The following is a 217046-nucleotide window of genomic DNA, read 5'->3' as shown; positions in this document are numbered from 1 at the left end:
ACTGAAAAGTCAGGCTTTGTGTCTCCTGGTTGAAAATCAACCCACATACCAGTCCAGGACATGTTTCCCATCTGCATCACAAGGTCATGTCATGTCAGGGGCTTCTGCTTTAAAAGAAGAGGTTTTAAAAAAAAAAAGTATTGGAGAGAGTAGTTCAAAGAAAATTACAAAGCAGGATGACATGTTTTCATTAGCGGCGGTGGAGTTTAGTCTTAGTTCTTTCATGACATTTGAGTCTTTTATCTTGACATTTTAAAAAAAAAAGAAGAAAGTAAAAAGCCAGTTCACAGAACTACAGAAAGCTTCTTGGGATCCCAACTGATTCCTGCAACTACTCACCGCCTCACTCTTAACCTTCCATCAACCTTTCTCAACTACTCTGGCACCACAGGAATTGTATTAATAATATTACTTGCAGGGGGGACAAACCAGAGTCTACAGGCTGCCTTGGTGCCACAATTTAGTGCTTTAATGGCAGCCAGTGAATTAATGCGTGTCGAGGGGAATCCCACAGGTTGGTCTGCAGGGGTAAGGTCAGCAGGCAAAACTGCAATAATCTCCCACCACTCACTTTATTGGCCTCCTCCGATTGGGTTTTTATTAAATCTCAAGCACGTGCAATTGTTCTTGAGAGCTGGAAATGAAAGTTAAAGTCCCCAGTCTATCTAAAATATGACAAAGGGTGTGCTCGGCAACAGCACATCTGTAAGTGCTCAAAACATAATATGAAGGCTTAGACGACAGTAAACCTGGAGCTTTTTAATCGGTTTCATTAGAAGCAGTGTTATTTGGGAATTCAAGCGTATTGAGAAAATGATAAAATGCATGGAAGGCAGTGTCCTCCTGTGAACAGCAAACAGATTAAGCTTCATATTACACCAAGTGCAGTGAAAGCCTTCAAAAATGCATTGCCTTTGTATTTGGTGCCAAAATTTTCCTCTGAGACTTTTTAATCTGCATATTACAATAACTTTAAGAGATGCCTGAATAATAACCACAGCTAACTGACAAGCGTGACAAAAAACAAACAAACAGAAACTCTAAATTTGCAATAAACTTGCAATAAATTCCAAAAGAGGAAATTATTTTTAGAAAACTTTACATGAAAGACAAAATGAGAATGATGCAGCTTTTTGATGATTAGGATGATAATGCGATTGCAGAAATAAAGAACCAAAATGTATTTACCCTGCAGCTTTATTTTCAACAGTTTGTACATGACAAACAGGTCAATTGTTTTTGCAGCAACATCAGTACATTTTGTCATCAAGCCCTTCAGATTTTAATGTTTGACCCAAAGAAGCGGAGTGTTTCTAAATTGGTCAGAGAAAAAACTAACTTTGGCATCGTGATAGATAAAGCACCGAGAAAATACCCCACAAAACAATCAAAAACGTGTCGCACAATTTAAAGCTAAATCTTGGACATCATGAATATCCTCGTTGGGTAGAACTGTGCTGCTTTTGGAGACTAGCCGGTTGGTGCAGCTCTATGTGTCTTTTTAGCCTTCTTGATCCACTCCTGAAAATACTTCACCTCTAACGCCCGGGCAGCACGGACTGAAGGTGGATCAAGGTCATTGCTGTAGCGGAGGTCTAAGTGGTGGGCTCCATCGGGAATCATAATGGAAACCAGAGAATGTGAGATGTTGGAAGTCACTCCACCAGATGACCATGGATCGAGTCCTCCATTACTGAAATGTGAAAGCAGAAACAATGTTGATAGCTAGAAATAGTTAAGCCAGGAATTTTCTGCCATGGACACATTAAAGTGTCTTTGTACTCTAATATCTGATAATTCTGTGAATGCACAAGAATACTTTGAAGTGACTGAACCAGTGGCAGTCTTATCTGTCAGTGCTGGGATTAAAGACTGACATATATTTTTTTTTTCAGAGCCATTTAGGTTTAACATGTATCTTCCCTGCGTGGCTACCCACATGTGGACTTACCTGCAATACAAGGCAGTCAGAATCTGCACTTAACTTACTTTTGCATCCCTAGACAAATCCCGAAATCTCAAGAAATCCCTAAATCTGGTATTTTAAAAGCAATGTTTACCTGAAGATAGAGCTGGGCGATAGAACGATAACGATATCTATCCCGATATAACTTTTACTCGATAGAGAAATTAAGCTATCGCGATAGACCTCGCCGCTCTTGTCCTCTTAAAAAAAAAAAAAAAAAAAAAAAAAAAAAAAAAGGTCGGCCGATCCAAATTAAGTAGCGCAGAGCCGAACCAATCACAGCCGCAGCTTCACGTCGCGTGACTTGTTACGTACAGCACAAGTGCCAAGCCGCACGTGTGTTTGTTTGGGAAGCAGCCAGCGGGTAATGGAGGAAATGAGTGTACCGACTAGAAAAATCAACCGAGCGTGACCGAAGAGAAAACAGATGATGGTTCCAATGCCGGAGAGATTGTCGAACGGAAGAGCCATAGAAGTTCCGTAGTGTGAAGGTATTTCGGCTATTTCAAGTCTGACAAAAAACAGAGTAGCGTGCACTGTAAATTGTGCCGAAAGCAAGTCTGGAAATACAATAAACTGGTGCATGCGTCACACTGAGCGCCACGTTATTGTTTCGGTGAAATGAATTTCTACAATACTGTTACTGTTAATTCTACTCTCTGCAGTGTTTAAATGCTTACATATACACACAGTTACTGTCCGTCCACACATACGACTCGGTTCTGCTTCTATGCCCCAGCTTTGTTTACTTTTCCCCACCGAGGCTTCTAGACTTCTGATTGGCCAATATTTCTGCACGGTTAGGAATCTAGCGCCACCTGCTGCTTTGGCATGTTCATAGCAGCGTTTTCCTTCATTTCTGCCTTTATGTGTGGACGGGATTATTTTTTAAAACGAAAACGGAAAATCTCCGTTTTCAAAAATACCCGTGTACGTGTGGACGTAGCCTCAGTCTCTGACTGGAAGCGCTAATTCGTCATTCGGCTTTTGTCAGACTAAAGTAACTGTTAAAACTGTTTGAAAAGCTCAGCTATACAACAAGGAGAGATTGAGAATTTCCTTTTAGTTCTCAGTTTATTTGATATTGACAAAAGTTAGTCAGTTTTGTCTGTTCTTCTGTAAAACAAACTAAGATTTATTTTTAGAATTAATATTTTGTTTCTAAGTGGAATTGACAATTTAGTCTGTTTCGTTTGTTCTATTTTGAAACTTAAACGCTTTAGCGGCTGTCTTTTGTGTAGTTTGCAATATTTGCCTTTATTTATCTGAAAAAGTCTCATGTTCCTTAAGTACATCTACCCTGTTGAACTTATTATGGGAAATAAATATTTAAATAAAAACAAGCTGCTGATTATTTCACATTTTACTTGTGAGCAACAGCACATTTAAATCTTACAAATATAGTTATTTGGCTTATATCGTGATAGATATCGTTATCGCCTGAAATGAAAAAAACATATCGTGATATGAAAAAAATCTCATATCGCCCAGCTCTACCTGAAGATGATGTTGCTGTGAGAGGAGATCTCTTTCCCCCCGTAGACAGTGCCTGCCCAGTCAGCCCGTGGCCTGATACCAAACATGGCTTTGCACTCATCAGAGAAGGCCTGGAAGTTCCACTCCTCTGGTTCAAACATGTCCTGCACGCCATCTGTGCACATGGGCATCACCATCTCCGTGCAGGCCTGGGGACAAGGGATTGAATACATATTCATTGTGACAGGAAAAGCTGTCCACTCACACCTGTGTGCACAGATTTATTCAGCATAACATGACTGAAACCCACGCTGTTTTATGCACCTGGTAAAACCAGCCAAGGTAGCCAAGGCTGCTGGTTGCTGTCTGTGATGTGTTTAGACAGGGAGAGCTTCCGGTGTAGTTATAGTAAACCTTTGCTGCTTGGGCAACACCTTGCAGCAGCTGGTAGTCAGACACAGTAGAATCGAAGCTGAGGTACTTGCACACCACCTTAAAACATGTTAAAAAAGCCAAACAAGAACACAATTAATTACATTACACCATAAAAGCTTCTTAAAAAACACCCCAAAAAAACCCATCAGCACATCCAAGTTGTTTACAGGACTAAAGATTGCTTTCTTGTAGCCCATAAAGTGTTTTTCCACATAAAAAGTGGTGGTGCCTGATTTGCATATGAAATTCCCCAGAATGAACTTGAATTTATTGTTCTAATCTTGGCACTAGTGGGGAAAAAATCCATTTACTTAAAGCCAATGATCTCAAGAACTTAAAATGTAAAGGTTTTGCTGTCCTAAACTATTTTTGGTGTGACCATAGGTTGGCTTTCAGAATTAATAGCGTGAATGATCAATATTTTAGCTTTAGCTCTTGTCTGATCGCACTTTGTGTTGTTATGGTTGCAGCAGTAGAGTTGGCTGTTGTTCTGGACTCTTTGTGCAGCAGAGAAAGTGGGCTTTCTTGGTTGGAGGTTGGAGGGGAGCTGCACTAGTGTGGAGTCTGTTACTAAGGCCTTTGTCTGCAGGCTGGGGAGGAGTTGGTGGTCGATGGATGAGGAGGGCCACAGACATGTCCAACCAAAGATTTATATTGTGAAAAAAAAAAAACACCGCAATAGCTCTAAAGCATCTTCTCCTTACTTTTCAGATAGGATTAGGCTTATACATTCATCTCTGCCAACAGATTTCCCTCCTCTAAGCCCTCAATACCCCGTTCTCACACTCACTCAGATAATCACATTAGCTTTGTCATTAAAAAAGCTCCTCTTTGCACCCACTGCCTAAACCGCTTAAACCACCCATAGGGGTCGCATACATTAAAGGCAAAGAGCCAAAACAACTCCAAATGGCCATTTAGTGTTTATTTCACCTACAATGATGCTTCACAATCTATTCATTGGCCAAATGGTAAATAACGAAAAATGCCCCACAAGAGAAGTATGCGCGGACCACTCCCAAGGGTATGAACCGCCGCAAACACAGAGTCGGGGGTCAGCAGTGGAGCTTGGTTTATACACGTGACGTGCCAAGGTGACTGGTAGAATACACTTCACTCAAGTCAATCAGCCTCGGGAAAACAGCCGCTGTAATGTCACAAGCTCTTTTACATTAAAACAAATGGCATTTTTTTGTCATGTCAACAACACCGCGAGATTAAATAAATAAATAAATACGATGCATTTTTCTTACTGTTAAAGCAATTATTCTTCCCCATCAAGAGTCTTGTTAAGTATTTTTTACAACCCCATTTAAAGGGGACCAGTGAACTTTTGTTCAATGGCCTCACGAGCTGCACTGGGCAAATGACCTCTTTCTGTAGTGCCATGTGAGCGTCCTAACAGGAACACCTCAGAGATCTGACGGAGTGTGCAAATGAAAGCACTATTGGTGCGACAGAAGAAAAGAATAGCGGCTTACTTGTAGCTGCTCATCTAAAGAATACTTTAAATCTAAAAGAAACAAGATCCTTATGAATATTAATGAAGTTACTTGACAGCTGTTGTAAACAAAAGCCTGGAAGACCACAACAAACACTTGTATCACAATCGGCTGAATCGCACATTCATTTCAATTAAGGGCAGGCTGTTGGGCTAAATTAGGCGCTTAACCAAAGACAAACACAATTCAAAGGTGCAATAAAGTAAAAACCATTTGTCATATAAAGGGATAGATAATATAGAGCTTAACCAAAGCCTTTATTTAATTTTGTGACAAATTTAAATAGTGATAACTAGAATACTAATTTGGATCTCAGAGTGTTTTACAGGAGGGTGCTTTTACCTGGATGGGCCAGCGAGGCAGCGGCTGGAGGAAATTAGCTTCATATGGGTAGTCCACCATTGCCAGATTCACCCAGGTCTCTTGAAGCCAACTCTTGAAGGTGAGGACATCATTTTTGTTTTTAAGAGGGGCACACAAACTGAATTCTTCTGACAGCCACTGAAGACCGGACGCTTGAGTAAACAGAGAAAAAAAATCTCAATAACTCTGACTGAGAACCTTCACAGACAATTACGGCATTAGCTCAATAACTCTTCTAATGTGAATGATACTGTTCATTTCACTACTGCATTAACGACACTGGCGTATACTAAAATGAGACAAAATATCTAAGAAAATATCCATCAGTTTACAGTCAAATCTTGGTTTACTTGACAGATTGGAGACTCATGTAGTCAAATATTATTTAAAATAGGCACAAAAAGCCTCATTATCATACCGTACTGTGAAGAAGTATTTGCCCCCTGTGGTGGGGCGTGGTCTGTGGTGCTGCCACGTCCCCTTCCTGATTTCTTAGGTCTTCGTGTATTTGTTACAATAAATGTTTCAGATCGTCAAACAAATACTAGACAAAGATAACCTTAGTAAATAATACATTTAATTTTTAAGTGATGATTTAAATTCTTAAGGGAATAAAAAGCTATGAACAGCTATGAAGCTATAAACCTACCAGGCCTTATGTAAAATCACAAAATAACTGTCATTAATTACATTTTCTGGCACGCTGTTCAATTTCACTAGCCTCACCAAGTCCTGCCAGATGAACTATGAATTTCGCTTTCTACCAGAAAATCCTAAAGGAGAATGTGCAGCCATTGGTTCACGTCCTGAAGCTCAAGCACACTCAGGTTATGGAGCAGGACAATAGTCCAAATTACACCAGTGAGTCCACCTCTGAAGGGCCAGTCAAAATCCAATTGAGATGCTTTGGCGTGACTTTAAAAATCCTCCAGTGTTGCTGAATTAAAACAATTCTTCACAGAAGAGTGGACCAAAATTCCTCCTGTAAGTTATCACAAAAGTGTGATTGTAGTCCTTGCTGCCAATGGTGACACAACCAGTTATTAGATTTAGGGGGCAAATATTAAACCTAACTTAGAGAGAGCGAAATCAGGAAGGGGGTACATACTTTTTCCACAGCACTGCATTCATAGCTGTGAGGTAAACGTAACCACTTAAAAAATCATTTTCGGTGGAACTCAAAGTGTTTTCAGTCAGTGAGACATTTGCTTAGGGACTGATATAAGAAAAAAAAGAAGAAAAAAAACGGCAGCCGAAATTCACACAATAGACCAACCATCATCCATCTGTCTGCTGTTTCTGAATCACTGAACAAAAAAACATTTATTCAGAATATTTCCTCCAAAATCCATTTCAGATGAAAATGACAAATAACAGGCTATCTGAACACTTTCATGCTTCCACTATCATAATTGATTTAGCCTTGAGCTAGAAATACTAACAACAAAATCTAACAACAGTGAACCATACCAAGCATGCAGGAAGTTAGAAGCCCCTTCCACAAAAGAATAGTAGATGAGAACCAGTGCCTGTTTATTAACCTTCATGTAAAATATCATGACTCTGAATCTTCTCTCCTTTGAAAAGTCTCTTCAATAAACTATCTGACCACTAAAATCCATTCATCAAAAAATGTAACATACCAATTTAATATATTAAATCATATATGGCTGGATAAGCGCAGGAACAGGGTTTCAGTGTTGACATTGTGGGGTTGCGGTTAACACTGTCGCGTCACAGCAAGAAGGTTTTGGTTCAAATCCAGGCTAGGTCTTCTTGTGTGGTGCCTGGGTTGTTTCTAGATATTCCAGCTTTCTCCCCCAGTCCAGAAACATGCATGGGGTTAACTGGTGATTCTAAATTGATTGTAGGTGTGAGTAGGTGTGCAAATAGCCATCTCTCTCTGTGACAGCCCTGCGACAGAGTAGTGACATGTCCAGGGTGTAGCCAAACCTCTGACCCTATGACAGCTGGAAAAGGCTCTAGCACACCCACGACCCTTAACTGGGTTGAAGAAAATGGATGTTTGGATATTTCTGACAGCAACTTACCTGAGGAAGAAACATTATTTACAGCCTTCCACGACTTTCTGATGTTTGCATCGCAGTTAATGCCACTTTTGGCAAAGTCTTGTGTTACTGTTTTGTAAAAGTCTCCACATGGCACCATACCAGGGAACTGCCATATTGGTGCAGAGGATGCCAGCGCTCTGAAATAGAAGAGGAAGCAAAATCTTTTTTTTTTCTTCTTCCAAATGACTCAAACTGCATATTCACACTCATCCTTAATGTTCAGTCTTCACTGTATTTGTGAATATGTTTGCTGGGGGAAAATGGCAATTACAAAAAGGTAAAGAAGTCAAAAGAATGATAAGTCAGGCTCTGCTGCCTAATGTCTTACACACAGCAGACTGCACAGATTAATCATGCTAGCTCAAATAAACATCTGGTGTTAGACATTTGGGAGATGAAGGCAAAACCCATTGAACATGCACTCTGTCTAAAGAATTCTCCCTTTACCTTCCTCTGATAGGTTGAAACAACGCCACAGTTAACATTCATATGATGTATTGGGTACTGAATCAAATTTTTATTTAATGTTTCCTAATAACAGAAATAACATCTTACCCAACAACTACATGGGGGTATTTCATCCTGAACCAGGCAGAGAGCATTCCTCCATAGGATCCTCCAACAGCGATGACGGGGCTGTGCTGAGCACCAGGTAGAGTACCCTTAAGGTTCTGAATTAGTACTGCAAAATCTGCTAGGGCTTGCTCTGAGGTCAGGTAGTTGAGATGTTTGCTGTCCTGCACATGCAAACAAATAACAACTGAAGTAATGTTCAAACTGAAGTGCCAGCACTGGATATGAGAATTTGTTTCAGCTCATACCCCAGTTTTTAGAAAAAAATGTGTTTGCGACTGCAGAATTATCTACTTCAATTCTTGTTAATGCTGTATTGAAATTATTGGCTTAGAGCCCTGAAAGGAGAAAAATTATGCAACCTTACATATTTAATCAGATTTTAATTAGACTTAGTGCGCGCGTGACTCTGCAGATTCGCTTACACTGTAAGAGTCTTGTCCAAATGGCAGGGACTCTCCATAGTAACGATGTTCTGCAAAAACCAGCATGGCACCTAACTCCTCCGCAATTTCCCACATGAAGCCCTAAAGAGAAAACAACAGGTGCTGAATTAGACTGAGGATTATGCGCAACGCAAATACACTAGAGAACACCTGGGTATTTACAGTGTTGTTGCAGAACCAGGTTATGTCGCCTTCATTTCCAGTATAGAACAAAATAGGTCCTCCAGGCTGCTGCCAGTATTTGTCAGACAGAAGGTATCTCTGTTTGAAGGTGCCATCCTCAAGGAATCCAAAATGGTCAATCTGTGACAATTTTAAAAAGAAAGCAAATAAAATAATCACAATCACAAATAAGATAATCACAAGCATCTGTACTTGGCAACTGTGCGAGAAGCATCTTGAAAAGAGCACCATGAGGTATAGACGGAAACTAGGAAAATATGAAAATAGTGATTAGCATTCAAAGTGGTTTTAAATTGGTAATTTGATCCACAAACTGGCAAAAGAAAACCTTTGGGGGATTGGTCACACTTGTCATCAGACTAAAATGATGGGGATGCAGTCCAGTGAGCAGAGCCTGCTTTGGGGTAGGTGTAATCACTGGATACCTGGCTGTGTGCCAGCTATGATGTTTGGAAATGACAGCTCTGAGGTTGGATTCTGGGGTAATTAGCCCCAATTTGTATTTAAAAATGCTGGAGCCACTTTAAGCGATGCTGCATTAGTTCCACTTAAGATGAGCTCTGAAATATCCTTTCATAAAACCTCAGGGATTCTGGGATATCTTCTCCTTTCAACCATATTTCCTGTATTCTTTATTAAACAAAGGCAGAAAGAAACCAACAACTTCACAGAGAAGACGGCCCCATGAGGCTACTGAGTCGTCCAACCCTTTAAACAGCCCCCCATTCTTACATACAAAATGTTTCGGTTTTGTTTTTCCCCTCGTTCTCGCTCTGTTCCCTCCTCGTTGGATACAAAGGAGGCAGCAATTTTATGAGCCAATGACAGCAAAAAGATTCTGGGGCCACAATGTGTTCATTCAACCCACGACTCCTTCACACTTGGCAGTGCTTTAAGTGTGAGGGGATCATGAGACAGTTAGTTTAAAGGAAAGGTTCAGCAGCTTGGCAGGAAGGTAGTAGTCAGTAGTATTGTGCAACTGAAGTGTAATGTTAGACTTTTTTGGTAAAAGCATTTGAGTTACCTTGTGAGTTTTCATTTATACCTGCTTTTCTTTTATAAAAGTTACATGTCAATCTCATGTAATGCAGAAAAACCCCCATAAAGAACTGCTCTCTAAATGGCAAAACTAAAGTGGCTGTATATATTAAGACCAAAAGAACCCCTGGTGAGTACTGTATCAATTGCACCCACTCAGTATGCACATCACAAAGCCTATGAGACTGGTTTCATAAGAGAACCCCACCCTGGTAAGTAGTGCCACCATGTGGTGCGACCAAGCAGCAACTTGTTTTTTTGAATTAAAATTCAAACCATGTGCCGCACATCTATGAGATCGCTATGTTAACAACTTGACAAGACAGGAGGCTGCATCTGTTGTCCGGCAAATGGAGACATGAGGGAAACAACTTAAGAACAAGCTCCGCTAAGGTTCATCAAAAGGATGCTAAATGACATTTCCATTCATTGTCTAACGGCAGACTGCAGTCCAGAGGATTTCCTGATGATGAATGCTGGTGCTCTCTTCACATCAAGTTTCAAAGAAAAGGGAATAAAAATCAGCATGGCTTGTTTCTTGTTTCTTGATGTTTCTTTTGTGCTAAAAGAGACTAGCTGCTAGTACTAAAAAGTGGTTTACAGTAAACGGATTTCATTTCTCCTATTTGTCCAGAAGAAGCATACAATCTCTTGTTGCTTGGCTAAATAACCCACATCAGACGGGACAGTGGGTGTCAGAAAGGAGGAAATGGCCCTTATCTTCTTGTCAGCTCGGCTGATTACACAGGATGCTGTGGGTGGGACCAGGTGTGGAGCATTGTCCTCTAACCCAAACACTCTTTAGCACAGACACATTATTTACAGTGTGTACCTACTACTTATTAATACATCTACAAATTTTCTTCTTAGTCTACATGTAGATCATGTTCTTGGCTAACTGGTTGGTTCATTGTTTTATTAAATATTAAAAATACCCACACTAATGTTCACTGTAACAATTCCCTAAAGAATAAAGTGACATCACTACTTTCCTATGTTTTTAGCAATTCATAAAAAGAGGATTTAATTTACTATATTATAAAGCAAACAGTCACATCTGAGAGCCTAGCCATGGCCATTTTTTCTTACGTATTTAAAAATTTCCACAACACTCAAAACTTTTATCAGTATTGTAACTTTCTTATATGGGTTTTGGAATGGGTTTAACTAACTGTCATGCTATTGTAACTATAACCTCATTAAATAGGGGTAAGCACATATGAAACAATTATAATTTGTATTACGTTTGTGTAGCATCTAATAATCAGTGTATCAAAGTATTTGTTTTATGGTCAATAGCGAACAAGTCATAATGATTCTGACTAATCAGAGCACCAAATTGTCCAATACTATTCAGAGGTTTAGCTTCCATAGCCTGACTACAAAGGCAGGAGAATGAGACAAGCAACCTGATGATTGTGTAGCACTGCATACCTGCTAAATGTAACCTTAATCTCTATAAAGTAAATAGTGGGAACATGTAAAAGCTGAGTGAAGATCTTTCAACCCCCCCTGAGGTAAAATGTTTCACATTCACTGAGCCCTAGAGACCTCTTTAGGCAGGGAGCCAGGAAGGATAGTTACAGATCTGCTGGCAGGAACAGAGCCAATTGTGATTTGGTTTTCCCTTCACTACAGGAAGCCAGATGAAAACACCTATTGTCTGCAAACACAACACATGGACCTTATAGAATTAAGTGCAGTGGGAATTTTAGAAAGAGCAAGTGGTACGATTATTTGCACACTAAACAATCAAGTAACATACTGTAGTGGCATAAAAAGGTGGTCAATGAGAGTAAGCATCATTTGATGAGGTTGTTTGTTTGTTTGTTTTTAGAAAACTTTGCTTTATCTACAAAGCAGTGGGATCATTTCTCTTTTGCACCATTAAATCCACTCCCAATAAGGCACAATTTGTGTATTTCATGGGGAAGTGAAAGATAAAGAAGTGAAAGAGGAACACAACAGTGTAAAATTGGACAAATAGGTATAAAATAAGACAAAAGGTACATTTTGATCAATTTAAACTCACCTTCTGATCAAAGTAAAATGTTTTATAGCTGACTGGAGGCTCAGTGGAGTAAGGCAGCCCACCCAGCCTGGTAAAAAGTTGCGTTTTGAGAGCGGTCACGTGTAAACAGACAAAACACAACGTTAGGATGCAGGTAGCTGCGGCTCTGTCCAAAACCTTCTCTCCAGTCCTCATTGCTGTAACTGTCACACTCAGCGCACAACAAACTGGTCTTCAGCGCATGATTAACGGGGTTCCATGAGCTGTGTGTCTGTGCCTGCAGTGGGATAATTGAGGAAGACTTGTCCCGATAAAGAAAGGAAGTGAGACTACCCTGTCAGCAGATCCAGAGAGGTGTTGCTGTGCAGCTCGTGTCCTAAATTTAGCATCAGACTTGAGGCTGTCCGGAGATGGGCGGGAAACATCAGGTTCAAAGTCTAAAAAATGTTTTTAATAAGTTTGATTTAGCTGCAGTCAGCTCGATGTCTTGTGTTTATGGAGCAGACAGCAGATGGTTCCTACTGTAGACAGTTCGCAATGGCTGGTGGGAGTTTGAGTTCTAGTTGGTCACTCAGCGGCTGATGGTTTTAGTATACGTATAGTATAGTTTAGTATAGTTTTCAGTATACGGAATTTACACTAGAAACATTCTAGTAATAATACTACGTATATTTTCTCTCTTAAGAGAGCGTTTCAGATACCTGCCAAACATAATGCGGCTAATTAAGTCAAACATGATGATGATTCCGCACTAGGCACGCTTAAGTACCGTGTGAAATTGCCGGAAATACGTCACAAAATTATGCGCTTGACTACCTATAGTTATTCCAATTTCTGAAGAAATATTAATTACTGTAATAGTGGCAAAGTACTCGTTACGTCCTCAAAGTTACGCTACATTGATGGCTACTTCCGGCCGTGCTTCGTCATAATGTCCCGACCTTAAGTTGAACTTCCGGTCGAAAGTTAAAACTAAGAATTTCAGCACTAGTAATGAAAGATACATTTAAATTCTTTAACGTCTTGATGCACGCTCAATCATCCAGGTAAGAAAATCCCTAAAAGTTGATTCTGTGCATCTGGACGTAGAAACATTTCATTATTCAATTAAGTGACTTCTTTAGTCTCAGCTAAATGCAGGCTTCTCCAACCTTATAAACAGTACATTTGCATAATCACTAAAGATAAGATGAGATAAGACTTTATTGATCCCACAATGGGAAATTTTTGCGTCACCTCAGCTCAGGTACAGATATATGAAGAAAATACAAAAATACAAATAAGTACAATCAATGAAAAAAAAAAGTAAGATAATACACTATATATAATGGTAGCATACACAGTATGTGATTATGGATATAGTTGGAAATATGGAAGACATAAACTATATAGCTTGGAAGGTCCATTATGCATGAAGTGGTGACCGTGGATGTTCACAGTGTCCAGTGACTTATGACATCGTGATTGAGGAGTTATAGAGTCTAACTGCTGTTGGGATGAATGATCTGCGAAAGCGCTCCTTCCTGCAGCGAGGGTGTTTAAAACTAGCACCACTGAAAACCAATGGGCTCAGGTCAGTTTAATATGCGAATTGTTATGACCATTGATCAAAGACAATAAGGTTGGAGAAAACTATATTAACCTGAGATAGAGAAGTTACTTGAATGAGTAACAAAACATTCTCCTACTGAAAACGATATGTCCAGATGAACAGAATCAACTTTGTCAATTCTTTTTGTTGGGGTGTATTACTCTTAAGTAGTGAAATGATCGGAAACACGTCACAAAGCATGGGCTTGACTAATCAAAATGTCTCACGCTCTAACGAAAATTTAAATACATATATTCACAGTGAAGACTGTACCACACGTACTGGAAAGTAATTGCCTACTAGACAGAAACGTTGCAGTAACTACTACAACCTGTTGTTTTAGCTAGCTGTCGGTTTCTCCCTGCACTGTAGTGATGGGTCGTTCGCGAACGAAATGGCTCTTAGAGCCGACTCTTTGACGTGAACGACGCGAGCCGGCTCCTTATCGCGAGCCGTCACGTGGGGTTTTTTTTTTTTTTCTTTCTCTCAGCCTCTCTCTCGCACTTTTTTTCCGTTTCACTCTGCACGCGAGCCTTGTGCTTTACGCTGGGCAGAGGGGGGAGGGGCGGTAGTTACACTCAGTAGCACAGGAACAGAGCCAGAGAGAGAGAAAGAGAGGCAGGGACAACAACATTAGAAAGGTATAGTAATCATCCACAACTATTTTCGGTTGCAGATGATAAAGGATTGAGAAAGTTTATTCATGCAGGTCCATATGACAGAGAATATGCATGTTCTTTTAGTTTTCATATTATAATTTATATTTAATTGTGTTGTGGTTTGCAGTGTTTTGTGTTCTTTTCACTTTAAATTTGTGAAAGGAAAAAGCTGAAAATTTAAATAGTTAAAAGTTGAAATGTGAATAGTTGATTTTTGTATTATATGATTTATTTATTACATTTTATGTGGAGTGAATAAATAAAAGTATATTTACGGTGGCCCCTAGAGACAAAGCACATACAAACTTCAAATCACGTACGAACTCTGAAGCATGTACAAACTCCAAAACACGTAAAAACACGTACAAACTCCAAAACACGTAAAAACTCCAAAACACGTAAAAACACGTACAAACTCCGAAGCACGTAAAAACTCAGAAGCATATAAAAACTCAGAAGCACATAAAAACTCAAAACACGTACAAAAGACAACAGAAGTGCTCCAGGATGCTGGGCGCAGTGTTGAGCCTTTGTTATCTTGTGGCTACACAAGCCAGCAAGTACCAACGACCGGATTTGGTGTGTGGTAATAACAGGTAAATGAACTTTTTTTTAAATTATTTGAATATATATATGAGTGCCTGTGTATAAATAAACAAACAATACACACATGCTTTCAATTGTGTAATTTAAGTGATCTAGTAGCTCTGCTTTGGAAGTTCAGTTAATGCTAGAAATGTGTTTTGGAGTTTGTACGTGTTTTGTCTCTAGGGGCCACCGCATATATTTATATATAAACATATATAAATAAAACCACTTGTTTTTACGTTAGTAATTCCTTTTGTGCATAATTTTATATTATTGTTAATAATAAATTAATTAAAGCAACAAAACAACCTGAAGAGCCGGTTCGGAGCCGAAAGAGCCGGCTCTTTTTAGTGAGCCGAACCGAAAGAGCCGGATCTCTAAAAAGAGCCGGAAATCCCATCACTACTGCACTGGTCCACCAACCTTCCGGTGAAATTTTCAAAATAAAATGTTCATGAAAAACAACATAAAAACACATCTTAAGAGTATTTAGAGGTTTAATGTTATACAGAATATTCCAGGGATCATTTTGTACACATAAAGGAAAAGAAGCACAACATCCCAATGGTGTTTCCTTTGTATTTCCCATAGAGACTTCACAGGAAGATGCAAGGGATTAGTTATAAGCAACTGCTGTTAAAGGCAAAACAAAATGCTCGCTAGTTTTACAAAGGGATTATGGAAAAATACAAAATTATAAAAGCAAAGTGCTAAATTGTACTACTGTACAATAAAAGACAACATGTTATAATAAAAATAAGTGTGCAGTATATGGCATTGTGCAATACAGTACTTTACAGTTATGGCAAATATAGGAAAGATAAATTTAAACACTACAAAAAAAAATGGTTAACCATGCTGAACAATTGAGAAAATTTTACAATAAAAGCATATGAAATACAACACGTAATACAAAACTACATTAACATAACCCTTCAAATAATTTCATGGCTAGGCAGCAACAACAGAGGCAGAAATATTTACGCCTATGGGTAAGAAAAACATGACCAAAAAAAAAAAAAAAAAAAAATCTAATTTAAATAAACGGCTGACAAAGTCTGCTGATGATGGCCTTTCCAATTGCGTCATACTAAATAAACGGACTAATCACAAGCACTGCAAGTATACTAAAATAATAATAATAATAATAATAATAATGGCGTCACAGAATACTGTAGCATTTATACGTGTTTTTCAGTTTATTTTATTTGACAAACACATTTTAGCAGCAGGTAAAATCATATATTGGGAACTAATATTTCACAGTATGTAACAACAGGTGCAAACAATGATTCAGAAGTAAAATTATAAAAGTTACACAAATTGTACACAAATCTCAGAGCAGAAGAAACTGCAGTGGACAATAAACGATTGTGCAACAGATTTTAGGGTCATTTTTGCAACGTTTTTGTTTACAATTTAATCAAACCTGTTAATCGATGAGATGTACTGTATGTAAACACATTGTTACCATTAACCTATCACCTCCAATGATTCATTATTCTTTTGTAAACTATGTGGGATCTGTAACAAAATACCTGGCAAAGCTTTTCACTCATTTTAATACTGCTGGTGAAAACTGATTTGATGAAAATGGATTCTAAAATCCCAAAAGGAAAAAAAAAACCAAAACAACAATCCTGCCATTTCACCGTGAGGATCATAAAACTGAACTTTACTCAGATTCTCGGCTGTATCAGGGAAACACTTTACATCCTGTTGCACTGAGGAAAAACGTTCTCCATAATGGCAGCATCTTAAAATGCTCGGTCCTGGAAGGCCAAACTAAGGTAATAAATTCCATTGTACAGCTTAAAAAAGGCATGGGACTAGAAATGACCAGACTAAGATGTGGCTTTATGCCATCTTAGTGGGACGGAGGCATTGGGGATCAGTCATCTAACCTCTACAGTCAATGGCTACTCTGTTAAAACGGCCCCATGGCTGAGCTTTCTCTAATTGATGTTGCAGCAGCTCAAGTAACTGATGGTTTTACCCTCTCCAGGCATCGGGGCAGTGTCACTGTTATCCAGCTTGTTCTGCTTCGCCTCTCGAATGAGCTCGCAGGCCAGGTCGAGAAAAAGTTTCTCAACGTTGTCAGACTCTTTGGCTGACGTCTCCAGGTACAGCATGCTCTGAGCCTCGGCAAAGTCTTCAGCCCTCTGCCTGAGGACCTCTCTCTTCTCTGCCAGATCTATTTTATTACCTAAAATAAACATACAATGTCCATTTGTCAACAACAGGGGAAACAAAACTAAACAAAAACAAACCACAAGTCTGGCTTGTTGCAGTCTGACTAAACAGTAGTGGGTGTTTAATGAGACAGATGAGAATGGGGAGGGATATGTGCATGCGAGCATGTGTGGGATGCATTTGAGAAGACTGCGTTCTCAAAATGACAAGAATAAAAATAAATAAATCTTACCAAACAATGCTGATGACAAAGATAAGCATGAGTTATTCAAGTACAAAACAAAGTTCTTACCGACTAATATAGTCACCACTTGGTTGTTGGCATACTGCTCGATCTCCCTCAGCCACTCTGGAAGGCACCTGAAGGAGTCCTCACAGGTAATGTCATACGTAAGAATGAGGGCGTTGGCACTACGGTAATAACTCTGAGTAATGGAGCGAAATCTCTCCTGTCCAGCTGTGTCCCATATTTGTAGCTGGAAAACATAATATTGTCAAGAATATAGGCAACTGTCCAAACTGCTACAAAACATAAATGCAAACAAAAATGTAACATTGGCGCACCTTGACCTTCTCCCCTTTGATTTCCACAGTCTTAATCATGAAATCTACTCCAATAGTAGCCCCTTGTCCAGGTGGGAAAAGGCCCTACAATTACAAGCAAAACTTATAATTTAACACTTCTGTACTGTGTAATTCAATAGCTACAGACTCAGACACACAGACAGCATACGAACCTGAGTAAAGCGCCGGACGAGACATGTCTTCCCAACTCCAGCATTTCCTATCAGAACTATTTTGAACAGGTAGTCATAATCTTCCATGCTCATACTAAACTAGAAAATAAAGACAAGGAGAAAAGACAGAGGTGAAGCGCTAACGCTATAACTGTAAAATTGCTAACATTTTTCCCCATGTGCTCCAAGCCACAGACATAAAGTCATGAGACACACACACCAAAGATGCTGATGACACTAAAAACTGTTGTGTAACCATCAGGGCTCAGACAACAAGTAAAATTTGAGCTGAATAAGCTTGGGTGAGTAAGCTGTGCCCTTCAGTGTGTGATCTGAATTCATATTGTGCTCATTAGCGGAATTATACCCGACACTAATTGCACTGAAAAAAATGTATCACAGAGAGACATTTCCTTTTCACTAACTATAATCCTATTTCCACAGAAAACAACTGGGCCTACCTATCAAATGACACAACTAAGAAGCTTTATAGCTTTTCTGTAAATACACAAATTTTAAACAGGGCAGTGGCAGGATCATCTCTCTCTTTAACAAGATTCTGCAAGCAGCTGAGAACTTAGGAGCATACCTGCTGCAGCTTTTTAAAGCAAAATATTTTCCTATTGAGCTATATTTTCGATTTCAGCTGCTCAAGAGTTAGATGCTTTTCATTTCATTAATGTTGTACATATTTTTAGATGTCGTGCACAGGCCACATGCAGGCCAGTTAAGCACCCAGACTCTTTTATAAAGCTATGGTGTTATACGTGTAGAATGTGGCTTGTTATTTTCTTGCTGAAGTAAGAAACATATTCCCTGACCAAAGAAAAAAAAAAGTGTTATGGCAGATACTGGACCAAAGCCTCTAAGTATTATTGAGAATCCCGAGATTCTGGCTGATCCACGTCCAGTTTAGGCCAAAAGTCACGGGACTTATGACTTCAAAAGATAATTTAAAATTTGATTTGCCTGACCAAAGAACAGCTTTCCACTTTGCCTCAGTAAATGAAAGTTTTCCTGAGCCCATGCATGGAACCATATCACCATCATTCAATGCTAACCTTGCCCCTCCAGATGATCTGAATCTTACTTTTCCACTATGCTGCAGATGATAGCATTTTAAAGTTATCTGCAACTTTAATTGTTTTTAAGAATTTGCCACTTGAAAGCTTCTGTTAGATGTTTCCTTATACCAGCTGGCCATGGTACTTATTCACTAAAATAGCTGTGAAATGTTACACTGGAAAGCGTAAAATGTGTCTTTCTCAATTAAATATAAGCTTAGTTTGTCCAGTCTCATTTCAATGGAATAGTTTAGATCACTGTAGGAAAACTGGCATTTTTGGTAAGCATATGACACATGTGTTTCAGACAGTGCACTTAAGAAAATAGCAAACATTTATGTTTCACTCCTCCACAAGATCTCATTTTAGATATTTGATATCTTTTATTTTCTTTTTAGCTCCCGTTTTTTGGGGCCGTGCATCACTTGCATGGAGACATGGAGATTCAAACAATACAACCTGCACAAAGCACAAAACGCAAGATGCAAGAGTTACTTTGGTCGATGCCCACAAAACAGGGCGTGATCTGAAATGTATGTAAACAATGATAATATAGCACAAGTTTAAATTCTGCAATGCGTTTCTATGTGTGCCCCTACGCTAGAATGGAGAACCGGGCCTTTACGTGCGGAGGAACCGAACATATCGCTGTAAAAACAACATTTTAAGGAAACAAACTGTTGCTTGCAGGAAGATGTGAATCTCTGGTTGACAATGCTGGTACAGAGAAGAAGATTTTGAAGGAATAATTTAACCCTTTCTTGTAGTGATTTGAAACACTTCTTTCCGTGTCGCAATCACATCTTCACCAACATCTTATGCCCTGAAAGGTAAGGAAAAAAAACTGCAGCATCTCGCACATTTCGTAATCTGAAGTAGCTTTATACTTCTGGCTAATTATCCTTCATTTTTAATCTGAGTTGAAAGCCATTCGGTCGAAGCTAGCAACGGTAGCAACTAGCGGCTACAGCGTGTGATTCTGGCCATTTTATCTGCAGATGCAGCAAGGAAAAAAAATCAAAGTCTGCCCTCCGCACCGAGTCAAGAGATAATTCATACTTACCAAAAACACGGGGATATCCCCGGACTTAGAACTACTTGGCATGCATAGGTCACCTCTTCAAATGGGCAAAGCCGCTGCTGGGCAGGGCTGTGTATCCTCAGGAGCTCAGCAGCAGCAGCCCGTCTGATAGAGAGACGATGAGGGAGGGGGGGGGGCTGCCCTCAATGATGTCATCAGTTCACATGCAAAGTAACGCGTTACATGTACTCACTGCATTCAGAAAAGTACTTGATGGAGTGTGTCTTTTCCCAGTGAAGCTTCAAACATTCAAACGGATGCAGACATCCGTGGGCTGGAAAGGAAAGCATTTTTCTATTTTTCCACTGGTTGTTCTGGGTGGATGCAGCAGAATTCATGGGAAAGAAACTCGGAGGGAATTTTAGATATTAATATTTTTGATCTCTCTCTCTCATGCTGCAATTTTGTTCCATTCTACAGAGCTTCTAGTATTTATACTACGTGGACACTGCAGTTTTATAGATTATAATTCTAACAGGGAAACTCACACAGAGCAATGATAAACAAAAGAGTGAAAGTACAAAGCTACAGAGTTTTGCAGTTTCTACAACATTAGTATATTAAAAGCACGTGTCCTCCTCGGTTATTACCTTAAGCTGAATACGGACTATGTTGTTTTTTTTTATTATTGTTTAATTTTTTCTCTTTTGTTTTTCTGATTCCATTAATCTATTTTCCCATTAAGATGTATTTTATGATATTTCTATATATGATGCTAACGTACACATTAATGTAGTAAATATTTTGAAGCGGACTGAACTGTAATATTAACTATGTGGCACATTTTATTTACAAAGACTTTGGCCTACTGTGACTCATGGGCTTTTGTTGCTAGGAAACAAATAATGCGGAACTCAAGCGCTAGTCGTTGGTTGCGCCCGGACCAGTAGTTTGGTTGCACGCCGTGCCCTTGACTTCCTACGAGAGGTGATAGCCGATGAATAGTAGTAGTAGGTATCTCGGAAATTATTAAATAAGGTCTGAACTAAGGGGCACATTTCTCGCCATGGGCTTTATTCCAGAAGAGGGGAAGTCTCTGCCTCCTCCGGGGCTCGTGAACAGGAATTCACTGTGGCTGGCGGGTGTAGGCTGGGTCTCCGCCGTGCTGCACAACGCAATCAACCACAGGCCGCCAGTGAAATCAGGTTAGCATTTTACCTGTCTTTCAGACTGGTGCACGAACGGACGCTTTCCTTTCAAGCATATGAAACACTTAATTTTAAAAAAGAAATCCGAGTATTTAGTAAATAAATGTTCTCTCAGATTAGTAACTGGTTGTGAGCTGTCCACAGTGGTCGCAGCGTATTTACGTTTCCTTTAGCATTAAAATAGCGATAAATATCAAAAACAGTTAAGAAATTTGGACACCATAAAAACAAGATCTTTCATTATCCAGCACATGACACAGAGGATGATTAAAATAAAGTTTTAAATTGAACAAAAATACATGCATAATTTCCTTGGGGATTAATAAAGTATTCTGATTCTGAAATCTAACTAAACAAAATAAACAAAACTGAAAACTAAATGTTCGTTTGTTAATTTTTTTTTTAAAGAAGTCTAGCGTTAAATTTTGTCGTTATTGTTTCTCCCTATCTGAAAAAGAAAGTAGTATTAACATTGGTTGTGCCACATTGGGTTTTGTTTTGTGTTTCCTGTCGTCTTTGTTTTGGTAATATCTAGCTATGAAGTGTTGATATAAAATGCGCTGTCAAAAAGCTAGGTGCAGTAAGCTAAAGTGTAAGCCTCCACCTATTAATTCAATTTGCTTTTGTTTGCATTTTTTGCAATCCTATTTTTTTAAGAGAAAACCTTATAATGTGCAAGCTTTTGGTTTCTCATAACCACAGTAAGATTTTATTATTGTGCTTTGAAGTATCTTGCAAATATATCTACTTTAGTTTGCTGTATGCTAGTTATATCTGATCAATAAATGTTGCATCGTTTTCCATGTTTTCTCTTTAAGGTGTTCATCGACAGTTTCTGCTGGCAACCATTGGCTGGTTCATTGGCTACCATGTTACCAAATATGAAAATTATACTTATGCTAGACTCGATCGAGACATGAATGAGTATATCAAACTCCACCCGGAAAAATTTGTACCAAAGGGTAAGTTCATTTTTATGTCTTTGCTCTAACCGAAGACACAAGAGTCCAACACTACCTATTCTTTATTATATGAAACCCTTTTTTTTTTCATTGAAAAAAGAGCTTTTAAACTAACATTCACACACACTTAAGTGGATGCATCAGAAGGCAAGTTTCTCGCCCAAGGATACTTTGACATTCAGAGCCGAAGAATCAGGGATCAAACCATCAACCTCCCGATTAGTAGTACAGCCACAGCCAATGCAGAATTTGTGCTTTGTGAGTGGGCCACCATTCACCGTTCTTCAGCTGATGTAGCTTTCATGATTTTCTTTCAAATTAAATTATACATAATAATCTATTTTCATACATGTCCTTGTTTTCAAAAAACACCAACACAGAACAGGCTCAGCACCACACAGGTGGGAATTATGTTTATGCACACACCACATCGGATTATTTTTTGTTTGTTTGTTGTCTTTGGATGATGTTAAATCCTGTGCAGTGTAGTTGTGAAATAGTTTCTTTAGCGTTTAAGTATGTAATATGTACCCTGTTACAAATTCAAATCCCAGATTGCCTGAAAGCAAGAAAAATAATGCTGTACCTTTAGAATGTGTATCTACATAATTGAAATGTGTTCAAAATGTTCAAAGCTTGAGAAATCCATAATCTTATTTCTAATATTTCAGTCACCTGTCAGTGGAAAATCAACTTTATATTTGATGGCCACCAAGCTTATCCATACAGTAATGTTACGGGGTGATGCAAATTTATTGCAAATTAAATAAATGTAACAAAAAGTAAAGATTACCTCGCCTGTGAAAATGGCTTCTTTCTGAGTCACATCAGATTTTCAGTAGCATTGATGCTGATAGTTACAGCTCCCATGATCCCACACTACTTTCCGGTGCCATCAAACTAGGCTTGATGTTATTGTTTTGATTGAGAAATGCCACGGGGGAAGAAATTAGACTGTGCAGTGCTGTAGGACATTTACTCCGATTAAATCTTATGAAACGTTGGGTCATGTATGTTTGTAATCAAATTGTTGCTTTTGGTTTCTTTTATCTTACCAGAGCAAAAGACCTTTGCTGAGATTGTTGAGCCTTTCCATCCTGTGCGCTAAGCATCAGTGGCTGCGGAGAGAGGAAACATTCACAGTTGCCGCCTGTGTTGAGCAGCCTTTTTGTGAGAGCATTCTGTCATATATTGTTTGAAATATAGATATGTAAATAAAAAGAATAAACTCAACCCACAAACTCAATTTTGTGACTGACTTTATAAGTGAAAACAAAAAGTTGAATTCTTTACAAACGTAGGAAACTCTGATATTCTTTAACAGGTCATCTTTCTTGTGGTGTTTGTTTATATAAAAGGGATTAGAGCAGGGCGATATGACCAAAAATATTTATCACGAAATTTAAAAAGAGATCATTACAAAAGCAAATTAAGAGACACAATTGATTAATTTTGACAATGTATATTTATTCCTTATTCATTAGGTTTGTCTGGGGTCACTGAATGTAAACATTTCAGACATTTGCAATGGTTGGGTGTCTTAGATGACTCTCTTAAAAACAGATGTCCACATATCTTAGGTTTTGTGACTAATTTGCTATCCCAATAATGTCCATGTATTTCTCAGTGAGAGTCTGCGTCTTCTTGGTGAGGTCACTCATCACAGAAAACAGTCCTCTCACGTGGAAGTGGAAGAGGGCTTCAGGATCTGTGTCCAAGAGAGGCTCCAGGGTCTTGTTTAGTGCTATGTTGTTTTTGGCCTTGTGATCGTCCAGGCGAATTAGGCCACTCTCCACTGTGGTCCGTATGGCTTTGAGCATCAAGTAGTTGCTGAACAGGTCTTTGCAGGTCTCTTCTGCAGCTTCACAGTCCCACACCTCGTCTGAGGGCATGTCTCTCAGCAGGCTTGGCAGAAGAATGGTCTGCTCCATTTCACTGACGGCTGAGCTGTATCGTCTCAGAGCCAGGAACAGGCTGTTTCTCTTGAATTTGGCGTCGGCAGACTGCATGGTTCCCGCTGGATGTGGTCAGTTGTTTGCTTGCTGTCGTGGCAAACAAGTGGAAGCAGTGTGCACTGCAGCGCTGTGAGATGCGAGTTTATATGATGAACCAAGGTGGGTTGAACAGTGCAGTTGTGTAACTGCATCATCCGATACATTTAGAAAGAGGCCGAGAGTTATGTGGAGTCAAACCCTTATCTTTATTTGATTTACACCACCCAGTTCAAAATAGTGGGGGCAGTGTGTACTGAAATGAACCTGCTAATGCTCTGTGTGGTTAATGATTAATGTTGAAAGTATAAAGGAATGTCATGCTTTGATTTCCAAGTACAAAATGAGTTTATGAAGGTACAATAGGCCCAAAATAAAGAACCCTGGATTATTCTGGTATGGTTCTGAAGGCTGTTTTAGAAGCTTTAAACCATTACTTTTCTGTTTCTTTCCCAATAGTTTCTGTGAAACACAAAGACTAATACATCTTAAAAACAAAATCTAACTTTCTGTTGATTTAAAATGAAGGAATGCAAGAATAAATGGTTCTGTTAGGGCCTGGTTCCCCTTAGAAACTGCATGATTGCTAAATATATTCCACAGATTCTGGGTTTTTCCTGCTCAAGTGGAACTGAAAGCTTTGCAGCCAGTTGGCAGAATTGAGTGTGGTGCCTGAACATGTGTTTTGGTTCTCTCACAAAGATAAATCAATGTTGAAAGCATACTATAACTTTAGGTTATCAGGTGGGATTAAAAAAAAAAAAGAATACTCTTTTTAATAAATAATAATCAGGATATTCAAATAATCAGCATTTGGCTTTCTTTTCATTTTATTTTGAAATGTGAGTGATACAACAGCTGGCATTGCTGAATTACACCATCAGTCTCACCACACTAACATGCACTAGTTCTTCATCTTTTTCTCACAAGGTGGCATCCTTGAGCTGGTTCAGTTGTCAAGCAGTAAAAATGAAACAATACCTCTAAATGCTGCATCTTATTAAATAACTGTGCTTGTTTGTTTCCTCAGTTTTTAGCTTTTCTAATCTATATATCTTATTTTTATCTATTTTCCTAATTCTCTATTTGAAGCTGGTTGACGCAACAACAATGTGGTAAACTTTGCATGTTACTCTTAAAGTTACTTCATTGATTAAAGGAAATTATTGCAGGTTTTGCAAAATGGAATCTGTCATGTCTATGCCTGGATCTTTGGTAAAAACCAAAGAATCCTTTGCTAGTGTAGGGGGTTATTAAAAAAATAAACAAATGTACTGATTTTAAGGCAACCTTAATTGGACGATATTTTAAAACTTCGTATTTTTTGTACATAATCACAAATATTTTAGTGTCCATTAGTGTTTTTAACCAATAATGGACTTTTCTTTCAGATTTTACAAACTCGTCAACACAAAACTACCAACAGTCCCTGCGAGTGTTGTAGACTAGACTGTAAATACCCCAATACTCTGTTTATGCTGTAACTATTCAGAAACTGACCATTTGTTTTAGGAGTCTTTAGAATCATTAGTCAGAAATTAGCTCCTTATAAATTAAATAAAAGTGATTCTTTTAACCTTACTTTGCACACTCTGCTGGGCCCATGATGAGACCCTAAAAGCAGTTTTACTTCTTCTTTTTTTCACCAAGCCTCGCCACAATTGGTAAAGTGTTTTTAAAAAAATTAAAAAGTAAACTGTACAATGACTCTGAGGGCACATACAGGTTAACAGAGTTGAGGAAGTTATCTGCTTCATTCTGTTGCTTCATTCTGCATGTTATCTGGTGATATGCAGAGAGATATTTGTGTGCTCCTGCTCTGTCAGTTTGGGTTTTTGCAGTCTGAGGTGGGACTCTGTGCATCGTCAAGTCCATACAGTCTTTAAAGTCTGGGTGATGTCAGTTCTTCGGCTTGTTGTTTACTGACTCAGTTCAGAGCTTTCCTCCGTTGACCCTTGACAATAATTTCCAAGACATGAGTTAGATCCATCATCTTAGTGAGCATATCCATGATGTCAGGGTGCTCCCTTGCTCCACTGATGAACTCTTCCAGCGTCAGCTCACCTGAGAGAGAGAGAAGTGGCACTCTGTGCATTTAAAGCTGTGATTTTATGGAAATAAATCACAAAGCAGAACATTTCACAACTATCAGAATGTTTACTCATGCTTTGTATTCATTTCACTCTGGTCACGGTGACAAAAGCCTTTTATCACTGGTTTCATTCTTGATACCCTTTATACACAATCATGCGTTTGTTACCTTCTCCGTTGACATCAATCTTCTCATATATAAGATGCACAATCTCTTCTGGAGGGATGTTGTAGCTTCTGGTGATGTCTTGAATGGCCTAAAAGAGAGTCATGTAAACAAGGTGATCATTGTATGGCTTTAGTCAGGAGTTAAGAATCAGCCAAATTGAAAACAGAGGTGAATTAGGAAGCCGTTGGATTTAGGTGCTGTGGCTACTTATGTGCGCTTCCAGAGTTAATCTTCAAGGCACCATTCAGAGAATTCTGAGAAGCTCACTACTTTGGATGCAGAAATCTGATTAGGAAGATTTCAGAGAAGGCATACTCTACCTTAAATATAGTTTCCAGTTCATCCTTGTCAATTTTTCCATTTCCATCCTGATCAAAGAGCTTGAAGTACCACTTTAGCTTCTGATTTATTTCTCCTTTCAATAATAAACTAATGCCTGCAATATATTCAACAAAGTCTATGTAGCCATCCTGTAAAATAAAAAAGGGAAAGGAGTGTAAATCTCAGATCATTTACTGAAAAAGCAAAACTTGTTTACTTCAAAGAATAATTACCAAATTCTGAATTAAATAATTAAGTTTTTTATCTTTGCAAACAAGGGCTACAAGTGCAGCTAATTTCAAACTAAGCTATATCAGATATTTAGAGACACTAAATTTAATACTTATAACTTTTTATCCTTTAAGTTGGAACAAACTAAATGATTCAGAGCATAAAATGTATTTTCTTTTGAACTCTTGTAGAAAAGAAAATCTGAGATCTTCATAATAATTGATGCATTCTACAGTATTACATACTGATAAAGACACCATTGAACTATTTGCAAAACTGGTCCCCCCCTGATCTGCATTACTCTATACTTCAAGTTTCCTGGTATTCTTCATGTGTTTCTTCCACCCAGTTCATATCCTCCAATATTAAATGTTTTCATACCCCATCCATGTCAAAGGTGACGAAGACCTGGTCCACATAACTGCTGGCCTCCTCTGTCATACCGTTCATTTCGAGCATTGTCTTCAGCTCAAAGAGCGTGATGAGCCCCGAAGGAGATTCCCTCATGAACTTTGTGTACCAGTGGTGCATGTCCTCCTCCAGGATATCATCCAGGTTGGAGCTGTGGGCACCCATTTTCACTCCAGATGATTGGGACTTTTGTCCAAAAACCCGTAGAGAGCTGCTGATAAAAGTGAATCCACAGAGGAAAGTGTAGCACCTACTCTGAGCTCTGAGTGACAACAACCTCCTTAAGCTTTATGTGTCTTGAGGCAACTAAAAGGAGACATAACCCTTTAATAGGATAAGCAGAGAATCTCGCTAAAACGTCAGGGCAAAGTGTGTGCTCTTTGATTGAACTAGTTTCCATTGGCACAAAGGAACTTCCTGCAGGGGTCACTTTCAGAGAAAGCATAGAGCATAACTTTCAGAGAATGGGTTTGTTTTTGGTTCGTTAAGCCATTTGACGGCCATCTATGAATAATTCAAGTATTAAATAAAGCACCAAATACTAGGGATGAACCCATGTTGTGTCTACATATATCAGAAAATTTAGCAAAAAATGATTTGAAATTGTATCTTTAGGTACTGTGTTACTAAAAGCCTATAATAAAAATATATGTTATCTATCTTGTCATCTAAAGATCTGGAAACCTTATCGACGCCTTTATTTCCTCACGTCTTGATTACTGTAACTCTCTCTATTTAGGTGTCTGTCAGTCAAGCCTGTCCCGTCCCAAAGTTTGGTATTATTTATGCCAAATATGTATGCATATGAATGTACGTTTTCCTGACTCCTAATAACTTTGATTTTGGGATTTTCTCCTACAAGTCGTGAATAATCAAATCTTGTCATTTCTATGGCTTTCTGCCACCCCAGTGTTTGACGCTTATAGGCTAATTGTGCTTGCATTTCTAACAATGGCGAGCAAAAAGGAGCTGCCTTTGCCAAGACTGATATTTTTAATCATCAGTCAGCTAGACTTCTTCAAGCATAAGTTTAATAATGATGCATTTTCCATGTGAATTTAATCTCAGCATGATCTGAGTTTTTAAGAATACAGAAAAATGTTGCACACACATTATACGCGTTCTTCGAGCACTGTTGACCTGTCACTGAACTCTGTGACTGGTCTCTGATCTACCATGAAGTAAAAAACAAAACAAGGCTATCAAAGCTCAGCGTGCCTGTTAGAGTAAATCTGGCTTTGGATGATTACTGATTCTTAAAATAGCATTCAGAAGAAAAAGCTCCTTTACTACAAGCAAGACATGCAGTTGCTACCTGTTAGACATAGACAGCCAGAATGGTGCCCATGAGCTATCACTGCTGCCAGCATATTTAGTAAAATGTTTACTTAGAGAAAAAAAATCCCCTCCGCGACTCTAAATACAGCACAGAGCAAAGTTGTCCAGTCTGGATCAATAAATTCCGTCTCAACAAAAATGTGCCAATATCTGCAATATTTGGGAATTTCAAAGAGCAAACAGGGCGGTGTGGTTTTATGTCCAGCTGTTGAAAGGTTTTGGATCCCACAGATGCGCTGCTGTTTAAACTTAACCTTTTGACCACCATGTGACTGTCATGCAGGATGGCTGTTTGTGAACATGTAAAACTGTATTTCCCCGCTAGGAAAAAGAAGAACAAGAAATAAAACTCAGCATTTCTTTCCATATAGTGTTATTAGTAATTCGTGTAATACATAATACTTCCTTTTCTCGGGAAGTCTCTTTTGTCGTTTGAGAAAATTGCTGACGTAAAATTTGTTTAAGTGAAATGTGCAGCTGTGTAAATGATGCAATGTAAGTTCCATGGAAGCAACACCACAGTTGTTAAATCACATATAAGTATTTGCATTATTGCATCAGTTGTAAAAAGGGGTTAGCCTTTTAAAGGAATGACTGTAATATCTTTATTTGGGAAACACATTCTTGGAAATTCAACAAGTTAAAGTGAAGAGAACTGAATGTCTGGTGTGGAGCAACTATCCTTGGAAATACAAACATTTATTACAGCTGTCATCTTAGACATACAGACATAATCACTGACACAGTAGCCAAAAAATAAATTAAAAACATACAACATAAACTGTTGCCAAAACCGTTGCAATAACCTGCTCCCTGCTCTGTAGTATTTACAATGTGAATTCCCGTTCTCTGCAAACTGAGCCAGAGAAAGGAATCAAGAGAGAGACAAAATCCCTCAACTGTCCGGTGGAAAATGCTCCCCCTAGTGTTCAACTACCAAAACAAACAGTGAAGGGGAAAACAGGGTCCCAACTATTTGCTTGCCCAATAAAACTGTTCTCGTGCTATAGTACACAAAACAATTTGTGTATAGAGTGCACAGTTTATAAGGGATGCGCAGCCTTTATGTAATAATAAGCAAATGACTCATTTTCCTGTTCATTTCCTATTAAACTGTTGATTGAATTGTGTTTTAGGGCTTTGCAAATGAAGTCGCAAAGCCCAAAAATAACAGCACAGATAAATTCAATACTTCCATTACAAATATACACCAGTTTTCTTATGTACAAATATCACAGTGAGAGTCGAGGAACTTAAAGAACTGACATGTAAATGCAGTAAACTATGAACAGTAAAACACAGTGAAATCTTAAGTACAATATCTCAATGTATTTCTTTCAATAAAAATATGTTTTTTGTGTTTGTTTTCCATTTTTTGTGAGTTTGACTATAGGTTATATTTTAACCTTAAAAAAATATCCCACACACAAACACACACATGACTACCATTACTTGCGGGGTGGCGCAACAATGGTCATGTAGCCTCCTGTGGTAAAGACGTCTCATATGCAGACTCATGAGAAAACAATGACATCGACGTGACATCACGGATGTTTAGTGGCTCATAAAAACTAAAAAGAAACCAAGAACTGGTTTTCTGGTCTCGCTGTAAACTTCTTGTCCTCAGTTTCCTAAAACCATTTTTAGGGAAGCTGGATCAATGAACATTGGGTCCGATTCAGATTCCTGGTCATAAAGAAACTGTCTGAACACGTTGTACACCATCGCCCTGCTCAGAGTAAAATTCCTCAGCTGATCCTTCTCCTCTTCAGGCATGTGAAATGTCAGCTTGTAGTCAGCAATGACTGAACCGTTCCTGCGGGGGAGGGTTAAACATTTCTGAAGTTTAACGCACAAAATTCAGTGGTTTCACCGAAATACACAGTTCATAAATTCTGAGTGTGACGCGTATTTACCTGAAAGCGCGTATCTCTGCGTTGATGAAGTATCGCCCCAGTGCATATGAGGTTTTGAAGAGGTCAGAGAGCTGGGTGGGGCAGAACAAAGCATGCAAGAGAAAGCATTAGCAGGAAATTGTTTTGCCTGGCACTCCCCTACCTACCTTTCTCTCAGCTCAATTTTAATGCTAATTGCTTTTACATTAAAATTTCAGAAGAAGATGAAAGCATAAAGCGCACACACAGGTTTTTGGGGTTTTGTGTAAACCAGGGGTGGGCAACTCCAACTCGAGGGCCGGTGTCCCTGCATGTTTTAGATGTGTCCTTGAACCAACACAGCTGATTTAAATGGCTAAATTACCTCCTGAACATGTCCTGAAGTTCTCCAGAGGCCTGGTAACGAACTAATCATGTGATTCAGGTGTGTTGACCCAAGGTGAGATCTAAAACCTGCAGGACAATACTGCTCTTTCTTTTTTTGTGTGTGTGTGTGTGTGCGTGCACCCGTGGGGGGGGGGGGGATCGTTACTCCACTATTCATAGTGAATGAAACAATAACAATCACTGTGTTTATCTTAAAAACATGCTGTAACCTGAACTGGAATGTTGTCATTCATCTGTTTCGTTTCTTTGGTGCATTGCAGGTGGATTGCACAGAAAACTACTGAGCTGAATACCATGAAACTTTGGCTCATTTTGCTACTATCAGTGTGCAGACATCGGCACATCTTCTATGACATTACCCTCTTTTACAACGTAGCTATTAACTATCCTTGAATTGCCTTATATAACAAGGGCACGTGGACTGCGCCGTGTATACACCAGCTAAGCACCATGGTTGCAAAAGCCAATGCTACACTGTTTGCCAGTAAATCTAATATAGCCACTGTAAAAGATATTTTGTACATTCACTATAAGGACAAACGAATTGGGCCAGATCTCCTAATCTTTGAATTTAGGTGTTTTCAGTCTCATTGCCACAAGTGCAGAAAAATCCAGCACTTGAGAGTCTGCCTTTACAGATATTTGTAAAACAATGAGTTGTTCTAAAAAGCGTAGTGCTGTAATAGGATGCAGTTGCAACAAGCCAGTTTGTGAAATTTATTCCCCTCCCTTAACTCTTAAAGTTTAATTTCCACATTTAACTCTAAGTGGTATTAACGTAGTTAATACCACTTAGAGTGACCATCCATAATTTACTTCTTAAAACAGTTTTTAGGAACCGCAACTCAGCCACAGAGGGGTAGACCACAGATACCGGTGGTAACGTTGCAGAGTAGGGTCACCGACTGCTGAGGCGCCGATGTTCTTCTGACTAAATGCAAAGTTCCAAAACCTTCCTTGACCTTAACATTAAATCAAAAACTGCACTCCAGGATCATCACAGTATGGGTTTCCATAGCCGAGCAGGTGTCATCTGTAGATGGCCCAGTGATTTTGTCCATACAGAGTATGTAGCAAGTTCTAAATACAACCAGCTAACACGAACAGATCAAGTACATCGTTTATAAAATATAAGTTATAAGTGGTCCAACCTTTGTTCCTAGTTCTGTAGCCAGTGTTTGGCTTTTATTGGAGGAATTGGTGGCGAGTTCGTCTGTGAAGACCTGGTTTGGCATCTGGAAGCTCCCACGGAAATTCTGAATGACTGCAAACGATGAAGGGTCAAATATGTCATCCTCATCCTGATGGATCGCTGCCCAAAGAGAAATCAGTGAGTGAAAAATTCGAATAGTTAAAAATGCTGCATTGTAGCTCCCTGCAATATTCATGCTTTCACATAACATAAATTATATTTTTTTAAATTTCATTCATTTCCATCTTAATGAATGCGCCACAACGTAGCACTAACAAGTAAAAAAAACATAACCTTACCTGCACATATAGCCAGTGAAGTAAAAATCACTGCAATGATGACAATGAGGATGAATATTATGACCATCCATAATCTAATTTCCCAGAAGACTTTCTCATTCAGCTCTTTCTTTATCCCACGCTTAGTGCAGTCCTAGAAGATAATATAAATAATGAAATGGAATACACTTTACAAGGCAGCAGGTTTGTCATTAACTTAGATTTCTAGTCAGTTAATATACAGGCACTCAAACCTTTTCCCAACACACACCAATTCAGAATACACATATTCATTTTTTCAGTCATTCACATAAAAAAACAAAAGATCAAAATTCATTTTAATTAAATTAAGATGAAAACATAAAAAACTGGGACAAATACCAAAAAATAATGCCTCTTTATTCCAAACCACAAGAGGTAATACCCAAGAAAAAAAAAAGCCCCTTTCATACCTTTCCAGATTTTTGAGACTCTACATCACATGAAGATGTCTGCACTCCATTAGTACCATTTCTCTAGCAGGACACAAAAAAAGATGGCATCATCACTTTGCTCACTTCCTTCACTAAATATAGAAGTCAAGAAGGGAAAGTGAGAGGTTTCTTTTCCTTCTACGGTTGCTTTTGTCTTCTGCTCAAAAAATAGAAAGGTCATACTCAAAAATATGTAGTTCTCATTCTGTAATAGAGAATAAAATAATAGTTTAAAATAAATAGAGCACAACTTTAGTGAAAACTGCTTACGGGTTGCAGGAGACTCTCTGCTTCGGTTGGACTGGAATTCGTGTTGGCATCACCATATGTAACACATGTCCCCTAGAGGGTGAAAAATTTGGGGATATTTATAAAAGATACCACAATTCTTGAGCCAGCTCCCTCTTTTTTTAATTTTACAAGGAAAATGGGACAAAGGTGCAGTGATTTATTGAAACATGAGTAAGAATAGAAAGAACATGGAGTACATAAGGGAAGAACAGAGTTTTTACAAATTTGTAAAAGCTTGAAAATCAATATTTGGTATGGCCACCTTAAATCTTTGTCACAACTCTCTTAGGATGCTTTCTTCCCATTTCTTTAAAGGAATAGATCTCCAGGCTTCTTGAAGGATGTTCAGGACTATTCTTTGGATGTTGGCTGCCTTTGTTTAATCCTACCCTGCTTTAATAATGGTGAGGTCCATACTCCAGGGAGGCCAGTCCATGACTGACAGTATTCCATTGTGTGTGTGTTTTCTATCCAGGTACCAGAGTGTTTGGGATAACGGTCACGCTGAAAAATGAAGCCACTGCAAGACAGTTTCCAGATAGTATTGCATGGTGGATCAAAATTGGACTTTTCTGTATTCATTTCTTAAGGACGTGACTTTAAGATAATAATAATCTGCTGTAGGTAGTTTTTATGCCTGCTGTTTCTTGATTGTCCTCCACTTTCCCAGTTTCCTCAATTTAATAAGGACACCCTGCACATCATGCTGAGATATTCCATGTTTTCAGTTAACAGCTCTTTCAGAATCACCTTGTACTATTTCATGCCTGTTAAACTGTGTTATTGTTGGCATTTTTCATAGAGTGTGTTTTAGTGACAGGCTGCTAGAAGCACAAGATGCAGTTTAAAATTGTTGTTGTCTTTAAATATGTTATCTGTAGAGAAAACACTGGTTCATCCCTTGAGTTAGTTGCCTTTTCTATGCTTGAATGATTCATAGGTCAGTGTTAACCCCCCAAAAATCTCTTAAATTAGTTAGGCAGAAGGACTGGATTGAAAATGAGTGGAAAAGCAGCCAATGTCCAAAGAATACTTTGAAAGACCTTCAGAAAATGTGGAGAAGTACTGCTCGAGACAGTTAAGAAATACAAGAAGATCCAGTTCCTTGGAAGCACAATATAAAGAAGTGAAGTGATGACTCAATACTGTGTTGAGCTGTGAGTTTGGGTCATATTTTCCTCACATTTAAAAGCACTTGAATAGAATTACTTTTGTTTTGAAGCTACTTTTCATTGGATTTCAAAAACTGGTTTTTGATCCTTTAAACTAAACTTTCACATCAATGAGTGAAAACAAAGTTGCTCAAGAATTGAGTCTGTATTATGACTGGAATCCTAAGCCATGTTACACCCTCAAGCACACAGGAGGAGCATGTGGGCTCCTTCATTTCATGCTGTTAATGCATTCCTGCTCTTCATACACACAGTATGAAAATACATAATTAACTCGTCCGTCTACATAAGACGTTAGTATAATTTTAGTAGTATTACAGAGTAGAGTATACAGGAAAGAAGGAGCATTTTGTTTTACTTTCTATTCGCACAGAGAGGGCTGGAGGACTTATTACAAGGTGATTAAACATACAGACAGTATTTCATAAAATATCATGACCAATAACGCTATTATTCAAAATAAGAATGCCATTAAACAGAATTTCACATATTTATACCATTTACTCACCCCATGAGCACGTGAAACCGGTGCTCCATCGAATTCATCTTGGGATTTCAACATTTCCATCTGAATATCAACCATGGTGATCCTGGGCAAGATTCTTTCCAACCCGGAAGTGCCTATGCGCCTCAACTTTTAATGGTAATAAATACAAGCTGACCGCGGTGACATTAACGTCCCAGCTGAGATTCTCAAAGTATATTAACAGTTCCTGAATAACACCAGTCAGTGACTTCACATCGTTACTCAAGACAGCTTCTGGGAAAGCTTTTCTTCAGACGAGCCACGAAATCTTCCTTCCCTGCGTGTCCTTCTCAAGTCTGACAGGTGAGTCTTGAAGTTTCGGTGGAGCGGAGAGGCGGTGCGACTTCGAAACTTGGGAGGAAACATTGGAAGGACTCATGACGTTATAACAGCTGGCCAGCGGCACACCAATGCGTGATTGATAAGCAGCTTCTCTGTTGAATTACGTTACAGAGTTAGATATAATGCAGATGTACCCGTAAGCACTGCTGTTTATGCTTTTCTTTGCAGCCCACGTGATTTTTTTCAGTATTCTTCAATCTGTTGGCAGCTATGCGCTCGAGTGCTTTTTATGATACGTAAGTATTTGCTTAACCAAAGCATGGCTCCACATAACGTTTATTGTTTGGTTTATCTCTTGATGACCCATATATTTACTCTGTCCTTGCAGGAGTGGTTCAGTTTATCAGTGGTTCGGATCATGTGAACTTATGACCTTTCAGAAAGCTGTTTTTTTGTTGTTGTTGTTTCTATTATTGTGATTTGAATTGAACAACGACTTCAAAAACGGTCGATACAAATAAACGAGATATTTACACATTGAAGATAAGTTTTATTCCACTGCTGAAACAGGTTTAGGAATTACTGTAACCTCTTCCGGATTACCACCAGAGGCCGACATACGCATTCTTATGTACACTTGTTAGCAACTCAGTATTGTTAGACATGGACAAGGCACATGCTGAAGATTAAGCTGAGCATGAGAATAGGGAAGAAATATGATTTAAAGTGACTTTGAACGCGGCATGGTTGTTTGTGCCAGATAAGCTGTCTTTTGGTCCAAAGATAAAAATATCCAGTGAGGTGCAGGCCATATCAAGGCCACTCCACCCCTCACAACCAAAGTATTCAGAGTTACACCATGACACAAAGCTAAAATAATAAGATAAGAAGATAATAAGATGCACCTAATCTAAGTGAAAGTGTCCGGTGAGTATAAGTCACGCCTTTTGTGTCAATAAAGGAGCTTTTTTTTTTTTTTTTTTTTTTTTTAGACATGTCAGATGACATTCTTGGTATTTGTTAATGCTTAAAGGAGTATCCTCTGGCTTTTGTTTTCCATTTATTCTGAGCTTTGTTCAAGCTGAAAATAGAGAAAGCCAATGCAGAAAATTACATTAACTTCACGGACTAATGCTAATCGCCAAGAAGCAGTTTGTCTCATGTTAATTGGTGCAATGACACTATTAGTCAACAGTTTACACACATTAACATTACTGACATGAATTCTAAATAGAAATTGTAAGAGCGCTATATAGGGGCAATTCTGCATTTGGTCAAAGTACAGTTTCCCTTTATTAATGACAGTGTCTTAATATAAACTCTGACTTTTTGGCTAAAAACTCCTCAAGACCCTCCTGTATTCCTTGGAAAACAGTTTTCTTTGGATGTGGTATATTCACTGATACATGACGATCCAACAAAAGGAAAAGAAAAAACAAAACATAAAGGTATTCGTTATGTAAGAAAAAAGCAGTTTATTTTCTTAACATTTCTGTGCATGATTTCACAGTAGCACTGTGATTTCTATATTTTGAAGTATACAAAATAAAAAGACAAGCATAGATCAACATACATTAATAACAAAACAACTAAGTTAAAATTACATACTTTGCTTAAAGTACTTTGGTATGACGTCAAAGCATTTATATATCTGCTTACATATATATGAACTATCTAATACATTTTTGCCTCTTACCAACCCACAACGTGGTAGCTTTAAACACTTCTGTGGATGTGTCAGGTACTCCTGATATGGAAGTGCACTCTTGACATTTCGACAAAGAAACATTTGCATTAAAAAAGAAAATTATAAAACAGGAGTCTTACAGACTTGGTACGACATGATGGATGTTTCCTGTGCTCAGGGAATACAGCATTAACTGCCATACTCATTTCCATGTGCACAAGCAGCTGCTTCTCATGACTCTCCAGTGTTTTGTTTTGTTTTTTAACTTATCAGCCAGTAGTAGGCGACAGAGGGACTTAAGAGCTGATATAAAGAGATAAAACCTGAATAAAATAACTCTTAAGGAGGAGTATTTCTCTAACAGTTTCTCAGAAAAGCACTGAATAACTTATTCATATATTTGGTATTTTTCATGTAAACATTCACACCCTCTCACTTCCCTCCTTCATCTGCCTCCTGAGGTGTCTCTCCCTGCCTTTCTTCTGCCCTAATGTCACCTTCTTTCTGCTCGGCAGGCTCTGAAGCCTGCTGTTCCTCCTTCGAAGCATCAGAGCTTCGGTCTTGTTCTGCTTCATGCTCCATGTCTTCCCTGTTGTCGTGGTCGCTTTTTGTCATTTCAGCGTTTGCAGTTTCACAGTCCCCTTCCTTGTTTTCAGCTTCTTTAAGACTACATTCAGCTTCCTCTGATGGGCTGTCCAAAACCTGGTTCTTGACCCCATTTTCTTTTGGGCTGCACAGTTCACATGGGGACAGTCCACTCCCGAAGCCTTCCGCCTCCTCTCCAGCTGATCTCCTGTGCTGTCTTGTGGGCAGTCGCCTTTTAAATGACAGTCGTGCGCGGGTCTGTGTGGAAAAAATAAGCAAAAGGATTAATTTTACATCTGTAAGAGTGTGCAGGTTTTCAGCTTTAAATGATGCAAGTAACTGTTTAGGTTTAATCAGCATATGCGTGACAGCACCAAACAAATGACACCCAGGGACTCTAACTAGGCTAAGGGGATTACATCCTCAATCCACCCAGCAGGAGCACACATGAACTACAGGAGCATCTTGCTTGAGCTTATCCAAGGCCGGCCTGTTTAAACAGACGTTGCAGAACCCCCACTGAGAAGCACGTCAGTAGGGATGGGGGGGAAATGTACCTGGCTGTGGTATCACAGCTTATTCGGCAATTAGCGTGAGAAACACGGGGCTTCAATGTGACAGCAACTCATGTTGGTCATTTTGTGACAAAAGTCACACAAAATTCACCACGAAACATAAAAGAAAGTTAAAGGTGTCATGTAAGGTGCATTTTGGCCTTCTGAAAGTTCAAAGTAATAAGATAAAAGTAGCCTAACTATACTATAAGGAGGAAGCACACAGCACCTTGTTGATGCTTGGCAATGGGGTCCCTTCAGGAGGGCTGTCGAAGCTGATGGGTTCCTCCTCTTCACTGGATTGATGCGAGGGTTGCAGGGTGGGAGTCAGAGGGCTCAGGCGGCTGCAGGGCATGGTGGGGGACAGCGGTGCCTGTGGCAGTTTCACCTCTGGAGTCTTTGGTGAAGGCAGCAGAGCAGTGGGTGACAGAGCGAGGTTGGCCTGAAGGGCAGGAGGGAAGATCCTGAAGCCAAGATACTAAAATTCGTCCATGAATTTTAAACTTCAATAACTTATAAACATACCAGAATAACAGTTTACTGAAACACAGAACTTGCTTTATAAGGAGATTAGGTGAAGCAGAAACTAAACTCTAGCATTTCTTTGAACATGTGTAAATAATATTTCCAGTCACAACGTGAGCATCGTTCTTTGAAAACTGAATTTAACTCATTACTTTACAGGCCTACCTACTTGATATTGCTCTGCGTACAACTACAACATTCCGGTTTTAAAATGTCACTGCTATAAGTCTGTCCTTGAAAAATCAAAGTGCTACAAATAGCCGACAAATTAACCCCGCCAACTGATGTCCTACCTGCACCGGAGAGAAAAGAAAGAGGGAGAATCGGCAGCCCTTTTGTCCCATGGCTGCCCACCGTGTGAAATTGCAAACCAAAGGAACTCAAGTAGCAAGTTAAAGCCTCGCCAGAACCTCTGTAGTCTGTGATCCAATTAGCTCATTAATCTGTGCAGATTGCTGCATAAGGCACAAGCCTCTCCCCTTTTACCTCCCTGCATGTGAGCGGCTCAGGCACCAGTGAAAACAGAACAGCGGGTGGCAGTAATGCTTTAAAAAACAGACTCCTGAATACTCACTGCAATAACCCATCATTAGTGAGCTTTGCAGCTTTTTTCCCCCCTCCTTCACCAATGAACCATGTGTTGCACCAACCTGCAGTTTCTCAATGACGGCAGAGTTCTTCAGCTTGACTTTAATGGGATTTGGTGGAACAGCAGATTTCTGCCAGAGAACACAGTTAATGAAAGACAAACATACAGTGGATTCACAACTAATATTTGCTAAAAGCTAATATTTATCAAAAGTTAATATTTACTAAGAGCATTGGTTGATTGTGCTTTAAGGCACTTTTTCTTATAAAGTAGCCCATTAAGGCATATGTCCTACCAGATGCTAAGAATTGTTATATACATTTAAACATATTTCAGTTTTGTTACTAACAAAATATACATTTTTATTGTTTTTTATGCTTATGTAACATTTCTGTTGTGCTTTTTATTGGCCCATAACTCAATGATAGATTTGCGTAGTTTGTTTGGCATGTTGTCATTTTACTGGGAGGAAAAACAACAAGCCTTTCCCAATGATTGAGGCAGAAGAAGAAAACCAAAAACACAAATAATAAAATACCACATTTATCAACATTACACTACCCACTATGTTGAAACTGTGAGGCTGCAATGAACATGCACAGTAAACAAATCCAAGTCTGTCTTCTGGGGACTTTCAAGAAGCCAAACGTAACACGCGGGTCAATGAACGAACGCGGTGACTCACATCTGACTCGTCGTTATCATCCGTTTGATTTCGCAACTTCAGGGAACACGGAGGTCGTCTTCGAGGCTACAAATTTAAGGGAAGAGAACGAGCAATGATTCACTAACTGCTTCCTTTAAGAAAGCACATATATTTGAATAATGTTCTGCACGGACATACATGTTTGTAGACTTTTGTTTTGTTATACAGGACAAATAAAATGCATTACCTCGCCATTTGAGTTGGGTATTGGAAGAATATGACCTTTGAACTTTCCGGCCAGCTCAGCCACCGACGGCTTGGATGGAGAATTCTTCTGAAAGAAAGAAAAAAGGAGAAAAAGTGAAAAATACTGTATGAAAACTTAAATATACTGAAAAAAAAAATAATTAGTTTTAGTATTTCACACACAGACTTCAAAGGTTAATGACAATTCCACAATCGTGACACAAGAACAGTGAATAATATGATAATATTAAGCAATATTTCTATATAGTGTGTATATACTATAACATGAAAAAATCAAAACCTTAAACATAATAGTGCATCAAGACTTTGTCATGGAAACCAAACTGTGGAACTGAAAGGCACTTTTAATTACACCCCCCCCCCTACTTGTCTAAGCTGAATGTTGTAACAAAGGGGTGTAACTTGCTGAACAAACAGAGCTAAAACATCATCCATTTTAATAAACATGGCATGTGCAGAAGGCAGCAGAACACAAATCATGTTCTAAGATTAAATAAAAAAAAAAAAAAAAGAAAAAAAAAAGAAGTTTTTCGCTTCCTTCTTCTTAACAAGACTCCATCAGCGTGCCGGTTTAGTCAGGTCCTTAGAGGATCTCATCTAGAAAGCACAGGAAGTGAGCCCCCCCCCCCCTTTCGCTCGGTCTCTGCAGCTGTTCCACATCACGCTGCAGCCTGTGACAGGAGGGACCTGTCCTCTGCTTCAAACTGTTATCACTTCTTGGCTGCTTTACTTTCAGTCTCTCCCACTATTCCCAAGCTGATTGCTAAACATCCCTCCTCCGCACTTTGCTTTGATGGCCAGTAACTCCACTCTACCGTTGCTTAAGTAATAAGTTTGCTGACTGTGTCAGACCTAAATCTAAATTGAGAAAAACAACATCAGTACTAGTTTTTTTCCCAGGGTCTAGGTGCATGTTATACCAAGTATTGGAACCGTGCATTAGCTGAGCTATTTGTTTGCATAAGTTGGCAGTCGAAGTTATGCCAGGACTGTGCAAATTCCAGTGCATGATGCAGCCTTTTAATGGTTTGCATTATATTCACTGCTTGTGGGACCCCTCCTTGTCTCTTTGTGGCTTTCATATTACATCTCATTACCATCATACTTTTATTGACCACTAAAAAGCTCGTGCCTCTCCTCACATCTGCGATTCCAGTCACGTTTCCTGGGTGTGCACTCGCAGTTCACCCGCCTTGCACATTTTGAACTGTGGCCCATGAAAACATGGATCTCCCAGGCTTCATAGATAGACACATTCCACATTTTAATCACACGCCTTATTTTCCTTCCCCCCCCTTGTTCTCAGCATGACCTCACCACCTTGCTCCCTCCACCCAAATACGTAATGGCACCAGCGAGCCTCGCAGTGCCTCTCGTAACATTTCTCTGCATTCTAATCCAGAGCCAGCCCTTTTCCTGAAATCTCTTTTGTCATTCACGATAAATAATAATTACAAGTGACCACCCACTCGTCATGCCATTATTTTGTAACCTCTAATTGTTTAACTATTTCCTGTCCTTCAAAAACAAATGCCTCCTTGAGAACAAAGTCAAAACACGTGCAGGGGACAGGAAGTGGAACTCTTTGTTTTGTATATCTATGCGCTGATGTTTTAGGTGAAGAAAGTCATGATTGCAGTTGGAAAATTGAAACTGCTTATGTGCAGGAAAAAATACTACAAATTATTAAAATATGGAGAAGCAAGTAAAAGTAAAATTGATATATGTAAATGTCAAGAGGGTCTAGGAGTGTTAGTTATTTAACATCTGCACAGCTTCATAAGAACTAATTGGAGGTGCATTATTATTCTTTCATCCTTCTTTTATGTAAGCCCTTATCTTTAATGAGCTTCTTCATGTGGAACGAAAATAAGAAGAAGAAAGTGTGTACATTATTGTACTTTATTGAGCCCCGTGGGGAAATTGCTCTCTGCATTTAACCCATTCACTCAGTGAAGCAGTGGGCAGCCATTGGGCGCCCGGGGAGCAGTGTGTAGGGACGGTACCTTGCTCAGGGGTACCTCAGGGTAGCTGTTAAGGGGAATCGAACCCCCGACCTTCCGATCATGGGGCAACCACTCTACCTACTGAGCTATCCCTGCCCTAAATGTCACGCTCCATAAAAACTCCCGAATTTAATGACACTTAATACGCATTTATATAAGATGATAAATGTAATTCTGTTCATGCATAATGTAAAAATATCCAAGACGTGTATTATCAACACATCAGCAGTTACTTTAAAACTACAGTCTTGCATATATTGAGGTAACACCCAAGACCATGCGACATACTGTCTGTGGACGTAAAAACAGTGGTTTTATTAGGTTTCTCATCAGCTTTGAGTTTCACAACATTTTACAGATACAAAGTCAGCACTCTTATGAAAAATGAAGTGCATCTTAACAACGCCAGTGACAAAAATCTTTTTCCTCTCAGCTCATGAACACATATAGCTTCATCAACTGTGTCACCAAGATGACAAAAAGGCTTCTGGTGGGTTATCACTACTACACATGCTTAACTTTGGTGGGACCCCAAGCTCAGTGGAAGAGTGGGAAACTATGTTTCACTATGAGCAGGGCAAACTATTTCTGGGGCTCTAGGCCTGGGAAAAAGCACCAGAGCTGTGTAGGCTTCCTGGATCACAGCTCTACTCTGTAACCCCCCGGCTCCTAAGAGAGTGTGTCCCTGGACATGCTAGACCACATCTGAAACATACCATAATCTAGCATACAGGGCAATTGAACATATCTAAAAAAGGAAATGTCTTCTAAAATGGTAAATGGCCTGTATTTGTATAGCGCTTTACTAGTCCCTAAGGACCCCAAAGCGCTTTACACATCCAGTCATCCACTCATTCACACACTGGTGACGGCAAGCTACATTGTAGCCACAGCCACCCTGGGGCGCACTGACAGAGGCGAGCCTGCCAGACACTGACGCCACTGGGCCCTCTGACCACCACCAGGCCCTCTGACCACCACCAGTAGGCAACAGGTGAAGTTTCTTGCCCAAGGACACAATGACCGAGACTGTCGGAGCCGGGGCTCGAACCGGCAACCTCCAATTACAAGACAAACTGCCAACTCTTGAGCCACGATTGCCCCATGTGTGACACACACAAAACCAGGCCCAGCTTAAATCCAAGAAAGCTTCCTGGAAATAGCTCATTTAGGTTCGCTTTTGCACAAATTAAAAGTGTTCTTACCATTCAATAGCTGCATTTTGATGCTTTCAGTAAGACTGGCGTTTAATGGATCAGAGGTAAAGTGTATCGTCTTTAAGTAAATGATTGACCGCAATAATATAAGCAGACATATGCACTATAGCCCCCACCCCAGCAAATATCTCCACACTGAACAACCACCAGCTTTGCAGTCTTTTTGACATCTAGTCGAGTTTGTAAAACAATATGAAATTGAAAGGTGTGAAGGAAAGCCACTGATGAAATATACTTCTCAAACATTGTCTAGATGTCTTTGTTTGGCTTTCTATCCAAAGAAGGTTTCGTTCCCCCCCCTGTATCAAGTAGGGGGGGGGGGGGGGGGGGGGTCATCGATCGAGTGGACAGTGAGAACATCAGGAACTATAGCCACTGAGTAGACAATGTACTGCTCACACCACAGCTTTGTAAGGAGAGGATATCTATGACAGTGTAACATATTTACCATGTAACAATTTAAATAGATTTTAGATAAACATCATGGCTGCTGTAATACTTCCGGAGAACACCATGTAAGAGGATTCACTAAGATTTGGTTTGTTTAATAAAAAAATAAAAAATAAAAAAAATAAAAAAAGGTTCAATTTGTCTGGTTTTGTCAGAGTGAACCTGTATAATACTTGGAAACAAAATCCATTCATTGAATTCTATTATTGTAGGATATTTACCTTATAATATAATGTGCGCTATATCAATAAAACTGAGTCTTTGTGGTCATATGGTGACCAGTTTTGACCTGAGATGTAACGTCACCATTTTAGTCATGCTGGGACAGTACTTAATGGATGAGCCGTGTTAATTTCGTTGATTAATTCTTTTAGTCATAGTTTTTATCAACAAGCTTTTTTCCCCCTGACGATAACTAAATAAAAACTAATGCACAAGGACAAAAACTATGATAAAATGTATTCACACTTGCGTAGACATATAAAAACAAGATGAAAATGTTCTGGTCAGACAAAATCCAATCAGAGTTCATCAATTTGTGTAGAAAGGCGGGACGAGTTTGGAAGTGACCCAGAAGTACTCTCCTTGTGCCGTAAGGTTAGACATGAATTTGATCTGCCGCCGACAAATGGAGCGGGAGGAGGCAAGCTCCCATGCTCCCTGTTTCTCATGAATACGTGATAAAATGTCAACACATGGGATGATAATAAGAGTAGACGCATTACACTTTTGATTTAAGGAAAATAAGACGCTTTGTAACTTTTGTAACACTTCGTTTTAGCCAGTCTACAATAATGTTACGATATTTAGTCAACTAAAACTAGAGTAAATGGGGGGGGGAAAAAAAAAAAAAAAAAAAAAGGAATTTAGATACTAAATTATGATTATAACTAAATCAAAATTTGCTGCCAAGTTAACACTGCCCGTGAGAACGGAAATATTTGATGCAGTCACATCAAATACTTTAAATCCTCATTTATCTGAGTGTGTGATGTTGGGGCACCCTGATATACAAAGAGCACGGCAAACAGTCAAATATCACTTCTGCTGGGTGGTCACAGGGTTGGGGTCAAACACGAATGCATCTGAAGAGATTTAGGAAAAATGTGGATATTATCTACTAGAGTAATCAATAGATAAAGTGAGAAAATTAGAAAAAGTAAAATTGTACTAACAGTGGGACCAAAACTGGAGACTCCCGTTTGCCATCAGGAAGACGTTTCTATGGTTACCTATGAGGTTTAACAGTGTCTTTAAATAACTAACTGAGAAATTAAGGTGCTACAATTTCTTTAAAATCAATATACTGCGCTAAAAAGATATTTTGAAATTGCTAAGAAAATTATCTACGAATTCCACATTTTCTCTGTGGGCTGTGCTTAGAGACACAAAGGTTATTGCTAACCAGTGCCTTAATTTTTAGGCTGTGGATGGAGACACGAGGTTTACTGTATGACTAGCAGAAGGAGAACAGAGAGACCACAGATCACACAAAACCAGTTATTGTCCGTTCCTGTGATTCCCATTTCCAGAGGCAGGAGAGAAGAAGCACATGATGTTAGTCTGCGTAAATCTTAAACATATCTGCTTGTGCAATTGTCTGAGAGCAAGAAGCCATGTACATAAAGGAGCTGATAAAGGTGCTGTCTGGCGCAGGATCTTTTAACTCTCAATCCTAATAATGTCTAACTGGCGAGCCTCAGGGTGTGGATCGGTGAAAGTGAAGATAAATACAGCACACAGCTGTTCAGCAAGACTTTGTTCCATAGGTTCACCAAGCCTAATGGCTTCAGTTTGAGTCTGCAGACTTTTCACAAGTCAGCGTGTTCTGCCAGGGGGAAAACCACCACAGTTAGCAGCTCCCTTCTGCCTACACATGTTAAGTGGCGAGAGAACAGACAGGCACTTTCTTGCTAGCTGCATTTCCAGGAAAACATGATGTGTTTTTGGACCAGACCTCATCTGAATATGTCAGTTTTCCACTGCCCATTACTGGCACCACCGTTGTGTGTTTTCACTTACGTGTGCTAGTGTTATAAAAGGTCCTGAATCAGAGGGATGAGGTAAATGGACAAACTCATTCACTTGTTGCTGCAGCCTCCGGGGAAATGGGAGGTACTGCAGACACAGCCTAACACTGTCGACTGAGGAGACAAATATTAAATAAGCATCCAGAGAAAAGGAAAACAAATCCAAATGACCCGAGAACAGAAAGCTGCAGATAAAGTTATTTTTCCCAAGAATACCCAGAAGGCCAGAACACATTTTTCTCAAATGTGATAAATGCACCAACAATATCAATATCCCAAGTGACTTTAACTGCGATTTGATTAAGAAATTGTTAATGTGGGAATGCACTGTTTAACAAGAATCTGAGAAACAAAAGCTACCAGAATATGTGAACAGCTCATGGTAGAGATTACAGCTCCCAAACATTTGAACTTATTCAGGAAAACTTTAGTGAGTCTCACAGGGCTCTGGTATTCTCATTCACTCTGATCCAAACAGCACAATGACAAGCCATCAGCATAGTGAATCAGATGGTTGACATTGTGGACTAAAGAACACAGACAGTCACGGGATGACATCATTCAGTGAAGTCACTTTAATTACATGGTACCTGCAGTGTGCCAGAGGATCTGGGATCTGTTCAGGCATAGCGATCATATTTTGGCAATAGCCTGAATAGTGTAGTGATGGAGTAAAGGGATTTGAAGTGGCACATAAGTATGAAACTGGATGTAGACAGTGACATTATATATGCTGCTTGTGAATAAAACATTATTTTTTCCCCATGATTTCTTTCTGTTGGGAATTCAATCTATCCTCCCACTTTTCCACTACTCTACCACTTCCTCTTCCCAACATTTTCTTAACTCCATTCCTGGCACCACAATATTCTGCTAATGAGAGTTGAACTGCATGCGTTTCTAGATCATTTCAAGCAAACTTAAGGCTTTCAGACCGGAGATTGTGCAACAAACAACCACCCTGTACAGCAGGATGTCATTTGTGTTTCAACTGAAAACCTTACAGTTTGACTTTACCCTACTACCACAACCACAGAGACCCGAGTAGTATCTACATGTCACCTGTGTTCTACACAAATTTATAAAAATTTGATTAGGTTTCCAAACAGTATATGTGGACAGGTTAGCCCAACATCAGCCTGCTACAACGTTTAAACTGAATCATAATTTTACTGGCAGTAGAAAGTCTCTAAAAAGAACATGGTGGCACAGTTTAGGTTTGCTAAGTTTAACTGAACAAACCACAAGACTTTTGATGATTTGGTCTTGTTTTGCAGCCAGATAACATCTTGCTGTCATTGACTCGTACAGCAGCTCCTATGTACACCGCAGTATTCTTGAGTCACATGTGAGGCTATATGTCACACAGCTAAAGGTTGACCGAATCTGGGTCATTCAACAGGACGATCATTTCAAACTTCCCAGAAAATCTGTAATGAAATGGCCAAACATCAGCCTGACAGAAACATGCTGGTGTGATGTTAAGAGCTGTGCATAAACGAATGCCCACAAAACTCAAAGAACATTGTAAAGAAAAGTGGGCCGAAATTCCTCCACAGCGATGCGAGAGACTGATAAAGTCATACAGAAAACAATTTCTTTGAATTTTTGCCACAGCAGAAAAAAGATATTGAATTGTTGGGCCTACATAGATTTTTACAAGACTGCATGAAGTGCTATGAAAACTCTTTTTCACATGACTGTACATGCCCAAACCCACAGGATGCACGTGTCTTCCAAGCTACAACAACCTAAAAATCTCAATACCTTTCACACAGTACATTCAATAATAAAGCAACAATGATGAAATCATAAATATTCAACATCTTAAAGAGGTTGCAAGATTTTCCTTTTTAAGAAAAATGCAAAAGTTGATGTGGGAAAAAGGGCAATTGCAAACTATGTGCATCTTGCAGCATTTATTGCATTTGCACTACTTTCTGCCAAAAAAGGAAATCAAGAGCATGGCTAAATGCCACATTTAGAAGAGGGTGGTTGAAGAGGTGCAGGTAGCAGGGGTTAACTGTTCTGCAGGGAGATTTGTAAGAAATGTATAAACTCATGATGATAGTGTTTTTGTAGTTTCCACTTCCTCTGTTTGGCTCACTGTTCTCAAAATCCTTCTGCACGTACCTCACATTTTTTAGACTTTGCGCTGAAAAGTCAGCATGTTTGAGAAGCTGCAGATGTCTAAGACAGCACAAACAGCCCCCCCGGCCTTTACAAACTTAAATGGCTTTGACTGCAATAACTTGTACCCTGTCAGCTCTGTCAAGATGAAGATCTCAAGAACTTGCCTGCAATAACAAAGCTGGGCCAGAAGTTGTGTTGCCAGCATTCAAATTACAATGATTTCTTCATGGTGTACATGCATGCGTTCATGGTGTAATTTTTAAGGGCAAACAACATGCGTGTTTTGCTTCTACATATCAGTGTCCTCTGCGTTATCTCTTCTGTAGTTCCCACCCCACACACAGTATCTCTCTGCTTCACGCATTGCTTTGAACTGTTAGCTCTGACGAAGTCTCGTCCTGATAGCAGAACCTTTTGGTCTGTGTGGGCTGCAAATAACAACATTGTTTAGGAAAAGAACAAAAGTGTTGCAGTAAAACGCAGCAAAAGCATTTAGAGGATTATGGGGCTTAATGAATCATTTGATCGGTCGTAAAGGTGCAAATAGCCTCCTATGACTCGAGGTGCTATAATGAGGGTCGACGTGGAGAAGTAACTTCAAGCAGCAAAGCAGAGAGTAGACATATGCAACACAAGGAGACATAAAATGCCTTACTTTGAATTAAACTTGGGCAATTTCACATCTGATGGGAACAATTAAACTGCTTCAGCCAGCTGCAGAATCAAGCCCATTTGTCAACCAAACACATTGTGTGCATCCCTCAGGCGTGAAAAATATTATAAATTTACCCAGTTCTGATTTTTTCCCCTCCAACTCCATTTTTTAGATCATCTCATCTTTTATTGTTGCAGCTCACTTCTTGCTGAATGAACCGCCACCGACTCCTAGTATGATTATTGTCATACTAAGGAGGATGATTATTGTCTGCAGACAATAATCTTCGTCTCCCTCTCCAGACAATAATCATTGCACTCATTCATACAGTGCATCTGCATCTTCATCTGGGAACATGCACTGCAAACATTATCAGAGAATCTAAGCATTTTTAAGGAGTGCAAGTTACTTTTTTGTAATGAGCATAGTCCAACTCTCATGTCAACAACAGTTAAGTTAGGCCCCCCAAAAAAGTGTTTATTTTCACCCTGTTACTGTTATCCCCAGGGAAACTGCATGCATTGTGAAATAATCAAGAAAAACTGCAAAGAGCAATAAGATTCTGCATGAAATTATTTTGCGATTACATCCTTTTGGAAGTCAAAGCTTTTGTATAACAAAAATAAAGTTAAAATAAGTAATAAGTAATTAGCCTATAGAAAGCATAAGTTAACTACAAGATGCTGGCTGTTTGTCCAAATGTCACCCAACTCATCCCAACAATGCTCAAAACTGTTTTGGAAACATAAGTGAATTTTATTAACTGTAAAAGTCACAAAACATTGAACAGACACCCCACTGTGTGTGCTTTAAACGGAGATATAGCCATAACGACTCCGTGACTCAGAGGATAGGCCACAGTGTCTTCCACTTTCCTTGATCTTAGTGTTTTGCATTCCACTGAGTTTCACGGTCAGTTAGGTGTCTGTTTTATGTTTGCTACAGAGTGGACCATTCATTCGGTGTACTGAAACATGGCACATTAGCACTGGTTAGGAAAACAAGGCAAGGCCCATCAACAGGAATTAAAAAATAAAAAAAAAAACACTGTCCAAATCACACATATATGGGTTTATTTTACCACACATTGTCTAACATTTATGCAAATGAGTGTAGCGTATGTTTAGTGAGATAGTACCTCATTTGCATTTTTAAATGAGAAAGTAATTAACTCGAAAAGTTTCACGGTGATATCTTTGAGATAAACCGTTTTCAGATAAAAACCGAGGGTATATTACCACAGGCATGAGTACATTTATTTTTTGCCAACCATTTTTGAGCTGAAATGTCAGCAGTACATGTCCCAGTTTTATTCCTACCTATCCACTGAAGTATTTTTCCAACACATTCTTGGAGTAACAACCTTTGTTACCTTTGTTTGCAAATTAGCATGAGCTTAGATAAATAATGCCAGAAGTTTCTTCCTGTTAAAAAGGAGTTTTTCCTTCTCCCAGTCACCAAGTGCTTGCTCTTAGGCAGTCGTCTAATTGTTGGGGTTTGTTCTGCATCGTTGTACCATTTTTACCTTGCAGCATTAACCACCTTGAGGCGACTGTTGTTGTGATTTCGAGTTAAATAAAACTGAATTTAAATAAAGCCACAGGTGCATGTGAAAGTAAAAAAGTCACCAAGTTTAATGGTGATCGGGAATATACATGTTTATTTTCTTTCTTTTTTTACTCTTTTCGTCTGTAGTTGTAGTATACAACCTTTGACAATGGACTACATGTACCAGTGACTGCAGCGCTGCGAGCACCATTTAAAAAGACATGTTGTTGTAATGCAAAAGTGGAAAAACTAACTCATTAGCAAATGTCTGGCTGGTACAGACTGAGTTTCTGTGTTATTGGTCTCTTTACTTAGGATTACATAATAAATGTGCATGCCATATGGTTGGCAATGCGATCTCAAATACTCAGTACTCCAGCTGTGGGGATGTTTTTCCATGAGAGGAAAACCACCACACATGCATATACAGTACTAATTTTCAGGTGTTTGTGCACATACACACAAACACACAGTTAGAGTTCCTAGAAGGGAAACACAAAGTTTAAGAACTTCCATGTGTTAATCTTCTCCTTAGGCTGGCTTGAAGGCGGTGACGTAAATCAACATTTGTGACCGTGACCCATTCTTTGACTATGCTAGAACCACACATTGGCCACCATTAGCATGTGACATCCAAAACTAAGCTAAAGACACTTGGATGACAAATTTCACTTCACTAATTGTGGTAATTGCGGAAAGACCAAATGAGCGCAGTCATCAATAGATCCATGAAACTGCTGACAGGTAATAGCAGAATATCCGGGTCTATATGCTGTTCACAGGCTCCCAAATCAAGTCACACTGGGTTTTTTTAGAGGGTACAGAAAATGCATCAAATGCACATCAAAGCTTTGCTTCAGGATGAAAGTTCAGTTTTTGATTATTTTTTATTTTAACAGTTTCATTTCACTGGAAGTATTTCAAATCATAAATACTTGTTTGTTAAACGCTCTTATCTTTCAAGATTTGAAGGTGGTCCCTATTTGCTACACAAAAAGTCGAATAAACTCGCAAGGTGAACAAGTCGAAAGCAATTCTAAAGAATGTGAGATCGGTTTTGTTCTCCGTCTTCTTCTGTGGTTGGAGAAAAGGGGTATTTCTGCTATTTTCCACATGAGATTAAAAAAACTTAATAATGATGTCTGAGGGAACAGCTTGTTTTGCAGGGAGGAGGCCGGGAACCTGTGAGCACACAGTGCAGGGGAAGACTGAACAGACTTCCTATACCATAAAGAAGAGCTCGTGTTCTTTCTTTTAGCTTCAGCACAAGTGAGTAAAGGAAAGTTTGGGTTCTGAGAAGTGGCAGGAACCCCCAAAAGTCCTTACAGAAGACTTAAAATTAATAAAATAGCAGTTTGAACTGTAAATTTGCCATCGCGGCAAAACAGCATCTGGTGAAAGATGTTCTAAGAGTTCCGTTTCCTTCCTCTACACTGCTGTTGTGTTGTTAAATTGTGACCACAAACCTGTTATTGAAGCATATCAGCCGGAGGCTCAAACACACAGAGCCAAATAGGTTAAAATTGGTGTGTCTTTAGTCTCTATGCTTCAAAAACAGACACACACACACACACACACACACACACACACACACACACACACAAAAAGAAAAATCCAAAAAGTGAGTCTGAGTTTAAAAGCACATCACGCTGCTATCACGTGCTGATTGCTATCACAAACCACACTATATGATCATCTTAGTAAAGACATAGGACACGCTCATAATGAACCATTGGTCAAACATTTGTTAAAACATTGCGCAAACAAGTCCCAGTTCCCCCACAAATATCCCAGTAATAATACTGAGCACAAATAAACTCTCCTATGATGCAATGCCTTAATTTCAACCACACAGTCTCTACACACAACCAGATTAAATGTTAAAAACATCTGGCTTCAGAGCACGGGCTGCATAACGACTGCGCTCGGAGTCATATATATAGTTTCTACCTCCATCCTGTTGAATGTGGAAAAGACCGTCCCCTCCTGCGTAATTCTCTCCTTTTCGGCCTCTTGGAGCGAACTGCTGGGTTGTGAGGAAGGTGAGAGCGGGGAGAAGCGTAGCTCGTAGATAGAAACTCTGTGTTTATATCTGGAGCCAAATCAGCCTCATGGAGGTGGGAGGAGCGGGCAACTTTCACGCGCATTTGGCTCCTTCAACGCCGTCAAGTCAGTCGGATTGAAAATGCCACTTTTCCCAAAGCCTTTCAAAATAAAACGCACTTTGCCGTCACTCAAAATTACTTTTGTCTTGCAGGTTTGGCAGCTGCAGGGCCGGTCCGTGGCATAGGCCGTATAGGCAAATGCTAAGGGCGCCGTCCATCAGGGGGCGCCACGCCAGTGCCACAAATGTTGAAAAAAAAAGAAAAGTTGGTACTATTATTTCTAAATACAAAAAATAATCCCACGTTAATTAAAATGCAAAGTAAAGCTTATTTAATAGAAATATTATTTGTTACAACATTACGCCCCCCCCCCCCCCGCACGGTGCGCCCCCTCCCTTCCCGTATCATGGTTCCTTTTGGACGTCACCACATCAAAAAATCAACACAAGATGTCAAAACGGCCAAAACTGTCAGGTGCCCAGGGAAGAAAAAAGAGAAAAGAAGAGGAGGAGAAACGAGAAAAAGACAGAGGTAGGTAACGTTAGCCTACATGAAATTATTTGTCTGAATGTGATAGTAACCTAAATTTTTAGCATTAAGCTAATGTTACATGATTCGCTAATTGCTAATCAATAAATAGCTAGTTAACTGTTTTAACGTCAGTTAATATTGTGGAGGGGGCTAAATTGTTATGGAAAATAATAATGTAACGTTAGGTAATTACAGTACTCCCACCTTTCCCACCATTCCTCATTTGTATTCATCTTTTAAGCAGGTGTTTTTTGTTTACATTGTTATTGCCTTCTGGTTAGCTAACGTTTGCCCTGCAGGTCACTTTTCCACCCCTGTATATATTATAGTTGTAAGCCTAGTTGTTAAAGTGCACATCATTAATGTTAATTAAGCAATATCACATGAGAGGGAATGCTGTTTTTTAATATGAGCACTGCTGTGATTCGGTCAAAGATAATCATAACATAACATTCTCATATGATATTATACTGTTACTTTGCATTCTGCTATTCAGCATTTCACTGTAATGATGACAATAAATTGAATCTAATCTAATTTGCATAAGAGTTAACATCATACATATATCTCTTTGGTTTTTCATTTATATTATATCATTTCATTTTATTCCTGGAATCATATGTTTTTATTATTAGACTTTAATACTCAGTGGTGTCACATACTCCTCTCTTCAGATGCACTGTTGAAGTTTCTAAATCCCACCCCTGGGCCATCTACCACATCTACCGCTGCTGCCTCCACTTCAGCAGCACAACCCACCAGTGATGCAGCATCAGCAGCACAACCCAGCTGCCGCAGCTGCTATTACAAATGAAGCAGATATCCCAAAATAAATTTTGCTATGGACATACTAATAGATGTTTTATTCAAAGAAATGAACTTACCATTTAGTTCCAGAAGGCGACAGCTTTAATCTTGGGGGACAATCGTTTGCTTTTGCCACATGGCAGCTAAGAGTTGCTGTGACAAGGCAGCCAAACTGTACGTTTCAATCCTTTACGTCACAACAGCAGCAGATTATCTGCCAAATGAGTAAACTTATTTATTTACTCTTTTAGATCATAAATATAGTTTTTTCTTGAAAATGGAGTACATGCACTATTTTATTGGCGAGAATTACCCATTTAAAGCCTTTATTTTGAAGACAACGTTGTCACGGATGTGGTGTTGTTTTTCTTTATTTTGATGTGGTTAAGCTGCGCTGGTAATCAGGTGGGTGGTATGTATTTTTGCTGTGCATAAGAAACATGTTTGGGTAGAGTTCAGTTCCTTGCTGTAGGTGGTTCTCCCACAGTATCCTGACAAATGTCTCATTAAACCACATGCACTTTTTCACATTGCTATTTAATGGTTGCTTCATTTGGTGTAAATATCCTGCAGGGTCTCTAAAAGTTAACTTGACAACTAATTAGAACAATGTGACAAACTTGAAAACAAATTTTAATATCTTTAATTAAAAGGGTGGTGTTTGGGGGTCATTTCTAGCTTTAAATGTGGACATTTGTAATTCGTTCAACGTGTTTGCATATCTTGTGTTTTCTTGACAATGCGAAGAATTACCATTTCTTTTTTCTATAATGTAAGTCACAGATACTCACATCTAGTAACTTCATTTTTAGTCTGTTGGCTCATTTGGAGTCTTATAAAATATATAGAAGTAACTCTACTATCCTGTCTGTGGCCTGAATGAAGACAGGTCAGTCACTCAAAGGGTTCACACTGTTGAACTGTAAATGCTTTATGGGAATTTCGCGCTTTTTTTTGGCCATGCAAAATTTGATACATGATATGAAACTCATGGCCATTGTCACTCATTCTGTTTTTGTGAAGTGTAATGGATAGATGGTTTTAGAGTTTAGATATATCTTTATGTTCAGCTGTCAAATAGTCAAAATCCAGTTTGACGAGTTGTAGAATTGTTAGAATTATGCATCTGTCATTGATTCAGGTGTGCAGAGCTTTCTAAATTAACTGTAAAGACATAAAGAAGAATGGAACAATTGAAAAATAAATGAAAGTTTATTTAAAGTTATTATTTTATTTGTACTTTTAAAACCATGTATTGTTAAACAATAAACATGAAAATGTTTCTTATATTTATGCGTTGCGTATAAGCTGTGTAATGTGACACTATAGCCTGTACAAAACTCGTCCCACAAGCCTGTAACATCATTTATCTTGTCCCTGCATCACTATCATGCACAAGGGATATATAGAAGTTTTCCATAATTAGTTATGGTATTGTTTATATTTACAAAAAGAGTAATAAGCACTCCGACCACACTAACCTCCACCGAGGCAGCTCACTCTTTAGGCAGTATCTACTTTTTAAGGGAACAGTATTACATTCATTGGGTTTTCGTTCACACGTTTGGCTTTTGTTATTTGCATTGTTGAAACTCTATTTCAATATGCATGACATCACTTTGAGTACAATAATTTTATTAGTTCTTATTTATGTAGAGATGGTACATTTGCAGCATTCATTTCATTGTTATTAGAACTGGTTACTGTAATGTACATAACAAAGTCACAATAAAATAATGTGATATTTAGAATCCACATATATAATTTCCTATATGCCTGCGTATTGTCAAAACAAACAATGGCATAAAATAGCTCTATATAGCATTACTATCACTTTGACCTTCAGATCAATATTTTGGCCTTGAAAATCAAAGGTCAAGCATGACATGATATTTTAAATCTTTATATAGCACTTCACTTTATTTTAAAAATAACCCCTTTGTAAACTCATTTTGTCTATGCGCTATTTACCAATCTAAACAAGGATGTTAAGAGATCATAAAGAGCACATACAAATATCAGCAATCACTTTTTGACCACTCAAATCCTCAGCATATCCCTTTTCCTTCCCCTCCTCTTGATGCATTCATAGTCCAGATATAGTGCAAGTTGCAATCACAGTATTGAAACATCTAACTAACTCCAGAAGAGGAGCATCTGTAGTTGTTTAGACATTACACCTTTTTTAACTAATTTCTAATGCAACTTTTCATACAGCTCAAAAATCAGCAAGAGAGGAAGTTGAGAAATTATTTTCAAAGATAAATAATGCTTAGTAAAGGAGTCTTGCGTGTAATGTTCTGAGTCAGCTTCGAATTTTTAAATAAGATACTGAATCTGATGCGTTGCAGACTGTTTTTGCAATATGTCTTGTAAAACAAGAAATTCAGAGGTTGCATGAAAATGCTGTGCAGTTTAGTACAGGCTGGTTAGTTTGCTATATTGTGATTGAGTTTAAAGTACTGCATTATGTTTGACTACTTACATCTAGTGTGCTATTATTAGGTTACATCAAGGGTGGCAGGAGACATCTCTTTATATTTAAGGAGATGATGCTGATTAGATTCACCCTCTTAATTCTACTTTTTATATGAGTTTTATAGTAGTGTAGGGGGTGGAAATAGTTGATATATTGGCCTATTTTTTTATTTTGTTTAATTAGTTAAAGCCACAAATGTCAGAGTAGCAGCACAGGTCAGCTGATCACAGCATGTACACAAAAATCTACTGGAGCTCACAAAGCAAACTGGTATGTGACTTATTCCTAAATAATTATTTTCCTTACATTGCACGGCTCCGTCTGATCTTAAGGTTATCACACCTGCTAAATCCCACATTAACCCCTGAGCCCCAGGAACATCAGTGCAGTTTGTTAAAGTAAATGATACTATTTTGCAGCACCATAAAGTGGGCTGAATTAGATTTTCTGGCATATTTCACACCCGTGCTCTAAAGTCTCTCAGTTGACCAAATGTTGAATACTTTTTAGACACTTAAATAGACATCAAGTCCATAAGTCTATAAAATTGCAGCCTCTAAACTGCAGGAAACTACCCTAATTTGTAGAAAGAAGGAGAGTATTGACTCTTCTGTATGGAACATGGCTCATTACACAGTGGTGGCTGTTTACAAAAGGCTTTAGAAGATGAGGTGATTAGTAAATTAAGGTTCGTTATCACTGTCATTAAAGCGTCGTGGGAGTGCTTGGTGGTTTGTAAAAGGGAAAGTCGTATTTGTGTTTGTTGTGTTACTGTCACCCAGCTGTGACAACAAGAGCACGAGGGTAGCACTGCCACCCGTCTGACTCGTCATGGCAGCAAAACATGATTGTGAATGGTTGAATTACCCGAGCCATTTCAGGCTTTTATGTTCACACAAGATAAAATGACTAACACCCCCAAATACTGTTGGTCACCAAATTCCCTCGGCTCTCCATTATAGCAGCTTTCAGAGAGAACATTTTTTGGGTACAGATGATTGACCTCACAGCCAGCTTGGGGTGGCAAAAGCTTTCTCTTTGGGGAGGTGCATGGAGAAAAAGAGATGGCATTAGAGAGCAGTCTACCTAGGAAGAACGCCAGAAGGAAAGATAATGAGCCCCTGCAGGCTTTGTGGAAAGACTAGTCCTGCAGACCCTGCTCCTAAATAATCTCCATTTTTGCACAGCTTTCCTGCAAAGGTCAGTAGGCATAGGGAGCCAAACAGGAAGTGAATGCATTGCTGATAATTTGTGGAAATGAGGTAAAAAGGGAAGCTGATAAAGATTTCTTACAGGGCGAAGGTGGAAACCAGGAGCCCTTAACTCAAACAACATTGTTTATGTAGTTTAGAACCATCTAAATCTCAGGAAATTGCTGGAAATTGCATATAGCTTTCACACACTGTCTGTCTGAAGAGCAGTATATTCTGGCTCCCCCTTCTGGTGAAAACTACCTTAAATGATGTCTGTCACTGGTATCATGAAATTGCAAATTACAAATGAGGCAGATTCCCCTTACAGCATGCAACATCGAGTTTTACCTTTCATCAGGGGTTGCTCTGGTTTCCTCTGACAGTCCAAAGATATAGATGATAGCTTAATTTGTCATTCTAAATTGAAAATAGATGTTTAAAATATACTTGAGTGTTCTGTTAAATTACTGGTCCTTACCTTTTACCATTTGAGACAGAAAAATGCATTTAGGCTGCTGTAATTCGTTATTACCAGGATGCCCTAAAAACCCCCTGAAAAGCCATCAGCTGATCCAAAATGCTACAGCAAGAGTACTGACAGGGAGTAGAAAGAGAGAGCATATTTCTCCTATATTGGCTCCGTGTTAAGTCCAGAATCAATTTTAAAATCCTGATCCTCCTCACATACAAGGTCTTGAATAATCAGGCCCCATCTTATCTTAATGACCTCATAGTACCATATCACCCCATTAGAGCATATGATCTAATTTCTACTTAAAGATGAAATGTCAGGTATTATTCTGTATTAACCATTCAGACAAATCCCTACTTACATATTTGCACAATGTTCGAGGTTTGCTGATGAAGTAGACATCGCAGCCTTAAAAGTGGAATCAGAACAAAGAAATTGTATATGTCTGTGAGTGATTTGAGGCGGTGTAAAGAACACCACAGGGAGGTGTTGACAGCTCCAAACAAACCACTCACATCTACTCTCTTCATTATCAGTAAAGAAAATAACCGACAGAGGAGCTGCGCCTCTTGTTGATCTTTCCCCAGGTGATGGCACGATGGTCTGTGCGATATAAGGTCGTTCAGCTTCAGCTCCTCTGGTTAAAAGATGAATGGTTCTCTGAAAAAAAAAGTGTCATGGGGATGAGTCAGCCCACAGCGACTATGTCTCTTTGTATTTGTACAAACCGAGGGCCGATGATTCATAGGCAAAATCATGACAGTTCCTTTTAGAGAACAAGATGTATGATAGACAGAGCTAAGAATAAAAATGGGTTTATTTTATGCTTAAGACATTGTTCAGGTTGAAATATATAACTTTGACATTACCTTTCTTTCCACAGAGTATGAGGTACAAAAGTGTGCCATTTCTAATCCAAAACCCCAAGAAGAATTGTACAATGTGCCAAGATTATGCAAGTGGAAGCAATAAAAGCAATAAGCTCCGCTACTGCTGACAACCTAATATCTTTTTTCCTCTTTGAAATGCACTTAGAGCAGCCATTACTTTGAATATGGTGATGTGGGGACATTGCCTGCCAGTGTAAATCTAACTCAGGGTCCATTTAATATAATAGCCACGTCATCTTACATGTGATGACCGGCACGTACACAGACCCAAAGCCTCCAGACTCAGGTGGTATCACACACACAGACAGCAAGTGCCCCATTTTCATACTAATCTGCTTTTATCGAATGTATGCTCCATTAACACACACACACACACACTCCATACACAATGTCAGATCTGCTCATCTAATAGCCCTCAGCTAATAGGTTTCATTTTTTGTGTTTTTGTTGTTTTTTGTTGTTGTTTTTTTATTAAGATAACAGTTACTCACCATTGATTAAACAAATCTTACAGCAGACTATAGTTAGCTACAATTAAAAATTTCACATGAACATTCAGATGTGGCAACCTTCATTGGTCATTAACAAAGAGAGATTACTCGGTACTTGTGAGCTGAAATGATGTGTGTAATAAAGAGCTAGAAAAACGTGTAGCAGCGCACAATGCAGAGGTAAATACTTCTGCATGAGGGGCGTATGACTAAGGCAGGAAGACTGCAAATGGACTGTAAATTGACAAAAATGATAATGCGACATGGCAGAACATCATCATCGTGTGTCCGTGAACAGAATGTCATTGAGAAGTAAGAAATGTGATTTTTGCATTGAAGCGCAGCGGAGCGCTCAGCCCTGTCACCCCCTGCCTCCACCATGGAAAAAAAACAGAGCATTTCTCCTCTACAAGCCTTCTCGACTCCTAACCCCCTGAACTTTAAAGAGACCTGCAGATTCCCCCCTGGCAGTGAAGTCAAACAAGCTTGTGAGTGCTCATTATGTGTTGACTCCTCTCAGACCCCTGTAAGGCTTTCATTCAGGGTGGAGATGTGATCTATTACGCAGAGCTGTCTCTGGCCACCGCGGGTTTGCCTGGGCCGCTGGTGCAGCAGGAAGAGCCGCTTGGCCGCGGCCCTGTACTTCCGAGACATCAGGTTATAGACGACGGGGTCGATGGAGGCGCTAAGGTAGCAGAGAACCATGGAGGCCATGTTGAAGTTCTGGCTCAGCATGGCTGTTTCGTAGTCGTCCACCTGGGCGAAAAGGTTTCTGCCGATGTGGTACGGCAGCCAGCAGATGATGAAGGCCAGCACCACCACCACTGAGAGGGAAAGTTTGGAGGGATAAATTAGTTTCATAAAAGTTATATAAGCAGACAGGTATCGCTGGCACTAAGGGACTGTCTCCTATTACAGTTATTTTTAGCTGACTGTGGACTCCTTTAAAAACCAGTTAAAAACATTTTGTTGATGTTATACTGATTTATTTTACACTAATTTATATACAGCTGTCTAACTTCCTGTTTTGTCCTGATGATGAGGTTAATACGCAGGCAAGCGTTAATGACTGCCTGCAGATAAGATTTGCCATAACATTACTGAAGCATTATGGGTCTCCATAAGTCTCAGCACATAACCGAGCGTTCCAGACGAGTGTTGTAAAACATTGCTTTAGATATGCATCCAGTGTTTCTTTAGTAAAAAATAAGGCAATAAAAAAGCACACTGGCACATTATCTGTTTTGGTATCCGGGTGGGTAGAGAGTTTCAGTGTTTATTAGTTAATTATTTTTACAGATATGCCTCCGTTTGTTTTCTGATTCCTGCCCAATACACAAGAGACATGAAGATATTAGCAGGTATGAATAAACTCCTTGAATATTTGTGAATGAATGAGCAAAACTTAAATATGTGATTGGAAAAGGGGGAAAAAAAACCCATCTTTAGTTCTAAAAATAGTAAAATTCTCATAACACTCAGCTACTCTGCTTCATTGTGTGGGAGTAGTTGGATCAGATTTTATGAATGGCAGCAATCATTTCAGATTGGTGCACTGATATATCTGACGTGTTACAGCAAAGCCTTTTTTTCAGAAGACCAAAATAGAAATAGTACATACAAATATAGAAAACTCGTGTGGCAAAAAAAGCATCCAACTTACTTGGAGTAATTAAATTGTGTTCATGTTGAGCTCATTTATAACGAGAAGCTGATTAAGAAAATTGGTTTTCGGGATCTTTAAGTATTCTCAGATCTGTGGTCTACGCTTACCCTTGACATTTGTTAATGACCAGCGGCAATTACAGCTAAATCAAAAGAGCTTCTCTCCTTCTTCCCTGAAGTGACTGGAGACTGTAATTGGCTCCAACAATGAAGTCACATTTTTACGTAAGCAGGCCAATTAGAGCGCATATGCAGCAGAAAGCTTTGCCGAGAAGAAAACACGCCACACATCCAGCAAAGAGCAAAGTCAGAAACAGTGGGTGAGGTAATCACTGAGTCACCAGTATTGATCACGAAGCCCCTGCAGAATAAATTACTATAAACTTGTAATGGTGGAGCAATTTCTGTGAAGACCGTGATTGTTTGTTCAATAATAAAAATAGAAGCGGATGTAGCTCACATCGGCCTAAATATTCCTAAATTAACAATGACAGTTATCCATAAATGTAAGACATTAATTGTAGATTTAGTGTGAGACTCCTGAGATGTTAAAAAATGAAAAAAAAACCTTGCATGGAATTTTCCAATAAGGCTGATTCATGCAGGTCCCTCATGGTGACAGTCCAATTTGGGATTCAGTGGATACAAATGGCATTGTGTTTGATGACGTGAGCTCTGCACAGTGTATGCTCAGCTAATGAACTGCATTTATATCCTAATACATACACCATGATTAAACATTTAGTTAATGTGGACAGGCCTGGCCCGGGTCTTTAACTGTAAAACAGTTTCCTGCACAGTCTACCAGAACTGCAAATTAAAGCAAATATATTTGCAGTGGCAGGACGTGATTAGCTCCAGACAAAATAGAGTAATTAACCAGCTGGTATCAACAGCAGCACACATGGAACCAGCTTTTTATTGATCAAGACAGAAGTAAAACAAGAGCAAATGATATATTTTTAAGGTGAAACTACTGGCTTTTAAATCAGTTCACCGACATGTGCGGCAAATGCTGTGGCAAAGGCAGTGCAGGAAAGGAGAAAACCTGAATTCAGACTTGTCCAATGTGTCTGCTGTTTGGCCTCAGCAGCAATAAAAAGGGAGACTGATGATATAAACTGATGCCTTCCTGAAAAAAGTGTTGGGTTTTTTTTTGTTTTCTTGTCTGTTCTGAAAGGTTACACTGAATTTGGAAAAAAGAGCAGCTCCCTCCTCCTGTAATCAGCTGTAAAATCAACAAAAAGTTAAGGAGCTGGTCTCATTTAAATGAATTTAGGTGTTTTTAAATGATTTGGAGACAGTTACTTCAGGCTGTTTTGCCCTGTTGTTGGCTCTAGACAATGATTTTTACATGTTTCGTAATTGAAATTCAAACACCTTTATATACTATTGCAGATAAAGCAGAATATGAAGATCATGGAATACATTAAATGCCACCGTTTTGTGCGAAATCAGTGATAATTATTATTTAAACGTTTATCTGCAGATGGCAAATGTGAGACTGAGTCACAGTGCTGGAACAGGTGGCTGTCTAATTCTTAAAAATCTCTCTGATGTACAAAATGTGACACTTTTAGAACCTGTAAAAATGTGCGTGCTCTGCTGGGATTCAGCATACCAGAGATATATACTTTCTGCATTGATGCAAATGTTCTTACTCACCCAGGATCTTGACTGTTTGTCTGTGTGGCCTCTCTCGGGCCAGTGCACAGGGGCCTTGCAGGTCATTTTTGCTCTTCCATAACTTGCACCCGATGGAGCCGTAGAGAAAGATGAGGCAGAGCATTGGGCAGAAAAAGTATGTGGTGGACACCCAGAGCATGATGTGCAGCTTTCCCGAGATGATGGCGTAGTTGGTGTGCTTGCACTGCCCCGTGTTGTAATCTGGGTGTGTTTCGTTGTCATACTCGACCCCTACCAAGAAGAGCGTGGGAGCTGCAGAGACCAAGGCGAAACCCCACAGGGCAAAGATGATGTACTGGACCCTGCGTCTGGTCACCACCGCCTTGCTTCGGAGGGGGAAGCTGATGGCCAGATAGCGTTCGACGCTCAGTGCCGTGATGTGAAGGATCGTGGCCGAAGTGCAGCCCTCAAAGATGTAGTGATATAAGCGGCACACGACTTCCCCAAAAAGCCAGGGCACATACTTCCACAGGCGGTACAGATCAAATGGCAGGCACAGGAAGATGATGAGGTCAGAAACTGCCATGCTGGATAGATAGAGGTTGGTGGTAGTCTTCATGTCCTTGAAGCGCTGGATGATGAGGATGGTCATGGTATTGCCTGTCACCCCGACAATGAAAATAAGGATGCAGATGACAGTGACAGGGATGAGGGTGGAGGTGGGGAACAGGGAACCCTCGTAGTGGTGGTCATCTATGTTGTCCATGTCCTCTGCTCCACCAGCATGAGGTCTTGACCAGGGCATGCCAATTTCATTAGGTGCTGGCACAGTAAAGATCAAAAATCTGGTTTCAGGGACCCACTGACAAGACAAAAATGACATATTAAAGAACCAAACCAAATGCCGTAGACTTTTCATTACTGCAGACATAATATGAATACTGAATTTGGATAAATCATAAATAAACTCACTGCACATAATAAAAATGCCACAACGACACTTGATGGTAATGAAAATGCAGACTGATTTCAAGCATTGCACCACATGTCAATGAAAAATATAAAACTAAACTCTAACAAAAATAAATACAAGATTTACGCAAAACAACATAATAAATAAAGCACTGCAGGTTATAGTAAGTCATGCAAACCAACTAGTACGATGCATTAAACCTTAAAAGGAAACTTAATGGTGTAAAATAGATTTTTGCTGGTGCTGGTACCTCGCAAATGGAGAGATCTTTCAAAGTTGAAACTTTTTGCAGTCCCTGTTGTGGTTCTGTGTGAGCCGAAGGAGAGCAGCGGTGGCAGGAGGTTTGCATTGAAGTGGCAGAGCCTGTCCTGGTGCTCAATAACTGGTTGAGCTGTGAGAGATGAAGAAAGGAGCTCCTCCTCCACAGCACCCTCAGGAGTCCAGGAGTAACAGCATGGGTGTCTGTTGTTTGTGTGTCTGTGCCTGGGTAATCTTTATAATCAAATGACAACAGGACAGATGATGGTAAAAGGCAAAAGACGGAGGATGATATTATTCTGGATTGAACATAAACCCACAAGACATAAACATATAAAAATTGCTCTTAATTCAGTGATTCATGCGACAGTCAGTGTGCGTTTGCTGAGCTGTTTGGAAGTAGTGACTGAAAAATATGTTCTTTATCTGCTCCGCTGTCCACCAGCCCCATCTTTCTCTGAGTTAGGTATCATCTCAGGCTTGTTCTAACAAACCTTAAACTTCAACAACGAAGGTGAAGAAGGGACAGCGAAGGGTTTTTCTTCTTTGACTTTTCTGCTTAGTTAGGATTTTTAATAGAAGAATCAAAAGTTTAACTTGGGGTGACCTCCAGAGGGTATTGACCTCAGTTCTTGACTCCACGTCCCACTAATCCATAAGGTTTAGAGACCGTTTCAAGGCTTTGGAGAGTGCTGATAAGTATGAATATTAGAAAACTGCTACCTCTATGTGAATTGAACTGTCCTGATTCTTGTGGAAAATTACATTCCAGAAGTTAATTGCAGACATGAGAGCAGAGGGGTACTTTCACTTCCTGAAACACCGGTTTTCTGATATTTCTTCCAAGCTAACATTTATCCCAACGCTGCTTCGCTCTGTTGGTTCACAGCCACCACATCCATTACAACTCGACGAACCTTTCAGAAAAGAGACACACTGACACAAGGGTGTATTTGTGTGTTTACACTGAGCTGGCCCATGACCAGATGAACCAGTCGGACCTAAGAAAGGGTCAGTGTGAAGCTCTCTCCTCTATCATTGTTTGCGCTGTCACAGGGAGGCCTCGTTTGCTTGTTTTGAAAGGGTTTCCAATCCATCTTTCAACAGCAGCCAATGTTGTCCACAATGCGGCAACCGAGATGAGTAAGCACGCTTTCGCCTTCATTAATTACGCCATTTTTAGTTGTATTGTTTAGGTAGGTTTGTGCAGAGAACAAAAAGTCCCCCATGTCCACAACTTCACACACTACACTGAGCTTCAGTGTCCCTATTATTATATTTTATGATGTTTTATACGATAGAATTATAAACATAAAAAAATCAGGACGTTGAAGAATGTTAATAAACTTGTAATCTTTTAATCTTTTTAATATTTTCTGTTTTTATATTTAGCTGTAAATACCGTCGCCAACCATTTCATTAGAGATGTTAACATCTAATCAGCCAATCACATGCCACAATCTCAATGCATTTTGGCACTGAGGTGCTAAAGTTCAAACTGAGTATCTGAATAGGGGAGAAATGTGATTTTAGTGGTTGAAATGTGGCATTATTGTTGCCGCCAGATGAGCTGGTCTGTATTTTAAAAACTGCTGGTCTACTGGAATTTTCTCACACAATTACGTCTGGGGTTTACAGAGGATGATAAAAGAAAGAGAAGAGGGTATAAGCAGTGAGTTGCAGCTCTCTGGGCAAAATGCCTTGTCAGAGGTCAGAGGAGAATGGCCAGACTGCTTCTAGCTGACAGGAAGGCCACAGTAAGTCAAATAATCACTTACTACAGCTAAAGTATGCAGAAAAACATCCCTGAATGCACAGCGTGTCACATCTTGAAGGAGATGGGCTACAGCAGCTAAGAATAGAAAAGCTACAATTTACAAAGACTCACAAAGCTGGACGATAAAAGGCTAGAAAAACATCGAATGGTGACGTTTTAGTTTCTGCTGCAACATTCAGGTCAGAATTTGTGCTATGGTGTGGGGAATGTTTTCGTGGCATATTTTGAGTTCCTTAGTGCCAAGTGAGAATCTTTTAAATGCCACAGCCCACCAGAGGTTCACTGATGAGCACACCCTTTTCTTTATAACCACAGTGTAGCTGTAATCTTCTAATGGCTGTTTCCACAGAGACAATGTGCCATGTCACAAACCTCAAACAACCCGAATCTGGTTTTGTGAATGTGAAAAGGAGTTTGTGTACTCAAATTGCCTCACAGTCACCAGACCCCAATTTAATAAAGCTCCTTTGGGATGCATTGAAATAGGAGATCCAACAAATCTGCACCAACTGTGTGATGATGTTAGAATGGGCCAAAATCTCACGAGGATTGTTTCCAGCATTTTGTTGGATCGATGCCACTAAGAATTCAGGCAGTTCAAGGCAAAAGGAGGAGTCTGAACTGTTATTTCGACTGATCGCTCACTCACAAGGTGTTGCTACAGTGGATGGATCCAGGTTTGTTTGGGCTTTTTTCTTTTTGTCCTTTCTGATGCAACCCTCCTAGGGATTGGTGTGTCATCCAGGCCTCTAACCAGTGAATATATTAACCACTACACTATTCAGCCACTAAGGAGGGTATAGCAATCTAAATATAGTCCCTTATAGCTTTTCCCATAATTCTGCTTCTTTTTTGAATGTGGCTAGAACAGCATTGAAATTTAGATTTTCACCCTTACCACCAGAGAAGCAGCAGTTCTTTACTGATCAAATTTTTATAACCATCAGGAGATATAAAGAAGGGTGTTGAGGTGCTCTTTCCCTCCCTCAAACACAAGCCAGTCGTTCAGAAACAAGTGCTGCCAAAGTCATGTTGTGCACAAATAGGTAATCAAACACTCACATGTACAAACTTGAAGCAGGACAAAGAATTATAAATCTTTTATTGTGCATGGATCCTTTGTAGATATCATGACTATACAGATACACTTTAGATACATATCTATGATTATACATTTTTCCCATAACGAACATTGTAAAGTGATATGTCTGGTAGTATGTATAGTATAACAAATTTTCATTTTGGAATGTACGGTGTATGAGGTAACTGCAAACATTAAAATTACATAAAAATGGTCTGTTTTGTGCATATTTTACTCATTTTTGTAGCATTTTGTTAATCTCCCCAGCCAAAGGTAGTAAGCCCCCGGGTGAAGAGGTGTTAAAATGGCACGCTTTGCAATTGCTATCAAAAATAGGAATTTTGAATCTTTTTTCTTCTTCTTTTTTAAATGACAAAGAGGAGACATTTGCAGAATGTCTTAAGGACCAAATCATGTAATTATCCAGGATGTTTTGCAAGGTACCTGCATTTCATTTTGAAAGTTGCAACAGCAGTTATCTGCCCAAAACCAATCACTAGACTCTACAGCCAGATTACCACTGAAAACTCAGCTTAGCAACCTGTTAGAAATACTTAACACACAGAGAAAAGGCAAATTTAGATTCACAGGAAGTACATAACACATTTTGTTTCAGCTTTCAATGATTCATGACAGGATTTTTTTCTTCTTTTAATGTTCTGGAGAGTATTAACTTATATTACTTCAATATCATAAAAAAATATACTTCACACATGTATGACTTGAAAAAACAGAAACCAAAATAAATTTAATACATACAACTACTTTCCATTTCTCTCATGATTATACATGTTTACTAAACACCAAATGAATTTTGCAAAAGTAAAATGAAACACATTGTAGTGTTTTCTAACACTAAAAGAAAACCATAGGAACTGAAGAGAAATTAAGAAAAAAAAAAAAAATCTCCCAAAGTTTTTTTCCTCTCCAATTAAGGCCTCTGAAACAACTTGTGATATTTTTCCCTCTGGTTTTCTTTTTTTAAATCCTTTTTTTATTTATTTATTTATTTTTTTTTCATTTTTGCTGATTAGCTGTTTCAGTGACATGTCATGTGATTCAACAACTTTTAAAAACACCCAAAACACATGAAGGGCTTTCACAATCTCAAAGTGTGTTCTATAAAATGCATCACAAGACCAAGACGCAGTCAGTCTAGGTTTTCTTTCACTAAGGTGCAAAATCAATTACCGGGGAGAACGAAATAAAACAGAACATACGAGAAAGCATACATTTTTTGTGCTGAACAACAATATCTCAGAGTAAAGCAGCTGCATGATTGTAAAAACAAGCTACAGTATAACTATATGATAGTAAAAATAATTAGAATTCACTGTTAGTTTGGTTTTTGTTTTCTAACTTTATACTGAGCATTTTTTTCCCCCTCAAACTTACAGATCTTCACTGTACAAAAATATACTAACATTTCTCCAGTCATTTTTGCATCCTTAAACATTCTTAAACATCAAAAAGGTTGGAAAGTGCTAAATGAACGTCCTACTAATGTGAACAAGGTTAACTCTTCAGATTCTTCTTTCCCTAGACTTCTCGAACAAACTCCAGCATGGGGAATCACGTCCCTTCGTGTGGCCCTGAGGCATTCCCAGCCGTGTACTGCAGTGGCACTAACTACATACAGTAAACACATCTGGACACACCTCACTGTGCAAACACTGGCCCACCAGGTCCCAGGATCAAATAGCACATAGGTTTACACCTACAGACTATTTTTGGAACACATCTATCAAAAAACTGTTTCTTACTGGACACTTAAATGGAAATATAAATGACTATTTCTATACATTTTTATATATATTCGCCACTTCTCCCCAGCCCTTCCCCAAAGCAAACCCTATCCCTATGCTTTCTGAGTTCCTTTTGCACAGGAAGCTAATCGTGATGGATTAGGCATTTGGACTCAACAGATACCACAACCTTGGAGCGGGGAGACAGAGGAAGGAGAGTCAGGAAGGTATCACAGGTGCCAAATGAGACGTTACATCCTCAATTTATAACTTCCATTTAGCGCCCACTCACCCGCCCATCCTCCTGCTGCGCCCCAGTTCGGCTAATGCAATTACTCCGTTGAAACTGGAGAATAGTAAGTACAAAATAAAGAATACAAAACAACAGAGAGACAGAGGGGCAGGGAAGAGTAAAGCTATAACCCTGAAGCTGGGGGGTGCAGACTGCTCATTTAATGACAAAATATTGGATGACAAAAGCGATGAGGATGGCGATGACGGCAAAAACCATGAGGATGAGGAAAGCGCACTGCTCGTCGCTCAGGCTCTGTCTGGCTCGGGTGGACTCTGTGCCGATCCTGGATCCTGAGCTGACCGCGCTGCTGGCCAGCGCCGCATCATTCCGCTGGGAGGAGAGGGTCACCGTGGGGCTGTAGGGACCGCTCAGCTCCGGGGCGTCCTGGCACTGCCTGATAGCACATACTCGGAAACGATAGTCACTGTTGGGCTGCAGGTTCTGAACATGGAAGGTTGTGGCAGAGCCTTTGTAAGCCTGAGAACAGGAGAGAGGAAGAGATTAAAAATAGTATATAAAATTATAGAAAACATGAAGCAAGAAGCTGTACTGAACAATGAAGATGAAAATTCATCTTTCTTACTGCTTCTGAGTAACTTCAGTGACAGAAATAATGAAAATACACTTGTATCTCTTTTAACTTTTATTATTTTTCCAGTTGACAGAGTATTTTTGATTCTTTTCATTAGACTTGTCCTGTTTTTTCGCCTTGGAAGACGTGGAAAGCCATCTGCCTCAGCCGTCTGTCCAGCTGACACACCCACAAGTTTTTAGAGGACCTCGTGAACCTGATCTGCTTGGTTGCCGTAGTGACACTTTCTTTGATTCTCTTTAATGAGTGAACAAACGTTTCATTTGAAGCCTAAACTTTAATTAAGCCCACCACATAAAATCAAAATTAAAAACAATTGCACACAAAATTACAGGAGGAGGATATGAGCAGTGTTATTTAAATACTGGATGTCAAACTAGCAGTGATACAAAAATTACTTTCTTAAATATGGGCTTTGAATCCAAGCCACCAAGACTGACAAAGAGGGAAACAAAGGGGGATGGTAGCCATATATTTCAGCGTCCCGATTCAATTGCCATATACGATTTGGTGAGATTAGCATAAGCCTGCAGAGACCATTATTTCATGTTAACATGGCCACAGGCCATTGAGAGGGATGAATGTGGTGGCAGGGGTTAGACACCTGGTATACCTCATGGATCAATGACCTTTGCATAATGGGCAATTTAAAGCCAGCGGTGAGTAATACAGAGTGCTGCAAAGCCACAGCAAAAGCATCAAGGCCCTGGGATCCATCTGTATCCCACTCTGCATAGAAAAAGGCCACTGTGATGAATGGTGGGTCACATGAAGGTAACACAGAAGGACATAAAACACAAAGGAGGGGTACAAAACCTTAACACGACAACATCTGTACCTGTTTAAAATCTGAATTTCCTATCATACACTGCAAGCTGTAGATTACTGGGTCCCCCTTCATAGGCGGCAGGGCCTCCCACGTGACTTCGCAGGAGTTATCATCCAGACGCTCCACTTTAGGGGCTGGAGGGTGAAGTTGGAAATGAAAGAGGGAAAAAAATGAGCTGTGATGAAGACAAGCAATACAGGCGACTACTTATTTAACTGCTTTAAAATAGACTAATAGAAATGTAAAAAAAAAAACCCACAAAAAACCCAACTACAAAAAAACAACAAAACATCACTGACAGCATTAGAAAGGTACACACATGCAACACCCTCTGCATCAAAAAAAATTAGGCCAGTGCTAAAATATCAAACACTGCAGTCAATCCACATGGACTCCCATGTTAAATGGCCAGATTTAGAGCATTTAAATACATGTTTAGAGCCTGACACAGTTTCCCCTTGATGGCAACTTTAATGTGAGTGAAATATCTAACCAATAATCAATAAATGCAGTGTTGCTGTGTGCCTGTCCAAGAAGTCTGCAACAAATTGCACTTGAGTTTTGAAGATTAAAATCTGGTATTTTATTAGTGTGTTACTTAACACTAGTTAGCAGCCATGTGTGTTTGCAATTAGCACAGTTTATAACAGTAGCCTGCTTTGCAAACTGATCCAAGTCCTCCCTCAGGTCCAAACACGGTCAATTCTGGCTACTCAACATCTAAAACGCTACCGGTGGTTATATCCAGGCTAAAATGGCTTCATTTAAACACAGGTAAACTGAACTGCTATTTATCTTAGATTCCCTTTGAAGGGTGGTACATTACTGCAATGGAGATGTGTAAAAAGGCTTCTCTGGATTAAAGTAACCAAAACACCATTTGAAGTGAACCCCGCATAATGCATATTCTGCAAAATAACGGGATGTAGCTTTGTTGACAAAATAGTAAGAGACATCAAAGTTCCCAAACACTTTTCAAACATGAAGTAAACTCCCACTTTGAATGCGAGCTTTGGGGGATTTCTGAAAATGGAACTTCTTCAGACACTCCTAGCTTTAATACAAGAGTACTTGCTTTTATATGAACAGTGACTCAAGCCGATGGATAAAAAAAAAAAGTGCATTTTAGAGAACTTAATGTGATTGTTCCCCCATTAGCAGAGTACCTAACTGTGAGTCACGCTGTTCCTTAGGTAGGTGGCAATTTGAGCAAAAACAATAAAAAAATACGTGGTTGTACTGGACTGGTTGAAAGTGGCCTGGTAATGCGTGAAGAGATGGAGCGGCAAGTAGCATTTTAGTCTTTTGTGCCTTTGTGATATCAGACGTTAAACTCAATGCTGAAATGGCTTGTCTAAATTCAAACTGTCTATATTTGAGAGTCCACTTCACTGTGTGGGGAGACCAGCAGTGTTGAGTAACACTGACAATCTGGCACATGACTGCTTGATTCAAAAGAGGTGCCGCACTGAGAATAAAGCCTACATCCTCATTACTGACTTCAACGCGTAGGATCAAAAGAGGCTCTGCAGAGGCTGGCAGAGACCAGACCACAGAGCTGATCTACACGACTTTTGATGAGAGCAGGCGAGTGGATCTCTGGCAGTTTGGTCTAACTCAAATGCAAGTCAAGTTTGGGTCACCTCAGGTTAAAGGATGAGCACACAGTGTCAAGCAGTGTCTGTAAAGATAGTAGGAACTGTTTAATGCTTAGGACAGAAAGAAAAAAATGTGGCACTGTACCTTTCAGAGGAGCTGGAGGAGAACGTGGGGTAGTGAATGTGTAAACATTGGAGAAGGGCCCTTCGCCCGCCTCATTAAAGGCCTGGATGCGGAACGTGTAAGAGGTAGACTCATTAAGCCTCTGGACTTTGTGTGTGTGGCATGGTCCTTTATACAAGGATATAAATCTGCAATGACAGGAACATGGAAAAAGAGAAAGGATTTAATGAGCAAAGGATAAATATTAGAAAAAGCAAATGGCATGAGTGACTTCTCTATCTGAAACTACAGAGTGGCAAAAGGCATATCATCAGTTCCTGTCTCCTTCAGCTTCCAACGCAATTTGTCTGCTGCTTTATTTTCAATCACCCCGCCCTCCTGAATACAGTTATCTGCAGCTTTTGCTCAAACTCCAGTCTCCCTTCTTATTGGTTTATCTCTTGTCAGATCGCTTTCTCCCACCTGAATAATGACCGACTAACCTGCCATTCTTGTCCCCCATGTGCAGCTGATACTGAAGGGCATCTGAGGTGGCTTTGGCTGGGCCGTCACCCCACTTGAGCCTGAGGGTCTGGTGGCTGAAGGCGGTGCACTCCAAGCGGGGGGGCTGTGGGGGCAGGGGCTTTGTCTTCAGCTTAAAGGTGTGACTAAAGGGGCCTGCTCCCAGGCTATTAAGGGCTTGGATTCGAATCCTGAAGAAGAAGAAGAAGAAGAAGAAGAAGACGACATGACACCAGAGAGCTGGAAAGGTATAGTAAAACACTGCAGTGACAACCAGAGGACCTTTATGTCCTTGATTTTACATTTTCTGTACAAATTCACTAAAAGTTGACAACAAATTCATTCATCTCAGTCCCTCTTAAAATGTTAATCCATGAACTCTGTCAGTATTTCTGTCTCGTTTAGAATAATAAAACACATTCAAATATCCAGCCAACAAAAAAATGTTTGATGTCTCGTCTGGAACCCAACTGCTTTCTAAACAGTTGCCAGCCCTCTTCACAATAGACAAGGTTTACAGATGTAACCAATTACATCTGCCCAAGTTGTCCCCTTTGACATCTTTTGGAACAAAGCATCACAGACCAAGTGAATCTAAAAGCATGGCGTGTCCAATTTGTATCACATGTTATTCCGCATGAGCACAGAGACATAATTTAAAAACTGCTCTTTCTGCCTTACATCTGGAAAGTTCTTAGTGGTGTAGCATAACTACGATGCTACCTTTAAAACTTGCACCAACCTGTAGCTGGTGTCAGGCTGTAGATTTTGGATGACGTGTTTGGTGACCGGACCAACAACAATAGGTTGTCGCTCTCCAATGTCAATCAGGTAGGAATTGATCTCAGAGCCGTGATCGCATGGAGGGTCCCAGCAAATACCCAGGCAGGTGGACGGAGAGTAGACCGGCTGTGGCCGGGACTCACTCTCCTCCTCTTCCTCATCTTCATCCGCATCCACTGGAGTATCGTAACTTCGCAGCTCAGACTCTTTGAGCACGTATATGTTGCTGACAGCAGCAGGCACAGTGCAGGGCGTCAGGCAAAACACTGCCTCGCTGAAGGGACCCACACCAGCCACGTTCACAGCCTATTAACAAGAAACAAGAGTGCGCCCAAGAAGTTGATATCAAGTACCACTTGTGGTGTGGAAGAACACCTGTGCAGCATTAACGTTTGACCACAAGATGGAGTTCCAATGTAAACGTAAACAATTTTACTCTTCAGTCAAGAATATGCTAAAAATTAAATGCACCAAACAACTATCCAAATGATAACATCCACAAAATTGGAGAAAACCTCAAATGATGACATTTAGTAACGCTGCAGAAATTATTACAAGTACTGACATTAAAAAAAAACCCACAAAAAAACAAACAAAAAAAAAAAAAAACTGAAAAGAACTATTCCACTCCGGCAGAAAGTGGTGTCTCAAAGGATAAGGGAACTGATGCAGAACTGTTTCAGATATTTCCTACTGTGCTGGCCTAGTCAGCTTTATGTTCTCAAATTAAATTAAAGTTAAAATTATTCATTTTACTGGGAGTCCTTCGGATTATTATGAGATTCTCAGAGAATATATCACACTTAAATAAGGTCATAAGATAGCATAATAGTCTTTATATAGTGAAAGATGATGTATAATTCTGCTTTAGACTTTTATTTTAACCATGGTGAAGACTGAAGGAAAAAAAAAAAAAAGGGGGGGGGGGCTAGAAATCGAGAAATAAAATCGGAAATAATGAAGCACTCACTTGCACCCGGCAGAAGTAGTTGGTTGCAGGCAGTAGGCCTTTCATTTCATGACTGAGGCCTGGTCCACTATAACAAATCTGCATGCTACCCTCAGCTGCTCCCCACTCCAGACGAAACTCTGTCACCGGAGCTCCATTACAAGGAGGGGCCTAGATCCCAAACAAGAAATGAATGAGTATGATGCATACAACACTCAATTTTGAACACATTACTTGGGGCAGCCAGTCTTACCTCCCAGCTCACAACAACACAGCTGGAGGACTTGCATGTGGTGGAGGGAGCTTTGCACTGCTCAGGGGCCCCGGGGCCAGTCGTAACCTCAAAGCGCTCCGAAAGAGGGCCAAACTTTTCACATGAAAAGAACAGAACTAGTTTATACAACCAGAAATTTCCAAATTACACTTTTAAAATGTATTTATTGAGACTGTTCAAAGCACACTGGGAAAAAATAATTAAATCCCTTACAGTGTTATTCAGTATTATTAGTCTCTCACCCCAGCCTTGTTTGCTGCCTTGAGCCGGAAACTATAGGTTTTGCCAGGCATTAACCCTCCTACAGAACAGTCCAGCTCTGGACCCTGGTAAACCTCTTTGCTTTCCTCAGACTGTGGCCCGCTCATTTCTATACTGTAGCAAGAAACCGGGCTTCCTCCGTCTACCTGAGGGACACCTAGGAAATTTGTACAAACAAGTATTTATAAAGATCAATACACTTTGGGAGAAAAAAAGAAGCACTGTCCAAGAAAAATAACAGTGTATAAACAAAGCTAAAATGCACAAACAGCAAAATAATAGTAACTGTACAATCAAAAATTAGTGCTTTGAGGTTTGTTCACAAGACAAATAAATGCATCAACAGAAGCCAGAGATGCATCCCACACAGATCTAAGTTGGAGAGGAATGACTCACCCCAGCGCAGTTGCACCTCCCTGGCTTTGGGCTTGCCCACCAACCGAGGGGGCTGGCATTGCCCCGGGGGCACTGCGGGAGTCTGGACCTGCAGGGTCTCTGACAGCTTGCAAGTAAAGACAACACACCAATTAAGACCCACAGAAAATAACAATTTCACACTCTTTACTCTCTCCTCTTACAAAACACACAGGACACAGATTGTCATTTTCACCGGCTTATCAGACCGACTCAGGCTACAGCAGTCCGGAGAGGAGACGAATGTGAATGCATCGATCAAAGGACACGAGCATACAGAAAAATACGCTGTCTTTATGGGTAAAGTTAGACATACTGCCTCACAAGTGAATTATACACTCAACTTCTGTGACAAAGGGAAAAAAAAAAGCCCATGTGAGTGTTATGTCACATTGCGCTGCACCAAAAAGCAGGAATTCGCCACCATGACTCATGTTTCTTTACCAGCTCCATCTTGAATAAATGCATGCACAAACAGCTGATGAAGAAATTAATGAAGAGCGTCTGTGAACTGAACTAATTAAGAAAAACATTCTCTGACACATGCAGGGAGGGTTAATCGATTAGCAGGCTTTGTCTTGTACTTACACACCAGGAAGCATAGTCTAATATCCAACATAAGCAACTGACTGAATGACAATTTCCTATTAAAACTTGCCATAAATAGATTGCATATCTAGAATCATTTGTGTCAAATTAATGAAATCATCACTGTCTGCTTACTCACAACACTTTGAATAACAGCTCAGAAATGCATCACTCATAACCAAAATAATAATAATAATGACAACAACAACAGGAAAAGGGGCTAACACCTAGTGTGATTCTGAAAGTTTTTATAAGATAAATAAGTGTCTGTTACATTTTCTAATGTTTCTAACAGTAATCTCAGTCCACGTGTATGCAAATCATTTAAAAAACAAAAAAAGCATAACAAAACAAAAAAACGCCCAAAAAACCACAGCCATATCTTACCCTCCCTTTTCTCCCTGCAATCAAATAAATATGTAACTGATGCATCAAACTCTGAATTCCTGTGGTGAAACACAAGGCTATGTGCGCAACCATGTGCACACGTGTACTGACGTTGAATGACTCACCGGGCTCTGCCCCCCCTCGCTCATGCAGTAAACTCGCGTCTGGTAGGAGCAGCCGGGCTTCAAGCCCTCACACACATGTTCCAGAGCTGGCCCCGAGTACACCTGCCCCCACGGTGAGCCTAAGCGGAAAAAACATAACAAAAAACACACACGCACGCACAGACCATTTTAATTACATTAAAATTATTTCAATAAATGAAATCATATATTATTAAATTTGTAAATTATTACTGTCACCATGAGGAACTTACCACTTGTGCCTTCAGAAAGCTCCACAACATACTTAGTGATTTCTGAGCCACCATCATCTTTAGGGGGTTCTAAATTTTAACACAAGCACATATTTAAAATAATTATTTTTCTATATAAATCATTATGTCCCCAAAAGGGTTGACTACTTATCCACCTGAAATATATTAATTCATTTTAAAAGTGTGCTATGAATCTACAAAATTTGATTTCTGATTTCGGCATTAGAATAATCTCAGTTAAAGCATGATTGGCCAAGGATGTTGCCTTGTTTTTTCTTCTGAAACTCATTTTAGTGCACAGAAACATTTGAAAATATCTTCATAACTGCAGACATGTTTTTTAAATGGCATTTTGAAATCTGGAAGCACAGACACGTACAGCGGTGATGGATGTGTTTGTCCAGTGAGGTGTGCGTATGAAGGATTCATGCTTATGTCTGAAGAGAAGAGAATTGTCAATCATCTATAGTACAGACAGCCTGGGATGTCATCCGTCACATAGGTCCAGGCAGAGCTCAGTCAGAAAAATGAACTTGCAAACTGGACTTGCCAGGCTGTCAACTACATGAAGAGTGAAAGGTTTTAATAAGTCAAAAGGGCAACTAGAAGAAAACTTACCCCAGGCCATTTTGAAGCTGTTGGGCAGGACTCTTCCTCTGATGACAGGCTTGAAGGGACAGCCAGGTATATCTGGTTTTGTGATGAACTCGACCACCTGGCTAGGGTTGCTCTTGCCCTCTGAGTTGTATGCCGCCACCTGGAGGAGGTGCAGAAATGCAGAAATAAATAAATAATAAACCCCTATCAGGAAATTAATCCTTTTTTCCCCTCTAGGTAGTAAATGAGGCCAAGTGTATAAAGATCATTATTTTCCCTGATAATAACCACCAACCAGATCCATGAGACAAAGTAAACAGTATGCCTGCAACTAAAATGGCCTCAGGCAAATAGCACATTATGAGAGAGATGACTCTGCAGAGCTTGTGGTGTCTAAACAGGTTTTATTCTTCTCAATTCAAAAGGCAATCATGAAACGAGACAATAAGCTTTATTGGGATTTGCATTTCTCTGCCGCTTCTGCTATAATATTGAAATCTCTGTGAGCACGCTGAGCAGCGTTCATCCACGAATTGTACCAAACAAACCTGCACAGTGCATAGCCTGCCTTCGCAATGTGCAGCTGGAAAATTGGAAATGAGGAATTGAGGATTTCTTGAGATGGCTAATGAATATTTCTATCATTTAGCCATATGACGGCTTGTTTATGTGATACTTTTCTGACAGTTTCATGCTTTGCAATGCTGTGGTGTGGATTTGTATGGCCATGTGAGTAAAGCTTATAAATTCTATTACCAGTCTATTAATTAATTTGGATTTCTTGCTCTTGAAACACAGGGCAGAAAAATAGCACCTGTTACTGTCAATTGCTGCAGGAAAATAACAGTTATTATGAGAGGGGAGACACACTGAACACCTGTGATCTAGTGCAAATGCAGTTTAGGAGTACAGCTACTTAGCTAAACTGAATATGACACACTTGTTAAATACAGTCTTATGGAGGAACTTATGTAATCAACTTTTTCTTTTTTCCCTTTTTTTTTTTTTTTTTAAAGGAAATACCACAAAAGCAGTTCACCTGAATTAAAAGAATGTCTTCTATATGTTTTGGCAATCAGCACTGCTGCCTCTAGCACCAAAACCAGAAACCCACCACTTCCTTCTGAGGACAACCAGTGTAGTAGAAACAACCACAAAGATGCTTTGGGGAAATTGGGAAGGTGTTTATATGTCTGAACGTCTGGATGTCTGCGGTGAAAATGCTGGGCAAAAATGATATTTTTAAAGATGGATTCGAGCTAAGAACTCACTAACGTCACAGCTGAGGTGATGCCATCTCTGAGAAATGTTTAGTTTAACAGGGCACAGTAAACCTCTTAAAAGTGGGCTCTATATCTTTCAGGCCTGCTCAAACAAGGCTAAACAGCATTTACAAATTGCTGTAATCAATACTAAAACAACGTTTACAGGATATGGAACTGTGTTTTAGACAAAACTCATTTAAGACGTCTAACACGCTACAAATATTTAGAAAAACGAATATTACAGATTTATTGAACACACACTATTTTATATAAAGATATGGATCATACATCTCAAGCAGGCGTCACATCTTCAGTTTAAATTCAACCAATTATTAATCTTTGCCCATTTTCTGAGCTCAAAACTCTTTAGTAAACATTCAAAAATTAAATAGGAGACTAATAATGTTGGGGAGAATGGGAAAGACTGGGAATCTGGGAATGTGTGAAAGAGAAAAATATATAGGGAAGAAGACACAGGCAACTATTTGTCCAAAGGTTCTAACATTACTGCCGGCCCAAAAAACTTGTGTAGCTCAAACACTTTGCACAACTAGGTTCTCATTGGCTCTTCCTGTTGATGTTGTCAGCTGCCCACCGCTTTGCTAGCAGAATCTTGCAAAACAGATGACTCACAGGGTCAACATTGAACTCAGCAACTTCCCCGCCTAAAAGCTGTTCCTCTCCATACACACTCCACAACCTTGTTTTCAAAAATCATTGGGACACTTGATATTAATAATAATAATAATAATAATAATAATAATAATAATAATAAGCAGCAAATAATTCCCAAGCCAACATATCAAATATTGAAGCTTTAAAAATAAATAAACAAATAAATACATGCTCATTCAGAATTTGTTAACCTCAACATTTTTCCAAAAAGTTGGACAGGAATGCTTCACTGCATCCCTGAGCATAAATTTCAGAAGTTCTACATTTATGATCTGCATTCTTTTAATATTTTCATTTAAAAGATATGATTTCATTTATTTCAAATTAAAGTACAACCAAAAGGACCAACGTCAGTCTTTGGGCTCCCTTACCCTAAACTTGTACTTGGTGCTCCTGTGGAGATTCCTAATGGTGAAAGAGAGTTCGTCACCGTTGTAGCTTGTCTGGAAGCCATATCCCTGAGACAAAGACAAATGACAAAGGGAGGAGGAAAACAACCAGGTGAGCAATGGCTTTCAAGACAACCACTGTAGCACAGAAAGCAAAGTGGTCTGCAGGAGCAATAGCTGCAGGGATTACGGAAGCTTTCGTCTGGTTCACGCCACCTACTACGTTTTGAGGGGCAAAAGCAACAAAGCTACAAATATGTCAACTTTTTAACCTAGAAAAAAAAAAGAAAAAAAAAATCAATTGGCTTCTGTGTTACCTGTCTTACCAAGCCCTCTTGCTCCAATTTTTCTTTAAACCTTTAACCGGTAGCTGTGACTCTTGTGATTAAGGATTAAGGATGGATTTACCATTATTTTTAAAAGGCACGAGAAACCACCTTCAATGGAGACCATCTACTCTCGAGTACTTAACACTGTTTAAATGTTCTTGTATCCTTTCCTTCATCCATGGATTGAGTCAACCCTTTCTTGCAAGTCTATGGGCATGTTTTTTTGACCTCACTGCTTAGTTTTCCAACTCTGACATCATCAACTGTGAGACCTAATACAAACTGTTACATCTGTTTAATATTAATTTATTTCAATTAGGCACAGAACGAATCTTAGGAACACCAACGGAAGTAGGACACAATGGACAAAGAATTAAGGTAAGTCTAAGCACAACAAAATGTGGAAAATGTACATATTTTATACTCTTTCACAAACTCAAGATGGCAACACAACTGGAAACACAACAGTCTAAGATAAGCCTGTATGCATTAACGGGAGGCACTTCACGTGGATGGGAAAAACATATTTTACAGAAAACAGTGTCTGCATATACTGCTGTTTCATACATGAGCTACAATCTCACATGATCAGATGATTTTAGGTTTACGCAGGAGACATACCGAGCCTTCCTCCTCCATTTCCAAAATATAAAAGATGTCATCCTCCTTTGGAGAGCTAGCAGGCCTCTGCCACTTCAGACACAGCCAGGTCACCCCCGCCATCTCCAGCTCTGGAGGGAAGGGTGGCAATGGCACACTGCATGAGGTGAACAGGTCCACCACTTCACTGAACTCGCTGGGGAGGGCAGAGAGAGATGGTGGATGGGAAAGAATGGGAGAGAGAGACAGAAGAAACACAGTGAGAGACACACATGGATGAAGACAGTGGATGGAAGAAACAGCAATATAATAACGGACAACAGGGAGGGTGCCATTCAGGAGATAATAGGACGTTAATGCACCTACCTTGTACCCATGTCATTTTTGGCTGCAAGGCGGAAAGAGTATCGTGAAGCTGGAGAAAGCTTGGTCACTTTGTACTGCTTCTGAGGTCCATAGTAGCACTGTTCATAAACACCAGTGCCCTTCCCCTTTAATGAACAAAGTGTTTCACTTAAGAAACTGGAATACTAGTTGAACACAAATATCAATTCTTTAGAGATAAAAAAAAAAAAAAAATTACCTCATCCCACTGGAGTATGTAGTTTTGAATTTTGGAACCATTGTCACATGGAGCCTATAGATAAAAAAAAAAAAAAAAAAAAGCAAACAAAAAAAGGTTTTTAATATTTCAACTAACTAGTAGTCTGTGCAACCACTAGCATTAATCCTCACCATAGAACAGTTTGAATGAAAACACAGAAGTGGTACAACACTGATGGGGGCATGGTAACAAATGTGAAGGGAAGGTAATTATAATTATCAGGTAATCATAGAAAGTGCAGGGATCTTAACTCTTCGTCATTATTCCGCCTCAAGGGGCAAATATGTGTGCATCGTTTATTACTATCACCTACTATCATTCCTGAACACAAAAGAAATCGTAGTTTCAATATTTAGTAATCTTTTTTATATCATACATTCTTGCTGCTTCTTAATGTCCAGCTTTAAAACTGTGGCTTCATCAGGCAGTCTTTTCTTTTACCTTCCACTGAAGTAAAAGAGAATTCTTGGTCCCACTGATCTTCTTGGGAGGATTGGGAGGATCTGGCTCACAGCTTAAAGTGGTGAAGCTCACAGCTTCTGATGGGTTTCCCTGTAAACCGCTACACATCGCCTGGACCCTGGGAGGGGGCATGACACAAACAAACAAAAAAAAACATGTTTATACATTATTACTAGGAGTACTAAATCTGGATTTGAAATAAGAGGTGGTGGAGTGTTGCACCAACCTGACATGATAGTCTGTTGCTGGCCGAAGGAGTTCTAAAGTTGCACTTAGTTCTTCCCCACTGCATTAAAGGAAAATGAAAAAAAAAAAAAACACATTTTGAGTTTGATAAGGACATAGTCTATGCTTAATTTGTCATGACAACTGATGTTAAAACTTGTGGATGTTTCTTATACTCACCAGTGCATGCTCTGATACTTCCCATCTTTACCACTAATTGAGATGGAGACATCATAGCAGAGAGGCTCTGAGAAGCTGGGGTCATCCTCCTTGCTGTCATTCTCACTTTCTGGCTTGGTGGGCGCACTCCAGCTCACTGTTGCTCCTCTGGCCTCGATGTCTGACACCTATCACAAGAAAGTACATTGGATGAGTATCAAGTTATTCCTTCTTCAGAGTATCTGCAGACTCTTAAAATACTGTCAAATTAATAATTTCCTACAACCCTTAAAACTCAGAACCAAAACTGGTTATGGCTGGTAAACAGCCATGCTTAGAAGTCTTAAAAACATAAGCATTTCTTATTCTTGCATTTTCCAAAACCAACATATTGCTTGGTAGTGGAAAAGAGTGTGGGATCAAAATATGCAAACTGACAGTGCATTGGGAAAAAGGTTTTCAGCTTCTGGCAGGGATGTGCTGTGCAACCCTAAGATATTTTTTTTCCATTCTGTTTGGAGAAGATTTAAAAATAGGTTGAGCTACTCTGCAGGGGGGGGGATTCATATGTGGAAGAACTCAATCAGGTCAAGTCTGTACCTCCTCCCCTCTGCCCTGCAGGCCCACCTTAGTCCTTTTCCTTCCCGCAGTTTGACTCTCTGTTGAGTAACGGACCAGTATGGCAGCAAAGAGCTGAACTTCCCCAGTATTCTGTTAACTTTATCTATTATATTTCCAACCGAGTTGTTTTTGCTACTTTTACAAGGAGCTCAGACGGTACCAACGGTGACAAATCTTATCTTATAAGGTCAAGCAAATTCTATTTGCAGTTCTACTAATTCTGACCCAGCTGCTATTGAACAGCCATTCTCGTCTTCATTTATCTACAAAGCTGCTGGGCAGCTGAGAACCCAACACCATTTTAAAATAGCAATTTCAAAGGATTAAAAAAAAAAAAGTATCTAGTATGAATATTTCAGTCAGATAATTTTGCAACTATAACATTTAATCATGTATTTTGGTGCAAAACAAATGGCTTTCTCATGTATATAATCTAACTATGTGAGAGCCAGGGGAAAAATGTATTTAACCCAGAGCAAATCCAAACCTTTCAGTACTTGTATAAATGCTGCGGCACAATTGGGAATAAAAGTCCCCACATGGATGGTAGTCAGCAGGTCTGACTCCATTAGTAAGATGCTAAGTAATAATTCATTGAGGTTGTTAATAGAATGTTTAATGATGCAACATAGTAGCATCATTACAGTTTCATTTTTTGTTAACGGAATCACATAAAATCATGCAAACTGCATTAATTAGATTTAAAAAAAAAAAAGAAGAAGAAGAAAGAAGCAAACACCAACCTCTGGTTTATTGATGGTGCTCAAGAGCGCTTGTAGGGCCTGCGCCTCCTTGTCAAGTACTGAGGAAAGAAGAGAAAAAAGTAAATCAATTTATTAAAATACTTTAATAATAGCTACTGTTTTTACGTGCTGAACAAACAGGATGTGTCAGTACTACCAAAATCACTCTGTAAATGTCAAACTTCTTTTAAATTAATGATTACAGATCAACCTTCTGTTAGTTACTACCCTTAAGCTTTAAAGACTTAAAGAAAACTATCAAGTGAGGAATTCAGATATTTCTAAGCTGTGAAAATGATTCTCTAACTGGATCTTGAAAAATATTGTAACGGTTTTTTAAATGCTTCATTATTAGTAGTGGATTGTTTCTACATTGTAGCAATCTCCATCAGGTCACAATGTGAAACTATTCTTCCTGCACATTAAAACGTGACTGATTAAATAGTATCACCTTTGCCCAGCTATTAGTTTTCCCAAATACCATGCTAAAACCCAAAACCTATGATAAACCTCCACCCTTTAATACTCTTACCTGCTGACTCTCCAATTTTTCGCTTGCCTGTCTGCTTGTCAGGAGAGGACACTGTGTGCCTAAGTTGCCCCTGCTCTGCCTCCAGCCCTTTCCCTCCAATACCGTTATGAATGTCCACCGTTGGGGGACTGTTGCAGGACTTCTGTGGTGACGAGGGAGGGCTGTCCTTCACCTGCCCTCCTCCTTGACGCTCCTTCAGTTTCTTCTGCAGACGTTCATGTGTTTTGCTAGTTCTGTCATCTCTGTGAACCAACGACGGACGTCCATGTTGGGAGTGAGAATCTGTAGAGACTGTGGCACAAAAACATTATTCTTATAAGATGGACATGCAAATGCACATGATGAAAGTGAAGTAATTCTCTTAGATTAAGCAACTAAAAGAGTAAGACTTGACTCATGCCATTAGTGTGTAACCAGCCTATCCAAATAAAGTGCTGAGAACAAATACAAAAACAAACAACACAACAAGTATAACAGTATATCCAGGGACTCCTGACTCCAACTCACCCTGCTCTGGGTAAATATGAGCTGGATGGTACTGAGAGATGTACTGGGAGCTCATGTCGCCCACGCCCCCTGCCATGCCTGTATACAGGTGATGTGGAGGGGGCATCATGGCAGGGTGTGGGATGAAGGCAGGCAGGTGGGCATGGGGTGGTGGAGGAGGATGGTGGAGAGGGGAGTGCCCCCCTGGGTGGAACTCTGGTTGCTGAGGTAAAACCAGAACCCGCCGCACTCCGTTCTCTTCTATGATCTAAGGGGGGGAAAACAATAGCATTGAAAGCAGATATCAAAGCTACTCTCAGAATGATAAGATGCCAATCAGAAACACTGGGATGGAAATAGCGCATGAATGGCTACCTGTGAAATGTATCCAGGAGGCACATAGATTGGAGGCACTGAACCATTTGGAGACATCATGGGAACCTGAGCAGGACCTACGAAGAAGTTAGAAAGGCGCAAGATCACACACCTTCCCTCAGGATAAACACTGTCATACATGGGGCTTAAGTTTAATACAAGCCCAACAGCTATGGCAAACCAGAACCACAATCCACAAATGTAGCACATTTCCGACATGCCACGCAGCAATGAATGAGTGATCAAAACTAAGCCAGAGCCCCCAATTTACATTTTTTAACTGAAGGGTCAGGGCTTTATTTACAGAAGACTACACTCAATTAGTAAAGTCAACAATGCGGCCATTTACCTTAAAACTTCTATAGAAATAATAAACACACTTTACTTAAATCTAAGTCAGAAAAACTTCTCACATTCAGCTACTTAAAATTCCCATGCACAGGCAGTTTTAACTAAAGCTGCACCTCTGTAAGAGGAATATCCCTGTATATGATTTGTTTTTCTAAACCAGATGCATTTTCAATAAGTATTTTCTTAATACCTATGAGAAAAAAGGCCCAAAACGCATTTTTAAAAATCCTGGCAAATGCAAGAAAACCACTTTCCAAAAGTGCTGAGGAACAAAGTTTCCTGCTCTGTTGTGGGGGGCAGTTCAACGGCTTAGCTCAGCTCAGAGAAGAGACAGCTCAGCAAAAAGCCTTGGAGAAAGAAAGAGACCTCTCAGCCAAGTTTGCACATTCACACATTTCTCTTCTTACAGACCAAAGACAAACGCCCCCCAATGCCATATGTCATGGAGGAGAGCAAAAGAGATTGCTTGATTAAGCATTTTCACTCATTTTGTCAAAAGAGTAATAAGAGGCAAAAGCTATTCTAATTCTAACGTGTCTAGGACTATAGCCTGCCACACTCCCACTAACACTTAGCACTGCCCTCCTTCAGCACTAAGTCCAGCCTCCAGGTCTCAAGGAAGATTAACAGCAAGTACGAGCACAAATAGGAACAGCTGCCAGTTTGCCAGCTACCTGTTTTGGATATTTCCACCACTATTACTTCCAAATAACAGAAGCATTGCCGTTAATACATTCGGGACCAAATTACAGTAACTGTGAGGCTGTTGCTTTAGACTGTAGTAGCATTTAGTTAAGTGTAAACAGATAAAATCTCAACACAGAATAACAGGTCCAGAGTTCACAGTTGTAATCAGCAGCTCAACACAGAGGCGGGTAATGTTTGAGAGGCAGTCGAGCAACTTTGTTTTGTGAGAAAAGTAATGCTGCACCATCGAAGCTGACACAGCAGTCTTTATCTGTGTAGGTCAATCCGTGTGTGAATGTTGCACAGCTTTGGTGATATTGCTGTTGCTATCAGGAAAGGAAGTAAATGTGATCATTTCTATGCTTGTATATTATTCTACAGGCTGTGGGAGAAATGTGAGAGGGGAGAAAAGTCATGAATACATGATAAGAGAAGGTAAATGTCCATATGGGTAGACAGAAATGTTAACTTTAATCTATAGCTGATCATGACGCGTTTGCATCACTTTACAAAGAAAAGTAGTACGACAGCTTAGAATTGAATCATACTCACATCCCCTTTCTGGTATTATTTGCTATACAAAGGGTTACAAAGAATTTTACCCCACTGACCCAGTGTACCGAGCCAAGACTAAATGCATCAACAGTAGCCTCCAGGAGACCCAACTACGTAAGCCCATGATTTTGCAGGGCACCTGCTCCCTGCTAATAAACTTTCTTGAATAAGACAAACAGAAGATAGGCCTTTTATACTGAAGTCAAAAGGGCAAACAGGCAGTGAGTCATTTCCCTGCCTAAGAACACAGGCTGTGCAAGGACAAAAATTCAGGTAACATGAGGAGACTTTGTCTGAATGAAGCCAGTCACACTGGCTCAGCCATCATAGATTTTTAGATTAACAATATAATTTGAGTAGGAGTTCAAGGGCTGCATTGTGAACTCTACTCACTTTTAAGAAAAATCTGTTATGCCACTCAGTACTAAGCAGCACATCAGCCTAACAACTGCCTAAAGCAATTCTAGTTAGTGCCTCTGATGCTGAGGAACAGGAAATCTGATTAATCTCATTAGCATGCTATACGTTGTTCACACAGAATGAAAAGCTTTGTGTCTACCAACTTGGAGTGCATGGGCTAGAAAGTACAAGGTAAGAGAGGCAGGATAGAAGTCCACGATGTGAGAAGCAGGGTGGAAAATAGGGGGAGACACCCACTCTTTTTACATCAAACTGACGCACGCGTGCTGACAAAGATCAGATTATTTGAAGGAGAAAAAAAAAAAAAAAAGGCCACATCCCCACCCCCCTCCTCCCCCTGAGTCAACCGAAGCACTGGTTGTGCTGACGTGGCCATGGAGTGCCAGCCTTCCAGAGGAAGTTGCCACAGAAAAAAGAAAAACTCATTAAGAAAAAAGAAAGTATCAGTATTCCTCTAGGAGTTAAAGACTTTTCAAAAGGCCGCATACATGTTCACATACACAAAAATGAGCTGAGGCCCTTTGAGCACCCACCTGTTTCCGCTTGTCTTAAAATGGGGCTCAATAACAAAAACAGTCAAGCGGAACTTCACGTGCATGCTGCAAAAATACAAAACTTGGCAGACGTGGTGTTGAAATAATAGATTATAAAATTTGCTTGCTATAATACAAGCAAACTGTCAGGTTTAATCCGATGTACGATGAACCCTCAATTACATTTGAAGACTACAAAGAAGCAGATAAGCTACATAGAGTCTGTTTGGGTTAAGAGACAAGTGTAAAAATCCAGGAAAGCATTCAGAGGGAACAACAGTCAGTATTTTCATATGGGCGCTCTCAATGAGCTCTCACTGGCAACACGATGAACTGTGGTCCTATAAAGATGAAGTGGGCTTGATTAATTAGAGCTAATAAATTGTCTCTATCAGCAAATAAAGAGGAGAGTTAGGGTAGGCAGGGGATGCAAGAACACTTACTGACAGTGGATAATAATTACACCCAAGCAAGGGAAAAGGAAGTACTGAACTGTCAATAATCCCAAAAAGTAATAATTAGAACTTAAAACCATAACCTGAATTTTTAGTGATGACACTGTGGCAAATTGTTCCCTTTTTTGCATGATATAGCATTTTTCTTTTAGGCGGGAAATATCTTTCATCAAATTAAGAAGGCAGTAATTTATAGCAAGCGCAACATTTTATTATCAGATTACAAAGGCTGCATGTGTACACCCATCCTCAGACACAGTGCTGATCCAAAATATGCCTGCTAGCATCCAACCATCACCAATCTATCCAGATAGAGGAGGAGAAAAAAAGGAGAGGGAACTGTGCAAACCAGAACTTGAGGAAGCTGTAAACAATTGAACATTTTAAGAAAAAAATAGACATTTTCTTGGGTATTTGTAAAGTTAATCTGAATATCCTAAAAATGTTAAGGCATCTGTGTGAGTCTTGCAGCCCCCACCGGTATGAATGACGTTTACAGGAAGGGAGGGAGTCAGTAACCTTCATGCTTGTGCTTATTACAGAACATCAGAGGCTTATACTGCTGTAAGCCAGACTAAACCAGAACAAGAGAGGGGCCATGACTACAGGGGGCACTTTTTGTAAATAATGAATTATCTGACTATGTTCAGGAAATAAAGATTCCACTTTAAAAACAGTTTCCTGACATAAAGTTATGATGTCTGAAATGATAATTTCCCAAACACAAAAACAGCTTAAGAGACATGCAACCATCTTATTGCTATGGACATCCCCCAACTGCCTAAACGGGGGTGGAGGGTGGGGTTAAGTTGACACCCCCCCCATCATATCCTCTTTACCCCTTTCCCTTGGTATCAACGCAGCAGCGGGAGAATGACTCACAAGCTCAGTCATTCTTAGAGCTACTCACTGCAGAAGCTGTGAATGAACTGTCTGCATCCACATGTTTGTGTACATGTCCTTGGAGTTAGGTGGGGGAGGTGATGAGCATAAAAATAGTGCTAATGTGTTTGATGTTTGCAGCCCAATCCTGTAAACCATATGTGATGGCTGTGGTTTGGGAAAGGGTGTTGTGTATGAAAAGAAGTCCAACTACAGCTGTTCACATGGGTTTTAATTTTAAATGATGCAATTCATCCAAATTTCTGTTTATTTCCAGTTAAAATAATAGGCTGACTACTGGTTGCTGGTAGCCTGTGCCACCAGCAACCGTTTCATGATGGCCTTAGCTACTCAGTCGAAGACTGAGTAACGTTGGACCAATGTTGCACCAATTACGATGGGTTCATTCATTACCATTGTTTCATTCTAAACATTTCCAGCGGCCACTTCTTCTGCCACCATTTTTTCAGGTAGACAGGAGGAGAATGCTTTAATTTGAAGAGACAAACTGCCTAAGTGCAGGCACACCAGTTTAAATTTCAGCAACAGCAGTAGACACTAGTGTAGATTACATCATAGACTCCATATAGATTTAACACTGAAGTATAAATTACACCTAAAGAGGTGGTGGAAAATTAAGCAGCGACAGAAAAAGTATAATCCATATTTGAAATTCTCATTTAATGTTTTTTTTTTCCTGTTGTTGGGGGGAAAAAACGTGATGGTTACATACATACAGTTTTCTAGGGTAGCCTATCTGAAACAGTTTTTCTGAAGGTTAGTATGCACTAACAAGCTCAAAAAATTCAAGTTGATGATACTGCAAGTGAAGTGGATCAAATTAACTCAACCCCAAAAACTCAAATCATAGGAATTATTTTCGTAGAACTTCTTGAACATAGATTGTCATCAAAACAGTCTCAAAACGGACTACACCATAGTATACAGTGTAGACAGTTTAAGGCACAGGATATGATAGATGTAACTTTCTTCAATAGGGAAAAAGAAAGACTAAAGACACCTGCAGATCATCAGAAATGAAGTGAAGTGAAGTGTTTCATAGCTGTGAGACAGCCTCAGCGGAGATAAGGGACACGTAAGCAGAAGGACTGAATAATCAAACTGAGTAAGGTGTGTGTCTGCTCAGTAACATGAAGGTCTGTGCACACTATTTTTAGCTTCCCGTCACAATACCAAAATGACAGATTTTTTGTGAAAAAAAATGGCAAATCACTATCAGGTTCAATAAGCCCTGTAGAACTAGACAGAGCTTTATGCCATAAACCACCGACTGAATCATCCAAAGTGATGGTGAATCACCGCAAGGCTATATCACATAAAGAAGTGGATCTAATCAACCTAGTGGTCCTGAAGCTGACTTGCCTCATCTGTCACCAAGCTTATCAGGTGGCTACAGATTCCAGTGATGCAGCTTTCTTCATCTACGTCTAGATTTGGCATCTAGAAGTAGGTAAAGAGAAAGCCAAATTAGGGAGTGCTGGCCTGAAACTGTGAGGGCATGTCCACTCTCCTTGTGGCAAGAAAGTTACCCAACACAAGCACAGTAAATGGCCACTCCAATTAGATTCTATCATCTCAGGTCCCGCCTCCAACTTAGCAAAAAGGCAAACGCCTTCTATAAACGACATTTAACAAGACTGTGCGTTCCTATTAACCTGGCTGCCATGCCCTAACACACAGAAATTGTGCACATTAAGCTGCTAAAAATATGTGAATATATGAGCACACAAAATGATGTCGTATAAAGCAAAAAGTGCGTAAGCCAGATCCTTTTGGCTTTGTGATACCATCATACACACCAGGGTTAAAGATGGAAGCATACACGTGCACATTAAACACTTAAGTGAACAGAGATATTGTTGTGTTGTATGGGTTGTTCTGAACAAACAAGGGAGGGGGAAAACAAAACAAAAAACAACCCAATCAACCAGCACATACATGCATGCATGCATGCCTGCAAGCACAAACAGACACACACACACACACACACACACACTTCTTCCTCCCTCCTTGCACTGCAAGCGGTGAGTCATCCCTCTATTCACGTCACAGAGAGATGAGTGCACCCTGTGACAGGCCAGTTAGTAGCAGTCACACTGATCTATGTGGCACCTCTCAGCTCCTTGTTTCTCCTCTGATGGAAACTATGCATGCTTGCTCCCTATTAGGAAGGTTTACTAAGCTCATAATGGGGGACTGGTGTGAGAACTCAGAAGAGAGGAGTAGGGAGAAGAGCCCCTGCTGTGAGCACACTGTATTATGGCTTCCTGGCTGGGCAGTATCACTTTCTATAACTCCTTTGTCATTTAACTATAGATCCCTGGGGCATGTCATCTCATAGTTATTTCTATATGCCACATGGTATAGACAAAAGGCCCAGACACAATGAGACAGTAAGCAGCAGTCTATATGGAAATCATTAAATGTGTCCTACAATGCTGAATGCCTTTAATGGGGTCACAAAGGGTATCAGAAATTAATCACACTATGTTAACATCTTTTTCCTTATCATATCAAATTCACAATTGGAGAGAGAGAACGCAAGAGTGGCTATGAGCTCGAGGAAATGTCAATACAGGGCAGGATGTCCCGTGTACCAAGCCATAAACAAAGCAAATCATTTTCAGATCAATGTTTTCTCCGGGCAACTACAATTTATCATTTATAATTATGGTACCACGACGCTCCCTCCTACAACTACGCTGGCACTTTTTTCCCCTCCTTCACACTGTCAGCAACACGTTAGGGCTAGACTTCATTGTTGCTGTCACAAAGCCAGCGTAATCACCAACAATTGTGGAAAAGGAAATGCCATCAGGACAAATAAGCATGAGTAACACATCTTACTCAAACATCTTTTGCCCCAAGCCCTCTACTAAACACTGTAATTATGCCATATTTTTCTTTAACATTATGATATATAGATTACAGATGCACCATTCATCAGGACAATGGATTTTTAATGAGATGAGGGAGAAGAATATAAAGAGAACAAAATTACATATTAACTGAGCGTAATCAAGCATTTCTCATGCTAGATTCGTATAAATAATGCACATTTTGTTAACATCTTTTTTGTTAGTTTGTTGTGTTAAACAATAGGCTCACTCATTTTTAAGTCTTCTAAAAACAGTACATGTGATCGTATGAGTACACAAAACCGGTTTTGCTTGCTTTAATCACTGCTCCCGTTTACAATGGTCACAGGTCTCTTCCTTATGTGTAATTCAAGTGATGAGGGACAAAGTCTGAAGGCTTTGATTAAATATAAAAAATTTTTTAAAAAAAAGCTCTCTTCTAAAGTTCAGCAAATGTAATAGGAGCGTTCAGCAGTCTGAGTTTGACAAGTCAAATGAATACCTTCCAAACTAACTGTGCTTTTCAGTAGGCATCTAATTGTTCATGTTATCCTCTTGCTGCCATATTGACAAGGAAAACAGTGTCCAGATGAAGAAAATAAAGAACTTCATACTTAAACCACGGTACCTTTGGAAGATACCCATTTGATTCAACAGTCTCAGAATGCTGAAGCCTCTTATTAACTTTAAAGACAGATGGAATGATTATAGTAAACAAAACACACTTAAATAATGCTTGCATGACCACATGTACATCACATACTACAGAACAAGAATCTGTCCTTTAAGCACGTTTAAAGATATTTGTCTTAAAAACATCTTGTCATATGCCATTCTTTGAACTAGTCACTGTTGTAACTGAAACTATACGTGCAATTATGGCACTGAGCAAGCTGAGAGCTATGACACATGACTACCATTCTGATATTTTTTCAGTAAAAATACGTCACTGCATCCTCACCAACTTCCTCTCTTTCAAGGCGAAAAAACCAAGCTGAATGACTCCACATAAAGGAAATAACTGACAAGAACAGAATCTGTGTTAATCAGATTACCATATCCTGAGAAAAAAAAAACCGCACTCATCAAGCACTTTATTAACACTACTGCAACCCTGTAATTCAATACAACCCCTCCTATAGTAATTTTTCCACCCCATTTACATACGTAACGGTGGAAAATATTATGCATGCTTTAAGATATGAAGCAGTTAAATGTACCACTACCAACCACCATGACTTAAATGACGAACATACAAGTAGAATGATCAGATTTACCAGCCCAACTTTGACTTTAGGCTCAACTTAATCTCCCTTTGTCCTACTCCCCTCTAGGTCTCTAGTTTTCCCAAGGCTAAGTTTATCCAAACATTTCAACTTTCATTTTCTCTTTGTAAACGTGATGCAGAGTGAAGATTAATATGATTATCTGACAGCCACGCCTTCTCTACCAAATGCCAGAAAAGGCTCTTCAGTTGAGTGACAGTCATGCAGGTGCCTTATTTTTCATTAGCTGTTGATGATTTCTGCTGCAAATGAATGAGTTTGAAGCTTTAACATTTTATATGTATTCATATGTACAAGGTTATGATGAAAATTAAACCTTGATCTAATACTGTTGCCGTGTTATCTATGCAGAAAACACATAGTCAAACACAACGCCTAATTATCTCTTTAAAATGCTGGGGAAACTATTGTATTCCAAAAATAGATTAACAGATGACATTGTATGAACTAATTTTTAAAGGCAAAAAACAGAACTGAGAAAATACGTTTTGTTTTTTTTTTGTCTCTATGCATTAATGAATAAAGACGGGTGAAAAACATCCAGTGAGGTAAAAAAAAAAAAAAAAAAAAAAAGTTAAGACTGACTTAACTGAACGTTATGTCATATTAGACAACACAGATAAAAATTTAGACTAAAAAGATCAACGCTTCTTCTTACCTGTGATACACTGAAACTGACCATCCTCTCGTCGAATAGTAAAGGCCTCACCTGGGTTTACTTGCACCAGGATTACCTGTGAGAAAGCAAACAAGATGACAAACAGAAAAATATGAGTTTCAAACTCTCATTTCAGTGAAGGCATACTGAATGACCTACAAAAGTGCCATGCTTAATGAATAACTTTAAAATAATTAAACCGTCTCATACCCTAAAGAAGGTATAATTCAGGAAAGTCAAAAAGGTAAAAACCACAATCGTAAAAAAGAAAAAAAAAGTATTAAAAAAAAAAAAATACAAAAACCAATATGATAATATAAAATATAATTTGCTGGAAAACAGTTTCTCGCCACAGCTAAATCAAATGTACAGGAAAGACAAATTTGTTGATTAAGAAAAGACACAGCTACGTAGCCGACAATGAGTCACACTGCTTATGTCATTTACAAAAGACCAGGGAAAAAAAAAAAAAGCAAAAAAAAAACAACAACCAAGAAAGCACAAACTAAAAAGCACACTTTGGTCTGTAAAGACATTTCCAATCACCTTCAAGGTCTCTGACAATATAACCTTTCTTTTAAGAGCTGCATCCAAAGTGTTATTGTAAGTTTATAACAATCATTATTTTTCTCCTTTCAATTAAATAACAGGTTAGCTTAGGTTAGAAAATGAAAATATCAAGATCACAAACTGATTATTCCGTTAACTTGTCTTTTTAAAGTCTGAAACATGCGCAACTAGGCTTTTGTTGCCTGGCACTGTGTGTGGGAGCTAGTTACCTCACTCTTGTGGAAGTCGCTGTCATAGAATCTACACTCCTCTAGCAAAGGGCTTTGACTATGGTTCGCTTCAAGCACTGAAATCATCAGCACCTCCATCTCTGACACTGCTCCCATTCATGTGCTCAGCAGGGAGAGGAAAGAGCCCTTTGCCTGCCACACAGAGCCTCATATGTCCATACAAACCCACACAAGCAGCGTCAGCAGCAAGCGTAGATGATGGAGGTGGTGGGAGGGGCAAGGGAGGTTTAAGTGAATCAAAGTCTCGCTACTTCAGAGACGGCTGCATGTGTATGTTTGTTTTACACTCTCTTTGATTTGAAGCAAATATGCTTTGTAGGATATTTCCTCCCCCATTTAATTTTACACTGGAAATTACTGTTGTAATCAATACTGTGACATTCACTGCCAGCCAATAAAAATCAAACAAAGGAAATTTTGCTTGCGAAAGATTTGACTGCTACTTACTGTTGCCCGCATTGCTTTTTCTCATTCAAGCGTCTCTGTTCACGCAGTCACAGAAAGGAAAAGATGCTCCAGGGTCTATCAGACCCTCCACCATTTCACCCAACCCTCATGAGAAATCACATGACCTGCGATGCTAACACATCTGGCTTGGATGTTTTCTTTTAACATCCTCCACTTCCATGAACTCCTGCATAAAGTCCAGGAAGAAACTGACAAGATGCGAGGAGTGCAGTAATATAGAGATCGGTCTCTTGCACTGGACGTAGCATTTACACAAAGTAGTTCATAAATCTCATGCTTGCTTAGCGTGGTTCAGCCGCATCTGCTCAAACAGCGTCTCTCTCTGCAGCAGGCGGCTTGTTCACTTTCGCCTCTGGCTCTAGTGCAGCCTCCCTACCGTCAGTATCCACAGCAACCCCTTCAACAAATAAGCCACAGCGATGTCCACGCCAAACCTTCACAGAAGGGATTGAAACGTTATCAGCAGTAGCCACTCTCCGGAAAAGGAGGCAGATGAGCCCAAGAAATCAGGAGCAAAAATAAGGAGGACTTTAGATGATGCCTCAGTTCCCTCTCCAGTTCCCTTCTTGACTCTGTGACTGACTGCGTGCCAGCTCAGTTAACGCCTGCTGTGCTCCTTAATATGGTTAATTTCAAGAGCATTCCATCAGGGTGTGATCATGGCACAGCTGAGCCGGCAAAGGTATAAGGGGTCCACAGCATGGGGAGTCCTTTGTTCTCTCTTTTTCACAACAACAACAATGGCGTGAGGGAGCTGAGCGACCCACGCAGCTTCTGAGGCTGACATATACGACTACGCTACAGTCCCTTTCCCTCGCCCTCCCTTCTCTCCCTCCCCCTCATACTCTCCCTGTCTCTCTCTCCCATTCACAGAGCAACATGCCGTACATCCTCTTAATACTCCGATCAATTTGAGCGGAGATGAGGTGGTAGGAGTTCAACTGCAGAGCTCCTGCATTTGTGACAATTCCAGCCTCGTGTCATTTGTGCTGTCTTTAAAGATCAGAAAGCAGCAAAAATGAAACAAAACCGAGAGATTATTTGTATAGTGACACAACGCACACAGCTTGCAAGTACTCAGTGCTTTACTAACATCTGTCCTCATTTACTCCAAATGGATCGTTCCTTAAAGCGACAGTGCTGATCACTTGATCAGCGTATGTCAAGTTACCCAATATTCTGCGTCACTGACACTGCTGAACAAAGAGTACAACAAACTCTTCCACAAAACAAAAATCACACAATCTGACTGTAAAACATCAAAATCAAATAAAAAAAATTCAAAAGGTAAACTTTAGTTTATGCAGTTCACACACACTAAAAAGAAATGGATATAATCATTAGGCTGACACTCTTTGAATTATGGATTTTTTTTTTCTTTATTCTTTTTCCTTTTCCTGCAGGCAGTTATGGACTAAAGCACAAAGTGAAATATGAATAGTGAACCTTCAGCTTGATTTCACTTGCCTTTAATTTTTTTAATCTAAAATATTGCAGTCATTCAACCATGCAATTTGTAGACATTATTGTGTGTCCACACAAAATAATTATGGACAACTGCTTACTAAGTGGAGAGTCACTACAGCGCAAAAAGGCAAAATCTACTTATTCATCTGTAATCATTTATCCTTCATCATCCTCTGAATTTAAAACAAAATAAAACAAAACTGAAAACATCATCTTGCCATTAGTGAAACAAGCAAATGGATTTGGTGCGTTTTTTTGAGACCTTAGAACCTGCCACATATACAAGAAGCAGGAAAAAAAACAAAAAACTACTAGTTTGAGAATAACTACATCTAACATTTTTAATGCATAAACTGACTTTGCAGAATGGGGCGGGGGAACGACACCATAAAAGATAAATCACTTTCAGATAAGACAAGTTCCTCTTTTGATAGTGCCACGTGTCATGCACAAACATAGCTCTTACATCCCCAGGAAGCTCAGATGTAAAGCTTAACTTAAAATCCTACTGTCAAATATAGCTGCAAACAGCAATGACAGGTTCAAGCAGTTCAGCAGTTAACCAGAGGTCCAGTGACGCTTTTTCAAAATGGGATGTTGAATGAAAATAAAATATGGCGCAAGAATGCTGTGAAGATGCCCAAATCCGAGCAATAACAATACAATACCTTATGTTCTGATCATTTACGGGTGTCCAAGTCTGTAAGATCCCGATTTAGCCCCAATCAGCGTGCCAAATTTGAAAGCTTTTGCAGGACTATATCTGCCTGACCATATAATGTACTACTCAGTAAATAAGCAGGGAATTCAAAAACTTTGTCTTGCCATTCAAAAATACAACTGTAAATATTACCCACCCATTGGGTGCCAGATTTAAACAGGAGAGCCATATTCAAGACTTTAAATGCTCAGTCTAAACTGTACATACATTTGTGATACATACTTAAGTAGATTACTTATGAAATATTTGCAATTTGCAACTTGAAATGGTAATTTTCTTTCATAATTAGTGTATTATTATTATTATTATTATTATTATATAATAACGCAGTTACACCTGCAGTTTCCATCATACTTTACTTTTTTAGTTGCAAGTTTGAGGTGCGCATGGTCTACAATCTCAGCAGCAGTACATACATGTAGTGTCTGAAATGTATAAACAATTGTCTCCAGTTATGTCCTAGTGAGCCTACAATACAGCCAACACTATATAGTGATTGAATGAGTGTGCAAGTGAATTAATTAATAATTTGAGCACAGCCTAGGTGCTACCACAGACAATGGCAGAACAACAAAGATTAAGGAGAAAGTTATTTTTAAAAAACAAAGCAGAAAGATCCACAACGTCACTGCTTGGCTCCAAAAACCTCTGTGCCCATCTCCAACCCAAGCTGGCTGTCTGTATTAAATGTCCAGATGCAGTAAAGACCAACAGCGTGATGACTTTATTTGTAAGTAGACAGACTCTGAAGAAGTGCTAGGATGCTGCAAAGGTTACTTTTCACACAGATGACTAAGCACTGCAATGTGCAATGGTTTCCCAGTTACATTCACAACAGGGAACAACACAATTCAGTTAAGCTGCCACAAATTTATATAACCAGTGTGTCCAAAGGTTAAGCAGTATATCTTGTTCTCACTGCTATAAAGATCTGCATCCAAGTATGAGCCCTATGCAAAGAGATTGAGGATCAGTACGCACACGCTGTCACACAGGTGGCCACTGCTGTGTTTTATTACCCAGGAGAATGGGGCTGTTCTGTGCGTTTGTGGCTGTTAGCTCTGACGTTTTTCTGCCGTTGGTGACTCAGAGTTCAGGTTTCTCACTATTTGTTCCTCTTAATTGTTTACTGTGTGTTGATGCAAGATAGCAGCTGGGTGGACAGGAAGCAGGAGCCAAATGACACAGGGAAAAATCCTGCCAGTGTCGGAACTAGCCAGGAACTAACGCAGTCTCCCTGCAGCTGATGGCATACACTTGCGTGTGCAATGATGATTCAAACCAATTTAATGATTCTCCACCCTCCAGGATACCCTGGAAACGTTACATAAGGGGATAGGGGGGGGAAAAAAACCCTGAAAAATAAAATAATTTAAAGAGGTTTTCATACTGTTGTAAATAACCGTCTTCTTCTCTGTGCCATTAATTTAGAGAGGATAATCTGTTATATGTATTAGAGCAACTACAAAGCATTACCAAAGCACACAGTCAGTCATACAGATTCATACATCTCATTTACACAACAGCTTCCACTGGCATCTTGTTTACAAAGTTAATTAGTTTTCATTTCTCTACTTTATGCCTCATCATATTTCTAAACGGTTGATCTGATATCCTCGTGTTGGTGTTGTTCCCAGATCATCATACTAAATGTTGTTCCAGGATCAACATTGCAAGTGACCAATCAGAATGTTGTGACGTCATACTTTTGCGACTTCGGGAAAAACCGGCGTAAAACAAAAAACTGTAGTTAAGCTGCGTGAAACCGCCTCTGTCCGCCGATCAACAGACCCTGACCCTAACCCTAACCGTAACCCTTTAATAAACAGTAAGCAGAATTGATATTGTCCTTGCAACATTGGAATTTCATAAATGCACGAATGGCTTGGCGCGCAAAGGAATAACGTCACAACAATGTGATTGGTCACTTGCAATGTTGAACCTGGAACAACATTTTCATGATGGTCTGGGAACAACACCAACACGAGGATATCAGATCATCCCTTTCTAAACACACATCAATACTGACCAAACACTACTGACTGACAGGGTGTTTGAGCTTTGCATTAAGTCATTATATAAAATGATATACAGTAATAGCTTTTAAATGGTTTTGACCTATATTAATCTGTACTTCAATTAAAAAAAAAAAAATACAAGTATATATTTATATTCCGATGCACAAAAAACAGACAACCTTTTTTTTTTTATTGTCGTTTTCAAACTACATATGAATATTTCACAATTCAGTGGAGGGGATAATTGGTGTTTGAAATTTGTGAATTCAAGACTTTTACCTTTCAAAATCTACATATTTAAAAAGTTAATTGGCCAATAATAAGAATTGAGCAATTAGCTAACTGAACTGAAATGCTGGTATGCAGACAATAAGAAAAACAAAAAAATTCAAGTAATTCACCAGTGACTTCTATATGCAGACAAAGGCAATTTATACCTGATCAACTTAACTATTATACCAGCAGTACTATCAGAGCAAAATAATGATGCATTCTATTTAAATGGGTGCACTGTTGGGATCACCGTTTTGCAAAAATCCCAAATAAATTACAGTACAGTTTGTTTCTTAAGCTGATTTGGATTTTCTCTCTTCCTCTTTTTTATTTTGACAGCCTGACTTGAAGATTTGACTATTCTCACTATGTAACTGTAACATTAGGCTACTCTCCAGCTATGGTAAACACAATATAATGATAACATTTTAAATTACTGACTGCCATAGTCTCAACGATTTGAAATGACTTTTTAAATAAAGGAGTGTAATTCTATGCAAAGATCATTTTCTTTGGTACTAAAACCATGTAATTCTATTCATACGATGTACTAAATTTCTGGTATCATGACATCCCTACAAATAATAATCAACTGAAAATAAATGACAGTATATCCCACATGTTTTACATCTTTCCATCACTCTTTTATTCCACCTCCAAATACTACTGGGTCAACTGTTACTGTCCAGAGATTCTATGTGCATTTCAATCCAGCTGGAGCTAATAAATTTAAAATAGTCTTTTTAACTGAAGCTACTGCAAAGCAATAATAGCTCAACACAATTACAATATAGCACATTTTGTTGTTGAAATCAAGTTGCCATGTTTATAGGGCCTGGAAATCCTTTACTACGTCATTCTGAGATGTAGTTACATTTCTGGAAAGGTTCTGGGCTGCGTATAGTTTGGAGTCAATTTTCAACCAATTCCAACAATGGCTGGGAAATGAGTGCATAGTTACAAATAAAAAAAGGATGTCAACAGCATAATGATAGTCAAGAGAGATTTTCAATAGCTGGCTCTCATCTTTTCTTATCACATATTTAAGAAAATCACTGCCATGCTTCTACCACCATGCTTGACAGTGAAACTAGTGCTAGGCAAGTAATGCACAGCCCTGTTACTTTTGGCTTGTTTTTTTTCTCCCCTACTCAGGAGCACTTTCCATCTGGCTACTTTACCACATAGCCCACACTTGTGAAGTGCTGTGCTGAGTGTACTGCTTCCAAAGCAATCTCTCATTAAAGCGAAGGCACTTTGTTCCACTATCAAAACAGTCCTTGGACTCAAAGTCTGTTTCCTAGCTGAGATTTTCTAGCTTGGTCACTATTTGGTCAGTTGAAAGCCCAGGTAGTTTCACAGTTTTGGCCACATTAAAATCCATGTGTTATTCTTTTCCACTGCCCATGTTTTCTTCTAGATTTCTACCAAAAACAAAAAACAACCAAAGTTAAAAGTTTAAATTTACCTTAGAAACCCTGCTACATATTTATGCATTTTGTTGTTGGGTTGTTTTTTGTTTTGTTTTTAAAAAAAAATACTGTCTCAAGATACCTAAAGAGCACAATGTATCATATTACATCACCCAAGGGATTTGTCTTCATATTTCCGAATGGGGCCATTGACTAAGATTGGCTTCACCTATTTCCCTGACATAACGGCCAAATTCAGTGTCGTCAAAAAGGGGGCAGAATCTCTGCTACAAAAACTACTTATGGCATTTTAGTGCATAATAACAAAAAAGCTTTTTTTTTCTACAAATCTAGTTATTACTTCCTTCCACACCTTTATCAACTGTAGTTGTCAACATGCAATTTGCTTTTGCATTTGAAAGCATGTTTTGATAAAATGCTGTAATTATTTCAGTAACCACTGCAATGTGTGTCAAGTGTCATTGTATGTCTGCATGAGGGTGCGCCAAAGCTCTTCACACACAGCAGATACTTCAAAGCAAAGGCCAGAGTGGAAAGAATGAAGCTCACCAACAATGCCCATTCGCCATAAGTACAAGAAAATCTAGAACTAGAGGAAAGCAATTAATCAAAAACCTGTTAAGCAAGCAGAACAAAAACTTGCAGATGTCTGCAAACTCTCTGCCAGCAGTCATCTTGTGCCCTCTTAAACCACAGCAGGTAATGAGCTCCATATAACTTATCACCAAATTGTTAACACCACATCTAAATAAATGCTAGTTACAGAAAGGCAAAGCCTGATTTCCTGTGCATCTTAAAAAGGACGCAAAGGCGAATGCTTGTAGACAGTGAAGTGAAAACCAAGAGTCAGCTTCCAACCAGCAGTAACTGTCAAGCAGTGGGTCTCTTCACATCAGTAGCAGGGGGAAGATGAATGATGCCACAGGTCTGTCAGCCAGTTTATTGCAAAAGCTTTGTAGTCTCTTAAAACATGGCCAAACCTTTACTTAATCCAGGGTTATGAAGTCACAGTAATATTTTCTTTTTTTTATAGCCTACACATTTGACAATGGGGTGCAGTTTTTAAAAAATTTACAGGGAAGGCATTTGGTAAGCAGTGACTAAATAAGATTACAACACAACAAAACAGGGGCTTAGTGGTTGTGATGTTGAAACAATAGTGTCGTGTTTTTTTCTTTTTAACTTATTACTATTTAACCTTTGGCTAACGGCTTGTCAATTACAGGATGTTAGTTGGTGAGTGTACGTTTTTACAAACTGATCCAGCCCTTGTTCTGGTATCTGGTTTCAAAATACACAGATGGCAAATAGGAAAATCATCTGCACTGATAACTGGATATTTTTTCTCAGCTCAGAAATACTGTGCCTATGCTTAACTAGTACTTGTGTCTCTTCTGAATACTGGTGCAGCAGTGATGGTGGTTCATCTTACTAGCTTAGAGGAAAGTGTCCTAAACACTGCTGAGTCACGCACTGTTCACCCCCTCACAATAGTTGACAAATAGTGGGCTCACCTTCATCTTCACAGATGATTCAGTGGCTGACCAGGAGACAAGCAGAGTGGGTTGCATTTTTGTCACAACATCTCAAGCCCTCTGGCAACTTATGAGAGGCACATATTCAAGGCCCTGTCTCCTGTGTCTGGCCGACACTAGAGACAGCTGAATTGGGAGTGAGGTCTCACTATCCCACAGTAACAGTAGCCCACGCATGAGACACAGCCACAAGCAGACCACAGACTCATGGCTATGTCCCCGCTTCAGTTTTTGTATCTACCATTTAATACTGAGTATTACACTTGACCAAAGTCGACTTCTCATGTTTAAAGCTCATCTCATGTTGAAAATGGAAAACTGACAAGACTGCATCTGCACAGACTACAAGTGAAAGCAATTTCTTCATTCAGTGTTCTTTCAAAGCCTTCTCTCAAATGTGCTACTTTGTCTTGAATTAAGCAGCTATTATATACATTTCCCAAAAGGTTGGATGGTTCCTTGGCAGGCTTTCTAACAGAAACTGCACAGCAAGACGTCTGTACCAAGGACTGATACTAATTCCCTACAATCTGTTAGGTTACGAACAGACCTAAAATCCATCAAAACACAAGAACATAAGCACAAACAGCACAGAAACATTAAATGGCAGGTCTAATGAAAAGGAGTAATGAACAGAAAAAGAACATATATCCATCAGCACAGCCAACAGCTAAGTACATAAGCCATTAGCTAGGCTTAAACATTGACAGAAAGACTGATTCATCTGTTACCAATTTAGCTACAAACCAAACGGAAAAAGCAGAAAAAAAAAAGGGGGGGGGGGGGCTTAAATGGAAAGAAGCAGTGAATCACACTGTAGCCAAAGTTATCTCTTAAATAGAATCATCTCAGGTAATGACCTCCAGACAACAGCTTCCTCTGTGAGTCAGAATAATTGGTCCAATAGAGCGTTAATACCAAGCCAAGACCGGCGAAAGAGGGGGAAAAAAAACTAAACAACAACAACAAGAACAAGAACAAGAACAAAGAAAGAAAGAAGTGTTCTTGTAGCTTCTCTAACTTAAAGGTCAGAAATAAAGGGGTCAGCCATCGCTGTGAATCCTCTTCACTGTCACCTCAGTCCTGCCTCATTCTGTCAGGGCCCAGACCCCTCCAGTGGTTCCTGCTCCTCACTCTGCAGCTGTCATGATATTTATGCACCTCCTCAGACACAACACTACACACATTAGATTTACAGCATCACTCAAACAATGATGGGTTGTAACCCCTATATGAAATATTGCAAAATGCCAGTATTATTTTCAGGTGGCCACAAACTGTGCCACATGTCATCTGCACAATGTACTAAAACAAACAAAACACAACAACAAATAACCCCAGAAGGGTTTTTCTTACCTACAAACATGTTTGGTCCCTCACAAAAGAGATTTTAGACTATAGTAAAATAAAATCACCAGCACAAAAATGATAAGAATCAAGACTACAAATAGCACTTTAAATGTTTCTGACATTTGTGTTTATCAAATGGTCAAAAATAAGATAAAAATAACATGAAAATGCAAAGATTAGGGTCAGATAATGTCATAAAAAAAAACCAACACTGAAGGTGGGTGTGCAGACAAATTAATTTGTATGAGGGCACTGATATAAAAGTTGAAACTATTGATGGACTGACTGAAAATAATCAATAGATATTAATCATAGTTAAAATAAATTACATGTAGTTGCTGTGCTCTGGGCGCCACAGTGCTTTGTGTGTGTGAACCACCACTATCTGCTCTTCAAAGGGAAAAAAAGAACAGTAGAACATCACCAGCAGGAAACCCACTGCAAGCATGACACACCCATGCAAGCATGACATGTACCCATACAGCATTGCTAAAAATGATAGATATAGATGGAATAGGTTGACCTTGAAAATGTGCCGCATAATATCCAGTTTTGTCACCCTTTCATTGAAAAACACATACATAATGGATGCTATCCAAAAGGTTACCTTGTGGAACATTTCCTATTTTCAGCACTGTGTTCTCAATATTTAGTTTGTCATTTTTTAAGCTATTGGTTAAAAATGTTCATCCACAACCCAAATCTATTTTTTTATTGTGTTTGTTTTTTTAAATATACTATTAATAAAGCAGTTACTCAGCAATAACTACCACACAAGGTCCAATTTTGACAACAGAAAGAAAATGGTAGGGAAAGCAAAGAAAAAAGAAAAAGAAAAAAAAAGTGCCATGTTGATTTCTGCTGCCATCTTTCAACAGCTTCATCCACATTCCAAACCACCTACCCAAATAAGGTTTACCAAAGGGTACACAACCACAAACTGCTTGCATACAATTTAGAATCACCAATCAACTCAACATGCATGGCTTAGGACTGTGTATGACCTGGAGTACATAAGCGAAAACTGTGCCGGTACAGGGAGAACATGCTAATTCAACACAGAAAGGCTCTGGCTGAACAGGAAGTAGAAATCCAGAACTTCCTTGCTGTGGTAAGCACTGCACTATTGTGCTGCCCAAACATAAAATTGTCACATTAAATGGAAAACAACAGTTTTTGTATAAAGTAGTGAATGGTATTTGGTTAACCCCTGGCCATGCAACATGCCCCCAAGTTAGTCCCCATGGCATGCCACACCTTGCATGGAAGCTCTGTCGCCACTAGTGTGTGAACAGAGAGTAAAGATTACATTATTGTATTTTATTCATGTTTTATTTTCATTTACTCTAACTTCTGACAGGGCTCTGTAAGATTTTTTTTAAACAACTAAACAAAACAAAATTACATATTTTTGGTATTTGTTTTTCATATGCAAGTAACATGTAAGTGATTTTCAAGGAGCAGGGGGTGTAATTATGTAGACCAGGCAGAAAAAGTGGCTTTTTATTTCCTCACATTTTTAAACAGTTTAAACATTGACACAGAACATGTTCAGGTAATCAGGTAAGGTCTTTGTGGATGATGGTAATGTAACCGAATTCCCTGAGGACAACAGACCCATAGCTGAGCACCGCAAGCAAAATTTGATCTCTGTTTGAACAAAGCCTGATTCAGGTGAGGGTTTTTCCACTGTGGAAAATGACGGCAATGGCTAGAAAGGCATGTTTGTAAGGCAGTGCTAATATTAGCAAGTCTTATCAGGACAAACTGCATAAGACTGGGGAAGTGACAAAAAGATATCACTGTGGATTCCCTGCCATCCCCCAGGAAGTTGGGGAAACTTAAACAAATTGGACTGGTGACCATCAAAATGACAGGGATATCACAGAGGCTTGTCAGGACCGCTCAATCTCACCCTGATGCTGACAAGAGATGATTGAGGCAGGTGTGGGGTCCAATCCATTTCCTGTACATATATAGCAAAACTATCAAAACCGAGAGAGGAGTGGCACCTCTTGCCTGTGAAATTTGTTCAATGAGCAAATGAAGTGAGCACAGCAAAACCCATTTTGGCTGTTTCAATACTGAACTGAGTAAGAACTATAGCGGTATAGTTTGTTTAGCATCTGAAACAAGCCTTCAAACAAATTGCAATTGACAAGAGGTGGATCTAAGTTCATCTGATAACAGTTTCTTACTAAAAAAAGAAAAAAAAAGAAAAAAAAGAAATATAATTTCATATAAAATATAACAGTCAGCCATAGTAAATAACTCTACAAATGTAGGGTTTCAAACACTTTTTGGATTTATTATTGCATGACACAGGAGTCACTGCCGGACTGTAGATATTCTGTAAAAATCCCACAGAAGTGCGTCTCTGCTATGCTGGTCAAAAATATTACCATCACTGCCTCCAGTGTTACTACTTGCGTAGAAGTGCTTTAAGTGCACCAGTGAAAAATTCTCAATTTCACTGATGGAGTTCATTTATGTAGTGCGATCAATGGCATCAATATCTCTGACTCAAGTATTACACAATAGCTAATCCTCCCAACACACACAAAGAAACACCTTTAGCCCTGAAATGAAATCAAACTCACAGCAGCTCTACACCTGAACACCTAAATGCCAACAGATAAAAGTAGAAGCACCATTTAGAACAAATTTCCTCAAATGTAATCCCAAGGCAGTTTTGTCAGAAATGAACTTGGGCCCAACAGACTTAAGTCAGTAAGTGTGACTAATACTGGACAAAAATTAGTGTACCTGCTGGGGGCCCTCCCCGTTGACCATGGCTGGGGGTGGTGGTGAGGCCAGGATTGGGAGTTCAGGGCTGAGAAGCTGGCCAGACTCCAGAGGTGGCGTGTGGTCTGCCATGTCTCCCTCATTCACACCACTGAAGAGGTACTGCTGCAACGAAGACAGAGTGATCAATGGAAATGTACAAAGTGTACCAAAAAGGTTTATGACGTCAACATCTAAAGTCTTGGGAGTCATTCAGCCTGTGCTGAGAAATACATTTACCTATAATGTCTGCAGGCTGCAGCTTTTTTCTCCTCTCTGTCTGTACACACTATTAGTCCTTTTCCACTAGTACCTACTCGTCCTGGCTCAACTCAGCTTGACTGGGTTTTTGCGATCTTGCATTAAGTGGTAGTAACTGGTAACAAGTACTTTTTTAGTACCTACTTGGCTGGGTTTTCTGGGCAAGCTGAATTGACCGGAAGATGTGATGTCAACAGACTGCATGCCACTGTCAACGGCATTACTTGACAAGTCACGAAAGCAACTCCATCACAGAAATCAAAACCGGCATTTTGGATGCCTATAAAGAAATCATGGTACCTTTATAAGCTACCAAGATGCTTGACAATTTTGAGCTTGCAGAAAACGCATAGCAACTTTCTCAGAAGAAACAGTAGTAAGCATGAAGGACCAGGGTTGATCCTTCTGGGTCCCCACATTCATAAATTAGATCAAATCAAATCATCAGTCACCTTTTAAAGACTTATTAGTAGAGCTGGGCGATATGGCCTAAAATCCATATCACAGTATAATTTGAAGCATGTGCGGTAACGATATATATCGCGATATATATTCTTTTCTTCTGTATAACGTATTTTACACACTATAAGGCACACTTAATATCCTTTAATTTTCTCAAAAATCGACAGTGTGCCTTATGTATGAATTCTGGTTGTGCTTACTGACCTCAAACCAATTTTATGTTGTACACAGCGCGCAGAAATCTGTCAAAAATGTTTTAGTACGACTTTGGTAAGCTATGAAGCCGCACCGCTTGATGGATTGCCAGAGCGTTACGGCTACCGTAGTCAGGAGTCTGTAGTGACTTCTGTAGGGTTACTGAAGTTGGACTAGCTGGTATATAATGATGTCCTACGTGATCACTAGCAAAACACCTATGTTAGCATAACATTAGCACAGTGAAGCTGAAAGATGGACGCTAAACCTTTTCCACTCGATCAAAGTTAACATGAGGTTAGGGACAAATGCAATCACATGGCAGGATGCTGTAAGCAGACCAAACTTCAGTTAGGAGAAAAACTGAGATAATCCCTCCACAATACGAGGTTAGTCATTAATATACTGCAACAACATGGGAATAGAGCAGCTGCGAGAGAATTCAGCATTAATGAATCAATGGTAGGGAAGTGGAGGAAGCGCAGTTTTTGTCTTTCCCCATATTCCAGAAGTCCTTCGTCTCTTTGCTATGACTGTTGCCTGGCATAATTTGCAGATGATGTTGCAGCCACTGAAATGCTTTCGACCAAAACAGGCGCAGCTTGATGACACCATCAACATGCGCTATCGCCGTAGAGCGGTATAGTCAAAATCTCTACTGTTGGCCAAATTTATATCGTTTCTACCGGATATCATTTATACCGCCCACCCCTAGTTATTAGATCAAACTAACTGAATTCTGAATTATGTCAAGATTATCACTGATCATTTTGGGAGTTTCTAGTGACATGGTTTTTTTTGTTTGTTTGTTTTTTGTTTTGTTTTTTTATGTACACAGGGGCTAAACTATGGCTACGTCCACACGTACACGGGTATTTTTGAAAACGGACCGAAAATGCCGTTTACGTGTGAACGAAAGGTGCAAACGCATAGAAAAATCTGCGTTTTCAAAAATACCCAGGTACGTGTGGACGTAGCCTATGTTGGCCACATTGTAAAAAACATTAAACAACCAAGTTTAGCATCTACAGTTGACTTGGGATGACAATTATTTAAAAAACAAACAAACAAAAACAACAACACTACCTTGCAATGACAGAATTGGCTGTCTGGTCCAAAATGAAGAATATTCATTACTCTAATATTCTAATGTCTCCATGTAAACCATTCATTGATAGTCACGACTGACAGCTTGCTTACCTACTCTCATGAGCACCAGTGATTCTGACTTTTGGGGCGTTTGACAAAAACTGTGACTACTCTAAAGACACACAGTTCCCTTCTGTTTGCTAAGGAGAAACAATATTTTGCAGTATTTTATCAAGTTTATTGTGGTAGCTTGATTACTTGACCTGCTATGTGCATAAATTTGCCAATGGTGGCTCAGTGTGTTTTCAGTAAGCTCATTTTTGCTTTGCTGAGAGGTTTAGGGACATCAAATCAAGCTCTAACTCAAAACAGTGGGTCAAATCACAACACTTGACACACATTTTGTAAATTAAGACACAGACATGTCCTAAGGAGTGGCCTTAAGATGAACTAGTGGCAATTTGGTGCAAAGCTTAATTTATTTCTGGATACATCCATCGTTTCTCACTTCCAGCAACATAAACTCTATTGAAAGATATTTCTCTGATGCGTGAGTTGAGGATGGCATCTTGTCTAAACCCAAGACTAAATGCAGAGTAAAAAATGTCGTGCAATTAAAAAGTTTTTACAGTCTTTATTGTTTCTTTCTCTTGATTAGAGAGTGTTCAATGATTCACACTGAAACTGTATATACACACACAAGGTTGGTGGTCGATAACCACCTCCTCAAGTCTGCGTTCAACATGCTGAACACCAAAGTGCTTAAAGTGCAAAGACCAAAATAGCTTTATAAATTATGTATGTGATGTTTAAACGTTGTCCTTAACAGTCTGTACCAGAAATTGTATTGGGTTAAGGAAATTATTGTTTTATTAAATGTACAATGCCAGTTACATCTTTACTGATTCTAAGACGTTAGGTCTGTGACTGCTGATGTTGGCACTGTTAATGGTAGCCATTCAGCAAACAAATAATCCGCCATGATGTTTGTACAATTTGGTGCATGTTACAAAATGCCACACATTTCAGTGACATTTAAAAGTCAATTTTATTACTGGAAAATGTGACTAACAGTTTCAAATGGCTTTTAAATATACACACAATCTTTGTATAGCCAATATTTGACCCTCATCCGTTTCAAAAGGCTCAATTTTGGCTGTTTACTGAGTACTTAATTACATCACACTAGCCAACTAGTCAGATTTTTTCCTCGTTTAATAACTTTTTAATCAGATATCAGGAATATCTTGTGTGTGTGTGTGTGTGTGTGTGTTGACCTCTTACTATGCATTTTCGTGCACCGTGAATACATACAATAACAATGTAATGAAGCAAATTTAAATAAATCTGTGCTGGGTGACACGAACGGAGAGGAATCCTAATTCATGCAAGTTAAAATATTTCAAAATTAGATGAAAAATATGCATCATCCTGTGTGACTAAAGACCATCAGCTGGACTTCTCTCAAGGACTGTGGATAAGCTTATCATTGGAATTTGAGGGCAAATGGAGTTCTATGGTTCAACTTCAGTTTTATAAAGAAGGAGGGCTTAAGAAACTTTGTAGTAAGCTGTTAAAATATCTTACTGTAACTTGCTTCCAGCTATTGGTCATTAGGGCTGCCACAATTAGTCGACTAGTCACGATTACGTCGACTATCAAAATCGTTGACGACTAATTTAATAGTCGACGCGCCGTTTGAAGCTTTGTAGGATCCCAAAAGACGCAGGAATAAGTAGTAGGATTTAAGAGTGTAATAACGGACTGAAACATAAGATGGCAGCACTGCATGTACAAGGATGCCAGCTGCCGTTAAACCTCGAAGAAGAAGAAGAAGCTGTGTCCGGTATTGTAGCTGTGTCCAAATTCAGGAGCCGCATCCTCCGGTGCCCGCATTTGGAGGACGATTACGTTACAGCGACACGACAAAAACTGTCCAAATTCGAAGACTCTGACAAATGCGCCCTTCATTTCCCCAGATTTGAAGGATGGGTCGGGTGTATACTTCGTGGCCCAACCTATCCCAGAATTCATAGCGCGGCCCTGCTCAGTTTCCAACAATGGCAGCAGCTAGTTAGTTTTAATATTACTCTTATTATTCTTTCTGGGTCACAAAATAAATGTTTAACATATTTTCAGGCGAGAATGTAAATATGACTCTTTAAGCTTCAAATAACTGCTCAGTTTATCAAGACACCACATATTTTCAGAAGCGCTCCAACATTTTCGGAGAAGTCTGTTACCCACCAGCTCGAAAGCTAGCCGGGGTTCAAGGCTCACTATAGCCGGTGGGAACACCGGACTCCCGGCAAATCGTTTTCAAACCCACCGCCGTCTTTCGCTACTCAGGTTAAACATGATATACAAGTCACTTAGATAACTTAAAAATGTTATTGTTTGGCTTTTTTCAGTATTTTATTTGTTCCTGAGTAAATCGGTTTGGCTGAGATTAAAGTTATAGTTTTTACACAGCTGAATAAACGTCAAGCAGACAGCTGATTATCAGAAGTGTGAGATGCTCGAGAATATACTCCGGTGTCCTGTTATATTTTAGATAGCAAGGAGCAGACGGCTGAGTTTATTAAACTTCACCGAAACAATCTGCAAATTTCATTTAAATTTAATAAACTATCATCTTGTCTTTATTTTTAGTTAGCACATAGCTTAAACACTTAAAGCTGTAAGCTAATGATAGTTATATAAGAGCAGATGCATGCTGGTGCAATAAGCTGTAAGTTTTACGTCCAATGGATGCATGATCTGATTAGTCAACTAATCGCAAAAATAATCGGTGACTAGTTGACTATCAAAATAATCGTTTGTAGCAGCCCTAATAGTCATCCTTGAACCATTGGCTATAACAGGCAAATATTTGTAGGCTTCCAATGGGACCAGATTCACATGAGTAATACAAACGCATGCAGTTGATCTATGATTGCACCATAAAAGCACTTTGAGTACTCAGTAATAGCAGAAGTCTGGTATATAGGAGTCCGTTTATCAGTCACCTTTATCAAATATCAAACCAAAAGCCAAGATATACGCAAAAGCGGTACATCTGTACTATAACACATAGTTTGTCAACACAAAGCAAAAAAAATGTGCAGGGTACAGGGTGCAGAAATGAATAAGAGTGATACTAAAAAGTGGTTAAATGTGCCACATGCCATTTTTTCTCAGACGTTAAATACCTTAACTAGTTAAGAAAAGAAGGAAAGAGGCAAATTCAGAACAAACCTAATGAGCCTATTATTGAATTTAAAATCATTTGCATCACAATGTGATAAGAAAGTACAATGGTATAATGTTTTGGACATGACTTATCATGTGACACATATCAGCATTGAGATAAGACCAGGGCTGTGAAGGGTTTACACAGTGACTACGAGAGAGGAGAAAGAAAGTGGATGATGGCAAAGAGAAAAACCATTAATCTGTTCTTTCAAAGATTCCCTTCTCATCTGTCTCCTCCAGTATACTGCATTGGCAAACACAAACCCCTTGCATAACAAATATACCCAAAAGCTGACCATTCAGTGATTAATTACTAAACTCTAACACTCAAAAAATGCATAATAAAGTTAGACCATGTGAGAATTTCTAGGGAAAACAACAAAACAATACAGAACAAACAAACAAAACAAAAATATTTTTTATTCAACACTCCACTGACACGGGAGTAAAATACCAAAGTTATACACTGAGGATTTCCCAACTGTAAATAAAATGTATACAATCGTTACATGGTTAATAAAATTCCCGTGTAAAGCAACAGAACAGCATGAAAGAAATGTAACGTGTCCTTGAACTTAATTACTCTCTGGCGCATGCGTGCCTAAACCTTACTGTGATCTGGCTTATCTGTTCGCTTTAGTCCCTCCCCTCCTTAAGCCCAAACAACAAAGTCAGTTTACAGTGTGATGGTCAATGAACTAGGCCTGCAGAACCATTTATACAGCCATGAGAGATTGCCATGTGGTTAATTTTTGTAACACTAGCAGGCTTTAGATGAATGCCAGACTTGTGTGGCTCTGAGGCCTCCAAGCCAATCACTGCAACCAGCTGGTAGGTTGTCTGGTAATTTTATTCTAGTTGTAAATTACTTGCCAGCACCACAGTGACAACAGCTACCTGGAGGTCAGTAAAATGAGAAGCAACTAAGGGAAATCCCTAATGACAGGCAATTCTTTATATTTCCTCTGACCACCCACCATTTACGCAGTTAAAGTCAAAATTTCTTTTTTTTTTCCCCTCGTATGGGAAAAGATGATCTGAAAGTTCATTACACATTTTCCAAATTTGATTGTGGTAAGTGGAACATTATGATTTTGATTATCAAACAGATGCAGTGACAGCAGTAACATATGAACAGATGTATACTTCAGTCTTTTTTGCTCCTCTTTCTTTAACAAAGTTATCTGAAACTTTCAGAACTATAGCCAATCAGTAGTCACCACCTACGACTAGAAAACAGCTGTAACTTCTGTTATAGTTGCGCTGGAAGAAATCTGTATCGAAATAACAACAGATAACAGATGTTACATCTGTTGTTGCCCTGATTGTGCCTCACATTTGTTTGTGGCTACAGAGCAGTTGACAAGGACACACCAGCTGTTTTTCAGTTGCAGTTTTAGAGAAAATGGGAAAACACCTTGAAGATTTGAACTAGCTTTTCATTTTAATTATCAGCCACACAAAATTGTGGTAATGATATTTCTTGTCGTTGTTTAATAGCGCTGGTTTTTTCTCAACTGTAATGCGTAAATTTAACTGTAGCACTATTTTCGTACCAGACATCTGCACACGGGGTAACAGCTGGTTATCCTTTGACTGAAAGTATTTGACGTAGCAATGTCGTTGACTCTCGTTTAACATTACCTGGCCGGTCAACTACACGCACAAGCTCCTATTTTATGTCACAGTATCGGTTGGTATTTTTTTAGCTCCTTTAACAAGGTTAACTATCTCGCACCCGAGACTGTTTACTTTGGCTACAGGTGTGTGTGCTTAGCGTTATATCATAGCTAATAGTTATCTAACTGCAGCCTTATTGTAGCCAACGTACTGACAAACAATAACCTTACAGGTTAGTTCGACTTCCTTAAAATGATATCGTCAATGTTGTTCGCTGTAGCAAAACAAGACTTATTACCAAAAGCGCAGCTAACGTTACTCACCCAGTCAGTTGGCAGAGCAGCAGTCTTGCTGAACAAGCCGATGCACAGTGATGAGTCTTATGCAGCTCTTCCCCGAAATGTTTAACGTCAGCAACCTTGGATGACCAGCAACTTTCTGCAGAACCTGAAGCTGATGAGAACTTGCTAGCTACCCAGACAAACACAAGACAAGGCAAAGTGTGACATACTAGCGTAAGCTACCTAGCTAACAGTTAGCAAGATAGTATGCGGTCTTCTCATGAACGACGCAGGCTCGCGTTAACAGCACCTTAAAACGGTCGAAGTAGCTAGCGAGCGACTGTGACGATGCAAAGTATCGATAACGTTTGTCTAACCCTCAGTTTTATCGAGATAACTTTCCATCCAACCCTGTTCCTCGCATAAAAAGCAGGAATGTCGCCATCGCTTACACGACTTAGTGCGCATGCGTATTCGGGCAATTCATCACGAATCCTAATTTACAAGATAGCAAAGATAAACGCTAAATAATGTTACTATATTTCATTTTGTTTGTTGTGAACCCGGTCACTATCCGGTGCAGTTATGATGAACTTCATTTGCCTACCTATTTTTTTTTCCATCACTTTAAGAAAGACCTTACGGTTGACGTGTCTATGACCGGTTCGTCCAACCAAGTCAGTCGGGGGTGGGGGGGATCTAAGAATGCTACGTGGTCAGTCCAGGGACCACCTTGCTGTTCTCCATATAAGACTACACTGCTACTTCTACCTGGTTTGTAACCAGAAGCACACAGTTGTACTAAAAATTAACAAGCATGATTGAACTGCAGTATTTTACACGCCAGAGAGCCAATACGGAATGTATGGAGAAAGAAAAAAAACAACCCTTTCAAAATTACACACTGAACGGCACAAGTGATGTCAAACCTACACAAGACACACACAGACAATTTGAAATACAATATCGCTTTTAGCAGAAAGAAAGTGTGGATCACTGGTTCTTGTAAACCGTGCAGTCTTGGGTTTGTTACATGTTTTGAGTGAACACAAAGATATTTTTGTAGTATTTGTGTACTCCAAAAAAGCTTATTTTAAATATACATTGGTATATATCAAAGAGATGATCGTTTTTCTGATTGTTTTGTGTTCCTTCTGTTTTATTGATTTTTTTCCCCCTGGTTTGTTTTCTACTTGAAATTTACACTATTAGAAATTCATGTTGCCTGGAAACTGTAATATTCCCTTCATTCATGTGCCTTCCAAATTTGATTTAATTAAAAAGTATCTATCTATCTGAAATCTTCTTTCATGTGCTAGTCCCTTCTGCATATTAAGTCTCAGACAGACAATTGCACAAACATCACAGACAATGTATCATACACAACCTAATGTAGCTACCTACATACGAAACTTCACTATGCTATATATCATATGCATATAGATGTTGTTGAAACAATGTACACACTCACCGTTCTTGCATAGGCGGTCTTTAAATCTTTGGCAAAAACATGTGCTATCCCATCCACTGATATACACCAAGATGGTTATCAATGACTCCACCTGCTGGACTTAATAAAGGAATGCCCCATTGTGTCTGCTATAGTTCTCAATGAAATATGCAGTGGAGAGTCATCTCTTTCCAAAAATTTATTTGACTCTTTAAGACAGACTGATTATGCAGTAATCAGTGAAATATACAGATTATAGTTGTGTCATTGCAGGGACTGAACCAGTGAACAGCGAACACATCACATATTTTATTTTACACCGTGCATTTATTTTATGTATTTATTTTTTTTAATGTAATAACATAAGACATGTAACTTGGGATGCAGTGTTACGATTTCAGAAATGCACATAGACTTGTTGTTCAAATCTGTACTCAACAAGCTCACACTCAGCAAAGTTATATGCAAACACCTGCACACACTCGAAGATGAAGGGGCATATATTTTAAGACTTGAGAAGAAGTGCATGATGAAAAAGCAACATCAAGGACTGCAGCAGAACACAAAATATAATACAAAGTAATGAGAAACATAATGAGGAAGTAAATGTAAGCGGACAATGAAGAGGGAGCAAATTTACAAGGGCATCATTATGCAGTTGGACATCGTTTCTGGAGGCAGTAATTCTAAAGCAGTGGTTTTCAGCTCCCCGAGGACTTCTTGTTTTAGGTGCTCTCTTGTCTGATTCAAATGATCTGTTGTTTTTTTTTTGTTTGTTTGTTTGTTTGTTTTTCAGGCAGCTGCAGCATTTAATACTCATTTTATCAATTGAATCACATTTTTGGAGTGGAGATTGGAGGTCCTTATGAGAACCTTTGTGTTTTGAGAGTACAGAGTGATGGGATAATAAAATAATTCAAACCACGCAATAACATGAGCTTGTACTAACTTAAACAAAATGCACCTTTCATGGGTCAAAAGACCGTGATTGGTCAGTTAGGGTCAAATATGTGATGTGTGTGGGCAAGCAAGTGTGTGTATTTGTGTGTGTGTCAGGAGTCAGGTGTCATTCTGTTTACATTCTACTGTTTTAACTTAAAGGAGATTAGCTCTCCATTGATACTGAAACTGTGCCTGTAGTTGTAATGGTACAGGACGACTCAGCCAGAAATGTATCACCCACATCTGTTTCACACCAGCAATTGTTTCCTAAAGTTCCACACAAAATTGATATTGGTATATCAACAACTCCTGAAAAGTAGGGTGAAATATTTTTTTTTCTTAAATAAATAAATAAATACAATGTATGTCACAGATGTTTAAACAACATGCAAAAATATTCTCCATTAAACTTATAACCCATGTGAGTCTTGGGTCGTTATGGTCTATTGACCAGTAATGTAACTTCACAAATAAAAGACTATTGGATTTATTTAATCTTGCATAATAGATGTCACTAATTACTGTATAATACCAATTTAACCTTGAAGCTCCCAGGTCCGATTTTCAGTAAACGCACCAAGTGACTACAGGAAGTGTGGTGTTGTGTGTGTATGTTTTTCAGGCGGTGGTGTAGCGATTAAAGCTAGCTACAACAAAGTGCAACCATAGGAGCTAACGTGAAGCTAGACCTACACCAGTTTGTCGGCATGACGTCCCCGGCAAAGTTATTTGAAAAATATGTTGGGTGACATGTTTTAGTATCTTTTTTTTTTAAATCAGAAAACGACCTCGCGGACTAAGCACTAGCTAGAAGGTAACGTCAACACTTGGAAGTACCAGCAACAACACCGCTCTTTACGCTAATTAGCTTGATAGATTTTGTGGGATAATTTCAGGTAGTAGTTTCATTGCTGACAGTTTATATATCAAAACCAACACACTTAGTTTTGCGGTGCTTGTTTGTGTTGTCTTCGGTATCTGCTAATTTGACGTATGGGACATCTTACCAGCAGAAACAGCAGCTGGTGGTCATGGTGGTGTATGTGTGTGTTTAAGGAGGTGTTGTCTGGGTTCATGCAAAGTGCAACTTCATATTTCTGCAAGGCAATGCAACAGCACTGTAAATTTGTCAGACGCGGCAATAAAAACAGGTTTTTGTGTTTGTTTGTTTTTGTGAATAAAAACTGAGCTGAAATATATTGTTAGCAATACAAGATAATTATCTTTTATAGGCGTTACAAATAATGATACACAGAAGATCAGACGAGTAGGTTTTACTGTTGATTGCAGTTTTCCATTTAACACACAGCCATAGACAGCTGTGTGGTTTGATAATAGAGAGTAATGGTGCAATCATTGAAACCGTTATATTTGAAATATTATGTTAGACTTTAGAGATGACATAATTTTGACTTTACTTTCTGTGGTAGTAAAGGTCACAGAACAGATGTACACGTTTTAATCTGTCTGCCCATCTAAATCTGAATGCTGCTGGTCACTCAAGAGGGATGATAAAGGTGGAAATTTAATAATCTTTTCTTTAACATATATGTATGCATTCCATGATACAGGGCAGAAAGTTCCTATTATCCAGTTTAATAACCATTTGAATACAATTAAACAACCAGACCATCAAAATATTTAACATGAAAACATACTCCTGCTTTTATCTGTGTTTTTCAGTTTATCTAATCAACCTTTCCTTTATTCCATAGTGAGTTAGATTCATATGCTTCTCCATGTTTTTTCTTTTTTTCACAGCTGAGTAGTATGCTGGACGTGGGAAAGTGGCCAGTGTTTGCACTTCTTCCTCCTGAGGAACTCCGGCTTATCCGGCAGGCTTGTGTATTTGGCAGTGCTGCAAATGAAGCCCTCTATGTCACAGTTAATGATGAGGTAACATTTGGAGTTTAAGCAAGGTTGCCTTCTTGTTCTTCTTTACGTGAAGCTGTCCTGAAGCACGCATAGAAGTCATTCATTTCTCTGTATTGATTTTTGAGTAGTTCTTGTTTTGAAGTGGATATAAAAATGCTCCAGGCCTTCTTGCTCTCTGCTTGATATGAGGTGCAGTTACAGGCACAGGGATAAGCAGATGGAATGAGGCTATCTTTAGCCATATGAGCTTAATGCCTGAGCCTTTGGAAAGGTGCAGTGCATGCCTAATCTTTCCACCCTTGCTTATTTGTTTGATGTTATGGAACAGCCAACTGTACCGTTAAATTGTATTTTGGTGGATTTCACTTTAAATTATGCCGTACATCACATTCAGCAGTCCCAGCATGAGCATGCTTGCTGCCGTTTTTTTTTTTTTCAGTCATAATTTTAGAAAGACAGTGTCTCAAATTATTATAGCCTGGTTTCAAGTGTAGTTAGTTAGTTTGTTTTAGTGTACCGGTGATCATAATTTGCAATTTGCCATCTTAGACAGATTAGATTAAGACAACTTCACCATTTTGTGATATAAAAAAAAAAATGCACAATAAATATGATCGAGTAATTCTTATTTGTAAATGTATATATTTAAAAAAAGACATTTTTAATGTTTTTTCTTTGCAGGTCTTTGCTTTAGGGACTAACTGTAGCGGCTGTTTAGGGCTTGGAGATCTTCAAAGCACTATTGAGCCACGCAGGATTGATGTCTTGTGTGGAAAGAAGATTGTGTCTCTAAGCTATGGAACGGGGCCACATGTGGTTATCGCCACTGCAGGTAATGTAGCTCCAAAACCTTTTTTTCTGTGTGTGTCACCAAGGAGAAATGTCTTCAGGAGGCAGAGGAATAAGATCACAAGCAAATGAGTCCAAACATGCAAAATGCATATTTTATTTGATATTTTATTTTTATTTTGTGCCACCATTGGCTTCATATTGTATCTAGTTTTTTAAGTGTGATTCTTTTTGGTCAAAGTGGACTTCTTGGCCAAGAGATGTGGTTGCATGCATACTTAAATTACGATTAAAAAATGCATTCAAACTGTTAAATTTCAAATACACATTCAATTTTCACTCATTCCTGTTTGGAATATTAAATTAAAATGTCTGAGAGTTGCTTTCAATGTGATTATTGCATGCTTATTTATTTGGATAATTGATTGCACCTTTAACTTTGATTAAAGCAACATAAAGGTATCTGTTTTCCTGTAATATGTGGTAATGATTAACTAACTCCACATCATCTGAGGGAGGCCAGTCAGTTTGAGGTTTTTTTTTGTTTTTTTATTTACATGTGGAAAAATCTTTGCTCAATCTGCATTTACAGTAAAAGAAGTTGCAAAAAAGTTAATTATGGATATGTTCTCGTGTACTTCATTTATACTGAGTCAATGCAACACTAAACTAAGTGAATCAAGGCATTTAATCGATATCTGTGATGTCTGATAAAAGTATGGCTGCTTAACTTGCAGTATATCATGTGAAATAGACTGCTTCTTATCTTTTAATGAAATATTAACTTCTGTGACAACATCAATAAACTTGCACTTGTTGCTGTGTAGATGGAGAAGTGTATGCCTGGGGCCACAATGGCTACAGCCAACTCGGAAATGGCACCACCAACCACGGGCTGACCCCTGCCCTGGTGTCCACTAATCTCCTCAGCAAGAGAGTGACAGAAGTGGCCTGTGGCTCCCACCACACTATTGCCCTCACAACTGATGGAGAGGTAAATTTTCCTCTACTTGCTTTGTTTCTGTTTAATCTGAGAATTTTTCTGGGTGGTGAGCATTCATCTTTGTGTTCAGGTGTACGCGTGGGGTTACAACAACTCTGGACAAGTTGGTTCAGGTTCTACTGCCAACCAGCCGACACCGCGTCGGGTCAGCAGCTGCCTGCAAAACAAGATTGTGGTAAACATAGCCTGTGGACAGCTCTGCTCTATGGCTGTACTGGACAACGGAGAGGTAACTGGTCACACCCATCTATACATGTTAACCATGATGAAGCAGAGAAAAACAAATTGGATTTCTAACAGTGTCTGAAATGAATTTGTGTTTACGCTCGATCTGAATGATGACAGCTTGAAGAACGGTCCTGGAGACAGTGGAGACAGTGGAGACAGTATAGTTTAAAAAAATTAACGTTCAGTCTCTGTCAGAAGACCTAAAATAGTATTGCATTTGTTTTTACACACAAAATCAGAATCTGAATTTCAGATTTAATTTAACAAAAAACCCAAGAATAAAAGTACTGTGATGTTCCGCACACTTATTGATAACGAGGTATGTGCATATCCCAAAATCGTCCATTGTTTCCAGATCTATGGTTGGGGCTATAATTGCAATGGACAGCTAGGTTTGGGCAATAATGGAAACCAGCAGACACCATGCCGAATCGCTGCCCTCCAGGGTGTAAACATTGTACAGGTAAGAGCTTAAAGAGGGATAAATCTAACAAAATATTGTTTTTGATTACTTATTTCTGTTTGCATGCATCTTAAATACCCTCTTTTTTTCTTTTTTTCCAAACACAGGTCGCTTGTGGATATGCACACACGTTGGCACTGACAGATGAGGGATTTGTTTATGCTTGGGGTGCCAACTCATACGGGCAGTTGGGAACAGGCAATAAGAGTAACCAAGCGCTCCCCACTCCTATAAACACAGACAAGGAGAGGTTAGTACTTTGTTACTTTGTTCCCATTGTAAATTACCAGCAGTACTTTGCTACCATAATAGGTCACAGATCCCTAGAATAACCAAACGTCTCAAACTCGTACAAATTCTTACACTTGTGGTTTTATGCTACGGAGTAGTAAGGGACTGATTGTTGACTGTAAAAGAACTTTATTAGAGAAATGTTCACTTTTCATATGGGCCTTTTTCTGTCTTAAGTTCAAATGTATATCTAGATTTGTGATTTTTCTCGGTAGGATAGTCGAAGTGGCTGCATGTCACACCAGTCACACGTCAGCAGCCAAGACACAGAGTGGACAAGTTCTGATGTGGGGTCAGTGTCGAGGTCAGGCTGTAGCCAGTCCCCATCTCGCACATTTCAGCAGCACTGATGATGTGTTCGCTTGCTTTGCCACACCGGCAGTCACGTGGCACCTCCTCTCAGTAGGTAAGAGTTTTATAGGACCATACATTTTTAAGTTATTTGACGAACACGCAGAAATTCACAGTGAAATACTTATATGCCTATCCAGCTGTATATAATTTTTTTTATCATTAGAATGTCACCCAACATGATTGCCTAACAGTAAAAGTTACTCCCCGTTATTTTTGTGGGAAGGGTGGTCTTAATGGCATCCATCTCTGTCGCCCATTTCAGCTGTTTCCTTGTGGGGTCAACTATTAGCTCCTTGGTCTTACAAACTTGCAGCTGAAGGTTTTTCTCCCTACACCAGTCACTTAGGTGGTTGATCTCTAACCGTCAAGCAGAGTCACTGTTTCGAGATCAAGTCCGCTACTGCTCTTTCGTCAGCGAAATTGGTGATTTGATTTTGATTTTGATTTATTGATTAGCATTCAAATTCAAATCTCAGTGAAAACAGTGAAAAAAACAAACAAACAAACAAACAGTGAAAACAGAACAAAAATCTACCATAAAGAAAGAAAGCATGAGACAAGGCTAATCAAAAGGTATTGGCTGAAGCATTTGCTTATTACGCCAACCCTTTTCACAAAATATCTTTTTGTATGCAGCTCCTGTACACAGGGCTTGAAGAAAATAATAAAACAAAGCAAAAACCAACCAAACAAACAAACAAAAAAAAAAAAAAAAAAAAAAAAAAAAAAAAAAATTATGGGAACTTGACGAAGTGGCCACACAGTCGTAGGTGTAGAGGAAGTACAGGAAAGGAGGAAGCAGATGAGACTTTGTGGTTTACATGTACCACCTGTGGTTTGCCAGTCAGGAAATTAAGGATCCACTTGCACTGAGAGAAGTGCAGGCCAAGGTCACATAGTTTAATAGCCAGCCTGGAGAGTATTTGTAAAATTGAAAAAGAATCCCAAAAGTCAAACTTTTACAATAATTGAAGGATTTTTTTTATTACATTTTTGACACTGACATTTACTTGTGTGTCTGGTTAGAGATAATTATGCAGTAGGCATTTATCAGTGTACCATAGGTACACATTCCTGCAAGTGGTCTGAGAAATAAACAGGAAACTCTGTTTGCACTTCATTTGCGACAAATGTTTATACAAACTCAACACAAACTGAAGAGCATTAACCTGTAACTGTGATAGCTTCATTTTTTTCTTTACACTCCAGTTAGGAAAGCTAATGTGATGAGCTAAATTTAAATATTGACTTAGCATTTAGGTGGACATTTTTTTAATGTTGGTAATATTTTATTGTCACCTGTGGCCTTAAAGAAATATATTTTCATTCCCTATATATAAATACCTCATAGAACTGTCTTTTGAACTGAAATGTAAAGAGAAGTTGTTTAAATTAGGGCTGAACGATATATCGCATTTGCGATAATATCGCGACATGATCAAGTGCAATTTTCTAACCGCAAAGGCTGCGATTATACTCTGGACATGTCCAAATTCATGGGCTGCATCCTCCTTTTGTAGACCGATTACGTCACAGCGACGCGCCGAAGGCTGTCCAAATTACTACCATATCCCAGAATTCATAGCGCGGCCCAGCCAAACTCCAGTTTCCAGCAATGGCGGCTGCTACTAAGTTTTAAAATTACTCATACTAATCTTTCTGGGTCACAAAATAAACTTTTAACATATTTTCAGGCGAGAAAGTAGTTGTGTAAACATCAAATATCTGCTCGGTTTATCAAGATATCCCATATTTGCAAAAGTGCTTCGACGTTTTCAGAGGCGTCTGCTACCCACCAGCTCGACAGCTAGCCGGGAGCTCGAGGGTTACTGATGCGGCCGAGAACGGCACAACTCCCGGCACATCATTTTCAGATCACCGCGGAGTTTCGCTGCTCGGGTTAAACGTAATATATAAGTCACTTAGACAACCTAAAAATGTTATTGTTGGGCTTTTTTCAGTGTTTTGTTTGTTCGTGAGTAAATCGGTTTGGCTGAGATTAAAGTTATTAGATTAGATAAAATAAAACTATTAATCCCCCGGGTGGGTTCCTCCTTGGTTTTCACACAGCTGACTAAACGTCAAACAGAAAACTTATTAAACAGAAGTATGAGACAGTCGAGAATTTACACCAGTGTCTGGTTATATTTTAGATAGCAAGAAGCAGACGGCCGAGTTTATTAAACTCCACCGAGACAGCGGTGACGCTAATCAGAACTAGACCGTCCAATTTCACGCCTTTAAATTTTAAAGGCGTGTTTGTGTGTGTGTTTATACAATTGCTATTATGTTTGAACTTTATGTGTAATGTTACTGACTGCAGAGATCAGTAAGATGTGTGTATTTTTTATTTATTAGTTTTATTTATTTAATATTATTTTTTAATTGAATGACTGTCTAGTAGTTCACAGATGTCGAAAAACTGAGTGTGGTAAAGCCACTGATTTTGTTTATGTATATTTCTGCAATCTGCACATTGTACTGACTTTCATTTTAATGTTTACACCAGGGTTCCTTGTCAGCACTTTATGCTCAGATGTTTGTAAGCTAAAAATAAACTATTGTGTATGTTCAAATATACTGTTGTGATTGAAGAAGTTAAATAAAAATGTCAGTCATCAATTCATGCATCACCTCATGTCATCATAACAGAGGTCTGTCTTCCAGGAAAGAACAGTTTAAAATTAATGTAATATAGTATTGGCCATACTATATGATGTATTGCTTGTCTTTGTTTAATAATACAGAAGACAAAGACCTTAAAAAATAATCGCATATCGCATCGCAATCGCAATATTGGGGCAAAAAATCGCAATTAGATTATTTTCCATAATCGTTCAGCCCTAGTTTAAATGTATGCTTAGCAAATTTATGTTTATTTTTAAGAGCAAAAAAACCCCAAGACCAAATGCTTGTATTTAACAAAAAATAAAATAAATAGTAATAATAATTTTATGTTGGTTTTTTTTTTGCCAGATGGTGATGATTACCTCACAGTTGCCCAGTCTTTGAAGAAGGAGTTTGACAGTCCAGATATTTCTGATCTGAAGTTCTTGGTTGATGGGAAGTGCATCCATGTTCACAAAGCTCTGCTAAAAATCAGGTACAGAAAACAAGAACATTCAGAGTCCTTTAGGTGATTCTTTTTTCTTTTTTTTTTAAAAAAGGACAATGTAGACTCATTAACCATGGAAGTCTGGAAAAGCTAATCCAGTCTTGTGGCATTTTGAGCAGCTGGTGTGTGACTGGAAGGGTGTAACATGCAGTGTATCGTTATCTTTGAGTGCACATAATGATCTGTGGAATGGAGACAATGTCTGCAGCTCTTCCTTTCTATTGTTGGGCCACCACACTCTGACTGTTTAAAAAAATTATATATATGAATGCACACTTTGCTTCTCTAACCTCTACTTTCAGCTTGGTCACATGGGTGTATTTTTTAAAATCCAGACAACCAATTTAGTCACTGCAGCAAAAACAATGAGCCATCTTTGTGTGTAAATATATATAACAAACACTTAATTTGTGCTGGTTTCCCTATATTTAAACTTCATATGCTAAACAGTTTCCTTATCTTCCTGTTAAACTCACGGGGTAGCAAAGACAAGCCTATTGTTTCCCGTGTTTCTTTTTATAACCACACTTGAACACAGAGTATCTGCATTCCAGTCCCTTGCTCTTTTGCACCGTCAGTAGGAAGGAGCCAGACTGTCTGCAGCTTTAACCTTAGTCCACTGGCTCACACGAATATGCAACAGTGGAAACTGTCTGCTTGCGCAAGATCACATGCAAATTATATGTTTAAGATGCATCAGAGAGTGAAGATTCAGTTGTTTTTTCAACCGTGTCCTGAGAAGCAATGGTAGAGGCACTGTTTTGAGCCATCAGAGATTTGCAGTGTGGAGAAAATTGAAGCAAAAAAACAAATAAAAAGATAAATGGTAATTAGTGGTAATTAATGCAGGCGCTTATAAGGAATAAAAGGTATTGCACTTGGCCTGTATTAGTAGGCATAGTCAAAAAGAATCTGTTAAAAAAAAAAAACCAACAACACAAAAAAACACAACAATTTTTCTTCTATTCTTCTATCCATCTACCCTTGTGGTTGTTTTTAACTGGTGGGTATTTAGATTAGATGCTGTTGAACACTAACAGGCATGGTATAGTCTCTGAATTCTAGGCTCCATGCTGGTAACCACATGCCTACCAATTCTGTGATCATGTGGACTCACCCGCTAAGACATTAACTTGCAATGCACTAAACATACATGTACCCTTCTAGCAGAATTCAAGGAACTATCAATAAGTAATTTCAACAGCAGAGTATAACTGCCACTACAACAGAAAACATGTTTTCATTGTAATGTATGATGGTATAAATTATTGGAAGTTGAAGCTGCTTTTTCTAGTTCAGTATGAAAATTGTGGATTTTTTTTTAAACCTCCTTTTTTTTAAAGTTTCTTGCTAATTTCCTTTTTTTCATTTGGTAATGCAGTTTCCTGTTGGCATAAGACTATATTTTGTCACCTGCACATGATAAAGTGTGATTGCCCATTAATTAAGTTAGTTTGAGTTAAACGTGCTTTTGTCACAAGTCTTCTGCTGTCTTTCTCGATAGGTGTGAGCATTTCCGAACACTGCTGAATGAATCTGACCAGGATGCTATAGAAATTCATCAGTTCTCATACTTGGTGTACAGAGCCTTCTTGGAGTATCTCTACACTGACACTATAAACCTGCCACCAGAGGACGCTATTGGTAAGGATAGACATGGATCACAGTTCTTTACAGCCCAGGAAATACTGCAACAAGTCAGTGCAGAATCTCGAACACAATCACGTGTGTTTTTGTTTTTGTGTGTGCAGGGTTGCTTGACTTGGCCACGTTCTACCGAGAAACAAGACTGAAGAGGCTGTGCCAGGAAACGATCAAGAGAGGCATTTCTGAAGAAAACGCCATCACTCTGCTCTCTGCTGCTGTCAAGTATGAGGCGCGGGTAAGCTTATAGCCCCTGATACATAGTCAAAGCACCATGGTGGTGGAGGCGTGCACAGTAGCTAGTCAGTTATACTCCTCAGCACTGACCAGACAGCCCTCTTCATTTTTAGGACCTGGAGGAATTCTGCTTCAAGTTTTGTGTCAACCACCTAACGGCTGTCACGCAGACCCAGGCCTTTGCCGACATGGATCACGACCTGCTCAAGAACTTCATTAGTAAAGCCAGTCGCTACGGGGCCTTCAAAAACTGACTACTGGGCCCCTGTTGTGATGTATTCAGCACATTAAAGTTTAATCTCAGTGACGAGAGTCCATTCTAGACCAAAGTAAACACCCAGCAGATCAGCGCCTCAAACACGTGGCACTAAGGATGTAAATACCTGAGAGGTAAATGGTTTAAGGCCCCACTCACCAAGTGATTCTTCTTTGTTACCTTTCTGAAGCTAGCCCAAACACGGTGCTTGGTTGGAACATAGATACAGGTTTATGCCACTAGTCCTGTAACAAGCACACAATGCTGAGGCTGAATAAAAGGATGTGCCACACTGGTCAAGGTTTACCAAGACAGCCAGTACGTGGACATGTCACAGTAATCAGCTTGGACTGGATACCTGAAAATGCTGAACATACTAAACGTAATCTGTTGTGATAGAATTGTTTGATTTGGTATTTGAATCGTTTTTATCATGCTGCCCTTTTAACAGTTCCTAATGCAATCAGTATGTCGTAAGTTATCTGCGGTCAGCATAGACAGGATCTAAAAATTTACCAAGTCAGCTATAAATGAACTCTTCACATTGTGCTGCTTTTCTTTGAAGCCTTCATTCTAAAATGTTCTGGATTTGGAGGCATTTTATGAGGGAAACACATGTAAAACTGCAACCTGTTTCCCCCCCATTTGTTTTTGTTTTTATCTGCTTTATGATTATATTTGTTAAGCTCGCATAACATATTTTGCCACTTTTTTAAAGTTTCAGTTATTCTTCAGTTCTTCATATACCATCCAAACTTGTGGTCTGACATTTGTGTTCACTAACTTTTGCACTTTTTTGCTGTAGAAAGTTGTTTTTCCCACCATATGCTGACTGATAGGAAAAGGAGCAGTGAGTGAAAAGAGAGCATGCTATTGCATGTGTACTTGTACAGTTGTTCAGACTAACCCTCTCTATGCAGCTGGAAACAAAGTTTGACTTTCACAAACGTGTTGAGTCTTGTGTACACTGTACAGTAGATGCAGCTGATTTTTTACAGCTGCATTTCATTGTATGTTTACAGATTTTTTTGTTAATTGTGTTTTTGTTTTTTTTAATTATTGCTATTCTTAACATATTGGCAGCAAGCTTCTGTTCCCTTTTTACAAGATTTTTGCTTTTTTAATATGCATCTCTGGATAGTAAATAGTTGTGCCAACTCACTTCGTTGGAGCTCAAGTCTAATAAAGGGCCTCATGGTCTTTAAATGCAGTTACCAGATAATTACATCAGGAATTCCCAAATCTGCTTAAATGGATATAACTAAATGTGATCACTTAAACAAGCTGATTGGAATGTTTGTTTGTTTTTGTTTTCTTTTTTGGAACTTTTTGGTAATGTTTTTAATTTGTATGGAAAGCAAGCTGCAACCTGCTAACTTTGGCACTAATGGGAATATAGGAAAATGGCAATTATAAATACATATTAAAACAAATAACAACATATGTTGTTGAGGGTGTTCTTAAAAAGCTCTTGTCATGTCATTACCATGCAAATGCTTTAGAAACATTTGACATGAAGTAGTGTTTTTGTTTTGTTTGTTTGTTTCTTTGGTTTTTAGGGGGTGAGAGTGAAATGTATGGAAATGAAAGTCACGAATTTAAAAAATAAAACATGCGTTACTTCATGTAAAGTTGTAACATTGCAGGTGCCATTAACCAGTAAGTGGTTGCTATGATATCAACATTTTAAGACACGCACATGCAGTGCACTTTGGCTCTTCATCTCCACCAAGAAGCGGAACAGGCTCATTTTCACTTCTTCCTGCAAGAGAGAGTCTAACGTCACATGTGCCTGCGTGTTTCCTGAAGGTATGTCTTTAGTACCATATCATCAAGTGAGATTTCATATACCTTCCACAGAATAACAGGATGTGGTCAAAATTAAGATGCCAGACAAGTTGGCAGAATCAAGTTTAATAGAATTTGTTGATTTTTTTATCTTGACACAACTCTACCCGACAGAAAATGTGTTTGAGGACATGTTATGATGAAAGGCAGAGATTCCAGTTCAGTTACTTTATCCCACCTGGTGGCCACAGAACAAATGATGTTCAATTTATTTCCGCACGGCTTTGAAGATCACTGTGATTGTCAGTATGACGATTATTTTGCGTCACGATCCTGCTGCCAAACCACTCATGGAAATTCCAATATCTAATAGGTTCCATCCATGACATTTAAGTTGTGGAATTACTAAAAGGTACTTTTCTTTTTTCATGTGTGTGTATTTGTGTTGAATTAACTTTACACCTTCCAAAGGACTTGTACATCATGTACAATTACTCAACGTGGTTTTGCACAGAATGAGGAAGGACGTGCAACAGCTAACAGTAACTGGCCCTGTGCCATGTACAAATCCTCCTTTACTGAGGCTAAATGCCATTTTAATTTCTGAATTATTTTGGCATGATATGACCCTCTGATTAGATGAATACCACATGGAATGAAGCGAAGAAAGAAAAGATTTATATAAAAGCAAAAAGTGAAGGACCTCAAAATTGTGCCTTAGTAGATGCCTGCACTTAATATCATTTCCACTACTTACTTTCAGTAGTTCAAAGTAAAGGGTAATCTACAGTTTGTTTACTTTTCCTCTTATAGTCTACTTGGGGCTAAAAAATAAAGCAGTCTCTCCAGTGATGTATTTTGTAAGTGGAATAAGCTGTTGGTTTGATAGAGCTCTTTAACTTGTCACAGGGCTTTTTTTCAATATCAGTTTGTGTGGTTGGTTCATCTACCCACTTTGTTTACATCACAGTTGTAAAATTACACACTTTGTGTACATCAAATCCTTGCTGCAGCAGAATGCTAGCACTTTCTGATAAGTCTCGTGACTTAGCATCTGGGAAACCTGTTTTTAAAAAGAAAGAAAGAAATGCAGGCAGGCCTTTGCCCTAGAAACAACCCAAACACCACTCTGCATACCTATTCAGCCATGCAAAATAGCTTGTTCTATTCAAGCTTGCAATAGAGTTGGGGGTTTTTTAACCATGAGCCAAATTAAACGCTGTGGTTTTATCAGCTTCCTCCCAGTAATGGGAGATGGCTATGAGGTTTGCAAATGAATAAAAACACAGAAAATTGAAAATGGCAAATAAAATCTCTGTGCACTGCTGAGAGTGTTACTTAGTTCATACAATGTCAGGACCCCAGTAATACTGGTTTTTGAATCTCTTTAATACTCGTACTTGCAGTTTTCTTGCATGCAACACTGTTTAGTTAAATTTAGGACATACAGTGATTGCATGTGACACTGTGCTGGATTCAGCATGTAGCGGTTAATGAAGAGCTGTAGGTTGGTTGATAAACAATCAAGCCTCAAACGCTTTTATATGCAAGTTGTTCACTGTCACTTCATATTCTGCTGCATATTGCATATGTATAAAGCTTGACGGTTTGAGATTATAAATTTAGCACTAGAAAGACTGCTAACTTTAAAAAAAAGACATGGGTTACAATGACTTTATTTTTTCAGTACAGTACAGGCCACTAAGTTTCAGTGAGGGCAGAGGTTGGTGGGTGGGAAGTACTTGTTTAACAAAGTAGACGAAAGCTTTAGCTGATAAGGCTGCGTGGGGGAGCATGCTGCCCTTCATTCTGCCACAGACCTACTGCAAACTGTGTATTCTAATATCAAAGCTGGCATGGTTCAGCATACGTAGGAAGAAAAAAATTTCCCAAAAAGATGACGATTATGATAATGAAGTTGTAATTACCATATATTTCACTTACATCATGCAGGCACTGGGGAAACTTCTTTCTGGGCGTGCTTTGATCATCCACTTAGCCTGATAAGACATTTGTCTTGAAAAAAAGGTTTTAAAACAGTTTCAAAAAATATGTTTTTAATGTGACAGAATGATTGTGTACTTGTTCAGGTTTGTTGTGCTGGGATGCGTCAGTGGTTTGTGTATATCCACTGCAGTTCTGCTGTGGTTTAACGTACTTGTAGATGGCATCACAGCGTTTGTAAAGTCCCTGTTTCCAGAGAGAGAGTGGAACACAATTAGATGAAAGCCGTTTCACTCTCAGACTAGCCACTCATCAGAATGCGCTCTTGCTGAGACATTAGACATTATTTTCTTTTGGATTGCTCTCTTTTCATCTTGAGGAACTCAGAAACAAAGTTTTGTGGCTTACAAAATGTGTTATTTTAGATATTTTTTAAAGACTTTGAATTAAAACGTGGCCAGGCTTTCTGATTTGGATCATTGTTTTCAATGTATTCTAAAATGATACAGCAATTTAATGATATTTAAACGTCACTGAAGTGAGCCCTAGTCTCTATCTTTTGATTCACACAGACTTTAGGCTTGTGACGTGATGTGATAGACAGTTAAAAAATAAATTCAAGTGGTATTTAATTTTTTTTTTTTTTTTTTTTTTACAACATGTGGTTGTCATTGCTACTCCTGACCACATTATACAACAACAACACGTGTCATAAAACTGCTTTTATTTGAAGACTTGGCCTTGGGGGTGCCAGACAATTTCCTGGCATTGTGAGAAATTTAACAGTCCAGGGATTTCAGGCGCATGTTTTTGTTTAGTGACCACATACTTGCATGTGAAGAGCTTGTTTTTATGTGCTCCATGGAACAACTTTGAGAGGGAAAGACAATAGTACAGGTTTTTCTATTTTCTCGCACATTGCATTCTAGCCTTGATCATGTTTGCTTTGTGGTAGGCTGACAAAGAGACGCACGCTGAGCCATAAAACAACCTCTTGTTGGACTATTTTTGGTAGCTCTCAAGTCTAAATTAACCATCTTTGGGTTCTGGGTCATGTTTTTGTCAGTAATATCAGGAAAATGTTATGGTAACAGTAACGAGCGAAGTAGGTTATCTTATCTTTGCCTGAGTGTTTTGAATTACAAAGAGTACATCTGGCAGAAAAACAGTTGCTTGATCTCACAGACAAGCATTTGTTTACTGGCAGGAAAACTAACCAGGTACTCAGTTTCCTATTTGACACAGTAGAAGCCAACACAAATAGACTCAAAGGGTTTATAGCATTTGCTCACCACAGGCCTGATCAAGGGGCTGAGAACTCTTTTAACCCTTGTGTGGTGTTCGTATTTTTGTTACTCAGCCAGTGTTCATGGGTCTGGTGGACCCGCTAGAGTTTTGGCTTTCCAAATTAACACTATCAAACAATTTTATGTTAAATTACTCAACAGATGTTTACTTCATCCCAATTACAAGACATATGAACAGCAAACATGGTTAATTTTTTCCCTTTACCTTTGTTAGATCACATTTATGAATTAATGTGCTTCTCGTTTTTCTTTTATATAAAATGTTATAAATAAATCAGTTATAATCAAGTGGAGTGAGTGGAAAGACACAACACATTTACACGTGAAAAAATAATTAATTGTTTAATTTTTCTTTTGAAAAAACTGAACACGGGTCTCACAGACCCGAACACCATACAAGGGTTAAGTTGCCTGAGAACAGTTCTAAACTGCACATTCCCCCGTACTAAGCTACTTCATTCACAACACATACCCCAATGTTTTTTACTGACTGCCAAGGAGAGAGTTACTGCAAAAGGATAGCCAGAATGCCCCAAGAAGAGAAGGTTGTGTCCATGGAGTGACAGGGGCAGGAGAAAAAAAACCTGCTGAACAGAAGGAGAGCTTTCTGTTCGTCCTCATTACTAATGTCCTTTTGAAAATAAAAATCGGTTCTTCAGCAGAAGCTTTAGCTGCCCACACAGGTCGTCACAAACAAGAAGAAGACAGCTGAATTTTCCCATACTTTCTGTCAGATGAGTGGAGACCCTGTGGGGTTTCAGAGAACTTCTCAGGCACTTTTGGCCTCCTGCTGTTATTAACAGCTTAACTAATGAGGGGAAAAATAATAAAATCAAGCCTTTTTAAAATGAAAAAGTATATTAGCAGTAAAGTGTTACAATAACAAAAGTAATAGCTCTTATTAAGCTAAAAAAAAAGTGTTTCCAACATCCCAACTCAATTTCAAAGTAGGTAGTGATGAGAGGAGGTGAAGTGCAGTATTTTTAGCTGTAGACATGTTGTAGCCTATGTTGTACAGCGTGACATATTTTATTATCCAAACATGTAACCCATTTGTAGAAAGCAAATATTTTACCTATTTTTCTTGTCTCAATAGATGAAAATTTTTATGTGCTTTTACAAAAACAAATATTCAGCAATTACAAGCTTAACATTTTACTGAAAAACGGGTCAAGAGAAAAACTTGAACCTTTTCTTTTAAATGTATTTCAGTGATCTGTGTTTCAAATTCTGTGACAGTATTTTAGAGTAACTATGAGCTCATTTTTTAAATTAAGTTTCCTCTCAATGCACTTCTGTTTATGTGGTTGACTGTAAAAGCAGACAAAGGAGTAGGAGGACCAGAGGCAGTGGGAGGAGTTACTACAGCTTCTCTCTCTTCTACCCAAACTGCAAAAAACTGCCGGGTACAAAGGAGTAGTCGAGCCTGAGTGGTGTGATGAGTGGTGAGCAAAAGACCCCGAGGCTGTATGAAGAGGAGTGAGAGAGATACTGGTTGAGCAACTAGGTTAGTAAAACAAAGAAGGGAAAGGAAAGAGAAACTGAGGGCAGACAGAAGACAAAAACACATTGAATTGTCACGCTGAGAGCTCTGCTTGGAAAGAACCATGGTCATTTGTGGTCATGACCATGTGGGAGATGGAAAGCTTATGACGACTTCACTGATTCGGAGCTGAGAAGAACAAAACCACAAGGCTGGGTTTTGACAAAGAACAAGAATCCTGCCATGAGGTCACTTCTCTAATGGACCTGAATGTGGATTTCCCATTTCTCTCTTTGTGGATTGAGCAGCTCGTGATTATTTGGGACCTTGAGAGCAAAAAGGTGGCACATTCATGTGACTGATTTATCTGAGTAAGTAAAGCTAACCCTCTAACTTGTGGGGTGCTGTCTGGCCGAGAGACAGGGCAGGGGGAGGGGAAGACACTCCAGCCTGGATCTCTGTCCTCTGGGAGGGGTCTTTTCAACTGAGGTAACCCCCGAAATAACATCCAGAAAAGGGAGGGAAACATGCAGCAATATGCACCGCCGTGTTGAACAAAAAAAAAAAAAGTTGCTCTAATGGATTGAGCATCTCTCAGTACTGAACTGTTCTCTTCTTCATAATTCATTCATGGTCAGTTGATCGTGCTGGAAATACCTTTCCCTGAAGAGCTATTGCATAACAAACACTTCCCATCCCTGCAATCTTAAAACTGATAATGATAATGTACAACAACTCTTCAATATCCAACTCATGCATCAAGAATGATGGGTTCAAATATCCACTATACAGTACGGTCTTCAGCATTGTATTTGTTGTTGGACTTATCACCAACGTTGTGGCCATCTATATATTCTCCTGCTCTCTGAAAATGAGGAATGAGACCACAACCTACATGATAAACTTGGTATTGTCTGACCTTCTGTTTGTCTTCACCCTGCCGCTACGGGTCTTCTATTTCATCAACCAGAACTGGCCTTTTGGAGGGATTCTCTGTAAATTGTCTGTGTCACTTTTCTACACCAACATGTATGGCAGTATTCTCTTCCTCACCTGCATTAGCGTGGACAGGTTTTTGGCCATTGTGCACCCCTTTCGCTCAAGGACGCTCAGGACCAAGCGCAATGCTAAAATAGTATGTGTTGGTGTATGGGTGCTGGTGCTTTCAGGCAGTATCCCCACAGGATTCTTGTTGGATACCACCTCAAATGAAAAAGGAAATGCCACTTACTGCTTTGAGAATTTCTCATCCAAGCAGTGGAAATCATCCCTCTCTAAAGTGGTGATTTTCATAGAGACAGTAGGCTTCCTCATCCCCTTGCTACTCAACGTATTTTGCTCCATCATGGTGTTACAGACTCTGCGCCGTCCCCAAACTATCAGCCGTGGTGGGAACATGAACAAGAAAAAGATCCTGCGTATGATAATCGTGCACCTTACTATTTTCTGTTTTTGTTTCATCCCCTACAATGTAAACCTGGTTTTCTATGCTCTAGTCCGTACTAAAATTTTAGGAGGCTGTTATGAGGAGTCGGTGGTTCGAACCATCTATCCAGTAGCCCTCTGCATTGCTGTATCCAACTGCTGCTTTGATCCCATTGTTTATTACTTCACCTCAGAGACCATTCAGAATAGCTTCAAGAGGAAGTCTCAGACCACTTGTAAATATGACAGCAAGTTCTCTGAGGCTCTGCACTCAGAATCCACCACCAATCTGCAGTGTAGTCTAAGTCATCTAAAAGCTAAAGTCTTTCACGGTGAGTCTTCAGTGTGAAAATGGGGTCGCTACGTCCAGGGTAAAAGATAAAACTCATCCATCCATTAAAAAAAAAGACAGATCTGATTTTTTGTTGTTTTTTTGTTTCGTTGAACGCTTTATCTGTTTTAGTCTCAGGGCAAATGTCCGGATCTGGTCTTCACAGCCTCTGTTTTGCAGTATTAACATATGAACTTTTTCACAACTGTGGTTTTAATGTTACTACTTTCTAATTTTCATTTCCTGTGGAGTGAAATGTAATTATGTAAAGCACAATTAAAGTCGTCTATGACGTTTAAGGGAAAGTGATCACTGAACAGCAGGACAGTTATGAAACTGACTGCTTCATATGCTTGTGCGTTTGTACATTTCCGTGGTAAGTTGTGGTGCTAACTTTAGACTGTTATCTATTTAATTAACATAAAGGTATATCAAGCTATAAATGTGCAGGGCTTTTTTTTTCTTTAAATGTACAGATAGATCACATAAGCGCCCTGTTGTGTTTGGCTGGTATTTCATGTTTGGACTCGATGTCTTTAATGACCTTAAATGCACTGACTGAGTTCCTCATGCTGCACTCATGCCACAGCAATGAATAAAAGTTATGTAATACCTAAAACAAATGATTGCATCTGAAACTTTTTGTCATTTGAATCAACAACATGCTCTTAATGCTAAAATTTCTGTGGTTTGTATTGTTAAACGTGGCAGCTCCGGAATATACAAATATGTTACTGGCACATTACACGCTTATTTGCATTTAACTGTCGTGACATCGGACTTCCAGTTCCAGTTCCAGTGGTGACTAAAAAGTTAAAAACTGTTGTAGCATCCTGCACCAAGCAAAACAGAGCAAAACCTCTTGTTGCTAAAAATGTTTCGAGGATTAGTCTTGCACGCAAAGAGGTTGTACAATTGTGGAAGCAGAAAGTCTTTTGGAGATCGGTAAAAAGAAGAAGTGTTTTTGTTGCTAACTGACAAAAACATACTCTTAAAATTTGTCACCAAACAACTTGTAAAAGAAATACAAGGAAATGTTGTATTCAGAAGCATTAAGAACATCAAAGCTTGTGTGTGCCAAAATGATCAATGTTTAAACACTGTAAGAGGATCAACAGGGGTTCAACGAATGCCATTTAGGCTTTTTTAAAGTTAAATAGAGATTACATTTTATCATCTTGGAACATTTTATTTTCCTCATCTACAAGGGCACAAAGTGACTATAATACAACCCAGAGGTCTGCCACAGAATCGTACAATTTGTACAGTGAATCAGGATGTCTTTGTTCAACATGAGATTACATTTCTACCAGCCAGGCAGCATAACAAATAATCGTTCACACATTTGTGTAAATACAAAGCCTGTGAAATATTTTTCACACATGCTCACTCTTGCTGTGAGCAACCGCACCGATGATAAGACATGAGCGAGGAGCACGCACAGCATGTGAGAACAGCCAGCACACAGCCCCCTAACTTTATTGACATAGCCTGAATTCGAAGGTCAGTCGACTGCACTTTATTTATACGCCCCATACCCCATCTCCGCTTTTGAGGCCATGTGACTGAGTCAAGGCCAGGATTAAAAACCTGGGATGTTATGAAGACAAACAAGTATCTACGCAGAAGGCCATCATCATGAACACATGACCACATGCTTACTGAGCAACATTGTAACAGTCAAAAAACCACAACGGCACGTTATGGATCTGTCACTGTGCATGACTGTATAAGGTTGTGTAATTAGCTAATGCACTCTAACCATCAGGTTTTCACAGCACTTGATAGACGAAGCAAAGGTCAGCACAGATAAAACAGTGATGTAGGAAGCCATACAGGAAGTCACATATTTAAACCTGATTTAAACGTCTCATATTTTTATAAGCATACATTTTGCACATTGCTTCACACCTTTGTCTTTCTGTATCAGTGACTGGTGCAACTTTCCATTTTATTGAAAATTTCTAAGCATGCTGCTTAATCTCATGGGTTGTGTATAAGAAAAAAAGTCAAACGCCGGTGCAAAGTCACTGTGTCAGGGATTAAACCCCTCACATGATCCCAGCAGGATCCTCTCCACAGCAGTTATCTAATCAGCTTGACCTCTCCTTCCCAGCAGGCTGCAGGATGAGAAAACACAGACACGGCACTGCTTGTCAACACAAACTGTTCAGGATTGCTCTGGTAATTTTGCATGGGAGCATTCATCAAAGCATACTGCAGTGTGACCTGTGAGTTTCTTATGCCATTGATGCAAAGATAATGCATCAATAGCAGTACCACTGAGTCTTAGACTGTAACGTGCAAAGAAAGTTTGACAAGTTTTCACATTTACCATAAAGTAGAGATACCATAATGTAAACAAGTAATTTAGGACTAGTGGTATCGTCCAAGGTCATACAAAACAGCAACAATGTTTGGGCTGTTGTACTGCCTGCATCAGGGTCATTACAGTTAATGTCAAACTGCAAGTCTTAGTAGAGACAAAAACGAGTCTGGATCTACACTTTAGCTTTAGGTTCATGTTCCCATGTGAGAAATCCAACTGTTTTTAAAATAATCCTCTGAAGGGGCTGTGTTGATGTTCTCTCAGTCTGTTTTGAGAGTCATTTCTGCTCAGACACCTACAGAGGCTTCACTGTGTGTATGTGTGTGTGTGTGCTTTTTGGGTGGGGTTGTAGTGAGATTTGGGTGAAGTTGTCACATGACAGTGACTAAATGGATGTGAGGAAAGAGGGTCTCTGTTGAGGATCATCAGCCGTTTTCCCCCCTGCATGTCTTACAGGAAACATTTAAAAAGGAAGTCGCTGTCGTGATATGGACACTGCCTGTTGTATCTACTCCAGTTTCCCACAATTCTCTCTGAATCAGCCTCATATACCATATATATCATATTTTATATTTTCAAACTCATCTTGGTTTGCTTTTTTTCTTGGAAAATTGGCATTATCATCATTATAAGAGAAGGTGGGGTGGGCACCAGGCTACTTGTCTTCAAGGCATTTTTCCTGCCTGGGAAGGAGATGGTAATAAAAGCAAAGTTTTAGCTAATGAGTTGCCAGGATGTGGTTTGAAAAAAAGAATGTTACTCATAACTACACAAGAACTTCACTCACTTATCTAAAATCAGAAGCAGCACTTAACTAATAACCAAATGTGGAATGAGTACAGTGTGTGCAGGGAGGCAGGCAAGCAGGCTAAATAACCAGACAGAAATTATCTTCCTTCACTCTCTTGTCACCTTGGACTATAAACAGGCGTTATCAACCCTTGGAGGAGTTCTGTGTCCAAATCAGCTTTTGGTTGAATAATGTCTTGGCAGTAACGTCTTGGGAATGAAACAAAGCATGACCAGCATGTTGATAAAACACTCCCTTCATCAGGGTACCATGGTGTCTAGCAAAACATGCAGCACAAATAGCATTTGGCTCATTAGGGGAGGAAAGTTCATTCTGGTCTCCTGTATATTTCAGGAATGAAGGCAGGAAATTAAATAGAGACAATTCGACTGGATTTAACTGAAAGCGTGTGCACAAGTCACATCACTGTTCTTGTCTTTAATGACTGCATGAGTCTACCTCTAGGAATGAATACAGCCTGTTGCAGCTTGTTTTGCATTAGTACAGGTGGCAGGAACCCTGATGCAAGATGATTCATGGACAACAAAACTCTATTGCTCAAACTGGGAAAACCATGCCAGGAGTTTTGGGAGAATACGAAAGGGTTAGCAAATTCTGTTACTACATTTCTTTACTTTTTTGTTTCTATGTGTGGGAAGATGCTGGTGGAAGTGTGATGGTCCCTTAAAAAATGTTGAAATACATTAGAAATGAAGCCACAGTTCAATTTCCTGTAAGACCAGAAGCAAGTCCCAGCAGGACAAGAGACATTTTTGGGAAGGGTTAACATTCTGACAAAATCACCTGGAAATTCCTGTAAACATTAAATCACTTGCTTAGACTGGTTGGTGACAATCAAGTATTTCATAGTTTGGGCTGACAGATTAATATCTTGGACACACCCTACTGCCTCTAAAGCTCAGTAAAGTTTGTCCCTTTCCCATGCAATAAGTGCACATACATGTAAGCTGTAACAAAACATTCAATTTTCAGCCTTTGTGTCTTAAGCCTGATCTAACATGGTGTTACAGTGTCTTTGAGAACGATAAACAAGACATTAACACTGGGTGTGTTCTGCTTGATGGGATAAGTTTGGGTTTCCTTTGCTGGAAGACCTTCCCCTGGTGACTTCTGGGGGCACGGGCAATGTCTGATCAGTCAGTGTAAAGGCATTAATCCCCACCTACAGCTTCTAACCAAAGGAAACTGCTTACTGTTGCAACTGACTATCTTGTGGGAGAAAGTAAAGGTCACTGGGCCATGCCACACACAAGACTGTATGTACTTTTAAAGTGCCCATATAGCAAATAATAATGTGCACTTAAAGACATTCAAAATGATTTCATGTCGTTATTGAATCCTTTTTTTTAACTGTTGCAAACTATAATTTTCTGTTAGAAAAAGCAAAGTTTTCCTAAAGCATTACAATTTTAAAAAATAATAGTAGCTCTGTCCTTTTAAATTCTGTCAGTGAAGTGAAGCAACCTCTGCGGTTCACGAATAAAGCAAGCAATCACATACAAGAAACTTTAGTTCCTCAGCCTACTATTTGAGGAAGGCTCCAAAATGAGTGACTGCACATATGCCCAAATTTAGAGCAGACATAAAACAAATTTTCATTATTCAGGTGGCCTGCTAAGCGACAGGTGCACGCTAACTAGGTATTTAGCTGTCTGCTAGGCTTCACCTCAGCTAATTCATTAGAGTTACTGGCACTAATTAGCAGGTATCTGGAGCACATCTGTGCCATGCATCCATGTATTCTATGGATGCAACTTACTAATCAGCTTGCAAACTTGGCACACTGTACTCTCATTGCAAAACTGGAAGTCTAAGTTAAAAAAAAAAAAAAACAGCCCACAAACCTGTGGGTGATGTCATTTGTTCATCATGTGCATCTTTCATTTCCTTTAATCTTCTGTATGTATACTTATCAGCACATTATTGAATTTCATAGTACATTCTATAGATTGAACATATATTAGTTTATTTAGCTTTTTGTAGTAACAGGTTTATTTAGTTTGGAACATTTTTTTAAGAAGCATATGGTTACTTTTTTTTTCACAAGTTTGTGAAATTGAGAGCCCTGCTATACACTAACACCTGTGGTAAGAAGATTGCATGTGCTCATCACTGGTGTGAATGTCCTAATATCTGTGAGCTTTTTAAAAAATAAATTGTTTGTGGTTTGGTGTATGTTGCCCAGGCTCATAGAAAACAGGTCTGGCCTGAATCCGGCATCAAGCTGGCACTGCTGACTGACTGGTGTCATGGCAGGGTGTATGTCAACCAGACGTGGGCCAGGTCTGACAATGATGGCACTATTTATGTTCCTATTTTATTATTTTAGTTAGAAGACTCAAATGCTATGTTGCAATACTATAATGATATGGTAGCCAACGTTTCAAATGCTGCTCCAGTCTGCATGTCAAGAGTGTGAATGTGTATGAATGTAGTTAGGAAGCACTCAGTTTAGAGAAAGTGTGTGATTGGGTGAATATGGCATGTTATATAGAGCACTTTGAGTAATCCGGGAGAGTAAAAAAGCGCTATATAAGAATTCAGCCATTCACTGTCTGAACAGAGTTTCGTCATGTTTATTTTGCACTATTATGTTCCGGCACATGTTGTTATTACATGACTTGATTAAGGTACAAACTAGGCTGACATCTGGGTCCAGAGCTGAAACTGTTCTGGGCCAGCACAGGGCCACCAGTGTGTCTGCAACTGGCCCGTGGCTGCACACAACTTACACATGGCCCACATACCGCAAAGAATGACGGCCCTTTGGTGGCCCAGATCTGGTTTGCCAGAGGTAGTCCACACATGGGCCAGTACAGGACCACCAGTGTGTCTGCAACTGCCCTTGTGCTGGCCCATGTGTGGGTCACCTCTGGCAAACCAGATCTGGGCCACTAAAGGGCCCACATTCTTTGCAGTATGTGGGCCTTTAGTAAGCACATTGTGTGGGCCAGATCTGGGCCATACCAATTTTGTTATGTGGTTCAGTCCATGAGAGGACTCAAAATTCTAAACAGAGCTGCAAAAAGGAGATGATCTGCAAAAGTTATACTGACCTGAAATCCACCATGAACTTTTACACCTTAGTTCCATTACGCACATGACACTGCTATTATCAATAGCCCTGCAAATACCTCAGTAGGCATTCTCGAAACACATCCCTGTAGCTCATTCCCCAGTACATCCACACATAAAAGCTGACACTGACAGGTCAGCTTTGAGGTCACCGTGTTCCACATAAGGAATTTCCCCAGAGCCTCTCAGAGCACACAATACCTTCCCTCTCTTCCTCAGCAGAATTTAGTGTGCTGGAGCCACAGAAAATCACTATTCAATTCCACATTTAGCTGAACTGAATTGCTAAATTTAATTACTAAGAATTGCTACAGTTCTTAGTAAGATCCTGTTAGGTTTATTGTTTATTGTTGTTTAGTGTTGGAGTTATTTTTTTATTTTATTATTATTATTATTTTTAGCAATGATTCATTTGTCATACAAAAACATTTAAAGTTCCTCATCGAATTTAGCATGGAAAGCTTAAAATACAGCTTCCACACCCTTTTTAGCTGCGATCTTGCGGAGACAACAGATATTCTGACTTCAGATTGTGAAAATTAGGCTCATTGATCTTGCTGAGGTTATCGTCATTGCTTCAGAAACATGAGACACAATTAACCTAAGCTAAAAGACAGATGAGACGAAAATAATTCCAGCGGTCACAATAGTGACCTGAAGCATCATAATGCGCACGATCATTTCTGCTTGTTGTACATTTCCACTGCACGAGTAGCCTAGTCTGAGTTTTTCTTTAGCTTCTTCATTGCTGGCTTATATCATTTGAATAAAGTAAATTGTCTATGGAAATGGGTGGAGACTGAAGAAATACACAAGAAAACCTGAAACATTGAAGCATTCTTGTTATGCATCTCAACCACTATTTTTAAGCAAATCCTCACACAGAACAGTACATTCTTATTGTAAAACATTTGCTCTGATGCAAACACTACTCAAGCAATGTGTCACCAAAGTTACATGACTGATAAAAGAGCTTAGCCATTAACTGTCTTTCTTTACCAATTTGTGCAGGAGATTGCACTATTCTAAACTTACATAACACACATTGACACAATCAAAGCAACGAATGTTTCACTTCACACGAAGTGCTTTCATACTTGAATGGATCTGTTTGACACATTAAACCAACTTTAGTTTTTCTTAGCTAACAAAACTTTTATGTGAAAGCCAACCCAAAGCTTATTTAAAGGTAAATGAAAATTGTTACCTATAGTCAGATGAATGCACATTCTTAAGCTAAGCTTAAGATGTTTTAGCTAAAACTGTGTATGTCACCACCAGCTAGCATTATATGGAAATCATTCTGACTTCAGATTCAACTTCAAGCTTTATTAATGTTTCATGAAAAGACTTGTGAACTGTTGGGACAAGATATTTGAATCAGTATGATTTGTGTCTTTGCAGTTCATGAAATGAACAAAAACACTAAATACCAGAGGCTGCAATCTTGCTGATGATGCTGCAATTACTGCTCAGTTTTTTCCCCTTTTAAGCTATCCCTGTGAACTGCAGACTTAACTATGAAGAAAACACAAATATGATTCAAATCCATTGTTGATCACAGTGATTCTATCACTATGATTAATGAGAGTATCTTAGTTGTGTCAGTAATTTGTATAATATTCATTTTTTAAAGTCCAGTAGTGTATGAGAATCTATGGGAATCAGTTGTTTTTCATGCCTGAAGAAATGTTTGTATTTTTCTCATTCATCGAATTCAGTGTCAAACATATAGGTCTGAGGCCCTCTTCACTGTGGGTGTTCACAATGAATCATCTTCACAATTCGGTTAGTCACATGATATAGGCTAAGCAGTGGGTGATACATGCTGCTTCATTCAAGAGATGTAGAGTATGCAAAAACATAAGTGTCACGTTAAGGTCAGTGAGGTGGAAAAAAAGAGCGTTGTTGAAGGTGTTGTTTCGACAGTGTTTTTTCAACAGTGCTGTTTCCGCAATATCAGAAGTGTTGTTCTTTTTTGTCAAGGGAGACCAGTGCACAAAACAACAGCCACATAATAAACATTATGTATGATTGCAACATGCAACATGCAAATATGTGAGTATTAGGGACACCTTGCTCATAATGGGTCGGCCCCTCTTTTGCCTTCAACAAACCAGTTGGTCTGAGCTTTGTGACACGGACTGTGCTGGAAGCAGTCATCGGAAGATGGGCACACTGTGGTGATCCATAAATGGATGGACATGGTCAGCTTTCGCTCAGGAAGTAGAGCATGTCATCTACAAACTGGGAGGTTGGTGGTTTGATCCTCGGCTGCTTCAGTTTGCATGCCAAATATCCCTAGGCAAGATACTAACACCAAGTTGCTCTCTGATGCATCTGTTGGAGTATGAATGTTAGATAAAAAGCACTTAGAATAAAAAAGTGTTATATATTTTTAGGTAGCATATATATTTGTGTTTATTTTGGACCATTCTCTCCAAACTCTAATTGGAAAACCACATCATTTTCTAAAATATTCAGAGCAGCCTGTCCGGCCCCAGCAACCATGCCACATTTAAATAACTGAAAATTCAAAATAATTTAAATAACCTTCCTTGCTCATTCAGATGCTAGCTTCAACTTCAGATGGTCATTTAAACCACGTTTACACACCTAAACCTACAGTTCTTCTGCCATATGATTGGCTGGTATAGATGTTCGAATTTAAGAGCGGTTGAACAAACGTGCCTAGCAGTGGCTGATGAGAGGATGAGAGAGGAGACAGCAGAGCCTATGACCTTACTTAAAGGTGGTCCAACTCATCAGGAGTTAACAGGCGTTTAAGTTACGAACAATAGCAGCATTTATAACAACGAATGACTCTCCAACCTGCCTGGAGCCAGCAGTGTCCCACTTCACATAACCCGGGATCCAGATTTAACTGTTCTTGACCTTTTTACTTTGAGCAGCTGATGAATTGTGCAGCTCCATGACAAAGCCCTGCTTGGCTACGCCAGTCTCATATTGTCTGATACATCACTACAAAACACAGGCAAAAGACAATGGAGGGTCACTGCAAAGGGCTTGAAATAATCATAACAATGACAGCTTCCATATTTATAGTTGCAAAGAGACTCCCAACTGCAGCGCCTAAGTGCTTTGTTATTAACAGGAAGAGCGGCTCCCCATGAAGAATAAACAATACTCCTCTTTACTGGGTGAGTCATGACAGAAGGTTTCATGGTCTGCTGCTATGCACTGAGGCTACAAATGTCCACTAGCTATAGCGCAGAAACGTTGCTACATTTATATAAAACAAACAAAGAGTAAAACAGCAAATTATTATTACTGTTTTTGCTCTGATAGTTTGCTCTGAATAAGAAAACTGAGAGAGGAATCTATCAGAAAATGCCTTTCTAAGCATCAGTAGCCAGACTGAGATCACTGGGTCATCTTGCATCTGCACAGCTCTTCCTGAGTGAAACTGGGGGTGTTCAAAAAGGAGGCCACAAAAACAGGGAGACAAAAGGGGAATAAGGGACAGCGGCAGATAGGAAGTCAATTTTTCATCAAGGGTGATGACAGCAGCTGAGGGTCGAAGTGTGGACAATCTCCCAACCAGGCATAATGAAAGGTCTTTTGTGCATCATTTGATAAGAATGGGTGGTACTGGACGATAATGTGTATAATGACACCACACCACACCACACCTTGGGTCATGTGATGAGGCACATTATCAATAACAGGTCAACGATTTGGTCTTGGAACTGAAGAAGCTTCTCAAATGAGAGTTAAGAAATATCTTGAAGAAACTTAAAGAAGTCCAGTCGCTTTTCTTGACCATGACCTGGATGACTGACAACCTACACAGACATACGTGCTTCTGGATTGTTTGCTATCAGGTCACCCGGATGAGCAGGAAGAAAATCGGTGAGGGAACTCAGATTAGGGCCTGAACAATAGCTAGAAGTGCAGCTTCACTACAGATCCGAGCATATAATGAAAAACCGGAAACAGCACGTTTCAAAGTGAGTACATTAGAATGAGAGCAAGGAAATGCTACATCACTATGCACGCCTCGGTATTTTCTGATGTTTTCATATGTGGTGCTCAGCTTGCGTGCAAGGAACAAACTAGGGCCTTGTGGTTTTGATCATACTTCAACAAAAAAGGTGTCACCAAATGTTCACAAACACACTGCACCAAGGTGGCAGGTTACAAAAGTGATAGGAAATCACTGTAGATAGTTGCCCTTCTCGGTGTATGTTTTAGTCAAACCACTGAGTCACAGCAGCAGACACACTATTTTCACAATGACCTCACAAACCCAATCTTAAGTGCAGGAGTTTTGAACAATTTATTTAAACAGCTTTTTTATTTCTTTTTTTTTTCTGGCACATTTATACAGCAGACATGTCTGTTGGAGACAGCACATACGTCCTTCCTGCAAGAGGAAACCTCTGTTCATGTTCATTTCCTTTTGCACCAGTAGTTAAATGAGGTGGACAAATCAGGTATACCTGGCACTTGCAAACAAACAATGCTTTATTGTTTAGATTTCTTTGAAAGTCTGGTTTTAAATGCAATTTTTGTTTTAATATTATAAAAAATTATACTGGCAAGAAACTTTTAAAAAATGAAATAATTTATAAGGAAATTTGAATACAGCAGGTAGAGGACACACTTACATGGCATGAGAAAAGAGACTGCAGTAACTTACAAGTGATTCAATGCAGTGTAGAGAATCATATCTCGTTGCTGCAAAAGTAGGTGCTCTTTTCATTGTTCAAACGTGAACATTTTTCAGGATTGTTTATATCCTTTTGCAGTGTGTGGTGGGGCGTGGTCTGCGGTGCCGTGCGGACGCACCTGCACGGCATCCGCACAGTGTTTCACATATTTCTTGAAGGCTGTTCCTCCTTTTCCCCAGACATTATTTCTTGCTTCAGGGCCTGTGTTAGTCTACCTTCCTCTTTTAAATACTGAATAATAATAATCTGATATGTATGGAAGTTAGGCAAGATACTTGCCCAATTTCACTTTTTTCTTCTTCCTTAAAACCTTTTGTGTGGTATTGGCAGCTTGCACTTGATCATAATCAGGCTCGGATATTTTTGTGGATATCTTTGTGGATATTTTTTTAAAAGACATGATTTAAGATGCAATCTCTGATCTATCCAACACCTTGAATGAATGCCTGTATTATTGCTCCCCTCACGTCCATACTTGACTAACTGGGCTATTATTTCCCTGTGTGAGGCCTGGCCAGGTTCCTGCCAAACATGTTTTTTATTTCCACTGAAGAAAGTTTTGTTTGCTTATAGCAAAGCTCAATTTTCCAGATATGTTTTTCCAAGCAATATTGTACATGTAATTCACTGGTTGTAAATTTTACTTTATGTGCATTACCACTGCTGCACTACTGAGCGGTACATTTACTTCACCTCCTTAGTATTCCTGCAACTTTGCTTCCCCTCTTGACTGATTTCTAGTTAGTCACTGATCTTCGTGCATCCTCTGTCTTTGTGATATCACTCATGTGAGATTAACTGGAAGTCATAGGTTTGCTCACCTTAGTTTCAGTAAACTGAAGTAAACTGAAACTAAGCAAGTGATCATTTGCTGCAAACCTCTGAGTTTCAGTCTGAGTTCAGTCTTTGTACTCATATTGGATGTTCATAAGGAAATACTTATATTATATTTATAGCTATTACTGTTAATCCTAAATTCTCAGAGGTGGCAGAAGTTCAAACAGCCAGTATAAACTCTTTTAGACAAATTCATACACCTCCAACCCCTCAGTTTATAAGACCAATACATAAAGACACTTCCCGGTTCATCATGGCCAGTGGTGGGAGACCCTTCTATCTGCAGGACACAGACCATGATAAAGTTTCAGCTCTGCTATGATACATCACATTACATGTATCTTTTCCAAACATGCACATCTATGCTATGGAGGTGCTTTTTTTTCTATTTCTAAAAAGCAGGGGGGGGGGGGATGAACTGTGAGCACTGGAGAGGGGATTCATTGTGCCCTCGTGATAAGGGTTGAGCTTCCTCAGTGAAACACATCGTGGGCAGATATCTGGTAAAAGATACCATGGAGCGCTCATGTCAGCCACTAGGAGTTCTAAGTTACTGAAAGAACTTTAGCAGCTGGATAATCCAGCTCTGGTGTGACTGTTGGTGAATCATTGTGGTTTTGTTGACTCAACGGGCTGTAGTATCCCTATCCTGCTCAGCCCAAACTGTAATGGGCAAGGCTTGGGTTAAGTCTGTCTGTAGCCAAACATGTGGCTGTTCTATTGTCTGGTCCTATTCCGTCAGGCTTCTCATTTGGCAAACCAAATACAGTAACATGTTCCACTTGCTCCTTTGTATTTATAACGTCTTTATGCAGCATGGGGACTCACTGATTTATTTCACTGCCACTGCTAATTAGAAGCTTAATCGCATCTGAAACAATGGTTATCATTTTGTATTTTCTAATTCGTTTTTATTTTTATTTCATTTTTGACTTTTTGTTTTCACTTCAGTTTAGATTTAGTATCCAGAGTGGGTTTGCTCGTTTCAGTTCGGGTTTTGTTTTGTTTGAAAATTGCTTCTTTTTTTTTGGTCAGTGTTAAGATAAGTAGTATTATTGTATGGAGTGCATATGTCAGAGGTAAACTGAGGAAAATCAGCACGGGGATTAAAAAAAAAACCCCTTTATGAAAGCAGTTGACAGACATCTTATAAGAATACAAAATCTCAATAGACAAGTCCATCAAAGCCTCATCAGGGGAACTGATAACAAATTTTACCAAACAAAGAAAGTCTGAAACTAAAGCTATTTTCTACATATTTTCCCATATTTTATTTTATTCTGGTTAGTCTTCTAAGTTCACAAAACCATTTCAGTTATTTTTTTCTTTTCCCATAAGTCTGGTTTTTAATCTTATTTTGTTACCTAAACACATTTTTTCACATCTAATTTTAGTTTTTAGTTTATTTTACCAAACTTTAATTACCCTGATCTGAACCACACGATAGCATTTCCCATTCCACACAATGGGATCCCAAAGGGATTCCAACTCCACCTAGTGGTACATAAACCAAATAGAGTGCAGGAAGGATGGGCCCTGTAAGCACTCACTAGAAAATGAAAAAACAACAAAGCAGCTGAAAATACCAGATATGTGGTTTGTTTAGTCACAAGAATAAAAGCCATATAACAGCAACAAGATGTTTAGTCTGCTTTTGATATCGCAAAAGAAACAGACTTCAAAAGGTGCAGGCGGGCTCAAATTGGTGCGACTGCATGGAGACATAACCTTTCTGACTCTAATATTTCCTGTTTTCCGAACAAGCCAAACAGAAGCTTCCCAGTGGCCTCAAATTGCAAGGAATGTTTATCACTGCTAACCTGAGGCGAACACAACTTATTAAACAGAGCACACAAAACTTCTAAACATCTTTATGTGCACAAGGTTTTCTGACAGCAAGCTGAAAAATAAACACAGTTAAAATTTTAGTGTGTTGTTGCAGCATTTAAAAGTTAACCTTTCCTTTTTTACAGGCTCAGAAGGAAAAAAGGTCTTAGTGTTCCAAAAATATTTTCTCAGCTTCATCCATCCAGTCACATGGAGATTCCTCTTCAAAGTCCCTGCAGTGAGAGGACCAACAAAGTCAACACAATTTAAGAACTATACTTTCATTCAGTATCCTTCCCATTTCAGTCTTTTTCTCACCCTGTTCACATTAAAATCAATTAAAACACTGCTGTAACTATTTCCCTTTATGTCCAGATGCTGTACAACATCATCTAATATGCTCTGCATTAATGCTGGGATATTAAACAACAATATGTCAGGGTTACTTACGTGTCTTCATCATCAGAGCGTGGCTGCAGTCGGTCCTCGTCTATAACCAGCTCTTGTTCGGGCCCATCCGTGTCATCACCCTGAGGATGGGAGAGTGGTCCCAACAGAGGGTCTTCACCTGAACAACACCACAATGATGAACACATTAAAGATTTCAGTTGGGCTATCTACAGCTTATATTGAGATAAGAGTCTGCTCACAGATCAGCAGACCTCTGTTTATTATGAAGGTGCTGGAGGCTTTGCTCAGCTGAGCCTTCTCCAGCAGACTCAGAAGCCTCTCAGGAGGATTCCTTTCCCATCGTCTTCTCTGCCTGCTGTCCTCTGGCTCCCCTGCAACAGAATGCTTTGGTTTGGCATTTCAGTCTCCGCCGCTTATTTTTGCACCTTTCAGGAAATGAAATTCTGCTGCTACCATACCTTCATGAGTAGAACTTGTGAAGGTCCAGCCAGTTGATGTCACGCTGTCAGATGAAACCAGACTGGCATTAGCTAACACCTGCAGCACGGTGTCTGATGGCTCAGTAGACCACTGCTTTCGAGGGGCGGGGTCTCTGCTTTCGAAGCAGCTTTTTGATAAGTCCATACCTGATTTAAAGGGTTATTTAGGACATATTTTGATGACAAACCATACAGTCTTAAGAACAAATTCAGTAATGTAACCCTGCCAGCAGTGCAACAGTAGATCATTTTCTTCAACATAACATTGTTAGCTTTGACTCCACCTTCAGATGTTGATGTTTTTATTAAACTCTTCTCTCCCAGAAGACGAGCCACATTCTTTCCCTCCTCTCTGTTCCATCGACCTGTATGCCCCGCCTGCTCCTCCCTCTCTGAGGCCTGTAAAAGATTCAAAACACCGCCCTGAATCAAATGCACAGCACGAGCTCTGCGGCCATCTGAACAAACAAAGGGTCCACATTGGATTACCACAGCTGGCAAAGTTGCGTAAGAGTTTAAATTCTCATGCTACCATTAGGTCAAAACAGCAAGTGACTGTGATGAATGTGCAGCCCTAAAATCAGGTTCAACATACTGATTTTCCCTGGGAGGGCAGGTGTGTACGCAAGAGTTTAGAAACCCTGTGAGAGGTCAGGATGGTGTGCAGGGACGGTCTGTCTTTCGGGTTTGTCTTGAACATCTGCTTGACCAAGTACTGCAACTCATAAGGAAGATGACCGGGGAGGGGAGGGTATGCACCCCGGCACACCTTAAGAATCAGACTCTTCCAGCTGGATGCCTGGAACTGGACACAGGAGAAAAGCGTGAAGACACAACAAACCACACTGTGCATGAAGTGTGGAGGAGGGAGTACCGGGTGTCGCAGGGTGCAGAGCTCGTACAGGACGCAGCCTAGAGACCACACATCACTGCAGAACACACAAAGGGAGAAATGGTTATTCATTCACACCAGACATTTCATCATGTACTGGCAGAGTCAGAGAGAACTGGTTAACCCATGCATGAGTTACACAATCACTGCTGAGCCCCTTTAGTCAGAGAACTCAAACTAAATCAGAGACTGAAAATAACATGTAAATGTATGCTGTCAGGGAAAAAAAGCCTGCAGAGAGACTCTAAGCCGGGGGTTCTCAAAGTTTTAATGACTTAGTCCCACTTTAAGAAGCCAGAATATGACTTAACTTTTAGTTAGTCTTTGCACTGTCTCTCTACAGAGGATGACAGTGTTTTATGTTGCTATTTCTTCATTTTATTCAGTCACTTTTTGTTCTGGTACATAGTTGTTATTCATGTATTACTCAAGTGAGTGTTACAGTGCTTGATGCTAGCTGTATACGTCAGTGTTAGGAATGTTCAGTCGGCTATGATGGCAAGAACAGAAGAGTTGGGTTTGAAAAGAGATGATCCCTTGGTATCATTCTGCCCTGCTCTATCGTAACACGACATGAAGTGTGGCTGAATGAAATGTGCAGCGGCAGACTCGAGGGCCACTCGAGGGCTAGCACTTGGTGATCCAAGTCCTTTAAGATCTCTGGATATTTTTGTAGTGCAGATTTCACACATACTTTCAATAACTACTGTAGGCATTCCAATGAACTATAATTATCACATACAGTAATTCCGCATATACGCACAAATATGTACACACACTCTGCAGGTGCTCTACTGTCACCATAGTTTGACCAGATTTGGTTCTGGCATGTCCCTTTTTAAAAATAAAAACCACACAGTTGGTTAAACAGATGTATTATTTGTATGTACAGTCATGGCACAAAGTTGATTTTTCAGATTTTCTTTAGATTATTTTTACATGTTTTTTTTTTGATATTGTGAATAACACAAGGGTTCTGTGAGATTCAAAACATTTTTATTGGCAAACAAATAAAAATTTAGTATGGGCAGTGACAGCACTGCCAACAATTTTTGCACACAACTGTAGACTATTCTAGCATAGGTTCCTGTTTCTTTTCTCATCGATCTAGTTACTATTAATCCGTATTCACAAATTTTATTCATGTAGAAAACATGCCCAGAAACTCTTGTTAGCACATTTTAGTCAATTCATACACTCACCGGCTATTTTAGTGGGTACATGACGGCCTGCTGAAAACGGGAATCAAAATGGGGAAGAAAGGAGATTTAAATGTAAATGTGGCACGTTAGCGCCAGACAGACTATACTGTATATTTTAAAAACTGCTGATCTGCTGGGATTTTTCTGACACAACTACCTCTGGGTTTACAGAGAATAGTCAGAAAAAAGAGAAAATATCTAGCAAGCATAATTTCCTTGGGTCAGAATGACTTATTGATGCCAGAGGTCAGAGGAGAATGGCCAGACTGCTTTGAGCTGATAGGAAGGCAACAGTAAATCAAATAATCACTTACTACAACCAAAGTATGCTGAACAGGATCTCTGAACGTGCAAAATGTTGAACATGAAAATGCTGCGCCACAGCAGGAGAATAAATACACCGAGTGCCACTCTTGTCAGCAAAAAACAGGAAACCGAGGCCACAATTCACACCAAAATTGAACAACATAGATTAGGAAAATATTGTGCGGTCTTACAAGTCTCAATTTCTGCTGCCACATTTGGATGGCATGATCTGAATCTGGCATGAGCAGCATGAAAACATGCTAATCTCCTGTTCAGCAGCATGCTGAGCAGGAGATTTGCAGCACAGGTGTTCAGTTGGCAAATCTGCAGCAACTGTGTTGCTATAATGTTAATATGGACAAAAACTTTGAGAAACCCTCCACCCTCCTATTGAATTAAAGCAGTTCTGAGGGTAAAAGGGGTTTTAACCCAGTCATAGCAAGCTGTACCTAATGAAGTGGTTGGTGAGTGTATATTTACATTTCTGCTTTTAACATTTCTTGTTACAATGGCACACATTTTCTAAGCACAGACACTGATCTATGGAGAAGAAACATAATTTCATCTTTATATTGTTTAATATAAACCGGAGGATCCAGCCGAACGCTCACAGTAGCATACCTCTTATTGTTGTACGGCTTATTGTCCCAGATTTCTGGTGCCACATAATACGGAGTTCCAACATATGCATGAGCGTAAGCCTTCGAGCTGGAACAAATTTACAATCAAATTTAAAATCGACAAACTCAACATTAACTTTAAAAAGCTGAACAGCATCAGGTTCTTTACCTGTTCAAAATACAGGCTGAGCCAAAGTCTCCAAGCTTGACTGTCCCATTATCGGTCAGGAAAATGTTCTGGGTGAGGATGAAAGATAAGTGATGATTTAACATGACACAAGCTATAAGTACAGCCAATTATGGCAAAATGAGATTATATCACATAGATGGGTTGTAATGTTTCTGATCTGGATCAGCAGTTTCATTTTTGTTCATTTCATTCAACACACAACCAAGCAAAATGATTCCGATTTGGATTCAATTGTGCTTGCCTGACATGAAATTCACTGATCCACACCACCGGGATATACAGCAATGACATTGGAATGTCATTCGGGCTGGAGAAGTGTACTCAGATGGTAACAAAGACTGGGAAGGTAGTCAGAATTGAGGGAATCACACTACCAGATGGCAACACTGCAGACATAGAGGACAGCTACAAGTATCTGGGGATCCCACAGGCAAATGTTTATCCATGAAGAGGCTGCTAGGAAAGCTGCAACCATGAAGTACCCGCAGAGAGTCAGGCAAGTCCTGAGAAATCAGCTGAACAATAAGAACAAGATCCGGGCTATCAACACCTACGCTCCGCCCGTGAGCAGGTACCTTGCTGGGATAATAACCTGGCCAAAGGAGAAGATAGAAGCCACTGACATCAAAACCAGGAAGCTCCCCACCATGCATGGAGGATTCACCCCAAGTCCAGCACCCTGAGGCTATACGCTAAGCGGAAGGAAGGAGGCCGGGGAATGGTGAGTGTCAGTACCACAATCCAGGATGAGACAATGAACATCCACAAATACATCAGGAAGATGGCCCCAACTCACCGCGTGCTCAGTGAATACCAGGCAGCAGAAACCCAAGAAAAGGAGGAAGAAGAGGAACCACCATGGAAGGATAGGCCCCTGCACGGTATGTACCAGAGGCAGATAGAGGAAGTGGCTGACATCGAGAAGTCCTACAAGTGGCTGAACAAAGCTGGACTGAAAGCAGCACAGAGGCACTAATCATGGCAGCACAGGAACAAGCTCTGAGCACAAGATCCATAGAGGCTGGGGTCTATCACACCAGGCAAGACCCCAGGTGCAGGCTGTGTAAAGATGCCTCTGAGACAATCCAGCACATAACAGCAGGGTGCAAGATGCTAGTAGCCTGCTGCAATAGATGTAGGCTGCCGGGGGATTCCCATGATGCATTGAGTTTTTCCTTTCCAGTCACCTTTCTCACTCACTATGTATTAATAGCAGTGTTGGGACTAACGCGTTACAGTAACTACGTTATTATTGTGGTAACGAGCACGGTAACTAGTTATTATGCCAAAATCAGGAACGCGTTACTCGTTACTGGGATTTAGATAGGGTCGTTACTCGTTACTTCGTGTGGTGGCATCGCGGAGTTTCCACAGATTCAGTAACATTAGCAAGTGGTGGAGGCAGCAGGTGGATGAAGGAAAAGGGACGCAGAAGGAAAAGAGACCCGAGGCGGCCGCCGGTCCAAGTGTGAACTGAACTTCAGGTAAGAAGTTATGACCTGCAGTCTCTCTGGGTCAGATATAAACCAAGCTTAGGTGGAGTTTATTTTCGTTATTCTGACTTTTTCCGTACTGCGTGCTAGCTAGCATGACGGAGTTTCTACACAGCTGGGTGGTGCTATGAAGTTAATGATGTTGAACCTTATTTTGTTCATAAGTTATTAGAGTTGCCAACCGTCCCGTCTGGTATTCAGAGAAAATATTACGCGTTTCTTATTGAGGTGAAAAGGAACAGTTTGTCCCGTAATTCAGCTACAATGAAAAAGGCACAAAGCTGGAGTTATTCTGTGTCTTTACGCTGCACAGCTGCCTCTTCTTCTCTCATTCTCCCCCCTCCCTCTCCCGTTTCTACTTCAGTCATGAAAACTGATCAATGATCAGCTGATCGGCTCTCTTGTTTGTTTATCGCCCACTTTGCGCCGAAAGAGGAAACCAGCGGATGTCGCGCTAAACAACAGCAGCACGTTTAAGCTTGATCAGCTGCTGTTAGAATTTATTTAATATTAATTTCTAGTATCAGCTGATGTTTGCTGGAGCCACAGCTGTAAAAAAAAGCTGCTGGTCATGATATGGTTTGGTTATCTGGTGAGAGGGAAACATGAAGATGAAACCAGGAGATGTCCTTACTGAAGCATCAGAGCTGAGCAGGTGATGGAGAAACAGGTTTACCTTTTAGGTGACATGAATGAGTTGAAGGGAAGTTATGAACTGTTTCTGAGAGACAAATAACCCCAGGATCCTTTTTTAGGTAGCTGACAGCTGGTAACTGTGCAGGTGCGGATCTAGCAAAGTGTGGCCAAGGGGGCATGTAGGGCATTAACAGGGAATGGGGGGCACAAAGAAATACTTTTCTTTCTTATTCTCATTTAAAATGTCTAGCTTTTAAAAAATAATTATCTGAATCTTACAACAAACGATTGATAGATTGATGCATATATACCATCAAAACAGTGTACATCACTGTCACAACAGTGTTTGTTTTCATTCAAAGGCTTTATGATTTTTCCTATAATGGTGGGCCAGTCTCTAGTTAAAATGCTCGGGCCAATTTTCTTTCCCAGTCCAGCCCTGTATGCAGCTCATCTGCAGTCTGGTGTTACCTACATCTTCCTATTCAGAAGGCAGAATTTCTGAGTTCTGAGTACAATCGAAAGCACCACGACTGCAGTTTTTGTGTTGGATGTAAAAGGCGCACATGACTCTGTGACGTAGGCTAGAATCATGGCAGCAGTCAATGACGGTCCAGGCGTGGGATTTCTCTCGTGGAAATATGCACGTTATCATATCCTTTCTATTGGTAGGTGGCACAGTGCACTTGTGGCAAGTAAGCAAGCTAGAAGACTGGCAAAGTTATGGAAGAAACACATTAACAAGAGAATTCTGAGTAAAACCAAAGTTACTTTCCCTAGTAACTAGTTACTTTGAAAGTAACGAGTAACTTGAAGTAACTGAGTTACTTTTGAGAGAAGTAACTAGTAATGTAACTAAGTTACTATTTTAAAGTAACTTACCCAACACTGATTAATAGACCTCTCTGCATTGAATCATATCTGTTATTAACCTCTGTCTCTCTTCCACAGCATGTCTTTATCCTGTCTTCCTTCTCTCACCCCAACCGGTCGCAGCAGATGGCCGCCCCTCCCTGAGACTGGTTCTGCCGGAGGTTTCTTCCTGTTAAAAGGGAGTTTTTCCTTCCCACTGTCGCCAAAGTGCTTGCTCATAGGGGGTCATATGATTGTTGGGTTTTTCTCTGTATCTATGAAGCGCCTTGAGGCGACTTTTGTTGTGATTTGGCGCTATATAAATAAAATTGAATTGAAATTGAATAGTATACAGAAACATCTGTGCCGAATATGGCCTGGAAGTTCCGAGGTCAAAATCAGACACGCCCCCTAGGGCGAGCTAAGATCCTGTGGGACTTCCAGATACAGACGGACAAAATGGCAGTAACATCAGGAAGAAGGAACACAAGAAGCTAGAGAAGTAGCACGGGGTCAGAGAAGAGCTCAAGAAGATGAGAAGGGTGAAGGTAACAGTGGTCCAAGTGGTAATCGGAGGACTAGGTGCAGTGACTCCTAAGCACAGTCACTGTCTATAGGTCTGTTGCATATTTTTTACACACTGGGCTAAAATATGCTGATCATGGATACCTTTTTTTAAGATGTAATTTAGCTGAAATCTGGAATTACAGAGCTGAATTTGTTCAGTAAATGCTACCGAGTGACATGAGTGTTCAAACTGAGAGAACTGAGAGAACAAACATAGGAAATCTGATTCTTCTCTCTATGTTGAAGGCAGGTTTGACCTGAATGAACCAGAAGACACATTCATTAATGTACCCTGAACAAAGTCAAATGCATAAGCTAGAAAACCTAGACGTGACTGTACCTTGGATTTCAGATCTCTGTGCAGAACTCGCTGATCATGGATATGCTTTGCACCTGCGCACATTTCAGCGAACCACTTCAAGATCTGAAAAAAGAATTTAAAAACCCAATGAAACACAAGTAGGGAAGGGTAATTGTGATCATGAGTGCAGGAAGTCAGGACGTACATTATCAACACTGAACTGGTTTGACTTCTGTTGCTTAATCCTCTGGAGCAGATCTCCTCCGCTGCAGTACTCCATAACAATCCACAGGAGTTCATCAGCTAAACAAACACAATCACACATGCTATTTTGAAATCCAAACAATCGTAACTGTATGCTCATAAAAGGTTTGCAATGACTTTTAAAGCGAGTGATATTCGTGTGTACGATTACCCTCGAATGCCTCCCTGAAAGCCACAATATTAGGATGTTTCATTCTGGACAGCAGGATGGCTTCCCTCCTCGAATTCTCCAGTTTGGACTGATTCTATAAAAATGCAAATGCAAACATGATTGTATTCCATACAGCGCGAAACAAAACAAACAAACAAAGGCAGGCTGACAACAGACAGCTTCCATGTCTCAGTGTAAGCAGCAATCTGGCAGGTTATCAGCAAGGCGCAAAAAACGAAACTAAACTCAAATAAAATAAAAAATTTCCATATCCGACCCCAGGCTGCAACATCACGCCTGGAATTCCAACAAGTCTTATTTTACTTGAATGTTTTATAATCATCACAGTTTCGGGGGAAGATTTGAATCAGACTGATCCGTTTGCTCCAAACAGGTGAGGACATTCCCTCCTTTCCTTGCACATACCTTTGGCAGCTGAATCTCCTTCACCACATATTTTTCCTGACTGCTTTTACACCGCACTAACACGGCCCGGCCAAACGAGCCTTCACCGATCACTTTAACAAGTGAGTATTTCTCCATCGATCTTCTCCACACAAAAGACAAAGAGGGAAAGAGAAAGAGCACACTGGGGGAAATAACTACAGCGGGATGAGCCGATGGAGCCGACCCTTCACATCACTGCTTTTTTTAAGCCGCGTGTGATCGTACAGGGATTTTTTTTACAATACATACAGGAGAATACCGTCCCAAAATAACCTCCACCTAGACTAGTGCGGTTTATCTGGCCACTACTTCCTTATTATTATATGACGTAGGGCGAGGCGCCACTGTGCTACCCAGCGTGACCGCTAGATGGCAGAACACAACCTCGAAAACAGACTAATAGTTTCATATGTCGTGCAGTGATATTGTAAAAGCATTGTAACAAATTTAGCAGTAGTTTTTTTTAAATGTAACACTATGCATTTGCTTAAAGTTGTATTATATGGTATTATGATTCTATATTATATTTGTATTTGAGAAAAAATATTTTTAACTAATAAAAAGTGATGTTAATAGCTGAACAGCCATGTAATAATAACTCTTTGAATACCAACACTTGTTTCCTCGACATCATATACACTTCCATGGAAATATTAATTAATTAATTAATCAAATAAAGTGCTGGGACCCAGTTAGGTACTGATAGTGAGGCAGACAGCTTTACTTGTGAATCACAAGCATATTAAGCTGAAGTAAAACACATGTGTGTGCGTGCAGGGTAATGACATGGAAGAAGAGGTCCGCAATGAATTAATGGAAATGAAACGGACTGTCACTATTCATCATAATGAAACGACTGGTTTGATATAATAGTTCTGATCAGGTAACTGAAGTTTTTGAGTTTAACCCCTCAAGCAAGGAAGTCCACCATAAATGATCCTGTTTTTCATTTCTTAGCAAATGCAATACAAAAAAACTGGCAACCAACCAACAAAAATGACTACAAAAACACATTAAATGTTAATAATCATGACTTTGCCCCCCCCCCACCCCCCACCCCCCTCTTTTTTTTTTTTTTTTTTTTAACGAAAACGCTTATTTGAAGGTAGGTAGGTATTTGGGGAGGACAGGGGCCTGTTTACTACTATGTTACATCATCCCTCCTTTTGACAACATGCAGTAAGGCTCTGAGCTGCAGTGGCCAGTTGTGTTCTAGTTTTGAAAGTGAAATCTTTTCCTATTCTTCCTATTTCAGTTTCTCAACAGTTCAAGGGCATGCTTGTGTCATATCTTTTTGTTTCATTATGCATCAAATGATCACAGTGGGTGACGGGTCTGGACTGCAGGCAGGCCAGCTGAGACTTGAAGTCTTTCACCACAGAGACATGCTGCTGTTATATGTGGAGAATGTAATTTGGCATTGCCTTGCTGAAATAAGCAAACCTGTTGCTGAAAATGGTGGAATCGTTTGGCAATAGTGATTTATCATTATGTCACTGCATCCCAGTACCAGGTGGTAGCAAGCTGAATGGGACCTCTCCACTTTGCGTGTGTTTGAGCTGTAGAAGGAAGCCAGAATCACAGACGAGAGGAAAACATGCAAAGTCCAGACAGAAAGACCCCAGCAAGATGGATTCAAACCCAGGACCTTCTTTGCTTTGAGGCAGTAATTCCAAATACAATTAATATTGACAGTAGATATTGGATAGTTTCCACTGCGCAGCTGTCAGTCTTCAGTGTAGTGCTGCCTCAGGATATGAAGCTGTGAAGATTTTTATTATTATTTATTTATTTATTTGAGCGTTTTTGGCATTCGCCTGCAGAGATTTTTTTTTTCAGATTCTCTTAATCCTTTAATGATATTATGTGCCACAGATAAGGAATTATTTGCCATTTTCCCATTTCTACTTGATAATATTACAGTCACATTGTTGCATTGTTCCTTACGCTGAATTCACAGGCTGGTGAAGCACCCCCCTCCTAGCTTTACTTCTAAAAGACTTGACGTCTGTATGATTTTTACACCCAGCCATGTTTCTAATTAACCTTGTTAGTTGTGAGATATTCCACCGGATGTCAGATTCTTTATAAAAAACAATGCAATCCATCATTTTTACTTGTTTACACTCATGTACATAAGCTATAAAAGTCTAAATATAAGATCCTGCCAGTACAGCGTTTTGAAATCAGTCTACAGAGCATCACACCAGCTTAAGCATCCATGTGAGAGTCTGCTAATTGACTTCCAGATGGCAATGAATGAACTGGTGTGTAAATGTGTAAATTGTGCAAGGAAAGAAAGTGTCATTTGTAGCTCAGGAGTTGGAAGTTGAGCACACACCTCTGCTGTGCTTTAATGATCAGCAGAATCCCCCAAACAGCATCTTCTGCGTTTACCATAGAACCACAAATTATTTGTTTCATTACCTTCTGATATGCTTCCCCCTCTTTGGTATCGCTCTGGTTGCACCTATTAGCAAATAGCTGATCCTCCTCAGGAGGAAAATAAAGACAGTTACGAATTATGGTCCAACAGTTTGTTTACAGCTTCTGGATTATGCTGCACAAGCTGTTTGGGGAAATGTGATGGACATTTTCCCTTATTTTGGCACATATAATGATGTCTCATTTAGTCTGGAAAGAAGCCCTGACAAACTCTCAGTAGAGCCTATACTGATAAATGGTTGGGGGACTATATGCAGCATGGAAGAGCTATCTCTTTATGACAAGCTGTTAACTTTGCATTACAGAATTTAAAGGTAAATCAGAAAACCGATGAAGTTCAGCCTCTTGGTGGTGATTTCATCTACTTCCACAGAATAGTGTTTCTCCAATAAAACTAAAAACATGCTTTAAATACAAAGTTTGTTGGCCACCAGAGGACCAAACTGTAAAAGTTTGTTTTTCTCTGACAGAGCTATTTTACATCACATTAAACGTTTGATTTGCGAGGTATTTGCTGATTCTATATGAAGGGCCTTGCTGTAGGCGTTTGTGGTATCAGACCGTATCAGATGCTGTGACTCATCTAATTTGTGCTACTTCATAATTGATGGACGGCTGGCATGAAGCAGCTGTGGGGCAATAAAAATTAAAAATTAGCTTACAGGTTTCTCAATTCAGGATTTAGGCGCTGTATGATATATGGACAGGATCATGGAGGACATCAAAGTGAAATACAGTCTACAGTGCAATACATTTACATTTCATGTTCTTGAAAGAGAATACAAAAACACAGGCCAAGGAACAAAAATGACAAAGAAAACCTGTATTGATGACCTTCTTTCACTGTAATATATTTTAAGAGAAATTATGTCATGAAATTTAAGCTTCATTTAATTTTTTATGTTTGACATTATAAGTGGAATACACCTTTTGTAACAAAAAAAAAAAACCTTGATGTCTTGCCAATTTAATTTCTAGGAGAAGCTTATAGTATATTGAAAGCCATCAAATGTTCGGTCGTGGGAACAATTTGAAATCCATTGTCAGTGAAGGTGAATGTTTAAGTCCATCAGGGAACCATAAACCTGCATAAGATGTAATATGCAGTGTTTAAATTTAAAAAGAAAAAAAGCAGGGCATGAAATACCGCTGCAATATATTGTAACAACAGTGCATTGCCCAGGTGGCATTAGTATGAGAAAGTTAGGACAGTAGTAAATCTTCAAATTGAATGCTCTGAGCAGCTTTGTTTAATAAAAACAGCAAATTATAAGGAGCAAGCATTTTTAAAAAAAAAAATTCATTGATATAAGCTACTTCATGGAGGAAATATTAAAGATGATGAGTACAATATCTTCAAACCATTGTTTCATTACCCACAGCTGTAAGCTACTCAGCTGTTCAAACAGAATTGGATTGAATGAATTCAATCCAATGATCAGCCATCAAAGAAGCAAGACTATGATTCAATGCACCGTGTGGGTGATGAAGGGCAGATCTAAAGTTCACCTGAATTATAAAGTCCATTTGAGAGACATAAAGCAACACTTTATCACCGTCCTTTCCCTCAGACCACAGTGCTGTCCTTCAGATAATTATCTGGGATATTTTTCACCTTGCCCCTCTTTCTTGTTACACTGTCCTCAAAGATAATTATCCTTCACATATTTTTGGATTTGAATCCTACTGAGTAAAAAAGGACAGGCTAAACAGTCTAAAGAGAATATATTCATTCACTTACTAAAGCCCCATATTCAAAATCCCACAAAATTAAAGAATAGATCCATTATAAGAAACTATTAATTAAAATACCGATTTCCTAGGTGGTTAATACCAATGCAACATTTTCAGTAGTAACTGCTTAGATGTTGCTGCCATCCAAAGAATCAAAAGAGAAATCTGTGGATGTTTTGTGAAACACTGTGTATCATATTTAAAGGTGAATGGCTAGGAGATTTAAAGAAGCAGTATCTCTTTGGGCACTGAAGGAAAAAAGATACGCCTATGAAGCAGGAAAGGGAAAAATATCTACAAAATAGTATAAAATGACCAAACTAAAGCTATGTAATCTAAAAATTGTACTTCATTACAGAGGTGAGTATATGTGGTGTGGTACTTTCCTTAATGCGCACTCTAATGTTCACATCATCCTGGGTGACATTAGTGGTTGAGAGCTTCTGTGGCAGTTCAAAGAAACTTAACAGCACATTTAAGACATACAGGAAGTGGGGAAAGACATAACAATATCATTATCAGACAACTAAATCACCTAAACAGCTTCAGTGGAATGCCTAGACCTATGTGAGCTCAAGAATGAAAGATAAATGCATTTTTCCCCCCAGAGATAATGAACCAAATATAGCACGGGCCACTTCTGCAAAATGAAAGAAAGTTCATAAAATGTATATAGTAGCGGGATAATGTTCGTAATCAGAGCAGACGTTCAACAAAACAGCATCCAAAAAAGGGAACACGTTTCTGAGTGTGTAAAGAGATAGACGCCAAGATATCGAAGACATCGAGATGAAAAGAAACCATGACTGATTTTCCAGGTTAGCTGGAGAACGAAACAAGGGCTGATTTTTGTCATCCCAAAGCAGTAAGAATTGACACACCTACAAATAAAAACCTCCGAAATATCATGAGAAATATATCATAGACGTCATGGGATTTTGTGCTGCTGGTACACCATGTGCAGTCATGTGATGTTTTGCAGAGGTACTATTCTAGTGCTTATAGACTTTTGCAGTATTTTGGAACATTTACCACACAACCACCAGAATGCCAGAGGAAGTTACCTCATAAACTCAGAGTACCAGCATCAGGGAGCAGTTCCCGGAGGAAAATTTTGCTGCTAACAATAGCTGTTTTCTTTTCCATTCCTCTGGTCTGGTATTTTTCACTGGGAAAGTGTATTATTTTTCACTTGATCTGGAGACATATCCAATATCCAGCTCTAAAGCTTGTTGATTTTTGACTCTCGCTGTCTCTACTAAGTGGAATCAGGTGTGTGAGAAGTGCTAACCAGCTGCAAATCATCTGTAATCTTTCCAGCCTTACGTACGGGTCTCTGACTTCCCTACTTTACCAGACTGTAGACAATCCATCTTCACCAGCCTGAGTCCAGCTACTGATGCCCTCTCATTGTACTTTCCTTGTACGTATTTCCCTCTTCTGACTGCCCCTCTCTTGTCTTTCTCTGGCTGGGCTTGACACCGCTGGGCTCCATTTCCCCTCCCTTGTCCTGCATTGGTAAATCCATAAGCTGCCAACTTCAACCTTTCTTCCTGGCCCCTGGACTCAGTATTAACTTAACATGTGAATAGCTTGCTCTTTATTGCTACACCCTACTTCTTCTTCCTGTATTCTTCATTTTGGTTCTCTGTTCAGCCTTAACAATATCCAAGACCACCTGAAGTAAATCAGTTGCAACAACTTTTCAGGATGAAGTGCTTCATTTATGTATCATATAAAATAGGTTTGCTGCGATTCAAAATAGAATTAAAATGGTAGTACATTTGGAATCCTGTACTCGTGAGCTTTTGGAGACAGACAGAAGAATCAGCATGTTTCTCCTGGGAGGCCTTCTGTGCTGCAGAGGGTTGATAGCAGAGTTGATTACGCCAAACAATACCTCGGTGTTGTGACAATTTAGATAGGAGCTCAGAGAACGCTCCTCATACATCTTCTCTGCATATATCTCGTATTGCAGTATAGGTTCTCTATATGGCCCTGAAAATATTTGCACTTTTTTGGATGCTGTGTTTGTAAGGAGTTGTGTTTTTTGAGTAACAAGAAGACATTAATGATGGATTTTTCCTTTTTGATTTTCTAGTGCAACAGAACTCTGTTCAGCCTTTAATGAAAACTGTGCCATTTCTGCAAGCTTTGGGAAGCTCTCTGTGTTTTATTTTTTCTTTTTCCTTTGAGACAGTGCCTAGAGATATGGTTTCAGATCTCTGGAAAATTTGTGAGGCAGTAACTTTTGGTATTTAGGAATTATCTATAAAGTTATTGTACCCAGGTTTCACCCAAGTTTGGAAATAGGCTGCTGCTAGTTTCCTAGTTTGAGTTTTGACTGAAGTGTCTTAAAAGGCAATGGCAAGTGCACACAAGGAAGACATCTGTCTGAGGATACCAATGCTTTTTCACTAATGCTCTTTTACTCCCATCCCTCAGAGCCGGTCTCCTCTTACTAGGAAATAATTTGGATGAACTTGTGAAATGAAGTTATGAAGAGGAGAAGTGAGGCAATGTGGAAGCCATCTGAGATTTGGGTGTTTTTCTCATCATGAGAAATTGGAATGTTATTGATGAAGAGCTGCAGACATACAGCCCACAGGTTTATTTTATTACTAATGTCTGGGGAAAAAAATAGACAGATTTGGTATGTCTATTTATAAGAAAATAGAAACCAGTGACTGAAAATTCCAAGTAGGTGCGAGGTGCAACATGGTAAAATCTACAGAGAGCAACAGCAAAGCTGTCTTCTGCCCTGTGTGATATTAGTGCTCATACTAAAGCTTCACTCATAATCTCACCTGTGGCAAATATACAATCACCAATTAGCCTAGCCCTCCTAACTGCATGTCTTTGGACTGTGGAAGGGAGCTGGAGTACCCAGACAGAACATGCAGACTTCACACACACAGAAAGGCCCCGGCCAGATGGTGGATTTGAACCCAGGACCTTCTTGCTGTGATGCGACAGTGCTAACTACCACCCCACTGTGCTGCCCTAAATAGTAAAGCTGATATATAAAAACTGTATCACCACTATTCTGCATATAGATCATCCTTATCTGTCTGATACTTTATAATCACATTTTAATTAACTCTATGCACACCCATGTTAAGCCCATTTAGGTGATTTAAGTAGTTCCGGCTCATTAGAGGTCTTAAAAAGACAAGATATCTCTCTCAGAGAGTAAAACTTTGCACGTGGAATCAATTCGGAATGTTACAATAGGAAAGGCAACAGAAAAATATTGTTTGCACTAGCTCACAATCATCTATCACCCCCAAGTCTAAATCTCATACTTCTGCAACTACATCTTCTTTTTGTTCTCAGTACCGCTGGCCTTACAAAGTGTGTAATATGTATTCTCTAAGACATACCAATTTGTCATAACATGACCTTGCAGCTGTAGCACAGAGGACTGTGGGTCAGACTGACCAAAGAGTGTACTCACTCACTTACATACTGCAAAATGCTACCAAATGCAGTACAAGTTTAAGGTTAAGCTTTATTTGTCGCACACAGTATAGTCACGTATGTACCTAACTGACTGTGCATGAGGAAAAAAAGAAAGAAACAACCAACATAAACAATAAACCAAAATAAACAACAGTGCAATCATAAGAGACGTCAATGACTGAATATTGGTGTAGTGGGGGAGGAGCTTAAGTCTCTGTCTCATTTAACAGTCTAATGGTCTGAGCTAGATGCTCCTCCTGTTCCTCTGTCTTGGTCACCAGTAGACCATAGCGTCTCCCTGATAACAACAGAGAATACAATCTGTTGTTGGGAGTTGGGGTTCCCAGCAATCCTCTTGGCTCTTGTTCTACATTGTTGATGCCTTTCAGACTTGAGGGGAGTGGCCTTGATTGTTTTATCAGCTGAGTAACCCGCCTTCCTGAGGGCCAAGCGGTCCTGTTGGGTAAAGCTTCCCATCCAGGTGATGATACTTCAGCTACCACAAGTTCCTGAGTCGGAGGAGTACAGGCCAAGGTAACTCAGTTTAGTGAGTGACCCCAAAGGGACTATTGTGTTAAATGCTGAGCCATAATCAATAACTAGCAAGCTTAATATAAGCCTCTCACCTGGTGGCCAAGTGGGTGGGGTGGAGTGGAGTAGAGGGGAGTGAGTTGGGTAAGGCTTCATTTGTACAGCTACTGGGGTTCTGTGCAAATTGTAGAGGGTCAAGAAGGATGTGATGACGATTTTTGTTTTGTTTTTTTGCTATAGTTCATTGACATACTGTGAATGTTCGCCTAGATATTATATTAGATATTATATTAGATATATTCTAATTATGCCAGATGCCTCATTTTCTTCACCTGTGTCACATGCTTATGTGTTTGCTATTCTTAGCAGGGATTTGACAGAATGATGTAAGGAAGAGATGTAGGGATGAAGGACCCAAAGCTGCCAAACGGGAAAGCTTTGGTTACACAGCGTCAATCTTAAGTGATGTCGTCAAGCTATGATGTGCTGCGCAGCTGGATCACCTGTCAAACCGAATGGTACATCCACAGAAAAAAACCCAGAACTCCTTCTCCAAAAGGCCAATAAAGTCCAAGAGGTATTTATTCATTTAAAAGGTAAACCATGTTGGAAAACACACATGGGTGTGTGCGTGTGGTCTCTGGAAGGTAAACAGAGGTGCTAATAATATAGAGCAGACATTTTTCCTTGATCAAATATACTCTCTCTGTATGGGCTTTACCTTTTTACTAAGTTCAAACAAACTGCTAATTTTGAAACCCCGCTAACCAGAGCCTCCATATATCCCTGAGGGTGAACCAGCGAACCCTGGGCTGTAATCCCTCTATCCCTGTCTGTGAGCTTTGAGTAACAGCCTCTGATCCTCTTTGCTGATGTGGTTTGTCTGGTCTATGTTTTCATGAATTCCCTTTACTTCCCTGCCCATATTAACATGGTAATTGTCAGATCTCTAAAAGAAGACATACACAGCTAATTGGCACTTCCTTTAAGTAGAGCAGGGACTTGTGAATCACAGTAGGAAACAAAGAACGGAAAAATGTGGGTGGGATTTTATTTGAAATTAATAAGATGGAGTAACTTCAAAGTTAGTTTACATTCTAGTTAATGTGATCCACCTGTGTAGCTGTGTTTGATGTTGTGTGGGATGCACATTAGTATTGAAGTTGGTTGTGTAGTTTTTATTTATGCCGCTGCCAGTACATTTAAATATTCCACTACAAAATAACTGCTCTGGGGGGGAAAGTGAGGGTGACACTCTGCTATCTTTCTATACAGGCTCTCCAGATATCCTGCAGCATTATCCATTATGCAATATCTTTATGGAGATTGGTGTTATAGAAGCACAAAACCTTTTTTAAACATGGTTGCTCTTAAGGGCAGCAATTATCTTGCCCAAAAGTGCTGATGGAAAAAAATTAATAATTAGAAAGAACTAATTGATGTTGATGTATCTATCTGGCAGATTAAGTTCAACTCTCTCAAGGTTATTTAGGACTCTCTTTCTTAAATAATTACCATGGCACTGGGAGCTCAAAACATTAGGAAAACATCTTTGCTGTTACGACAATACAGAAATGTACTCTTCTTAAGTTTCAGTGTGTTAAGCTCTCAGGGGCGTTGTAATCCTCCTAAAATGCTGCAGTTTTAACTGCCTCTAATTTAAGCAACATTCACTACGTTGCCTTTGTTGATTTCTCCTGATGTTGTTTTTCATCTCTTAAAGGTAAAAGGAAAAGCAATTTGGAAATAGACAGTTTGCCTTAGGGTTCTTTTGGATCCAGTCCACGTAGTCTTTCTTTGTTTTTGTTTATATTAAGTTTACTTAGGCTGACCTTTAAAATATTAAAAATAAATACCCCTTTTTTTGCCTTCAAGACTGCCTTGGTACAGATTTGAAAAGGTGCTGGAAACATTCCTCAGGGATTCTGGTCCATATTGACATGATGGCATCACATAATTATAGACAGTGGAATTTAAGGATGCTCAGTTCATCTTGAGGAGCCGACACAAAATCTCCTAAATCGTTACATCACCACGGCCAGTCTGAACCAGTGAAGCAAGTTAGGATGAATCCGTGCTTCTATGGTTTAGCTAATCCAAACTTCCATATGTCCAAGGAGAAACGATGACTCATCAGACTAAGTAATGATTTTTCTATATTCTGTTGTCCAATTTTGTTGAGCCAGTGCAAACTGGAGCCATAGTTATCTCTTCTTAGCTGATAGGAGTGGCAGCTGGTGTGGTCTTCTGTTGCTGTAGCGCATCAGATTCAATGATGCCACATTCAAAATCACCTTAAATTGCTTTTTTTCTGATGCTCAGTTGAACTTTGAGATGTTGTCTCATTCATACCTAAAAGCACTGAGTTGTTGCCATGTGATTAGCCGATTAGAGTTTTGCAATAGCAAACAATTGACGAGGTTTACCTAATAAAGTGGGCTGGTAAGTGTATACTACTACAGTTGTGGTGATGTGATCCTGCTAGTAATGATTGTATTGTTTTTTGAGTACACGACTTCATAGTTCATCATTTGTATTTGGTCTTTAAAGCTTTGGCTAACTTGAATTTGTTTGTTGACTCCATTGGGGTTTTAAATCATCACCCTCGCTTATAAAAAACAAACTTCTGCTATCTAATCTTATTTTTAGCTCTCTTCCAGCATAAATTAGGTGTCTATAAATCTGTTTGTGATTCTTAGAGCACAAAAAATATGTACAGCTCAAGGTGAACATCAGCACCAGTCAGTCTAAATTCACATCAGTTACGTCAGTTGTAATATGTCTTCATTCAGGAGCTGATGCGAGCAACTGAATTTCTCAGCCACCACTCATTTATCATGTTTTAAGACAATCAGCCTCTTACTTGTTACAAGATCTCAGATTGAATGGTACACCCTGTCAGTCTGAGATTCGGGTGCAGATATAAAAGAGGGAATGCTCCAACGTGACCCCAATGTGTCTGCGTCTGCTGATGAGGCATCTGGTTGACTCTCTGTAACAATCACTGCTGATATCAATCAGCACAGGAGATCAGAGAGAGGGAGAGAGCAGAATGCAGAGGAGCCATACTAATATATTAAACAGAGCAATTACTGAGAGGGATATTTCTCCAGTGGGGATGGGGGGGAGGGGGCGTTGCCATTATCTGGGTGATGTTGAGAATTGTGAGAAAATGGGCATGCTAATAAGGGCTAAAACACATCGAGAACAGCTGCATTGTAAATGAGCTGACTTTGTGCACTTGAGCTCGGATGTGGTGTTTGTTAATCAAAGAAAGAAAAACAGAGAACAAATGGCTAAAAATAGTAACTGGAAAAGCTGTGTTCAGCTCGCACCTCTAATGACACGCATGCAGCGGCGGTAATTGCTAAGAAAAGGTTGCCATTATTGTTATTCACACTGTGAAGGCAGGGTGAGGAGCTACGAGATAACCCCTGACATTAAACTGATGGCCCGACGGACGCAGAGCGCCTCAATTTCCCAGGGTATGATTGCATCTCAGGCTTTGTCTGGAAGACTCTGAAGCTTTTAAGCTGAGAAGCCTGATCAAAAGGCAAATACTCTGACTAGAGGTTACTAAATTTACTTCATCAATAAGGTGGAAAAATTAAATTCACAGCACTGCCCATCCTTATCCTCTTTGTCGATCAGAAAAAAAATGACTCCCACATGTAGCGAACACTATCAAGATCAAGAAGTCATGGGAAAAAAGCTTTTTAGGAATGCACGACTGTTCGTTTTTGCTCCGGGGCGTCGACTCAAAGAAGACTTGAAAAACCAGACTTCCAATAAACATTTATTTACAAAACAAACATAATGGCAAAGAATAATTTGAGGGTGAATACAAAACGTGATAAAATGATAAAATACGTTACCATACACAATGTATATCTTATGAATGTGTTAAATAAACTATGCTTTGATTTTTTTTGGGGTCTGAATCGAGGAAGCAGGCAGCCAGTGTCGGATTGCTTTACATTATAGGGATTATTGCATTTCTGTTTGTGTTTAAGGCAAGAATGAGTGATGAAGAGGAGACCGCAAACACTTCACGTAACAATGAGGCAATATTACTTCTGTTCATCACAGGGCGCACTATCACATAAACATTAAAGACCAAAGAAGAGGAAGACAAAAGAAAAAAGAGAGGGAGAATACACTTTTCATTAAAGAAATAGTTATGTAACAATCTTACAAACAGGATTGGTCCATACATTTTTCATTTAAGAACAGCTTTTAAGAGAAGTACCACTTTTCAAAGCCATGTGTGTGTGCTGCATTATGAAACAGTCCCTGCAGTTGTCAGATGAGTAGTGTCCCATGATGTGCAGAGCACCATAATGACTTGATGTCTTTGGTGCCTGATGTGCTGTACTGGTGTGAGTGCACAGAGTCCTCTCCCTTTTGTCGTACCGCCCGAGGTCTCCGCCTGTCCCTGTCTCTCTGATGCTCTCTTCAGTAAGGGTACTGCTTTTGCTTCTTCCCTGCGAAACAGGACAGCCAGGTGCACAGCAGCATAGCACCCGCCGCTCCTGCCCCTGTGCAGTAATACGCCCAGCCGATCTGACAGGAACCTGCAGAGGATGAAAAAAGAAAAGGTCTTTTCACCCTCTAGAAAAACATTGTAACAGATTCAAATTAATCTGGGCAAATAGGTCTTTAGCCAGTAAGACAGTCGCTTGATTTTAATGGAGAACGACACAGCTTACTCTGTATGTATAGCCCTTTTTAGGAAAACTGCCTAAAAATCTCACATCACTTCTGCTATGAAGGGGAACTCGAATGTTTACTCCACTCAGATCAACTACACTGTAAAATTGGACCTAACAGCTCACCCATGCTTTGAATGATAATTGAGCATTACGCTATGCAAAACACACCGAACCATTCAGACGTTAGTTTGAAACGCCCAATCATTTTGTTTGAGATATATCACGAGAACTCCGCACCGCGCCTTTGATCTTGCCCTAGATCTAACATTAACGTGTTAATGTTAATCACAGAGAATGGTGGCAACTACTTAACATCTCTGCTCAGGCTACTATGTTCCCATCTTCTTGTGAAATACAGCTAGCACTGTTGAGAAAATATGCACAAAACAGAGCCCCAATTCATGTGCAAACAGTCTGCTATGTGGGAGATGAACAATTAGAGACTTGGAGAAACGCAGAAATGGAGTCTCTGGAAATTACAGTGATGCAACAAAATGCTGAAATGCAAATAAAACCTAAACCATTAAGTGCCTCCTTTAGACACACCTTGCATAATCATCAGAGGTAATTATATGCATTATGAAATAGGATACAGTGGTTGAGTTTCTTTTGAAAGTGTTGAAAATACTTATTTCCCTTTTTCTGTGGCATTAACAAAAAGTACATCCCCTCTTCTTAAATGTGACTGTAGCTTATCTATTCATTCAAATTAACGACAAGGGTATTTTCCACTTGCAAAACATATCCCATCAAAGGAATCACTCGGATCCTTCATGCTTTGCTTCTTTGGACTCAGGTATGGAAATGAACACGTACGCAGTTATTGCCTCCTGCAGAGGCATTCAGAGTTTTCAAGCACTGACTACAGCCTTCGTGGCTAATTAATGAGAGATGAATTAATGAAGGACTGCTTCAGATGTGGTGAAAGCATCATTCGTCGTCACCATCTTATCATAGTGTTGACATAAATGAGACGAACCTTGAGTCGCCAGTTGCTCTGAACAAAACTTTCAACCAAAAGCACTTGTTAACACAAACGTATATGTGCCTGTTCCTCCACAGAGGAAATAAAATGAAAACTGCGAATTCAACATAATTACCTCTGATAGCGTGTGGTGATGTGTTCTTGAAATTTAAAAGGGAAAAATCTGTTTGAATTATGTGGTTTAAGAGTAGATGCTGCTAGAATGGCAGAATCGGTGTGAATCCATAATTCATGTGACAGAAAACTGGATTAAAAATCACAGTTAATGTTTGCTGATGGTGTTCCTAATACATCTGGCTGCTTAGCATTTATTAACTTGCAACTCTTAACTTCATATTAGCAACATTTGCATTTTTTTTTCTTGTGGCAACAGTTGGAGAGGACAGTGAAGCTGTTTGGTTTTCCATTAATCTGTTCAGAGTATCATCTCAGCAGCGACAGAGCACATCTTCATGAAATGGGATACAAGTACTACAACCTGCGGCTATTTTGCCCATTTCCAGTCGGAAAATTGATTAGGATGAATAAGCAAATAAACAGTGGTTATTTTTTTTTTAACATTTTATTATTTATTTATAATCTGTGTGAGTGCTTCTTCATATTCTGCAGTTGCAAAAAGAAAAAAAAACCCACATGTAGCCTGTGTGCTGAATTACATTTTAATGTTTGCATCCACTGAAATGTGCATCATACGTCTGTTGCCCGGCACCTTCTTTGACCTGTATGCTGAACGGTAGCATGCAGCATAGATAATCCAGTCCCCTTAGTTATTTTAAATCCCACCTAAAAAAGCAAAGAAAAAGTAGTGCATGGGCAGATTTGTTTGCTTTCATGACTAAGAAATTAGCATTAGCAGAAATTTCCCCCAAAAAGTCTATCTTGAAGATTGATTACTGTATGTCGCTGAAGGAAGAAAGACATCTGAAAGCAAACCAAACTGCACGTTAATCAAAATGAAATTTAAACGGATCTGTTTTCCACTGACTTTTTTCATTTATAGTCAAACTTGTTCACTTTTAATTTGTGTGAACCCAGGTAGAAGCTTTAGAGCTAGCAGGCCTATAAATGCTAATAAGTATTTCTTCCCTCCACTATTTGTTTTGTTTTATTGGTAATAAGATTTAGTAAAGATACACATTTTTCTTCTTTCCTTTAAACTTGTAATGAAATGTAAAAAGTAGAATGATTGTAGTGAAGAGGATAGAAAAAATCTCATAAACTGAAGAATATTCACATGGGAGTAGGCTTTAATTACCAATATCTATAGTGATAATGATAATCTGTGTCCCCTTTATTATGCAGGTCAAATGTTTTGTGCAGCTCCATACAGATTCTTTTAATTCAAAAATCTGTTTTTATAGGTTTCCCATCCCTAGACTAGTGGTTCTCTGGTGCTCTTTTCCCTACGGCACGCTTTGATTCTGGACAAAAATATAAGAGCTGAATTTTCTCGAGGTTGATTTTGAGTATTCATGGTCCACACTCAGTGTTTTTAGTGAACCCCACTAAGCATTCAGATCAAGTCAAGATCCAAGCATGTGGGTGACGAATATCAAAATGGGCTGGGATGCTTCCAGGGATCCTCAGAGAGGATGAGCCTTTTAATTTTAATCCAGTGACATTAAAAAAAATCTCCATGTATTCTTGTGTTGAGTGTTAATAATATTAATCCAAGTTCCCAATAAAATATTTTACATCCAGTGAAAAACCAAACACTCTTTGATTAGTATCAAATAAAGGAGCAGCCGCAGTATGAAAAGCTTTTCCACCTCCCTAGTGTCTGATAAAGTAGCATATTACTGTCTGTGAGATAGTCCTGATAATACCAGCTGCATGCAGAGCACAAATCAAAGTATTGCTTATTCTCGGCACACATTTAAAGCTATAAAACATTTTGGAAATGGACAGCTACTGGATCTTCTGCTGTTAATTTTTTCCAAATGCATTAATCAAAACAACAAGAAATCACATCTTTTTTGACTACCAGAGAGAGACAAAAGGCAGCATGTCAACACATAAAGACAAACATCGGTCGTCTGTTTCACGTTTTCTGCGATTCGTCTGTTTTTGGGAATAAAAGATCCAGCGAGCACGGCACAAATTTATGAACCATCTGTGTGTAATTAAAGCCTCTGTGTGTGATGGATCTCCCTTGCAGACATCTTACCTAGTTGAAACTGGCTTGAGCTGTTGTTGCAGGTTTGCTGTACTTCCTCGCTGTCCCATCCCAGTGGATAGAGTGCGCAGCCCGATCCTATGAGCAGACCTGAGAACGAGATGAAGAGCAGGACAGTCGGGTCATGTGACGAGGGAATAGCACTAAAGACCGATCACCGGGGGTTCAAAAATATCACAAAACGTAGCAGCAGGCTGCAAAGACACCGTTTACAAGATAAAACCTGCAGCAAGGACAAACTCATCATCAAGGTGCTCGCTCAGCTCCTTGACGAAGGCCAGCATTGTTTTTAGGAAACCTCGCCTCTCCGGGGTTTTTTTTTATAATTTAAGAATCTTTTAAGCGCTGTGAATAAAAATGCAAAGCGCCATGTGTTTTCTTATTTGTTCCATCCAGATATCAAGCAAGGTTTAATTAATTTTAACCTCAGGTTTTGTGCGGATTCTTCCTCATTATTTGGTCAATGATTTAATTAAAATGATCAAAAAGAGACAATGAGCTGTTGCTCTACAGGCATACGTGTGACCTCACCTCTGTGGTTCTTCCTTCTCCTTATCCGCAGCTTCTCATTCTTGTTCTTCCTATTATGTTTTAGCACATATCACCAGAGAGGCAGCACTCACCGCGTCCATCAGTTCTACCTCTGAACTAAGCCTCGCAATACTTTGGTACATGACACGGGCTGTGATTTTACTACTCTATCACATTTATACAGCAACAAAACAAAGCACCACAGCCATGTAGCTCATAAAACTGAAACAAATGAATGAGAACATATGCAAATAACTTGGCAATTTCTCACTGAGGCAACAGTGAAAAAAACAAGCATTTTTGGTACACAATAATTACTGTAAAACTCTGGAAAATCCTTGAGGGACTTCTTTATGTCAGTGATTAAAGAGACTTATGATTATGCCTAAAGCTGCGCACAGAGACAAGAGCAAAATCTAGTCAAGGCAATTACATTAAGGATTAATATCCTCAATATTTGCCTGCAGCCAGGTCTTGACAAGTTATTCCCTGGATGTCAAGGCCTGTCTCTTAAAATTACCCTGTGGGGGCCCCTGGTAGGTGGCTCTGCCATCACATTAGCTTAATCCCCTCAGATGTGTCTGCTCTGCTATCAGTTATGGGATGTGATGATGGCAGCAGAGGGAGAGACGGGAAGAAAGCGCTGCCTTCCAACCTGATTACCCCTGCCATCCAGGTCTGCCTTATTACATCTAGGCCAGATAACAAGCAGGAATTAGTCCACATGTTAATGAGGATGGGCTAGACAAACTGGCTAACATCTGAGGAGGAGTAGGTAGAGAGAAAGAGACATCTGTGTTGTCCCTGGTCACAGCCAAAAGGACAAACGAAAACGGGCTGTCTCAAATCAATTGGGTGAAACTCTGGCATGTTGATGAGAATGAGGGGATAGCAAAAGGCTCTGACCATGTCTGTGTCATTACAGCTCAGGATCAGAGGGGATCCAGGGATTTTAATACATAACAACTGAGCTGTTTCTCCCTCAAACCCTTAAGAAAACTTCAGACGAACTCCTCCTTCAGACCTAAAAATACTACCTTTAGCCCGTGCACTGCAGCAAAAGCGAAACAGGAGCATTTGATGTAAATCCCTATTCAAGCAACCACTATGGATACCTGATGAGTCTAAAAACCCACTATTTTAAAAGGTGCAAAAATGTATTTAGGAGGAAGGGTGCATTCACGCAGCCATTAAATTTTCTCGGTTACATAATGTTACTCGGTATGTTTTGATTCAAATTTGTAATAGCAAAGACTGTAAAGCATGCCAGCATGATAATGTATTCATGATTAATATTTAACATAATTTAAAATTCTCTTTCAAGTGTTGTGTAATGCAGAGATAGAGCAGCATGTAATCAAACTGAATTTCCTTGCAGCAAAATGAGAGGAGGTAAAAAAAAGAAAAAAAGAGCAAAAAAAAAAAAAACGACTTTATTTCCCAGAGATGTTATTATTCTATCCAGTGAGGTATAATATTTCCATTTGAAAAATCAAACTTGATGGCAATTCTCAATCATACTTTGGTTAACACGTTTGCTAAAACGATCAAAACCATAAAGTTGCTCAGTTCTGCAGCAGGCACCAAACAGAGTAGAATGGGAAAAGAAAGACTTCATTGCATAGTTTCCACATCAGGTCAGATTATGATGATGACAGTGAATGCTGGAAATTGCTCCAAGACTACGGGCGGGAGGGGAATTATTGCCACAACAAAGACTGGAGCTGAGGTTCATTGTGTAAGCGCCTAAAATCAAAGGTTTCCATGTGAAATGTCACTGTTGGCTGTTGTTTTTTGGAAGTAAACTCCCAGAGTCTGCAACGCTGCAGTGGGTGAAATCAATGTGAGTGCTCACATGTTACCGTAACACTATTAAGACAGTTACCGTGGGAGCAGATGAACAAAAAATATGGGCACACTGCTAAGGTGTAAATATGAGGTCCCACGTTTCTCTTTTGGCTTTTATTTATTTGATTTCTTTATTTTTTTTCCTCACGATGGCTAATTCCATCAAATCCCATCCTCCACACTCCACACTGGTTATTGAAAACCAGAGGTAGGGGGGCTGTTGACTGGGATGTAGGAAAAAGATTACTGAGAAAGAAAAAAACCCAAAAACATTCTTTCACATAATGTTCATGAGCCAAGCTGTTAGAAAGAAGTGTGCTGTTGTGAGAGGCAGCTACCTCAGGCTCTCCTTCTGCATGCACGCTGTTATAGTCAGATACTTCTCATCCTTCTTATTATCCCGTCCTAAGCTAACACTGCTACACCCCGATCTGCACAAACACACAGTTGGGGATTTGTGTCAGTTAGCGTGTGGTTGTCAGCTATAGATATGCTTCTCGACCTTTTGTGCCTTTCCAAGTGAGATTGAAGATTTCCTTTATTGCGACTGTTCTTGAATGTTTCAAGATGTTCTCACATTTTGTGACCTAAATCGAATGTCCTGAGTCCTGGTGTGAAACCTACTCAAGTTACAGACACACGACGGTCACAAGCACTAAAGCTAATTAACCATAAACAGCATTTTACTGCATGGAACTTCACATTCTCTTTGCTGCAAAACAGATTCTCTGAAAGAATTTAAAAGTCTTGAATTACGAGTCGTTTCGTTTCATTGAGGTCTTTGAGGTATTTCAGAGCTTTTCCCAAAGCACAGAAAGGAAATCGTCTCTTTCAGACAACATGAACAGCAGATGGTCTCATGATGAAATCGTTGCAGGACTCCGCTATAAGCTGTCATGAGAATAGTTAGTGGAATAAACCACAAGTCTGTCACAGAGCCTTTGCTGCAGCTAGATGACACTCTGAGACTGACAGAAAGGATGACAAATATGAGAAATATACAACAACAGCTTGCATCGACACACAGAGGCAGGCAGAGGAGTTATCACACCTAATACCCCCCCAAAATAAACTGACCCGCTGAAATGTCTGTGCGATCAAATCTGCCTCTAAAGCAAAGAATTAGTGAACATAAAAGTTCCATTACAGATACGAACTATTCTGTAGCCTGTCACTTTAATAACCTCTCTGATTTCCTCCTGTAGCTTTCAGCATGTGGAGCAGATTTCTCTTCACAGATGGGGTGATGGTCACAGGAGGTTATGTCAGAGAGAGCTTTTGTGCAAATCAAATCAAATCACTTTTTATTGTCACATCACATGTGCAGGCACACTGGCACAGCACATGCGAGTGAAATTCTTGTGTGCGAGCCCCACAAGCAACAGAGATGTGCAAACACAACAACACAAACGAGCAAAATACAAGAATGGCCAACCTGAAACTAATAAATATATGTACAATATATAATAGTGTATGCATTTCTGGATGTGTATACTAAATATTTTCCTACGTGTGTGTGTGTGTGTGTGTGTGTGTGTGTATACACATTTTTACAAATTAAATAGTAAAAAAATAAAATAATAATAATAATAATAAAATATATAAAATATACAGAGTTGAATATGTGCAAAACAAGTGGCATTTATATACAGTGTGGAGTGCATAATGTTGAAGTTCCAGTAGTGAAGCTGAGGTGTCTATGACGTGTTCAGCAGTCTGATGGCCTGATGGAAAAAGCTGTCTCTCAGTCTGCTGGTACGGGACCGGATGCTGCAGAACCTCCTTCCTGATGGAAGCAGTCTGAACAGTTTATGGCTGGGGTGACTGGAGTCCTTGATGATCCTCCCCGCTTTCCTCAGGCACCGCTTCCTGTAGATGTCTTGGAGGGAGGGAAGCTCACCTCCAATTATCCGTTCAGAGCACCGCACTACTCGCTGGAGAGCTTTGCAGTTGTAGGCGGTGCTGTTGCCATACCAGGTGGTGATGCATCCAGTGAGGATGCTCTCAATGGCACAATGGCATGCACTCCTTATGAACATTGTAACCACTGCGAGGGTTTTTAGTGTAATGTTATGATTAAACTATAATGGTCCATATATGCTATGCCTGATGGTTGTACAGCATTTATCTCTATTGATGAATATTCTACCACATTATGTAGAATATATGTTGATGGTCTTTGTGTTTCTTTACTGTCTCTATAGATACTTTCTCAAACTAGTCCACTTGATTTTTATACTGTGTTCAGCTGGTATTACTGTAATAGGGGTCCAAGCAGCAGAGCTGTTGGATAAGCCCTAGTATTCCTGCATTGGTGTCTTCTTTCTTCTTTTAACATTTAACGCTCTCTTGAGTGCCACCCATAGGTCAAAGTCGGAGGTGTGATTATAAGCATAACTATGGAAGCCCGTTTCCGCCACTAAAAAGAAAAAAGTACCCATAACTTGAAATTTCGACTTATTAACTCAAAATTTTGAGAAAAGTCACTTGAAATTTCGAGTTAGCGCTGCCAATCAGTAATCTATGTGAATGACAATGACATGAAATGCCTTTCCCTAACAGCCACACTTTGAACATAATGATATCAAATTGTCATGGCAACTGTGCCCGGCTGAACTACTAAGTCCACTAGTCGTTGCTTGAGCCCATTGAAAAGTTTTGCACTGATCTGCATGCATGCTTTTTTAAGATTCAGTTTTATCTACTGCTCCAGTGCAACTGAAGTCAAATGAACTGTACTGAAAAGCCAAATTTGTTACTTAGTGAGCTTGTTTTTTTTGTTTTGTTTTTTACTATTTCAGCACTCCTCTAAGCTGTCATGATAGGGTAGTTAGTGGAATTCACCAGAATGCTGTTGCAGAGGCAAGGCAGGAACTCATAATCTTTAGAAATCTGCCAGCACCATCATCCACAGACCCCGTGTGTGCTTTCCACAGAGGTGATTAAGGATCCAAAGAGCTAGCTTTCTTTAGTAGCATCAATCATGACCTCAGGTCAAATTTAAAGATTCCCCTTAGCTTTCCGGGAGATCAGGAGAGGTTCAAGTGTGTCTCTATCTGGGAGGTATGTTTGTTTGCCTTACTGCATTTCGCCAGCAACCACTGTTTGTAGAGCGTGCCCCCCCCCCATTTTTGAAGTTTTGTTTCAGTTGCTTTGGCAGCCAGCTGATGCTTTATAAGCTTCAGGGGTGGATGAGGCGAAGAAGAGGAGGAAAGGGCTGGATAGTGAGTGCAGTGCAGAATATATGAGGCTATATGAGGCCAGGCAACTTATTCATGATCGAGTTTCAATTGATCTCCGTGTGGTCATTATCGGAATGACTATGTCAGGGCTAATAGCTTGTCTGAAAGGCTCTTCTATGAACTTGAAAGAGTTGGGTTAAATAGATTTAACCAAATACAATCAGCCTCACATATCAGTGTACAATCCAGAAAATCTGCTCTAATATAGTGATCTTTCTTCTGCCTCTGCTTGCCTCAGATTTCATCATCACAGTTGAGCACTTTTTTCAAATCAAATTATTGCCTGCCTAAAAAGCATACAGAGAAGTGTTTTATTCCATCACGGCTAAGCCATTGTTCCCCATCTTTTTTTCTCTGTCAATGCTTTTTTACCTGAATGAAAAACTGCCCCCTTTTCATATCCCCCCACATTCTCTGATTCAGGCAGTGCTGATGCCTTTTGTCAAGCTTTCTTGCTCTCTGTCAAGACCCAAGGAATTTCTTTACCCTCTTTCATGCCCCGAGACAATACCATTCAAGGTTATCATTCAAGAGGCCAAAAAGGGCAGGGGGAAAAAATGCAGAGGCTAAAGCTGGAGAGAATTTTTGTGGCCAGGGAATTGGAGTGTGGATGTGCCTGAGTGAGCTGGCTTAATGTAAGACAGTCCCTTTTGGGCTTGGAAGATCATCCAAAAGAAGTAGGAAAATGTAAGAGCAACCACACCTGGGAAGACAGTCTTGTTCTTCTATTAATATACCCTTTGCTCAGCATATGTGTTAAGACTTTTACTTACCAGAAACATGCCAAAGATGGATAAAAACTACACGATCAATAAACTGCTTCATTACTCCAGGAAATGCATGAAACGTGACTCTAGCCACATTGTCATTCTCTCCGTGTTTATCTTCCAGAGCTATAATGAAAAGCACCAGGGGTTCACAGTGTCATATCAGCCTAAAGAGGCCAGTGTGACTAATCTGTTCACAGACCCGTCCCTGCATGTCGAGGCATGAATTCTCTTTCATTTAAAAAACAAGACAAACAATAACATGTAACGTTTCCCTGCCTGCTTTTTAAAAAAAATCTTATTTTGATTGGCTCTGTCATTCAAGTTGGACTGGCTTAGTCGTTCTAGCAGGGCTTACTCCTGTGTGAGCATTTTTGCTGGAAAAGTTGGGGAATTTTTTGTGAGTGAGAAAGGGATCTGGAGTTTCACTTGAAAGGAGCAGTGAGATGGTTAGATGGAGGAAAAGGGGGGTGCAGAGACAGGAGGGATTTAAATAGGGTATGTGAAGTATGTGATATTTGATGTGCACAGTGAAGCATATAAATATTTGCTGCTGCTTCAAGTGACTGGCATTTGGCTGCAGCTGACTGTTAGTCTTCTGATTGGTTTTCCGTGGCTCAAGAGTTGGGAGTTCGCCTTGTAATCGGAAGGTTGCCGGTTCGAGCCCCGGCTTGGACAGTCTCGGTCGTTGTGTCCTTGGGCAAGACACTTCACCCGTTGCCTACTGGTGGTGGTCAGAGGGCCCGGTGGCGCCAGTGTCCGGCAGCCTCGCCTCTGTCAGTGCGCCCCAGGGTGGCTGTGGCTACAATGTAGCTGCCATCACCTGTGTGTGAATGGGTGGATGACTGGATATGTAAAGCGCTTTGGGGTCCTTAGGGACTAGTAAAGCGCTATATAAAATACAGGCCATTTACCATTAAAAAGTATCAAGTATTTTTAGTTTATTCATGTTATTTTGTTAAGTAGCTACCTCTGCGATCCTGCCACATACAGGGCAGCTGGAAAAGACATAGTGGGAAAGATGCTTTTCCTGTTCTTTTTAAGGTGTTTTCATACTTGTACTGTTGAGTCTGTGGAAACTGAAATCTGGTTTTCTTTCCCCTTGGTACAGTCCATTTGTGCAGATGTTAACACAGCAATCGCACTCAAGTACAGTGTGATCCGATCTTGATCTGACCCAGCTACCAAACTGTGCATGGTACGGTTTGAGCAACATGTCTTCCACATAGCCACATATGCTTTGCATTCTGGGATGTGGCTGATTACCATAGACATGCAGGAGTAAATTCTCCCTGTTATCCACTAGTTACGAACATGGCACCTTCTTCCTATATTTACTTTTGTTCTCCCTGCTCCAGACACATGTGGCCAATAAGTGGATTGAGGGCTCTCGCATGGTTTGTAGCGACACATTTTTGATTCCCTTGGTGTTTCCTGTTTGCTAGAAAAAGCCACAACTTTACAAACTCATAATTCAGACCAGAGTAAACGAACTACAGGTGAAAAAACATCCTTACTTGGTACCCAGGGGCTGGACCATGGCCAACTTCCAAGCAGAACTTCATATTCATTTAAACTACACACAATTACCTCTGTTATTTGCACAGTTATTGTTAAAATTACAAGTTTAAAAACCACACCCTTTCTGACATCCCTACATCCATCATATTACATCATATCCTGACAGTCTGTTAGACACACCAAGGACTCTATAACTGCACCCTCTCAGCCTGGCAGGCCTTTTGTGTCCCTGCCATTATACTGAAAACAAAGAAAACAGAACCATCAAGATGGTTGATGCATTAGTGTAGTTGAATTTAAGTTAACCTAATTCATTGAATCCTTTCAGCAGAATATTAGTACTACAGTTTTAGTTTGATCTGTAATTGCATTTATTTGTCTTTATGTATAAGGAAAAACCCACTGAACCAACCACCCACTCAACAAGCTACAAATTCTAAGAAATAAGCCTTTGGAACGACTTTTTGCATCCCAAGTGTCGATGTGCACGCTGCATCACATGTGCTGTGAGCCAACGCAACCGCCTTCACTGCAGTTTTTTTTCTATTATTTCATTATTATGCTGACAAAATCTGCCCAGAACAACATGCAAAGTATTGCCAAAGTACGGCAGATGGCGTCTTCTGCCATGATGAAACTGACAGACAGACTCACGAGGTGAAAACAGTACCTGCCACACTGTCACAGCTAATAATAAACTGAATAAATTTGTTGCCTACTGCGTGATGGTTGACTACACACAGAAACTCTGCTAGTCCGCAGCTTCTGTTTAGTTTCATGTTTCTCCATGATTTGCTTCACAATTTGAATATCAAACACAGGAAACTCTATTACTGACCCGGTCGGTGAGATCAGAGCACTGTGACAAACACAGTCTGACTATTCATTCAGAGTGTGACCATCATCTCCATGACGCACCCAACTCATCTTCTCTTTGGTATTTGCTTCCGGCCCACAAAAAAGGTCAAACTGATAGAAACACTCACACACCCACATTATTATTTCATGCTCATATGATGTCTGTGTGGTTTTACTTTTATGTCATCCTGCAAACCTACATGTTTTTTCATGTATTCTCTCATTGTTTGGCTTATTTGCCTTTTGTCTGTCGAACATCAGTTGCCCTCCAGGAATGACTTTAAAGTAAGCTGAACAAAAGCGAATTAGAGTGTTTTAAATATCCATCAACAACCCTTATGCCGTTTAGTGGCTAATCAAATTAACATTTTGTCAACTGTATCTTGATTTAGCAAGTCAATTTAGTAAGTTACTTACATTGTCAGAGATATATAGTATATGAGACGATCTTACAGAGTTTAGTTTCCTACTACAACCAGTAATTAATAAAAACACCAATTACACAACAAAATGAACTTCTGCTTCATCGGGCGTGATCAAAACCTCTCTCGGTCTGGTAGCCCAGGAGAACAACACGGTGCAGAAAATGTGCACAAGCTGAAAATGGGCTGTGCTAAATACGTAGTAAGTAACTTTCAAAAGAGAACATCCTGTGGATGCGTGCGGAGAATGAGCTTTTCACACAAGGGCGTAGATATTTTCTGTATGTCTCACCCTTTCCACTGACAAACCCATGGCTCTCTGCAAGCGTAACAATGTCTCCTCTGATCTCATACTGCAAATTGGATATCATTCCCCCTCCTTTTGGCTAAGATGAGAGTGCAAGTAGGAGGTATGGAAAAAGAAAGAAAGAAAAGAATTTCAGCAGCATCCAAGAGAAATTTCTCCTTTTTATTTTCCAAATGCTACTCATTTAGTTTTCCTTAAATGCAATGCATACTTTAACCTTTCTCTTAAATGTAGTCACCTCTGTGCTAAAGCTAGTGTGTAAAATCCTGAAAATTATATTCATATTGTATATCTTAGAAACCCTACCATTCCTGGATCACTTGACTTCTACTGTTATCAATTTGCTGCCTTATTCCCCCCCCCCAAACAAAGTCCAAAGAAAGATTAGCTTTTGAGCTATCTAGCAATATTTTAATGACTTATTATCACTATGAAGCTTGGTGGCAGGGTGGTGACAGTAAGCTACTTTGCTTGCACATGACACAGATGGAATCAAAGACAACTCTCAGGCTATTCTGGGCAACAGTTTTTCAGCCCTCTTTCAAATCAATTTTCAGTAATTAAAAGAAAGACGAAGAATGTGCTAAATAACATGCATCTATGGTAAAGTGTTGAAGAAATGATCTGCATGGCAGCCTGGAATCTCTGTAAGTCATAGCTTTTCCATCAAGAGTCAAATGAAGAAGAAAATGTATGTTGAGCACAACAGAGCCAAAGGCGATGAAAATCCTCCTCAGGGTAGGATCTACTTTATAGGGTCCTGTGTAGCTGTTTTAACTGGGTCATATCTGATGTGTCGAGTAGCTCCCTCCTCCCACTGACAGAGCCTTACAGAAAAGCATAATGGTGTGCCATGTGTCCGAAAGCCGGCATATACCTACAGCACTGCGTTCCATTCTTAATTACCCTTTATAATGAGCAAAAAGCATGCTAGCACAAGGCCTTCTAGGGAGAGGCAAATGAAAGACATTGCAATCTACGCTGTAATATTCATGTTAATAGCATCCAAATATGCAATGAATGTTTTAGTATCCTCCATGCAGACACTGCCAGATATCAAAATGCCTTTGACAGTACTGGGTCTCATCATGTGAGCTGCTCCATACCGCAAACACAAAGAGCCTCCTTTCAAAAGACAATGCAACGCTTCAGGGATCAAGGAAAAACTGACTCCCAATGCCAAGTGTAGCTACAAAGTACTCCACAGCCTGTGTTTAAAATCCCGGCCCACTACATTCACGCTGCCTTCTGGGACACACACCAGGCTAGCTCACCACCAGGGATTTAGTTGGATTGAGTTTAAGCAGCCTTACTCTGCTCTCTAAAATCAAATATTCCCTAAACTAACAGGTCACTCTCGCTTCCAGGGTTTCATTGTGTGGGTGTGATGTGAAAACCATTCAGCAAGAGCGGGCTCTCTTAGGACCTGGGGCCAATTCTAAAGCCTTGAACATGTGTATGGATATCACCAGAACATAGATAACATATACATATATATATATAAAAATGTAGTAAACAATTTCTGAAGGTAAATAAGGCTTTATACTGAGAAAAGAAAAAATGTTTCATAACTACATACTGTCTCTTAATGTCTATTTTCAGTCCGCATGCTAAGCTAAGCTAACTATGAGATGATGGAAGTTTTGCATTTCCCATCCCCACATACTAACAACTTCAAAAGTCAAACATTTTTTTAGTGTCTTACTTATTTACAACCACCCATCCATTCTCTTCTGCTTATCCAATTCAGATCACATGTGGAAATTACTTTTAAAAGAAATAACTTCTTATGCATTAATGGTGAATGGTTATATGATAAAGCTCGAGTGGCTCCTCTTTCATGTTCTGCCGTACTGTTGACATTTAAGAGCCCTTGAGGAAGAGAATAGCAGAAATGAGAGCACATTATGCAACATGTCAAGTAGTCTGTGAGCAATACAAAAGGGCAAATGGAGAGCCAGAGATCAGATTATATGTGCTCATATAATCATGTGTGCTCATGACATTTTGTATGATACTGAATTGGTATTGTGATCCTATAATCTTATAATATCTGGTTTATCCTGTCCACTCAAGGATGAAAAGCTTTCTGCCACAGTGACTTTACAGATTGAAACCAAACAGATGTCAAGAAAAGGCTACTGGTTCTATTTCAGGTGAAGTTTTACCATTACAATACTTTATATTGCTATGCCATCCATGACAGTGCAGTAAGTACTGAGGTAAAATGAAGCTAATGCTCTTACATTGTAGGAGACTGTGCTGATGAAATTATAGCTTCCTTGTGAACTCTTGTATTTTGGGCAGTGCTGTTAGACTCACAAATGATATAATATCATCTGAAAAAAGTCCAGTTTCTCGACACTGAGCGGTTGGAAAAGCGACATCACAGAGAAACTTGTTTGAGTCACTTTGGTCTTAAAATCTCAGATGCGGTAAAGCATGATGAAATATACAGAGCCCCTGAAGTCGTTTCCAAAACTAGTGATTATTTTTTTCCTTCTTCATTAGACTACTAGCTAAATGTGATGACTTAATTCCTGTTTTGACATGCACTTAAATTCCATGTTCATCTTGATAAACAGTTTCTAATTTGTCAGTTAAGCCCTTAGGCAGAATAAATCAAAAACATTTAAGGTAAAGAAATAAAAGCGTCTGGATGAGAATGAACTCCGACAAATTAAAACCCAAAGGGTTGGGCGATAGCGGGTGGACTGAAAATGAAGCACTTTATATGGGTAATTATAGAAAATACAGACAACAACCACAAATATGTGAAATGGCATTGCTTTGCTTAGTGCCGCATACATTTAGGAAAAAGCGAAAAGCCACACTCTAACGCAGGATGATAAATGGATAGGTTATTTATCATATTTTTAAAGGAAAATGAAAAGGTGGTATACTGGTCAAGTTTGTTTTTACTATGCCCCAGACAATAAAGACCTAACACCTCTATTACACTTGTGCCTCCCACAACCATATGGCTTCAATCTGCAGCAGGCATTCATGCCATAAGAGCAGTGGATCATATGAATCCACACATTATAGCAAGGCCACAAGGACGAATGAAAATCAATAGTTCCCTGGGACTTTCCAATACTGCCTTTCACTGAGGAAATATATATATATATATATATATATATATATATATATGCGCAGTAAGATGTGGGAACAATGGTCTTCAAGCATGGTTGGTTTGCTCCACTACTCATGGTGTTTTTAATTTTCCACTATCCCACTGCCTTCTGCTTAATTAACTCTGGACTAACAGCAGTGTATGCCTGGGTATCGTATAACTTGGCAGACAGACCTCTCAGTTTCTCTTAAAGAAACAACATTAGGAAGACAATGCAAAGCAAAGCTAGACTTCAATTTCTCAAAATTTGTTATTTCTAACTCACTTAAATGGTTTCACAACACCTTGAAATTTAATAGTAAAGTCTAAGATTGTAGTTAAAACAAACAAAAAAGCCTGTGGATGCATAAAAAAAAAAATCAATTTTGACCAAAGTGAACAAACTTGGACTCAACTGAAGGAATGAAATGCAAAAATTCAGTCAGCTGCCACTTCACATATACATTAAATTGAACTAAATTACTAAATACATTTAGTAAGATTAAAGTTTCAGTTCCACAAATGTTCCACAATAGAAGTGAAGCACAATGACATGGCATCCAGAAGTAATAGAAGTACAGGACAGATTGCTACTCACAGTGTTAAATTACAGTTGGAAAGCGTTAAATTACACCAATATCTCAAATTGTGAATACAATTATCAGCAATCTTTCTGAATTATATATATATTATATTAAGTTACTTTCCAACCCATGGTGTATTAGTTCTGTACAAACAGAGTTATAAAATTCCATTTTTTAAGATCCATCTGTATTCATGAACATGAACCAGTGTCTTCAGAAGCTTAAATTGGAAGATAAAACTCTGGTCCGCTACACTGATGATGTATTAGAGAGCTGCTTTGTGGAAATAAAACTATGAAATTTCACAGCAAAATTAACTTTGCGTCATTATAAAGCTCTCAGCGATGAGGCTCTCGCCTCCATAATGTCATGCATCCACAAAGGCTCACTGTCAATAGAACTCGGGTCACAAAACATCCCCTGATTGATTCAGTCTGAGTGTCTTTGGATCAAAGAGGGGCTTGTTCCTACTCACAAATTATGACTGATTTGTCCTAGATCATAGGTTACTGCATGTGCACAGTCATCATTTTCTTTTTTTTGTCTTGAATGTTTATTACTGTAACCCTGTTATGGCAGCTTGACTGTGACTGAATAGGCTGCTAAGGGCTGTTGAGAATGTACCACAGGACATTTCAGAGCTAGTTACTCTGATTGATTGAGCCATAAAGAGTTTGTCCATGGGGTTAACAGGACCCGGACAAAAGATTAAGAGTCTGTTGAGTGTTGATTAATGGTCGAGGATATAACCTCTGGCCAGTGGTGCTGAAAGATTTATATAAACAGGGTCTCAGCAGCAAAATATTTTACACACACTGAATTGGAGTAATCTAAAGTCGGCGAGAACAAAACAATTACAGGATATCCGCAGGACATGAGCTAAATCAAAACAGAATTGTCACAACTCTGTAATCGGACAAACAAGTGTATTATTAACTGACAGAAGAGGTAGAACAAAAGCAAGCTAGGAAATAGGATGAACCATAAAATAGAACTGAAATGGAACAGCCTCACTTTCATTTTTCGTTTTCTAAGTGAGAAGGAATGTGATGACGGGGGGAGAAAAATTTCCTCTGCATATTTATACAGGACGTTGTCTGTGTCAAGCCCTGCCCCACCCCCTGGACTTGGACTGCCTGATTAGCATTCAGAGAATTCATTAAGACACAATCGCTGGTCTATGGGAACATGGGAATTCTTGATGGAGGAGAGGTTGAGTTCAGCCCGCTGGGTAACTTACTACAGAGAAAAACACCCCATCCCCCCAAACCTGAAGGTCACCACGTCCTTACTCTGCTACTGATCTGATGGATCAGAGACACACAGCCAATGCGGAGGAGGGGGATTGTCAGCATCCGAAAAATGTGCACTAACTCTGCCTGAGAAAAAGGCATGACTAAACGCTAGTCTGACTTTTGCCTTGACTACCCCCAAAGGCAATCTCCCACAGTCCATCAGTTCCATGTTATAAAAGTGTTTCCCTTGTAAGCTATAAAAAAAAATATAAATAAAATCTGACTTTTATGCTCGCACACCATCCATCCTTCAAAGTTTTACCCCCACCCCAATTTCCCCAACTATTAAAATCAATGTAAAGATGAATGAACCGCAGAAACCAAGGGGACATTGGGTAGACAAATTCTTCCGGCTGCGCCAATGGGTCATACATTAGGAAGGCGAGCTTTGGTTGCAACCCAGTGATGAATCATTCCTCAGGGAAGTACTACACACTTCAACCCGTTTAATAAAAAACACCAAAAAAGTGTCCCGCATGAAAGCTTCACAATAATAAATCACAAGCGATGCATGCAGCGACGCTGCACAAATCCAGCAGTTTGGCTTTGGTCTCCGCTCACTGCTGGACTGTCATTCTGCTATTTCTTTCATCCCGCTGTGGTTGCTTTGATTTGCAGCACAAATATGAATCTTTTTGTCGTTACCTCCTTCCTCAGAAAATGATTTCAAATTATAAAGGAATTATCCAGCAGAGGGACAAATACTTCCCTGGGGTTTAATATCACAATTTATGCTTAAGTGTTTCTCTTGAAGTGGTCTCTTGATGGCTGATTAAATTTTAAGCATGCATTAGTTTTAAGGGTTTCACAGTAAAATTAATTACCAGTATACCAGTATGGGGGGTAAAACGAAGAACTGTTGTAAAAGTCCACAACAAATACCCCTACATTTGTGCCACATCCTCAAGCCTCCTTCTTTCCTTTTTTTTAACCACTACATGGAAGAAAGACTTTGATCATCCACTGCATCTCACTCAGAAAAAGAAGATGAAAACAGAGTCGGGGCATAAGAGTTGGGGTTTTTCACACGAGGGAATGCAGAGCGGTAGGAAAATGAGGTGAACAGCAGCCACAAAAAGAGAGCAGAAAACCTCCAGCAGCTGCAGCACCCTCGACAGGAAACTAAGCTGCTGAAGCTAGTGTCAAACAAAACAAATTGCTTAAACCCCTGTGACACGTTGCGAGGTCTCATGACAAGAGTGGAAATTAAGTTGCCACAGACAGAGAATGCCAAGGCTAGATCACCAATATGAAGAATAATGCTGACTCTGATGGCAGTGGTGAGGTGTGTGCATTAGTGTGCTTACGAGGTATCGCTTCACACATGAGAATTAATTCATAAATCACTAGACATGTGGCTCCTTTGTCCAACAAGGGATTGGAATTCTTTTATGCACCATGTTCTGTTTTTTGTAATGGAGCCAAAGCTAAAATAGACTTCCTCTCAGCAGGGACTAGAGTATTCTGTCTCAAAAGATCCCTTCTTCTCTCAGAACCCAGGCATGGCTGACACGAATGTGACAGCACGAGTGAGTCAACATACCCAGGCAGTGCACTTTCATTTAGGAAGGAGGGAGCGCTTCAAAGTTCAGCTTATGGAGTAAAGAAAGAATAAAGAACAATGAAGAGCAGTATGTGCTGGCTAAAAAGGCACTTTGAGATGGAGAGAAACTGAAATGGCAGCAACAAAAGAAACAATTTATACATTCGAGTTCATGTCAAGAAGAAGAGAAAAAGTATTTAATGCCCCTCAGGTGACTCATTTATTAATACAGCCGTAATTCACTTTTTGTAGATGAGGTTTGGTTTTCAGTGTTCTTCACTATGTTCATCGTCCGTGGCGAATCCCTTCATGGAAAAACTTTGCTGAACTACAGAGTCTATAGAAAGGCAAAGGGTAAGAATGAGCCATTACTCACACTAGAGCTAAAAAGGCACAAATGCAAGAAGACGTAAAAAAATACCAAGGTTGATGTATGGGATATATTTCAGTGAAAACTGCAACAAAGAAATGAGTGTGTTCCCATGAGTGTGTGTGACTAAGATCAGGAGCATGTTGCAAAGGTTTAAGGTACCCATTACTGCTGAGTATAGCAGCAATGGGATTAGTGGTACCCGGAGGGCACAGATGGCACCGAAATCCTCCGAGCCGTTCTGAAAAGGTCACACAAAATACAGGAGAGACCCCCCCCACCTACTCACCCAACCATTCACTGCTGCTAACAGATTCCTCGGGCAGGATTGTGCTCGGGCTTTTAGTCTCTCATCAATCCTCTGAATGCTCCACAATCATTCTTTTCAAGTGCGGAACAGAGGCAGGAACAGAAATGCCTTTAAAATGTCAAACGACAACAGACCTGAGTTGCAGTGTCATTGATGATATCGTGGCGAGGGCTGAATTCAATGAGAAACATGTGGCACTATAGAGGAAAACAGGTTTATCAAAGCTCTTTTGTTGAAATGTTTAATAAGACATGAAATGCAAGAAAGAAAGGACAGACGCAGAGAGATGTATAAAAAGAAATCAGTTCCAATAAATACGAATTGAGCTTTTAATCCCATTTGAAGGGCATTTTTGACCCCTTCATTTCTCATTTTCTCATTCATTTGTCTCTGTCATGGTGAATGTAGTCATGTTAGGTCTGCAGAAAGGAGGTTTGCATTCCTCCTCTGTTGTGCATTTCCTGCCACCATACGGCTGCACTGTCCCCAGGTGCCGGCTTGTTCGCCAGGACCATATGGCAAGGCCAGCAAAGCAGGTAGTGAGCTCCAAGACCCTACCAGTGTCACCAGTTTTCATGTTTTCTCCAAAAATACAAATATAGAATAATGAGTTAAAATATACAGACTAAGACATATGGACCACACCATGGCACGGATGTGATGTGGCTTCCAACATTAAACCTCACGAAAGTAAGGAAGGTAAGAACCTCTGTAAATCACTACAATTTATTTGATACCTTAGCACTAAGGCTGGGTTTCAATTATTGATTTTCCGATTAAAATCAATTTTAGCTTGAATAACGCGATATTGACAGAGATGGGCAGTAAGGTTTGGAGTCTTCTCTCACCCCCGTTCTCTGCGGCCTGCTGGAGCGGGGGGGCTAGGAGGAGTTGGCCGTCCGACTGCGGTCTGGAGTGTGGGGCCTCCCTGCTGCTGCGGAGTCGGGGCGGTCTGCTTCTCCCCACCGCAGGGAAAAGGGTAACACCACCTGGGTCTGGGTGCAGTTCCCCCCTCCAGGGGCAAGGGTACCTAGACCCGGTTCGTAGAGTACGCTTGGGGAGTGTGATCGTGTGTACAGCGTCTCTTTATGTCTGTCTCCACGTTGGTTGAGTGTGGAGTAAGTGCATATGAGAGCATGAGGGGGGGAATGGATGTTTGTATCTGTGTGTGCCTGTATGTCTGTGTCTATATGTCAGGTTGGGTGTCAGACGCCACCTCTCTGGGACATCTCAGGCCCTCCAAGGTTTGGAGGCCTATCTCCACCCACCACCACTTCCCCTGCCAGTGGCGGACTCCCTCAGACATCGGTGCATTGGTGGTTCTTTGTGTCTGGGGGTGGGCGTCCGGGTACACACCGGCTCACTCCTTGGCGGCCGCTTATCGGGGCCTGGAACCTGGGGCTCGCTCGGGCCACTTCGGAGGTGGGGTGCCCCCGGCCTCTCGGCCTGGGGCTCGGTCACTCAGGCACAGCTGGCTGCCGGCGGAGCTCACGGGCGCGTCACTGCAACTCCCCCTGGCTTCTGCTCCGCGGCTGCTGAGTGAGCCCTCATCTGGGGCTCTCCTCAGCTCTTACTGGGACAGTGGCGCGGCTGCCCCTCTGTTGGTCTTCCTTGGTCTCTTGTGTTCTGGGGGCCTCTGGATGTCTGGAGTTTTGATCTCCTCCATACCTGCTTCATACCCTGGAGGACGGGGCTGTGGCTCCCCACACTCCCTAGCAGATCGTTACATGGAGAAACCTTTGGAATGCAAGCATGCTGATCCACACAGGTATGCACACAGGTGTACACACGGGTATTCACAGACGCGGACTACAGCTTTCTTGGCTGCTGCCTCAAAGCACATTGTGCGCTGTCTATCTTGCGTGCTGCACAATATCGTTTATTACTTAGTATCTACTGATATCTACTGCTAGCTAGTTTATTGTGATGGTGCCGTTTTTTTTATTATGTTGCTCTTTGTTGTTTGCTTTCTCTTCTGTTTTTTTTCCCCATACAGGTGACCCAGGTGTTTTTTTTTTTTTGTTGTTGTTTTTTTTTTTTTTTTTTTCTTTCTTCCCCCCCTTCTCACCGTCTCTTCTCCCCTTTGGTTTTCTTTCTCTCCCTCTCTTTCTTTCATTCTTTCTCCCTGTCCTATCCCCCAGTCATGTCTGTCCCGTTTGTAGGAACTGAAAATAAAATAAATTCATAATTATAATAAAGGTCAATCAAATGGACCAATATGGCAAGGCCATGATGATCCACTTAGTAAAATAAATCCGCTTGGCATCTTTCTTTGCCTTAAGACAACAATTCTGATGGCTAAAGATCCAAACGGGACACAAAAAGAAAAAAAAAAAAGAGCTGGGCAGTAACGCATTACTTGTAACGCGTTACTGTAATCTGATTACTTTTTCAAGTAATGAGTAAAGTAAGGGATTACTATTGCAAAAACGGTAATTAGATTACCGTTACTTTCGCGTAGGAACGCTGCGTTACTGCGTTACTAAAACCGTGATTTTTTGCGAGAATGTCTCATGATAGTGACGTAAGCGAGTGCACCGTTAGTGACAACAGCTGTGTGCAGATCAACAATGGATCACATATCGATTGTGGGAGAGAGTATGAGCGTGCAGCGTTTAAAGCGTGGAAGTACTGACCTTACTTTGAGTTTGATTCCATAAAAAGTGACAAAAACATTAGTGTCCGTTGTGCGTGGGAAGAAAACTTCTTTTTGCAGCGAAAAAAAGCCCTAAACTTCCGAGCAACCACTGAGTGCGCAACGACGTAATGGGAAATTCACAGAGAAACTCGCGGATTCTTCCACTGACCGCTGCGGCACACCTGCACCAGGGTAAACCTCTGCCTACCGCAGTCCTGCTTTGCAGGTGAAAATAGAGCAACAGGACCTCTGAGTCTTTGACTTTATTTATTTTCTGCTGTGTTTTACTTGCATCTATTTGAAAGAGTGAGTGTAAACACAAAAAATATTTTATTTTATGTGCTGGAATGTGTAGAAAATAGGTTTAAATGTTAAACTAATTTATTCAAGTCAGAATGTTGCATATAATTAAATTTTTGCTTGATGCATAAAGTTAAAAGATTAAAACTGATAAAACAAGTTAAAAAAAGAGACTTTTCCATTTGATTACATTTTGTATGATGGATTATGTAGAAAAAGTAGAATTGGGCTGAAAGATCTATCGCTTTCTCACCTCTTCAGGTTGTAAATCGTGTTTTTAAAAAGTAACTAAGTAACTAAGTAACTAAGTAATTAATTACTTTTGAAAATAAGTAATCAGTAAAGTAACGGGATTACTTTTTGGGGGAAGTAATGAGTAATTAGTTACTGATTACTTTTTTCAAGTAACTTGACCAACACTGGATATCGATTCATTAAATCCTGAATCACTTTTTAAATATAAATGTATTTGCCAGAATCTCAGGTTAAAGCTTTCGTTTCAACAACCACCAAACAGCTAAAACAGCAAACGAGAGCAGATAAACGGATTCAACACAAAGACGTAAACACAAAGCGTGGACCCAACGCAACAGAATCTGTAAGATGTTGAAAGCCGACACCTCACAGATTCTGATGCAGCAGGTTTTGTCACTATCTGACCAAAATTGACTGAAAAGAAGATCAAAACTACGCTTCACATTTGATAAATATCGTCATTAATTCCCTCTTACCTTTGGCTGGTTTGCTTCCACCATGATAAAAACCACACTTCCTCCACAGCCCTCTCTCTCTCTCTCTCTCTCTCTCCTCTCAGTGCACTTCAAGAACATTTTCCAATCTCAAATATCAGTTTTCTGTCTTGTCTTATTACGCACCAGTCTATTGTTGTGTACAGCGCTGTCAGCCGCTGTTTTTTTTAATTAAAAAATGACCTGAGACAAGAAAGCCCAATTTCTGCTGTTCAAAACCGAAGAAATGTAAACTTTTTAAAACTATACCAAACTGCAAAATGCTTAGCTGTGTCTCTAATAAAACCTCTGTAACTTTGCTCTGCTTGACTTCAGTTTTTGATCTACTGCAGAATATTTTTAAGGCAGTTATCTGCTACAAAAAGCCAGGCCAGGAAAATCTCCTTCATGTGTTTCTGTGCTTTATCCTTAGTTACTTTGGCACAAAGGCGCCTGCTGTGATGCTTACACCTGATAAATGATCAGAATTATAATATTTCTGACTGTCTGAGGCAAAATTTCCCCAATTCGATTCAGTTCTAATCAAATCGGGACCTTGTGAATCGGAATCAAATCGATTATAGAAATCAGTGACGATACCCAGCTCTACTTAGCACAGACAATTTAAACGAAACTTTCTAAAATGATCCTAAGAAATGCGCGGTACTGTGCAAGAGTCCTCATTTCTTCTGACTTTCTTATAAGTAGTCCTGAGCAATAGCCTTCCAGACTTTCTAAAGGTCTTTTCAAGTTTTTTCTTTCGACATTACCTGCTTTTTTGCTTATTTTTAGTCTGGTACCTGACTATTTTCAAAGAAGTATTTGTTTTGTTTTTAAACCACTTCTCACTGACCTATGACTCATTCAAGTATAAAAAGGCAACTAACTCATAAGACCCTGATAAGCCAAAGATGTGTCTACACATAACAGGTCATTTAAACTCAACATAAAAACAATTCTTAATTGTAACTTTAGGGACTTTGTTACTAGCAGCCTGTCACAAAAAATGCCAAATATTATTTTTGCATCGACAATGTGATTCCCAAAGAGCTATTAGCATTTGGTATATCTTGGAATACTGTGTAATGTGTCCTTTAACAACTTTTGGGGAAACTGGACAAGTGGAGGGCAAAAGAATAAGAATCACGGCTAAAAAACTATCTAGAGCAGATGAACAGTATCTGAAAGACATGTGCTCAAAAAAAAGGGAAAAATCCAACAAAGACCTGACACAGGAGCTGAGAGACTCATGTGGCTCTTCAGTTAATCTTCTGTTCACCAAAGCCTCATTAGAAATGGTCTAAATGGAATGCAGGCTGCCAGGGGAAAAAGGCTAAAGTATGCTAAATTACACATGAACTGAACTGAAAATCAGTGGCAGCAGGTGAGTGATGAGTCCAAACTTAAAATGTTTTGTTAAAATGATCACCAGTATGTACAGAATTGGGGCTTCTCATAATTGATGGAATTATGAATGCAGAAAAGTACCATCGTATTTTGATGGAACATGCAGTGCCACCTGGAAAGCATCTGATTGGCAAAAGCTTCTTTTTTTTTTTTTTACCATTAAAATGATCCCAAAAACGCTGCCAATGTAGTAAAAGCATACCTGGATAGAAACACACAAAGGGACAGCCCACAGTCCAAACCTCAACATTACTGAAGCAGTGTGGGATCATGTTGACAAAGAATAGAAGAAAAGGCAACAACATCCAAAGAAGAGCTCCAAGAACCCCAGAGAATTATTTCTAAAGACTACTTAAAGAAATTACAAGAACGATTGCCTTTCAGGTTGGGTTGAAGAATACAACAACAACAACTTTATTTATATAGCACATTTAAGACCGAAGGTGCACCAAAGTGCTTCATAAAAAGGTTATAACATAACAGATATGACCATAACAGAGTACAAATAAGCTAACAAATGAGAAATACTGGTTAAACAAAAATACAGATTAAATAAGAAATAGTAGAGTAGAGTAGAGTATTCATAAATATTACGTGGTACATCAATAGAAGATAAATAGGGGTGGCCATACCAAGATTTGTACAAACTACCTTATACCTTATGTACTGTATACACTGCATACACTTTTTATGCATTTTTCCACATTTCAATAAATGGCTACACCTATTCTCCTTATATAAAAAAATGAGGACTGGATCGAGACTTTTGCACGGCACTATATGCATCTTTTCATTCATTTCATACCAATTAAGTATCGGGGCAGCTTAGTAAAGTGAGATCATAAATCAGGTCTTACTTAAAGGCAAAACAAATAAGGGACTGCAGCTGCCTCTCTCGTGTCTGACCAGTTTTTGTGGGTAATTTATGAAAAGTGCTGACAAAAACTGCCGCATATTTTTCCAGTTGAAGATGGAAATCTGATTGAAAGATTAACGACAGCCAAATGAGTGGTATTTTCATCCAGTCAAGGGCAGGAAGACTATATAATGTAACATGAGTGAAGGAGAGATCTGTCAGTCAAGTATTGTGCAGCTTGGTTGAAATTCTTGCCAGGCCACAACGAGCAAAGTGAAACTTGCGGCTTGGCAGTGCGACCAGACCATTTATTCCAAAGGACAGAAATTACAAGGTGCGGTGCAAAAGTATTTTGGTCAGTACATATTGAACTGCTCGACTAAAACTCTTTTTGCACTTCACCCTGGCAACACAACACATACACTTGTCCGTCAGCTCCTTAGCTTAGAAGTTTGGGAGGAGCACCAACATCAGACATCCCCGGTTAACATTTTCCACCGGTTGTGTTTTGTCTGAAAAACAACCAACAGTGTAAGAATGAAACCATCTTGTGGAAGGAAGTGTGAACCCACCTCTGGAGAGAAATCTTCAAACCAATTTACCCAACCCTGGTGGCCAGATGGGAAGGCGGAATATGCGTTATAATATGAAGACGAAACATTTGGACTCTGCGATTACACGTCATGCATTAAATGGTGTTACACCTCACATCTAAGGAAATATAACTGTTGGTTAAGTTGTTTTAGTGATGACAAAAAACAAAAACTAATAAAAACGATCAAAGGCAGGATGGAATTTGACGTTCCAATTAGTAATCTGTTCACATGAGAGCCTCTCATGGAGCTCTACAGATCGCAGGAGCCTACAGTAGATTAAATGCATTATGTAGCAACTCATATCTGTGTCAAGACGCAAGGAGTGATAGAGAATCAGCACCAGCCCTGACATCTGTGACTGATTACAACTTGTAATGTTCCAGTGATAAATGTGTGAACAAGAGGCGGTGATGAATATAACACTGTTCCCCAAGGAAGAGGGACCTTTCATTACATGTCTTATTACTGTCTCTTCCTACTGATGGCTTAATTGATCCTTATGGGCCAACAAACAACCCCCTCCTCCATCCATCCACAGAATATGATACTCAATGCAAGGAGAAAAAAAACCCCCCAACCACAGTAGCTTTTAACCCAACAAGCCCCTTTGTTCATCATTCAATTACAGCGCTTTAAGGCAGTGAGCCTCGTGTAATATTGAGTAGTTGCTAGACCATAAAGGTGAATGCAGCATTTTATCGCATACTTTAATTTATATTGGCCATAACTTATTTTTCTCCAGAACAGAAACCATGGAAATAGTGCCACTGGTCTGATTGGCATGTCCTACTGCCAGAGCTTCCTCTGCTGTGGTGCGTGCTAAACTGAGCGCCTTCATGGATGAATTCAGAGGAGAAATGCAAAGCATGGAAGAATAGCGCTCCTTTCTGCCCACAGAGGTTGACCATGGCCATATGCTGCAGCTTATTATTCTGCTGTCTTCCATTGTATTTATAGCAAGGGGAACTTGATTTAGATCTGCTCCATGTGGTGATTTGCTGTAGGGATGGGTGCCACATCTTCCGCTCTTCTATATAATCTCCCCTTTCTCTGCTTACTGGCCTTTATTTAAAGATAGTAAGTGAGATAGCAGTGCATCGTTTTTCTCGCTCCGTCTTTCTTTGACACCAGCTGCTGCTGTGCACTTTATGATGCTGGTTGGGAGAAAATGGGAAGGGGGGGGATAAAAAAGAATCCCTCCCACTTTCTCTGGTGGTATGCAAAGATTCCACAGGCGGCCTCCAGAGCCCCTATCCTTCCACAACCCTCCCCCAGCCTCGGCTTCCATCAACCTTCAGTGGCCTCTGAAAGAGCGGGGTAAAGAGTGGAGGTAACAGAGCTGGGGTCTAAGGCAAAGAAGAGGAACAAGCGTATTAAAAAACAGCTTCACAGTTGACGTCAACGGCTGCATCATATATAGATGTGCAGCAGGGTTTCCAAGGATTTGTTCCCACAAAGGTAACAAGTGTGGGTGGCAATTTCTTTCATATAAATACACTCTTTGGAAATGTAGGGCAGGATAGCCAAGCTGCCAAAACACGATTTTGTGATCTAATGAAGTCTTCATATAGGCGCTGTCGATAAAAAAAAATAGACTAGTGAAATAAAATTCTGTCCGTTTCTGACCATTTTTTGCAGGACAGGCACGAGCCCATTTCAACTGTAATTACATTTTAGAGGAGATCATAATACCTCCTAATGGGAGGGAAAGTCATTACAATGGACAACTGGTAATGTGATCGTCTACCCATGACTGACACTCAATTCAAATCTTTCTTTAAATGCCCTTATTTCATTACCCTCTAATGTATTCTTTACTCAGTGTGCCGGTGCAGAGAGAAGTGGGAGAGATGAGGGAAGGGACGGTTAAAGATGAGCTTCTATCTCAAATGCCTCATTTCATGGTTATTTTTCTGCTGAAAAAAAGTTCAAACTGGGGAAATTCTAATCTGATAATCAGTATCTGGCTGGTGCTGAAACAGGCAGCTTGTCTCCTTTGCCTCACTGTTAAGCCATCACGTTTACTAAAGCTGTATTTGACTTCCACTTGAAAGGAACAAACAGTGAGCTCGGCCTGTAGCAGCTTTGTCAGGGGCAACATGTCATTCATTTTGCCACAATTGCAAGACTTTCTGAGTGTACTTGCCAGAGTAAACAACTTACCATAAGGCTGACCGTCTGTCTTCAGCAGAAGGCAAGAACTATAACATTGTGCTCTGCACAGTTGGAACAAAAAACAGCAGCAAGGCTGTGTTCAGTTCTATTTCTTTTAAGAAAAATCGGAAATTGTTCACGGTAAGCTGTTTGTAGTTAAGAGAAGGAACAAAATGTTTAAGAATTTAAGAAAATTAACCGTGCAAAATGACTGTGCAAAATGTTTCATCTGCTGTTTTCTAAAGATGTAGAGTCACATAGTGCTGCTATAACAGGCTGTAAAAGCCTCTGGCTACGATCCAATGGGTGCATTCTGTGACAGTACACACAATGCACCTATTGGACTGTAGTTTAGTGTGCATTGTGCGGAAGAAAACATAAACAAACAAGCACACAAATGACTTGCAAACAGTTCTTTGTCTTCCTAGAATCTTTGTGTAATGGAGAGCAAACACGGATGGGGAACATCTTTGGATGTTTCTGCACCATCTGCAAGTGTTTGCATAACTGGAAGACTGATTGTTTGCTCTAACCTGTCAATATGGTGATGCCAGGACTGAAATATACAGGAAGAAAATTTTAAAAATACATATATATATTCAACATTGTTTGAGCAAACATGTATGTGTGATGTGTGAGCAGCTTCCAAAACAAACAGAAGACAAACATGACAACAGGAAACTGCACAAAGAGCACAGCTAGTGAAATTTCCCATGCTATTCGCTCATCATCACCTCAGTGTGATGCAGTATCACACCGGCTGGTTTCCTCTGAAGAAGCTGGAGGGGATGGCCCTTTTCTGCGCAGGGAGAGAGGACAATCTTCACTTATTTTCAAAAGCTCACCGACACGTGGGAAGATACGGGCCACTGCTTCAGTGACCACCTGGAGACCAGATGAAGGCTCCGGGGTTTAGCATCCCTTGCATATGCAAGCGCAACAGGATAGGCATGAGGATGGTCTCACGCCTGTAGCCTGTCTTGAAGACGAATGAAGCGGTGGTGCTGGGCCTTGGGGCCTCACTGTGGGTACCTCACTGTTGGGCTGGTAGATTAGGTCTGGATCGCACTTGACATGCCACGGGAGAAAACAATTGGATGGAGGGGAAAGAGAGGGGAGAGGTTTCTCTACTACAAAGTGGAGCAGCTACCGTGTGATTATGTCCTTGTTTATAAAGATATTATAAAAGGTATATTTAATCCTTGCAAGTCAAGTAACCGATCGTTTAATAAACAAGATCTGAAATACATTTATTAGATAAAACTATTAGCTTTTAAATCGTATTTTCTCTGGTTAATATCAGTGTGAATGGAATATACTTAAGTAATGGCTGTTGAACAAAACAAAAAGCCTTACCTATGTTAAGCTTTCATTTGTGCTGTTTAGGCCATTAGAAATAATAATAATAATAATAGATTGCCTTTCTAAGTGTTTTATATTATCATTGGAGAGACCACATTAGCAGCCACTCAAGTGACAGCAGCCTATTTTCCCCTGCTCATTTCGCCACCCCCACCTACTACTCCTTCCCTGGAGATATATAGCCAGCCATATACATGCCAATGAATCACACTCCTGCTCTGCACACACAAGTTGCCCTTGGTTAGGTGTTACTTATCAAGCTCAAGGTCTAACACTGGGGTAATTATCACAAAGAGCTGAGCCATGGGAGCATGTTAGACGATGATATGTTTAGCTAAGGTGTAAGGAGGGGGGGGGGGCTCTTTAATTGCCAGGCACAGACTGTAAGATCAATCATTTGTTGGATTTTTAAGACAAGAGACAAAAGAGGAAGGTCAATGGCTGAATGTGACAGAGAGATAATGCTTCACGTGAAGAATGCGGAGCGAGATGTCTGCAAAGCCACTGAAAGAAACAATGTAGAACAAATGAGAGTAAACAGTGAGGCAACAAATGCTCCATAATTACCTCAAGTATCAAATAGTGGTGTGCCTGTTGTTCATGAGAGGATGAAGATCTCTTTTCAGAGATCAATAAGTCCTACAGAAGCCTGGGCCTCTGGTGGAGTCTCCACCCTCCTCTCTTCCCACAATTCCCACTAGCTCCGTGTTTAACTGCCCACAGGGCTAGTTTAGGGGAGGAGGGCGAACTCGAAACAACAATGCTTAGAGCTAGGACACTAGTGAGCTTCCAGCTGGCAGATCCAAGCTTTGATCATGATTACAGATTACTGTGGTTCAGGGCAGGTGTCTTCCTGAGTAAGCGACACCCTGCTGAGGGCCCATCAATAAGCAGTGGGAAGAAAGACTGTTTGAATGGTATGCCTCAACAACTACAAAACCTTTCAACCACTGATACTGCTGTACAAGCTGGCTACTTTAAAATGTTTTGTTGCCTTCTAAGAAAGAGGATGCTTGTGAAAACCCAGGGTACCTTATGGGTAGATTTCAAAAAGGAAACTCTTTTTTTCTATGAAGGAAATCACAAACTTTTGCCCAAAGGAGTCTATAAAAACCACACCCAAGTTACTCTGTCCCATTTATGTATCTGTTTGTCAAAGCACACAGATTTTTACTTTGCGGTCCACGGCAGTTGTTGTTTGAAGCTTGTATTTTAGCATACGCGTTTTTCTTTAAGCTGAATGTGCATACCACCTCCAAGCACCAGTTGTTAGAAACCAGCCAACGACTGCACAACAAAAAGTGCTCAGCTCATCTCGAGCGTTTCACTTTCAATGTCTTGGAGAAGCTGAGGATCGACCTGTAACCATATATTTGCCAACTGTCTATAGTGTAAGCTTTCCTTTGTGCTGAAAGTGTGCAGAAATGTCAAGAAGTGAGAGACAAACACCAGCACATGAAAGCCTCAAACCCATGGGAATGCAATCTTTTAAAGCAAAAAGCTCCTTGATTTCTTTAGAAACCTTGTAATGTCACATTGTTTGTTTCTACACTTATCCCTCTTATTAAAATATATATTTTAAACCCTGCATTCACTGTAAAAACCTATTAATGATTCAGTCAGTTAGTTATTGAGTACACAGTGAAACCCTTTATGTTGTTTTTAAGTTAATTAATTAAGCAAAATGTCAAGTAACAGTTTTCATATTAGCAAACATGATGCCAGAGTAAACAGCAGGATTTTCACTACCGGTAGAAGACCTGGGTGCGGCACCTTAGCATTTTTTTTCATGGCGCCAAAGCTAAATGAACAGAAAAAAATATGTTAAGACATGTTTTGCTGTTATTTATCAAGTCAAATGCTTCTGTGCTTTCATTTGCTGTACCAAAGTATTACCATATGAAGGAGTTAGGCATGCTATCCACAGACACACAGCAACAATGGTGAACTAAGGATTAAACAATACTCATGACTAACATGTTTGATTTTTCTGATGATTTCAGGAGAGGTCATTACAGTATCATAATTCTGGTGTTTATATTACTGATATTCAAATTTATTTAGGATATTCAGATATATATTTTTCAAATTTCCTTTTGAAAGTCTGAATATTATGAAAGCTCATTGCTTTTAAAGGTACTTGTATTTTGTATTGTACCACTGACATAAAATGACCATAAAGTTATAACATTGTCGTTGTATTATTTTATTAATATTATGTAATCTAAACAAAAGTATTTACTATATCAGGCATCTTTTTTTTTTTACTATATTAACTGAACCACATCCAACAATTCTATCAACATCAAAATACACACAAGTAAAAGTCCACTGCATAATTTACAACATCTTCAACAAAGCAGTATGTGAGCCACCCGATTTTAATCAAGAGGTGCAGCTCTTGGTGCGCAATCTAATCCAAAAGTCACTCTAACCATACAGGAAGCACCTGCCAAGATACATAATAAAAATCCTACTCAAATCCTCGAGGACATTTCCAGCGCAGATGAGCTGCAAGTGAGTCCACATGCTTTTCAGCTGTTTCTCTACTTTCACTGCCAGGCAAAGTGATGTCTAGCTCATTTCTAAGTACACTGCCCAAGAAAGTGGAGGCTAAATGATTGCAGAGCACCAGACACATCGGAGGCTAGAGAAGAAGATGCAGAGATAATAACGGACATTTACCGCCTAAAACCCAGCGGGGTATTGCAGGGTCTCTGTGCACTGCACAGCTGTCTCTGCTTTTATTGCTATTTTGTGCACGCAGCCTTTGTCAGTTTACCAGCTATCTTACCGAATAACCTTGATGTTAGTGCTGTATGTGGCTGATGTTCAGTGTAAATACTGAATGACCAATGTCAAACTCACCTTTCTCTGTAATAGCCATCAGTGCCGCCTCACTTTGGAGAGGTTATGCAGTTATAGAGGCAGAAAAAAACAATTTAAGGCAACATATCTTTCATGAACAAGCTGACTGAGAAAGAAAGATGTCAGTATAGCTTGAAAGCAAACATCAGATATCAAGCTGGCAATCAAAACGGTACAACCTACGCTTTGTCCAACTACTCTCTGACTGACAGTCTGCACAGTGTTATCAGCAGGCCGGAGCACCTCTGACTTCTCAGCTCCTATTATCTCTCTTTTGCACATGACGAGCCATTCAGCTTCCATCATGAGTATGACTGAGTGCTCTGTTTGTGGAAAAAAAACCCACCCACACTCTGGCCAGCCACTTACTCTGTGGTTATCTTCCAGTGTCAGATGGGGAGGCACATCATGGTCAGACTAAAACATGTTGAGCAGAACAGCTTTGGAACATTTTAATATTTGATCGAGCAGCTCTCAAAGAAAGTCAGTCAGAATTGTCTTTAATCTTTGTAGTTTTACCCTGGAATAATCACATCCAATGCATGCTTTGTAAACGAGCCAAATTCAATTTAAGATGCTCGACTAAGAAAGCCATATCTTTAGCTTTCTCGCATTTATGTGGTCTGGCTAAAAGACAGGAGGCAGGAAGAGGAGCTGCCCTGAGGGGAATGCCAACAAAGGACTGGCATTAAGTAGCACTATCAGGACAGTCACGATAGTGACATGTTCTATAATATTCAAGTCTTAGCTGGCGGTGCACGAGATAAGTAGATTTGAGTGATATCTCTGGCAGTGGAGCAATACGGTTCAGCTCCCAAGGGCTTGGCTCCAAATATATAATCACTCCATAATTACAAATCCTCCATTCTGCTTCACCTTAACAGGTGACACCCTTGTTTTTAGCGCTTTGTTAAAAGCTTTCTGGTTTCCTTCCAATTTGCCCATGTAATGGTGACTAAATGGTAGAGACTGACTACAGGGTGTGGAGTCTGTAATGAGGTTTACGTATACACTACTACACAACAGCCTGGAGTTGCCCTGAAATGATGAGACCATCTGAGGGCCTGACATTCTCCCTCCTTTGGCTGCACCAAGTTATAAACAGAATCAGCGGCAAAGGCGAATCCTGGTGCAAACCAAACCCCACTGAAAATGAGTCATACATATATAATCTCATTTATGAGAACCAAGCTCTCATTGTTTTTGTGCAGGGACCAAATGGCCCATTACAACTGAGAGAGCATACTTCTCCCATACTGGCTTCTCCTATCTTCTCATAGGGGATCATCTGATTGTTGAGGTTTTCTCTGTACTATTCCAGTACGGAGGCAACTATTATTGTGATTTGGCACCGAACTTCCCTAAAATCCAAAAAAATCATGTTCCTGTAAACTGGCTGGTTGCACAAACTCCCACGCACCCTTGAATATCCTCGATCGATGAACTCTAGCTGAGTGTGAAACAGTTGAGATGAAAATTAGCATGTGTGAGGACAAAAGGGTGGAGTGCCCACTCCAGGTAGGGAATGAGTTGTTGCCTCAAGTGGAGGAGTTCAAGTATCTTTGAGTCTTGCTTACGAGTCAGGGAAAAAAAAGGAGCGGGTAATTGACTGACAGCTTCGTGCAGCATCTGCAGTGTTGCAGAATGCTGTACCCCTCTGTTGTAATACGAAAAGATCTGAATGTAGAAGCAAAGCTGTTGCGTTACCCATCGATCTACATTCCTACCCCTATCTTTGTCCATGAGCTCTGTGCAGTGACCAAACTAAACAAGTTCACCGATACAAGTGAGTTTCCTTCACAGAGTTTTTGGGCTCTCCCTTAGAGATAGCATGAAGAGCTTAGTGATTTAGGAGGGGCTCAGAGCTGCAACTCCTCCACATCAAAAGGAGGCAGTTATGGTTGTTCGGCAATCTGATTAGGATGCTTCTCGGATGCCTCTTGGTTAAGGTGTTTTGGGCACGTTTAACTGGAAGGCGGCCCTAGGGCAGACTGAATGATTATGCCCCTTGGCTTGGGAATTTATATGTATAACATTTGCAAAATAATGTGAAGTAGTTGGATAGAATAGCCCAGACACTTACAGAAAAAAAGATGATACAATTATGTCCTTAGAAATGATTTGAAATGATTACTTCATCTTGTGAGGCTTTATTTAAAATGACAGTCACACACAAAGCAGAAAAATGATGGTGGTCAGTGTTTCCATTATCTTGTAGCTATTCACTGAAGATTGGTGTTTTCATTATGGTGGCTAGTCTATAAAGCCTGAGAATAACACATAGTTAATCATTTCGACTGATCCACACCATCTCCCGCTAGAGACATCAACTCGTGTGCTTGTTCAAGCATTAGCTGGACTATGTGGGCTCAGTCACAGTGTGGTTCTAAATCAAACCCATGAAAACTCTCTCATGTTGTGACGTAACTTGAGCCAGGTCGCCATTGCCGTGGACCTTGGTGTAGATGGGCTGTTGGGCCTGGGATCAAAACACAGGGGAGTCAGAATGGGTGAGATCCAGAATTAGAGCAGACAGCAAAGTCAAAGAGTACCTTTGTTCCCAAACTCCCTTTGAAAAGGAGCAGAACTCTCAGCTTTCAGTTTTTTTAATCCAAGTATTTTGTGACATTTTGCTTTTTGTTCAACATAAAAGAACAAACAAAAAGAATGCACACGGGTGAAAGAAGAAGAACGTGAAAACAAAAAAAAAAATGATGTGAGTAACAGTAATACAGTGCATGAACATAGCAGCAGAGGTGGTGGAGCCCACATGCAGGACACACTGTCTTGCTAATGTTCTCAACTCTTATAACAGGTGAGGAAAGTGATAAGGTATCATGACTAATATCAGTATTCCCCACCAACCTCAAGGCTGTTTGTACACTGCACCTGACCCAACTTGTCACATTGCAACAAGTCCTTGATTTAGCTTCCAATATGAGTTTATCTTTTATAAGAACCTTTCCTTTGTGACACTTTGTGTAAAAGCTGCCAAACCCCAGACGGCTCTTCTGCAGAGCCGTTTTCCACAACAATCCTATATATGGTCACCTCCTGCTGATCTTCATAAACATATACAAATATGGGTAGAGGAGTATTCTGTCCCCTTTATAGCCTCTTCAAACTCTCTCAGAGATGGAAGCTTACTTTGTGCATTCCAGAGACACTGTGTTATGCTTTCAGAGGCTTATTTTGAACAGAGTGGCTCAAAATACAACCAGCCACTATGTCGTATGGTAAACTGAATGGGCGTCCCAGCTTGGGGTCTCTTATTTCAGTCTGCTTTCACAGCCTTTGTCTGCTCGCGGTTAGAATAACTGCCTGAATTCAAGCTTTTTCATGCTGGGCTTTGTTTATGCCTTGCTGTTGTTGCAGTTTCTTTCTCTCTTCTAGGTTCACCTGAAGGCCAGTCAACAAGGTGCCATTTAGCTGTTGAGGCTTGACAACAATCTGCCCAAAGAGGGTAAAAATAGACTTTGAGCGCTGAACGGACTGTAAGCTGGATGGTGGTGGTGTAACTTAACCTGTTTATCTAGCAGACCCCCAACCACTACAAGACTCCGGGGATTTAGACAAATGTTGACCCTCTCTTTCCTCTTTCCCCCCTCTTCTCTTCCTATCTCTGTCTTTCCTCTGGTTCTGCACCCCCTGCTGCTGTGGAAACCAGATCAAGTAATGGGAAAATCCCACCCAACTGCTGCTGACCAGCTGGAATGAGAGTCTGGGAAGTAAAGGAAAACTACTTCCACCAAAACACTCAAACCTCAGCAGTCAACACAAGTACAGCCACAGGCCACAAATTGAAGATTATTCTTCAGCTTGTGTCAGCCTTTTAAAAACTGAGGCATGCACACTTTTTCCCTGAGACATAATTTCATGCGGCACAATTACATGGTTGTCATTTTATGATAATGATGGGAGTGACATTTTGCTTATTACTACACCAAGGTGCTTTGGTGATTTTTTCCTGCTTCCAAAAAAAAAAAAAAAAAAAAAAAAGAAAGAAAGAAAAGGAAAAGCCTACACAGCACATTTGACTTATATCGAACACTAAACACACAAACACTCTGTGCAGAGTGTGTATTGGAAAAATCCCTGGATAAATGTGAATTTTAACACAGATAGTATAAAAAAACTGTGAAATTAGTGCAATTTTAACACTTTCTCTTGTGCAGCACAAGTAACTAATAAAAGCCCTTGAACTTAAAATTGTACTGGGGACGGTTAGTGGGCAGAATATATTTACCCCAAATTCCTTAAGGCAGACAGCAGAGGCAGGCCTAGGACTCAGCACACAGGACATTACTAAACTCAGTCACATGCAGAGTTATCTACAGACACCCACCAGAAAATAAAAGCATACAAAAAGCAACCTTTCATGCTAAAAAATGTAAAAAAAAAAGAGTCCAATTCACACATGCAACTACAGTCACCATGTCATTAGGTGACATGGTGCACAGGTGACCTCTGTCCTTCTCTGATCTGATCTTCAGCTGCCTTATATGTCATCTTCACCTGTCTTCACATGTGTTTGAGTGACCCACTGAAGTACAGGGTCTGTCCCAGAGCTGTACACTGACCCTGATCTAATTCACCCAGAGACAGTGCTTAAACTCTTCCACAAACTGACGGCTCCGGCTTGCCATGCAGCGCTTAATGCTATTTCTGGCCTTTCAGTGATAAAAAAAAAGGGAAACGCTTGGGTTCCCTAAGTCAAATTAAATGAGACATCTACAAGTCAAAGGAGGGAATTACTCACTCTGAAATGAATCTTCGCATTGGCTCTTTGAATACGCAAATTTGAAATTTAATGCAGATCCAGTTTGATGGAAAACACACAATTTAGTCATATTTCTTAAGCAAAAATACACTTCTCAGTATTCCTAGCTGCCTTTTTAGTTGTAGAATCATCTCAATACATTGAGCATATATTCTATTTTCTCACCGGCCTGCTATTTGACCTACGCAGCAGCACAAAAGAAGCACTGACCTCACATTCCTCTCACTTGGAAGAACAGGGTATAATTAACTGTAGTGTTAAAGGCATGGTGCCTCTGAGACTGTAAAACAGGGTATGAATACAGAGCAAACTATTTTATCCCATAGGGCTGAGAGCCAATCCATACAATCTATACTTATTCATTTATTCAGCCAACTCATGGCCTCGGTCTCCCTCGGAAGCGTCTAACGGGTCAAATGTGGGCTTTTCGTCCTCTTCCTCTCCAATTAGACATAGCATGTGGTGATCCAGGTATGTGTTGATGTTTTTCTCTTTGCATTGTCTGCTATTTGTGTTTCTGTTTAAAAGAGTTTACTTTTGTGCCTCCCACTTCAGTATTGCTCACTGTGAGCAAAGACCTGGACGCTGACATCATGCATGCCCTCCACAATGTGTCATCAGTGATACAGAGGAGTGGAGCCTCTACCATCTGTGAAGCATCTGTTTAAGCACTGATTCACCCATTCATGCATACAGTATTCACTGTTTTAGTTGTCAGTGGCAAGGATCTGAGATGTGTTAACAATTACTTTTCTGTGTACTTTGCCCTTTCTCTGAAAACAGAGGAGAAGGTCCCAGAAAATAAACTTTTGATGGTCTAGGACAACAAGTAACAAATATTACACAGTCTGTGTAAACAGGAAATAAAGACGCAAAGTTTCACAACTCGAGGAAGGCAGTGTTGGTAGGTCAATCCACCACTTTGGCCCAGGATGAATAATGGATGGTAACATCATCAAGTGTCATTATTAAGATAAAGCTCTAATTTGTTCAATACCAGAAAACCACATACTGTAACTAATGGCATTTCCATCAGCTCTGGCTGTTAACACACTAAACTACTATGATGAACACTGCACTCTGATTAAGTTAAGTGTTGATTAATAAATTACTCAGTCTATAAAATGCCAGAAAAAGGTTAGGAAATATTGATGTTGATGTGGGCAAGGGTCAAATGAAATGTTTTGTGTAGGCAACAGTGAGGAACAACTACAGCTGTGAGTGGCTGGATAATCTCTGACGTTTCACTTGCTAAATTCCTAAATTAACAATGGATAATTGCTTGACTACCAAAATTGTTGTTGATTTTTTTCTGTAACTCAGCTAATCATTTAATCAACTTATAGTTTAATTGCTAGGAAATTCATTTCCCCAAATCACCAATTCCCTTCCACTCTCAAGCTGCTAGTTGTCTGTTATTACAGCTGCTTCAAAGTCAGACACGAATGCAGACACAGTTATGTTCCCCGCGACAAAAAACAATCTGATATGAAGCACGCCTGCAACTACAGCAGAGAAAACAATGACTTAACAGAGGAATAGACTGAAATAACCCTTCTGTCTGTGCTTTAGTTCCCCAGACTTCCTGTTTGACAAAACCAAATCCCCGTTGATGCTGAGCTTTCCGCTCTTTTCTATCTTTTTTTGTTTTTGCCTCACTCTTTTCTCTTCTAACATTTGTTCACTCTTTCTGTCTTTCTGGCTTGGACCAGGTCCACTATTCGGGTCACTGGTTACTGGCCCAATCCATTTTTTTCATGCTTGTAGCCAACAGCAATGTACAGTGCCGCTGTGAGGAGTAGGAGGAGGCACTCGTGAGAAAGGGATGGAGAAAAAGAGGGGATGGACACAGATGGGTGGACACAAAGTAGATATAGGGGAAAGGTGAAACAGGCGTGATATAGAGAGTTAAAGACTGAGAGCACTGGAAATAATACTGAAGTACCCCCAAATTGAATGGCAGAAAACAAGTTCAGAGAGTGGAGGGTGAATGAAAAAGACAGAGCTGAACCCTCCAGACAATAGACTGCCTGTAGTTCACATGCTACATTTCACTGCTCTTTGACTCCAAACACTCTTACGCTGGTATTAGTGGAGCTTTGAGGCAACAGTGCACTGTGAAAATAGCTGCCGGGCTAAATGAGTGTATTACAGTGTAAGAGTGGTCTTTACTTTAGGTGATCAATCAACCCAGAGGTAGAGACTTCCACTTTATAACCATTAGAGGCCTGAAACATAAGCAGTGAAGAGCAAGACACAGTTCTAAACATCATTACACTAGACTCTTGTCCACAGTGAAAAGTCCTGGCTCCCTCCTCTTAAACATATGCTTTCTCATTAATTTTTTCCAGTGCTTACATGACAGATGAGACACTGCAGTCCATCATCATCAAATCAGACTGGCAGGCCTATGAGGAGGGAGGAATACAGATAGGCTTTGGAAGTAAAAAGGATAACAGTGCATGTCAGGAAATATTTAAATATTGCCCAACCCCCTCCCCTGGAAATGTCTTGTGATCTGACACCATTTACACATGACTGTCAAGAGACACTGTTCCAGACAGAATATTTCCCGGGAAATGCGAGCCCCTTGTGCTAAGCCTCCCTCATATGGATGCGATTTCATTTTGTTGAACCTCTCGAAAATGAGTGCTGGTGGCGAGAGGGGAGTGGAAGCACGCATTCTGGGACTGGGTGGGATCCAGCTGGCAAGAACTCACAAAGCAGCCACAAGGACAAAGCTCCTGGCTGTGCTGGTATGGCTCCAAAACAGGACAACACAAGGCTGTGCCAAATAGCCCTTGGCAAAATTATGAAAGCCATGAAGGCTGCCCATCTGTAATTTATTTACATGTCTTTAAATTTATCACTCATGTCCATGCCCTCCATATACCCTTTGAGCTACACAGGCAGTGCAGACAGAGATGGTAGTAAATGTCATCCAGCCTCACCAACACACGAGCGGGATACCGTATTAACATGTTATATGTGACAGGTGGGTCACTTCTGTGGAAATGACAGAGCTACTCAAGAAAGTGAGTGAGACAGATCGAGTTGAGTGCATTTGATGTGCTGCTTCATATTCTTCACTGACCGACATTCCACAGCAGTGCGGCCAAAAAGAGTCGCTGGCACAGAGGTTCAAACAGAGCCAATCAACCAGAAAACGAAATGGAGAAGCTATCCTGAAAAGCAACATGGCCAATTATTTGATATCACAGATCAACTGCAGCTTCAGTGGAGGCTGGTGTGGGAAGTATTCAACCAGGACGGTCAACACGTCTGTGCAAACTGCAGAGGCAAGAGTCAACGTGTCGCATGGTTTCCCTCATAAGCACGTCCTTCTGCTAAAACAAACCGGACTAATAAGGTTTCACCAACTTTTGCTATATTCTGTTTGTACTTTCAGTCTATTTGAAGCTTTAGTCTTTTCTTCAGTTCTGCTTTGAAGAAATAAAAAAAAAACCCATAAAGAATAAAAATAAAGCTTTGCAAACACTCAAAGGATAAAACATGTCATATAAAATTGCAAGTTTATCATCTCAGTCTGGAAGACCTCACAGGGCAGCGAGGGAACAGTGATGCATTTGAAAAGCCACATTTTTCTGATCTAATTTCATCAAAGAGCTGTCAGAAGCCCGGGCTAACATTTAATGTAATAGACATTAAATGTCTCTAATCAATAATAAATGCTTTTAGCCCATCCCACAGTGATAGCATTGGATTTTCTCCCTCAAACTGTGAAGAGTTCTTCATGGAACAATGACAGATAAAAAAATGAGACTTTATAGATTCCCTGCTGACCACAACTTTCCCTTATAGTAGTGAAAACGCTGCGCTGAGCTATTTCTTGTTTTATATCCCAGGAGACTGTACACCTCAAAGGTCTGCACCCCCTCTGAAACTGTAGCAGTACAAATGAAGTCCCCTATTTCCACCAAACACACTGCCCTGAGAAAGTCCCTGAAAAAGGACAAGCAGAACCTGTCATGCATTATATTGTTTGTCTTGTTGTTTCACCTTCAATTTTAGGACAGAGCAGCTCCCCACACTCTCAATAAAATATAGCTTATACCCACTGGCCTTGAGTTGCTATATCTGCTGACATTTTTATCAGCAGTTATAATGACTTCAATCCAGCTGACATTTTCTGCAGGTCGAGGCAATATATCGAGAGATCGCAGGTTATGTTTTGGAACAATGCTTTACCACTGTCACTTTAGCACTTTTTGTTTTTTTATCAACAACTTTTTTATTTGATTGAGTGCCTTAAAATGAAGATATGGCATAGTTTTCTGTCATATAAATGCAGTTCCAGTTATTAACTTGAACTGCAACAAACTGCTATGCTTTGGTCTTAACAATATGTCGGAACTAATACCTTTAAAATAATTACACTTCTTCAAAATCCCCTTTACTGAGCAACAAAGAAATGATAGGAAAGATCATTTTGTATTTTCTTCTTTTACAAGCAACAACAATACTAATCAAGCCTTTGTTATTTCTGAACAAATGTATAACGCCAAGTATTTTCATCAGGTGTGATTAAAAATAGGTTGCTTTCCTCTACTTTGGCATCTCAGCATTGTTTTCCTGCCTATTTTGTAAAATGGTTTTTAGGCTTTTAAGCTATGGTGCAGTTTGGCATCTGGGTATGTCACAAGGTTATTAATCCCTTAAGGCCAGTCACACACACTGCTTGACTTAGTCTGTCTCAGACAAGATTTTGAGATCTGGACAAAATCCTGATATCGTACCCAATTCAGAGCACATGGCGGAGACTGAAACCTCCAACTTCAATCTGGGCTGAGAGGCAGCCCGAGGCAGGGATTGTGTGCTTTCAGACATCAGTAGATTTTAAACATATTTGAAGTTTTTCAGCGCACAGTCTGCATTGCCTTTGAATGGCACATAGAGTAAGCAAGGCAACATATAAATACAGAGTGACTTTGTTAAAAAAAAAAATAAGTCAATGTTGCAGCCACAAGCTCCAGGCTATTATCAATTATATCCAATATTTACTGATGCTTGGGCAGAGCAGTTATCCAGTCATAGGACTTGTGATTGTTAGTCATTAAGAATTGATACAATACAAAATATCCAAACAAAATTAAATTAAAAACATAAAAACACAACTTATTGTTAGTTTATTTTAGTATGGGGGAAACAGAAAACATTTAAAAGGTACAGAAGATGTTTAAATCATAGCTTTAAAATAGCTTTCTTCCTGCTGTGTCTAGCTCCACTTGAAGCATGCAAAAAAGACAAGGCAAGGCTCTGCGGGGGGGGGAACAAAATCCCCAACAACAAAATCCGAGTCAAGAATCTTAATGTTTGAATCTGTCGTCTGGGCCACAGTCGGTTTAAGTCCCCAACGCTGTATAAGACAAGACGCTACAGTGAACGCAGTGGTTTGGTGCAAGTACAGGATTTATGAACCAGAGCAGTCTCCTGCTCTCATACTTTGACTCCAGCTCTGTTTCCTAGAGGAAATCTGGGCCTCAGCCATTAGCAATTAACAAGCTCTGGAACAACCTTGCCTGTAGTGAGCTGGGAATAAAACGCTGTTATAAGAGGTAAACAACAACACTAGAAACAATAACAGCCATTGTCAAAAGTCTTTCTCTCCAACTAATGAGATAAAGAACTGATTTCTTTCAACTCTAATCCGTTTCATCAGAATGAGATGAATTACAGGAAGATGTAAAGTGGATGGGCTACTCGTGCCTTCTCAGAGGTCCTGGCCTCTCTGGCAAGATGCTCTTCATTAATCAGAATGGCACCGGTATCAGAGAGCGGACCATTAGGCTCACTTCACTTTCGCTGCTTCACAAACTGTCCTTGCTCTGGCTAATCACTGATATTTGATCACACTTTTCGGCACCTTCTGCAGCTGTTCTGCTGCAGATCTTTATTTCTCAGCCAGGTTCTCAGTTAATGAGAAGTGAATGCTCGGTGTTTCAGTCATCAGGTATTTTCCGTCCTCTCTCTCTCCCTCTCAACTTCCCCTCCCTGCCTGGATATTTCAACACTTTGTTAGCGATAAAAGACAATACATGGTGCAGCCCACTGAGTTTCCCCAGTTGTGTCACTTCCAATTAGCCCTTCTGAGACATCTCTGCCCTTTGGCTCACCAGTATTCGAGTTAAAAAAGATCTGATCTTCGTTGTATTGCGTGCTGCCTTGCTTCACTCTCCCACTGTCTAAATTCATGCATGTCTGGATTTGTGAGTCTATGAAAGAGAGAAATCGCAAGAAAGACAGACGGGGAATTTTTAATCCTATAACCAGAAATAGCAGCTTGCTGTAAGGCTCCACGTATGGGGCTGCTGTGAACTTAAAAGGAGCTTTCCTTGTATAAAGGTACACATTTCTGAATAAAGCAGCAAGCCTTCACCTTAATCATCTTCCATATTATACATCATTAATACCAATGTTCTTAAGTAGCTAAGCTTTTTAGAACTGGGACATGGCATGTTGTGGTGGCCCTCTGTAGATTTATCCCTCAGGAAAAAACCTGGCAGCTCTGTCAAATCTGCCCGCAACCTGCTTCTATGTCACATCACTTTTTGAAGCCAAAGTGAAGTGGTGGGGATTGTAAACAGCAGAGTGGTGAGCCACAGTATGTGAGCAAACGTTTTTGAGCTAATGAGAGGACTGGAACGCCGCAGCTTCTTAAACTAGGGCAGAGAAACTCGCAGCTTCAGTGGAAGACTTCCCTCAGACCTCACGTCCCGGGAGTACACATGTACAAAACCAACAGCACAAACAAACAAAACTGGTGCTGTGCGAAACAGTGTCCACTTAGCGGAATCAAACAAACAGCCAACAACAGGACGTTTTCAGGGCCAACGTTGCAGTGAGGACGGGACTCTGTCTTTACAAAAAACAGTGCCGGAGGTTTCATTTAAACTTTAGGGGCACAGAAGAGAAAGTGTGGGTATAATTTCAAAAGTCAAACTACAAAAAGAAGACATAAAATTGATACCAAATGTTGACTTCACAGAAACAAGCACGGGAAAAACAACTGATCATAGTAAAATAAAGGAAAGTATATTAAAATCCACATTTTCATTATATAATTGATTCAGCATATTCACACACCTCCTCTAATTGGACCAAAGCTGTACATGGCCAAAAGGCACTCAGAATTCATGTGATGATGTTAATATTTCAGTTTTTGCCACTTTTTGACACATTTTTACAAAAAATCAGTTCAATTCCAAACCGCAATGAGTAGATAGTGGGTAACTTTTACTATATTAAATGTAAGTAAGTATTAAGACCAAGATATCGGGGATGGTTTTTCGTTTCCTATGCAACGAGTATCGGAGGAAGTAACAGCTTAACTGGACTGAATGCAGGTTTGCTGGCCAAGAAAAGTATTGAGATTTCTATACTGCCTTGTTTCCTCGCTGATGCGCCTGCAAATGGGTTTGAGCCAAATCTGACGAGAAGTTAATTAAAGGCATTACATCCTTCATAATCTCTATAAACATCTACATCTCAGGAGTTTACAGAGGCTCTTTAAACCATCTTTCAACAGAAAGAAAACCGTAACAAATGAGTGATCTGTTCACTTTTCATAACTGCAGTCAGAGCTTCTGCGTTGCATGCCAGCAGTCACAGCCCAGTGAGCACATTGTAGAGTTGGGCTCAGAGTTGGCTGCAGGTACGAGCATGCACAAACGCACACAGACGAACACACACACGCATATAAATACTCACCACCAACAAACTGAATACCGCCAGCCACGCGACCGATTGTACGTGAGATGAGGTCAGAGATGCAGCAGCCCATGAGAGCTGTGAGCGCCACCAGCAGGAGGAGGCCACATCCCACGCCTGTCACCACAGTACAGATCCTCCATTCAAGACTCGGGATGCCGTGGAAGGAGGCGTACCTCCCACACTGCTCCAGCATCACCGTGGTCTGGCTCTCTTCATCCCTCACTGGGTAGGAGCAGCGACGGAAAGTGCCAAAGGACACTGGCTTGTCCATCTGTATTCCCAGCAGCCAATAGGGCATGAAGAAGCCAACACAGGAAGCAGCAGCGCACAGCAGGGACAGCAGGGCCCAGATAACACCCGTACATGTCAGACTAGACGCCATGGTAAACAGTCTGCAAATGGTTCACACTGAACTAACAGCAGTTATATGAGCAGTTGCTATGTTGTGGGAAGTCTTGCAGTGAGCATTTAACACTAGCAGCCTTCACCTCCTCAGTGACTCCGGGTTCCTGTCAAGAGGAAGAGAAACATCCAAACTGAGCACTGACCAGACAAATCATCTGTGTGAACAAGTTGCTGACTTTGACATGTGACCCTGAAAACAAGAAATGTGTTCCCCGATCTTTATAAATGGATCACTAACACAAGCAGAGGAAAAGAATCACAGACAGGAGAAAAATCAGGGGAATAAAGACCTTCAATTATGACATCATCAGGCAGTTATTCTCTAATCAGGTCTTTTGCATGATTGTTAATTAGTAAGAAGTGTTTTTAAAAGTCCTCAGCTAAACTGGGAACTTAGTAGAATAGACTAAAGTAGACTAAAATGACACATTTCTGAATTGTGATTTAAATAGATTTAAGATCTAAGAGGAAAAACAGTCACCGATCATATTCATTTAGTCAATAATTAATCCAAGTTTGATGAACTAAAGGCTGGCTTATTCTCCATCTCACTTATTACTCTTGGGCTTCTTTGTTTATTACATATAGGAATTCATTGAAGATATATATATATAATAAGAAAGTAAATATGAATGCTAATTAGTACATCCTATAATTGGAACAACTGGGATAACTCAGAATAACTCAAATTTAGTTTGATATTTAAAATAGAGCTAATCCCTATAATAAACTTTAAACTTAAGCTACAAACAGTATTATATCGTAACTGACTATGACCCATACTCACAAAATCAGTAGAATTTGGATGCTTAGTACAGGAAACATAGTTCAAGTGTCTTCATGAGCCGCCACTTCTAGAACATAGTGATTTTTTGCTAGGGGTGACCTTAAGGAACACATTATCGCAGTGCCTACACTATCGGAATGAAAAGAATGAAAACAGGGCAAACACAGGGGGAAAGCAGAGGAAAGCTTACATGTTGGGAGACCTCCGAAATTAGGTGCGCTCGGTGTGCACTGAGAGCTTGTTTCCATCTGCAGACTCCAGCTGTGTTGGATCTTAAAGCAAACTTTTCTTCAGACGAGGGAAAAATGCAGAAGAAATGCGTTCGGTCCTGGAATGTAAATCCAAAAAGTGACTGCAGAATTGGCTCATGAATCACTTCGTGCTCGTCAATATATGTAACTGAAAGGATGATCAATTATTTACTCCTGTGCGGGCGCACAAATGTGCGGTGCAGTCTGACTTAACTCCCGTTTCCACATTCCTCCTCCTCGGAGAGAGAGAGAGAGCGAGCGAGCGAGCGAGGGAGGGCTGGATGGGGGCGGGTCCATAAAACACTCTCAGGAGGCGACCATCAATCACACAAATCCCCACCCAGGGGCTGGACTCGCCGCTACTATCGCTCCTACAGGCTCCTGGTGCATTCACTGACCCTTTGAAAATGATGCACGTTCTCGTACTAAATCCTTCGGGATGCTCAAGATAACGAAAAGCTGTCAGTGACTTTCATGTTAAAATGTTTACCACATCTAGCTTTGCATTTGGTTAGGTAACCTCAAATTCAGGTAAATTAATTCAATATTGACTGACATTGTATGTCAGTATTTGCACTGGACATCCTTAAGGGAGAGTTTAAGGAGCATTGCACATGTATAACTGTTTGTGTGTGTGTGTATATATATATATATATATATATATATATATATATATATATATATATATATATATGTGTGTGTGTGTGTGTATTACACTCTTTTTCATAGAATTATGGTGTACATATTTTTTCGTAATGCAATTTGCACTACTGCCTATAGTGTCAGTCTCACTATTATTGTTTTTTTTTTAATCTAGCTGAATTCGGATATCTGTGATGCATCTTTCATTTAAGACAAACCTGAGAGTTGGCTGCACCTTTCTAAAAACTCTACCTGGAAGTTTGTCTTTCTTTGAAAGTTTGTGTTAGATATTTCAAGCAAATCTTTTATTATTTTCCTTTGGTTTAAACTCCTTGGAGTTTTTACCCACTATCTTAATTGCATAAAACCAAGGAAGTGCCTAGTGCAGTTGAGCAAAAGTGGGTTATTCAACATTTTCAGATTAGTAACAATGTCTTGTGTTTGCTTTTTTCATTTATTCATTTCTGATTCGAGTTCATGCTTGAATTTTAAAGAGTGCAATATTGCCAGAAGCATTTAAATGCAGCTTTGCTCCCTGTGAATTGTGTGAAGGCAGCTAGATGGAGGAAGTTATTCAGCCTGTCGTTAACAGGCTATAATTCTTTACATTATTGTGTCATCCT

General features: G+C 39.7%; 13 protein-coding genes across 18 annotated transcripts; 3 read left to right on the top strand and 10 right to left on the bottom strand.

Annotated features, from left to right (window-relative positions):
- Positions 1-1179: 1179 nt before the first annotated feature.
- prcp (prolylcarboxypeptidase (angiotensinase C)) lies at positions 1180-12610 on the bottom strand. Its single transcript, XM_085244028.1, has 9 exons — positions 12087-12610; positions 8996-9136; positions 8813-8914; positions 8370-8551; positions 7794-7951; positions 5722-5894; positions 3767-3934; positions 3464-3651; positions 1180-1693 (listed from the first exon to the last, which is right to left on the bottom strand). The coding sequence occupies exons 1-9, from the start codon at positions 12258-12260 to the stop codon at positions 1471-1473; spliced, it is 1509 nt and encodes a 502-aa protein (XP_085100154.1). The 5' UTR covers positions 12261-12610; the 3' UTR covers positions 1180-1470.
- A 2772-nt stretch (positions 12611-15382) lies between these two features.
- On the bottom strand, positions 15383-20096 carry LOC146560151 (ras-related protein Rab-30). 2 transcript variants are annotated; one of them, XM_085244023.1, is made up of 5 exons: positions 19961-20096; positions 17834-17932; positions 17661-17744; positions 17389-17572; positions 15383-17109 (listed from the first exon to the last, which is right to left on the bottom strand). In XM_085244023.1, the coding sequence occupies exons 1-5, from the start codon at positions 20000-20002 to the stop codon at positions 16859-16861; spliced, it is 660 nt and encodes a 219-aa protein (XP_085100149.1). In that variant the 5' UTR covers positions 20003-20096; the 3' UTR covers positions 15383-16858. The 2 variants fall into 2 exon arrangements, with proteins under 2 accessions (XP_085100149.1, XP_085100150.1); XM_085244024.1 differs by having other exon boundaries at positions 17834-17927; positions 19961-20084.
- Positions 20097-20848: 752 nt separating this feature from the next.
- LOC146560150 (NADH dehydrogenase [ubiquinone] 1 subunit C2-like) lies at positions 20849-23334 on the top strand. Its single transcript, XM_085244027.1, has 3 exons — positions 20849-21123; positions 21945-22088; positions 23147-23334. The coding sequence occupies exons 1-3, from the start codon at positions 20985-20987 to the stop codon at positions 23194-23196; spliced, it is 333 nt and encodes a 110-aa protein (XP_085100153.1). The 5' UTR covers positions 20849-20984; the 3' UTR covers positions 23197-23334.
- On the bottom strand, positions 23331-24751 carry LOC146560149 (mid1-interacting protein 1-B-like). The gene has a single exon (XM_085244026.1). It carries the CDS (start codon positions 24095-24097, stop codon positions 23678-23680), a length of 420 nt encoding a protein of 139 aa, XP_085100152.1. The 5' UTR covers positions 24098-24751; the 3' UTR covers positions 23331-23677.
- A 952-nt stretch (positions 24752-25703) lies between these two features.
- On the bottom strand, positions 25704-27592 carry guca1c (guanylate cyclase activator 1C). The gene is made up of 4 exons (XM_085244025.1): positions 27273-27592; positions 26660-26809; positions 26340-26427; positions 25704-26143 (listed from the first exon to the last, which is right to left on the bottom strand). Exons 1-4 carry the CDS (start codon positions 27465-27467, stop codon positions 26007-26009), a joined length of 570 nt encoding a protein of 189 aa, XP_085100151.1. The 5' UTR covers positions 27468-27592; the 3' UTR covers positions 25704-26006.
- Positions 27593-29233: 1641 nt separating this feature from the next.
- c15h3orf52 (chromosome 15 C3orf52 homolog) lies at positions 29234-35333 on the bottom strand. Its single transcript, XM_085244021.1, has 7 exons — positions 34837-35333; positions 33136-33207; positions 32845-32907; positions 32414-32546; positions 32074-32234; positions 30557-30627; positions 29234-30456 (listed from the first exon to the last, which is right to left on the bottom strand). The coding sequence occupies exons 1-7, from the start codon at positions 34909-34911 to the stop codon at positions 30264-30266; spliced, it is 768 nt and encodes a 255-aa protein (XP_085100147.1). The 5' UTR covers positions 34912-35333; the 3' UTR covers positions 29234-30263.
- A 1254-nt stretch (positions 35334-36587) lies between these two features.
- On the bottom strand, positions 36588-52139 carry LOC146560146 (capZ-interacting protein). Of its 2 annotated transcripts, none has more exons than XM_085244020.1 (6): positions 51979-52139; positions 39970-40053; positions 39762-39827; positions 39138-39206; positions 38192-38404; positions 36588-37666 (listed from the first exon to the last, which is right to left on the bottom strand). In XM_085244020.1, the coding sequence occupies exons 1-6, from the start codon at positions 51982-51984 to the stop codon at positions 37256-37258; spliced, it is 849 nt and encodes a 282-aa protein (XP_085100146.1). In that variant the 5' UTR covers positions 51985-52139; the 3' UTR covers positions 36588-37255. The 2 variants fall into 2 exon arrangements, with proteins under 2 accessions (XP_085100146.1, XP_085100145.1); XM_085244019.1 differs by having other exon boundaries at positions 39970-40056; positions 51979-52137.
- A 7373-nt stretch (positions 52140-59512) lies between these two features.
- On the bottom strand, positions 59513-63092 carry mlnr (motilin receptor). Its single transcript, XM_085245050.1, has 2 exons — positions 62327-63092; positions 59513-59820 (listed from the first exon to the last, which is right to left on the bottom strand). Exons 1-2 carry the CDS (start codon positions 63090-63092, stop codon positions 59513-59515), a joined length of 1074 nt encoding a protein of 357 aa, XP_085101176.1.
- A 3288-nt stretch (positions 63093-66380) lies between these two features.
- fndc3a (fibronectin type III domain containing 3A) lies at positions 66381-113399 on the bottom strand. 4 transcript variants are annotated; one of them, XM_085244018.1, is made up of 26 exons: positions 112894-113399; positions 105692-105835; positions 92861-92936; positions 84155-84231; positions 83801-84047; positions 83396-83584; positions 82762-82820; positions 81419-81585; positions 81240-81299; positions 80993-81131; positions 80531-80584; positions 80314-80438; positions 79969-80143; positions 79001-79087; positions 76711-76849; positions 76093-76161; positions 75842-75960; positions 74724-74829; positions 74309-74484; positions 74046-74159; positions 73814-73963; positions 72803-73149; positions 72042-72251; positions 71581-71747; positions 69847-69971; positions 66381-68893 (listed from the first exon to the last, which is right to left on the bottom strand). In XM_085244018.1, the coding sequence occupies exons 2-26, from the start codon at positions 105800-105802 to the stop codon at positions 68570-68572; spliced, it is 3612 nt and encodes a 1203-aa protein (XP_085100144.1). In that variant the 5' UTR covers positions 105803-105835; positions 112894-113399; the 3' UTR covers positions 66381-68569. The 4 variants fall into 4 exon arrangements, with proteins under 4 accessions (XP_085100144.1, XP_085100141.1, XP_085100142.1 ...); XM_085244015.1 differs by having other exon boundaries at positions 83294-83584; positions 112894-113398; XM_085244016.1 differs by having other exon boundaries at positions 83294-83584; positions 105692-105832; positions 112894-113398.
- A 2454-nt stretch (positions 113400-115853) lies between these two features.
- On the top strand, positions 115854-126939 carry rcbtb2 (regulator of chromosome condensation (RCC1) and BTB (POZ) domain containing protein 2). The gene is made up of 12 exons (XM_085244014.1): positions 115854-116057; positions 117005-117139; positions 117800-117950; positions 118735-118901; positions 118981-119139; positions 119494-119601; positions 119709-119851; positions 120108-120298; positions 123223-123349; positions 124866-125005; positions 125113-125243; positions 125356-126939. The coding sequence occupies exons 2-12, from the start codon at positions 117014-117016 to the stop codon at positions 125494-125496; spliced, it is 1584 nt and encodes a 527-aa protein (XP_085100140.1). The 5' UTR covers positions 115854-116057; positions 117005-117013; the 3' UTR covers positions 125497-126939.
- A 4998-nt stretch (positions 126940-131937) lies between these two features.
- Positions 131938-134399, top strand: lpar6a (lysophosphatidic acid receptor 6a). The gene has a single exon (XM_085244012.1). It carries the CDS (start codon positions 132739-132741, stop codon positions 133792-133794), a length of 1056 nt encoding a protein of 351 aa, XP_085100138.1. The 5' UTR covers positions 131938-132738; the 3' UTR covers positions 133795-134399.
- A 9878-nt stretch (positions 134400-144277) lies between these two features.
- Positions 144278-156467, bottom strand: nek3 (NIMA related kinase 3). Its single transcript, XM_085244011.1, has 13 exons — positions 156140-156467; positions 155714-155807; positions 155504-155601; positions 155338-155421; positions 151429-151496; positions 151261-151347; positions 149114-149168; positions 148835-149044; positions 148524-148638; positions 148219-148386; positions 148012-148131; positions 147800-147917; positions 144278-147582 (listed from the first exon to the last, which is right to left on the bottom strand). Exons 1-13 carry the CDS (start codon positions 156254-156256, stop codon positions 147516-147518), a joined length of 1401 nt encoding a protein of 466 aa, XP_085100137.1. The 5' UTR covers positions 156257-156467; the 3' UTR covers positions 144278-147515.
- An 11643-nt stretch (positions 156468-168110) lies between these two features.
- LOC146560140 (LHFPL tetraspan subfamily member 6 protein) lies at positions 168111-216010 on the bottom strand. The gene is made up of 4 exons (XM_085244010.1): positions 215721-216010; positions 214336-214847; positions 172197-172295; positions 168111-168906 (listed from the first exon to the last, which is right to left on the bottom strand). Exons 2-4 carry the CDS (start codon positions 214718-214720, stop codon positions 168788-168790), a joined length of 603 nt encoding a protein of 200 aa, XP_085100136.1. The 5' UTR covers positions 214721-214847; positions 215721-216010; the 3' UTR covers positions 168111-168787.
- Positions 216011-217046: the final 1036 nt, after the last annotated feature.

Source organism: Mchenga conophoros, linkage group LG14 (genome assembly GCF_057382185.1).
Source record: "Mchenga conophoros isolate Kocher_MC1m ecotype Shallow Benthic linkage group LG14, M_conophoros_male_GT1.1, whole genome shotgun sequence".
Taxonomy (NCBI): domain Eukaryota; kingdom Metazoa; phylum Chordata; class Actinopteri; order Cichliformes; family Cichlidae; genus Mchenga; species Mchenga conophoros.
The sequence above is the reverse complement of the archived record's forward strand: the minus strand, read 5'-3'. Positions and strand labels throughout refer to the sequence as shown.

Bases quoted from the DNA above. Each gene is read 5' to 3' on its own strand.
- prcp (XM_085244028.1), bottom strand. From the start codon at position 12,260: ATGAGGACTGGAGAGAAGGTTTTGGACAGAGCCGCAGCTACCTGCATC. The intron at 8,915-8,995 runs GTAAATACCCAG...TTTTCTCTTTAG, and splicing joins CCTGGTTCTGCAACAACACT to GGCTTCATGTGGGAAATTGC. The intron at 3,652-3,766 runs GTGCATAAAACA...CCTTGTCCCCAG, and splicing joins ACCTTGGCTGGTTTTACCAG to GCCTGCACGGAGATGGTGAT.
- LOC146560151 (XM_085244023.1), bottom strand. From the start codon at position 20,002: ATGCCAAGTAGTTCTAAGTCCGGGGATATCCCCGTGTTTTTG. The intron at 17,745-17,833 runs GTTCGTATGCTG...TTGTAATTGTAG, and splicing joins TCGTCCGGCGCTTTACTCAG to GGCCTTTTCCCACCTGGACA. The intron at 17,573-17,660 runs GTGCGCCAATGT...TATGTTTTCCAG, and splicing joins TCAAAGGGGAGAAGGTCAAG to CTACAAATATGGGACACAGC.
- LOC146560150 (XM_085244027.1), top strand. From the start codon at position 20,985: ATGGGCTTTATTCCAGAAGAGGGGAAGTCTCTGCCTCCTCCGGGGCTC. The intron at 21,124-21,944 runs GTTAGCATTTTA...TTTCTCTTTAAG, and splicing joins CAGGCCGCCAGTGAAATCAG to GTGTTCATCGACAGTTTCTG. The intron at 22,089-23,146 runs GTAAGTTCATTT...TTATCTTACCAG, and splicing joins GGAAAAATTTGTACCAAAGG to AGCAAAAGACCTTTGCTGAG.
- LOC146560149 (XM_085244026.1), bottom strand. From the start codon at position 24,097: ATGCAGTCTGCCGACGCCAAATTCAAGAGAAACAGCCTGTTCCTGGCT.
- guca1c (XM_085244025.1), bottom strand. From the start codon at position 27,467: ATGGGTGCCCACAGCTCCAACCTGGATGATATCCTGGAGGAGGACATG. The intron at 26,428-26,659 runs GTAGAGTATGCC...ACTCTCTTTTAG, and splicing joins AACTGGAAACTATATTTAAG to GCCATTCAAGACATCACCAG. The intron at 26,144-26,339 runs GTAACAAACGCA...TCTCTCTCTCAG, and splicing joins GATTGATGTCAACGGAGAAG to GTGAGCTGACGCTGGAAGAG.
- c15h3orf52 (XM_085244021.1), bottom strand. From the start codon at position 34,911: ATGGTTGATATTCAGATGGAAATGTTGAAATCCCAAGATGAATTCGAT. The intron at 32,908-33,135 runs GTAAGCAGTTTT...GTGTCCTGCTAG, and splicing joins CAGAGAGTCTCCTGCAACCC to AGAAATGGTACTAATGGAGT. The intron at 30,628-32,073 runs GTTGGACCACTT...TGCCCCACCCAG, and splicing joins CTACAGAACTAGGAACAAAG to CTCTCTGACCTCTTCAAAAC.
- LOC146560146 (XM_085244019.1), bottom strand. The intron at 39,207-39,761 runs GTGAGTCACCGC...GTTCTCTGGCAG, and splicing joins ATGATAACGACGAGTCAGAT to AAATCTGCTGTTCCACCAAA. The intron at 37,667-38,191 runs GTGCTGTGTGCT...TTTTCCACACAG, and splicing joins CATTGCCAAGCATCAACAAG to ACCCGCGCACGACTGTCATT.
- mlnr (XM_085245050.1), bottom strand. From the start codon at position 63,092: ATGCCCTGGTCAAGACCTCATGCTGGTGGAGCAGAGGACATGGACAAC. The intron at 59,821-62,326 runs GTGAGTAAGAAC...TTTCCCTCTCAG, and splicing joins ACAAACAGTCAAGATCCTGG to TGGTGGTGGTGCTGGCCTTC.
- fndc3a (XM_085244015.1), bottom strand. From the start codon at position 105,802: ATGGCAGACCACACGCCACCTCTGGAGTCTGGCCAGCTTCTCAGCCCT. The intron at 75,961-76,092 runs GTAAGTTCCTCA...TTTTCCGCTTAG, and splicing joins GCTTTCTGAAGGCACAAGTG to GCTCACCGTGGGGGCAGGTG. The intron at 71,748-72,041 runs GTTAGTCGGTCA...CTGTCATTGCAG, and splicing joins ATGGGGGACAAGAATGGCAG to ATTTATATCCTTGTATAAAG.
- rcbtb2 (XM_085244014.1), top strand. From the start codon at position 117,014: ATGCTGGACGTGGGAAAGTGGCCAGTGTTTGCACTTCTTCCTCCTGAG. The intron at 119,602-119,708 runs GTAAGAGCTTAA...TTCCAAACACAG, and splicing joins AGGGTGTAAACATTGTACAG to GTCGCTTGTGGATATGCACA. The intron at 123,350-124,865 runs GTACAGAAAACA...CTTTCTCGATAG, and splicing joins AAAGCTCTGCTAAAAATCAG to GTGTGAGCATTTCCGAACAC.
- lpar6a (XM_085244012.1), top strand. From the start codon at position 132,739: ATGATAATGTACAACAACTCTTCAATATCCAACTCATGCATCAAGAAT.
- nek3 (XM_085244011.1), bottom strand. From the start codon at position 156,256: ATGGAGAAATACTCACTTGTTAAAGTGATCGGTGAAGGCTCGTTTGGC. The intron at 149,169-151,260 runs GTATGCTACTGT...TGTGTTCTGCAG, and splicing joins AAGCCGTACAACAATAAGAG to TGATGTGTGGTCTCTAGGCT. The intron at 148,639-148,834 runs GTATGTTGAACC...AATCTTTTACAG, and splicing joins TGCCCTCCCAGGGAAAATCA to GCCTCAGAGAGGGAGGAGCA.
- LOC146560140 (XM_085244010.1), bottom strand. From the start codon at position 214,720: ATGGCGTCTAGTCTGACATGTACGGGTGTTATCTGGGCCCTGCTGTCC. The intron at 172,296-214,335 runs GTGAGTATTTAT...TCTCGTTCTCAG, and splicing joins CGGTATTCAGTTTGTTGGTG to GTCTGCTCATAGGATCGGGC. The intron at 168,907-172,196 runs GTAAGATGTCTG...CATCCTCTGCAG, and splicing joins CTCAAGCCAGTTTCAACTAG to GTTCCTGTCAGATCGGCTGG.